This window comes from Pseudopodoces humilis, chromosome 6 (genome assembly GCF_049639895.1).
Source record: "Pseudopodoces humilis isolate 2021_Gansu_Grassland_sample_001 chromosome 6, ASM4963989v1, whole genome shotgun sequence".
NCBI classification, from domain to species: Eukaryota; Metazoa; Chordata; class Aves; order Passeriformes; family Paridae; genus Pseudopodoces; species Pseudopodoces humilis.
Window position 1 is genome coordinate 1699747 of NC_142205.1, and position 220254 is coordinate 1920000.

General features: G+C 50.2%; 8 protein-coding genes across 13 annotated transcripts in view; 5 read left to right on the forward strand and 3 right to left on the reverse strand.

Annotated features, from left to right (window-relative positions):
- Positions 1 to 547: 547 nt before the first annotated feature.
- VAX2 (ventral anterior homeobox 2) lies at positions 548 to 24452 on the forward strand. Its single transcript, XM_005532599.3, has 3 exons — positions 548 to 851; positions 6125 to 6312; positions 22510 to 24452. The coding sequence occupies exons 1-3, from the start codon at positions 548 to 550 to the stop codon at positions 22993 to 22995; spliced, it is 978 nt and encodes a 325-aa protein (XP_005532656.2). The 3' UTR covers positions 22996 to 24452.
- Positions 24453 to 27044: 2592 nt separating this feature from the next.
- Positions 27045 to 56881, forward strand: ATP6V1B1 (ATPase H+ transporting V1 subunit B1). Its single transcript, XM_005532598.2, has 14 exons — positions 27045 to 27178; positions 39200 to 39255; positions 40591 to 40689; positions 42832 to 42925; positions 45906 to 45983; positions 47114 to 47253; positions 48237 to 48338; positions 48449 to 48546; positions 49531 to 49654; positions 51421 to 51571; positions 52576 to 52658; positions 54635 to 54739; positions 56023 to 56152; positions 56227 to 56881. Exons 1-14 carry the CDS (start codon positions 27079 to 27081, stop codon positions 56382 to 56384), a joined length of 1518 nt encoding a protein of 505 aa, XP_005532655.1. The 5' UTR covers positions 27045 to 27078; the 3' UTR covers positions 56385 to 56881.
- A 3810-nt stretch (positions 56882 to 60691) lies between these two features.
- On the reverse strand, positions 60692 to 74817 carry TEX261 (testis expressed 261). The gene is made up of 6 exons (XM_005532581.3): positions 73951 to 74817; positions 71347 to 71426; positions 67174 to 67327; positions 66409 to 66476; positions 65541 to 65643; positions 60692 to 62573 (listed from the first exon to the last, which is right to left on the reverse strand). The coding sequence occupies exons 1-6, from the start codon at positions 74018 to 74020 to the stop codon at positions 62458 to 62460; spliced, it is 591 nt and encodes a 196-aa protein (XP_005532638.1). The 5' UTR covers positions 74021 to 74817; the 3' UTR covers positions 60692 to 62457.
- Positions 74818 to 81709: 6892 nt separating this feature from the next.
- On the forward strand, positions 81710 to 97631 carry NAGK (N-acetylglucosamine kinase). The gene is made up of 10 exons (XM_005532597.3): positions 81710 to 81757; positions 82988 to 83072; positions 83511 to 83609; positions 83704 to 83845; positions 84091 to 84201; positions 86591 to 86703; positions 89546 to 89633; positions 91151 to 91248; positions 92434 to 92512; positions 96443 to 97631. Exons 1-10 carry the CDS (start codon positions 81729 to 81731, stop codon positions 96625 to 96627), a joined length of 1029 nt encoding a protein of 342 aa, XP_005532654.1. The 5' UTR covers positions 81710 to 81728; the 3' UTR covers positions 96628 to 97631.
- A 267-nt stretch (positions 97632 to 97898) lies between these two features.
- On the reverse strand, positions 97899 to 112806 carry LOC148184064 (uncharacterized). Its single transcript, XM_088056386.1, has 3 exons — positions 112776 to 112806; positions 98612 to 99647; positions 97899 to 98172 (listed from the first exon to the last, which is right to left on the reverse strand). Exons 1-3 carry the CDS (start codon positions 112804 to 112806, stop codon positions 97914 to 97916), a joined length of 1326 nt encoding a protein of 441 aa, XP_087912512.1. The 3' UTR covers positions 97899 to 97913.
- PAIP2B (poly(A) binding protein interacting protein 2B) lies at positions 105468 to 126583 on the reverse strand. The gene is made up of 4 exons (XM_088056185.1): positions 126520 to 126583; positions 118064 to 118209; positions 114458 to 114592; positions 105468 to 113128 (listed from the first exon to the last, which is right to left on the reverse strand). Exons 2-4 carry the CDS (start codon positions 118196 to 118198, stop codon positions 113072 to 113074), a joined length of 327 nt encoding a protein of 108 aa, XP_087912311.1. The 5' UTR covers positions 118199 to 118209; positions 126520 to 126583; the 3' UTR covers positions 105468 to 113071.
- A 506-nt stretch (positions 126584 to 127089) lies between these two features.
- ZNF638 (zinc finger protein 638) lies at positions 127090 to 203439 on the forward strand. Of its 6 annotated transcripts, none has more exons than XM_088056160.1 (26): positions 127090 to 127250; positions 140645 to 142265; positions 146659 to 146720; positions 148341 to 148379; positions 151702 to 152027; positions 152833 to 153146; positions 154086 to 154232; positions 155513 to 155638; positions 158542 to 158600; positions 160446 to 160486; positions 163877 to 163936; positions 172612 to 172767; positions 174075 to 174115; positions 175037 to 175168; positions 178188 to 178316; positions 180113 to 180154; positions 184938 to 185078; positions 189655 to 189780; positions 194698 to 194747; positions 196655 to 197843; positions 198235 to 198300; positions 199749 to 199935; positions 200551 to 200622; positions 200806 to 200898; positions 202731 to 202849; positions 203170 to 203439. In XM_088056160.1, exons 1-26 carry the CDS (start codon positions 127165 to 127167, stop codon positions 203221 to 203223), a joined length of 5478 nt encoding a protein of 1825 aa, XP_087912286.1. In that variant the 5' UTR covers positions 127090 to 127164; the 3' UTR covers positions 203224 to 203439. The 6 variants fall into 6 exon arrangements, with proteins under 6 accessions (XP_087912286.1, XP_087912284.1, XP_087912282.1 ...); XM_088056158.1 differs by having other exon boundaries at positions 127091 to 127250; positions 200458 to 200622; XM_088056156.1 differs by having other exon boundaries at positions 127091 to 127250; positions 199749 to 200622; positions 200809 to 200898.
- A 5665-nt stretch (positions 203440 to 209104) lies between these two features.
- Positions 209105 to 220254, forward strand: part of CPXM1 (carboxypeptidase X, M14 family member 1) — an 18896-nt gene continuing 7746 nt past the window's right edge. The window contains exons 1-10 of the mRNA XM_088056387.1: positions 209105 to 209630; positions 209738 to 209854; positions 210605 to 210714; positions 212248 to 212387; positions 212896 to 212980; positions 215187 to 215337; positions 215704 to 215786; positions 215878 to 216001; positions 216686 to 216882; positions 217693 to 217872. Coding sequence (XP_087912513.1) covers positions 209105 to 209630; positions 209738 to 209854; positions 210605 to 210714; positions 212248 to 212387; positions 212896 to 212980; positions 215187 to 215337; positions 215704 to 215786; positions 215878 to 216001; positions 216686 to 216882; positions 217693 to 217872 — 1713 coding nt within the window. The remainder of the gene's footprint in view (positions 209631 to 209737; positions 209855 to 210604; positions 210715 to 212247; positions 212388 to 212895; positions 212981 to 215186; positions 215338 to 215703; positions 215787 to 215877; positions 216002 to 216685; positions 216883 to 217692; positions 217873 to 220254) is intronic.

Genomic DNA, 220254 nt, shown 5'->3' on the forward strand with positions numbered 1-220254 from the left:
TGATTTCCCCCGCCCGCGAATCCCGAGCGCAGCGCGGAGAGCCCGGGCACCGCCGGCGGCTCCCGACGCTTCCCGCCGGTACCGGCACCGGCACCGGCGCTCCATGGAAGGGCAGCGGCTGCGGCCGGAGCGCCTGAAGTTTGCCCGGAGCGAGGTGCAGCGGGAGGTGGAGCTGGGGAGGGGGCGCGGGGGATGGGGAGGGGGGTTCGGGCGCCTGTCAAAGTTTGAAACTCCTTTTCCCCCCCAGCCTCGCACCCTCTCGGGACGCCCCGACGGGTCCCCCCCAGCCCCGGTACCACCCCCGGCCGGCGGGGCGGGGTGGGGGGCGCGCTTTAAATGACGGGCCCCGGCTGGGAGAGGGCGGCAGGCGGCGGCCCCCGGCGGTCCCCGGCTATGGGGGTGAGCTGGGGCGCCGAGCCCCGGGGGGGGCTGGGGAGGGGCGGGGAGGGGAAGGGGTCTGGGGGGGGGGGGGGGGGGCTCCCTCCCATCCCCCCCCGCCCAGCCTTGCCTCCTCTCTCCCTCTCCCCGTGTCTCTCTCTGCCTCCTGATGTTTGATCCCGCCGCGGCGCCCGCAGGGATGAGCGATGGAGGGGCCGAGCCCGGCGGGAGCCCCGTGCTGCTGGCCGAGCCCGCGGCCACCGGGCGGGCCCGGGAGAAGCTGCCGACCCGGGCGGAGCTGGAGAGCGCCCTGCGCGCCGGCGGCGGCGGCAGCGGCGGAGCCGCCGGTGGCTTCAAGGACATCCCGGGAACGTCGGCGGTCAGCCCCGGCTCCTCCAAACAGTGCGCCCCGGACACCGAGAGCCCGTCGGGGACCGGCGAGGCGGATTACTGCCGCCGCATCCTGGTGCGAGGTACGGGCACGCTCCCCGCTCCCCGCTTCCCAGGCCGGGGCTTCCCGCTCCGGGCTCGGGGCATCCCCGCCACCGCTTCCAGCGCTTCCTGGGCGCTTCCCGGGCTGCGACCTCCGGCCTCCCGGCCCCGCCGCTCCTGCCCCGGCTCCGCTGCGTGCGCCACGGAGCGGGCCCGCTGCCCCAGCCCTGTTCCGCCGGCAGCGGGCTGGGAGCGGGGCCGTGGCCAGCGGGCGGCCGGGAGGGCTCCAGGGGAACGGCCCCGGGGCCACGGACCCGCCGGGCCGGCGGAGCCCCGCGGGGAACGCGCGGGCGGCGGGAGAGGGGGGACAGCATCAGCTCGGCGTTGGAAGCGATGTCGCAGGAGAAAAGCGTCACGGAGCGGCGGCGGGCGAGGGGGGGTTTATTATTTTTTTTTTTTTCTTTCCCCTTTATAATATCACCGGCTTGGCCCCGGCTGGGGCTCGCCGTTCCCCGGAGCCGCCGCGTCCCGCATCCCACATCCCACATCCCGCCCGGGCTCAGTCCCCGCCGGCCCGGGACTCGCCGGGACCACTTCTGGCTTGTGGCGAACCCCGAAAAGTTTTGGGGTTGGCGCGGCTGTGGCAGGCGGGAGGGTCCCGAGCGCCGGGCGGCTCCGGGATCCCGGGGATGCTCCGCGTCCCCGCCGCTCCTCCGCCGCTGCCGGAGCCCGGAGCCCGGAGAGGCTCGGCGGCCGCTCGGCGGTCAGGGCCGAGGCCTCCCGGTGCCCAGCGCTGCGCTCGGGCAGCGCGGCAGGGACCGGAGCGGCGCCCGTCACCTCCCTCCTCACCGCCGCGGGGACCGGAGCCGGCTCCCGGTTCCATCGCCATCCTGGGCTGGGGCATCCCGGGAAAAGCGCCCCGCCGCTCCCCGAAGCCTCTCTCCCGGCTGTCGCGATAGGCGACCTTCGCCGACAGCGCGGTTGTCGCAGTCCGAAGCGGGGACAGCGGCCAGCAGCGCTCGGGAACGAGCCCCGGGGTCCCGCCCGCGGTGTCCCCGCGTCCCGGGGGTCTTCGAGCGGGGCTACCGCCGGTCCCGCAGGGGTCAGGTTGGGGTCAGGCCTCTCCTCCGCCGGTTTCAGCCCTACCGAGGCCGCCCCGACGGTGCCGGCACCGGGAGAAGGGCGGGGGTCGGTGGCCAAGGCCGGGGCAGGGTCTCCGCTCCCGCCGGCCCCGGGGACCCTCACCGGGAGCGCCCGGTTTCACCATCTTGCTGCAGCCGCCACGGTGCGGACAAAATGGTGGCGGGGAGAAAACGCCGCAAAATCACCGGGATTGAACCGAAATGAAGCGGGGGGAAGCTGGCCGGGCCACCCCGGGCTGCGGGGACACGGAGCCGCCGCTCCCCACCCGCAGCCGGGCAGGGCCGGGGCCGAGCAGCGGCTGGGCCCGGGCAGAGCCGCCCGGTGGGTTTTTGTGCGAAGCGGGAGGTTAAAATGTTCATTTTTATGTTTTAAAATAATTTTATTTTAATATTTCGAGTTTCGCCCTCGCTCCTTGGCCTGGGAAAGGGGCTCCGCCAGTCCCGGTGAGGAGCGGCTGCCGTGGAGCTGCAGCCAGCCCCGGTGCAGCTCCGGTGCAGCCCCGGTGCAGCTCCGGTGCTTTCGGTGAAGCCGGGGGGGTCCTGGTGACCCCCCTCACATCGGCGGGGTCCTCTGGGGGTCTCGGTCCGCTCTCCGGTTCCACGGTACCGGGGAGGGACCGTGCGGGACGGAGCCTCGCGGTCACCTCCTCGTCACCTCCCGTCTCTTGGGGAGCGGTTCCCGGGGATAAACGGGACAAGGAGGGACCTGGGCAGCCCCAGGGCCGGTCCCCGCTGTCACCGCGGGGCTGGGGACACATCCCGGTCACCTCCCGGGGCTGGGCCCAGTGGCCGCAGAGCACGTGGAGAGGCCTTGGTGGCGTTTGGTGCCCAGGTGCCACCACGGCCACCCCATGGCACGGAGGGGACATCCTGGGGGCTGGCGGGGGGGTGTCCTGCACCCCAAAAGGTCCTGGCAGCTGTGTTGGTATGGGACCCCAGCTGGGCATGGGGGTGTCCCCATGCCCGGAAAAGCTGTCCCCATGGATTTGGGAATTTCGGGGGATTTCAACTCCAGCCCTGTCCTGGCTCCAGAGGCACCAGGTGCACCCCGGTCCCCAAGAGCAGGACGTGCCACCAGCGAGCCCCAAGGCTCCGGAACCCCCTTGGGCAGCCCCAGCAGGACCCGGGAATTGTTGGGGCTCCAGAATGGGAAAAGGCTCTGGGCTGGAACGTGGGGATGGCCTGAGAACCCCAAAACCCACACTGGGGAAGGTCAGCAGGGCCAGCACGTGGGGTTTGATGTCCCCTGTGCCGTGCTGGCACCGCGGCCGTGCCCTTTTCCCTGCCGTCCCTCCGGAGCAGCTCCAGCTGCTGGGGAATAACAATAAATAATGCCCGAGCCGGAGCCCAGGGCGCAGCTGCTGCCCCGGATCCGGCAGCCCCGGCGTTCCCGGCTGTTGTTGTGCCGGGGCCGTGGCACGGACGTGGGCACGGATGCGGGCACGGGAATGCGGACGTGGCCTGGGCATCGTCACCGCCACGGCTCTTCTCACACAAAATGGTTCCCGGCGTTGATCCCACCGGAAAAGCCGCTGATCCGCCTACAAGCCCTTTCCTTCCCGGCAGCTCCTCGCCAAGCCATGGGGTTTGGGGTGTGGGGCAGGTGCCACCACCCCTGTGCCACCCTGGATGTCCCCGAGCCCTCGGGACTCCCTCGGTGCCGCGTTCCGGGATGGCGCCTCGGCCGTGTCCAGGGGCTCCACGGTGGGAAAGCGGCTCCGGGGTTGGGGTCCCTTTTCCAAATCGGTGTTTGGTCCCCATTCCCACCATCCCGGTGCCGGATCCACCGCCCTCATCCCAGTTCCTCCATCCTCATCCCGGTTCTGCCGATCCTACGGGCAGCGCCGCCATTCCCAATGCAGCGCCGCCATTCCCAATGCAGCTCCGCCATTCCAATACCAGCTCCACCATTCCAATACCAGTGCCCCCATTCCCATCCCAGCTCTGCCATTCCCATCCCTGTGCCACCATTCCCATTCCAGTGCCACCATTCCTTTCCCAGTGCCGCCATTTCCATTGCAGCGCCACCATTCCCATCCCAAGACCACAATTCCCATCCCAGCACCACCATTCCCATTCTGGTGCTACCATTTCCAATCCTGGTGCTACCATTTCCAATCCCGACACCACCATTCCCATCCCGACACCACCATTCCAATACCAGCTCTGCCATTCCCGTCCCAGTGCTGCCATTCCCGTCCCAGCCCCACCATTCCCGTCCCAGCCCCACCATTCCCGTCCCAGCTCTGCCATTCCCATTCCAGTGCCACCATTCCTTTCCCTGTGCCGCCATTTCCACTGCAGCGCCGCCATTCCAGTCCCGATGCCATCATTCCAATCCCGGTGCCACCATTCCCATCCCAGCTCCACCATTCCCATCCCAGCGCCCCCATTCCCATTCCAGCTCCCCCATTCCCATTGCAGCTCCACCATTCCCATTCCAGCTCCCCCATTCCCATTCCAGCTCCCCCATTCCCATCCCAGCTCCACCATTCCCATTCCAGTGCCCCCATTCCCATTCCAGCTCCACCATTCCCATCCCAGCTCCACCATTCCCTTTCCAGCTCCACCATTCCCATCCCAGCTCCACCATTCCCATCCCAGCTCCACCATTCCCATCCCAGCTCCACCATTCCCTTTCCAGCTCCACCATTCCCTTTCCAGCTCCACCATTCCCTTTCCAGCTCCACCATTCCCATTCCAGCTCCACCATTCCCTTTCCAGCTCCACCATTCCCATTCCAGCGCCCCCATTCCCATTCCAGCTCCCCCATTCCCATTCCAGCTCCACCATTCCCATCCCAGCGCCGCCATTCCCATTCCAGCTCCACCATTCCCATTCCAGCTCCACCATTCCCATTCCAGCTCCACCATTCCCATCCCAGCTCCCCCATTCCCATTCCAGCGCCCCCATTCCCATCTCCGCCCTCCCCACGCCATCTCCATCACCCCATTCCCGGCTCCTCCTGGCTGTTTTCCCCCTTCCTATCCCGGGAATTTTATAATCCCGTCATGCCGGACTCAGCCGCAGGGAGGGAGAGCCATTGACCTCCAACCGGGATCTCTCCGGAATTGGGATCCAGCATCCCAAAATCAGGGCCTGGCTTGGGGCTTGAGGAACTTCCTGGCTGGATTTTAACCCTCTGGAAAAGCCCCTGGGAACTCTGCAGGGAGAGCTCACCCAAAACGAGCCGGGATTTGGGATCTGGGAAGATCCCAGCGGGCGATTCCCAAGGCTCATTTTAATTCCTGGGAGCTGGGACAGAATTCCTGTTGATTTTTTTGGTGGAGTTTGTCCTTTCCTGGTGGGAAGCGAAGCCACGGAAGCTCCTCCGGAGCCGCTTCCCACGGCCTGGGATGGAGCCAATCCATCAAGTTTTTCTTTCCCTGGATATTCCCAACCCCATAAAATCCACGGCCGGGAGAAGCTCGGTGCCCACGGCGCTTCCCAGATTTATCCTTTAATAGGAAACCACCCCAAAACGGGAGCTGAGCTTCCCAAGGAAATATTCCTTCAGAGGATAAAATTCTGGAGAGACGGGAATTTTAATAGAGGTGAATTTTTCCCGGTATTCCCAAGGAAGGACAGAAATCAAAAATTATATAAAAATTACAAAAAAAAAAAATCTTTAATTCGAATTCTTCCTTGGCATAAATCCCCTTTTCCAAATTATTATTTCCAGGGTGAAACGCTCCGTTATCCAAAAGAAAAATTTATGGCTTCTATTTATGTCTTTAAAAAACTCAAATTCACGGAGATTTGTTGCCTTTCCCTGGATATTTACAAACTCCGCGTTCGGAGATGGAGGGAAGAACCGAGCCACGATTTACCTCCAGTTCGTGGGAATTCCACGGAGCCGCTCTTTAATCCCATTTATTTCCCATTCTCCCCCCAGAATAACCGAATTTTTTGGGGATTTTTGGGCAGATTCTTTCAGGTTTTCTTTGCTTTTTTTCCCCTGGATATTTGCAAACCTTCCAAGTTCAGAGCTGGAGGGAAGAACCGAGCCACGATTTACCTCCAGTTCGTGGGAATTCCACGGAGCCGCTCTTTAATCCCATTTATTTCCCATTCTCCCCCCAGAATAACTGAATTTTTTGGGGATTTTTGGGCAGATTCTTTCAGGTTTTCTTTGCTTTTTTTCCCTGAATTTCTCCCCGTTTCCCGCCCAGATGCCAAAGGGACGATCCGGGAGATCGTGCTGCCCAAAGGGCTGGACCTGGACCGGCCCAAGCGGACGCGGACGTCCTTCACGGCGGAGCAGCTCTACCGCCTGGAGCTGGAATTCCAGCGCTGCCAGTACGTGGTGGGCCGGGAAAGGACGGAGCTAGCGCGGCAGCTCAACCTCTCCGAGACCCAGGTGAGACCCGCGGCGGCGCCGGGGACCCGCCGCGCGCCCGAGCCCTCGGACGCGGCCGCGGGATGAGCGCGACGTTCCCATCCCAGGGTTTTGCGCCGTTCCCGCCCTTTGGAATGGTCGGGATAGGGTTGGGGACAACGCTGAGGGGTCTGTGGGGACCCCCCAGGCGGTGGTGGCACCTCGAGTGTCCGGAAAAGGGTCCAGGTGAGGTTGGACGCGGCTCGGAGCGACCTGGGATGGGGGAAGGCGGCTCTGGATGAGCTTTGAGGTCGTTTCCAACCCAGGCCGTTCCGTGATCCCGAGAAAAGCGGGAAGAGGAAGGAGCTGGGGGGGTGACAGCGGTGACACCAGGTGGGGGTTGGGGGGCTGCTCCCGCTTTTCCTGCGCCCCAATCCCGGCGGGATTGCCGCTGGAATCAGGCCTGGATCTCTTCTCCATCGCCTTCCTCGGATGAGGGGAAGGGATTTTCCTGGTTTTCCATGTGCTGGGGAGATCGGCGAGAATGGATGGGGTGGTGATGGTTTTGGCTTGGAAATTTGTCATTAGATAATCGTAATTAATTTAATAATCAGATAATAATCAATTAATTGTAATTAATTGAATACTATTAATAGTGGGATAACAATGGAATAATGGAATAATAATAATATGGAATAATGGAATAATAGTAATAATAGTAATGATAGTAACAATAGTAATAATAGTAATAGTAATAGCAATAGCAGCAGCAGCAGCAATAATAATAATAATAATAATAATAATAAATAATAATAATAATAATAATAATAATAATAATAATAATAATAATAATAATAATAATAATAATAATAATTCTGCCCCATCCACCCCTTCCCTGCCAGGTCTGGCAGCAGCAGAGCTTCCCTCGATTGGAAAAATTCCAATTTTTCCCAGCCTTTTTTATGGAACAAACCCATCCTGGCCAGTCCCTGGCTCCGAGGGGTGGGATTTGGGGGGATCCTGCTGCTGGGTGAGGGGAAATCGGCATTCCAGGATTTGTTTTGGTGGCGGAGGAGGATTTAGGGTGGGATTCGGCTGTGCCGTGGTCGGGAGAAAAGCGGCCTTGAGTTCCCAATTCCCGAGGTCCCTTTTCCTGAGGTCCCTCTTCCCGGGATTTCTCTTCCCGAGATTTTTCTTCCTGAGGTCCCAGTGTCGCCTCCATGGATCCAGGAGGGTCACGGGTGGCCTTGGCCGTGTCACACTGTGGGAATGGCTTTGTCCCCTCGGTGAGGGGTCCCGTTTCCCAGTGTTCTTCTTCCCGAGGTCCCTTTTCCCGGGATTTCTCTTCCCGGGATTTCTCTTCCCGAGGTCCCAGTGCCACCTCCACAGATCCATGAGGAACTGTGCAAAGCGGGAGCAGAGGATTCCAGGGAGCTGGGAACTGCAATTCCCGTTTCCCGGACGTTCTCTTCCGGAGGTCCTGGTGTCACCTCCACAGAGCCAGGGGTGACAGGGGTGGCTTTGGCTGTGACAGGGGACAAGATGTGTGTCCCCAGCATGGGGTCCTTCTTCCCAAATTCCCCCTTCCCAAATTCCCCCTTCCCAAATCCCCATTTCCAGGATCCCCATGCCCAAATTCCCATTCCCAGGATCCCTCTTCTAAAATCCCCCTTCCAAAATCCCCCTTCCCAAATCCCACTTCCCAAATCCCTCTTCCCAAATTCCCCTTTCCCAAATTCCCCTTTCCCAAATTCCCCTTCTCAAATCCCCCTTCCCAAATCTCACTCCCCAAATCCCCCTTCCCAGGATCCCCCTTCCAAAATCCCTCTTCCAAAATCTCCCTTCCAAAATCTCACTCCCCAAATCCCACTTCCCAAATCCCCCTTCCCAAATTCCCCCTTCCCAAATCCCCCTTCCAAATCCCACTTCCCAATTCCCCCTTCCCAAATCCCCCTTCCCAAATTCCCCCTTCCCAAATCCCCCTTCCAAATCCCACTTCCCAAATCCCTCTTCCCAAATTCCCCTTCCCAAATTCCCTTTCCCAAATTCCCCTTCCCAAAATCCCCCTTCCCAAATTCCCCTTCCAAATCCCCATTCCCAAATTCCCCCTTCCCAAATCCCCCTTCCCAAATCCCCCTTCCAAATCCCCCTTCCAAATCCCCCTTCCCAAATTCCCCCTTCCCAAATTCCCCTTCCAAATCCCCCTTCCCAAATCCCCCTTCCCAAATTCCCCTTCCAAATCCCCCTTCCCAAATTCCCTTTCCAAATCCCCCTTCCAAATCCCCCTTCCCAAATTCCCCTTCCAAATCCCCCTTCCCAAATTCCCTTTCCAAATCCCCCTTCCAAATCCCCCTTCCAAATCCCCATTCCCAAATTCCCCCTTCCCAAATCCCCCTTCCAAATCCCCCTTCCAAATCCCCCTTCCCAAATTCCCCCTTCCCAAATCCCCCTTCCCAAATCCCCCTTCCCAAATCCCCCTTCCCAAATTCCCCTTCCCAAATCCCCCTTCCAAATCCCCCTTCCCAAATCCCCCTTCCCAAATCTCCCCTTCCAAAACCCCCTTCCCAAATTCCCCCTTCCCAAATCCCCCTTCCCAAATCCCCCTTCCAAATCCCCCTTCCCAAATTCCCCTTTCCAATTCCCCCTTCCCACTTCCAGCCTTTTTCCCCTGGCCACGGCAGGACGTGCCCAGCAGGGTGCCGGGGCTGGGAGGAGGTCACAGCCTTTCCTTAGGGATGAAATTCCCATCTTTTCCCGCTGCTGCCTCCATCCCTGGGTGAGAAAATTCCCACCCCTTGGGCCGGGCGCTGTCGCTTCTCCTCCGCTCTCCCTCTTCCCTCCCTCATCCCTGTCTCCTTAAATTCCTTTCCCTGCTTTTCACTCCCGTTTTCTTTCCCAGATCCCAGAACCTTCCCGGCTCCCCCTCGCCCGCCTGATTTTTTCCCCCCAGCCACCCAGAATTCCCAAATTCTGGGAATTTGGGATGGTTTCGCACTCCCCTTTTCCCGATTCCTGTTTTTTTTTCGCGGTCAGGATGTTTTCCTCAGGAATTCCAAGAGGTTTAAACCGAGTTTTCCAAGCCCACTTTGGATCTGGAAGGTGCTGATCCCACCTGGATGTGGCCTGGAGAGGGAAAAGTCCCCGCCAGCCCCTCCAAACTGGGATAAACCCAATTTTTTGCAGCAATCCCAGGATTTTGGGTGTTTCTGGTGATTAATTCCCAGAGCAGCTCCCAGAATTTTGGGAATTTTGGTGGTGGATCCCAACCAGCAGCATCTCCTGGCCCTGGTTTTTTTTGGGATGGGGAACAGATTTTTTCCAGCCTCTCCCCGGGCTGGATTTTAATTCCAAGACCAGGAAGCTGCTCCTGACTTTTCCCTGTGGATGTGACAGGAACCCTGAAGGAAAAGGGGCCACCAGGGCTGGGATTTTTTTTTTTTTGTGGATGTTTGGGAAAGGAGCGGGGGGAGAAGGATGATTCATCCCGGCGAGGAGGGAATGTGACGAGATGGGAAGAGACACGGTGTGATCGCGGCTGGAATTCCCGGCAGCGGGGCTGGGATCTTGCAGAAATCCTGCTGGAAATAGGGAAAAAAGAAAAAAAAATGGGATTTAGGGTCTGGTTTTGCTTTCCTGGCGGCTGATCCCGGTGTTTGGCTGGCTTGGGGAATGCGGGATTTGGGAATTTTTTTGGCTCTGAGTCCTGCTGTGGGAATGGGGGATCAGGATGGGAGAGAGGGAATGGCTGGGAGGAGAGGAGGGATCCGCCAGGGAAAATGGGAATCATCCAGGAGTGAGGGTGGGATCATCCAGGGGAGACGGGAATCGCCCAGCGGAGAGGAGGGATCACCCCAAAAAAGATGGGAATCAGCCAGGAGTGAAAGTGAGATGATCCAGGGAGAGCTGGGATCACACAGGGGAGAGTGGGATCAGCCCAGGAGAAATGGGAATTTCCAGGAAGGGAGGGTGGGATCGTCCAGGGAGAGCTGGGATTGCTCAGGGGAGAGGGAAAATCACCTGGGGAAGAGTGGGATCAGCCCAGAAAAGATGGGAATCAGCCAGGAGTGAGGATGGGATCACCCAGAAATGATGGGAATCACTCAGGAAAGATGGGAATCACCATGGAAAGATGGGAATTGCTCAGGAAAGATGGGAATCACCCAGGAAAGATGGGAATCACTCAGGAAAGATGGGAATCACTCAGGAAAGATGGGAATCGCTCAGGAAAGATGGGAATCACCCAGGAAAGATGGGAATCACCGTGGAAAGATGGGAATCGCTCAGGAAAGATGGGAATCACCCAGGAAAGATGGGAATCACTCAGGAAAGATGGGAATCGCTCAGGAAAGATGGGAATTGCCCAGAAGAGATGGGAATCACCATGGAAAGATGGGAATCGCTCAGGAAAGGTGGGAATCACCCAGGAGAGATGGGAATCGCTCAGGAAAGATGGGAATAACTCAGGTAAGATGGGAATTGCCCAGAAAAGATGGGAATCACTGGGAAGTGAGGGTGGGATCATCCAGGGAGAGCAGGGATCACCCAGAGGAGAGAGGGATCAGCCGGAAGAGCGGGAGGGAATTTCAGAGCCGATCCTGCTCAGGCAAAGTTGCTTCCACCCATCCAGGGAATTCCTCCTCCCTCCCGGGATCCACATCCCCGCTTTTCCCAATTAATCCACAGATACAATTAAGGTTCAACTGGTTTAATTAACCTGAGGAATGTTTCCATGGGGGAATATTCCCATGGAGAGGCCGAGGCGAGCTCCGAGGTCCTTGGGATGAGCTGGGAAGTGGCGGGGGCATCCCAAACCCATCCCGAATCCCGAGGGCAGCTCATATCCATGGATCCGGCCTTTTTTTTGGGAAAACCAGCCGGAATTCTGAAGGGAAAAGTGCCCCTTTCCAGTGTCATTATGGGATGGAAAATCCCAGGCAGAGGGGGGACAGCGGAGGGGGTGGAATTCCCATAAATCCCTCACGGGATGGGATGGGATGGGATGGGATGGGATGGGATGGGATGGGATGGGATGGGATGGGATGGGATGGGATGGGAACCATGGGATGGGATGAAGGGATTTCCTCTCGGGATCAGGAGTTCAATGCCAGGCTCAGATGATCCCGGTGTTTTCCAGCCTTTCTTAGGGCCAGGACTGGGAGGTGACACTCAGGACAATCCCAGATTGTGCCAGGGAAGGTTTAGGTTGGATTTTTGGGAATATTCCTGCATGGAAAGGGTTTTCCAGCTGCCCAGGGCTGGGGTGGATCCCCATTCCTGGGGGGATTTCCCAGCCCCATGGATGCGGCGGTGGCCCTGGCAGCGCTGGGAGGAGTGCCTGGATTCAGGAGTTCCCAGGGATTTTTCCATCCTAAATGATCCCAAAATTCCATTATTTCTGCCTGGCTGCTGGCAAATCCATGGAATTCTCCTGGTGTCCCCATGGGCTCCATCCAGACCTTCTTGGGGACAACTCCTGGGCCACCCCCTGGCCCCACACCCCCCGCCCCCCCGGAGCATCCCGGGATTCCCAACGTGGAGCGGAACATCTGGGAAAGGCCGAGGAAGGCTGGGAAGGTCTATTTATAGACCGGCAATTAAGAGGAGGCCGTTAAAAATTAATCACCTCGGCTCGTTAACGGCTCCCGGTCCCCACAGGGACAGACGGAGGGGACAGAGGCCGGGGCTGCCACGGCTTTTCCTCTCCTGGGAACAAAAAAAAAGCAGGAAAGATCAGGATGGGAAGAGCTGGGAGCCCAAAAAACGCTGTGGTTCCCGTTTCCCTCCGGACCGGGACACGGTGGAAGCATCGGGATCCACCCCAGGTGACTTTGGAACTTCCAAAGGGTGGGGTTGGGATCTTGGGAAGGAATTCCAAGATTTGCTACCCCTGCATCCCTGGAAATGTGGGATCATTTAACTTCCAGCTTGGAGAATTCCGGAAGCACACGGAAATTTTGGCATCCCAAAAATCCAACTCATCCATCCCACAGCAAACCCCAATTTCCCTGCTCCCTTTTTAGGAATGCTCCCCAAAAATCCATAATTGATCCCCCCTGCCCAGCTGGGTTTTTGGGATCCCAGTGCTGGAATTCGGGAGTCTCCCGGGATTTGTTGGGGCTTGGATCCACCTGGGATTGTGGGAGGTGTCCCTGCCCTCGGAAAAAACGTTCTGAGGTCCTTCCCAACCCAAACCATTCCGGAATTCTGGGATTTGGTTGCTCTTTCCAGAGGAGGCCTCCATCCATCCATCCATCCATCCATCCATCCATCCATCCATCCATCCCTTCCTCCATCCCTTCTGCCAGGGTTTTTTTGGGATGGGATGAACTCTCCCACCCTGTTTTCCTGGAGCACCTCCTTGACCCAATTCCAGGAGGGATCTGGGCTATTCCAGAGGATCTGGGAACAGCATCCCGCGGCTGCCAAATCCTTGGGAATAGGTGGCGGCGGGAAACATCAGAACGATCCCACATTTAACGGGATCGGGTCACACCTGGATGCCGGAAAAGAGGGGGATCCTAAATCCCGGTACCTGGGATTCCCAAATTCCCAAATGCCGGAGATTCCCGGGATTTGGGCACCTCCAGCAGGTGCTGGATCCCATTCCCGCATCCCAGCCTGCGTCAGAGCGCGTTCCTGGAGCAAATCCAGCTCACGTGGCCCCGCTAATCCCAGCGGGATCGCGGTGGGGACAATAAATCCGGGGACACCGCGGTGGCACAGCCCCGGGAGACTCCCGAATTCCGGCCTTGGGATCCCAAAATCCCGGCTTGGGGAGGGATCAATTCTGGATTTTTGGAGAGCGTTCCTAAAAAGGGGAGCGGGGAAATTGGGGTTTGCTGTGGGATGGGTGAGCTGGATATTTGGGATGTCAAAATTTCCGGGTGCTTCTGGAATTCTCCGAGTTAGGAGTTAAATGATTGGTGGGGGGAAAATGGGAATAATTCACGGAGATTTTCGTCATTAAGGATTTTAAATCCTCCCCCCCCCCCCCCCCCCCCCACACACACACCACTCCCAAAAAACAAATAGAATCCCGGGATTTCAGAATTTCTGATGGAAAGTTTTGATTCTTGATGAAGCCGGACTGGGTTTTCCCAGAGCAATCCCAGCATCATCCAGGTGGTTGCAATTTAAATGTTTTCCTGAAAAAATTACGGGATTTGGTGATGGTTTTTGTGAGTCTTGGAATTGATCCCGACGCTGGGGCTGGAATTCCCACCCACGGGTCCCTGCTAGATTCCCGGGATTTCATGGAGGGTCTCCCTGCCAGGGTGGTGGCCACACCCATCCCAGCATTTCCCAAAACCCCAAAAATTGGGGAATTCCCTTCCAAATTCGCCGGCGTCTCCAAATTTTCCAATTCCAATCGGCACCAGAGCACCCGCGAGGTTCCCTGGCCACAAAGCTGGGAATATCCGGAATTTTGGAGCAGGAGCCGGACACAAGTCTGGCTTCCAGCTGGAATTTCGGATCAGCGGCAGGAAAGGGGCTGTGCTGGGAATGGGCTCCCGGATGAGGGCCAGGGGCAATTCCAGAAATGCATTCCCAAAGGCCATGGCGGAGGGTTTGGAATGGTTGGGATGCTCTGGAATGGCGGCCGAGGGATGAATCCATCCCCGCTCGGCACAGGGAGAGGCGGAAAGGTCACGGAGCCGCCGTTAGGAAACCCGCGGGTTCGGGCAGCGATCCCAATGGATTAAACAACGCCGGGATCCGGGATCCGAGCGCCAGCGGGGCCGGAGAGAGGAGAAAGAGGAGGGAAAAGAGAGAAAAAAGGAAAAGGAGGAGGAGGAGGGTGGAGCAGGATGATGCCGGAGCACAGGCTCCCACGGGGCGTGAGCTGCAGGAGGTCGGGAGCTAATCCTGGCCAATTCCCGCTCGGCAGCCAGGAATAGCGCGGGATGGCGGAGCCGGGGGCCACACGTGTGCCGGCAGCGCGTGACGGCGCCGGGGTCAGAGCCGGGGCAGGGCCGCCCAAAACAAACCCTGCTAAAAACCCCAAACACGGCACCGGAGTCCAGCAGCGCGGCCGGGATTGTCCGGTTTGGAGGATAAATTGAGGTTTTTTGGGAATGCGGGAGTGGAGGAGTGTGTGGTGTTGATATTCCTGGGATCTGCCTGGGCAGGGATGGGGGGTTGGGATTCCAGTCAGGAGCGATTCCAAATGCGGCTCGACCCCAACGTGGTGGGAAGCAGAGGATGAGGATGGAAAATGGGATCCCTAATGAGAGGAGGGCACTTCCGGTCCTGTCCATCCAGTGCTTTGGGATGGATGGATGGATGATGGATGATGGATGATGGATGATGGATGGATGGATGATGGATGGATGGATGATGGATGGATGGATGGATGGATGATGGATGATGGATGGATGGATGATGGATGGATGGATGATGGATGGATGATGGATGATGGATGATGGATGGATGGATGGATGGATGGATGATGGATGGATGATGGATGGATGATGGATGGATGATGGATGATGGATGGATGGATGATGGATGATGGATGGATGGATGATGGATGGATGATGGATGGATGGATGGATGGATGGATGATGGATGGATGGATGGATGATGGATGGATGGATGGATGGATGGATGATGGATGGATGGATGGATGATGGATGATGGATGGATGATGGATGGATGGATGGATGATGGATGGATGATGGATGGATGATGGATGATGGATGGATGGATGGATGATGGATGATGGATGGATGGATGGATGGATGATGGATGGATGGATGGATGATGGATGGATGATGGATGGATGGATGATGGATGGATGATGGATGATGGATGGATGATGGGTGGATGACGGATGGATGATGGATGGATGGATGATGGATGGATGGATGATGGATGATGGATGGATGATGGATGGATGGATGATGGATGGATGGATGATGGATGGATGGATGGATGATGGATGGATGATGGATGATGGATGGATGATGGATGATGGATGGATGGATGGATGATGGATGGATGGATGATGGATGGATGGATGATGGATGATGGATGATGGATGGATGGATGGATGATGGATGGATGGATGGATGGATGATGGATGGATGATGGATGATGGATGGATGATGGATGATGGATGGATGGATGATGGATGATGGATGATGGATGGATGGATGATGGATGATGGATGGATGATGGATGGATGATGGATGATGGATGGATGATGGATGGATGGATGGATGATGGATGGATGGATGATGATGGATGGATGATGGATGATGGATGGATGATGGATGGATGATGGATGATGGATGGATGATGGATGGATGATGGATGATGGATGATGGATGGATGATGGATGGATGATGGATGATGGATGGATGATGGATGGATGATGGATGATGGATGGATGATGGATGGATGATGGATGATGGATGGATGATGGATGATGGATGGATGGATGATGGATGGATGGATGGATGGATGGATGATGGATGGATGGATGATGGATGGATGGATGATGGATGATGGATGGATGGATGGATGATGGATGGATGGATGGATGGATGGATGGATGGATGATGGATGGATGGATGATGGATGGATGATGGATGGATGGATGGATGATGGATGGATGATGGATGGATGGATGATGGATGGATGTATGATGGATGATGGATGGATGGATGGATGGGAAATTATTGGGCAGAAAACCCACACAAATCCCAGAATCTCTGAGATCCATGGAATGACGCACTCCCACCCTTTGCTTTCCCAAATAAGGGGTTTCCATCGGGATTCCCTTCTTGGGAATAATTCCTTGGAAGTGTTTGGGGAAGGGCAGGGATGGGAGCAGCAGCCCCACATCTCCGGAGAGGGAATCCAGGGATACGACGCTCTCCGAGGTCACAGCACGGGATTCCAGGGATCCAACCCCTCGTGGGCTCCATCCCGGTGCCAACAGCCTTGGAAAGCCGGGATGGAGCCAACATCGTGGGCTCTGGATGATTCCTTCGGCTCTGGATAGTGCAGTGTTCCCGTTTTTATTCCTGTTTTTATTCCCATTTTTATTCCCATTTTTATTCCCATGTTTATTCCCATTTTTATTCCCATTTTTATTCCCGTGTTTATTCCCATTTTTATTCCCATGTTTATTCCTATTTTGATTCCCATTTTTATTCCCGCCCTGCTCCCCACGCCCTGCTGGGATCAGGGAATCGGGATGATGGATGACCCCATCCCAAGGCTCCGGCTTGGGAAGCGCATCCGGCCCCTCGGATGGCGGCTGGATCCGAACTCCCCGGAGCGGCGGGCTGCGGCATTCCGAGCGCGGTGACATTTGGGATGACATTCCGAGTGCCGGGGAGCAGGGGAGGGGAGCCCTTCCTGCCTTCCCGGAGTCAAAGGGATGAATCCTTAGGGAAAGGATCCGCGGGAGGGGGAGGAATCCAGCGGGATCGCGGGGACTCGTGGAATGGGGAGTGGGACGTGAAAATAAAATAAATAAAAATAAATAAAAATAAAAATAAAATGTAAAATGTTGTAAAATAAAATGTGAAATTAAATTAAATGAAGTTTTAAAAAATAAAATTAAAAATATGGAATATTGTAAAATTAAATATGATATAAAAATATTAAATATAGCATATTAAATATAAAATATTAAATGTCGACTATTAACTATAAACTATAAACTATAAACTGTAAAATGAAAATATAAAATATAAAATATTTAAAATATAAAATATAAAATATAAATTATAAAATATAAAATATAAAATATAAAATATAAAATATAAAATATAAAATATAAAATATAAAATATAAAATATAAAATATAAAATAAAATATAAAATACAAAATATAAAATGTTGACTATTAACTATAAACTATAAACTGTAAAATGAAAATATAAAATATAAAATATATAAAATATAAAATGTAAAATGTAAAATGTAAAATGTAAAATATAATATATAAAATTAAAATATAAAATATAACATAGAAAATAGAAAATAGAAAATGTAAAATATAAAATGTAAAAGGTAAAATATAAAGAATTTTATAAATATTTTGTAAAAAATATAAAATTGTATCAGGGAAAAGGAATAGAATGGAATAAAAGATGGAAAAATAGAATCATAAAATAAAGTAGGAGAGAACAAAATAAAATAAAGCGGAAGAGAATTCTGAAAATTAAATAGAAGACAATGAAATCATACAACTAAATTAATTTAAATTAAATTTTAAAAATAAAAAACGTAAAAATAATATAAAATATAAAATATAAAATATAAAATAAAATAAAATTATATAAAATTATATAAAATAAAATAAAATAAAATAAAATAAAATAAAATAAAATAAAATAAAATAAAATAAAATAAAATAAAATAATGGAAACCCATCAATATCAATATCACAATATATAAATATATAATCTAAAAATATATAATTCAAAATCTATAAAATATACAATACATTTTAATTAAATATTATTATATATTTTATAGTTTCATATTAATAATAGCTATTACCATATGTATAAATTAATATAAAATATATGAACGATAGAATATTTAACATATGATGGAAAACAAAAACATAAAGATGTAATTAAATTTAATCTAGAAAACATAAAGATGTAATTAAATATAAAATAATAACAATATATTTAGATACTATAAATAGTGTATATATATATATATATATAATTTTTACCTATATTTTATTTCCCATTATTTAACATTTTACACGATTTTGTAGCTGCCCACAGACCCTTCCCCAGCCATTTGACATCTCTGTGCCGTGATTCCTTTTTCCCGTGTTCCCATTTTCTTGGGAATTCTGGGAATGTTCCCCTGGAGAAGGGAAAAATCCAGGGAATCCTCAGAGTCCCTAAAGGAGCTCCAGGAGAGCTGGAATTTGGGAAAGGGCTGCAGGGACAGGAGCCAGGGAATGGCTTCCACTGGGAAAGGGGAGATTGGGCTGGGATCTTGGCAAGGAATTCCTGCCTGGGCTGCAATTCCCAGATTTGCTGGGGCTGCCCCTGGATCCCTGGGAATGCCCAAGGCCTGGCTGGACACTGGGGCTGGATCCACCTGGGATGGTGGGAGCTGTCCCTGCCATGGATGGGGTTGGAATTGGTGGGATTTAAGGTCCCTTCCAACAAAAACAGGTCTGGGATTCTGGAGCAGCTCTGCTCTGGGAGAGCTGGGAATGTTCCCCTGGAGAAGGGCAAAATGCAGGGAATGCTGAGAGTCCCTGCAGGGGCTCCAGGAGAGCTGGAGAGGGACTGGGGCCAAGGGCTGCAGGGACAGGAGCCAGGGAATGGCTTCCACTGGGAAAGGGGAGATTGGGCTGGGATCTTGGCAAGGAATTCCTGCCTGGGCTGCAATTCCCAGATTTCCCGTAGCTGCCCCTGGATCCCTGGGAATGCCCAAGGCCAGGTTGGATCCAGCTGGGATGGTGGGAGCTGTCCCTGCCCATGGATGGGGTGGGATTTAAGGTCCCTCCCATCCCAAACCATTCCGGAATTCTGGGATTTACAAATCCCCGCTCTCCTCACGCCTCAGCCTCGGCGCTGCCTCTCCCAGAACTTTTCCGAGCCGGCTCCTCCACGCGGCTCTGTCCTCCCTGTCCCCGGAGTGTCCCCTGCTCGTGTCACCTCCCGTGTCCCTTCCCTGGGCGCTTCCAGAGGCGCTTCCCTGCATCCAGGTGCGACCCCACCGGAACATCACACGTGGGGTTCGGGATTTAGAGCCACCAGCAGCCCTGGGAGATTCCCAGAATTCCAACCCCTCATTCCCGTTCCCTCCCAGCTGGATGGCCCTGCTGTCCCCAGAGCAAAAAAATCTGGGAATTGGTTTTCCTTGGAAAAGGATGGCCTTTGTCTCGCTTTCCTTCCTGCCACGGATAAACACGATATTCCTGAGGGCTGGAGTGGTGCCCACCGGGAATATTCTCTGCCTTTCCTCCGGGAAAAATTGGGAATGGCATCCACGCCACGCCACCAGGTCCAGGGATGTGGATGGGGAGCGAATCCTCTTTTTTTAGGGAAGGAAAAGCCCCGCCAAAGCCCATTCGGGAAAGTTTCCGGTGGGATTCGTGGAAGAATCCAGAGTGGGAGGAGCAGGAGTGGAGGGGGGACGGAGCAGGATGAGGCCGGAGGGGAATTGCTGATGGATCTGTCAAGGCTCGATCGGATCCAGGCGGGAAGTTGAGGATAACGGAGGCTGAAAAGGACAGGGAGCTGCTGGCCGGGGACAGGCTGGGGACAAACTCCAGCCACGGCCACCCCCGCGATGTCACCGGGGCCACCCCGTGGGATTCAGGGGATGCTTTTGGGGTCTGGGCACGGAGAGGAGCTGGAGAGGGGAATCCGGGATGGGGGAACTTCCCGGGAAAGGCTCCTCTTCACCTCTTCACAGCGGCGCCGTTCCCCAGCGGAATTCCGCGTTGGGATCGTGGTGGAGCCATGGAATGGTTTGGGTGGGAAGGGACCTTAAATCCCACCCCGTTCCGGCTGTGACACCTCCCACCATCCCAGGTGGCTCCAAGTTCCATCCAGCCTGGCCTTGGGCACTTCCAGGGATCCAGGGATCTGGGAAAGCTCGGTGGGGTCAGCAGGGATTGTCTGGAATCCCATGGGAGCGGGAGCACGGAGTGAGCAGGATACAGGGAATGGCTTCCCACTGGGAAAAGGGAGGTTTGGGTGGGAGTTTGGGAAGGAATTCCTGGCTGAGCTGGAATTCCCAGATTTGCCGTGGCTGCCCCTGGATCCCTGGGAATGCCCAAGGCCAGGTTGGGATGGACTCGGATCCACCTGGGATGGTGGGAGTGTCCTGGAGCAGTGGGATTTTGGAGCAGCCCCCGGTTTGGGGCTCAGGGATGGCGCTGGAGGTCCCAAACCTGATCCATGGGCTCGTCCCATCCTCAAGGACTAAATCCCACTGAGGGATTTTCCGGAATTCCTGCTCCCCCTGAATTGCTGGGTGGGGAATATTTGAAGCGGAGAGTGCTGGTAATGTCCATCCTGTAGGGATCTTCGTTAAGGTGTCGCTAATTAGATGGGGTTTGGGGCTGCCTGGGTCCTCTTTGGCCACTGCAGGTTTGGGGTCTGAATTTCTCTGGATTCAGCTGCTCCAGGAGATGGGACAATTCTGTGTCAGGTCACCGTGTCTGGGGACATGGGACTGCGCCCAAAACCATCCCAGTGGTCAGCACCGAGTGACCAGTGGGGTCGGTGACATGGGGACATCAGCCCTGGGGACCAGGTTCTATCCCCAAAACCATCCCAGTGGTCAGCATGGAGTGACCAATGGGGTCAGTGACATGGGGACATCAGCCCTGGGGGCGGTGACATGGGGACATCAGCCCTGGGGACACGGGACTGCGCCCAAAACCATCCCAGTGGTCAGTACGGAGTGACCAGTGGGGTCACTGGGATGGTGACACTGCCCTGAGGTCAGTGCCATGGTGACCCAGCCCTGCCTGGTGCCAGTGAGTGCCTCGATGTCCCCGCGCGGGTCGTGCACGTCCCCGAGGGGAGGCGCGGGCTGGCAGTGCCCGGCGGTGGCGGAGGCGATGTCCCCTCGGTGTCGGTGTCCCCTCGGTGTCGGTGCCCCCTCGGTGTCGGTGCCCCCTCGGTGTCCCCGCGGTGTCCCCCCCGGTCCCCAAGGAGCCGCCGGTGCCTCCGGGAGGAGCCCGGGAGCTCCCGGCGCGCTCTAACCCGAGTGTCTTCCCATCCGTGTCCTTCCCTCACCTCCGTGTCCGTCTGTCCGTCCCTCCCGCCTCTCTCTGTCTCTCTCTCTGCCTCTCCTGCCCCTCTGCTCTGCCAGGGAGGGAGGGAAGGAGGGAGGGAACTCCCGAGCGGGAGTTTAGGGGGGTCGGGAGCCGCGGGCGGGGGGCCCTGGGCTGGGCAGGGGCAGTTTTGGGGTGCGGGGATCCCGCGGGGCTCAGCCCGGCTTCCCTCCTGACCTCGGCCAGGGGTCCCCAGCTGGGTCTGGAGCCAGGAGTTCAGGGCCACCAGAAGCCACCCCGTGCCCTCATGTGTCACCCTGCGCCCCGGCCAGGGAAGCCGGGGACACGAGTTTGGGGTTGAGGAGAATCCAGCCTGTCCTATAGCTCAGCATTCCCGGGAAAAACAGCACAGGAAGAGCCGAGCACGGCACGAGCTCTGGGCTCCTTCCCGACCCCAAAGTCCCATCCCCGGGGTCCCATCCCGGGCACAGGAGCCTGGGGCGCCCGGAATTCCATCCCTGGGGTCCCATCTCTGGGTTCCTGTCCTGAATCCCATCCCTTGGGTCCCATCCCGGGCACAGGAGCCTGGGGCGCCCGGAATTCCATCCCCGGGGTCCCATCTCTGGGTTCCTGTCCTGAATCCCATCCCTGGGATGCCCATTCCTGGTGTCCTGGGATCCCCATTCCTGGGCTCCCATCCATGGGTTCCCATCCATGGGCTCCTGTCCTGAATCCCATCCATGGGGATCCATCCCCTGCTCCCAGCCCAGGGACGGGAGCCTGGGATCCCCATTCCTGAGATTCTATCCATGGGCTCCCATCCCTGGGTTCCCATCCATGGGTTCTCATCCCTGGGTTCCTGTCCCGAGTCCCATTCCTGGACTCCTTTTCCAAGTTCCATCCTTGTGTTCCCATTCCCATGGTCCCATCCCAGGGACAGGAGCTTGGGATCCCATTCCTGGGATGCCATCCATGGGTTCCCATCCATGGGCTCCTGTCCTGAATCCCATTCCTGGGGTCCCATTCCCGGGGTCCCATCCCAAGGACAGGAGCCTGGCATCCCCATTCCTGGGGTCGTGTCCTGAATCCCATTCCCGGGATCCCATTCCATGGACGGGAGATTGGCATCCCCATCCCCGGGCTCCCATCCCTGGGCTCCTTTTCCAAGTCCCACCCTTCTTCTCTCATTCCCGGGCTCCCATCCCAGGGACAGGAGCCTGGGATCCCCATCCATGTGTTCCCAACCCCGGGCTCCCATCCCTGGGCTCCTTTTCCAAGTCCCACCCTTGTTCTCTCATTCCCGGGCTCCCACCCTGCCGTCCCCGCAGGAATTCTCCCGTTTTCCCTGGAAGCGGCGGAGGGCGGATCTCGCTTGCCCGTTTATTTTAATACATCTCTCTCTCGTATCTCTCGCTCTCTCCTGGCTCTCGCCTCTCTCTCCCCGGCCCCTCCGCGCTCTCTTTCCGTCCGTGCCTTCCTGTCCCTCCCCCCCGGTCCTCCCCCACCCCTCCCCAGGTCAAGGTGTGGTTCCAGAACCGCCGCACGAAGCAGAAGAAGGACCAGAGCAGGGACTCTGAAAAACGCTCCTCCGGCACCTCCGAGTCCTTCGCCACCTGCAACATCCTGCGGCTGCTGGAGCAAGGCCGCCTGCTGTCCGTGCCGGCCCCTCCGAGCCTGCTCTCCCCCGGTTCCAGCCCCGCGGGGAGCGGCAGCGGCCTGGCCACGCCGGGCCCCGCGTCCCCGGGGCTGGCGGGCGGCAGCAGCCCCCCGGTACCGCCGGCTTTCAGCCTGCACCTCCCTTCTCTCGCCTCTTCCTCCTCATCCTCATCGTCCTCGTCGTCGCCGCGGCTGCCGGGGAGGCCGCTGAGTTTTGGGGGGCCGCTGCTGGGCAGCCTGCACGATCTGCCCGGTGCCTACGGAGCGGGAGCGTCCGCGTTCGAGCCTTACACGCGGCTGGAGAGGAAGGACAATTCTATAGCCAGCAAGAAGCCGAGCTCTTAAAACCCACCCCAAAAAAACCCCACCCCCGCAAAGTGTCAAAAAGCTGTGTCACCTCACTCCCATCCCAATCCTGAGTTGTCCCAGCCCGGAATTCCCGGAATTCCCGGAATTCCATGCCGTGGGAACGGCGGCTCCCCGGTGCTGGAGCCTCGGGTGTCCCCGAGGGGTGGCTCGGGGGGGGTTTTGTGTCACCAAATCCCCGCTCCGGGGGACAGGAGCAGCCTGGGGGGGGGGAGGGGGGTGTCCCTTCCCTGGGGGACAAAAGGGACAGCGCGAGGTTCTGTCCCCGCCGTGGCCTCGGAGAAGCGCCGTGCCTCAGTTTCCCCGCCCGCGCCGTGTCCTGGCTGAGGTCACCGCGGTGGCCGGGGGTGCTCCGGGGGGAGGGGGAGAGGGGGGTTTGTCCTCCGAGGGTGGCTCCGGTGGCCTGGGTGATGTCCCCAACCCCGCCGGTTGTCCCCGCGATGGGGACAAGCCACCCCTGGGACACCCCCAGGCTCCTGCAGACCCCAAAAACCTCCCCGCGCTCCCTTTTGGGGCCGCCCCACCCTGGCAAACCCCCCAGGGACCCCCCCGAGGTGTCCCAACCCCGCCAGGACACCCCGCAGGGGACAGCAGTGACAGTGGCACCTCAAACCCGCTCTGGGGTGGCACCGCGGTGGCGCCACCCTGGCACCGCCACACCCCCCCCCGTGTCACCCTGTCACAGCCAGGTCCCTTCCCAGAGCTGCTGTGTCACCCCCCAGGGTGACAGTGGCTTCCCGCGGGGCTGGCCGTGGGGTTGGGGACAGCGGGGACTTTGCAGGAGGTGGCCCTTGGGGAGAGTGGCAGCACCCTGAGGTGGCACCACCTTGTCCAGGACACCTTGGGGTGTCACCACCTTGTCCAGGTGTCCTGGGGTGGCATCACTTTGTCATCCTGTGATGGCATTGTCACCCCGGGGTGTCACCACCTTGTCCAGGACACCCTGAGGTGGCATCACCAGATACCCCACGATGTCACCACCTTGGTCAGGCCATCCTGGGGTGTCATCACTTTGTCATCCTGTGATGGCATTGTCACCTTGGGGTGTCACCACCTTTTCAGGACACCTTGGGATGTCACCACCTTGTCCAGGACACCCTGCAGTGCCACCACCTTGTCTGGGTGTCCTGGGGTGTCACCACCCTGAGGTGCCACCACCTTGTCCAGGACACCTTGAGGTGTCACCACCTTGTCCAGGACATCCTAGGGTGTCACCACCTTGTCCAGGTGTCCTGGGGTGTCACCACCTTGCTAGGACATGCAGAGGTGGCACCACTTTGGGTGTCCTGGGGTGTCACCACCTTGTCCAGGACATCCTCTGGTGGCATCACCAGGTACCCCACGGTGTCACCACCTTGTCCAGGTGTCCTGGGGTGTCACCACCTTGTGTAGGACACTCTGTGGCGGCATCACCAGGTACCCCACGGTGTCACCACCTTGTCCAGGACACCTTGGGGTGTCACCACCCCAAAGTGCCGCCCTCCCCCCCCCCCCCCCCGCTGTCCCCCTCCTCCCACGGGGACACGGCTGTGACAGGAGCGGGGGGGACACCCCCAGCCCCCTCCCCCACCCCCAGCCCCTCCCCCGGGGGCTCCCCCCACACCCCCAAACCCCCCGCTGCTGTTGATTAATTAATTCATGAATAATGATCATTAACACCGAGCATCCCCCCCCCACCCCCGGGCTGCCGCTCCCTGACGGGGACACATCCCCCGGGGAGCCGCCAATTCCCAGGATTTTGCAGGGAAATATTTAAAATAAATGATTTTATGAGAAGTTTTCCGTCATTTTTAATTTTTGGGGTTTTTTTATTCCCCCCTCCCTCTCCCTCCCGGGTTTTCGGGAATTTTTATTTATTGCTCTGCTCCCTTTGGAGCGTTTTAGCTCGGGCGGGGAAACTGAGGCAGGGAAAGGGACAGGTGACAATCCCGCTTGTCCCCCCACCTCCGGCGCAGACCTGGAATTCTCCTGGAATTGCTCCAGCGATATTTGGGATTTTTCCAGAGCCCTCATCCCTTCATTTATGTCGATCCCTCCTCTCCCATTCAGATCCGCGTGGAGCCTCTGGAATTCTGTCCCCAACCCCACCCCGGGCCTCGCTTGGATTTTGTTTTTCCCTCTTCCCCATTCCAACGGGGATTTTCCAACCTGGAATTCCCAAAATTTCCGGGGCTCAGCAGGAGGAACCCTCTGGACCCCCCCCCAAACCCCTCAGCCCGGATGGGATTTGGGGACATTTCGGGACAAACAAAGCTTTGGGATTTGGGAATGTGGGATGCGGGAATATCCTTGGGGATTTTCCCGAGGGATCTGTGGGAATTCTGGGAATTCCCTGGCTGCTCTTTTTTTTTTTTTTTTTTTTCTTTTTTGCCCATTTCACCCCAAAAGCTGCTCCCGCAAAAATCCCAAATGCCGTCCGGAGCTTTCCCGAAGTTCCTTTTCCCCGAGCGGGGGGGTGGGGACAGCTTGGGGACATCCCCAGTTTGTCCCACCCGGTGCCGGGGGCTCCTCCAGTCTGGGATTCCCGATGGGAAAATCTGGATGGAACAATTTTAAGAGAAATGTGGGGTTTTTATGTTTTTTAATGTTAATAAAAGTCACTTCCTGCCTCCTTCCGCCTCCTCCGTGGCCTCGATCTCGGCTCCGCGTGGGAGCGGCCCCGTGGGTGACACCGCGGGGTGACATCGCCAGGGCCACCCCTGCCCGCTCTGCTCTGTCCTCAGAGCCTCGATGGGGGAACCTCGCATTGCTCCCTGTCCCCAAACCTGTCCCCAAACCTGTCCCCAAACCTGTCCCTGTCCCTGTCCCCAAACCTGTCCCTGTCCCCAGACCTGTCCCTGTCCCCAAACCTGTCCCTGTCCCTGTCCCCAAACCTGTCCCTGTCCCCAAACCTGTCCCTGTCCCCAGACGTGTCCCTGTCCCTGTCCCCAAACCTGTCCCTGTCCCTGTCCCCAAACCTGTCCCTGTCCCCAAACCTGTCCCTGTCCCTGTCCCCAGACCTGTCCCTGTCCCCAAACCTGTCCCTGTCCCCAGACCTGTCCCTGTCCCTGTCCCCAAACCTGTCCCTGTCCCCAAACCTGTCCCCAAACCTGTCCCTGTCCCTGTCCCCAAACCTGTCCCTGTCCCCAAACCTGTCCCTGTCCCCAAACCTGTCCCCAAACCTGTCCCTGTCCCCAAACCTGTCCCTGTCCCTGTCCCTGTCCCCAAACCTGTCCCTGTCCCTGTCCCCAAACCTGTCCCTGTCCCCAAACCTGTCCCTGTCCCTGTCCCTGTCCCCAAACCTGTCCCTGTCCCCAGACCTGTCCCTGTCCCTGTCCCCAGACCTGTCCCTGTCCCCAAGCCTGTCCCCAAACCTGTCCCTGTCCCCAGACCTGTCCTTGTCCCCAGACCTGTCCCTGTCCCCAAACCTGTCCCCAAACCTGTCCCTGTCCCCAAACCTGTCCCTGTCCCCAAACCTGTCCCTGTCCCTGTCCCCAGACCTGTCCCTGTCCCCAAACCTGTCCCCAAACCTGTCCCTGTCCCCAGACCTGTCCTTGTCCCCAGACCTGTCCCTGTCCCTGTCCCCAAACCTGTCCCTGTCCCCAAACCTGTCCCTGTCCCCAGACCTGTCCTTGTCCCCAGACCTGTCCTTGTCCCCAGACCTGTCCTTGTCCCCAGACCTGTCCCATTCCCATTCCCTGCCCCCATCCCGGCTCCGGCCTCTCCCTCCCGCTGTTTACAGACAACACCGGGCCACCTGTGTCGTCTGTGTCACCTCTGTCACCAGTGCCACCTGTGTCACCTCTGTCGCCAGTGCCACCAGTGTCACCGGTGTCGCCTTTCCTGCCGGTGTCGCCAGTGTCACTTTGCTGCGGTTGTCGCTGGTGTCACCTGTGTCTCCGGTGTCACCTGTGTCGCCGGTGTCGCCTTTCCTGCCGGTGTCACCTGTGTTGCCGGTGTCGCTGGTGTCACTTTGCTGCGGGTGTCGCCGGTGTCGCGGGCGGGGCGGGACCGGCGGGGGCCGGGCCGGGGCTACAAAACCCGGGGTGCGACCGTGACGGGGACGGGGACAGGGACAGGACCATGGCCGCCACCAAGGTGACAACAGCGGCGACAGAGCTGGCGGCAGCGCGCGAGCACGGGCTGGCCGTGACCCGAGACTTCCACAGCAAGCCGCGGCTGAGTGAGTAGGGACACCGAGGGGACACCGAGGGGACACCGAGGGGACACCGAGGGGACACAGAGGGGACACCGAGGGGACACAGACGGGACACAGAGGGGACACCGAGGGGACACCGAGGGGACACCGAGGCTCCGGGGAGGCGGGGGGACATCCCTCTGTCCCCGAGCAGAGCAGTGGCGGTGGCAGGGACCAGGGGGTGACACCGAGCAAGAGCGCGCGGGTGGCACTGGAGCAGGAGGGGACAGAGCGGTGACACTGGGACAGGCAGGGGTGACAGGGACAGAGGGGTGGCACTGGGATAGGCAGGGGTGACAGGGATGGGTGGGTGACATTGGGACAGGAGGGGTGACAGGGATGGGTGGGTGACACTGGGACAGGCAGGGACAGAGGGGTGGCACTGGGACAAGCAGGGGTGACAGGGACACAGCGGTGGCACTGGCACAGGAGGGGTGGCAGGGATGGGTGGGTGACATTGGGACAGGAGGGGACAGAGCGGTGACACTGGGACAGGAAGGGACAAAGGGGTGACACTGCGACAGGCAGGGGTGGGAGGGATGGATGGGTGGGTGACACCGGCTCGAGGGGACAGGTGGGTGGCACTGGGACAGGAAGGGGTGACAGGGACAGGTGAGTGGCACTGGGACAGGCAGGGGACAGAGGGGTGGCAGTGGGACAGGAGGGGACAGAGGGCTGGCAGTGGGACAGGCAAGGGTGACAAGGACAGGTGAGTGGCACTGGGACAGGCAGGGTGGCACAGGGGCCACGCGTGTCTCTCGGGGGGACAGGGGGACATTGCGGGGCTGTCCCCTCCTGGGCACCGCCCCCACAAGGACCGGGGAAGGTGTCCCCACCCTGCGGTGACACCCCAGAGGTGCCCCGGGTGTCCCTTCCCTCTGTGTCCCCATCCCACGGCGACATCGGGACACCTGGCACCATGCCACCGCCACAGCGGGGCGGACCCTCCCCCTGTCACCTTGTCCCCAAGCCCCCGCTGTCACCAAGCGCGTCCTTCGCCACCTTCGCTGCCGGGGCCGGCCAGTTTGGAAATCACTTCCTTGAGATGTCACCTCCCTTTGTCCCCAACCGGGTGGCTCCGGTCCCCAACCGTGTTTGCTGTCAACAGCGGCCACCCGCGGGTGGCTCCTGCCCGGGTCACCTGGCCGAGCGCCAGCCCTTGGCTCGGGTGTCACCCGCCTGTCCCCTCGCCAGCAAAAACCGCCCCCATTTGTCCCCTCCCGTCGCGTTTGTCCCCTCGAGGGACGCGTTTGTCACCTCCCCCCCGCCCGGGTGGGGACAGAGTCCCCGGTGTGTCCCTGTCACCCAGGAGAGCCCCAAAATGTTCCGGGAGGTGACAGCGGAGGTGGCAGGAAGGACACGGCGAGGTGGCACGGCTGGGGGGACCTGGGGGGACATTCGGAGGGGTGGGGACACCCCCTGGATATGGGGGAAAGGCAGAGGGGGGCTGGGGGCGCCGGAGCTCAGGGGGGTGCCGGGTTCCCCCAGTTTGGGGTCCCAGTTTGGGGTCCCAGTCCAGGATCCCAGTTTGGGGTCCCAGTTTGGGTTCCCAGTTTGGGGTCTCAGTTTTGGTTCCCAGTTTGGGTCCCAGTTTGGGGCACAGCAATGTCATTGTCCCCAGTACAAACCAGTGCCCAGAGCTGGGAGAAGTGGGAAGGTAAAGCAGGGCTGTGGGATGGGATGGATGATGGATGGGTGGATGATGGATGGATGGATGATGGATGGATGATGGATGGATGATGGATGGGTGGATGATGGATGGATGGATGGATGGATGATGGATGGATGATGGATGGATGATGGATGGGTGGATGATGGATGGATGGATGGATGGATGATGGATGGATGATGGATGGATGATGGATGGGTGGATGATGGATGGATGATGGATGGATGGATGATGGATGGATGGATGATGGATGGATGATGGATGGATGATGGATGGGTGGATGATGGATGGATGGATGGATGGATGATGGATGGATGATGGATGGATGATGGATGGATGGATGATGGATGGATGGATGGATGATGGATGATGGATGGATGATGGATGATGGATGGATGATGGATGGATGGATGATGGATGGATGGATGGATGATGGATGGATGATGGATGGATGGATGATGGATGGATGATGGATGGATGGATGGATGGATGGATGGATGGATGATGGATGGATGGATGGATGGATGATGGATGGATGATGGATGGATGATGGATGGATGATGGATGGATGGATGATGGATGGATGATGGATGGATGGATGATGGATGGATGGATGGATGGATGATGGATGGATGATGGATGGATGGATGATGGATGATGATGGATGATGGATGGATGATGGATGGATGATGGATGATGGATGGATGGATGATGGATGGATGATGGATGGATGGATGGATGATGGATGGATGATGGATGGATGGATGGATGATGGATGGATGATGGATGGATGGATGGATGGATGATGGATGATGGATGGATGATGGATGATGGATGATGGATGATGGATGGATGATGGATGGATGGATGGATGGATGGATGGATGATGGATGATGGATGGATGGATGATGGATGGATGATGGATGGATGGATGATGGATGATGGATGGATGGATGATGGATGGATGGATGATGGATGGATGATGGATGATGGATGATGGATGATGGATGGATGATGGATGGATGGATGGATGGATGGATGATGGATGATGGATGGATGATGGATGGATGATGGATGGATGGATGATGGATGATGGATGATGGATGGATGGATGATGGATGGATGGATGATGGATGGATGGATGATGGATCGATGAATGATGGATGATGGATGGATGATGGATGGATGATGGATGATGGATGATGGATGGATGATGGATGGATGGATGGATGGATGATGGATGGATGATGGATGGATGGATGGATGATGGATGGATGATGGATGGATGGATGGATGATGGATGGATGATGGATGGATGGATGGATGATGGATGGATGATGGATGGATGATGGATGGATGGATGATGGATGATGGATGATGGATGGATGGATGATGGATGATGGATGATGGATGATGGATGGATGGATGGATGGATGATGGATGGATGATGGATGGATGGATGGATGGATGATGGATGATGGATGGATGGATGATGGATGGATGATGGATGGATGGATGGATGATGGATGGATGATGGATGGATGATGGATGGATGATGGATGATGGATGGATGGATGGATGGATGATGGATGGATGATGGATGGATGGATGATGGATGGATGATGGATGATGGATGATGGATGATGGATGATGGATGGATGATGGATGGATGGATGATGGATGGATGATGGATGATGGATGGATGGATGATGGATGGATGATGGATGGATGGATGGATGATGGATGGATGATGGATGGATGGATGGATGGATGGATGGATGATGGATGGATGATGGATGGATGATGGATGGATGGATGATGGATGGATGATGGATGGATGATGGACGGATGGATGATGGATGGATGATGGATGATGGATGGACACACAGATGGATGATGGACAGACAGACAGACCATGATGCCCCACACCCAATTTTTCCCCTCCAAGCACCTTTGCTGTGACACTGCCACCTCCCATCTGTCCCCATTTTCCCACCCCTCTCCTGCTCCGTGACGTCACCTCCAGAAGCGATTCCCGGTGGGGTTGGGATCACGGGAATCAGCAGAGGACAACCCAGGACCACCCTGCCCCACATCCCTGTGCCCCACCAGCTCTCCCCACCGTTCCCCTCAGCCCCAAATCCTTTAGGATCCATCCCCAAATTCCCTCTTCCCTTTTCCTTCCCAACCCAATTTTTCCGTCAGCAAAATCCACCACGAGGAGAGCCCGGAGATTGAAATTCCCTTTTTTTTCCATTTTTTTTATCCTTTCCTTTACTTTGGGATTTTTTTTTTTATTTATTTTTTGGGGGGAATTTGGGGTTTTTTGGGGGTTTTTTTGAGTTTTTTTGGGGGGGATTTTGGGGCTTGTTTTGGGATTTTATTTTTGAATTTTGGGGTTTTTGGTTTTTTGGGGGGAGGGAATTTTGGGGTTTTTTTAATTTTTTTTCTTGATTTTTGAGGTTTTTTGGGTTTTATTTGGGATTTTGGGGGTTTTTTTGGGTTTTTTTTGGGGGTGGATTTTGGGGTTTTGGGTATTTTTCCTCCTTTTTTAATTTTTTTTCTTCTTTTGAGGGGGGTTGTGGGGTTTTTTGGTTTTTTTAGGAGGGGTTTTCAGGGGTTTTGGGGGGTTTTGGAGGGTTTTTTTTGGAAGGGGTTGGGGTTTTTTTGAGGGCTTTTTTGGGTTTTGGGGTTTTTTGTGGGGGTTTGGGGGGAGTTTTTGTGGGGATTTTTTTTTGTTTTTTTGGGGGGAATTTTTGGGTTTTTTGAGGGGTTTTGGGCGGATTTTTTTTGACTTTTTTGAGCTTTTTTTGGGGGGGTTTTGGGCGGATTTTTTGGGTTTTTTGAGGGTTTTTTGGGTTTTTTTTGGGGGGATTGTAGCTTTTTTGGGTTTTTTTGGGAGGGTTTTGGGGTTTATTGAGGGATTTTTTGGGGGCTTTTTGGGGTTTTCTGGGGCTTTTCAGGGAGGGGTTCGGGGTTTATGGAGGGGAATTTTTTTGGGTTTTTTGAGGATTTTTTGGGGGTTTTAGGGGGACTTTTGGAGTTTTTTGGGGGTTTTGGCTTTTTTTTGTTTGTTATTTTGCGGGGATTTTTTTGAAGATTTTTCGGGGATTTTTTGGGGGGGTTTTGAGGGGCTTTTGAGGTTTTTTGGGGGGGATATTTTTGGGGTTTTTTTTTTGGTTTTGGGGAGAATTTTTGGGTTTTTTTCGGGGGGTTTTGGGTGATTTTTGGGGGGGATTTTTTGGGGGATTTTCTGGAGTTCTTGGGCTTTTTTGAGAGGGGTTTTGAGGGTTTTTTGGAGGCTTTGGGGGTTTTTGTGGGGAGGTTTGTGAGTGTTTTGGGGATTATTTGGGTTTTTGAGGTTTTTTGGGGGTTTTTTTTGGGGTTTGGGGGAGTTTTTGGGGGGATTTTTTTTGTTTTTTTGGGGGAATTTTTGGGTTTTTTGAGGGTTTTTTTGGGGTTTTGTGGGAGGGTTTTGGGGTTTATTGAGGGATTTTTTTGGGATTTATTTTTGGGGTTTTTTGGGGCTCTTTTGGGAGGGGTTGGGGTTTTTTTTGGGGGAAATTTTTTTGTTTTGTTTTTTGAGGGTTTTTTTTTTGTTTTGGGGGGACTTTTGGAGTTTCTTTGGGGTTTGGGGATTTTTGGGGTTTTTGGGGGGAATTTTTTTGGGGGGATTTTTGGGTTTTTTTTGCGGGGGTTTTGGGGGGTTTTTGCGGGGGTTTTGGGGGGGTTTTGGGGTTTTGGGGGGTTTTTGGGAGGGGTTTGAAGGAGGATTTTTTGGGGGTTTTGGGGGATTTCGGGGGGATTTTGAGGGGGGGGTGATTTTTTTTTGAGGTTTTTGGGGTTCTTTTTGTGGCATTTTTGGGGGTTTTTCGAGGTTTTTTGGGGGGGGAATTTTTTTTTGTTATTTCCCCCTAATTTTACTCTTTTCTCCTGCCTTCACGCTCGGCTGGGGCCGCCTTTCCCCGGCCTCCCCCCCTCCCCACGCCCGTGCAGGTGTGTCTGGGAACCCGCGGCCGCCGGGCCCTAATTAGTGGCATTGAGTGTGAACCCCCCACCGGGCTTTTCACGGCCCCTGCCAGCCCCGGGCCAGCCCCGCCGGCTTGACAGCGCGGCACAAAGTGACACAAAGTGACACAAAGTGACACAAAGTGACACACGGCACAATGGGCAGGTTTGAGGAAGGCTTTGGCGCAGGAGGAGGAGGAGGAGGAGGGGGGAAGCGGTCACTTAGGGATTGTCGGAAAAGTCTCAGGGTGGGGCTGGAGGGGTTTGGAGGAGGAGGAGGAGGAGGAGGAGGAGGGGTTCGTGGATTTTGGAGGTTGGGGGATGTGGCAGCTTTGGGGTTGGAATTCAACTGGAATTCCTTGGGATCCTAAAATCCCGGGCTGGTTTGGGTTGGGAGGGAGGTTAAAGCCCAGCCAGGGACACCTCCCGCTGTCCCAGGTTGCTCCAAGTCCCGTCCCAGCTAAGCCAGGACACTTCCAGGGATAGGGGATTCCAGGGATGGATCCAGCCCCATCCAGAGCCTCGTGCCCCGCACCCTCTGCCCCTCCCTGCCAGGGCTGGGGTCCCCCCTCTGTGCCCTGGGGGACACCGGGGACCCTCCCAGTGCCCCCGGGGGGGCTCGGGATGGGCTCTGGAGCTGCTGGCACAGCCCTGCACCCACGGCTTTGCTCCGGGACAGGGGATTTGGGGCGTTTGGGGGCTGTTTATCCCTCCTGCTTCCCGGCTCTGCTCCAGGTGTGTCCCCATCCGCTCCCCAGCTCTGCAGTTTGGGGCGGGGGTTGAGCATCGCTCGCTGCACACCCGGCACACAGGGTGGCAAAAAACGGCAATGGGAAATTTCCCCACTGGGAAAGGGGAGACTGGGGAGGGATTTTGGGAAGGAATTCCTGGCTGGGCTGGAATTCCCAGATTTGCCGTGGCTGCCCCTGGATCCCTGGGAGCGCCCAAGGCCGGGTCCGGATGGACTCGGATCCAACCGAGCTGGTGGAACGCGACTCTCCTTAAAGTCCCTTCCCAACCATCCCGCAAGCCCAAAACCCCCTCGGAGGTGGCAGCGAGCTCCGGGCGCACTTTGGAGCCGAGCCCTGCGGGCCGGGGGGCTGGGAGGGGCGGCGGGGGCTGCGGAGGGCAGGGCGGGCGAGCGGGAGCAATTAGCGGCGGGTGGAGCCGCCTCGGGTCCCCTTTGTCACCGGGGGCCGCGGTCACCCCCGCGCGGCGGGGTCAGCAGAGCTGACGGAGATGGCATCTGACAGCAGCTGTGAATTTGGGGCTGGGGGGTGTGGAAAGGCCACGCTGAAAGGACTTTTTCTTCTCCCCCGGCCCCTCTCCCCCCGCCCCCAGCCCCCCTCGCGGCCGGCCGCCGCAGCCCACCCAGCCCGCCGCTGCTGCGGTCCGGCTCAGCCGCTTCATTAGCGCGGCTGCGGCTTTGCGCTGCTCCCCCTGCGCTCCTCCTCCTCCTCCTCCTCTCCTTGTTCTTCTTCTCTTCCTTCTCTTCTTCTCCTTCTTCTCCTCTTCTTTTTCTCCTTCTCCTCCTCCTCTTCCGCCTCCTCTCCTTGTTCATCTTCTCTTCCTTCTCCTCCTTCTCCTCCTCCTCTCCTTGTTCTTCTTCTCTTCCTTCTTCTTCTTCTCCTTCTCCCCTTCTTCTTCTCCTTCTCCTCCTCCTCTTCTTGTTCTTCTCCTCTTTCTCCTGTTCTTCTTCTTGTTTTTCTTCCCTTCCTCCTCCTTCTCCTCCTCTTCTTTTTCTCTTTCTCCTCCTCCTCTTCCTCCTCCTCTCTTTGTTCTTCTTCACTTCCTTCTCCTCTTCTTCTCCTTCTCCCCCTCCTCTTGTTCTTCTCTTCCTCCTTTTGCTCCTCTTGCTCTTCACCTCCTCTGCCTCCTGTTCTCCTTGTTCTTCTTTTCCTCCTCCTCCTTCTTCTTCTCCTCCTCCACCTCCTCTTCTTTCCCTCCTTCTCCTCCTTCTCTTCCTTGTCCTCTCCTTGTTCTTTTTCTCTTCCTTCTCCTCTTCTTCTTTTTCTTCTTCTTCTTCTCCTCCTCTTCTCCTCTTCTTCTTCTCCTCCTCCTGTTTTTCTTCTTGTTGTTCTTCCCTTCCTCCTCCTTCTCATCCTCCTCTTCCTCCTCCTCCTCGTTCTTCTTCCCTTCATTCTCCTCTTCTTCTCTTTCTCCTCCTTCTCTTCCTCCTCCTCTTCTTGTTCTCCTCCTCTTCTTCTTCTCCTTCTCCTCTTCCTCTTCCTCCTCCTCTTTCTTCTTCTTCCACTTCTTTTCCTCTCTCATCCTTTTTCACCTCTTCCACCTCTTCCTCCTCTTCTTCTTCTCTTTCATCTCCTCCTTCTCCTTCTTCCTCTTCTTCCTCCTCTTCTCCTTCTTCTTCTCCTTCTTTTTCTCCTCATCCTCCTTTTTATTCTCCTCCTTCATTTCCACCTTCTCCTCCTCTTCATTCTTTTTTTCTTTTTTCTTTTTCTTTTTCTTTCTCTTTTTCTCTTTTCCTTTCTCTCTTTTTCTTCTTTTTTCTCCTCCCCCTCCCCACTCCCCATCCCAACCCCTTTCCGGGCTGTCCCCTGGCATTGCCGTGGTGATCTCCCCCTCTGTCACAACAGAACATTCCAGATCCGGGCACGGATCAGGGCTGGAATGATCCCTGGAAGTGTCTGAGGCCAGGCTGGGCGGGGCTGGGAGAGCTCTGGGATGGTGGAAGGGATCCCTGGATAGAACAGGATGGGATCTACGGTACCTCCAAACCCAAACCATTCCAGGATTCCGTGATTTCCAGAGGTCCCTGGCCATGGATGGATGATGGATGGATGGATGATGGATGGATGATGGATGATGGATGGATGGATGGATGATGGATGGATGGATGGATGGATGGATGATGGATGATGGATGGATGGATGATGGATGATGGATGGATGATGGATGGATGGATGATGGATGGATGGATGGATGGATGGATGGATGATGGATGGATGGATGGATGGATGGATGATGGATGGATGGATGATGGATGGATGATGGATGATGGATGGATGGATGATGGATGATGGATGGATGATGGATGGATGGATGATGGATGATGGATGGATGGATGATGGATGATGGATGGATGATGGATGGATGGATGATGGATGGATGGATGATGGATGGATGATGGATGATGGATGGATGGATGATGGATGATGGATGGATGATGGATGGATGGATGATGGATGATGGATGGATGATGGATGGATGATGGATGGATGGATGATGGATGGATGGATGATGGATGGATGATGGATGGATGATGGATGGATGGATGGATGGATGGATGATGGATGGATGATGGATGATGGATGGATGATGGATGGATGGATGATGGATGGATGATGGATGATGGATGGATGGATGATGGATGGATGAATGGATGGATGATGGATGGATTGATGGATGGATGATGGATGGATTGATGGATGGATTGATGGATGGATGGATTGATGGATGGATGGATGATGGATGGATGGATGATGGATGGATGATGGATGGATGGATGGATGGATGATGGATGGATGATGGATGGATTGATGGATGGATGGATTGATGGATGGATGGATGATGGATGGATGGATGATGGATGGATGGATGGATGATGGATGATGGATGATGGATGGATGATGGATGGATGGATGATGGATGGATGGATGGATGATGGATGATGGATGATGGATGGATGATGGATGGATGATGGATGGATGATGGATGGATGATGGATGGATGGATTGATGGATGGATGATGGATGGATGGATGATGGATGATGGATGATGGATGGATGGATGATGGATGATGGATGATGGATGGATGGATGATGATGGATGGATGATGGATGATGGATGGATGGATTGATGGATGGATGGATGGATGATGGATGGATGATGGATGGATGGATGATGGATGGATGATGGATGATGGATGGATGGATGGATGATGGATGGATGGATGATGGATGGATGATGGATGATGGATGGATGGATGATGGATGGATGGATGATGGATGGATGATGGATGATGGATGGACAGACAGATGACAGATGGATTAAGGACAGATTTCCGTATCACCCAAGAGCTCAGCCAATGATCCGATATCACCCCCGGTGACCCCAGTGCTTCCAGTGGCTCCCACATTCCCAGTGGGAGGAGCCATCCCAGGAGAACCAGAGGACAACCAGGAGTGTCCCCAAGGGGGTGACACCCACTGGGGCTGACCCAGACTGAAGTGACATTCCCACTGTCCCTGTCCCACCCGGGTGGCTCCGGGGCTGCCGAGGGGACGTGGCCGTGAGGAAAAGCTCCCAGAATCTCCCGCTGGGAGAAGGGAAGCCAGAGAGTTTTGGGAAGGAGCGGAAACGGGAATAAAAGGCCGGATGGTCACTTTGGGAATAAAGGGGACAAAAGGAGGGGAGGGGGCTCCGGGTGGGGCGGCCCCTCCGGAGGCTGAATGGGCGAACAGCGGGAACCGGCCCTAATTGGGGAAGGGAAGAGAAGGCTAATTAGCTAATTAGCTCCTGGGCTGGGGCTGGGAGAACCTCGTGGGGCTCGGCAAGGCCAAGGGCGGGACGGGGCACAAATCCAGGCTGGGAGGGGAAGGGATTTGGAGCAGCCTTGGGAGAAGGTGGTGGGAAAGGTGGGAATTGTGTCCCTGAGGTGAGGCCCCACCTGCAGAGCTGCTCCAGCTCCTGGAGACAACAGCAGCAGGATGTGGAGCTGCTGGAGCAAATCCAGAGGAGATTCCAGAGCTGATCCCAGGGCTGGAGCCCCTCTGCTCTGGAGCCAGAATTTCTGGGAGAGCTGGGAATGTTCCCCTGGAGAAGGGCAAAATGCAGGGAATGCTGAGAGTCCCTGCAGGGGCTCCAGGAGAGCTGGAGAGGGACTGGGGCCAAGGGCTGCAGGGACAGGAGCCAGGGAATGGCTTCCACTGGGAAAGGGGAGATTGGGCTGGGATCTTGGCAAGGAATTCCTGCCTGGGCTGCAATTCCCAGATTTCCTCCGGCTGATCCCTGGGAGTGCCCAAGTCGGGGTTGGACTTTGGGATTGGATCCACCTGGGAGGTGCCTGTGGATGGAATTCATGACCTTTACGGTCCTTCCCAACCCAAACCAGTCTGGAATTCCATGATCCCAGTGCAGAAATGTCCGGGATCTCTGGCACCGCCCGTGCCGTGCCCTGGCTGAGGGGAGGGGACACCGAGGGTGCCACGGGGGTGACCCCACAGAGCTCCGTGGGGTGTCCGGGGATGGGAGAAACGGGAGCCATCCCAAGGAATGAAATCCCTGGGGCTGTCCCAGGCTGGGGACAATGCCACCCTCACCGCGGGGAGATCCAGGGCGGGCCCGGCCTCTCGGATCCCATTAGGATCAGGTGGGAATGGCAGAGGGTGAAAGGGCCCGGCGGGGTCAGCGTGGCCCGGGCAGCGCTCGGGGCTTTGACACGTCCCGGGATGATCAAGGCACGGCTTAGAGCCGGATCAGCTCCGGCACACCTGCACCCGCCGGGAGCCGAGCCTAATCCCGGTGTTCCCGGGAGCCGATCCCAACCCCGGCATTCTCAGGATCTGATCCCAACCCCGGCATTCCCGGGAGCCAATCCCAACCCCGACATTCCCGGGAGCCAATTCCAATCCTGACATTCCCGGGATCCCAATCCCAATCCGGACATTCCCGGGATCTGATCCCGATCCCGACATTCCCGGGATCTGATCCCAATCCCGACATTCCCGGGATCTGATCCCGATCCTGACATTCCCAGGATCTGATCCCAATCCTGACATTCCCGGGATCTGATCCCGATCCCGACATTCCCGGGATCTGCCGCCTCTCCCCGCGCTCCTCCCCGGCTTCACCCTCGTTTGTCCCCCCTGTCCCTGTCACCCCCTGTCACCCCCTGCCACCCCCTGTCGCAGGGGTGTCCCTGGGGGTCGCACCCTCATTTCTCCACCCCAATGTCACCCCCGCCGTGTCCCCAGGGCCACCAGGGTCCCCCCGGCACCGCGGGGCCTTCGGGAAGTGTCCCCACATCCCACCGGGAAAGGGGTGACCGCGGGGAGGGGACAAGGCGACACTTTCCTGCTGGCCCTGGTGGCATTCCCAGCTGTGACATCGCTGCCGGGCACGTGGGGACACCTCCAGAAAGGTGACAGCCACCACCGAGTGACATTTCCTGCAAGGACGGAGACTCCCGGTGTCCACTTGGGTCACTCGGGGTCTCACGGGGACAGGGGATGGGACAGGGGAGGGGACAGGATTTGGGGGTGGCGCCAGTCCCGGGTGGCTCTGGGGACTGACGGTGTCCCCTTGTCCAGCCTACAGGACAGTGTGCGGTGTCAACGGGCCACTGGTGGTGCTGGACAACGTCAAGGTGCGATCTTCGGGTGACACTGGGGACACGGCGCTGTCACCTGGGGCTGTGTGGGGACCCCAGTGCTGAGGGTGCAATGGGAGGGGTGTGTCCCCCACCCCCTGTCACCTGTCCCCTCCCTCCTGTGCCCTGTCCCTTGGTCTCCAGCTCTTGCCCCTTGTCCCCTGGGCTGTCCCCTGGGCTGTCCCCTCCTCTCCAGGGTCCGAGCTCCCTCCTCTGGACGCCGTCGGCAGCACGCGCTGGTGGCATGTCCCGTGTCCCCATGTCCCTGTGTCGCTGTGTCCCCTGTCCCTTGTCCCCTGTGTCCTTGTGCCCTGTCCCCTGCTCAAGCTCTGGCTCTTGTCCCCTGTCCCCTGTCCGGCATCCCCTGCCCCCTGCCCCCTGTCCCCTTTCCAAGCTCTGTCCCCTGTCGCCTGTCCTCTGTCCCTTCCCAAGCTCTGTCCCCTGTCCCTTCCCAAGCTCTGTCCCCTGTCGCCTGTCCTCTGTCCCTTCCCAAGCTCTGTCCCCTGTCCCTTCCCAAGCTCTGTCCCCTGTCGCCTGTCCTCTGTCCCTTCCCAAGCTCTGTCCCCTGTCCCTTCCCCAGCTCTGTCCCCTGTCCCTTCCCCAGCCCCAGCTCCCCCAGGGACCCTGCTCTGGACAGGGCCACACCCCGCTGTCCCCTTGGTGTCCCTGTCCCTGCTCCCCTGGGTGACCTCGGGCCACCTGGGTGACCCCCGGGGGGGAGGGGTGGGGTTTGTCACCCGCTGTCGCGTTTCCATGGCGCCTGTCATTTATTAATTAATTTATTTATTTATTTATTAATTAATTTATGAATTACCCAGCTCAAAGGGCCGGCCCTTTGCCGCCCTTGATCCAAAGTTTTTTCCCGAGGAATTAAAGCCCAAAATTCACGGGAATGAGGAGGAGGAGGAGGAGGAGGAGGAGGAAAGCCCTGGGCGGGCAGGAGCCACACTGGGCCAGCTGTCCCCAGAGCAGGATGTGTCCCCTCGGTGTCCCCATGAGTGCCACTCGTGCTCTCTGCCGTGGAGGCGGTGGCAGCTCGGTGGCTCTGGTGTCACCTACACGGGAGTGGCCCCAGTAGCGGGGGAAATGCCCTCGACATCGGGGAAACTGAGGCACGGCGACAGCTCCAGGATGGGACAGCGACGGGGACAGGGACAGCGCCACCTCCCCACCACCCCTTTGCTGTCCGGTGTCCCCCACCCCCAGAGCGTTCGGTGGCTTCAGGGGCAAAGGAGGGGAAACTGAGGCAGCACCAGCGGAGCAGGCGGGGCTGGGAGTGTGGGGCAGGGGACAGAGGGGACAGAGGGGACACCCCGTTTGTCGCTGTCCCAGTTTGCCCAGTACGCCGAGATCGTCAACTTCACCCTGGCCAATGGCAGCAGGCGCAGCGGGCAGGTCCTGGAGGTGATGGGAACCAAAGCCATCGTACAGGTGAGAGAGGGGACAGGGACACGGGGACAGGGACACGGGGACAGGGACACGGGGACAGGGGACACGGGGACAGGGACACGGGGACACGGGGACAGGGACACGGGGACAGGGGACACGGGGACAGGGGACACGGGGACAGGGACACGGGGACAGGGGACACGGGGACACGGACACGGGGACACGGGGACAGGGACACGGGGACAGGGGACACGGGATATGGGATATGGGACATCGGAACACGGGACACGGGATATGGGATACGGGGATATGGGGACACTGGGACAGGTGACATGGGGACAGGGGACACGGCCACATGCGGGGGGCTGCACGGCCCAGGGCTCTGTCCCAGTGTCCTGTCCCCGGTTCCCGTCCCGGGTTCCCGTCCCGGGTTCCTGTCCCGGGTTTCTATCCCGGGTTTCTATCCCCGGTTTCTATCCCGGGCTTCTATCCCGGGTTTCTGTCCTGGGTTTCTATCCCGGGTTTCTATCCCGGGTTCCTGTCCCGGGTTTCTATCCCGGGTTTCTATCCCGGGTTTCTATCCCGGGTTTCTATCCCGGGTTCCTATCCTCGGTTCCTATCCCGGGTTTCTATCCCGGGTTTCTATCCCGGGTTCCTGTCCCGGGTTTCTATCCCGGGTTCCTGTCCCGGGTTTCTGTCCCGGGTTTCTGTCCCGGGTTCCTATCCCGGGTTTCTATCCCGGGTTCCTATCCCGGGTTTCTGTCCCGGGTTTCTGTCCCGGGTTCCTATCCCGGGTTTCTATCCCGGGTTCCTGTCCCAGGTTCCTGTCCCGGGTTTCTGTCCCGGGTTCCTGTCCCGGGTTCCTGTCCCGGGTTCCTATCCCGGGTTCCTGTCCCGGGTTCCTGTCCCGGGTTTCTATCCCGGGTTCCTGTCCCGGGTTCCTGTCCCGGGTTTCTGTCCCGGGTTCCTGTCCCGGGTTTCTATCCCGGGTTTCTATCCCGGGTTTCTGTCCCGGGTTTCTGTCCCGGGTTTCTGTCCCGGGTTCCTGTCCCGGGTTCCTATCCCGGGTTCCTGTCCCGGGTTCCTGTCCCGGGTTTCTGTCCCGGGTTCCTGTCCCGGGTTCCTGTCCCGGGTTCCTGTCCCGGGTTCCTATCCCGGGTTTCTGTCCCGGGTTTCTGTCCCCGGGCTCTGTCCCCCTCCAGTGGTGGCTGTCGGGTTCGTGTCCCGGTGCTCTGAAGAGGCGGGACTGCTGTCCTGGGGATGGCCAGCAGTGTCCCGGGACAGGTGACAGTGTCCTGGGACAGGTGACAGTGTCCTGGGGCTGGTCAGGGATGGTCAGGGATGTCCAGGGGATGTCCAGGGCTGGTCAGGGATGTCCTGGGGATGGTCAGGGCTGGTCAGTGATGTCCTGGAGCTGTCCGGGATGTCCCGGGACAATCAGGACTATCCCGGGATAACCAATGCTCTGGAACACGCCGTGTCCCCACCCCTCACCCCACAACCCCCCACTGACCCCCCCTCCTCCATCTCAGGACCCCGCTGCCACCACCCCCTAAAGCCACCAACCCTGGGACATCAGCGGGTGTCCCCAAACCCCCAAACCCGCCAACCCCGGGGCACTTTGGGGTCAAATCCCCCCTAATTAGCCGGGATCCCCCCCAAATCGGAGCTCGGGGTGGGGGTCCCGCCCCTCCAGCGCCACCTGCACCTCGGGAATGCCCTTTTAATCCTCTTAGGGAGTCAGGGAGAGGCGAAAAGTGGGAAAAAAAGAGGCGGGGAGGGATAAAAGGAAGGGGAAAAAATTGGATAAAAGGGGAGAAAAAGGAGATTTTTGCAGCCTCAGCGTCGTTGGGGGTGACCCGCAGCCACCTGGGGGGGGCTCCGAGCGTCACCTGTCACCGTCCGCCTTCTCCCGGGGGCCACGCGGTTCTAATTAAAGCTGCGAGCCGGGGGTTAATTAACACGGATGATGTCAAATATTAACCTGATCAAAAGGAGGAAAAAAAAAAAAGAAGAAAAGAAAATCCCTCTCCCCCCACCCCAAAACTCCTCAGGAAGGGTTTTTGTAACCCAAATCCCCCGTCCCCTCTTTTATGTCCCCTCCCGGGGGGTTTGGGGTGAGCGCGGGTCACCTCACCCCCCCTGGAAGGCACTAATTAATCCCTGTTAATTGCCCCCCCGCAGGTGTTTGAGGGCACATCTGGCATCGACGCCAAGGCCACAACGTGCGAGTTCACGGGGGACATCCTGCGCACGCCGGTGTCCGAGGACATGCTGGGTGAGGCACCGGAGTTTTGGGGGTTTTTTTTGGGGTTTTTGGGGTTTTTGGGGTTCGGCTCTGGGGTTGAGAGTGTCCCTGGGTCACCTGGGAGCTGTGACAGTCACCTGAGCCCGGGTGAGCAGGGTTCCTCCATCCATCCCTGCGCGGTTATCCCGGGAAAAACGCTTGGGATGGGCTGGGAAAGGGTTCCAGGTGAGGTGGCACCGCGTCCTTGGGGGTGGCACCGCGTCCTTGGGGGTGTCACCCCATCCCTGGAGGTGTCACCGCGTTCCTGGAGGTGGCACCGCGTCCTTGGGGGTGTCACCCCATCCCTGGAGGTGTCACCCCATCCCTGGAGGTGTCACCGCGTTCCTGGAGGTGTCACCGCGTTCCTGGAGGTGGCACCGCGTCCTTGGGGGTGGCACCGCGTCCTTGGGGGTGTCACCCCATCCCTGGAGGTGTCACCCCATCCCTGGAGGTGTCACCCCATCCCTGGAGGTGTCACCGCGTTCCTGGAGGTGGCACTGCGTTCCTGGAGGTGTCACCGCGTCCTTGGGGGTGGCACCGCATCCTTGGAGGTGTCACCGCATCCTTGGGGGTGGCACTGCATCCTTGGGGGTGGCACTGTGTTCCTGGAGGTGTCACCCCATTCCTGGAGGTGTCACCTCATCCCTGGAGGTGTCACCACATCCTTGGGGGTGTCACCGCATCCCTGGAAGTGTCACCCCTTTCCTAGAGGTGTCACCTCATCCTTCGGGGTGTCACCACTTTCCTGGAGGTGTCACCTCATGCTTGGAGGTGTCACCCCGTCCCTGGAAGTGTCACCTCACCCCTGGCGGTGTCACCTCACCCCTGGCAGTGTCACCCCATCCCTGGAAGTGTCACCTCACCTCTGGCAGTGTCACCCACCCCTGGCGGTGTCACCCCACCCCTGGCAGTGTCACCCACCCCTGGCAGTGTCACCCCACCCCTGGAAGTGTCACCTCACCCCTGGCAGTGTCACCTCACCCCTGGCAGTGTCACCCACCCCTGGCGGTGTCACCCCACCCCTGGCAGTGTCACCTCACCCCTGGCAGTGTCACCCACCCCTGGCGGTGTCACCCCACCCCTGGCAGTGTCACCCACCCCTGGCGGTGTCACCCCACCCCTGGCAGTGTCACCCCACCCCTGGCAGTGTCACCCACCCCTGGCAGTGTCACCCACCCCTGGCAGTGTCACCCCACCCCTGGAAGTGTCACCCCACCCCTGGAAGTGTCACCTCACCCCTGGCAGTGTCACCCCACCCCTGGCAGTGTCACCCACCCCTGGCGGTGTCACCCCACCCCTGGCAGTGTCACCCACCCCTGGCAGTGTCCCAGGCCAGGCTGCACAGAGCTTGAAGCCACCTGGGACACTGAAAAGTGTCCCCATGGCAGGGAGGTGACACCGGTGGCACTGAATGTCCCTTCCCACCCAAACCACTCTGGGATCCAGCTCTGACCCCCCCCCCGAGCCCCCCAAACCCCACTCGGGGTCACACCGGGGGGGTGGGGGGGTGGCCCTGTCCCTGTCACTGTCGCTGTCCCCATCCCCCTCCCCACGGCCCCGCCATCCCATCCCGGCCCCGCAAAGGGCAGGTGTCACCCCCCCGGTGTCACCCCCGTGGCGCTCCCGGTGTCCCCCGGGAGTGGCCGGTGCGGTGGCCGCTGACCTTTCCCGCTGCCATCACCCTGATGCGCTGTGACACCGCTGTCCCCGCACCGCCACCGCCTCCCGGGGGGGGACACGCGGGGAGGGGACGCGGTCAGGGAAGCGTGGCTTTGTCGCGATCGATGCCACCGCGGCTCCGAGGCGCTCGATGAGGCTGAGAGGGAGAGGGGAGGACGTGTCCCCTCCCTGGGGACAGTTTGGGGGGGGGGGGGTGGTGTCACCTCGGTCAGCCAGGAGCTGGGGACAGCAAGGGGGAAGGGAATGGGGACACGGGGACACGGGGAGAGGTGATGGGGACATGGGACACGGGGAGGGGTGATGGGGACACGGGGAGGGGTGATGGGGACATGGGGAGAGGTGATGGGGACATGGGGACACAGGAAGAGGGTTGGTGGGGACACGGGAACACGGGGAGGGAGTGATGGGGACAGAGGGACAAGGAGAGGGGGTGATGGGGACACGGGAAGGGGTGATGGGGACACGGGGACACCAGGACAGGGTGATGGGGACATGGGGACACAGGGAGGGGGTGATGGGGACAGAGGGACACGGGGAGGGGTGATGGGGACATGGGGACACAGGAAGAGGGTTGGTGGGGACACGGGAAGGGGTGATGGGGACACGGGGACACCAGGACAGGGTGATGGGGACATGGGGACACAGGGAGGGGGTGATGGGGACAAGGTGCTGTCCCCTGTGCTGAGAGAGGTGTCAGGGCCACCCCAGCCCAGGAGCAGAGGAACCCTAGGGGATAGAGGTGATGGGGACACGGGGACACGGGGACAGGGTGATGGTGACGTGGGGACACAAGGAGGGGGTGATGGGGACACAGGGACACGGGGACACTGGGACAGGGTGATGGGGACATGGGCACAGGGTGGTGAGGACACAGAGACACGGGGACACAGTGATGGCAACATGGGGACACAGGGACAGGGTGATAGGGGTGATGGGGACATGGGGACATGAGGAAACAGGGACGGGGTGATGGGGACATGGGGACACGGGGACACGGAGATGGAGACACAGGGACATGGTGATGGGGACACGGGGACATGGGGACAGGGTGATGGGGACACGGAGGGGACTTGGGGGTCTTGTCCCCATGTGCTGGCATCTTCCTGCCCCAGAGGCTGCGGTGTCACCAAGCCCACAGGTGACACTTCCTGCCCCACCCCCCGGTCCCTGTGTCCCCTCTGGGGGTGGGTGGGGTGTCCCAGGATGGGGATGGGGACCGATGGCCATGGGAGCAGCAGGTGCCACCCACGGCTGGTGGCCTCAGACAGGGACGGTCCCTCTGTCCCCACAGGCCGGGTGTTCAATGGCTCCGCCAAACCCATTGACAGCGGCCCCCCGGTGATGGCCGAGGACTTCCTGGACATCAACGGTGATGGCTCCGGCTCTGCGGGAACATGGGAGGGGCTTGGGGATGGATGGAAATTGGGGGTGACACCATGGCCTGATGGTCACAGAGGGCCTGGGGTGTCACCATGTCCATCATCCATCCATCATCCATCCATCCATCATCCATCCATCCATCATCCATCCATCATCCATCATCCATCATCCATCATCCATCATCCATCATCCATCCATCCATCATCCATCCATCCATCATCCATCCATCATCCATCATCCATCATCCATCATCCATCCATCATCCATCCATCCATCATCCATCATCCATCCATCATCCATCATCCATCATCCATCATCCATCATCCATCCATCATCCATCCATCCATCATCCATCATCCATCATCCATCATCCATCCATCATCCATCATCCATCATCCATCCATCATCCATCATCCATCATCCATCATCCATCATCCATCATCCATCCATCATCCATCCATCATCCATCCATCATCCATCATCCATCATCCATCCATCCATCATCCATCCATCATCCATCATCCATCCATCATCCATCATCCATCCATCCATCATCCATCCATCCATCATCCATCCATCATCCATCCATCATCCATCATCCATCCATCATCCATCCATCATCCATCCATCATCCATCATCCATCATCCATCCATCCATCATCCATCCATCATCCATCCATCATCCATCATCCATCCATCCATCATCCATCCATCCATCATCCATCCATCATCCATCCATCCATCATCCATCCATCCATCATCCATCCATCCATCATCCATCCATCATCCATCATCCATCCATCATCCATCCATCATCCATCCATCCATCCATCCATCATCCATCATCCATCCAGGGTGCTCCAGGAGGTTGTTCAGGTGCTGGGATGGTTCCTGTCCCACCCCAGAGCTGCTCCCTGCTCATTTCCAGAACTTCCCAATTTTTGCCACCAACCAGGGGGATCCCTTCATCCCCTTCCACCCCCTGGAAATGTCCCAGGCCGGGCTGGACAGGGCTTGGATCACCCTGGGATAACGGGAATTGTCCCCAGGTGGGACTGGATGGCTTCCAGGCCTCTTCCAACCCCAACCATTCCGTGATTCCTCCTTTTCCCGCTCCAGGCCAGCCCATCAACCCCCACGGGCGCATCTATCCCGAGGAGATGATCCAGACCGGGATCTCCCCCATCGACGTCATGAACAGCATCGCCCGCGGACAGAAAATTCCCATCTTCTCGGCCGCGGGGCTGCCCCACAACGAGGTGGGACTGCGGGAGGAGCAGGGTGGAGGGATTCGGGAAGGCCGGATCCCCTCTCCTGGTGTCGGGAAGCTGGCGTCAGCTCGTGCCTCAGTTTCCCCGTTGGCACGGCAATCCCTGTGGGCCATGTGGGGGAGGATCTGGGCTGATTCGGGGTCCCTAAATCCGAGGACTGGGGGGCTCCAGACCTTTCTAATGTCCCCATGAGTGTGACAGAGGGGACAGAGAAGGAGGGGCTGGAAATTCCAGAGGGGGATGGGATCCATGGGATGGGATGGGATGGGATCCATGGGATCCATGGGATGGGATGGGATGGGATCCATGGGATGGGATGGGATGGGATCCATGGGATGGGATCCATGGGATGGGGTGGGATGGGATCCATGGGATGGGATGGGATCCATGGGATGGGATGGGATCCATGGGCTGGGATCCATGGGATGGGATCCATGGGATGGGATGGGATTGGATGGGATCCATGGGATGGGATGGGATCCATGGGATGGGATGGGATCCATGGGATGGGATCCATGGGCTGGGATCCATGGGATGAGATCCATGGGATGGGATGGGATTGGATGGGATCCATGGGATGGGGTGGGATGGGATCCATGGGATGGGATCCATGGGATGGGATGGGATGGGATGGGATCCATGGGCTGGGATGGGATGGGATGGGATCCATGGGCTGGGATCCATGGGATGGGATCCATGGGATGGGATGGGATGGGCTGGGATCCATGGGATGGGGTGGGATCCATGGGATGGGGTGGGATCCATGGGATGGGCTGGGATCCATGGGATGGGATGGGATGGGATGGAAACCACCTCTGACCAGTCAGGAGTGACCACGGCCAAGGCAGGACACAGCGGTGGGGGGGACACCCCACTGTCCCCCAGCCCGTGGGGCCGTGTCCCGGTGCCAGGGGGGCCATGGCCGCTCCGGGATGTCCCCGTTGTCACCCCTGTCCCCGTCCCCTCCCCAGATCGCGGCGCAGATCTGCCGCCAGGCCGGGCTGGTGAAGAAATCCAAGGACGTGGTGGATTTCCACGAGGACAACTTCGCCATCGTCTTCGCGGCCATGGGGGTGAGCTGGGGACGGGATGGGACATCCCAGGTGACCCCAGAGCTGCCGTGTCCCCGTGTCCCCACCCCGCTGAGCGCGTGTCCCACCCACATCATCCATCATCCATCCAGGTGAACATGGAGACCGCGCGGTTCTTCAAGTCGGACTTTGAGCAGAACGGCTCCATGGAGAACGTGTGCCTCTTCCTCAACCTGGCCAATGACCCCACGTGAGGCTCCTCCTCCTCCTCTTCCTCCCTTCTTCTCCTTCCTCCTCCTCCTCCTTTCTCCTTTTGGCTCCCTCTTTTTTCTCTTCATTCTCCCTCCTCTTCCTCTTTTTTCTCCTTTCTCCTCCTTTTTCTTATTCCTCCTCCTCTTCCCTCTTTTTCCTTCTCCTTTTTCCTTCTCCTTTTTCCTTCTCCTTCTCCTTCCTCCTCCTCATTTCTCCTTTTGTCTCATTCTTTTTTCTCCTCATTCTTCCTCCTCTTCCTCCTCCTCCTCTTTTTTCTCCTTTCTCCTCCTTTTTCTTATTCCTCCTCCTCTTCCCTCTTTTTCCTTCTCCTTTTTCCTTCTCCTTTTTCCTTCTCCTTTTTCCTTCTCCTTCTCCTTCCTCCTCCTCATTTCTCCTTTTGTCTCATTCTTTTTTCTCCTCATTCTTCCTCCTTCCTCCTCTTCCTCCTCCTCCTCTTTTTTCTCCTTTCTCCTCCTTTTTCTTATTCCTCCTCCTCTTCCCTCTTTTTCCTTCACCTTTTTCCTTTTCTTTCTCCTTCTCCTCCTCCTCCTCCTTCTCCTTCTCCCTCCTCCTTTCTCCTTTTTCTCCTTCTTCTCCCTCTTTTCTTATTCTTTTCCTTCGTATTTTCATTTCTCCTTCTCCCTCTTTCCCTTCTCCCTCCTCCTTTCTCCTTTTTCCTTCTTCCTCTTCTTTTTCTCCCCCATTTTCCTTTCTCCCTCCTTTCTTCTTTTCTCCTCCCTTTTCCTTCTCCCCCTCCTTCCTCCCTCTCCCTCTCCCCTTCTTTTCCCTCTCCCTCCCTTTCCTCCCTCTCCTCTTCCCCCCTCAATCCCACCCGGATCACTTCGGGAGGTGACCCCAAAACCCCAGCGGTCATGGCGGGGGACCCCATTAGGATTCCTCCTCCTCCTCCCCGCACCCCAAACCTTCCCCCGGGGGGGGAGTTTTAATTATGCTAATTGCGTTAATTGGGGGCGTGGCCCAGGATCGAGAGGATCATCACGCCGCGGCTGGCGCTGACCACGGCCGAGTTCCTGGCGTACCAGTGCGAGAAGCACGTGCTGGTCATCCTGACCGACATGAGCTCCTACGCCGAGGCGCTCCGGGAGGTCAGCGAGGGACACCTGGGGGGTGACAAGGACACCTGGGGGTCCCTGGGGGGTGACAGTGGCACCTGGGGGTCCTTGGGGGGTGACAATGGCACCTGGGGGTCCATGGGGGGTCCCTGGGGGGTGACAGTGGCACCTGGGGGTCCTTGGGGGGTGACAAGGACACCTGGGGGTCCTTGTGGGGTGACAATGGCACCTGGGGGTCCCTGGAGGGTCCTTGTGGGGTCCTTGTGGGGTGTATGGGGTGACAATGGCACCTGGGGGTCCTTGGGGGGTCCCTGGGGGGTCCTTGGGGGATCCTTGTGGGGTGTATGGGGTGACAGTGACACCTGGGGGTCCTTGGGGGGTGACAATGGCACCTGGGGGTCCTTGGGGGGTCCTTGGGGGGTGACAAGGACACCTGGGGGGCCCTGGAGGGTCCTTGGGGGATCCTTGTGGGGTGTATGGGGTGACAATGGCACCTGGGGGTCCTTGGGGTGTCCCTGGGGGGTCCTTGGGGGGTGACAATGACACCTGGGGGTCCTTGGGGGGTGACAATGGCACCGGGGGGTCCTTGTGGGGTGACAATGGCACCTGGGGGTCCCTGGAGGGTCCTTGTGGGGTCCTTGTGGGGTGTATGGGGTGACAATGGCACCTGGGGGTCCTTGGGGGGTGACAATGGCACCTGGGGGTCCTTGGGGGGGTGACAGTGGCGCCTGGGGGTCCTTGGGGGTTCCTTGTGGGGTGTATGGGGTGACAATGACACCTGGGGTCCTTGGGGGGTGACAATGGCACTTGGGGGTCCTTGGGGGGTGACAAGGACACCTGGGGGTCCTTGGGGAATGACAATGACACCTGGGGTCCTTGGGGGGTGACAATGGCACCGGGGGGTCCTTGTGGGGTTTATGGGGTGACAAGGACAGCTGGGGGTCCTTGTGGGGTTTTTGGGGTGTTTGGGGCGACGAGGACAGCTGGGGGGTCCAGTGGTTTTTGGGGTGTTTGGGGGTTATGAAGTATTTGGGTTTTTTTGGGGTGTTTGGGGCACCCAGCACACCTGGAGGTTTTTTGGGGTTTTTGGGGCACCCAGGACACCCGAGGGTTTTTGGGGTGTTTGGGGGTTTTTGGGGTTTTTGGGGCACCCAGCACACCAGGGGTTTTTGGGGGTGTTTAGGGTGTTCGGGGTTTTCGGGGCACACAGCACACCCGGGGTGTTTGGGGTTTTTGGGGTGTTTGGGGTTTTTTTGGGGTGTTTGGGGCACCCAGCACACCCGGAGTTTTTTGGGGTTTCCTGGGCTGCTCAGAACACCCGTATCCCTCGTTCCTCCCGTGGTTTTTGGGGTTTTTGGGGTTTTGGGGGTTTTTGGGTTTTTTTGGGGTGTTTGGGGCACCCAGCACACCCGGAGTTTTTTGGGGTTTCCTGGGCTGCTCAGAACACCCGTATCCCTCGTTCCTCCCGTGGTTTTGGGGGTTTTTGGGGTTTTTTGGGGTGTTTGGGGCACCCAGCACACCCGGAGTTTTTTGGGGTTTGCTGGGCTGCTCAGAACACCCGTATCCCTCGTTCCTCCCGTGGTTTTGGGGGTTTTGGGGGTTTTTGGGGTTTTGGGGGTTTTTGGGTTTTTTTGGTTTTTTTGGGGTGTTTGGGGCACCAAGCACACCCGGAGTTTTTTGGGGTTTCCTGGGCTGCTCAGAACACCCGTATCCCTCGTTCCTCCCGTGGTTTTGGGGGTTTTTGGGGTTTTGGGGTTTTTTGGGGTGTTTGGGGTTCTCTGACCCCTCGAACCCCGCAGGTTTCGGCAGCCAGGGAGGAGGTTCCGGGTCGCCGCGGCTTCCCCGGCTACATGTACACGGACCTGGCCACCATCTACGAGCGCGCCGGGCGCGTGGAGGGCAGGAACGGCTCCATCACCCAGATCCCCATCCTCACCATGCCCAACGACGGTCAGCGGCGCCGGGAAGAGCGGGATGGCGTGGGAACACCACGGGGAATCGGGATTTCCCCCGTTCGGGAAGTCCCAAATGGCTCCGGTCTGAGCCGGTTTTGGGGAGCTCCTGGGGTGGTGGCGTTGTTGGGGTGATTTAGGGTTGGAGAGTTCTGAGTGTCCCCCCAAAAAGCTCTCAGTACTTCTCGGTTTGGGGTTCTTGTCACCAGGATGAGGGGGTGACACCAAAACCCCTCTGAGCCATCCAATCCCATCCAATTTTGGGGTCCCCATCTCCAGGACGGGGGGGTGATACTGAGACCCCTCTGAGCCATCCCACCCCATCCAATTTTGGGGTTCCCAGCTCCAGGATAGGGGAGGTGACACCAAAACCCCTCTGAGCCATCCAAGCCACCCCATCCCATCCCCTCCTGTTTTGGGGTCCCCATCTCCAGGATGGGGGAGGTGACACCAGGACCCCTCTGAGCCACCCCAGCCTGTTTTGGGGTCCTCAGCTCCAGGACAAGGGGGTGACACCGAAACCCCTCTGAGCCACCCCAGCCACCCCATCCCATTTTGGGGTTCTTGTCACCAGGATGAGGGGGTGACACCAAAACCCCTCTGAGTCATCCAATCCCATCCCATTTTGGGGTCCCCATCTCCAGGATAGGGGAGGTGACACCAAAACCCCTCTGAGCCATCCCACCCCATCCAATTTTGGGGTTCCCAGCTCCAGGATAGGGGAGGTGACACCAAAACCCCTCTGAGCCATCCAAGCCACCCCACCCCATCCCATCCCATTTTGGGGTCCTTGTCACCAGGACAGGGGGGGTGACACTGAGACCCCTCTGAGCCACCCCACCCCATCCCATTTTGGGGTCCTTGTCACCAGACCAGGGGAGGTGACCCCAAAGCCCCCCTGCTGGCCCCGGTGGGGGCCGTGCTGCCCCACAGATGTGACGGTGGCGCTGTCCCCTGTCCCCCGCTCTGGGGGTCTCACCCCCCATTGTCCCCCCACCCCAGACATCACCCACCCCATCCCCGACCTGACCGGATTCATCACCGAGGGACAGATCTACGTGGACCGGCAGCTCCACAACCGCCAGGTGGGGCCCCAAAGCCATTCCCAACATCTCCGGGATGGATCCAGGATGGATCCAGGATGGATCATGGGATGGATCATGGGATGGATCCGGGGATGGATCCAGGATGGATCTGGGGATGGATCATGGGATGGATCCGGGATGGATCATGGGATGGATCCGGGATGGATCCGGGATGGATCATGGGATGGATCATGGGATGGATCATGGGATGGATCATGGGATGGATCTGGGGATGGATCCAGGATGGATCATGGGATGGATCCGGGATGGATCTGGGGATGGATCATGGGATGGATCCGGGGATGGATCCGGGGATGGATCCGGGATGGATCATGGGATGGATCATGGGATGGATCATGGGATGGATCATGGGATGGATCATGGGATGGATCTGGGGATGGATCATGGGATGGATCATGGGATGGATCCGGGATGGATCATGGGATGGATCTGGGGATGGATCCAGGATGGATCATGGGATGGATCCGGGATGGATCTGGGGATGGATCATGGGATGGATCTGGGGATGGATCATGGGATGGATCATGGGATGGATCATGGGATGGATCATGGGATGGATCATGGGATGGATCCGGGATGGATCATGGGATGGATCATGGGATGGATCATGGGATGGATCTGGGGATGGATCTGGGGATGGATCATGGGATGGATCATGGGATGGATCCGGGATGGATCATGGGATGGATCATGGGATGGATCTGGGATGGATCTGGGGATGGATCATGGGATGGATCTGGGGATGGATCATGGGATGGATCCGGGATGGATCATGGGATGGATCCGGGATGGATCATGGGATGGATCATGGGATGGATCATGGGATGGATCATGGGATGGATCTGGGGATGGATCTGGGGATGGATCATGGGATGGATCATGGGATGGATCATGGGATGGATCCGGGATGGATCATGGGATGGATCATGGGATGGATCTGGGATGGATCATGGGATGGATCATGGGATGGATCCGGGATGGATCATGGGATGGATCATGGGATGGATCATGGGATGGATCATGGGATGGATCAGATCCAGGAATGGATCCAGAGATGGTTCAAACCCAGGATGGATCATGGGATGGATCCAGGGATGGATCCAGGAATGGGTCCATGGATAAATCCAGGATAGATCCAGGGATGGATATGGGGATGGATCCAGGATGGATCCAGGGTTGGATCGGATCCAGGGATGGATCATGGGATGGATCACGGGATGGATCCGGGATGGATCATGGGATGGATCCGGGGATGGATCCGGGGATGGATCTGGGGATGGATCCGGGATGGATCCGGGATGGATCATGGGATGGATCATGGGATGGATCATGGGATGGATCCGGGATGGATCCGGGATGGATCATGGGATGGATCATGGGATGGATCATGGGATGGATCATGGGATGAATCCGGGATGGATCCGGGATGGATCATGGGATGGATCATGGGATGGATCCGGGATGGATCCAGGAATGGGTCCATGGATAAATCCAGGATAGATCCAGGGATGGATATGGTGATGGATCCAGGATGGATCCAGGGTTGGATCGGATCCAGGGATGGATCCAGGGATGGATTCAGGGTTGAATCCAGGGATGGATCCAGGGATGGATCGGATCCAGGGATGGATCCAGGGATGGATCGGATCCAGGGATGGATCAGATCCAGGGATGGATTCAGGGATGGATCGGATCCAGGGATGGATCCAGGGATGAATCCAGGATGGATCCAGGGATGGATCGGATCCAGGGATTAATCCAAGGATGAACTCAGGGATTGATCCAGGGACGGATCCAGGGATGGATCAGATCCAGGGATGGATCCAGGGATGAATCCAGGATGGATCCAGGGATGGATCGGATCCAGGGATGGATCCAGGGATGGATCCAGCTCCGGGATGGGAACACCGTGCATAGGGGTGGGGTCCCACACCGGGGTCGCTCTCACCCCACAGATTTACCCCCCCATCAACGTTCTGCCATCCCTGTCCCGGCTGATGAAATCGGCCATCGGAGAGGGAATGACCCGGAAGGACCACGGGGACGTGTCCAACCAGCTGGTGAGGCCCTGGGGACACTCGGGGGGTGGCATTTGTCACCTCAGGGCCTCCCGTCCCTGCCTGGGTGAGGCTCCACCTGCAGAGCTGCTCCAGAGCCTCGATCCCAAATCCCAAATCCGCTGGAGCAATTCCAGAGGAGGTTCTGGAGATGCTCCGAGGGCTGGAGCTGCTCTGGAGCCAGGCTGGGAATTCTGGGAATGTTCCCCTGGAGAAGGGAAAAATCCAGGGAGAGCTCAGAGCCCTGGGAATGGCCACGGGATTCCAGAGGGGAGCTGAGATTTTGGGATGATTCAGGATTGGATCCCACTGAGCTCCAGGGACTGTTGCAAATCCCAAATCCTGAGCTGCCTTTATTGGGATTTGGGGAGAATCCAAGGAAAGTCACAGCACCTGGGAATGCTGAGACTGCCCCAAATCCCTGGGAGTGTCCAAGGCCAGGGCTTGGATCCAGCTGGGATAGGGGAAAGTCCCTGCCCATGGATGGGTTGGGAATGGGATGGGATTGAAGGTCCCTTCCCACCCAAACCATTCCAGGATTCTGGAGCCGAGCTGGGAATGTTCCCCTGGAGAAGGGAGAAATGCAGGGAATGCTGAGAGTCCCTGCAGGGGCTCCAGGAGAGCTGGAGAGGGACTGGGGCCAAGGGCTGCAGGGACAGGAGCCAGGGAATGGCTTCCACTGGGAAAGGGGAGATTGGGCTGGGATCTTGGCAAGGAATTCCTGCCTGGGCTGCAATTCCCAGATTTGCTGGGGCTGCCCCTGGATCCCTGGGAATGGCCAAGGCTGGGTTGGGATGGATTTGGATCCATTGGGATGGTGGGAGCTGTCCCTGCCCACGGATGGGGTTGGAATTGCTGGGATTTAAGGTCCCTTCCAACAAAAAAAAATCTGGGATTTGGGAGCCCCTCTGCTCTGGGAGAGCTGGGAATGTTCCCCTGGAGAAGGGAAAAATCCAGGGAATCCTCAGAGTCCCTGCAGGGGCTCCAGGAGAGCTGGAATTTGGGAAAGGGCTGCAGGGACAGGAGCCAGGGAATGGCTTCCACTGGGAAAGGGGAGATTGGGCTGGGATCTTGGCAAGGAATTCCTGCCTGGGCTGCGATTCCCAGATTTCCTGTGGATCCCTGGATCCCTGGGAATGCCCACGGCTGGGTTGGGATGGACTTGGATCCACCTGGGCTGGGTTGGATGGAGCTCGGAGCCACCTGTGCCGGTGGGAGGCGTTCCCGGCCGGGCCGTGGGATCCGTGGCCATCCCGATCCATGGCTGGAATCCCGGGATCCCGCAGTACGCCTGCTACGCCATCGGCAAGGACGTGCAGGCCATGAAGGCCGTGGTGGGCGAGGAGGCGCTGTCGGCCGACGACCTCCTGTACCTGGAGTTCCTGCACAAGTTCGAGAAGCATTTCATCTCCCAGGGTCAGCCCCCCGCCCCAAATCCGGGAATTCGGGATCGGGAAGAGCCGTTCCCGCATCCCGAAATCCTCCGGCAGGGCCCTACGAGAACCGGAGCATTTTCGAGTCGCTGGACATCGGCTGGCGGCTCCTGAGGATCTTCCCCAAGCAGCTCCTCAAGCGCATCCCGGAAAACGTCCTGGCCGAGTTCTACCCCCGCGAGGCCAAGGCGGCCGAGCAGGGCACGGCCCTGTGAGCCCCGATCCCGAAATTCCGGGAATTCCGGAATTCCTGAAATTCCCGAAATTCCCCATCCCTAAATTCCCATCCCCCTTCCCTAAAATCCCATCCCCCTTCCTTAAAATTCCATCCTCCTTCCTTGAAATCCCCCTTCCCTAAATTCCCTCTTCCCAAACTCCCCTTTCCTAAAATCCCATCCCCCTTCCCTAAAATTCCATCCTCCTTCCTTGAAATCCCCCTTCCCTGAAATCCCCACAAATCCCTAAAATCCCCCTTCCCCAAAACTCCCCTTTCCTAAAATTTCCCTTCCCTGAACTTTCCCTTTCCTGAAATTTCCCTTCCCTAAAATCCCCCCAACTCCCTGAATCCCCCCTTCCCTAAAATCTCCCATCCCTAAAATCCCATCCCCCTTTCCCAAAATTCCCTCTTCCCTAAAATCCCCCTTCCCTAAAATCCCATCCCCCTTCCCTAAAATTTCCCTTCCCTAAATTCCCTCTTCCCTAAATTCCCTTCCCTAAAATCCCCCTTCCCTAAAATTAGGGAAAATAATCCTTTTTTTGGGAATAAACCACCGTGGTCTCCAAATCCCTTCGTGCTCCGACGTTTCCTTCCGTGGCCACGGAATTCCCAGCCCTGGGAATCCCCGGGGCCCATCCCGAGCTCCCCCCAAATCCCAGAATTCCCAGAATGTTTTGGGGGGAAATCCCAGCCCATCCCATCCCGCTGTGGAAAATCCCAAATGTTCCTCTGTGGGTTTCCAGATCCCAATGGAATTCCATCCATCCCAATGGAATTCCGTCCATCCCAATGGAATTCCGTCCATCCCAAGGGAATTCCATCCATCCCAATGGAATTCCGTCCATCCCAATGGAATTGTGTCCATCCCAATGGAATTCCGTCCATCCCTAAACCACTCCATCCCAATGGAATTCCGTCCATCCCAATGGAATTGTGTCCATCCCAATGGAATTCCGTCTATCCCAAGGGAATTGTGTCCATCCCAATGGAATTCTCTACATCCCAATGGAATTCTCTACATCCCAATGGAATTCTCTACATCCCAATGGAATTCCGTCTATCCCAATGGAATTCCGTCCATCCCAATGGAATTGTGTCCATCCCAATGGAATTCCGTCTATCCCAATGGAATTCCGTCCATCCCAAGGGAATTCTCTACATCCCAAGGGAATTCCGTCCATCCCAATGGAATTGTGTCCATCCCAAGGGAATTCCATCCATCCCAAGGGAATTCCGTCCATCCCAATGGAATACTCTACATCCCAATGGAATTGTGTCCATCCCAATGGAATTCCGTCCATCCCAATGGAATTGTGTCCATCCCAATGGAATTCCGTCCATCCCAAAGGAATTGTGTCCATCCCAAGGGAATTCCGTCCATCCCAAGGGAATTCCGTCCATCCCAAAGAAATTCCATCCCAATGGAATTCCGTCCCAAGGCCATTCCATCCATCCCAAGGCTATTCCATCCATCCCAACAGAATTCCATCCTAATGGAACTCCGTCCATCCCAAGGGAATTCCATCCCAATGGAATTGTGTCCATCCCAAGGGAATTCTGTCCATCCCAAGGGAATTGTGTCCATCCCAATGGAATACTCTACATCCCAATGGAATTCCGTCCATCCCAATGGAATTGTGTCCATCCCAATGGAATTCTCTACATCCCAATGGAATTCCGTCCATCCCAATGGAATTCCGTCCATCCCAATGGAATTGTGTCCATCCCAATGGAATACTCTACATCCCAATGGAATTCCGTCCATCCCAATGGAATTGTGTCCATCCCAATGGAATTGTGTCCATCCCAATGGAATTGTGTCCATCCCAAGGGAATTCCATCCATCCCAAGGGAATTCCGTCCATCCCAAAGGAATTGTGTCCATCCCAAGGGAATTCCGTCCATCCCAATGGAATTCCGTCCATCCCAATGGAATTCCGTCCATCCCAAGGGAATTCCGTCCATCCCAAAGAAATTCCATCCCAATGGAATTCTCTACATCCCAATGGAATTCCGTCCATCCCAATGGAATTCCGTCCATCCCAATGGAATTGTGTCCATCCCAATGGAATACTCTTCATCCCAATGGAATTCCGTCCATCCCAATGGAATTGTGTCCATCCCAATGGAATTCCATCCATCCCAATGGAATTGTGTCCATCCCAATGGAATTCCATCCATCCCAATGGAATTGTGTCCATCCCAATGGAATTCCATCCATCCCAAAGGAATTCCACCCATCCCAATGGAATTCCATCCATCCCAAAGAAATTCCATCCCAATGGAATTCCGTCCCAAGGCCATTCCATCCATCCCAAGGCTATTCCATCCATCCCAACAGAATTCCATCCTAATGGAATTCCGTCCATCCCAATGGAATTCTCTACATCCCAATGGAATTGTGTCCATCCCAAGGGAATTCTGTCCATCCCAATGGAATTCCATCCATCCCAAAGGAATTCCGTCCATCCCAAAGGAATTGTGTCCATCCCAATGGAATTGTGTCCACCCCAAGGGAATTCTCTCCATCCCAAGGGAATTCCGTCCATCCCAATGGAATTCCACCCATCCCAATGGAATTCCATCCATCCCAATGGAATTGTGTCCATCCCAATGGAATTCCGTCCATCCCAAGGGAAGTCTCTCCATCCCAAGGGAATTCCGTCCACCCCAAGGGAATTCTCTCCATCCCAATGGAATTCCGTCCATCCCAATGGAATTCCGTCCATCCCAAGGGAATTCCGTCCATCCCAAGGGAATTCCGTCCATCCCAAGGGAATTCCGTCCATCCCAATGGAATTCCGTCCATCCCAATGGAATTGTGTCCATCCCAATGGAATTCCGTCCATCCCAAAGGAATTGTGTCCATCCCAATGGAATTCCGTCCATCCCAAGGGAATTCCGTCCATCCCAATGGAATTCCGTCCATCCCAAGGGAATTCCGTCCATCCCAAGGCCCCTCCCCCCCTTCCTCCCCCTTTTCCCCCCCTTTTTTCCCACCTTTCCCCCATTCCCGAAGAAATTCCAGAGAAATTTCAGGGGAATTCTGGAGGGATTCCAGAGGAATTCCAGAGGAATTTCAGGGAAATTCCAGGGAAATTCCAAACGAATTCCAGAGAAATTCCAGGAGGATTCCAGAGGAATCTCAGGGAATTCCAGAGAAATTCCAGGGGAATTCCGGAGGGATTCCAGATTCTTCCAGAGGGATTCCAGAGGAATTCCAGGGGATCCCAGCTCAGTGTCCCGGGGGCCGTGAGGGGGAGGCCGATCCAGGAAAATTTGGGATTGGGAGCTGGAATCCATCCCAGAGCGGCAGTGCCGGGCCCCGGATCTTCCACGGAAAACAATTCCATGGAAAACAATTCCCATTGGGAAGGGACAGGGATGGGACAGGAGCTGCTTCTCATTTCCCGGGATTTTCCACCCTGAATTCCCAGGATTTTACCTCATTTCCAGGGATTTTCCACCTTCTTTTCCCAGGATTTCCCACCCTCCTTTCCTGGGATTTCCCACCCTGAATTCCCAGGATTTTCCACCTTTTTTTTCCTCAGGATTTTCCAACCTCATTCCCAGAACTTCCTGCCCTTCTTTCCTGGGATTTTCCACCTTTTTTCCTCAGGATTTTCCTGTCTCATTCCCAGGATTTTCCACACAGAATTCCCAGGATTTTCCAACCTCATTCCCAGAATTTCCTGCCCTTCTTTCCTGGGATTTTCCACCTTTTTATCCCAGGTTTTTCCACTGTGAATTCCCAGGATTTTCCATCCTGAATTCCCAGGATTTTCCAGCCTCTTTTCCCAGGATTTCTCTCCCTCATTTCCTGGGATTTTCCACACAGAATTCCCAGGATTTTCCACCCTCTTTTCCCAGGATTTCCTGCCCTTCTTTCCTGGGATTTTCCACCTTTTTATCCCAGGTTTTTCCACTGTGAATTCCCAGGATTTCCCACCCTCCTTTCCCGCGGTTTCCCACCCTGAATTCCCAGGATTTTCCAGCCTCTTCTCCCAGGATTTTCCACCTTTTTTTTTTTTTTTCCCCAGGATTTTCCAGCCTCATTCCCAGAATTTCCCGCCCTCCTGGGAATCCCTGGAAAAAGCAGAATTCCATGGAATTCCGCACCGCTTTGACTCAGGAATCACCCAACCCCCCCCAATCCCGTAATTCCAAACGGATCCAGGCCTTCAACATTCCCAAAGATCCGCCGGCTTCTCTGGGAATTCCACCCTCAAAATTCCCCCCCCCCCCCCCCAAAAAAAAATTCGGGAATCTCTTCCCAAAATCCCACAGAACCTCCGACAGCTCCTCCTCTTCTACAACATCCAAATCAAATCCTTTATTTCCTTTGGATTTGGGATCACCCGGAATTATTCCCGGCATTCCAAAGCTCTTTTCCCGGGAATCCCAAATCCTCCGTTCCCCAGGAATTCCCTCGGATTTATCCCGGATTTTTTTTTTTTTTTTTTTCCCATTTTTCCTCCAGCTGGAATATTTAAGGCTGGGAGGGATTTTCCGGGATTTTCCCGAATTTCCCTGAATTCCTGTTCCTTTTCCCTGCGGATTTTCCAGGAGGAAAAGCGGGAAGGAGAGGCGGAATTCCCGCCCCAAAAAAAAAACCTGGAAAAGGGAAATTCCTGCTGGAAAAAGGAGCTGGAAATTTTCCCGGATTTTTTTTTTCCCAAATCTTGGAGTTTCTTCCCAGATTTTTCCAAATCCAGCTTTTTTTTTTTTTGGCTCCCCCTGTTACTTCCAGGGAAATTTCAGGGAATGGAAATTCCCACTTTTCCTGCCCTTTCCCGATCCAGGAAAATCGATGATCCCATGGGATGGGGGAGCTGGGATCGGAATTTGAGGATTTTTTTCCCCCAAAATCCCGGAATTCCAGCGGGAAAATTCCACCCAAATTCCACAATCCCAGCCCTGGACCCTTCCAGGGATCCGGAAAAATCCCAATCCCAAGAAAAACCCTCAAATCCTCAGGGAAAATCCGGGATTTTCCACCTTATCCGTGAATTTCTCGCCTTCCCGGAATTCTTGGGAACGGCTTTCCCAAATTTAGGGAGGTTTCATCCCGGATTTTCCCTTTCCTGGTGAAAAAGTTCCGGAATTCCACAATTTCCCTGGAATCTGCTCCAGCTCCAGGAAATTCTGATCCCATCCTTGATCCCGGGAAAAAATTGGGATTCAAAGGAATCAGGAATTCCTGAATTTCCTTGTTCTCGTCCTGGTCCATCCCATTCCCAAATCCAGGAATTTTCCAGCAAATCCAGAAAGGTGGGGAAAAAAAAAAAGCCGATCCAGAGGTCCCAAAGGAAAATTCCAACTTTTCCAACGGAATTTTTTTTCCCTAAAAAAAACAAAAAAAACAGCAGAGGTTTGGAATTCTCCCGGTTGGAATTCCGTGGGATTCGAGATCCTTTTCCCGAAATTCCTCTTGGAATTTTCTGTGGGAATTCAGGAAAATTCCTGGGGAGGAGAAAAAAAAAACGGGAATTTTAGGATGGAATTTTCAGCTCCCTTGGAAGATTTTCCGTTGGAAAAGGAGGAAGGAAAAATCCGGGAATTCTGGGAATTCCCTGGAAAACCGAGGAGATTCCCATGGAAATCCACCAACGCCTTCCCAAGGTTTTGCTGGAGGGGAAAAACGGGAATTTCCGGCATTTAAACCTCCCAAATCCCGAGATTTTGGGGTTTTTTTGGGATCATTCCAGGTCCTTTCCCTCTGGAAAAAACGGGATGAAGGGACAGCTCCGTAAAATCCTCCGGATTTCTCCCGATTTTTCCCGGTTTCTTTCCAATCCGCGACTCTGTCGGGAGCAGCTCCATAAAAAAAAAAACAAAAAAACCCCGGGAATCGGGAAAACTCCCAAAATTCCCGAAATTCCCAAAAAATTCCGAGGGCTCATCCCATCCCAACGTCAGCGGGGGTGGGGTGGGGGGAGGGGAAAAAAAAGCTGGAAAAGCTCCAAGCGTTCCAGGAGTCCGAATTCCCCGAGGAATTCCCGGCGGAGAGAGGCACAGTTTGGGATATCCCGGATGCGGATCCGTGGGAAATTCCCGAAAATTCCCGGATTTCAGTAGATTTTCTGCCGGCTGGGCAGGATGGCTTCCTTGATAAAGGAGAAAATCAGGAGAATCCCGGAGCGCTTCCCGCGTTTTCCCTTGGTGAAATAATTGGAGACGACGTCGTCTGCGGAAAACAGGGAATGGGAATTCCAGAGGGGCGGGAAGCAGGGAATGGATCCCACTGGGAAAGGGGAGATTGGGATCTTGGGAAGGAAATTCCTGGCTGGGTTGGAATTCCCGGATTTGTTGTGGATGATCCCTGAGGGAAGATCCGGCTGGGAATGCGGGATGGGATTTTTTTGGGGTGATCTGGGATCGCAAATTTTTTGGGAATTTCGGAGGTTTTGGGAACCCAAATCCCTGGGATTTTTCTGAGGGTTCAGAGATCCCAAAGATCCCAAGTTTCTGGGATTTTCCAAGGTTTCAGAGACCCCCAAAGATCCCAAATTTTTGGGATTCTCTGAGCCCTTGGAATCTCCCAAGGATCCCAAATTTCTGGGAATCTTCTGAGAGCTCCAGGGACCTCCAGGAATCCCAAATTTCTGGGAATTTTGGAGGTTTGGGAACCCAAATCCCTGGGATTTTTCTGAGGGTTCAGAGACCCCCAAAGATCCCAAATTTCTGGGATTTTCTGAGCCCTTGGAATCTCCCAAGGATCCCAAATTTCTGGGATTCTCCAAAGGCTCGGAGACCCCAAAGATCCCAAATTCCCAACACATTCCACACCCAAAAAACCCCAAATTTCCGGGACATTCCAGAACCAGACGAGCTTTAAATCCTTTCCCGCTCCCAATCCCATTCCCAATCCCATTCCTGATCTGATCCCATTCCCGATCCTGATCCCATTCCCATTCCCAATCCCATTCCCGATCCTGATCCCATTCCCATTCCCAATCCCATTCCCGATCCTGATCCCATTCCCATTCCCGTTCCCAATATTCCTGTTCCTGATCCCATTCCCGTTCCCAATCCCATTCCCAATCCCATTCCTGATATTCCCATTCCTGATTCCATTCCCGCTCCCGTTCCTGTTCCCGTTCCCATTCCCAATCCCATTCCCGTTCCCATTCCCATTCTCAATATTCCCAATCCCATTCCCATTCCCATTCCCATTCCCGATATTCCCAATCCCATTCCTGATCCCATTCCTGCTCCCGTCCCTATTTCCCTTCCCGATATTCCCAATCCTGATCCCATTCCCATTCCCCATCCCATTCTTGATATTCCCAATCCCATTCCTGATCCCATTCCCAATCCTGATCCCATTCCCGATATTCCCAATCCCATTCCTGATCCCATTCCCGATCCTGATCCCATTCCCGATGTTCCCAATCCCATTCCTGATCCCATTCCCGATCCCATTCCTGATCCTGATCCCATTCCCAATCCCATTCCCATTCCCATTCCCAATATTCCTATCCCTGATCCCATTCCCATTCCCGATATTCCCAATCCCATTCCTGATCCCATTCCCGATCCTGATCCCATTCCCGATGTTCCCTATCCCATTCCCAATCCCATTCCCATTCCCATTCCCAATATTCCTATCCCTGATCCCATTCCCATTCCCGATGTTCCCAATCCCATTCCTGATCCCATTCCCGATCCTGATCCCATTCCCGATGTTCCCAATCCCATTCCTGATCCCATTCCCGATCCCATTCCTGATCCTGATCCCATTCCCAATCCCATTCCCATTCCCATTCCCAATATTCCTATTCCTGATCCCATTCCCATTCCCAATATTCCCAATCCCATTCCCAATCCCATTCCTGATCCCATTCCTGCTCCCGTCCCCATTCCCATTCCCAATATTCCCATTCCCATTCCCGTTCCCATTCCTGCTATTCCCAACATTCCCGCCATTCCCGTTCCTGCTCCCCATTCCCAATCCCGTTCCCGCACACATTCCCGATCCCATTCCTGCTCCCATTCCCATAACCAATATTCCCACTCCCGCTATTCCCGACATTCACGCCATTCCCGTTCCCGTTCCCATTCCCATACCCGATATTCCTGTTCCCGCTCCCGTTCCCATTCCCAATCCCATTCCCGTTCCCGATATTCTCGATCCCCTTCCCGATCCCATTCCTGCTCCCATTCCCAATCCCATTCCCATTCCTGTTCCCATTCCCAATATTCCCGTTATTCCCGCTCCCATTCCCAATATTCCCATTCCCATTCCCGTTATTCCTGCCATTCCCGTTCCCGTTCCCATTCCCAATCCCATTCTCATTCCTGATATTCCCTCTCCCATTCCCACTCCTGTTCCCATTCCCAATACTCCCGTTATTCCCGCTCCCATTCCCAATATTCCCATTCCCATTCCTGCCATTCCCGTTATTCCCGCCATTCCTGTTCCCATTCCCATTCCCGATCCCATTCCTGCTCCCATTCCCATACCCAATATTCCCATTTTCACTATTCCCATTCCCATTCCCACTATTCCCGACATTCCCACCATTCCCATTCCCGTTCCCGTTCCCATTCCCATTCCCACCATTCCCGCTCCCGTTCCCGTTCCCATTCCCACACCCGATATTCCTGCTCCCGTTCCCATTCCCAATCCCATTCCCGTTCCTGATATTCCTGATCCCATTCCCGATCCCATTCCCACTCCTGTTCCTGTTCCCATTCCCAATACTCCCGTTATTCCCGCTCCCATTCCTAATATTCCCATTCCCGCCATTCCCGTTATTCCCGACATTCCGCTTCCTGCTTCCGTTCCCACTCCCATTCCCGATATTCCTGATCCCATTCCCGATCCCATCCCCACTCCCATTCCCATTCCTGATATTCCCATTCCCAATATTCCCGATATTCCCGCCGTTATTCCCGATATTCCCGCCGTTATTCCCGATATTCCCGCCGTTATTCCCGATATTCTCGCCGTTATTCCCGCCGTTATTCCTGATATTCCCGCCGTTATTCCCGCCGTTATTCCCGATATTCCCGCCGTTATTCCCGCCGTTATTCCCGCCGTTATTCCCGATATTCCCGCCGTTATTCCCGATATTCCCGCCGTTATTCCCGCCGTTATTCCCGATATTCCCGCCGTTATTCCCGTTGTTTTTCCGGCGGCGGTTCCCACCTCCGGGCTGCACGGTGGAGGGCAGGACGTTCTCCCCGGCCGACAGCGACACGAAGAAGGCGAAAGGAATCAGCCACAGGCAGAAGGTGAAATACGCCAGAACCTGCGGAATTCCCAACAATTCCAGACGGAATTCCCAAAAAAATCCAGACAGAATTCCCCCAAAAAATCCAACCGGAATTCCCCAACAAAATCCAACCAGAATTCCCAAAAAAATCCAGCCAGAATTCCCAAAAAATTCCAGCCAGAATTCCCAAAAAAATCCAGCCAGAATTCCCAAAGAAATCCAGCCAGAATTCCCAACAATTCCAGCCGGAATTCCCAAAAAAATACAACTGCAATTCCCAAAAAATTCTGGCCAGAATTCCCAAAAAAATCCAGCCAGAATTCCCAACAATTCCAGCCAGAATTCCCCCAAAAAATCCAACTGGAATTCCCAAAAAATTCAATCCGGAATTCCCAAAAAAATTCCAGCCAGAATTCCCAACAATTCCAGCCGGAATTCCCCAAAAAATTCCAGCCGGAAAATTTAAATTCCATGAAATCTCCCCACAAATTTCATGGGAAAAACGGGATTTTCCTCCATTTTTACGGAATGGGGATTTTCCCCATGGAATTCCAGAAAAGTCAGGAATGGGAATTCCCAACGGGAAAAACCCGGAATTTGAACCACGCGAATTCCCGCTTTTCCGAATTTTTTTAGGGATAAACTGCGATGAATTTTCCACGTTCCCGAAATTTCTCGGGGAAAACCCCAAACCTGCGACTTCCCAGGAATTTTAAAAAACTCAGGAAAATCCCTAAAATTCGGGATTTTCCAGTTTTTCCCGGGAAAATCCCAGGATTTTGCTTCCCGACGGGATCTCACCTCGGAGAAGAGATAAAATTCCTCGGCAAAATATTGGAATGCCAGGTAGTGATTGACCACGACCAGCACTGCCGGGAAAAACAGGGAAAAACAGCGGGATCAGCACATTCCAGAGGGAAATTCCCAAATTTTGGAGCCCTCCCCCCATTCCCAAAGCCTGGAATTTGGGGGTTTTTCATTTCTTGGATTTTTTTTTTTTTTTTCCAGAGGGTTTGGGAAAATCCTGGATTTTTGGGGGGTTTTCGGAGGGTTTGGGAATCCCCAGGAATCCCGAATTTCTGGATTCTCTGAGCTTTGGGAAGCCCCAAAATCCCGAATTTCCGGGACACTCAGGAACCCCCAATTCCTTGGAATTCCCGAAATTTTTGGGGTGCCCAAGGATCCCAAATTCCTGGAATTTTCCGAGCCTCTGGGGACCCTCAGGAATCCCAAATTTCTGGGATGTTCCGACCCATTGGAGAACCCCAAAGATCCCAAATTTCTGGGACACTCAGGAACCCCCAACCCCTGGAATTCTCCGGACCTTTTGGGGTATCCAAGGATCCCGAATTTCTGGAATTCTCTGAGCCTTTGGGAAATCCCAAAATCCCAAATTTCCAGGACACCCAGGAACCCCCAACCCCCGGACCGGGCATCCAATGATCCCAAATTTCTGGGCCACTCCGAGCCCTTGGGAATCTCCAGGGAATCCCAAATTTCTGGGGCCATTCCGAGCCCTTCCCTGATCCCAAAAATCCCCCAAAATCCCCGGCTGGGATCCCTGACCGCAGGACAGGATGAAGTTGGAGGAAGTGAGGACGATGAAGGGAAAAGTCCGGAGCAATCCGAAGTAGACGAGGTTGGTGAAGAGCCCCATTCCCACCAGGAACGCCGGGAATCGCTCGAACAGGTACAGCCCCACCAGCACCGCCGAGGAAAACTGGGAATATCCACGGGAACAAAAAAAAAAAAAAAAAAATCCGGGATGGAATTCCAAGAGAAACTTCACCCTGGGTCAGACGGAATCGACGATTCCCGCCGGGGTTCGGCCGGGAATTTGAGGATTCCCAAAGGGATGGGAGGGGGGGAGGGGAAGAGGGCGGAATTCCCGGGAATTTCCTGGTTGGGATTCGCGGTTGGGAATTTCAAGGTTGGGAATTTCCCGGTTGGGATTTCCTGGTTTGGGTTTTCCCTGGTTGGGATTTGCGGTTGGGAATTTCATGGTTGGGAATTTCGCGGTTTGGGATTTCCCGGTTGGGAATTTCGCGGTTTGGGATTTCCCAGTTGGGAATTTCACGGTTGGGAATTCCCGGTTTGGGATTCGCAGTTGGGAATTTCCAGTTGGGATTTCCCGGTTTGGGATTCGCAGTTGGGAATTTCCAGTTGGGATTTCCCGGTTGGGAATTTCCAGTTGGGATTTCCCGGTTGGAATTCCCAGTTTGGGAATTCCCGGTTGGGAATTTCACGGTTGGGATTTCCCGGTTGGGAATTTCCAGTTGGGAATTTCGCGTTTGGGAATTTCCAGTTGGGATTTCCCGGTTGGGATTTCCCGGTTGGGAATTTCCAGTTGGGATTTCCTGGTTTGGGATTCGCAGTTGGGAATTTCCGGTTGGGAATTTCCGGTTGGGAATTTCCAGTTGGGATTTTCCTGTTGGGATTCGCAGTTGGGAATTTCTGGTCGGGATTTCCCGGTTGGGAATTTCCTGTTGGGAATTTCCGGTTCGGATTTCCTGGTTGGGAATTTCACGGTTGGGAATTTCCCGGTTGGAATTCCTGGTTGGGAATCTATGGTTGGGATTCGCAGTTGGGAATTTCCTGGTTGGGAATTTTGCGGTTGGGAATTTCCCGGTTGGGAATTTCCAGTTGGGAATTTCCAGTTGGGAATTTCCCGGTTGGGATTTCCTGGTTTGGGTTTTCCCTGGTTGGGATTTGCGGTTGGGAATTTCATGGTTGGGAATTTCGCGGTTTGGGATTTCCCAGTTGGGAATTTCACGGTTGGGAATTCCCGGTTTGGGATTCACAGATGGGAATTTATGGTTGGGATTTCCCGGTTGGGAATTTCCCGGTTGGAATTCCCCGGTTGGGAATTTCCAGTTGGGATTTCCCGGTTTGGGATTCGCAGTTGGGAATTTCCAGTTGGGATTTCCCGGTTGGGAATTTCCTGGTTGGGAATTTCCAGTTGGGATTTCCCGGTTGGGATTTCCCGGTTGGGAATTTCCAGTTGGGAATTTCCAGTTCGGATTTCCTGGTTGGGAATTTCACGGTTGGGATTTCCCAGTTGGGAATTTCCAGTTGGGATACGCAGTTGGGATTTCCCAGTTTGGGATTTCCCGGTTGAGAATTTCCAGTTGGGAATTTTGCGTTTGGGAATTTCCAGTTGGGATTTCCCGGTTGGAATTCCCAGTTTGGGAATTCCCGGTTGGGAATTTCACGGTTGGGATTTCCCAGTTGGGAATTTCCAGTTGGGATTCGCAGTTGGGATTTCCCAGTTTGGGATTCGCAGTTGGGAATTTCCATTTGGGAATTCTCGGTTGGGAATTTCGCGGTTTGGGATTTCCCAGTTGGGAATTTCACAGTTGGGAATTTCCAGTTGGGATTTCCCGGTTGAGAATTTCCAGTTGGGAATTTCACGTTTGGGAATTTCCAGTTGGAATTTCCCGGTTGGGAATTTCCTGGTTGGGAATTTCCAGTTGGGAATTTCCAGTTCGGATTTCCTGGTTGGGAATTTCACGGTTGGGATTTCCCAGTTGGGAATTTCCAGTTGGGATACGCAGTTGGGAATTTCCCGGTTGGGAATTTCGCGGTTGGGAATTTCCAGCTGGGATTTTCCTGTTGGGATTCGCAGTTGGGAATTTCCATTTGGGATTTCCCGGTTGGGAATTTCCAGTTGGGAATTTCCCAGTTGGGAATTTCCTAGTTGGGATTCGCAGTTGGGATTTCCCGGTTGGGAATTTCCAGTTGGGATTTCCCGGTTGGGAATTTCACAGTTGGGATTTTCCTGTTGGGATTCGCAGTTGGGAATTTCCGGTTGGGATTTCCCGGTTGGAATTCCTGGTTGGGAATTTATGGTTGGGATTCGCAGTTGGGAATTTCCTGGTTGGGAATTTCTGGTTGGAATTTCCTGGTTGGGATTTCCCGGTTGGGAATCTATGGTTGGGATTCGCAGTTGGGAATTTCCTGGTTGGGAATTTTGCGGTTGGGAATTTCCCGGTTGGGAATTTCCAGTTGGGAATTTCCAGTTGGGAATTTCCCGGTTGGGATTTCCTGGTTTGGGTTTTCCCTGGTTGGGATTTGCGGTTGGGAATTTCATGGTTGGGAATTTCGCGGTTTGGGATTTCCCAGTTGGGAATTTCACGGTTGGGAATTCCCGGTTTGGGATTCACAGATGGGAATTTATGGTTGGGAATTTCCGGTTGGGAATTTCCCGGTTGGGATTCCCCGGTTGGGAATTTCCAGTTGGGATTTCCCGGTTTGGGATTCGCAGTTGGGAATTTCCAGTTGGGATTTCCCGGTTGGGATTTCCCGGTTGGGAATTTCCAGTTGGGAATTTCCAGTTCGGATTTCCTGGTTGGGAATTTCACGGTTGGGATTTCCCAGTTGGGAATTTCCAGTTGGGATACGCAGTTGGGATTTCCCAGTTTGGGATTTCCCGGTTGAGAATTTCCAGTTGGGAATTTTGCGTTTGGGAATTTCCAGTTGGGATTTCCCGGTTGGAATTCCCAGTTTGGGAATTCCCGGTTGGGAATTTCACGGTTGGGATTTCCCAGTTGGGAATTTCCAGTTGGGATTCGCAGTTGGGATTTCCCAGTTTGGGATTCGCAGTTGGGAATTTCCATTTGGGAATTCTCGGTTGGGAATTTCGCGGTTTGGGATTTCCCAGTTGGGAATTTCACAGTTGGGAATTTCCAGTTGGGATTTCCCGGTTGAGAATTTCCAGTTGGGAATTTCACGTTTGGGAATTTCCAGTTGGAATTTCCCGGTTGGGAATTTCCTGGTTGGGAATTTCCAGTTGGGAATTTCCAGTTCGGATTTCCTGGTTGGGAATTTCACGGTTGGGATTTCCCAGTTGGGAATTTCCTGTTGGGATTCGCAGTTGGGAATTTCGCGGTTGGGAATTTCCCGGTTGGGAATTTCCAGCTGGGATTTTCCTGTTGGGATTCGCAGTTGGGAATTTCCATTTGGGATTTCCCGGTTGGGAATTTCCAGTTGGGAATTTCCCAGTTGGGAATTTCCTAGTTGGGATTCGCAGTTGGGATTTCCCGGTTGGGAATTTCTGGGAATTTCGCGGTTGGGATTTTCCTGTTGGGATTCGCAGTTGGGAATTTCTGGTTGGGATTTCCCGGTTGGAATTCCTGGTTGGGAATTTATGGTTGGGATTCGCAGTTGGGAATTTCCTGGTTGGGAATTTCTGGTTGGAATTTCCTGGTTGGGATTTCCCGGTTGGGAATTTATGGTTGGGATTCGCAGTTGGGAATTTCACGGTTGGGATTTCCCGGTTGGGAATTTCCAGTTGGGAATTTCGCGGTTGGGAATTTCCTGTTGGGATTCGCAGTTGGGAATTTCTGGTTGGGAATTTCACGGTTGGGAATTTCCAGTTGGGAATTTCCTGTTGGGATTCGCAGTTGGGAATTTCTGGTCGGGATTTCCCGGTTGGGAATTTCCAGTTGGGAATTTCCCAGTTGGGAATTTCCCGGTTGTGAATTTCCAGTTGGGAATTTCCCGGTTGGGAATTTCCAGTTGGGAATTTCCCGGTTGGGAATTTCCCGGTTGTGAATTTCCAGTTGGGAATTTCCCGGTTGGGAATTTCCAGTTGGGAATTTCGCGGTTGGGAATTTCGCGGTTGGGATTTTCCTGTTGGGATTCGCAGTTGGGAATTTCCGGTTGGGAATTTCCGGTTGGGATTTCCCGGTTGGGAATTTTACAGTTGGAATTCCCGGTGGGAATTCCCGGGACGCTCACCCAGATCATGTACTTGATGATCCTCTTGGTGAGCACGGTGAACTCCTCGATCAGCTCCGCCAGGTAATACAGCCCGGCCGCTGCGGGTGGTGACGTCATCAGTGACGCCATCGGTGACATCATCGATGACGTCATCAACGGCGCCCCCCTCAGGTGTCACAGCCCCCAAGGTGGGATTTAGGGAAAAGCGGGAATTGCGGGATTTGGGGATGGGGAAGCGCTCAGGGAGGGTCAGGGGGGGTTTGGGGGACGCGGGGTTGGGGACATCGCGGGGGGGCTGGGGGACACCAAACCCGGGGGACATCAGGGGTGTTGGGGACACCTGGGGACACCAAATCTTGGGGACATCAGGGGGGGTTGGGGACACCTGGGGACACCAAATCCTGGGGACATCAGGGGGAGTTGGGGACACCTGGGGACACCAAATCCTGGGGACATCAGGGGGAGTTGGGGACACCTGGGGACACCAAATCCTGGGGACATCAGGGGGAGTTGGGGACACCTGGGGACACCAAATCCTGGGGACATCAGGGGGGTTGGGGACACCTGGGGACACCAAATCCTGGGGACATCAGGGGGGTTGGGGACACCTGGGGACACCAAATCTTGGGGACATCAGGGGGAGTTGGGGACACCAAATCTTGGGGACATCAGGGGGAGTTGGGGACACCTGGGGACACCAAATCCTGGGAATATTCTGGGACCCCAAGCCCTGGGACATTCAGGGGGCTTTTGGGACATTTGCGGACACCAAATCTTGGGGACATTCAGGGGGTTTGGGGACAGCCAGAGACCCCAAATCCTGGGGATATTCGGGGACCCCAAGTCCTGGGACATTCCGGGGAGTTGGGAACACCTGGGGACACCAAATCCTGTCAACATCCTGAGAGTCTGGGGACACCTGGGGACACCAAATCTTGGGGACATCAGGGGGGGTTTGGGGACACCAAATCTTGGGGACATCAGGGAGGTTTCGGGACACCCAAGGACCCCAAATCCCAGGGATATTCAGGGGGTTTGGGGACACCTGGGGACACCAAATCCTGGGGACATCAGGGGGGTGGGGAAACCTGGGGACACCAAATCCTGGGGACATCAGGGGGGTTGGGGACACCAAATCCTGGGGACATCAGGGGGGTTGGGGACACCTGGGGACACCAAATCCTGGGGACATCAGGGGGGTTGGGGACACCTGGGGACACCAAATCCTGGGGACATCAGGGGGGTCTGGGGACACCTGGGGACACCTGGGGACACCAAATCCTGGGGACATCAGGGGGGTCTGGGGACACCTGGGGACACCAAATCCTGGGGACATCAGGGGGGTCTGGGGACACCAAATCCTGGGGACATCAGGGGGAGTTGGGGACACCAAATCTTGGGGACATCAGGGAGGTTTCGGGACACCCAAGGACCCCAAATCCCAGGGATATTCAGGGGGTTTGGGGACACCTGGGGACACCAAATCCCTGGGACAGTCGGGGACCTCCAATGCTGGGGACACCCTGGAGGCTCAGAGACACCCGGGGACCCCAAATCCTGGGACAATCTGAGGACTTGAAGACACCCAGGGATCCCCCCCAATTTTGGGACCCCCACAGACCCCAAACCCTGGGGACACTCTGAGAGCTTGGGGACATCCGGGGACCCCAAACCTTGGGGACATTTTGAGCTTTTGGGGACACCCAGGGACCCCAAACTTGGGGACATTTTGAGGGCTCGGGGACACCCAGGGACCCCCCCCCCAATCCTGGGACATTCTGGGGGTTTGGGGACACGCGGGGACCCCAAACTTTGTGGACACTTGGGGGGCTTGGGAACACTCTGAGCCCTCAGGGACACCCAGAAACCCCAAATCTCTGGGGACACCCCCAGACCCCAAACCCCTGGAGCAATTTAAGAGCTTGGGGACACCCAGGGACCCCAAACCTTGGGGACACTCTGAGGGCTCAGGGACACCCGGGGACCCCCCCCCAAATCCTGGGGACACCCACAGACCCCACATCCCAAGGACACTTTGAGAGCTTGGGGACACCCGGGGACCCCAAACCCTGGCGACACTCTGAGCCTTTGGGGACACCCAGAAACCCCAAATCTCTGGGGACACCCCCAGACCCCAAACCCTGGGGACACCCCCAGACCCCAAACCCCTGGGACAATTTAAGAGCTTGGGGACACCCAGGGACCCCAAACTTTGGGGACATTCTTGGGGTTTGGGGACACCCGGGGACCCCAAACCCTGGGGACACTCTGAGCCTTTGGGGACACCCAGAAACCCCAAATCCCTGGGGACACCCCCAGACCCCAAACCCCTGGAGCAATTTAAGAGCTTGGGGACACCCGGGGACCCCAAACCCTGGGACATTCTGGGGGTTCAGGGACACCCGGGGACCCCAAATCCCCGGGACAATTTAAGAGCTTGGGGACACCCGGGGACCCCAAACTTGGGGACACTCTGGGGGTTTGGGGACACCCGGGGACCCCAAACTTGGGGACACTCTGGGGGTTTGGGGACACCCGGGGACCCCCCCAACCCTGGGACCCGCGGGGCCCCCTCCCCCCCCCCCCCCCGCTCTGTCGCGACACGTCGGGCCGGGCTCTCACCGATGGCCAGGGTGACAAAGGCCACCTGCAGCAGCAGCGACAGCCAGCTCAGCGCGTACATGAACCACATGGCGGGGCCGCTACCGGAGCGCTCCCGGTACCGCGAACGGAGCGCTCCCGGTACCGCGAACGGAGCGCTCCGGGGCTGATCCCGGGGCACTCCCGGTACCGCTACCGGACCGCTCCGGGGTTGATCCCGGGGCACTCCCGGTACCGCTACCGGACCGCTCCGGGGCTGATCCCGGGGCACTCCCGGTACCGCTACCGGATCGCTCCGGGGTTGATCCCGGGGCACTCCCGGTACCGCTACCGGATCGCTCCGGGGCCGATCCCGGGACCGATCTCGGGGCTACTCCCGTGCTGGTCCTGGGTCACTCTCGGGTCACTTCCAGTGCCGCTCCGGTGCCGCTCCCGGTGCCGCTCCCGGTACCGCTCCCGGGTCACTCCCGGTGCCGCTCCCGGTGCCGCTCCCGGGTCACTCCCGGTGCCGCTCCCGGTGCCGCTCCTGGGTCACTCCCGGTGCCGCTCCCGGGTCACTCCCGGTGCCGCTCCTGGGTCACTCCCGGTGCCGCTCCCGGTACCGCTCCTGGGTCACTCCCGGTGCTGATCCCAGTGCTGCTCCGGTGCCGGTCCTGGGTCACTCCCCGGTCGCTCCCGCTCCCGGTGCTGCTCTGGGGCTGGTCCTGGGTCACTCCCGGTGCTGCTCGCGGCGCCGCTCCCGAGTCTCTTCCGCTTTCTCCTGGGCCCGCTCCCAGTGCCTCTCCCGCTCCCGGCCTCTCCCGGCCTCTCCCGGGTCTGTCCCGGGTCTGTCCCGGGTCTCTCCCGGTCCCTCCCGGGTCGCTCCCGGTGCCGCTCCGGGCCCGGCGCCGGAACCAGCGAGACGCGGGAAGGAGCGGTGCCCGCCCGCCACAGCGCCCCCTGCCGGCGGGGAGGACCGGACACAGCTCAGGCGGTGCCCGCCCGCCACAGCGCCCCCTGCCGGCGGGGAGGACCGGACACAGCTCAGGGGGACCCCAAAAGCGAGGGGGGACCCCAAAACTCTACAGGGACCCCAAAAGTGTGTGAGGAACCCAAAAATGTGCGGGGACCCCAAAAGCCCGGGGGGACCCCAAAAGCGAGGGGGGACCCCAAAATCCCGGGAGCTCCTGAACCCCCCCTGTGGGACAGAGGGGACAAAGGAGGGGGGGGGATAAAAATGGTGGGGACAAAAAAGGGGGGGACAAAGTGCCAGGCGCATCGCACGTGTGGCACCGGTGACTCAGGGGGCTCAGTGACCCACAAGTGACCCACAGGTGACCGAGGAGTGACCCACAGGTGACCGAGGAGTGACCGAGGAGTGACCCACAGGTGACCCAGAGGTGACCCACAGGTGACCCACAGGTGACCGAGGAGTGACCGAGGAGTGACCCACAGGTGACCCACAGGTGACCCAGAGGTGACCCATGGGTGACCCAGAGGTGACCCAGAGGTGACCCAGATGTGACCCAAAGGTGACCCAGATGTGACCCAGAGGTGACCCAGAGGTGACCCAAATGTGACCCAAAGGTGACCCAGAGGTGACCCAGATGTGACCCAAAGGTGACCCATGGGTGACCCAAAGACGACCCAGGGGTGACCCACAGGTGACCCAAAGGTGACCCAAAGGTGACCCAGGGGTGACCCAAAGGTGACCCACAGGTGACCCAAAGGTGACCCAGATGTGACCCAGATGTGACGCATGGGCGACCCAAAGGTGACCCAGGGGTGACCCAGAGGTGACCCAAAGGTGACCCAGAGGTGACCCTGATGTCACCCAGAGGTGACCCAGAGGTGACCCAAAGGCGACCCAAAGGCGACCCAAAGGTGACCCATGGGTGACCCAAAGACGACCCAGAGGTGACCCACAGATGACCCAAAGGTGACCCAAAGGTGACCCAGGGGTGACCCATGGGCGACCCAAAGGTGACCCAAAGGTGACCCAGGGGTGACCCAAAGGTGACCCACGGGTGACCCAGATGTGACCCCGATGTCACCCAGAGGTGACCGAGGAGTGACCCCTGCACAGGAGCTGGGGGGGAACAGGGATGGGACAGCTTTGGGGACAGCTTTGGGGACAGCTTTGGGGACAGGGATTATTTTTGGGGTTATTTTGGGGGTTTTTTTGTGTTATTTTTGCCATTATTTTGGGGTTATTTGGGGGTTTTTTGGGATTATTTTTGGGGTTATTTTTGGGGTTATTTTGGTGTCCTTTTTGGGTTATTTTGGGGTTATTTTTGGGTTATTTTTTGGGTTATTTTTAGGTTATTTTGGGGTTATTTTAGGGTTATTTTAGGGTTATTTTTGGGGATATTTTGGGGTTATTTTTGAGATTATTTTGGAGATATTTTGGGGATTATTTTTGAGTTATTTTGGGGTTATTTTTGGGTTATTTTTAGGTTATTTTGGGGTTATTTTAGGGTTATTTTAGGGTTATTTTAGGGTTATTTTTGGGGATATTTTGGGGTTATTTTTGAGATTATTTTGGAGATATTTTGGGGATTATTTTTGAGTTATTTTGGGGTTATTTTCAGGTTATTTTGGCGTTATTTTTGGGTTATTTTGAGAGTTATTTTTGGGGTTATTTTGGTGTTATTTTTGAGTTATTTTTGGGTTATTTTTGGGGTTATTTGGGGGTTATTTTAGGGTTATTTTTGGAGTTATTTTGGGGCTATTTTTAGGGTTCTTTAGGGGTTCTTTTGGGGTTATTTTGGGATTATTTTTAGGGTTATTTTTGGTGTTATTTTAGGGCTATTTTGGGGCTATTTTTGGGTTATTTTGGGGTTATTTTTGGGTTATTTTTTGGATTATTTTGGGGTTATTTTGGGATTTTTTTGGGGTTTTTTTGGGTTTATTTTTGGGGTTATTTTTGGGGTTCTTTTGGGTTTATTTTGGGATTATTTTTAGGGTTATTTTTGGTGTTATTTTAGGGCTATTTTGGGGCTATTTTTGGGTTATTTTGGGGTTATTTTGGGGTTATTTTTGGATTATTTTTTGGGTTATTTTTTGGATTATTTTGGGGTTATTTTGGGATTATTTTTGGGTTATTTTTAGGGTTATTTTTGGGGTTCTTTTGGGGTTATTTTGGGATTAATTTTAGGGTTGCTATAGTGTTATTTTCAGCGTTATTTTCGGATTATTTAGGGGTTATTTTTGGGATTATTTTAGGGGTTTTTCGGGAGTTATTTTTGGGGTTATTTTAAGGTTATTTTTGGGGTTATTTCTCCCTTTTTTTTTGTTTTTCAGGGTTTTTTTTCCCCCCGTGTTCTCCCGTTTCCAAAGGCCCGTGAAATTCCCGCTGCTCCCCGCCGGGAGCTGCCGGCGAATCCAGGCGTGAAAAATGTGCCAGATCCACCCCGGGAGCGCCTTTTCCCTCCCCTTTTCCAGCTTTTTATGGGGCTGACCGAGCTTTTCCCACTTCCTCCCCTTTCCCCTCGCCCCCATCCCAAATCCACCCCCGGGAATCCGAGCTCGGAGCTTCCCGAAGATTCCTCGGATCCCAAAATTCCAGGGATTGTGGCTCGTCCCCATGGATGGGGTTTTGTGCTCCCCTAAATCCTTCTGGAGGGGTTTTTTCCCCCCAAAATCCCATAAATTCCCATGGATGGGGATTTGTTTCTGAGTCCCATAAATTTCCAGGGATGGGATTTTATCCCATAAATCCCCATGGATGGGATTTTATCCCATAAATCCCCATGGATGGGATTTTATCCCATAAATCCCCATGGATGGGATTTTATCCCATAAATCCCCATGGATGGGATTTTATCCCATAAATTCCCATGGATGGGAATAAAATCCCATAAATCCCCATGGATGGGAATAAAATCCCATAAATCCCCATGGATGGGATTTTATCCCATAAATCCCCACGGATGGGATTTTATCCCATAAATTCCCATGGATGGGATTTTATCCCACAAATTCCCATGGATGGGATTTTATCCCATAAATTCCCATGGATGGGATTTTATCCCATAAATTCCCATGGATGGGATTTTATCCCATAAATTCCCATGGATGGGATTTTATCCCATAAATTCCCATGGATGGGATTTTATCCCACAAATTCCCACGGATGGGATTTTATCCCATAAATTCCCACGGATGGGATTTTATCCCATAAATTCCCACGGATGGGATTTTATCCCATAAATCCTCATGGATGGGATTTTATCCCACAAATTCCCACGGATGGGATTTTATCCCATAAATTCCCACGGATGGGATTTTATCCCACAAATTCCCACGGATGGGATTTTGGTCCCTGAGCATCTCCATGGATGGGATTTGATCCCAAATCCCCCTCCCCATCTCCCTGTCCGGGGTTTTTGTCTTTCCCATTCCCACATTCCCATTCCCACATTCCCATTCCCGTCAGGAAAGGAGGGGTCGGTCAAGAAGGGCCAGGGATCGATCAGGAAGGATGAGGATTGATCAGGAAATGGGGGATCGATCAGGAGGGATCAAGGATCGATCAGGAGGGATCAGGGATCGATCAGTAAGGATTGAGGCTTGATCAGCAGGGATTTGGGATCGATCAGGAAGGATTGAGGATCGATCAGGAAGGATCAGGATTGATCAGGAAATGGGGGATCAATCAGGAGGGATCGAGGATCGGTCAGGAAGGATTTGGGATTGATCAGGAAGGATTGGGGATTGATCAGGAGGGATCAGGGATCGATCAGCAGGGACGGGAGCAGCCGGCAGGCAAAGGGCAGCTCTGCTGGGCTGGGGCAGCTCGGGGGGATCCTGTTCCCATCCCATCCCCATCCCCATCCCATCCCCATTCCCATCCCCATCCCCATCCCATCCCCATCCCCATTCCCATCCCATCCCCATCCCATCCCCATCCCATCCCCATCCCCATTCCCATCCCATTCCCATCCCATTCCCATCCCATCCCCATCCCATTCCCCTGCCCATTCCCATCCCCATCCCCATCCCCATCCCCATCCCATCCCATCCCATCCCATTCCCATCCCATCCCCATCCCATCCCATCCCATCCCATGGATCCCATCCCATCCCATCCCATCCCACCCCATGGATCCCATCCTACCCCATGGATCCCATCCCATCCCATGGATCCCATCCCATCCCATCCCATGGATCCCATCCCATCCCTACTCCCATTCCCACCCCCTTCCCATTCCCATTCCCATTCCTATCCCATTCCTATTCTATTCCTATTCTATTCCAATACTACCCCATGGATCCCACCCCACGGATCCCATCCCATCCCAATCCCATTCTCATTCCTACTCCATTCCCACCCCATGGATCCCATCCCGTGGATCCCATCCCATCCCATCCCATGGATCCCACCCTACGGATCCCAGCCCACGGATCCCATCCCATCCCATCCCATCCCATCCCATCCCATCCCATGGATCCCATCCCATCCCATCCCATCCCATCCCATCCCATCCCATCCCATCCCATCCCATCCCATCCCATGCCTGCTCCCATTCCTATCCTATTCCCATTCCCGTCCTCTTCCCACTCCTTTCCCACCCCCCTTCCCACTCCCATTCCCATTCCTATCCCATTCCTTTTCTATTCCAATCCTACCCCATGGATCCCATCCCAATCCCACTCTCATTCCTATTCCATTCCCACCCCATGGATTCCATCCCGTGGATCCCATCCCATCCCATCCCATGGATCCCATCCCATGGATCCCATCCCATCCCATGGATCCCATCCCATCCCATGGATCCCATCCCATGGATCCCATCCCATGGATCCCATCCCATCCCATGGATCCCATCCTACCCCATGGATCCCATCCCATGGATCCCATCCCATGGATCCCATCCCACCCCATGGATCCCATCCTACCCCATGGATCCCATCCCATCCCATCCCATCCCATCCCATCCCGTGGATCCCATCCCATCCCATCTTATGGATCCCATCCTATGGATCCCACCCCACATATCCCATCCCATCCCACCTCATGGGTCCCATCCCACCCCACAGATCCCATCCCATCCCACCCCGTGGATCCCATCCCACCCCGTGGATCCCATCCCACCCCACAGATCCCATCCCATCCCACCCCGTGGATCCCATCCCACCCCGTGGATCCCATCCCACCCCACAGATCCCATCCCATCCCATCCCGTGGATCCCATTCCGGCTCGGTTCCCGCTCCGTTCCCGCTCGGTTCCCGCATGGCCGCGCTGACTCGGGCTGACAGCTCCGCTCGCCCCGGCTCCGTCTCGGGCCGCGGGTCAGGCTCCGGTCAGCCCTGCCTGATCCCATCCCGCCGCTATTCCCGGGAAAGCTTCTCCTGTCAGCTCCGCTCAGGCCTGACGCGCTCCCCGAACCGTGAGCGCGCCGGGGAGCGGCCCCCGCCCGCCCCGGGCTGCGGGAAAAGGGGGAGAGAGAGCGGGAATGGTGGGGGATCCATGGGGAAATGTGGGGCGGGAAAAGGGGCAGAGAGAGCGGGAATGGTGGGGGATCCATGGGGAAATGTGGGGCGGGAAAAGGGGCAGAGAGAGCGGGAATGGTGGGGGATCGATCGGGAAATGTGGGGCGGGAAAAGGGGGAGAGAGAGCGGGAATGGTCGGGGGATCCATCGGGAAATGTGGGGCGGGAAAAGGGGCAGAGAGAGCGGGAATGGTCGGGGGATCCATGGGGAAAAGGGGGTCGGGAAAAGGGGGAGAGGGAGCGGGAAGGGGGGGGGATGGATGGGGAAATGTGGGGCGGGAAAAGGGGGAGAGAGAGCGGGAATGGTCGGGGGATCGATGGGAAAAGGGGGTCGGGAAAAGGGGGGTCAATCAGGAAAGGTGGGGAGATCAATCATGGGAATGGTGGGGGGGATCCATGGGGAAAAGGGGGTCGGGAAAAGGGGAATCAATCAGGAAATGTGGGGGATCCATCGGGAAATGTGGGTCGGGAAAAGGGGGAGAGAGAGCGGGAATGATGGGGGATCCATCGGGAAAAGGGGGTCGGGAAAAGGGGGAGTGAATGGGAATGGTGGGGGATCCATGGGGAGAAAAGGGTCAGGAAAAGGGGGTCGGGAAAAGGGCGAGAGAGAGCAGATCAATCAGGAAAGGCGGGGAGATCGATTAGGAAAAGGGGGTCGGGAAAAGGGGGATCAATCAGGAAAGGTGGGGGATCCGTCAGGAAAAGGGGGACCGGGGGGATTTGTGGGGTTTTTCCCGGTGGGATCTGTGGGGTTTTTCCCGGTGGGATCTGTGGGATTTTTCCCGGTAGGATTTGTGGGGTTTTTCCCGGGTGGCCCCACAGGCGGGGGCAGCCCCTGAGCGTGTCCGTGGTGCGGGCGGTGCCGGTGCTCGGGGCCGTGTCCCGGGGGGCTCCCGGTGCTCGGGGCCGTGTCCCGGGGGGCTCCCGGTGCTCGGGGCGGTGTCACGGGGGGCTCCCGGTGCTCGGGGCCGTGTCCCGGGGGGCTCCCGGTGCTCGGGGCCGTGTCCCGGGGGGCTCCCGGGGGGCTCCCGGTGCTCGGGGCCGTGTCCCGGGGGGCTCCCGGTGCTCGGGGCCGTGTCCCGGGGGGCTCCCGGTGCCCCCGGGCGGGGACCGGAGCGGGCGGGGGCGGAGCCAACGCGAGGGGCGTGGTCATTGGGTGAGACGTGGCCTGTTCATTCCCATATATGGTGATATGGGCGTGTCTGTGGGCGGAGCCACGAGTGAGGGCGTGTTTCAATGACGTAATCAGCGATGGGCGTGGCCACGAACCATAAATGGTCATGGGCGTGTCCGCGCGCGGAGGGGGCGTGGCCAGCGGCGGCAGCGATGGCGGAGCTGTTCGGGGGCGTGGAGGGGTGAGGGGGCGCGCCGGGGGGCGGGGGGGGCTCTGCACCCCCAATTTCTCCTTGGGGGGGCTGCAGCGGCACCCCGATCCCTGCTGGGGGACCCCCAAATCCTGCTGGGGGACCCCAAACCCCGCCCGGGCACCCCAATCCCCGTTCCGGGACCCCAATCCCTGCTCCGGGACCCCAATCCCTGTTCCGGGACCCCAATCCCTGTTCCGGGACCCCAATCCCTGCTCCGGGACCCCAATTCCTGTTCCGGGACCCCAATCCCTGTTCCGGGACCCCAATCCCTGCTCCGGGACCCCAATCCCTGCTCCGGGACCCCCAATCCCTGCTGGGGAGCCCAAATCCCTTTTCCGGGACCCCAATTCCTGTTCCGGGACCCACAATTCCTGTTCCGGGACCCCAATCCCCTCTCCGGGACCCCAATCCCTGTTCCGGGACCCCAATCCCTGCTCGGGGACCCCAATCCCCTCTCCGGGACCCCAATCCCTGTTCCGGGACCCCAATCCCTGTTCTGGGATCCCAATCCCTGTTCCGGGACCCCAATTCCTGTTCCGGGACCCCAATCCCTGCTGGGGAGCCCCAATTCCTGTTCCGGGACCCCAATTCCTGTTCCGGGACCCCAATCCCTGTTCCGGGACCCCAATTCCTGTTCCGGGACCCCAATCCCCTCTCCGGGACCCCAATCCCCTCTCCGGGACCCCAATCCCTGTTCCGGGACCCCAATCCCCGCTCCGGGACCCCCAATCCCTGCTGGGGAGCCCCAATCCCTTTTCCGGGACCCCCAATCCCTGCTCGGGGACCCCAATTCCTGTTCCGGGACCCCAATCCCTGTTCCGGGACCCCAATCCCTGTTCCGGGACCCCAATCCCTGCTCGGGGACCCCAATTCCTGCTCCGGGACCCCAATCCCTTTTCCGGGACCCCAATCCCTTTTCCGGGACCCCAATCCCTTTTCCGGGACCCCAATTCCTGTTCCGGGACCCCAATCCCTGTTCCGGGACCCCAATCCCTTTTCCGGGACCCCAATTCCTGTTCCGGGACCCCCACCCTGGGCTGGGGGGGCGCGGGAGCCGCTCCCGGGGGTTCCATCGGCTCCTGTCCCCCCGCGACCCCTCCCGGGCTGTGGGGCAGGAGCGGGGGGCAGGTTTGGGGTGGGGGGACATTGGGGGGACATTGAGGGGACATTGGGGGGACATTGGGGGGCTCTGGCAGCGCCCCCAGCCCGCTCTCGCAGGGGGGGCACCCACTCCAGGGCCGTGCTGGTGAACCGGGACGGACAAATCGTGGCCGAGACAGACGGACCCTGCACCAACCACTGGGTGAGAGCGGGGACAGGGACAGGGACAGGGGACAGGGACAGGGACAGGGAATAGGGACAGGGGACAGGGACAGGGACGGGACAGGGGACAGGGGACAGGGAATAGGGACAGGGGACAGAGACAGGGACGGGGAATAGGGACAAGGAATAGGGACAGGGACAGGGGACAGGGACAGGGAATAGGGACAGGGAATAGGGACAGGGACAGGGGACAGGGACAGGGAATAGGGACAGGGACAGGGGACAGGGGACAGGGACAGGGGACAGGGACAGGGGACAGGGGACATGGAGAGCTGGGGAGGGGGAGTGGGACACGGGGAGAGGACATGGGGAGAGGGGAGGGGTGACCTCAGAGTGTCCCCCCGACCCCAAATCCCACCTGGGGGACCCCCGCGGTGGCACCGGGGTGACCTCAGGCTGTCCCCCGGCCGTGTCGCAGCTCATCGGCTCCGAGCAGTGCCTGGAGCGCATCGAGCGCATGGTGAGCGAGGCCAAGCTCAAAGCGGGCGTGGACCCTCAGGAGCCTCTGCTGTCCCTGGTGAGCCCCCGCTGCTGTCCCCTGCTGTCCCCTGCTGTCCCCAAACCCCCCCCAGCCGCACCCAGGGGGTGACAGGGACGCTGTGGGGACCCAGGGGCTGTCGCTGAGCGGAGGGGACCAGCGGGACGCCATCGGGGCGCTCCGGGAGGAGCTGGAGCGGCGCTTCCCGAACCTCAGCCGGAGCTACTTCATCACCACCGACGCCGTGGGGGCCATGGCCACGGCCAGCGACCGCGGTGGGGACACCAGGGGGTGGGGACACCGGGGGACACCGGGGGGACACGGCCGGGGATGGGGACACCAGGGGGTGGGGACACCGGGGGACACCGGGGGGACACGGCCGGGGATGGGGACACCGGGGGGTGGGGACACGGCCAGGGGTGGGGACACCGCGGGGACACCGGAGGGACACCGGGGGAAGACGGCCAGGGGTGGGGACACGGCCGGGGGACACCCGGGGACACCCTGTCCCTCCCCGCAGGTGGCATCGTGCTGATCTCAGGGACCGGCTCCAACTGCAAACTCATCAACCCCGACGGCTCCGAGAGCGGCTGCGGGGGATGGGGACACATGATGGGGGATGAGGGGTCTGGTGAGGCTCGGGGGGAACGGGGTGACCCCACTGCTGACCCCAATGCTGACCCTATTGCTGACCCCACTGCTGACCCCAATGCTGACCCCACTGCTGACCCCAATGCTGATCCCACTGCTGACCCCACTGCTGACCCCACTGCTGACCCCAATGCTGACCCCACTGCTGACCCCATTGCTGACCCCACTGCTGACCCCAATGCTGATCCCAATGCTGACCCCAATGCTGACCCCACTGCTGACCCCATTGCTGACCCCACTGCTGACCCCAATGCTGACCCCACTGCTGACCCCAATGCTGACCCCATTGCTGACCCCACTGCTGACCCCAATGCTGACCCCAATGCTGACCCCAATGCTGACCCCAATGCTGACCCCACTGCTGACCCCATTGCTGATCCTATAGCTGGGCTGACCCCATTGCTGGTCCCACACCAGCCCCATTCCCACCCCGTTCCCGTTCCCATTCCTGCCCCGTTCCCGTTCCCAGTCCCCGTTCCCATTCCCATTCCCATTCCCACACCATTCCCGTTCCCGTTCCCATTCCCATTCCCGTTCCCATTCCCATTCCCATTCCCACACCATTCCCATTCCCGTTCCCATTCCCGTTCCCGTTCCCATTCCCATTCCCATTCCCATTCCCATTCCCACACCGTTCCCGTTCCCATTCCCATTCCCACACCGTTCCCGTTCCCATTCCCATTCCTGTTCCCGTTCCCGTTCCCGTTCCCATTCCCACCCCATTCCCATTCCTGTTCCCACCCCACACCGTTCCGTTCCCATTCCTGCCCCATTCCCATTCCCATTCCCACACCGTTCCCATTCCCATTCCCATTCCCGTTCCCATTCCTGTTCCCGTTCCCATTCCCATTCCTGTTCCCACCCCACACCGTTCCGTTCCCATTCCTGCCCCATTCCCATTCCCGTTCCCATTACCAGCCCCCATTCCCATTCCCACACTGTTCCCGTTCCCATTCCCGTTATTCTGGTTGTTCCGGTTGTTCCCATTCCCGTTATTCCGGTTGTTCCGGTTGTTCCCGTTCCCGTTATTCCCGTTGTTCCCGTTGGTTGTTCCCAGCGTTCTGGGTGTCTCGCTGGGCTCTCAAGGCTGTGTTTGACTGGTTCCCATTCCCATTCCCATTATTCCCGTTATTCCGTTTGTTCCGGTTGTTCCCATTCCCATTCCGGTTGTTCCCATTCCCGTTATTCCCGTTATTCCCGTTGTTCCGGTTGTTCCGGTTGTTCCCATTCCCATTCCGGTTGTTCCCGTTGGTTGTTCCCAGCGTTCTGGGTGTCTCACGGGGCTCTCAAGGCCGTGTTTGACTGGTTCCTGTTCCCATTCCCATTCCGGTTGTTCCCATTCCCATTCCGGTTGTTCCCATTCCCATTCCGGTTGTTCCCGTTGTTCCCATTCCCATTCCAGTTGTTCCCATTCCCATTCCGGTTGTTCCCGTTGTTCCCATTCCCATTCTGGTTGTTCCCATTCCCGTTATTCCCGTTGTTCAGGTTGTTCCCGTTGTTCCCATTCCCGTTATTCCCGTTATTCCCGTTGTTCCCATTCCCGTTATTCCGGTTGTTCCGGTTGTTCCGGTTGTTCCCATTCCCATTCCAGTTGTTCCCATTCCCGTTATTCCCGTTGTTCCGTTTGTTCCGGTTGTTCCCATTCCCGTTATTCTCGTTGTTCCCATTCCCGTTATTCCTGTTGTTCAGGTTGTTCCCGTTGTTCCCATTCCCATTCCGGTTGTTCCCATTCCCATTCCGGTTGTTCCCGTTGGTTGTTCCCAGCGTTCTGGGTGTCTCACGGGGCTCTCAAGGCTGTGTTTGACTGGTTCCCGTTCCCGTTCCCATTCCCGTTGTTCCCGTTGTTGTGGTTGTTCCCATTCCCGTTATTCCCGTTGTTCCGGTTGTTCCCGTTGTTCCCATTCCCGTTATTCTGGTTGTTCCCGTTGTTCCCGTTCCCGTTGTTCCCATTCCCATTCCCGTTGTTCCCATTCCCGTTATTCCCGTTGTTCCCGTTGTTCGGGTTGTTCCCATTGTTCCCATTCCCGTTATTCCGGTTGTTCCCGTTGGTTGTTCCCAGCGTTCTGGGTGTCCCGCCGGGCTCTCAAGGCCGTGTTTGACTGGTTCCTGTTCCCATTCCCATTCCGGTTGTTCCCATTCCCATTCCGGTTGTTTCCGTTGTTCCCATTCCCATTCTGGTTGTTCCCATTCCCGTTATTCCCGTTGTTCCGGTTGTTCCGGTTGTTCCCATTCCCATTCCGGTTGTTTCCGTTGTTCCCATTCCCGTTATTCCGGTTGTTCCCGTTGTTCCCATTCCCATTCCGGTTGTTCCCATTCCCATTCCGGTTGTTCCCATTCCCATTCCGGTTGTTCCCGTTGGTTGTTCCCAGCGTTCTGGGTGTCTCGCCGGGCTCTCAAGGCCGTGTTTGACTGTCTGGACAATCTGGAGGCGCCGCCCCACGGGATCGGCTTCGTGCACGAGGCCATGAGAGAGCACTTCCAGGTGTGGGGTTTGGGGTTTGGGGTTTGGGGTTTGGGGTGGGATTTGGGGTTTGGGGTGGGGTTTGGGGTCCTCAGGGGGTTTGGGGTGAGGTTTAGGGGTCCTAGAAGGGATTTGGGGTGCTGGGGGACTTGGGGTGGGGATTTGGGTGGGATTTGGGGTCCTCAAGGGGTTTGGGGTGGGGTTTGGGGTCCTGGGGGGTTTGGGGTGAGGTTTAGGGTTTGGGGTGAGGTTTGGGGTCCTCGGGGGGTTTGGGGTGAGGTTTGGGGTCCTCGGGGGGGTTTGGGGTGGGATTTGGGGTTTGGGGTGGGATTTGGGGTCCTCAGGGGGTTTGGGGTGAGGTTTAGGGGTCCTAGAAGGGATTTGGGGTGCTGGGAGGGCTTGGGGGGTTTGGGGTGGGATTTGGGGTGGGATTTGGGGTTTGGGGTGGGATTTGGGGTCCTCGGGGGGGTTTGGGGTGGGATTTGGGGTTTGGGGTGGGATTTGGGGTTTGGGGTGGGGATTTGGGGTCCTCGGCGGGTTTGGGGTGGGATTTGGGGTTTGGGGTGGGATTTGGGGTCCTCAGAGGGTTTGGGGTGAGGTTTAGAGGTGGGGTTTGGGGTTTGGGGTTTGGGGTGGGATTTGGGGTCCTCAAGGGGTTTGGGGTGGGGTTTGGGGTCCTCAGAGGGTTTGGGGTGAGGTTTGGGGTGAGGTTTAGGGGTCCTGGAAGGGATTTGGGGTGCTGGGGGGGTTTGGGGTGCTGGGGGACTTGGGGTGGGATTTGGGGAGTTTGGGGTGGGATTTGGGGTCCTCGGGGGGGTTTGGGGTGGGATTTGGGGTTTGGGGTGGGATTTGGGGTCCTCGGGGGATTTGGGGTGAGGTTTGGGGGTGGGGTTTGGAGTTTGGGGTGAGGTCTGGGGGGTCCTAGAGGGGATTTGGGGTGCTGGGAGGGCTTGGGGGGTTTGGGGTGGGATTTGGGGTGGGATTTGGGGTCCTCAGGGGGTTTGGGGTGGGATTTGGGGTCCTCGGGAGTTTGGGGTGGGATTTGGGGGTTCTAGAGGGGATTTGGGGTGGGATTTGGGGTTCTAGAGGGGATTTGGGGTGGGTTTTGGGGGTCCTCGGGGTGTTTGGGGTGGCTTTTGGGATCCTAGAGGAGTTTTGGGTGGGTTTGGGGTCATTGTTGGGGTTCTGGATGGGTTTGGGTGGGTTTTGGGGTCCTAGAGGGGTTTGGGGTGGCTTTTGGGATCCTAGAGGGGTTTGGGGTGGCTGTTGGGGTGCTGAGGGGGTTTGGGATGGGTTTTGGGGTTCTGGGGTCCCAGGGCCATGTTTGGGGTCTCAGGGCCGTGTTTGGGGTCTCAGGGCCGGGTTTGGGGTCTCAGGGCCGTGTTTTGGGGTTCTGGAGGGGTTTGGGGTGGGTTTGGGGTGTGTTTTGGGGTCTCAGGGCTGGTTTTGGGGTCTCAGGGCCGTGTTTGGGGTGTCAGGGCTGTGTTTGGGGTCCCAGGGCTGTTTTTGGGGTGTGTTTGGGGTGTCAGGGCTGTGTTTGGGGTCCCAGGGCTGTGTTTGGGGTGTCAGGGCTGTGTTTGGGGTGTCAGGGCTGTGTTTGGGGTGTCAGTGCTGTTTTTGGGGTGTGTTTGGGGTGTCAGGGCTGTTTTTCGGGTGTGTTTGGGGTCCCAGGGCTGTCTTTGGGGTCCCAGGGCTGTTTTTGGGGTCCCAGGGCTGTTTTTGGGGTCCCAGGGCTGTTTTTGGGGTGTCAGGGCTGTGTTTGGGGTCCCAGGGCTGTTTTTGGGGTGTCAGGGCTGTGTTTGGGGTCCCAGGGCTGTTTTTGGGGTGTCAGGGCTGTGTTTGGGGTGTTTTTGGGGTGTCAGGGCTGTTTTTGGGGTCCCAGGGCTGTGTTTGGGGTCCCAGGGCTGTTTTTGGGGTCCCAGGGCTGTTTTTGGGGTGTCAGGGCTGTGTTTGGGGTCCCAGGGCTGTTTTTGGGGTGTCAGGGCTGTGTTTGGGGTCCCAGGGCTGTGTTTGGGGTCCCAGGGCTGTTTTTGGGGTGTTTTTGGGGTCCCAGGGCTGTTTTTGGGGTCCCAGGGCTGTGTTTGGGGTCCCAGGGCTGTTTTTGGGGTCCCAGGGCTGTTTTTGGGGTGTTTTTGGGGTCCCAGGGCTGTGTTTGGGGTCCCAGGGCTGTGTTTGGGGTGTGTTTGGGGTCCCAGGGCTGTTTTTGGGGTGTTTTTGGGGTGTCAGGGCTGTTTTTGGGGTGTTTTTGGGGTGTCAGGGCTGTGTTTGGGCTGTGTTTGGGGTCCCAGGGCTGTGTTTGGGGTGCGTTTGGGGTCCCAGGGCTGTGTTTGGGGTGTCAGGGCTGTGTTTGGGGTGTCAGGGCTGTTTTTGGGGTCCCAGGGCTGTTTTTGGGGTGTGTTTGGGGTCCCAGGGCTGTGTTTGGGGTCCCAGGGCTGTGTTTGGGGTGTTTTTGGGGTCCCAGGGCTGTGTTTGGGGTGTCAGGGCTGTGTTTGGGGTCCCAGGGCTGTTTTTGGGGTCCCAGGGCTGTGTTTGGGGTGTCAGGGCTGTGTTTGGGGTCCCAGGGCTGTGTTTGGGGTGTTTTTGGGGTCCCAGGGCTGTTTTTGGGGTGTCAGGGCTGTTTTTGGGGTGTCAGGGCTGTGTTTGGGGTCCCAGGGCTGTTTTTGGGGTCCCAGGGCTGTGTTTGGGGTGTTTTTGGGGTCCCAGGGCTGTGTTTGGGGTCCCAGGGCTGTTTTTGGGGTATTTTTGGGGTGTCAGGGCTGTGTTTGGGGTGTCAGGGCTGTGTTTGGGGTGTTTTTGGGGTCCCAGGGCTGTTTTTGGGGTGTTTTTGGGGTGTCAGGGCTGTTTTTGGGGTGTCACCCCGCAGGTCTCAGACCGCATGGGGCTCCTGCCCCACCTTTACCGCGACTTCGACAAAGCCAAATTCGCCGCGTTCTGCCGGAGGGTGGCGGAAGGTGGGGACAAAACTGCCCGGGAAATGTCCCCTTGTCACCTGTCCTTGTCACCTGTCCCTGTCACCTGTCCCTGTCACCTGTCCCTGTCACCTGTCACCTGTCCCTGTCCTTGTCACCTGTCCCTGTCACCTGTCCCTGTCACCTGTCACCTGTCCCTGTCACCTGTCCTTGTCACCTGTCCCCTTGTCCTTGTCACCTGTCCCTGTCACCTGTCCCTGTCACCTGTCCTTGTCACCTGTCCCTGTCACCTGTCACCTGTCCTTGTCACCTGTCACCTGTCCCTGTCACCTGTCCTTGTCACCTGTCCCTGTCACCTGTCCTTGTCACCTGTCACCTGTCCTTGTCACCTGTCCTTGTCACCTGTCACCTGTCACCTGTCCCTGTCACCTGTCCTTGTCACCTGTCACCTGTCACCTGTCCCTGTCACCTGTCCCTGTCCCTGTCCCTGTCACCTGTCCCTGTCACCTGTCCCTGTCACCTGTCCCTGTCACCTGTCCCTGTCACCTGTCCCTGTCACCGTCCCTGTCACCTGTCCCTGTCACCTGTCCCTGTCCCTGTCACCTGTCCCTGTCCCTGTCACCTGTCCCTGTCACCTGTCCTTGTCACCTGTCCTTGTCACCTGTCCCCTTGTCCTTGTCACCTGTCCCTGTCACCTGTTCCTGTCACCTGTCCTTGTCACCTGTCCCTGTCCCTGTCACCTGTCCTTGTCACCTGTCCTTGTCACCTGTTCCTGTCCCCCTTGTCCCTGTCCCCCATGTCCCCATTTGTCCCCATCCCATTTGTCCCTGTTCCCTCTTTGTCCCTGTCCCCTTGTCCTTGTCACCTGTCCCTGTCACCTGTCCCTGTCCCCTTGTCATTGTCACCTGTCCCTGTCACCTGTCCCTGTCCCCTTGTCGTTGTCACCTGTCCCTGTCCCCCATTCCTGTGTCCCGTTTGCTCCTTGTCCCCTTGTCCTTGTCCCCCTTGTCACCTGTTTGTCCCTGTCCCTTTTTCCCTGTCCCCATTTGTCCCTGTCCCTTGTCACCTGTCCCTGTCCCCACCCCCCGTTTGTCCCTTTGTCCCTGTCCCTTTGTCCCTCCCGCTGCCACTCCCCTGTCCCCTCCCTGGCCGCTCTTTGTCCCCAAGGCGCGACCTCTGCCCTCCTCGGGCTGGGGACACCCAGGTGCCACCTCCTGTCCTGGGGGTGGCACTGAGGGCTGTCCCCATGTCCCTGTGGTGGCATTGAGGTGTCCCCATGTCCCTGGGGGTGGCACTGAGGTGTCCCTGTGGTGGCACTGAGGTGTCCCCATGTCCCTGTGGTGCCACCGAGATGTCCCCATGTCCCTGGGGGTGACACTGAGATGTCCCCATGTCCCTGTGGTGGCACTGAGGTGTCCCTGGGGGTGACACTGAGGGCTGTCCCCATGTCCCTGTGGTGGCACTGAGGTGTCCCCATGTCCCTGTGGTGGCACTGAGGTGTCCCCATGTCCCTGTGGTGGCACTGAGGTGTCCCCACGTCCCCTCGGTGCCACCCCCAGGCGCGGACCTCGGGGACCCCCTGTGCTGTCACATCCTGGCCGAGGCGGGGGCGCAGCTGGCGCGACACGTGGTGGCCGTGCTGCCCAGAGCACAGGAGGTGAGGGACAGGGGACATGGGGACATGGGGACATCACTGGGGACATCACTGGGGACATGGGGACATCACTGGGGACATCATTGGGGACATGGGGACATCACTGGGGACATGGGGACATCACTGGGGACATGGGGACATCACTGGGGACATGGGGACATCATTGGGGACATCACTGGGGACATCATTGGGGACATCACTGGGGACATCACTGGGGACATGGGGACATCACTGGGGACATCACTGGGGACATCACTGGGGACATCACTGGGGACATGGGGACATCACTGGGGACATCACTGGGGACATGGGGACATCACTGGGGACATCATTGGGGACATGGGGACATCACTGGGGACATCATTGGGGACATCACTGGGGACATGGGGACATCACTGGGGACATCACTGGGGACATGGGGACATCACTGGGGACATCACTGGGGACATCACTGGGGACAGTGGGGACAGAGGGGGGACATCACTGGGGACATCATTGGGGACATCATTGGGGACTTGGGGACATCATTGGGGACATCACTGGGGACATCATTGGGGACAGTGGGGACAGAGGGGGGACATCACTGGGGACAGTGGGGACAGAGGGGGGACATCACTGGGGACATCATTGGGGACATCATTGGGGACTTGGGGACATCACTGGGGACATGGGGACATCACTGGGGACAGTGGGGACAGAGGGGGGACATCACTGGGGACAGTGGGGACAGTGACGGGGATCAGGGACATCACTGGGGACAGGGAGGGGACAGCAGGGACAGGGGTGTGACAATGGGGACAGTGAGGGGTAACGGGCACAGGGGTGACGGTGGGGACAGAGGGGAGGTGACAGCAACGTCCCCTGGGTGCCCCCAATGTCCTCTGGGTGTCCCCTGGGTGTCCCTGGGTGTCCCCAATGTCCCCTGGGTGTCCCCTGGGTGTCCCCTGGATGTCCCCTGGCTGTCCCTGGGTGTCCCCAATGTCCCCCGATGTCCCCGATGTCCCCAATGTCCCCTGGCTGTCCCCTGGGTGTCCCTGGGTGTCCCCAATGTCCCCTGGGTGTCCCCTGGGTGTCCCCTGGGTGTCCCCAATGTCCCCTGGCTGTCCCCAATGTCCCCGATGTCCCCTGGGTGTCCCCTGGCTGTCCCCTGGCTGTCCCCGATGTCCCCGATGTCCCCGATGTCCCCAGGAGCTGTTCCGGGGCGCGCGGGGTTTGTCCATCGTGTGCGTGGGCTCGGTGTGGAAGAGCTGGAAACACCTGAGCGCCGGTGAGAGCCCGGAATTCCTACGGGATCCGGGAATTCCCACGGGATCCGGGAACTCCGGGAATTCCGGGAATTCCGGGGCATTGGGGGAATTTTTTGGGGGGATTTGGGGTTTTTTTGGGATTTTTTTTGGGTTTTTTTGGGATTTTTTTGGGGTTTTTTTGGGGTTTTTTGGGGGTTTTTTTTGAGATTTTTGGGGTTTTTTTTGGGGGTTTTTTTTTGGGATTTGGGGTTTTTTTGGGGTTTTTTGGGATTTGGGGGTTTTTTTTGGGGGTTTTTTTTGGGATTTGGGGGTTTTTTTTGAGATTTTTTTGGGGTTTTTTTGGGGGTTTTTTTGGGATTTGGGGTTTTTTTTTGAGATTTTTTTGGGGTTTTTTGGGATTTTTTTGGGATTTTTGGGGGTTTTTTTGGGGGTTTGTTTTTGGGATTTTGGGATTTTTTGGGTTTTTTTTTTTGAGATTTTTTTGGGGTTTTTTTTGGGATTTGGGGTTTTTTGGGGGGATTTTTTGGGATTTGGGTTTTTTGGGGGGATTTTTTGGGATTTGGGTTTTTTTTTTGAGATTTTTTTTGGGGTTTTTGGGGTTTTTTTTTGAGATTTTTTGGGGTTTTTTGGGGTTTTTTTTTGAGATTTTTTGGGGGTTTTTGGGGGTTTTTTTTTGAGATTTTTTGGGGTTTTTTTGGGGGTTTTTTTTTTGGGGTTTTTTTGGGGTTTTTTTGGGATTTTTTTGGGGTTTTTTGGGGGTTTTTTTTTGAGATTTTTTGGGGGTTTTTTGAGATTTTTTTGGGGTTTTTTTGGGGGTTTTTTTTTGGGGATTTTTTGGGGTTTTTTTTGGGGGGTTTTTTTTGGGATTTGGGGTTTTTTTGGGTTTTCTTTTTTGAGATTTTTTTGGGGTTTTTTTGGGGTTTTTTTTTGGGATTGGGGTTTTTTGGGGGTTTTTTTTTTTGGGGTTTGGGTCTTTTTTGAGATTTTTTTGGGGGTTTTTTTGGGGGTTTTTTTTGGGATTTGGGTTTTTTTGGGGGTTTTTTAAGGGATTTTGGGGGTTATTTTTGAGATTTTTTTGGGGAATTTTTGGGGGTTTTTTTGAGATTTTTGAGGGTTTTTTTGGTTTTTTTTTGGGATTTGGGGTTTTTTTGGGGTTTTTTTTTTTGAGATTTTTTGGTGCTTTTGGGTTTTTTTTTTGAGATTTTTTGGGTTTTTTTGGGTTTTTTTTTTGAGATTTTTTGGGGTTTTTTTGGGATTTTTTTGGGGTTTTTTTGGGGTTTTTTTTTTGAGATTTTTTTGAGTTTTTTTTTGGGATTTGGGGTTTTTTGGGGGGGGTTTTTTTGGGATTTGGTGTTTTTTTGAGGGTTTTGTTGGGATTTGGGGTTTTTTTGGGGTTTTTTTTGGGAGTTTTGGGGTTTTTTTGGAGATTTTTTTTGGGGTTTTTTGGGGGTTTTTTTTTGAGATTTTTTTTGGGGTTTTTTTGGGATTTTTTGGGGTTTTTTTCGGGTTTTTTTGAGAATTTTTGGGGGCTTTTTGGGGGTTTTTTTTGAGATTTTTTGGGGATTTTTTGGGGGCTTTTTTTTGTGATTTGGTGTTTTTTTTTGTGATTTTTTGGGGTTTTTTGGGGGTTTTTTTTGGGATTTGTGTTTTTTTTTGAGTTTTTTTTGTGTTTTATTTGGGGGTTTTTTTGGCATTTGGTTTTTTTTGGGGGTTTTTTTTGGGATTTGGGGTTTTTTTTGAGATTTTTTTGGGGTTTTTTGGGGCTTTTTTTGAGATTTTTCGGGGATTTTTGGGGGTTTTTTTTGAGATTTTTTGGGATTTTTTGGGGTTTTTTTTTATGGATTTGGGGTTTTTTTTGGGGTTTTTTGGGGGTTTTTTTTTGGGGGTTTTTTTGGGATTTTTTTGGGGTTTTTTGGGGGTTTTTTTTGAGATTTTTTGGGTTTTTGGGGTTTTTTTTTGGGGATTTTTTTGGGGTTTTTTTTGGGGGTTTTTTTTTGGGATTTGGGTTTTTTGGGGTTTTTTTTGAGATTTTTTTGGGTTTTTTGGGGGTTTTTTTTTTTGAGATTTTTTGGGTTTTTTGGGGGTTTTTTTTTTTGAGATTTTTTTTTGGGTTTTTTGGGATTTTGGGGTTTTTTTTTGGGGTTTTTTTTTGAGATTTTTTTGGGGTTTTTTTTTTTTTTGGGGATTTGTTTTTTTGGGGGGGATTTTTGGGGTTTTTTTGGGGTTTTTTTTGGAGATTTTTTTGAGGGTTTTTTTTTTTTGGGATTTGGGGTTTTTTGGGGGATTTTTGGGGTTTTTTTTGGTTTTTTTGGGGCTTTTTTTGAGATTTTTTTGTGGCTTTTTTTGGGAATTTTTGGGATTTGGGGGATTTTTTTTGGGTTTTTTTTTGGGATTTGGGGTTTTTTGGGGGGTTTTTTTTGGGATTTTTTGGGGGTTTGTTTTTTTTTGGGATTTTTTTGTTGGGGGATTTTGGGATTTTTTTTGGTTTTTTTTTTGGGGATTTGGGGTTTTTTTTGGGTTTTTTTTGGGATTTGGGGTTTTTTGGGGGGGTTTTTTGGGATTTGGGGTTTTTTTGGGAATTTTTTGGGATTTGGGGTTTTTTTGGGGTATTTGGGGGGTTTTTTTTGGGATTTGGGGGGTTTTTTTTGGGGCTTTTTTTTTGGGAATTTTTTGTTATTTGGGGGTTTTTTGGGGGTTTTTTTTTTGAGATTTTTGGGGGGTTTGTTTGGGATTGGGGTTGGGATTTTTTGGGATTTGGGTTTGGGTTTTTTGGGGGGTTTGGGATTTGGGTTTTGTTTGGGAATTTTTTGGGATTTGGGGCTTTTTGGAATTTTTTTGGGGGGTTTGGGGGTTTTTTGGGGAATGGATTTTTGGGGATTTTTTGGGGTTTTTTTTTGGGATTTGAGGTTTTTTTGGGGATATTTCAGGAGGATTTGGGGTTTTTTAGGATTTATATTATTTCGGATTTGGGGTTTTTGGGGGGGGATTTGCGGTTTTTTTTTTTGAGGTTTTTTTTGGGTTTTCTTTGGGATTTGAGGGTTTTTTTGGGAATTTTTTTGGGATTTGGGGGTTTTTGGGGGGATTTTTGGGGCATTTTTTTGAGATTTTTTTGGGATTTTTTTGGGATTTGGGGTTTTTTTGGGGGGATTTTTTTGGGATTTGGGGTTTTTGGGATATTTTGGGGGGAATTTGGGGGTTTTTTTAGATTTTTTTTTTGGTTTTTGGGGGACCTGGGGTTTTTTTTGGGGTGGGATTTTTTTGGGAATTTTGGGTTTTTTTGGGGATTTTTTTTGGGAATCTGGCGGTTTTTTTTGGATTTTTTTTGGGATTTCTTTTGGGGTTTTTTGGGAATTTTTTCGGGGATTTTGGGGTTTTTTTTTGGGGATTTTTTGGGGGGATTTGGAGTTTTCTCCTTGGGATTTGAGATTTCCTCAAGATTTGGGATTTTTTAAGGGATTTTATGGGGGAAATTTGGGATTTTTGGGGGAGATTTGAGATTTTTTCTTGGGATTTGAAATTTTGGGATTTTTTTTGGGATTTGGGATTTTTTTGGGGGGAGGAATTGAGATTTTTTTTCCTTGGGATTTGGGGTTTTCTTGAGATTTGTTTTTTTTTCTGGGATTCAGAATTTTTTCCTCGGGATTTAAGATTTCTCCTCAAGATTTGGGATCTTTTGAAGGATTTTTGGGAAGAATTTGAGATTTTTTGCTGGAATTTGAGATTTTTTCCTTGGGATTTGAAATTTTCTTTCTGAGATCTGAGAATTTTTTCTGGGATTCGGAATTTTTCCCTTTACGATTTACGATTTCTCCTCAAAATCTAAAATTTTCCCAGGAATTTTTTTTTTTGGGGGGGGGAGAAAATCCAGGATTTTTTTCCCATTTCCAGATTTTTTTTTTCCCCATTAAATCTCATTTCCAATTCCCGATTTTCCTTCGCTGTTCCCGCAGGATTTATCCCGGTGCTGGAGCGATCCCGAACCCAAATCCCGGGAATTTTTTCCCGGTTCAGTCTCCTGAGGCTCCGGCGCTCCTCGGCTCTGGGCGGGGCTCGGTTGGGAGCCGGGAATTTGGGAATGGAGCTGCCGCTGGATCGGGATGGGAATGTCGAGGTGTTCTACACACAGCGGTTCTGAGAGGGAAAAACCGGGAATGGGCTCGGAAAATCGGGAATGGGCACTGAAAACTGGGAATGGGCACTGAAAACTGGGAATGTCGAGGTGTTCTACACTCACCGGTTCTGAGAGGGAAAAAAACCGGGAATGGGCTCGGAAAATCGGGAATGGGAACTGAAAACTGGGAATGTCGAGGTGTTCTGCACTCATCGGTTCTGAGAGGGAAAAAAACCGGGAATGAGCTCGGAAAACCGGGAATGGGAACTGAAAACTGGGAATGGGAACTGAAAAACCGGGAATGTCGAGGTGTTCTACACACAGCGGTTCTGAGAGGGAAAAAAACCGGGAATGGGCTCGGAAAATCGGGAATGGGAACTGAAAACTGGGAATGTCGAGGTGTTCTGCACACACCGGTTCTGAGAGGGAAAAACCGGGAATGGGCTCGGAAAATCGGGAATGGGAACTGAAAACTGGGAATGGGAACTGAAAAACCGGGAATGGGCTTGGAAAACTGGGAATTGGAACTGAAAACTGGGAATGGACCCCAAAAATCAGGAATGGGCACTGAAAAACCGGGAATGAGCTCGGAAAACTGGGAATGTCGAGGTGTTCTACACACACCGGTTCTGAGAGGGAAAAACCGGGAATGGGCTCGGAAAATCGGGAATGGGAACTGAAAAACTGGGAATGAGCTCGGAAAATCGGGAATGGGAACTGAAAAACTGGGAATGAGCTCGGAAAATCGGGAATGGGAACTGAAAACTGGGAATGGGCTCGGAAAATCGGGAATGGGAACTGAAAACTGGGAATGGGCACTGAAAAACCGGGAATGGGAACTGAAAACTGGGAATGAGCTCGGAAAATCGGGAATGGGCACTGAAAAATGGGAATGAGCTCGGAAAATCGGGAATGGGCACTGAAAAATGGGAATGAGCTCGGAAAATCGGGAATGGGCACTGAAAAACTGGGAATGTCGAGGTGTTCTACACTCACCGGTTCTGAGAGGGAAAAACCGGGAATGGGCACTGAAAACTGGGAATGGGAACTGAAAACTGGGAATGGGCACTGAAAAACTGGGAATGGGCACTGAAAAATGGGAATGGGCTCGGAAAATCGGGAATGGGAACTGAAAACTGGGAATGGGAACTGAAAACTGGGAATGGGAACTGAAAAATTGGGAATGGGCTCGGAAAACTGGGAATGTCGAGGTGTTCTGCACACACCGGTTCTGAGAGGGAAAAACCGGGAATGGGCTCGGAAAATCGGGAATGGGCTCGGAAAACTGGGAATGTCGAGGTGTTCTACACTCATCGGTTCTGAGAGGGAAAAAAAACGGGAATGGGCTCGGAAAACTGGGAATGGGAACTGAAAAACCGGGAATGTCGAGGTGTTCTACACTCATCGGTTCTGAGAGGGAAAAAAACCGGGAATGGGCTCGGAAAATCGGGAATGGGAACTGAAAACTGGGAATGGGCTCGGAAAATCGGGAATGGGCACTGAAAAACTGGGAATGGGAACTGAAAAACTGGGAATGAGCTCGGAAAATCGGGAATGGGAACTGAAAAACTGGGAATGTCGAGGTGTTCTACACACACCGGTTCTGAGAGGCTCAAAAAACTGGGAATGGGGCTTGGAAAACTGGGAATGGACCCCAAAAAATGGGAATAGACCCCAAAAACCAGGAATGGGCCCTGAAAAACTGGGAATGTCGAGGTGTTCTACACACACCGGTTCTGAGAGGCTCAAAAAACTGGGAATGGGCTCGGAAAACCAGGAATGGACCCGAAAAATCAGGAATGGGCACTGAAAAACTGGGAATGGGCACTGAAAACTGGGAATGTCGAGGTGTTCTACACACAGCGGTTCTGAGAGCCTCAGAAAACCGGGAATGGAGCTTGGAAAACTGGGAATGGGCACTGAAAACTGGGAATGGACCCCAAAAATCAGGAATGGGCTTGGAAAACTGGGAATGGGCTTGGAAAACTGGGAATGGGCACTGAAAAACTGGGAATGGGCTCGGAAAATCGGGAATGGGCACTGAAAACTGGGAATGAGCTCGGAAAACTGGGAATGTCGAGGTGTTCTACACTCACCGGTTCTGAGAGGCTCAAAAAACTGGGAATGGGCTCGGAAAACCGGGAATGGACCCGAAAAATCAGGAATGGGCACTGAAAACTGGGAATGTCGAGGTGTTCTACAGACACCGGTTCTGAGAGCCCCGGAAAATCGGGAATGGGCACTGAAAAATGGGAATGGGCCCCAAAAACTGGGAATGGGCTTGGAAAACTGTGAATGGACCCCAAAAAATGGGAATAGACCCCAAAAACCAGGGATGGGCCCTGAAAAACCGGGAATGTCGAGGTGTTCTACACTCACCGGTTCTGAGAGGCTCAAAAAACTGGGAATGGGCTCGGAAAACCAGGAATGGACCCGAAAAATCAGGAATGGGCACTGAAAACCTGGGAATGGACCTGAAAACTGGGAATGTCGAGGTGTTCTGCACACACCGGTTCTGAGAGGGAAAAACCGGGAATGGGGCTTGGAAAATCGGGAATGGGCACTGAAAAATGGGAATGGGAACTGAAAACTGGGAATGGGCACTGAAAACTGGGAATGTCGAGGTGTTCTACACACAGCGGTTCTGAGAGGGAAAAAAACCGGGAATGGGCTCGGAAAATCGGGAATGGGAACTGAAAAACTGGGAATGGGCACTGAAAAACCGGGAATGGGCTCGGAAAATCGGGAATGGGCACTGAAAAACTGGGAATGTCGAAGTGTTCTACACTCATCGGTTCTGAGAGCCTCAAAAAATTGGGAATGGGCCCCAAAAATCGGGAATGGGGCCTGGAAAATGGGAATGGACCTCAAAAACTTGGGAATGGGCCCCAAATAATTTGGAATGGGCACCGAAAAATTGGGGATGGACCCCGAAAAACTGGGAATGTCGAGGTGTTCTACACACAGCGGTTCTGAGAGCCCTGGAAAATCGGGAATGGGGCTTGGAAAACTGGGAATGTGCCCTGAGAAGTGCGGGAGGAGGCCTGGAATGAGGGGGGGGGCTCGTGGTTCGGCAATAAAAGGGTTAATGGGGAATGGGAATGTGGGAATGAAGTGGGATGGGATCATGGGAATGTGGGGATGGGAGCAGGGATGGGTAACTGAGGCACGGAATGGGATGGGATCCATGGGATCCATGGGATGGGATCCATGGGATCCATGGGATGGGATCCGTGGGATGGGATCCGTTGCATCCATGGGATGGGATCCATGGGATGGGATCCATGGGATCCATTGTATGGGATCCATGGGATGGGATCCATGGGATCCGTGGGATGGGATCCGTGGGATGGGATCCATGGGATGGGATCCATGGGATGGGATCCATGGGATGGGATGGGATGGGACGGGATCCATGGGATCCGTGGGATGGGATCCATGGGATGGGATCCGTGGGATGGGATCCGTGGGATGGGATCCATTGGATGGGATCCGTGGGATGGGATCCATGGGATGGGATCCATGGGATGGGATCCATGGGATGGGATGGGATCCATGGGATGGGATCCATGGGATGGGATCCATGGGATGGGATCCATGGGATGGGATGGGATCCATGGGATGGGATCCATGGGATGGGATCCATGGGATGGGATCCGTGGGATGGGATCCGTGGGATGGGATGGGATCCGTGGGATCCATTGGATGCCGTTGGAAGCGGTGCCAGCTCAGCCCCGCTGGGAAGGGAAATCCCAAAGTGGGGGCGGGGCCGCGGGAAAGGGAGGAAAAGGGACCCGGAATGATCCCAATCCTGATCCCAATCCCGATCCCGATCCTGATCCCGATCCCGATCCTGATCCCGATCCTGATCACACTCCTGATCCTGATCCTGATCCCAATCCCGATCCTGATCCCAATCCTGATCCCAATCCCGATCCTGATCCCAATCCTGATCCTGATCCTGATCCCGATCCTGATCCCGATCCTGATCCCAATCCTGATCCCAATCCTGATCCTGATCCCAATCCCGATCCCGATCCTGATCCCAATCCCGATCCCGATCCTGATCCCAATCCCGATCCCGATCCCGATCCTGATCCCAATCCCGATCCTGATCCCGATCCCGATCCTGATCCTGATCCCAATCCCGATCCCGATCCTGATCCCAATCCCGATCCCGATCCCGATCCCGATCCTGATCCTGATCCTAATCCCGTTCCTGATCCCGATCCCAATCCCCATCCGGATCCCGATCCTGATCCTGATCCCAGTCCTGATCCCGATCCCGATCCTGATCCCGATCCTGATCCCAATCCTGATCCCGATCCCAATCCCGATCCCGATCCTGATCCTGATCCTGATCCCAATCCTGATCCCGATCCTGATCCTGATCCGGATCCCGATCCCAATCCCGATTCCGATCCCAATCCCGATCCCGATCCTGAGGGGGCCGAGCTGGAGCACAGGAATGGGATTGGGATTGAGATTGGGAATGGGATTGGGAATGGGAATTGGGATTTGGATCAGGAATGGGACTGGGAATGGAATAGGGAATGGGAATTGGGAACAGGATCAGGACTGGGATTGGGATCAGGATTGGGATTGGGATCGGGATTGGGATCAGGACTGGGAATTGGGATCAGGATTGGGATCAGGACTGGGAATTGGGATCAGGACTGGGAATTGGGATCAGGACTGGGATCAGGACTGGGATTGGGATCAGGATCAGGAATGGGATCAGGACTGGGATCGGGATTGGGATTGGGATCAGGACTGGGATTGGGATCAGGACTGGGATTGGGATCGGGATTGGGATCAGGATCAGGATTGGGATTGGGAAGGGAATTGGGATCAGGATCAGGAATGGGATCAGGATTGGGATCAGGACTGGGATCGGGATCGGGATTGGGATCAGGATCGGGATTGGGATCAGGACTGGGATTGGGATCAGGATTGGGATTGGGATCAGGATCGGGATTGGGATCAGGATCAGGATCGGGATTGGGATCAGGATCGGGATCGGGATTGGGATCAGGACTGGGATTGGGATCAGGACTGGGATCGGGATCGGGATTGGGATCGGGATCGGGATTGGGATCAGGACTGGGATCAGGACTGGGATCAGGATCGGGATCGGGATTGGGATCAGGATCGGGATTGGGATCAGGATCGGGATTGGGATCAGGATCGGGATCGGGATTGGGATCAGGACTGGGAGCGCTCCACATCCACAGAAAAGCAGGAAGAGGAGGAAGGAGGAATTCCCGAAGTTTGGGATGGGGAACGCAACATCCGGGACCTCGGAGCTGCCGGAGCGGCTTTGGGGGAATTCCCACTTAAAAATGGGGAAAAAAACCAGGAAAAATCCCTTGGGGGTTGTTTTTCCCGGGAATCCGAAGCGCCGGGAAAGGGAAATTCCCGGGAATTCGCGGAGATCCCGAGGTTTTCCAAGGAAAATTCCAGCCCTGCTGCCTTCCAAAGAAAGTTTATTTGGGATCATCCGGAATTTCCAGCGGGGGGGGGGGAGGGGAAAGGAGGGAATTGGGGGAGAAATCCAAGGAAAAGCCGGAAAAGCAGGAGAGGGAAATGGGAAAAATGGGATTTGGAGGGTTGGGAATTCCACGGGGCCGCCGCTTCCGGAGGGGCCGGGAAAAGCGGGAAGAGCCGGGAATTCCACGATGGAATCCCGGTGATCCGGGAGCTGCTCCGGGAATGGGAATTCCCACGGATTTCCCGGGATTCGACCACGGATTTCCCAGGATTTGACTGCGGATTTCCCGGGATTTGGCCACGGATTTCCCAGGATTTGACTGCGGATTTCCCGGGATTTGGCCACGGATTTCCCAGGATTCACCTGCAGATTTTCTGGGATTTTACCGCGGATTTCCCGGGATTTGGCCCCGGATTTCCCAGGATTCACCCGCGGATTTCCGAGGAATTTGGCCCCAGATTTCCCGGGATTCACCTGCAGATTTTCTGGGATTTTACCGCGGATTTCCCGGGATTTGGCCTCGGATTTCCCGGGACTCACCCGGGGATTTCCCGGGATTTGACCGTGGATTTCCTGGGATTTGGCCCTGGATTTTCCGGGATTCACCCGGGGATTTCCTGGGATTTACCCCCAGATTTCCCGGGATTCCAAGCCCTGGAGAAGACTTCGGGAGCCCGGGAAGCTCCGGGGTTTTTGGGATCGGCGTTTCCAGCCCCGTTCCCATGGATTGGAATTTCTGACCTGGGAGGCTCCTGGATTTCCCTGGAAAAAGATTCCCGATCCCAAAAAATTCCCGATTTTCCCTGGATCAGGATTCCCAATCCCAAAAAATTCCCGATTTTCCCTGGATCAGGATTCCCAATCCCAAAAAATTCCCGATTTTCCCTGGATCAGGATTCCCGACCCCAAAAAATTCCCGATTTTCCCTGGATCAGGATTCCCGATCCCAAAAAATTCCCGATTTTCCCTGGATCAGGATTCCCGACCCCAAAAAATTCCCGATTTTCCCTGGATCAGGATTCCCGATCCCAAAAAATTCCCGATTTTCCCTGGATCAGGATTCCCGATCCCAAAAAATTCCCGATTTTCCCTGGATCAGGATTCCCGATCCCAAAAAAAATTCCTTCCCCGATTTTCCCTGGATCAGGATTCCCAATCCCAAAAAATTCCCGATTTTCCCTGGATCAGGATTCCCGATCCCAAAAATTCCCGATTTTCCCTGGATCAGGATTCCCGATCCCAAAAAAAAATTCCCGATTTTCCCTGGATCAGGATTCCCGATCCCAAAAAAAAAATTCCCGATTTTCCCTGGATCAGGATTCCCGATCCCAAAAAAATTCCCGATTTTCCCTGGATCAGGATTCCCGATCCCAAAAAATTCCCGATTTTCCCTGGATCAGGATTCCCGATCCCAAAAAATTCCCGATTTTCCCTGGATCAGGATTCCCGATCCCAAAAAATTCCCGATTTTCCCTGGATCAGGATTCCCAATCCCAAAAAAATTCCCGATTTTCCCTGGATCAGGATTCCCAATCCCAAAAAATTCCCGATTTTCCCTGGATCAGGATTCCCAATCCCAAAAAATTTCCCGATTTTCCCTGGATCAGGATTCCCGATCCCAAAAAATTCCCGATTTTCCCTGGATCAGGATTCCCGATCCCAAAAAATTCCCGATTTTCCCTGGATCAGGATTCCCGATCCCAAAAAATTCCCGATTTTCCCTGGATCAGGATTCCCGATCCCAAAAAATTCCCGATTTTCCCTGGATCAGGATTCCCGATCCCAAAAAATTCCCGATTTTCCCTGGATCAGGATTCCCGATCCCAAAAAATTCCCGATTTTCCCTGGATCAGGATTCCCGATCCCAAAAAATTCCCGATTTTCCCTGGATCAGGATTCCCAATCCCAAAAAATTCCCGATTTTCCCTGGATCAGGATTCCCAATCCCAAAAAATTCCCGATTTTCCCTGGATCAGGATTCCCAATCCCAAAAAATTCCCGATTTTCCCTGGATCAGGATTCCCGATCCCAAAAAATTCCCGATTTTCCCTGGATCAGGATTCCCGATCCCAAAAAATTCCCGATTTTCCCTGGATCAGGATTCCCGATCCCAAAAAATTCCCGATTTTCCCTGGATCAGGATTCCCGATCCCAAAAAATTCCCGATTTTCCCTGGATCAGGATTCCCGATCCCAAAATATTCCGATTTTCCCTGGATCAGGATTCCCGATCCCAAAAAATTCCCGATTTTCCCTGGATCAGGATTCCCGATCCCAAAAAATTCCCGATTTTCCCTGGATCAGGATTCCCGATCCCAAAAAATTCCCGATTTTCCCTGGATCAGGATTCCCGATCCCAAAAAATTCCCGATTTTCCCTGGATCAGGATTCCCGATCCCAAAAAATTCCCGATTTTCCCTGGATCAGGATTCCCAATCCCAAAAAAATTCCCGATTTTCCCTGGATCAGGATTCCCGATCCCAAAAAATTCCCGATTTTCCCTGGATCAGGATTCCCAATCCCAAAATTTCCCATGATTTTTTTCGTGATTTTTCCACGTTTTTTCCATGATTTTGACACAATTTTCCCAAGATTTTTCCCCAAATTTTTCCCATTATTTTCCCATGATTTTCCCACGATTTTCCCCAAGATTTCCCCATTTTTCCATGATTTTTCCCAAGATTTTTCCATGTTTTCCCCATTATTTTTCCATGTTTTTTCCATGATTTTCCCAAGATTTTTCCATTATTTCCCCATTATTTTTCCATGTTTTTCCCAAGATTTTTCCTCAGATTTTTCCATGATTTTTCCACAATTTCCCCAAGATTTCCCCATTTTCCCAAGAATTTTCCCACGTTTTTTCCAAGGTTTTTCCATGATTTTCCCATTCTTTCCCCAGGATTTTTTCCATGATTTTTCCCGAGGTTTTTCCCAAAATTTTTCCATTATTTTTCCAAGATTTCCCCAAGATTTTTCCCGAGATTTTCCCAAGATTTTCCCATTTTTCCCCAGGATTTTCCCCATTACTTTTCCATGTTTTTCCCAAGATTTTTCCATTATTTTCCCCATTTCCCCCCAGGATTTTTCCATGATTTTCCCATGATTTTTCCATGTTTTTTTCCGTGATTTTCCCAAGATTTTTCCATGATTTTGCCACAATTTTCCCAAGATTTTTCCCAGGATTTTCCCCATTATTATTCCATGATTTTCCCAAGATCTTTCTATGATTTTTCCCAGGACTTTTCCATGATTTTCCCCATTCTTTTTCCATGATTTATCCCAAGATTTTCCCACTTTTCCCCCACAATTCTCCCCAAGATTTTTCCATGATTTTCTCCATTATTTTTCCACGTTTTTTCTGATTTTTCCCGAGATTTTCCCACAATTTCCCCCATTATTTTTCCAAGATTTCCCCAAGATTTTTCCTGAGATTTTTCCATGTTTTTTCCATGATTTCCCCCAAGATTTCTCCAAGACTTTTCCATGATTTCGCCATAATTTTCCCAAATTTTTTCCCATTATTTTTCCATGATTTTCTCAGGATTTTTCCCAAGTTTTTCCTGTTATTTTCCCCCAGGATTTTTCCCTTGATTTTTCCCAAGATTTTCCCATTTTTCCATTCTTTTCCCAGGATTTTTTCCATTATTTTTCCATTCTTTTTCCAGGATTTTTCCCGACATTTTTCCATGTTTTCCCCAAGATTTTCCCCATTATTTCCCATGACTTCTCCAAGATTTTTCTATGATTTCCCTATTTTTCCCATGGTTTTTTCCATGTTTTTTCCACAATTTTCCCAAGATTTTTCCCATTTTTCCATTCTTTTCCCAGGATTTTCCCCAGGATTTTCTCCATTATTTTTTCCATGGTTTTTTCCATGATTTTTCCCAAGGTTTTCCCATTTTTTCCCCATTTTTTTCCCAGGATTTTTCCATGATTTTTCTCTATTATTTTCCCATTATTTTCCACAATTTTCCCCATTCTTTTTCCCAAGATTTTTCCAAGATTTTCCCATTTTTTTCCCAGGATTTTTCCATGATTTTCCCAAGATTTTTCCATGATTTTCTCCATGATTTTTCCATGTTTTTTCCATGATTTTTCCCGAGATTTTCCCGTGATTTTTCCACCATTTCCCCCATTATTTTCCCATTATTTTTCCATGTTTTCCCATTATTTTTTCCATGTTTTCCCCATGATTTTCCCAAGATTTCCCCATTATTTTCCCATTCTTCTCCCAGGATTTCCCCATTCTTTTTCCAGGATTTTTCCCGAGATTTTTTCCATGTTTTTTCCATGATTTCCCCCAAGATTTCTCCCAGATTTTCCCACGATTTTCTCCATGATTTTTCCCGATATTTTTCCATGTTTTTCCCAAGATTTTCCCATTCTTTTCCCAAGATTTTTCCATGATTTTCCCCTTTTTCCCCCATGATTTTTCCCATTATTTTCCCAAGATTTTTCCATGATTTTGCCACAATTTTCCCAAGATTTTTCCCAAGATTTTCCCAAAATTTTTCCCAGGATTTTTCCTGAGATTTTTCCCATGATTTTCCCAAGATTTTCCCATTTTTTTCCCCAGGATTTTTCCATGATTTTCCCTTTTTTTCTCACGATTTTCCCATAATTTTTCCATGATTTTTCCATGTTTTATCCATGATTTTTCCACAACTTTCCCCATTCTTTTCCCATCATTTTCCCAGGATTTTTCCTGAGATTTTTCCCATGTTTTTCCCAGGATTTTCCCCGTTATTATTCCATGATTTTTCCCAGGACTTTTCCATGATTTTCCCAAGATTTTCCCATTTTTCCATTCTTTTCCCGCGATTTTTCCATGATTTTTCCACAATTTTTTTCCATGATTTTCCCCAAGATTTCCCCAAGATTTTCTCCAGGATTTTCCCCGATATTTTTTCCATGATTTCCCAAGATTTTCCCATTCTTTTCCCAGGATTTTCCCAAGATTTTCCCACAATTCTCCGCAATTTTTTTCCATGATTTTCCCATTTTTTCCTCCCATGATTTTTCCATGTTTTATCCACGATTTTTCCCCAACTCTCCCCATTCTTTTCCCATCATTTTCCATGATTTTTCTTGAGATTTTTCCATGATTTCTCCCAAGATTTTCCCAGGATTTTCCCCGAGATTTTTTCCATGTTTTTTCCACGATTTTCCCGTTTTTTTCCCCAGGATTTTCTCCATTATTTTTCCATGATTTTCCCCACGATTTTTCCTGATATTTTTTCCATCATTTTCCCAAGATTTTCCCATTTTTTCCCATTTTTCCCCCATTATTTTTCCATGATTTATCCCAAGATTATTCCTCAGATTTTTCCATGATTTTTCCACAATATCCCCCAGGATTTTCCCAAGATTTTCCCATCATTTTCCCCAGGATTTTTTCCATGATTTTCCCAAGATTTTCCCAATTTTTCCATTCTTTTCCCGCGATTTTTCCATGATTTTTCCACAATTTTTTTCCATGATTTTCCCCAAGATTTCCCCAAGATTTTCTCCAGGATTTTCCCCGATACTTTTCCATGATTTTCCAAGATTTTCCCATTCTTTTCCCAGGATTTTCCCAAGATTTTCCCACAATTCTCCACAATTTTTTTCCATGATTTTCCCATTTTTCCCCCATTATTTTTCCATGATTTATCCCAAGATTATTCCTCAGATTTTTCCATGATTTTTCCACAATTTCCCCCAGGATTTTTCCGGAGATTTTCCCATTTTTTTCCCCAGGATTTTTCCATGATTTTCCCTTTTTTTCTCACGATTTTCCCATAATTTTTCCATGATTTTTCCATGTTTTATCCACGATTTTTCCACAACTTTCCCCATTCTTTTCCCATCATTTTCCCCAAGATTTTCCCATGTTTTTCCCAGGATTTTCCCCGTTATTATTCCATGATTTTTCCCAGGACCTTTCCATGATTTTCCCAAGATTTTCCCATTTTTCCATTCTTTTCCCGCGATTTTTCCATGATTTTTCCACAATTTTTTTCCATGATTTTCCCCAAGATTTCCCCAAGATTTTCTCCAGGATTTTCCCCGATACTTTTCCATGATTTCCCAAGATTTTCCCATTCTTTTCCCAGGATTTTCCCAAGATTTTCCCATTTTTTCCCATTTTTCCCCCATTATTTTTCCATGATTTATCCCAAGATTATTCCTCAGATTTTTCCATGATTTTTCCACAATTTCCCCCAGGATTCTTCCCGAGATTTTCCCATTTTTTTCCCCAGGATTTTCCCCATTCTTTTCCCAAGATTTTTCCATGATTTTCCCATTTTCCCCCCATGATTTTTCCCATTATTTTTCCATGATTTTCCCAAGATTTTCCCATGTTTTTCCCAGGATTTTTCCATGATTTTCCCTTTTTTTCTCACGATTTTCCCATAATTTTTCCATGATTTTTCCATGTTTTATCCATGATTTTTCCCCACTTCTCCCCATTCTTTTCCCATCATTTTCCCAGGATTTTTCCTGAGATTTTTCCCATGTTTTTCCCAGGATTTTCCCCGTTATTATTCCATGATTTTTCCCAGGACCTTTCCATGATTTTCCCAAGATTTTCCCATTTTTCCATTCTTTTCCCACGATTTTTCCATGATTTTTCCACAATTTTTTTCCATGATTTTCCCCAAGATTTCCCCAAGATTTTCTCCAGGATTTTCCCCGATACTTTTCCATGATTTCCCAAGATTTTCCCATTTTTTTCCCAGGATTTTCCCAAGATTTTCCCACAATTCTCCGCAAGATTTTTCCATGATTTTCCCATTTTTTCCTCAGGATTTTCCCAGGATTTTTCCCAAGATTTTCCCATTCTTTTCCCACGATTTTCCCGTTTTTTTCCCCAGGATTTTCTCCATTATTTTTCCATGTTTTTCCCCACGATTTTTCCTGATATTTTTTCCATCATTTTCCCAAGATTTTCCCATTTTTTCCCATTTTTCCCCCATTATTTTTCCATGATTTATCCCAAGATTATTCCTCAGATTTTTCCATGATTTTTCCACAATTTCCCCCAGGATTTTTCCCGAGATTTTCCCATTTTTTTCCCCAGGATTTTCCCCATTCTTTTCCCAAGATTTTTCCATGATTTTCCCATTTTCCCCCCATGATTTTTCCCATTATTTTTCCATGATTTTCCCGAGATTTTCCCATTTTTTTCCCCAGGATTTTTCCATGATTTTCCCTTTTTTTCTCACGATTTTCCCATAATTTTTCCATGATTTTTCCATGTTTTATCCATGATTTTTCCACAACTTTCCCCATTCTTTTCCCATCATTTTCCCAGGATTTTCCCCGAGATTTTCCCATGTTTTTCCCAGGATTTTCCCCGTTATTATTCCATGATTTTTCCCAGGACTTTTCCATGATTTTCCCAAGATTTTCCCATTTTTCCATTCTTTTCCCGCGATTTTTCCATGATTTTTCCACAATTTTTTTCCATTATTTTCCCCAAGATTTCCCCAAGATTTTCTCCAGGATTTTCCCCGATACTTTTCCATGATTTCCCAAGATTTTCCCATTCTTTTCCCAGGATTTTCCCAAGATTTTCCCACAATTCTCCACAATTTTTTTCCATGATTTTCCCATTTTTTCCTCCCATGATTTTTCCATGTTTTTTCCATGATTTTTCCCGAGATTTTCCCTTGATTTTTCCACCATTTCCCCCATTATTTTCCCATTATTTTTTCCATGTTTTTCCCATTATTTTTTCCATGTTTTCCCCATGATTTTCCCAAGGTTTCCCCATTATTTTCCCATTCTTCTCCCAGGATTTCCCCATTCTTTTTCCAGGATTTTTCCCGAGATTTTTTCCACGTTTTTTCCATGATTTCCCCAAGATTTCTCCCAGATTTTCCCACGATTTTCTCCATGATTTTTCCCGATATTTTTCCATGTTTTTCCCAAGATTTTCCCATTCTTTTCCCAAGATTTTTCCATGATTTTCCCCTTTTTCCCCCATGATTTTTCCCATTATTTTCCCAAGATCTTTCCATGATTTTGCCACAATTTTCCCAAGATTTTTCCCAAGATTTTCCCAAAATTTTTCCCAGGATTTTTCCTGAGATTTTTCCCATGTTTTCCCCAAGATTTTCCCATGTTTTTCCCAGGATTTTTCCATGATTTTCCCTTTTTTTCTCACGATTTTCCCATAATTTTTCCATGATTTTTCCATGTTTTATCCATGATTTTTCCCCACTTCTCCCCATTCTTTTCCCATCATTTTCCCAGGATTTTTCCTGAGATTTTTCCCATGTTTTCCCCAGGATTTTCCCCGTTATTATTCCATGATTTTTCCCAGGACCTTTCCATGATTTTCCCAAGATTTTCCCATTTTTCCATTCTTTTCCCGCGATTTTTCCATGATTTTTCCACAATTTTTTTCCATGATTTTCCCCAAGATTTCCCCAAGATTTTCTCCAGGATTTTCCCCGATACTTTTCCATGATTTCCCAAGATTTTCCCATTTTTTTCCCAGGATTTTCCCAAGATTTTCCCACAATTCTCCGCAATTTTTTTCCATGATTTTCCCATTTTTTCCTCAGGATTTTCCCCAGAATTTTCCCATGATTTTTCCATGTTTTATCCACGATTTTTCCCCAACTCTCCCCATTCTTTTCCCATCATTTTCCATGATTTTTCTTGAGATTTTTCCATGATTTCTCCCAAGATTTTCCCAGGATTTTCCCCGAGATTTTTTCCATGTTTTTTCCACGATTTTCCCGTTTTTTTCCCCAGGATTTTCTCCATTATTTTTCCATGTTTTTCCCCACGATTTTTCCTGATATTTTTTCCATCATTTTCCCAAGATTTTCCCATTTTTTCCCATTTTTCCCCCATTATTTTTCCATGATTTATCCCAAGATTATTCCTCAGATTTTTCCATGATTTTTCCACAATTTTCCCCAGGATTTTTCCTGACATTTTTCCATTTTTTTCCCCAGGATTTTTCCATGATTTTCCCTTTTTTTCTCACGATTTTCCCATAATTTTTCCATGATTTTTCCATGTTTTATCCATGATTTTTCCACAACTTTCCCCATTCTTTTCCCATCATTTTCCCAGGATTTTTCCTGAGATTTTTCCCATGTTTTCCCCAGGATTTTCCCCGTTATTATTCCATGATTTTTCCCAGGACCTTTCCATGATTTTCCCAAGATTTTCCCATTTTTCCATTCTTTTCCCACGATTTTTCCATGATTTTTCCACAATTTTTTTCCATGATTTTCCCCAAGATTTCCCCAAGATTTTCTCCAGGATTTTCCCCGATACTTTTCCATGATTTCCCAAGATTTTCCCATTCTTTTCCCAGGATTTTCCCAAGATTTTCCCACAATTCTCCACAATTTTTTTCCATGATTTTCCCATTTTTTCCTCAGGATTTTCCCCAGAATTTTCCCATGATTTTTCCATGTTTTTTCCACGATTTTCCCGTTTTTTCCCCCAGGATTTTCTCCATTATTTTTCCATGTTTTTCCCCACGATTTTTCCTGATATTTTTTCCATCATTTTCCCAAGATTTTCCCATTTTTTCCCATTTTTCCCCCATTATTTTTCCATGATTTATCCCAAGATTATTCCTCAGATTTTTCCATGATTTTTCCACAATTTCCCCCAGGATTTTTCCCGAGATTTTTCCATTTTTTTCCCCAGGATTTTTCCATGATTTTCCCATTTTCCCCCCATGATTTTTCCCATTATTTTTCCATGATTTTCCCAAGATTTTCCCATTTTTTTCCCCAGGATTTTTCCATGATTTTCCCTTTTTTTCTCACGATTTTCCCATAATTTTTCCATGATTTTTCCATGTTTTATCCATGATTTTTCCACAACTTTCCCCATTCTTTTCCCATCATTTTCCCAGGATTTTTCCTGAGATTTTTCCCATGTTTTTCCCAGGATTTTCCCCGTTATTATTCCATGATTTTTCCCAGGACCTTTCCATGATTTTCCCAAGATTTTCCCATTTTTCCATTCTTTTCCCGCGATTTTTCCATGATTTTTCCACAATTTTTTTCCATGATTTTCCCCAAGATTTCCCCAAGATTTTCTCCAGGATTTTCCCCGATACTTTTTCCATGATTTCCCAAGATTTTCCCATTCTTTTCCCAGGATTTTTCCATGATTTTCCCATTTTTTCCCATTTTTTCCCCATTATTTTTCCATGATTTATCCCAAGATTATTCCTCAGATTTTTCCATGATTTTTCCACAATTTCCCCCATGATTTTCCCAAGATTTTCCCATTTTTTTCCCCAGGATTTTTCCATGATTTTCCCTTTTTTTCTCACGATTTTCCCATAATTTTTCCATGATTTTTCCATGTTTTATCCATGATTTTTCCACAACTTTCCCCATTCTTTTCCCATCATTTTCCCAGGATTTTTCCTGAGATTTTTCCCATGTTTTTCCCAGGATTTTCCCCGTTATTATTCCATGATTTTTCCCAGGACCTTTCCATGATTTTCCCAAGATTTTCCCATTTTTCCATTCTTTTCCCCCAATTTTTCCCAGGATTTTCTCCATTATTTTCCCAGGATTTTTCCATGATTTTTCCCGCTATTTTTCCACGATTTTCCCATTTTTCCCCCATTCTTTTCCCAAGATTTTCCCACAATTCTCCCCATGATTTTTCCATGATTTTTCCATGGTTCATCCACGATTTTTCCCCACCTCTCCCCATGATTTTCCCATCGTTTTCCATGATTTCCCACATTTTTCCCACATTTTTCCCACATTTTCCCACAATTCCCCACATTCCCCCTCCCATGCCCAAAAAAACCCCAAAAACTCCAATAAAAACCCCAAAAAAACCGGGAAAAAATCCCCAAAACGTTCGGATCCGGATCCGATTCCGGGAGCCGGAGCCTCTCCGGGCTTTTCCCGGATTTTCCCGCCTTTTCCCGGATTTTCCCGCCTTTTCCCGGATTTTCCCTGGATCGGGATCAGTCTCTGCCGGCTCTTCCCAGTCAATATTTCACTCCGGGAATGAATTCCTTGGCGTCCGGGTTCAGGGAGCTTTTGCTCTGGAATAAAGCGGGAATTTCGGGATCGGGGTCGGGAATTTCGGGATCGGGGTCGGGAATTTTGGGATCAGGGTCAGGAATTTTGGGATCGGGGTCGGGAATTTCGGGATCGGGGTCGGGAATTTCCCAAAATTGGGAATTTCGGGATCAGGGTTGGGAATTTCGGGATCGGGGTCGGGAATTTTGGGATCAGGGTCGGGAATTTCGGGATCGGGGCTGGGAATTTTGGGATCGGGGTTGGGAATTTCGGGATCGGGGTCGGGAATTTTGGGATCGGGGACGGAAATTTCCCGAAATTGGGAATTTCGGGATCGGGGTTGGGAATTTTGGGATCAGGATTGGGAATTTCGGGATCGGGGTCGGGAATTTCGGGATCAGGGACGGAAATTTCCCGAAATTGGGAATTTTGGGATCGGGGTTGGGAATTTCGGGATCGGGGTCGGGAATTTCGGGATGGGGGTCGGGAATTTCGGGATCAGGGTCGGGAATTTTGGGATCGGGGACGGAAATTTCCCGAAATTGGGAATTTTGGGATCGGGGTTGGGAATTTTGGGATCGGGGTCGGGAATTTTGGGATCAGGATTCAGAATTTTGGGATCAGGATTGGGAATTTTGCGATCGGGGTTGGGAATTTCGGGATCAGGGAATTCTGGGATCAGGATTGGGAATTTTGGGATCAGGGTTGGGAATTTTGGGATCAGGGTCGGGAATTTCGGGATCGGGGACGGAAATTTCCCGAAATTGGGAATTTTGGGATCAGGGTTGGGAATTTCGGGATCAGGATCGGGAATTTCGGGATCGGGGTCGGGAATTTTGGGATCAGGGTCAGGAATTTTGGGATCGGGGTCAAGAATTTTGGGATCGGGGTCGGGAATTTCGGGATCGGGGTCGGGAATTTCGGGATCGGGGCTGGGAATTTTGGGATCAGGATCAGGAATTTCCCAAAATTTGGAATTTTGGGATCAGGATCGGGAATTTCGGGATCGGGGTCGGGAATTCCCAAAATTGGGAATTTTGGGATCGGGGTTGGGAATTTTGGGATCAGGGTTGGGAATTTTGGGAACAGGGTCGGGAATTTTGGGATCGGGGTCGGGAATTGTGGATTTTTCCCGGGAATTCCCGGAGTTTGGGATTCCTGGAGGTCGGGATGGGTTTGGGGGAGCTCTGAGGGGATTTGGGGATCCCAGGATTTGGGGAATTCCCGGGATTTGAGGAATTCCCGGGATTTGAGCATCCCAGGGATGGGGAATTCCCGGGATTTGAGGAATTCCCGGGATTTGAGGATCCCAGGGATGGGGAATTCCCGCCGGAATTCCGGCCGTTGCTCACCAGGATCTCCAGGCTCCGCTCGGATCCGGATTTCAGATCCCGCTCGGGAATGAACCAATCCCGCTGCTCCTCCTCCTCCAGCATCTCCTGGAAGCAGCGATCCAGGAATTCCTGTTCCCGCAGCTCCTCCTGCACCTGCCGCCCACGTTCCAGGAAAAACACGGAATTCCGGGAAAAAAGGCGGAGATCCAGAGATTCCCATGGAAAAAATCCCCGGAATTCCAGGAAAAAACACCGGAATTCCAGGAAAAAACACCGGAATTCCAGGAAAAAAAACCGGAATTCCAGGAAAAAACACCGGAATTCCAGGAAAAAGCACCGGAATTCCAGGAAAATCCCCCAGAATTCCAGGAAAAACACCGGAATTCCAGGAAAATCACCCGGAATTCCAGGAAAAACCCCGGAATTCCAGGAAAATCCCTTGGAATTCCAGGAAAAACCCCGGAATTCCAAGAAAATCACCTGGAATTCCAGGAAAATCCCTCAGAATTCCAGGAAAATCCCTTGGAATTCCAGGAAAAACCCCAGAATTCCAAGAAAATCACCCGGAATTCCAGGAAAATCCCTTGGAATTCCAGGAAAAACCCCGGAATTCCAAGAAAATCACCTGGAATTCCAGGAAAATCCCTCAGAATTCCAGGAAAATCCCTTGGAATTCCAGGAAAAACCCCAGAATTCCAAGAAAATCACCCGGAATTCCAGGAAAATCCCTTGGAATTCCAGGAAAAACCCCGGAATTCCAGGAAAATCCCTCAGAATTCCAGGAAAAACCCCGGAATTCCAGGAAAAACACCGGAATTCCAGGAAAATCCCTTGGAATTCCAGGAAAAATCCCTTGGAATTCCAGGAAAAAACCCCGGAATTCCAGGAAAATCCCTCAGAATTCCAGGAAAATCCCCCGGAATTCCAAGAAAAACCCCCGGAATTCCCATGGAAAATCCCTTGGAATTCCAGAAAAAACACCGGAATTCCAGGAAAAAACCCCGGAATTCCAGGAAAAAAACCCGGAATTCCAGGAAAATCCCTCGGAATTCCAGAAAAAACACCGGAATTCCAGGAAAAACCCCGGAATTCCAGGAAAATCCCCCAGAATTCCAGGAAAAACACCGGAATTCCCATGGAAAATCCCCGGAATTCCAGGAAAAAACCCGGAATTCCAGGAAAATCCCTCAGAATTCCAGGAAAAACACCGGAATTCCAGAAAAAACACCAGAATTCCAGGAAAATCTCCCAGAATTCCAGGAAAATCCCTTGGAATTCCAGGAAAAACCCCGGAATTCCAGGAAAATCCCCCGGAATTCCAGGAAAATCCCCTGGAATTCCAAGAAAAACCCCGGAATTCCAGGAAAATCCCTCAGAATTCCAGGAAAATCCCTCGGAATTCCAGGAAAATCCCTCGGAATTCCAGGAAAAATCCCTTGGAATTCCAGGAAAATCCCTCGGAATTCCAGGAAAAACCCCCGGAATTCCCATGGAAAATCCCTCAGAATTCCAGGAAAAACCCCCGGAATTCCAAGAAAATCCCCTGGAATTCCAAGAAAAACCCCGGAATTCCAGGAAAATCCCTCAGAATTCCAGGAAAATCCCTCGGAATTCCAGGAAAATCCCTCGGAATTCCAGGAAAAAACCCGGAATTCCAGGAAAATCCCCGGAATTCCAGAAAAAACACCGGAATTCCAGGAAAAAACACCGGAATTCCAGGAAAAAACATCAGAATTCCAGGAAAATCTCCCAGAATTCCAAGAAAATCCCCCAGAATTCCAGGAAAATCCCCCGGAATTCCAGGAAAATCCCCTGGAATTCCAAGAAAAACCCTCAGAGCTCCAAAGATTCCAAAGAATTCCCGATTTTCCGCCTGGTACCGCCTGAGGTTGTTCCCTCTCCTCCCAAAATTCCCGGGAATTGGGAATTCCAGGGATTTTCCAAGAGGAAAATTCCCAAATCTCCAAGAATTCCCCCCGAAAAATTCCCTGATTCAAAAATTCCTGGAATGTTCTGGGAATGTTCTGGAATTTTCTGGAATTTTCTGGAATTTCCTGGAATTTTCTGGAATATTCAGGAATTTCCTGGATTTTCCTGGAATATTCTGGGAATTTTCTGGATTTTCCTGGAATTTCCTGGATTTTCCTGGAATTTCCTGGATTTTCCTGGAATGTTCTGGGATTTTTCTGGAATATTCTGGGAATATTCAGGAATTTCCTGGAATTTCCTGGAATTTCCTGGAATTTTCTGGAATTTCTGGGATTTTTCTGGAATGTTCTGGGAATATTCAGGAATTTCCTGGATTTTCCTGGAATGCTCTGGGAATTTTCTGTGAATTTTCTGGAATTTCCTGGAATTTCCTGGAATTTTCTGGAATATTCTGGGAATTTTCTGGAATATTCTGGGAATGTTCTGGAATTTCCTGGATTTTTCTGGGGATTTCCTGGAATTTCCTGGATTTTCCTGGAATATTCTGGAATTTCTGGGATTTTTCTGGAATGTTCTGGGAATATTCAGGAATTTCCTGGATTTTCCTGGAATGTTCTGGAATTTCTGGGATTTTTCTGGAATATTCAGGAATTTTCTGGATTTTCCTGGATTTTTCTGGAATGTTCTGGGAATTTTCTGGAATATTCTGGGAATTTCCTGGAATATTCTGGAATTTCCTGGAATTTCCTGGATTTTTCTGGAATGTTCTGGGAATTTTCTGGAATTTCCTGGAATTTCCTGGATTTTTCTGGAATATTCTGGGAATTTCCTGGAATTTCTGGGATTTTTCTGGAATGTTCTGGGAATTTTCTGGAATTTCCTGGATTTTCCTGGAATATTCAGGAATTTTCTGGAATTTCCTGGAATTTCCTGGATTTTTCTGGAATGTTCTGGGAATTTTCTGGAATGTTCTGGGAATTTCCTGGAATTTTCTGGGAATGTTCTGGAATTTCCTGGAATATTCTGGGAATTTCCTGGAATTTCTGGGATTTTTCTGGAATGTTCTGGGAATTTTCTGGAATTTCCTGGATTTTCCTGGAATATTCAGGAATTTCCTGGAATTTCCTGGATTTTCCTGGAATATTCAGGAATTTTCTGGAATTTCTGGGATTTTTCTGGAATATTCTGGAATTTTCTGGATTTTCCTGGATTTTTCTGGAATGTTCTGGGAATTTTCTGGAATATTCTGGGAATTTCCTGGAATATTCTGGAATTTTCTGGAATATTCTGGATTTTCCTGGATTTTTCTGGAATATTCTGGGAATTTTCTGGAATTTTCTGGAATTTTCTGGAATATTCTGGATTTTCCTGGATTTTTCGGGAACGTTCCAGGAGCGGGACGAGGCTCCAGAGCCAATTCCAGCTCTTTATTCCCGAATTCCGGAGCTCTCCGAGTCCGGAACATTCCGGCAGCTCCAGAAATTCCCGGAAATCCGGGAATTTGGGATGAGCCGAATTCCGGGAAAACCAAATCCCAAAATTCCCGGGAGATCAAATCCATCCTCAGGGAATTCTTTTCCCGGTTTTTTTTTTTTCCCGTTTCCCTGAGGGATTTTCCCAAGGGATTCCTCGGGAAAGGCCGGAAAATTCCGGGAATTTTGGGGCGGAAAATTCCGGGAATTTTGGGAATCTCACCTGGCGATCGAAATCCTCCTCGTTCTCCATCCACAGGAATTCCGCAAACGGCTCCGGATCCGAGCCCGGCGCCTCCTTCCCGCCCGGAGCCGCCGGGAATTCGGGATCCGACCCCGCCGAGCCGGAGCCGCTCATCCTCCGGAATTCTGGGAATGGGAAATTCGGGATTTGGGATTTGGGATTTGGGATTTGGGATTTTGGGATTGGGAATTTGGGATTTGGGATTTTGGGATTTTGGGAATTTGGGATTTGGGATTTTGGGATTTTGGGGATTTGGGATTTGGGATTTTGGGATTTGGGGATCAGGAATTTGGGGATTTGGGATTTGGGGATTTGGGATCAGGAATTTGGGGATTTGGGATTTTGGGATTTGGGGATTTTGGGGATTTGGGGATTTGGGATCCGACCCCGCGGAGCCGGAGCCGCTCATCCTCCGGAATTCTGGGAACGGGAAATTCGGGATTTGGGATTTGGGATTTGGGATTTGGGATTTTGGGATTGGGATTTGGGGATTTGGGATTTTGGGGATTTGGGGATTTTGGGATTTGGGAATGAGGGATTTGGGGATTTGGGATTTTGGGATTTTGGGATTTGGGGATTTGGGATTTGGGGATTTGGGATTTGGGGATTTGGGATCAGGAATTTGGGGATTTGGGATTTTGGGATTTGGGGATTTTGGGGATTTGGGGATTTGGGATCCGACCCCGCGGAGCCGGAGCCGCTCATCCTCCGGAATTCTGGGAACGGGAAATTCGGGATTTGGGGATTTGGGATTTGGGATTTGGGGATTTGGGATTTGGGGATTTGGGATTTGGGGATTTGGGGATTTGGGAATTTGGGAATTCGGGATTTGGGAATTCGGGATTTGGGAATTCGGGATTTGGGATCCGACCCCGCGGAGCCGGAGCCGCTCATCCTCCGGAATTCTGGGAGCGGGAAATTCGGGATTTGGGAAAGGATCCAGAATCTGGGATTTGGGATTTTGGGATTTGGGATTTTGGGGATTTGGGATTTTGGGATTCGGGATTCAGGAATTTGGGAATTCGGGATCCGACCCCGCGGAGCCGGAGCCGCTCATCCTCCGGAATTCTGGGAATGGGAAATTCGGGATTTGGGATTTGGGATTTGGGATTTTGGGATTTTGGGATTTTGGGATTCGGGATTTTGGGATTTTGGGATTTGGAATTTGGGGATTTGGAATTTGGAATTTGGGAATTCGGGATCCGACCCCGCGGAGCCGGAGCCGCTCATCCTCGGGAATTCTGGGAATGGGAAATTCGGGATTTGGGATTTGGGGATTTGGGATTTGGGATTTTGGGGATTTGGGATTTTGGGGATTTGGGATTTGGGGATTTGGGATTTTGGGATTTGGGATTTGGGATTTGGGAATGAGGGATTTGGGATCTGGGATTTGGGGATTTGGGATTTGGGGATTTGGGATTTTGGGATTTGGGATTTTGGGATTTTGGGATTTGGGGATTTGGGATTTGGGATTTGGGATTTGGGGAATTTGGGATCCGACCCCGGGAAAATTCGGGATTTGGGAATTTGGGATTTTGGGGATTCAGGGATTTTGGGATTCAGGATTTTGGGATTTTGGGATTTGGGGATTTGGGATTTTGGGATTTTGGGGATTTGGGATTTGGAATTTGGGGATTTGGGATTTGGGGATTTGGGATCCGACCCCGCCGAGCCGGAGCCGCTCATCCTCGGGAATTCTGGGAACGGGAAATTCGGGATTTGGGATTTGGGATTGGGGATTTGGGATTTGGGGATTTGGGATTTGGGGATTTGGGATCAGGAATTTGGGGATTTGGGATCCGACCCCGCCGAGCCGGAGCCGCTCATCCTCCGGAATTCTGGGAATGGGAAATTTGGGATTTGGGATTTGGGATTTGGGGATTTGGGATTTGGGATTTGGGGATTTGGGAATTCGGGATTTTGGGATTTGGGATCTGACCCCGCGGAGCCGGAGCCGCTCATCCTCCGGAATTCTGGGAACGGGAAATTCGGGATTTGGGATTTGGGGATTTGGGGATTTGGGATTTTGGGATTTTGGGATTTGGGATTTGGGATTTGGGATTTTGGGATTTTGGGATTTTGGGATTTGGGATTTTGGGGATTTGGGGATTTGGGAATTTGGGGTTTTGGGATTTGGGATCTGGGATTTGGAATTTGGGGATTTGGGATCTGACCCCGCGGAGCCGGAGCCGCTCATCCTCGGGAATTCTGGGAATGGGAAATTCGGGATTTGGGGATTTGGGGATTTTGGGATTTGGGGATTTGGGAATGAGGGATTTGGGAATTTGGGGATTTGGGATCCGACCCCGCCGAGCCGGAGCCGCTCATCCTCCGGAATTCTGGGAGCGGGAAATTCGGGATTTGGGAAAGGATCCAGAATCTGGGATTTGGGATTTGGGATTTGGGATTTTGGGAATTTGGGGATTTGGGGATTTGGGGATTTGAGGATTTGGGGATTTGGGATTTTGGGATTTGGGAATTTGGGATTTTGGGATCAGGAATTTGGGATTTGGGAATTCGGGATTTGGGATCCGACCCTGCGGAGCTGGAGCCGCTCATCCTCGGGAATTCTGGGAACGGGAAATTCGGGATTTGGGGATTCGGGATTTGGGATTTTGGGATTTGGGATTTTGGGATTTGGGATTTTGGGGTTTGGGAATATTGGGAATTTGGGATTTTGGGATTTGGGGATTTGGGGATTCGGGATCCGACCCCGCGGAGCCGGAGCCGCTCATCCTCCGGAATTCTGGGAACGGGAAATTCGGGATTTGGGATTTGGGATTTTGGGATTTTGGGATTTTGGGGATTTGGGGATTTGGGATCCGACCCCGCCGAGCCGGAGCCGCTCATCCTCCGGAATTCTGGGATGGGAAATTTGGGATTTGGGATTTGGGATTTGGGGATTTGGGATTTGGGATTTGGGATTTTGGGATTTGGGATTTTGGGGATTTGGGGATTTGGGAATTTGGGGATTTGGGGATTTGGGGATTTGGGATTTTGGGATTTTGGGATTTTGGGGATTTGGGATTTGGGGATTTGGGATCCGACCCCGCCGAGCCGGAGCCGCTCATCCTCCGGAATTCTGGGAACAGGAAATCCGGGATTTGGGAAAGGATCCAGAATCTGGGATTTGGGATTTTGGGATTTGGGATTTTGGGATTTGGGATCAGGAATTTGGGAATTTGGGCATTTGGGATTTGGGAATTCGGGATTTGGGGATTTGGGATTTGGGGATTTGGGATTTGGGAATTTGGGATTTTGGGATCAGGAATTTGGGATTTGGGAATTCGGGATTTGGGATCTGACCCCGTGGAGCCGGAGCCGCTCATCCTCCGGAATTCTGGGAATGGGAAATTCGGGATTTGGGGATTTGGGATTTGGGGATTTGGGGATTTGGGATTTGGGAATTTGGGATTTTGGAATTTGGGGATTTGGGATTTGGGATTTTGGGATTTGGGATTTTGGGGATTTGGGATTTGGGATTTTGGGATTTGGGTATTTGGGGATTTGGGAATTTGGGAATTTGGGGATTTTGGGATTTGGGGATTTGGGAATTTGGGGATTTGGGATTTTGGGGATTTTGGGATTTGGGGATTTGGGAATTTGGGAATTTGGGAATTTGGGGATTTGGGAATTTGGGGATTTGGGAATTTGGGGATTTGGGGATTTGAGGATTTGGGGATTTGGGATTTGGGGATTTGGGATTTGGGAATTTGGGATTTTGGGATCAGGAATTTGGGATTTGGGAATTCGGGATTTGGGATCCGACCCCGCGGAGCCGGAGCCGCTCATCCTCCGGAATTCTGGGAACGGGAAATTCGGGATTTGGGGATTCGGGATTTGGGATTTTGGGATTTGGGGATTTGGGGATTTGGGGATTTGGGATTTTGGGATTTTGGGGATTTGGGATTTTGGGATTTTGGGGATTTGGGATTTTGGGATTTTGGGGATTTGGGATTTTGGGGATTTGGGATTTTGGGATTTTGGGGATTTGGGATTTTGGGATTTTGGGGATTTGGGATTTTGGGGATTTGGGATTTTGGGATTTTGGGATTTGGGATTTTGGGGATTTGGGGATTTGGGATTTTGGGATTTGGGATCAGGAATTTGGGAATTTGGAATTTGGGGATTTGGGATCCGACCCCGCGGAGCCGGAGCCGCTCATCCTCCGGAATTCTGGGAACGGGAAATTCGGGATTTGGGATTTGGGATTTTGGGATTTTGGGATTTTGGGATTTGGGATTTTGGGATTTGGGATTTGGGATCTGACCCCGCGGAGCCGGAGCCGCTCATCCTCCGGAATTCTGGGAACGGGAAATTCGGGATTTGGGGATTTGGGATTTTTGGGATTTGGGATTTTGGGGATTTGGGATTTTGGGATTTGGGATCAGGAATTTGGGAATTTGGGCATTTGGGATTTGGGAATTCGGGATTTGGGATCCGACCCCGCGGAGCCGGAGCCGCTCATCCTCGGGAATTCTGGGAATGGGAAAATTCGGGATTTTGGGATTTGGGATTTTGGGGATTTGGGATTTTGGGATTTTGGGATTTGGGATTCAGGAATTTGGGAATTTGGGGATTTGGGATTCGGATTTTGGGATTTTTGGGATTTTGGGATTGGGGATTTTGGGATTTGGGATCTGAGACTATGGAGCCGGAGCCGCTCATCCTCGGGAATTCTGGGAATTCTGGGAATCCCAAAACCCCAAATCCCAAATTTCCCTCTCCCAGAATTCCGGAGGATGAGCGGCTCCGGCTCCGCGGGGTCGGATCCCAAATCCCCAAATCCCAAATCCCAGGAATGCGACCCATTCCCACTCCCAGGATCTGATCCCAGCGGGATCCCAGGATCGGATCCGGCAGCTCCCGGAATTCCGGCGCTGGGATTTTCCGGGATAAGCAGAGCTCAGAATTCCATGGAAAAGCAAAATTCCTGGGAATTTAATCCCGTTTCCCTCCTTTCCCGCCTGGGAAATTCCCAAATTCCTTCTGGAGAGAATCCAGAGGGAAACACGAGGATTTGGGAAAGGCTGGGAAAACCGGGAACGTTCACCCGGAGAAGGGAAAAATCCCGGGAATTCTGAATTCCGGGAGAGCTGGAATTGGGGAAAGGGAATGATTCCCGCTGGGAAGGAATTCCCGGATTTCCTGGATCCCTGGGAATGCCAAAGGCCGGGCTGGATCCAGCTGGAACGTTGGGAATTATCCCTGGATGGGATTTGGGGTTTTTCCCATGGCAAAACATTCCGGGATTCCGTGGAAACGCCAAATCCCGGGAGTTGAGGGCGGATTTTTCCGGGATAAATCCGTTCCCAAATCCCAAAATCCCAGAGGGGCGGGAAGGGGCTCCAGCCTGGGAAAATATCCCAAATATTCCAAGGGAATGGATCCCAAATCCCGGCGGGAGAGGAGGAGGCTGGGATCCATCGGGAATGGGATTGGGAATGGGAATGGGGGATGGGATTGGGATTGGGAATGGGAATGGGGGATGGGAATGGGATTGGGAATGGGGGATGGGATTGGGAATGGGAATGGGAACTGGGAATGGGAATGGGATTGGGAACTGGGAATGGGATTGGGAACTGGGAATGGGATTGGGAACTGGGAATTGGGATTGGGAACTGGGAATGGGATTGGGAACTGGGAATGGGATTGGGAACTGGGAATTGGGATTGGGAACTGGGAATGGGATTGGGAACTGGGAATGGGGGATGGGGGATGGGATTGGGATTGGGAATGGGAATGGGAATGGGAATGGGAACTGGGAATGGGAATGGGGGATGGGGGATGGGATTGGGATTGGGAATGGGAATGGGAATGGGAATGGGATTGGGAACTGGGAACTGGGAATGGGAACTGGGAATGGGAACTGGGAATGGGATTGGGAATGGGAATGGGATTGGGATTGGGAACTGGGAATGGGATTGGGAATGGGAATGGGAACTGGGAATGGGGGATGGGATTGGGAATGGGAACTGGGAATGGGATTGGGAATGGGGGATGGGGGATGGGATTGGGATTGGGAATGGGAATGGGAATGGGGTTGGGAACTGGGAATGGGAATGGGGGATGGGATTGGGAATGGGATTGGAAAGTGGGAATTGGGAGTGGGAACTGGGAATGGGAATGGGGGATGGGATTGGGGGATGGGAATGGGAACTGGGAATGGGAACTGGGAATGGGGTTGGGAACTGGGAATGGGATTGGGAACTGGGAATGGGAACTGGGAATGGGATTGGGAACTGGGAATGGGATTGGGAATGGGAATGGGGGATGGGAATGGGGGATGGGATTGGGGGATGGGAATGGGGGATGGGAATGGGGGATGGGATTGGGAATGGGAACTGGGAATGGGATTGGGAATGGGAATGGGGGATGGGAATGGGATTGGGAACTGGGAATGGGAACTGGGAATGGGAATGGGGGATGGGAATGGGGGATGGGAATGGGAACTGGGAATGGGAATGGGATTGGGATTGGGAACTGGGAATGGGAATGGGGGATGGGAATGGGGGATGGGAACTGGGAATGGGAACTGGGAATGGGAACTGGGAATGGGATTGGGAACTGGGAATGGGAACTGGGAATGGGAACTGGGAATGGGATTGGGAACTGGGAATGGGAACTGGGAATGGGAACTGGGAATGGGATTGGGAATGGGAACTGGGAATGGGAATGGGGGATGGGATTGGGATTGGGAACTGGGAATGGGGGATGGGAACTGGGAATGGGATTGGGAATGGGAATGGGGGATGGGAATGGGAATGGGGGATGGGATTGGGAATGGGAATGGGAATGGGGGATGGGATTGGGATTGGGAACTGGGAATGGGAACTGGGAATGGGATTGGGAACTGGGAATGGGAACTGGGAATGGGGTTGGGAATGGGATTGGGAACTGGGAATGGGGTTGGAAACTGGGAATTGGGATTGGGAACTGGGAACTGGGAATGGGAATGGGATTGGGAATGGGAATGGGGGATGGGGGATGGAGGATGGGAACTGGGAACGGGGTTGGGAACTGGGAATGGGAATGGGGGATGGGAATGGGATTGGGAACTGGGAATGGGATTGGGAACTGGGAATGGGATTGGGAATTGGGATTGGGAACTGGGAACTGGGAATGGGAACTGGGAATGGGAATGGGAACTGGGAATGGGATTGGGAACTGGGAATGGGATTGGGAACTGGGAATTGGGATTGGGAACTGGGAATGGGATTGGGAACTGGGAATGGGGTTGGAAACTGGGAATTGGGATTGGGAACTGGGAATTGGGATTGGGAACTGGGAATGGGATTGGGAACTGGGAATGGGGTTGGAAACTGGGAATTGGGATTGGGAACTGGGAATTGGGATTGGGAACTGGGAATGGGAACTGGGAATGGGGCTGGGAACTGGGAATGGGATTGGGAATGGGGATGGGAACTGGGAATTGGGATTTGGGATCTGGGATTTTGGGATTTGGGATTGGGAATTGGATTGGGAATGGGGGATGGGATTGGGAATTGGGATTGGGAACTGGGAATGGGATTGGGAATGGGATTGGGAACTGGGAATTGGGAATGGGATTGGGGATTGGGAATGGGATTGGGAACTGGAATTGGGATTGGGGCTGGGAATGGGAACTGGGAATGGGATTGGGAACTGGGAATGGGGGATGGGATTGGGAATTGGGATTGGGAACTGGGAATGGGATTGGGAATGGGATTGGGAACTGGGAATGGGATTGGGAACTGGGAATTGGGATCAGGAATGGGATTGGGAACTGGGAATGGGATTGGGAATTGGAGCAGGATTGAGGATTGGGATTAGGATTTGGAATGGGATTAGGGATTGGGAATTGGAGCGGGAATTGGGATTGGGATTGGGAATGGGATGGGGTGGGAATGGGATTGGGAATGAGGATTAGGATTGGGGATTGGAATTGGGAACGGGAATTGGGATTGGGAGTGGGAACGGGACTGGGATGGGAATGGGGGATGGGATTGGGAATTGGGATTGGGAACTGGAGCAGGATTGAGGATTGGGAATTGGGATGGGATTGGGGCATAGGGAATGGGATTGGGAATGGGATTGGGAATGGGAATGGGATTGGGATTGGGAATGGGAATTGGGATTGGGAATTGGGATTGGGAATTGGGATTGGGAATTGGGATTGGGAATTGGGATTGGGAATGGGAATTGGGATTGGGATGGAGGAGCCGATCCCGGCGCCCACAGAGGCCCTTCGGGGACTCTTTTGGGATCCCGGGATGCCGCTCAGGGCCCGGAGCCCCCCGGTGTCCCCCCGGTGTCCCGGGCCCCGCTGTCCCCTCTGTCCCCCCCGGTGTCCCGGGCCCCTGTGTCCCCCCCGCTGTCCCCTCTGTCCCCCCCCGGTGTCTCGGGCCCCGCTGTCCCCTCTGTCCCCCTCTGTCCCCCCCCGTCCCCCCCGGTACCTCGGGCCGGGCCGGGCCGGTTCCGCTCCGCGCCCTCCGCCGCCACCGCCAGGCCCCGCCCCTCCCGCCGCGGCCACGCCCACACCTCCCATTGGTCAGCCCCGCCGCGCAGCCACGCCCCCCAGAGCATAAACCGCGTTGCTATTGCATGGTTCAGCTGTCAATCACGCCGTTAATCCCTCCCAGCGGGCGGCGTTCCTGATTGGCCGCCGCTGGCGGCTCTGATTGGCCGAGCGCACGCGTCACCCACGTGGGGCAGACGGGCAGCGCGAGGGGGCGCGGCCTCAGCGGAGTGGGCGTGGCCACGCGCGATGTAAATAACCCCAAACGCCACGGCGCCCCCGGCTGGAAGATGATTGACAGGCGCTTCGCCCAATGGGAAGCGGCGTCACAAACCGCTCGCCCAGCCGCCAGAGCGCGTTGCTAGAAGCGCGCTGATTGGTCCAATCGTGTAAACACAGCGCGGGGTGGTCACGTGGCTGGCGCGTGGCTTTGGCGGGGGGGGGGGGAGGGGAACCCAACCCGAATTTTGGGGGGCACCGAGCTGTGACCCCTCCCCCCCCTTATTGGGGACACCGTGAGAGATCCCGGGGATTCCAGGAGATCCCGGGGATCCCAGGAGATCCCGGGGATCCGATCCCGGCCATGCCCGAGGGAAGCGGCGCCTCCTCCGCGCCCCCACCCCAAATTTGGGGTCCCCGCTACCCCCCGAGCCTGGAGCCCCTGGGACGGTGAGTGCCACCCCCGATGTCCCCAAGTGTCACCTGCAGCTCCCGGGACGGTGCCACCTCCCCCGATGTCCCCAAGTGTCACCTCCCCGAATTCGGGACGGGTCAGGGCTTTCCCATAAAAAACAATCCCGGATTTTGGGGATTTGGGGATTTGGGATGGGGGGGACCCCAAAATCTCCCCCAAAGCCAACCCCAGACCCCGGTGGGATTTTGGGGACATTCCCAGTTTGGGGTGGGGACATTCCCAGTTTGGGATGGGGACATTCCCAGTTTGGGGTGAGGACATTCCCAGTGTCCCCAGTTTGGGATGGGGACATTCCCAGTGTCCCCAGTTTGGGGTGGGGACATTCCCAGTTTGGGGTGAGGACATTCCCAGTGTCCCCAGTTTGGGATGGGGACATTCCCAGTGTCCCCAGTTTGGGATGGGGACATTTCCCTGCAGAGCAAAGCGCGGCTGAGGGGACGAAGGGGGGGTGGATGGAGGGCGGTGTCCCCAAATTTGTCCCCAGGTCTGTCCCCAGGTTTGTCCCCAGGTCTGTCCCCAGGTCTGTCCCCAGGTCTGTCCCCAGGTCTGTCCCCAGGCCAGCAGGGGCCGGTGGCCCGAGGCTCCAGCCGGGACCGAATGTCCCCAGGAGGTGACAAGGGGCGGGAGGTGACAATCCCCGCTGCCACCTCGGGGACAAGCGGCTCCTTCTATGGCTGGGGACAGCGGGGTCACCAAAAATAGCGCGGAGGGGACAAGGGGGTGGCACCGGGGGTGGCACCGGGGGTGGCACGGCGGGATGTCACCAGGGTGTCACCACGGGATGTCCCAAATCCAGGTGGGGGCTGTGGGGTGGGAGGGGACAGCGCCACAAGGTCACCGAGGGCAGGGGATGTCACCGAGGGTCGGGGATGTCACCGAGGGCAGGGGATGTCACCGAGGGTCGGGGATGTCACCGAGGGCAGGGGATGTCACCAAGGCTGGCCGGGGATGTCACCGAGGCACGGGCAGGCAGCGGGCGGGGACAGGGAATGTCACACAGCGAGGGGTGGCAGCGCTCCCGGCATGGGGACAGTGACACCGGGCTGGCTGTGCCTGTCCCTGTCCCCAGCAGTGACACCGGGCTGGCTGTGCCTGTCCCTGTCCCCAGCAGTGACACCGGGCTGGCTGTGCCTGTGTCCCCTCTGTCCCCAGCAGTGACACCGGGCTGGCTGTGCCTGTCCTGTCCCCAGCAGTGACACCGGGCTGGCTGTGCCTGTGTCCCCTCTGTCCCCAGCAGTGACACCGGGCTGGCTGTGCCTGTCCCTGTCCCCAGCAGTGACACCGGGCTGGCTGTGCCTGTCCTGTCCCCAGCAGTGACACCGGGCTGGCTGTGCCTGTGTCCCCTCTGTCCCCAGCAGTGACACCGGGCTGGCTGTGCCTGTCCTGTCCCCAGCAGTGACACCGGGCTGGCTGTGCCTGTGTCCCCTCTGTCCCCAGCAGTGACACCGGGCTGGCTGTGCCTGTCCCTGTCCCCAGCAGTGACACCGGGCTGGCTGTGCCTGTCCCTGTCCCCAGCAGTGACACCGGGCTGGCTGTGCCTGTCCCTGTCCCCAGCAGTGACACCGGGCTGGCTGTGCCTGTCCCTGTCCCCAGCAGTGACACCGGGCTGGCTGTGCCTGTGTCCCCTCTGTCCCCAGCAGTGACACCGGGCTGGCTGTGCCTGTCCCTGTCCCCAGCAGTGACACCGGGCTGGCTGTGCCTGTCCTGTCCCCAGCAGTGACACCGGGCTGGCTGTGCCTGTGTCCCCTCTGTCCCCAGCAGTGACACCGGGCTGGCTGTGCCTGTCCCTGTCCCCAGCAGTGACACCGGGCTGGCTGTGCCTGTCCCTGTCCCCAGCAGTGACACCGGGCTGGCTGTGCCTGTGTCCCCTCTGTCCCCAGCAGTGACACCGGGCTGGCTGTGCCTGTGTCCCCTCTGTCCCCAGCAGTGACACCGGGCTGGCTGTGCCTGTCCTGTCCCCAGCAGTGACACCGGGCTGGCTGTGCCTGTCCTGTCCCCCGTGTCCCCTCTGTGTCCCCTCTGTGTCCCCTCTGTCCCCAGGCCGGGTGGCCCTGGCTGCTGTCACAGCTCGGGGACAGCGCTGAGAGCCGGGCGCCCCCGGGGCTGGCCCAGCAGTTAATGAGTTAATGAGTTAATGAGTTAATGAGCTCCGGAGTTAATGAGTCGAGTTAATGAGCTCAGGAGTTAATGAGTTAATGGCCCCGAGGCCACCGCGTGTCCCCAAGTGCCACCACCACCCCCCGGCGGCCGGGGCAGCTGGAAAAGCTTTTCCAGGAGGAGAATTCCCAAAATCCCACCTGAACCTCTCCTGGAGGAGCTGAGGCCGTTCCCTCTCATCCCAAAATCCCCAAAAATCCCAAATCCCAAAATTCCCAAATCCCAAAATCCTTCATTCCCAAATCCCCAAATCCCTCATTCCCAAATCCCCAAATCCCTCATCCCCAAATCCCAAAATCCCCAAATCCCAAAATTCCCAAAATCCCCAAATCCCCAAATCCCAAAATCCCCAAATCCCAAATCCCCAAATCCCTCATTCCCAAAATCCCAAAATCCCAAATCCCCAAATCCCTCATTCCCAAATCCCCAAATCCCTCATTCCCAAATCCCCAAATCCCTCATTCCCAAATCCCCAAATCCCTCATTCCCAAATCCCCAAATCCCTCATTCCCAAATCCCTCATTCCCAAATTCCCAAATCCCAAATCCCCAAATCCCAAAATTCCCAAATCCCCAAATCCCAAATCCCCAAATCCCAAAATTCCCAAATCCCTCATTCCCAAATCCCTCATTCCCAAATCCCCAAATCCCCAAATCCCAAAATCCCAAATCCCAAATCCCAAAATCCCTCATTCCCAAATCCCCAAATCCCTCATTCCCAAATCCCCAAATTCCAAAATCCCTCATTCCCAAATCCCAAATCCCCAAATCCCAAATCCCCAAATCCCAAATCCCCAAATCCCTCATTCCCAAATCCCAAAATCCCCAAATCCCCAAATCCCCAAATCCCTCATTCCCAAATCCCTCATTCCCAAATCCCTCATTCCCAAATCCCTCATTCCCAAATCCCTCATTCCCAAATCCCCAAATTCCCAAATCCCTCATTCCCAAATCCCAAAATCCCCAAATCCCAAATCCCCAAATCCCCAAATTCCCAAATCCCTCATTCCCAAATCCCTCATTCCCAAAATCCCCAAATCCCCAAATCCCCAAATCCCTCATTCCCAAATCCCCAAATCCCTCATTCCCAAATCCCCAAATCCCTCATTCCCAAATCCCTCATTCCCAAATCCCTCATTCCCAAATCCCAAATCCCCAAATCCCTCATTCCCAAATCCCTCATTCCCAAATCCCTCATTCCCAAATCCCTCATTCCTAAATCCCCAAATTGCCAAATCCCCAAATCCCTCATTCCCAAATCCCAAAATCCCAAAATTCCCAAATCCCAAAATCCCCAAATCCCTCATTCCCAAATCCCCAAATCCCTCATTCCCAAATCCCCAAATCCCTCATTCCCAAATCCCTCATTCCCAAATCCCTCATTCCCAAATCCCTAAATCCCTCATTCCCAAATCCCTCATTCCCAAATCCCTCATTCCCAAATCCCTCATTCCCAAATCCCTCATTCCCAAATCCCTCATTCCCAAATCCCCAAATCCCTCATTCCCAAATCCCTCATTCCCAAATCCCTCATTCCCAAATCCCTCATTCCCAAATCCCCAAATCCCTCATTCCCAAATCCCTCATTCCCAAATCCCTCATTCCCAAATCCCTCATTCCCAAATCCCCAAATCCCTCATTCCCAAATCCCTCATTCCCAAATCCCTCATTCCCAAATCCCTCATTCCCAAATCCCCAAATCCCTCATTCCCAAATCCCTCATTCCCAAATCCCTCATTCCCAAATCCCTCATTCCCAAATCCCTCATTCCCAAATCCCCAAATCCCTCATTCCCAAATCCCTCATTCCCAAATCCCTCATTCCCAAATCCCTCATTCCCAAATCCCTCATTCCCAAATCCCTCATTCCCAAATCCCCAAATCCCAAATCCCCAAATCCCTCATTCCCAAATCCCTCATTCCCAAATCCCTCATTCCCACTTTTCCCAGCTCCCTCAGCTTTTCCTGCTGCTCCAGATCCCCAAAATCCCCTCATTTTTTACTGAATCCCCAAAAATCTCCCCCAAAATCCTTTTTGGGACGGAGGATTTAGGGCAGAGCTGAACTCTCAGCTTTGGGATTTGATCGCATTTCCAGCTTTTTTTTTGGGGATTTTTGACCCCCCCATGACGAGGAAAAAAAAATTTGGGATCGCTCAGCATCCCTAAAAAAATCAGAATTCCTTGTGCTCATCCCTAAATTTAAATATTTCCCATTTCCAATTATTTAATATTTAACTTTAATTTATTTTTAATTTACAATTCCTTAAATTCTTGATTGAATTCTGAAAGCTGCTTCGGATTCGGGATGGATTTTCCATCCCGAATCTTTTCCGTCAGGAAAGGATCCTCAAGGCTGGAATTCAAACAGCCTCAATCCATGGAATTCCAGCTGGGAATTGGATGCAGGAATTTTGGGAATACCGAAGGATCATTTCTTGCTCTGCTTGGGTTTTTTTGGGGGGAAAATCCAACCCCACTTTTGCTTTTTAGCTCCAAAATCCCGGGAATTCCCAGGGAATTTTAGCTCAGAATTCCCCGGGAACGGCGTGGGATGAGATTTTTTGGGAATTTTAAGGGAATAACGTGGCAGCTTTAAAGGTTTAAAGCTTTTTAAAGCTTTTTTTTCCCCGTGGATTTTTGGATTCCAGGGGTGTTTTTTGTGGGAGAGGAGCCTGGATTCAGGAATTCTGCCTCGCTGTGTCCCGAGGGACGCGAATCCATTGGAAATTCCAGCTATTCCAAAGCAAATCCCACTGATTTTGGGTTGGGAATGACCTTAAATCCCAATAATTCCACCCTTATCCCGCTTTCCCAGGCTGCTCCAATTCCTTTCCAACCTCACCTTAAACATTCCAAGGATAATTCATCCCAAAAAATCATCACGGACAAACCCTCGGGGAGCCGGCGCCTCGTGCTTTTCCCTGCAATTACACTACGCACACAACTAATTACGTAATTAATAACGTTTCATTAATTGCAATAAATTATTAATATTTATGCTGCTTGTCCATAGAACCCAGAGCACATTAAAGAGGATATTTGGAATAAATCCAGCAGGGCTGGAGGAGCATTCCTGAAGCTCCCGGTGCTGTTGAGGTGCAAACCCCAAGCTGAGGCCGCTGTTGTTCTATTTAAGGCCAATTTTAACCCAAAACCACAACTCCCAACAGCCGGATCGCTTTGTTTTAGGGTCAAAACGCTGAATTGATGGATTTAAAGGCCTGAATAAAGATGAAATTAAGGCTTGGAGAGGAGGGGAATGGGAACAGCTCCCGCTCCCTCACGATTCCAGGGGCCGGCAGCAGGGCTGTGCTACACACAGCAGCCTCCAGGCACGGAAACCAAGCGACCACAAGGAGCAGAATTAATAATTAACAGCTTAACAGCCTGGGGGAGTCGTAGAAGTACCCACAGAAGAGTTAAAAATGGCAATAGCAGAATTAAGAGGCACATCCGAAGCGCGCGAACTCCAGCGCCGCTCTGAGGCGGCGCGCGCCGCCGCCGCGCTTTTATAGCAGGGCGGCTCCCAGCATGCCCCGCGGCAGGGGTCGGCTCCACCCCCCCCCTTCCTCCTTTGCACACGGCTCTGACCCCGCGCAGCCGCAGCGCGCCCTGCGTTCCGTGTCCCTCCGCCCGCCGCCCCCGGCGCTCCGCCCGCCGCTCCCGGGCCTCTCCCCGGTGATTTTAGGGGCTTCTTCCCGCTCCTCCCGCTTCGTCCCGGCGGCGGGGGACGCGGGGAGAGCGGCGGCTGCGCGCCGGTGGAGGTAGGAGGCGAGCGGCGGCCGCTTCCCCCCCCTTCTCCCCTCAGAGCGGTGGGGGTTGAGGGGGACGCGCGTAATGGCGGCTGTGAGGGGGGGGGGGGCGGCTGAGGGGCCCTCATGAGGAGCTTCGGGTTGTGGGTGTTTATTCCTTAATTTTTTTTATCCTATCTTATTTATTCTTTCTCTTTTAGTCCCTTTTATTATTAATTCTTTCTCCTTTTTTCTTCCGGCCCGCGGATAAAACCGCTCCGTAGCTACCGACCTGCAGCGCAGCCCCACAACGGATTTACCACATTTTATACCCGGCACTGATTGAAATGTGGATTTTAGAGATTTTTAATCTGGGCACGGATTGAAATGTGGATTTTTAGAGATTTTAATCTCGCCTTTAGGCGGTTTTTAAGCGTTTTGAAGGGAGGGAAACGCTGCCCCGCTCCTCTCTCTATTTGCTTGCACGTTAAGCAACACTCAAAGCTTTAAAGCTTTTCAATTAATAACTTCATCAAAGCTTTAAATGTTGAAATTCGATATTTTAACCTTAAAAAAACCCGAGGTTTGGCTGTTGAGAGTTGCGGGTTTGGCTTTAAATCGACCAAAATAAAGCGATAGAAACCTCAGGTTGGGTTTCTACCTCAGGACCTGGACGTGGCCTCAGGCACCTCCTCATGGTTCGGGGTTTAAAACGCGGCTTTTCCTTCTTTTTTTTTAACTTTAAAACGGGAATAATTGAGCAGAATTGGGTAAAATACCCCAAAAAATCCCATTTTTATTTCAAGCCAAGCGTTGTAGCTCTGTAGCATCGCGTGGTTTGCAGAACTTCTTCTTTTTGGGGGATTTAATCTTTTTTAAAACTCAATTCAAGCGTTGTTTTTTTGGGGTGTTTTTAGCGGTGTTTTAAACAAGAATTGCAATAATAAGTTGTTATTTTATTTTTTTCTTTAAAAATCTCTTTTTAGAGGGTTATTTATAAGAGGATTTCCATAAAACTTGTTGGGTTTTTTGACTCAGAACCCAAACCAAACCCTCCAAAAGCTCGCTCGAGCTCAGAATTGATGTTTAAATCTTGTCGGTTTGGGTTTTTTTTATCTTTTCTGTGGGAATCTTCCCTGGACGTGGAAAAATCCGGGAGTTTTGGAGAAGGTGGATCTGAGCTGAGCTCCTGATTTTCTTTGGGATGCTTTCCAAGGAAAAGGAATATCCTGAATTTTATTTTAAATTCGATTTCTCCCTCTGATTTCAATCTACCCCTGAGGGTGTGAGGATGGAAGGGACCAACCCAACTTCTCCTCCTCCAAATTTTGCCGAAATCCAGGATATTTATCCGAGGGTGGGGTTTTCCAAAGGCTTCCAAAACTTGGATTTTTTTCCCTCTTTTCCTTCCCCAGTTTGAAAATTTTGCTGCCAGACAAGGAACTGGTTTGGCTCCTTTCCCTTTTAATCTTTGAAGGTGAATAAAACCGATTTTCCTGTTTCCTTGCCATCGCTTACAAATCTTCTCCTTGGAATTTGGGCTTTTTTGGGGGAATTTTTCAGCGGGAATGTCAGTGATGGAGTCAGGGACCTGTTGCTGGTGTTTAAATGGATTTATCGAACTTGGAAAGTGGAATTTGAGGAAGCTCCCCGGTGTTAAAATTCCTGATTTTGGTCCTGCTTCGGGAATTCCTGCTTGAAAAGCTTGTCCTGATTTTTTTATTTTTTTCTGGATAGAAACTTCCTGCCTCAAAGGCAGAATTTTGGGAATATTTCAGTGGATTCCACAGCTGGTGTTGATGTTCTGCTCGGGTAGGGATGGAATTAACTTTTCCTGGGAGTTTTCTGTGGGATTTGGGAGCTGAGTTTGGCTTTCCCTGGGCTGGGAGTGGCCAAAGGGATATTCCATACCTGAAATCTCCTTTTCCATAGGAAAACTGGGATGGAGGAGTGGGAAGAAGGGGAATTTGGCTTCCAGGATTGCCCAGGGTGGGAGGAATAATTTCTCTTGGGTTTTGCCTCCCTTTTTTCCTCCACGGTTTTATCTCATCCCAGGAATTTTATTCTCTGAGTGTTTCCTTTCCCATCCCGGTCCTTTTTTTTTTTGGGATCTGCTTCCTTCAGGCTTTTCCAGTTCCAGCTCAACCTTTGCCCTTCTCTTTTTCCTGGGAAATCCCAAATTTCCAGGCCGGGATTTATCCTTTTCCCGTTATCCAGGTGCTCCAGGACCGTTCCCATTCCACCTTCTTCTTCCTCCTCATCCACCAGGAACATTCCCGGTGATCCTGGCTCTTGGAATTCCAAATCCAGCGATCCCAGTCGAGATCCTGCTGGATCTGGAGCTGGCAGCAGGAATGTGCTCAGGGAGGGTTTTGCTCTCACCTCGGAAATCCTGGGAATTTTGGCCCGAGCGGGTCAGGTGATCCTGCTGGAATGGCAGAACCTGGAATGCCGGAACTTGGAATGCCAGGCCACCTGGATCTGTTGGATTTGGGCCGTGCCGGAGGAGCCGGAGCATCCCGGGATGGAGGGATAATACGGACGGACACCGCGGAGAGCCCGGAAAAATCCAGGGGCTCCTGGTGGAGCCGGGATGTCCCCTCGAGGTGGGGTCGTGCCGGCAAGGGGAATTCCGGAGGTGACGATCCCAGAGATCCAGAGGGTGCTGAACTGCCCGGGAGCATCCAGAACCGCGGGAAAGAATTCCCAGATGCAGAAAAAGGGCTCGGAATGCCTCGCCCGAGTCCTGACCTTGATGAGAGAACATCTGGGATGAGGAATTTTCCAGAGGGAAGGACCCTGGCACCCTCTGGATGCCGTCGCGGTGTTGGGCAGCGCAGGGAGGAGGAGGAAAATCCAGGTCCTTTCCCAAAACATTCCAAGATTTTGCCGTTGAAGGAAAGAAAAGCTGGGAATCTCCAAAGGAGATCCGTGTGGATGCGGTCAGGTCTGGAAAAGCTCTTGGAAAAGCACAGCAGCTTCCCAGGCACGGCTTTGGTTCCAGGTTTATCCGCTCTGGAGTTAGCGCAGAGCCGGAAAATTCCATGTTATTTATAGGGACAAATCCGGAAATTCTCCCTTTGGAATTTCCTCTTGGATAACGGGAGAAACGCGCATCCGCCTCCTCCTGAGGTTCCTGGAGGGAAGGAGGCTCCAGAGGGAGCTCGTGGCTCTCCACAATTCCCTGACGGGGAGGGGGAGTTGGGATCCGATCCCAAGGAATAACGGGAAAAGGGGGAACGGCCTCAGCAGGAATTTCCTCATGGAAAAGGCGCTCAGGCCTTGGGAGCGCCCAGGGAGGTTGGGAATCCTCATCCCTGGAGGTGTCCAAGGAATTCCTGGATGTGGCTCTCGGTGCCGAGGTGGGAATCGGGCACGGATCGGAGCAGATGATTCCAAAGGTGTTTTCCAAGCGGAATAATCCCAGGATTTTGTGCTGTTGTGGGGGGCTTTTCCTTGCCCTTTTTCTCCGTGCAGGAATTCTTGTTCCGGGTGAGTTTAAATTCCAGAACTTCCCGTTTGTCCGTCGGCGTTGGGAAGCGGAAGGGAAAGCGAGGAAGGCGTCGTTCGGCTTCTGTGCTGAGCTCTGAAGTTCCCAAGGATCGGTTGGGAATGTTCCCCTGGAGAAGGGAAGAATCCAGGAAGAGCTCAGAGCCCTGGGAATGGCCATGGGATTCCAGAGGGGAGCTGAGATTTTGGGATGATTCAGAATTGGATCCCACTGAGCTCCAGGGACTGTTGCAAATCCCAAATCCTGAGCTGCCTTTATTGGGATTTGGGGAGAATCCAAGGAAAGTCACAGCACCTGGGAATGCTGAGACTGCCCCAAATCCCTGGGAGTGTCCAAGGCCAGGGCTTGGATCCAGCTGGGATAGGGGAAAGTCCCTGCCCATGGATGGGTTGGGAATGGGATGGGATTGAAGGTCCCTTCCCACCCAAACCATTCCAGGATTCTGGAGCCGAGCTGGGAATGTTCTCCTGGAGAAGGGCAAAATGCAGGGAATGCTGAGAGTCCCTGCAGGGGCTCCAGGAGAGCTGGAGAGGGACTGGGGCCAAGGGCTGCAGGGACAGGAGCCAGGGAATGGCTTCCACTGGGAAAGGGGAGATTGGGCTGGGATCTTGGCAAGGAATTCCTGCCTGGGCTGCAATTCCCAGATTTCCCATGGCTGCCCCTGGATCCCTGGCAATGCCCAAGGCCAGGCTGGACATTGAGGCTCGGATCCATCTGGGATTGGGGAAATATCCCTGATCTGGGGGTGGGATTGGATGGGATCCAAGGTCTTTTCCCACCCAAACCATTCCACGATCCCGGTGCCTGATTTCCGTCGGGCGTTCCCGGTCCCTGCCGTGCTCTCCCTGTCCCAGCAGCGGCGCTTCCCAAAAAAATCCAGCAGGAAGAGGAGGAAGGTGAAGCTCTCCCCGGACCGTTGTTTCCTCCATCTTGGCATTTCCTTCGGAGCGCTCCGGAGCTCCCGCGGCCCTTCCCAGAATCCTGGACCGGTTTGGGTGGGAAGGGACCTCCGATCCCATCCGATGTCACGCCGTGCCACGGATGGGAACGTTTTCCATAAACCAGCTCATTCCAGGTTTTTCCCAACCTGGATCCCATCCCTGAGGTGAGTGGTTATTCCCAGAGCTGCTCCCGGCTATCCCTGGGAGGTGCAGCGTTGGGAAATAACCCGGAGAGGTAAAAACTCATCCCGTGGGAATCGGGGGTTTTATTCCCATCCTTCGGAAGATTCCCGATCCGTGGAATTAAGGTTGGCGTTGATCCTTTTGTGGTTGGCTTTGGCAGCGTTCCAGGTGCTTCCCACAGGGATTCAGAGGGAATGTTTGTCCTCCGGAGCTGGGAATTCCAGAGGAACCGCGAACGGAAAGGCAGGAGGTGGCTCTGGGAATGTCGGTTTGGAAAACCTCCGGAACGAACTCGGCTTCGCGCGCAGCTCCCGTTGAAATCCGGTTTTGTTTATGGAGGGAGGAGGAATGTCGGGAGAGAGCTGGAATTTTGGGAATGCTGTCTGGTGGGAATCTGGTTATTGTTTGTTTGGAGAGGATTGATAGGATTCATGTTTTTCCTTGGGGGCCTGAGCAGTTTGTACAACCCCAAATCTCACACCCGGATGGGAACAAACTCCGGGAATTGTGTTGGAAAATCCTCCTCTCCCGCTCCTGTGTTTGGTCGTTCCCTGTAATTTTTGTTCCTTGAGCTGTGAACTTCTGCTCATGGAAGAAAATCCCACCCGGATTCAGCTCCCATCAGCCCGGGAAGCCAAACCCCGTGACGGCATCGGCGAGACGAGAACCTCGGGAATTCAGGAATTCAGCGCGGAGCCTCGGGAACGGCCGGGAAAACTGGAAAACCTCAAGAAGAATCCAGCTCCAGGAGACAACAGATGGACAATGGGGGAAATGAGGAATTCCCGGCTTTGGAGTTCTCCCGGTTTGGGCTGGGACGAGGTTGGGATTTGTGCCGTGTTTGGGGTTGGGAATGAGGACGGGAAGCGCTGATGTCGTGGCCGCAGATTTGTCCTCGTCCTAAATCGGAATTTTCCGGTGTCCCCGCTCCGTCCCCGAGGAGCCGCACGAGGACTCGGATTTTTCCCGGTCTCCATCTCGGACGGGGCTCGGAGCAGCCTGGGATAACGGGAGGTGGGGAATGGGACGGGCTCTGAGGTCCCTTCCAGCCCCAAGCCCTGTGGGATTCTCTCTCCAGAGCTCTGAGTTCCCTTTTCCCCCCTTCCCTGGATTTGTACCTTCATTTCCCACCTCCCAGCACCCAAAATCTCTGATTTCACCCAAAATCTCGCTGATTTCACCCAAAATCTCACTGATTTTACCCAAAATCTCTGATTTCACCCAAAATCTCGCTGATTTCACCCAAAATCTCGCTGATTTCGCCCAAAATCTCGCTGATTTCACCCAAAATCTCGCTGATTTCACCCAAAATCTCGCTGATTTCACCCAAAATCTCGCTGATTTCACCCAAAATCTCGCTGATTTTACCCAAAATCTCTGATTTCACCCAAAATCTCGCTGATTTCACCCAAAATCTCACTGATTTCACCCAAAATCTCGCTGATTTCACCCAAAATCTCTGATTTCACCCAAAATCTCGCTGATTTCACCCAAAATCTCTGATTTCACCCAAAATCTCGCTGATTTCACCCAAAATCTCGCTGATTTCACCCAAAATCTCGCTGATTTTACCCAAAACCTCCATGATTTCACCCAAAATCTCGCTGATTTCACCCAAAATCTCCGTGATTTCACCCAAAATCTCCATGATTTCACCCAAAATCTCGCTGATTTCACCCAAAATCTCCGTGATTTCACCCAAAATCTCCGTGATTTCACCCAAAATCTCGCTGATTTCACCCAAAATCTCCGTGATTTCACCCAAAATCTCGCTGATTTCACCCAAAATCTCGCTGATTTCACCCAAAATCTCGCTGATTTCACCCAAAATCTCGCTGATTTCACCCAAAATCTCGCTGATTTCACCCAAAATCTCGCTGATTTCACCCGGAATTTCGCTGATTTCACCCAAAATCTCACTGATTTCACCCAAAATCTCGCTGATTTCACCCAAAATCTCGCTGATTTCACCCAAAATCTCGCTGATTTCACCCAAAATCTCACTGATTTCACCCAAAATCTCGCTGATTTCACCCAAAATCTCGCTGATTTCACCCAAAATCTCGCTGATTTCACCCAAAATTTTGCTGATTTCACCCAAAATTTCGCTGATTTCACCCAGAATCTCGCTGATTTCACCCAGAATCTCGCTGATTTCACCCAGAATCTCGCTGATTTCACCCAAACCGAGCCCCGTTTCACCACGGAGCTGTTTCATGTAGAGATTTTTTTCTTCCTCCTGTACAATTTTTCCTCCTCTCTCTTTCAAACCCTTCCCATTTCCGCTCCGGGAGAGATCGGCTGTTTCCCACCCGCAGAATTCCAGCCTCGTCCCACCCTGTGGATTCTTGCAAGGTTTGCTCTTCACCCACGGGAGTTTCCTCCTGGAAACGGCTCCGGCCTCGGCTCGGCTCCTCCCGGTTGGAACTGGTTGGAGTTCTCCACCTAAAACAATTCCAACTCATCCCTCCATCGTCACCCTTCAGACGGGGGGAGGGATTCCACGCTTTGCCTTCCCGCTCCTAAAATCGTTATTAATTGTAATTCAACCCAAATCTGTTGTCACAAAAAATCCAAACTCCAGGTTTGAAGCGATGCCGTCGCGTGCCATCCATTAAGCTCGTTAACCACCCGTTTAATTAACCCTTTATAATTTAAACCTTTTGAAACGGCGAAACGCCGACGTTTTTTCCCCCCCCGCTGATATTTTTCGGAGGGGCGCGAACCCCGCTTCCCGTAACTCGCGTTGCTTTTCCTCCCCGTCCTAGCAGCCGAGCCGTGAGCAGAGATACCAAAAACAAACCAAAAAAAAATGACCCATCTAATCCTTGTCTTTTAACTTGCAGCTTTGTGTTGTTCTTGGAAAGTTTGGCACCACTTGTGAATTCCCTGAACCTTGGCCTTGCCGGCCCCTTTGTGTCGGGCCCTCCTCCTCCTCCTCCTTTTCAGCTTGCCCAAATTCAGACCCACGTGGCTCTCCGGCGCGGCGGGCGGGCACCTCCCCACGCTGGCGTCCGCCGGGCATTGCTGAAAGACGCAATGTTTAACCCCAGAGGAACCTTGCCCCCGAGGCCCAGAGGACCCAACCCGGCGGGCGCCAAAACGCCACCGGCGGCTTTCGGGGCCGCGGGCGCCGCGGGGCCGCCCAGGAAAGCGGCGCCCGCCACGCCCCAAGGAGCGCCCCAAAGATTCTCGGGGCAGGAGGCGCTGCAGTGGACGGGCTCGCAGAGGATCAACGTCCGCGTCACGCTGCACAGGGCCGACCCCAGGAAAGTCAAGGAGAAGAGCGGCCTGCACCCGGAGCAGAAGGGAGATCCGCGCGCCAACCGCTGGGACGGCGGCCCCTGCCCCGCCGGGCCCAAAGCGCCCGGCCCGGTGCCGGTTCTGGAGCAGAATTCCAACCCGCAGAACCGCTACACGCCCGAGAGCGCCTCCAGCATTTTAGCGAGTTTCGGGCTGTCCAACGAAGACCTGGAAGAGCTGAGCCGCTATCCCGACGATCAGCTGACCCCCGAGAACATGCCGAGGATCCTGCGGGAGATCCGAATCCGGAAGATGGGCCACGCCGTGCCCGTCCTGCACGCTGCGAGCCGCGGGGAGGAGCCGGTGGGCGAGAGCGGCGGCGCCGTCAAGGGCAAAGTGATCGACTACGGCCACGCCAGCAAGTACGGCTACACCGAGGACCCGCTGGAGATCCGCACCTACAACCCCGAGGCGCTGCCCGAGGAACCGCCGGAAGCGCCCGTCTACAACGCCGACGGCTCGAGCGCGGAGAACCGCGAGGAATTCCAGCGGGAGCAGAGCGTGCCGGTGGCCGTCCCGCCGCCCAACGTGCCGTGCGGCCCCGCCTTCCCGGCCGAAGAGCTCGTCAAGCTGCCGGCGTTTCCCGGCGATTCCTCGCCCGCTCCGCCGTTTTTCCCGGCCGAGCCGCCGGCCAAGGTGCCGGTGCTGTGCGGCGCCGCTCCCGCCGCGCTGCCGGCGCCCAAGCCGGGGCCGCAGCCGCCGATGCCGCCGGTGCTGCCGCCCATGCTGCCGGCGCTGCTGCCCACGCCGCTGCCGCAGCCCATGCTGCCGCCGGGGATGCCGCCGCTGGTCCAGCCGCCCGTGTCCCAGCACGTGTTGCCGCCTTTGACGCCTCCGCCCTTCTCGGCCGGGCTCTTGGCCGCCATCAGCCAACACGAGCAGAAACAACGCGACACCGGCGCCGCGCACGCCGGGCCCGGCGCCGCCCACGCCGCGTCCTCGGCGGGACACAAACCCTTCCACAAATCCTTCCAGCTGCCGGCAGAGGAGCCCATCAAATCCCCGTTCGGGGTGGTGAAGGCGTCCTGGCTGCCCGTGTTCCCGAATTCCCAGAAGAACAAACGCCTGCCCACCCCGTCCATGATGAACGACTACTATGCCACGTCGCCGCGAATATTCCCACATTTGTGTTCTCTGTGTAACCTTGAATGCACTCATATGAAGGTGAGTGGCTTTCCCAGATTATTCCCAACTTTTTTTTTTCCTGCCTGCCGCCGGTTGTTTTTCCCCGCGGGAATTCCGTGGATTAGGATGCCGAGCGCTTTTGGGATCGGCGCTAGAAAAGATTGTAACGGCGTTGCGTTGTGCATTTCAGAGTCGATTGAAAATGTTGATTTTGGTTTTAATTATTATTAATTTTTTTATAATATCGGAACCGTTTCTGATTTTGCAGCGGGTTTTTTAATTAATTAATTGAATTGATTTTCGTTAATTAATTTTTTGTGTGCGTGGGCGGGGGACTGCAATCGTTTCTCGGGGTGAGTGAAATATTTGTGTGTTCATTCCTCCCCTTCCTCCTCCTCCTCCAAACTCTGCCTGAAAACAAAACGAGATTTAAAACCCAAAATTTTCACCTTCCAAACCCGGCACGACGCCGGACATTCCAGAGAATATTCCAGAGGGAAAACGCGTCCCGTTCTTCCCGCCGGGCTCCCGGCCTCGGAGGAAATCACGGTTTGAGCTCGGAAAGGAAAAATAAAGGGAGAAAATGGTGGATATTGGGAGATAAAAAAAATATTTTGGATGTTTTCCCGGAAAATCCAGAGGTTTGAGCCGTCAAAAAAGACGGGAGAAGGTGCAATAATAATAATAATAATAAAAAAAAATAGCTGGGATAATTTATTAATAATTATTGAATGTGTTTGAGCTGCAAAGTGTGGAGAGAGGCTGGTGGGGAGGGATTTTTTGGAATTTGGTAAAATCTTGGAGATTTTTAGGATTCTTTTTGTGCCTGGAATGAAAAATCTGATGGAAAACGGGAACGGTTTTGTTAGGGAAAAGCAACCAGAAATTCCCAAAGCCTTTTTGTCGGGGAAATGGGAAAGGAGAGGATGATTCCCAATAAAAAATGGGATAAATGGAGCAGGGAGACACAAGTGGGGGAGGTTTTACCAAAGGAAAAAGGAATTTGGGAAAAGGGAATGAATTTAAATGGGAAAATTCCGGGAATTTAAGAGGGAAAATCCGTTGGTGAATCGGTTCTGGCTGAGGTTTTTGGGGTGGATGAAAAGTTGGGAGATCTTTTCCTGGTGGGATGGGATGGGATGAATTCCCAGAAATCCTGATCCGACTGTAGCTTCCCAAATCTGCTTCGGGCCGGAATCGCTTCCTTTGGGAAGCATTTGGGGTTTGTCTCCCGGGCACACGATCCAGAAGAATTTGGGAATTTTTATCCCTAAAATAACGATGAAGAAACGACCGGCTGGAATATCCAGGAATTCCTGAGCTCCGAGACTTCCTCTCAATCCCAGCTCCGGAGTTTGAAATCCTTTGGAATCCGCTGGGTTTTGGGGTGGTTGGAGACGAGCCGGACGTTCAAGGTTTGTCTTCCCAATTATTCCTGGATGGCAACTCGGGGTTGGAAGAGCCACCAGATCCGGCGATTCCCGGGGATTCCCGGCGATTCCCGGCGATTCCCGGCGATTCCCGAGGACTCGAGACATTTGATTTGACCCTGGATTTGGGGTGGTGGCACTGGAATTGTCACCGCTCCGTGTCCGGGTGGCGGCGGCCGCGCCGGGATCGGGATCGGCGCCGTTCCGACGTCTCCGTCGGCGACGAGGACGCCGGGATCGCACCGGGAGGGATTTTCCTGGAGAGGTTGGATCATCCCAACCGGGAATTCCTGGAGCAGGACAATCCCAGCCCGGATCCGAGATGGGAAAAGCAGCTCTGGGAGAAGGACTTGAGGTGTCGTGGTGGAGAAGCTCCAAATATCCCGGAGAGATCCGCGGGAAAAGTGGGAATTCTGCCCTCCTGGGGAGCTGCCTCCGGTTTTGGAGCAACATCAGGAGGATGTGGAGCAAATCCAGAGGTTCTGGAGCTGCTCCAGGGTTGGAGCTGGGAATGTTCTCCTGGAGAAGGGGAAAATCCAAGGAAACGTCAGAATTCCTTAAAGGGGCTCCAGGAGAGCTGGAGAGGGATTTGAGGGCTGGAGGGACAGGAGCCAGGGAAAAATGGGGAAAATTGGGATTGGGGTGGGATTTTGGGATGGAATTCCAGCCTGGGAGGGTGGGGAGGGGCTGGGATGGAATTCCCAGATTTGCTGTGGATCCCTGGGAATGCCCAAGGCTGGGTTGGGATGGATTTGGATCCAGCTGGGATTGGGGTGGGAATAAGATGGGATTTAAGCTCTTTTCCAATCCAAAGCATTCCATGATTCCGGGATAACGGGAACCGACATCGGATGAAGATTCCCAACGAGGAAAACCTTCCCAATCCAACGCCGGAAACAAAATTCCAACGGCGGATTCCGAGGTCGGGCCGTCGGCGCCGAGCTCTTTTCCCACGGATCCTTTTAATCCATTCCCCGCGGGAAGAGAAGATCCAAACATCATCCCTCCATCTTGGCCAAAATTCCTGGATTTTCTGGAATTCCTGGAAAAGCTGAATTTCCCCTGGAAAAAAAACAAAAAAAAACTGGATTTAATTTTTCATAGATTCGTTCCGTTTTAAGGTGGATTTTTTTAAATTTTTTTTGCTTCAAAAGCCACAGATTTTGGTGTTTCCCACTCGTATCCGTGGGAATTTTTTTTATGGAAAAAGGATCGTTTGAAACTTTGAATAGTGGGAATTTTGGGAAAAATTTGTGGGAATTTATGGAAATTTGATGTTGGGGAAGCAAAGGAATTTGATTTGGCCAGGTTTTTATCTCAGGCAGAAAAGGACAAGGTGAGAGGTTGGATTCGGAATTTTGAGGGATTTTCCAGCCTCAGGAATTCCGGGAATGTTCCCGTGGGATCCTCAGGGTTGGCTGTGAGGAGGTGAGGCCACACCAAAGTGGATTTTTGGGAATTAAAATCAGAATTTGAGGCAAAAATCCACGCTCGGGCCGAGTATTCTCAAAAATCTTCGTGTCCTGGATGGTTTTTTTAGGGAAAAATTCCCGATTTTGCTGCGGGATTGGCGGGGTCCGACCCCGCCGCCGTTGCCTTTCAATTCTAACTTCCCAAATCCTGAAAATTTCCGAGGATTTTATGGATTTCTGCTCGGAATCGCGTCCCGAAGCGGGATTTGTGGGATTCCTCCCTCTCCGGACGCCTCCCGTTCCGGATGAAGCGGATTTCCCGGGATAACAACGATTCCTTCATCCTCAATCCCATCCCCTTTGGAATGAAGTGGATTTGAACCGTTCCCAGCACAAGGAATGGGATTTATCCGTATTTTTATCCCTTTTTATTCCCAAAAATCCCTTCGAAGTCGTGAGCGACGCCTCCTCGGACCTGGAATCTGCAAAATCCTTGGAATTTTTCTGTTTTCCGTGAAGATTTACCCTCGGAATTCCTTCGTTGGAATTGCTCCGTCGTCTTCCTCTTCCAGGATTTCTCGGTGCTGATCCGTGAAGGAGAGGGATGGAATTAGGGAAGGGTGGGAATATGGAGGAGTTTGGATGGAATTTTGGGATCATCTTTAAATTCTCTTCCATTCCATGAGAATTCCGTGGGCGAAATATTCCCGAAGAATTGAAACGAGCGGGAATGAGGAAAATCCATAAATCCAGAGGGTTTTGGTTGGTGAGGACTCGGCAAAGAGGAGAAGATTCCCAAAAAATCTTGGATCCCTCCTTGGCACCGTGGGATTGGAATTCTAAATTCCCTTTTCATTCCCAAGTTTTCCTTGAGAAAAAGTTTTGGTTTCTCCCGGTTAAATGGAAGCCTGGAAAAATCTGGATCCTTGGGAATAGGATTGTTTAGGCCTGGAATTAGGGAAAAACCCGCTTGGAATGTTGAAATTGCCGCTTTATCCGGGAATTATTCCATCATCCCGACTTTTCCCATCCTTTATTTTCCCGATTATCCCGGATTTTATCGGATTTTGTGCCGTAAGAGCAGCCGGGAGTGAATTTTTTTTCCCGAGGATATTTAATAATTCTCACGGCTGATGTTCCGCCTTGAAGAATTCCAGAGTTTTCCAAGGAATATCCCTTCTCCGTAAAAAACCGCCTCGTTTTTTTCCCAGTTCCCTGTCGATATTCCCAATAAACCCCGAATTTAGGGATTTTTTTTTTTTTAGGGAATTAAATCCCATTTTTCTCGGATTTTTAAATGCTAAACGAGCCTGGAAAAACACCCCAGCTTGGGTGAATTAATTGATTAATTAATTGATTTAATTCACGGATTGAATCTAATTAATTGCTTTAATTAATTGATTTAATTGAGGTTTCTGTAGCGGTGTGAATCAGCTTTTCATCTCTTGCCCAAATTCCATGGAAATGGGACTTTTCCGAGGGAAAACTGGGCTGGAAGGAGAAGGAAGCGGCGGCTCCCGAGGGATCGGGCCCATCCCGGCGTTTTCCGCGCTGATCCGGCTTTTCCCGGTGTTTTTTCTTCCTCCTCAGGATTGGATCCTGCACCAGAACAACCCCGCCCACCTCGAGAGCTGCCGCAGGCTGCGCCAACAGTAAGGGATCCAATCCCTGGGGATCCACTGGGAATCTGCTGGGAATCCATTAGGAATCCATTAGGAATCCATTGGGAATCCATTGGGAATCCATTGGGAATTGGGAGTCCACTGGGAATCCATTGGGAATTGGGAGACCACTGGGAATCCATTGGGAAGCCGCTGGGGATCCGCTGGGGATCTGTTGAGAACCTGCTGGGAATCCATTGGGAATTGGGAATCTGCTGGGAATCCATTGGGAATATGCTGGGGGTCCATCGTGAATCCGCTGGGAATACATTGGGAATCCCTTGAGAATTTGGGATCTGCTGGGAATCCTTTGGGAATCCGTTTGGAATCCATTGGAAATCCATTGGGAATCCATTGGGGACTGGGGATCTGCTGAGAACCTGCTGGGAATCCCTTGGGAATCTGCTGGAAATCCATTGGGAATCCCCTGGGAATCTCTTGGGAATTGGAAATCTGTTGGGAATCCATTGGAAATCCCCCATTGGAAATCCCCCGGGAATCTGCTGGGAATTGGGAATCCTCTGGGAATCCATTTGGGATCCATTGGGAATCCTTTGGGAATTGGAAATCCATTTGGAATCTGCTGGGAATTGGGAGTCCACTGGGAACCCATTGGGAATCTACTGTGGATCCATTGGGAACCCATTGGGAACCCATTGGGAACCCATTGGGAATTGGGAATCCGCTGGGAATGCGTTTGGAATCTGTTGGGAATTGGAAATCCATTTGGAATCTGCTGGGAATTGGGAGTCCACTGGGAACCCATTGGGAATCTACTGTGGATCCATTGGGAACCCATTGGGAATCCATTGGGAATCCATTGGGAATTGGAAATCCATTTGGAATCCATTGAGAACCCGCTGGGAATCCGCTGGGAGTCCATTGGGAATCTGCCAGGAATCCATTGGGAATCTGGTGGGAATTGGGAATCTGTTGGAAATCCATTTGGAATCCATTGGGAATCCCCTGGGAACCCACTGGGAATTGGAAATCCGTTGGGAATCCATTTGGAATCTCCTGGGAAATTGGAGTCCACTGGGAACCCACTGGGAATCCATTGGGAATTGGGAATCTGTTGGAAATCCGTTGGGAATGATGGGAATCCGCTGGGAATCCTGGAATGCCGGGGAGGGACCTTAAATCCCACCAATTCCCACCCCATCCATGGGCAGGAACAGCTCCCACCATCCCAATGGATCCAAATCCATCCCAACCCGGCCTTGGGCATTCCCAGGGATCCACAGGAAATCTGGGAATTCCTTCCTAGGATCCCAGCCCAATCTCCCCTTTCCCAGTGGAAGCCATTCCCTGGCTCCTGTCCCTGCAGCCCTTTCCCAAATTCCAGCTCTCCTGGAGCTCCTTTAGGGACTCTGAGGATTCCCTGGATTTTTCCCTTTTCCAGGGGAACATTCCCATCTTTCCAAAATCCTGGAATTCTTTAATAAAAACCTCCAATCCCATCCAGGAATTCCCATCCAGCCTCACCTCAGAGACCCAAAAATCAACGTTTGGCGCTTTGGGAATCCCACGTGGGAATATTGAACGGGAAAAATCCTGGCTTTTTTGGGAATTTTGCCTTTTCCTCTGAGGTTTTTCTGTTGTTGTTTGCAGATATCCCGAGTGGAATCCCGAGGCTCACTCCTCCAGCAGGTACCGCGCCCTTTCCTTCCTTCCCCTCATTCCCAGCCAGGAATTCCTCACAGGAAACAATTCCCAGATTTTTATCCATTATTTTCCCCCATTTATTTTCCCATTTTTTCCATTTATTTTCCATTTTTCCCCATTTTTTTTCTCTTTTCTTTTTCCCATTTATTTCCCTTTGTTCTCCATTATTCTCCATTTTTTTCCATTTTTTTCCATTTTTTCCTGGTTTTCCCCATTTTACCATTTATTTTCCCCATTTTTCCCTCTTTTTTCCCCATTTTTTCCCATTTTTCCCATTTTTTCCTTTTTTATTTTTTTATTTTTTTTCCTTTTTTTCTCCCTTTTTTCCCCTTTTTTCCCTTTTTATCCATTTTTTCCCATATATTTTCAAATTTCATCGTTTTTTCCTGTTTTTTTCCCATTTTTTTCCATTTTTTCCACTCTTTTCCCAATATTTCCCAGTTTTCCCAGGTTTTTTCCTTTTTTTCCCTTTTTTATCCATATTTTCCCATTTCTTTTCCAGTTTCTTCCATTTTTCCCTGTTTTTTCCCATTTTTCCCCATATTTTTCCATTCCATCCTCACCTTGCACATTCCAAGGATAATTCATCCCAAGAATCAACCCTGACAAATCCTTGGGAATCGGCGCCTCTTGCTTTTCCCTGAAATTTTTGGAGTTGTCAGGAATTCCTTCCCGAACTTTCTCTTTTCCTGGTGGGAACAATTCCAGAATCCCAAACCCCGCTCGGCTCCCCCGGAACTCAAACAACTCCAAACTATTCCTGAATTGTTCCCTTCTCCAATCCCACTGTTCCTGCTTTTCCCGAGGAATCCTGAGCTTTTCCCTCAGCAACCCTGAGTTTCCCCTCAGGAATCCCAAGTTTCCCCTCACAATCCCAAATTTCCCCTCAGCAATCCCAACTTTCCCTCAGCAATCCCAATTTTCCCTCAGGAATCCCAGGTTTTCCCAAGGGAGGAATCCTGAGTTTTCCCTCACAAATCCCAAGTTTTCCTCTCAGGAATCCCGAATTTTCCCAGCAATCCCAAATTTTCCCTCAGCAATCCCAAGTTTTCCCAAGGCATCCCGAGTTTTCCCTCAGGAATCCCAAATTTCCCCTCAGGAATCCCGAGTTTTCCCAAGAAATCCCAAGTTTTCCCCTCAGCAATCCCGAGTTTTCCCTCAGAATCCCAATTTCCCCTCAGGAATCTCGAGTTTTCCCTCACAATCCCGAGTTTTCCCTCACGAATCCTGAGTTTCCCTCAGCAATCCCAAGTTTTCCCTCAGAATCCCAGGTTTCCCTCAGCAATCCCAAGTTTCCCTCAGCAATCCCAAGTTTTCCCTCAGAATCCCAGGTTTCCCTCAGCAATCCCAAGTTTCCCTCAGCAATCCCAAGTTTTCCCTCAGGAATCCCGAGTTTTCCCTCACAATCCCGAGTTTTCCCTCACAATCCCGAGTTTCCCCTCACAATCCCAAGTTTCCCCTCACAATCCCAAATTTCCCCTCACAATCCCAAGTTTTCCCTCAGCAATCCCGAGTTTTCCCTCACAATCCCAAGTTTTCCCTCAGCAATCCAAATTTTCCCTCAGCAATCCAAATTTTCCCTCAGCAATCCCAATTTTCCCTCAGCAATCCCGAGTTTTCCCTCAGGAATCCCGAGTTTTCCCTCACGAATCCTGAGTTTCCCTCAGCAATCCCGAGTTTTCCCTCAGCAATCCCGAGTTTTCCCTCAGCAATCCCGAGTTTTCCCTCAGCAATCCCGAGTTTTCCCTCAGCAATCCCGAGTTTTCCCTCAGGAATCCCGAGTTTTCCCTCAGGAATCCCGAGTTTTCCCTCACAATCCCGAGTTTTCCCTCAGGAATCCCAAGTTTCCCTCAGCAATCCCAATTTTCCCTCAGCAATCCCAAGTTTCCCCTCACAATCCCAAATTTCCCCTCGGCAATCCCAAGTTTCCCCTCAGGAATCCCTCAGGAATCCCAAGTTTCCCCTCAGCAATCCCGAGTTTCCCCTCAGCAATCCCAAGTTTCCCTCAGCAATCCCAAGTTTCCCCTCACAATCCCAAGTTTCCCCTCACAATCCCAAGTTTCCCCTCAGCAATCCCAAGTTTCCCCTCAGCAATCCCGAGTTTCCCTCAGCAATCCCGAGTTTCCCCTCGGCAATCCCAAGTTTCCCCTCAGGAATCCCTCAGGAATCCCAAGTTTCCCCTCACAATCCCAAGTTTCCCCTCAGCAATCCCAAATTTCCCCTCAGCAATCCCGAGTTTTCCCTCAGCAATCCCAAATTTCCCTCAGCAATCCCGAGTTTCCCTCAGCAATCCCAAGTTTCCCTCAGCAATCCCGAGTTTCCCTCAGCAATCCCAATTTTCCCTCAGCAATCCCAAGTTTCCCCTCAGGAATCCCTCAGGAATCCCAAGTTTCCCTCAGCAATCCCGAGTTTCCCTCAGCAATCCCAAGTTTCCCCTCAGCAATCCCAATTTTCCCTCAGCAATCCCAAGTTTCCCCTCAGCAATCCCAAGTTTCCCCTCAGCAATCCCAAGTTTCCCCTCAGCAATCCCAAGTTTCCCCTCAGCAATCCCGAGTTTTCCCAAGGGAGGAATCCCAAGTTTTCCCCTCAGGAATCCCGGGTTTCCCCTCAGCAATCCCAAGTTTTCCCTCAGGAATCCCTCACGAATCCCGAGTTTTCCCCTCAGCAATCCCTCACAAATCCCGAGTTTCCCCTCAGCAATCCCTCACGAATCCCAAGTTTCCCTCAGCAATCCCAAGTTTCCCCTCACAATCCCAAATTTCCCCTCGGCAATCCCAAGTTTCCCCTCAGGAATCCCTCAGCAATCCCAAGTTTCCCCTCAGCAATCCCAAGTTTCCCCTCAGCAATCCCAAGTTTTCCCTCAGCAATCCCAATTTCCCCTCAGCAATCCCAAGTTTCCCCTCAGGAATCCCTCAGCAATCCCAAGTTTTCCCTCAGGAATCCCTCAGCAATCCCAAGTTTCCCCTCAGCAATCCCAAGTTTCCCCTCAGGAATCCCTCAGCAATCCCAAGTTTCCCCTCAGGAATCCCTCAGCAATCCCAAGTTTTCCCTCAGGAATCCCTCACGAATCCCGAGTTTCCCCTCACAAATCCCGAGTTTCCCCTCACGAATCCCGAGTTTCCCCTCACGAATCCCGAGTTTCCCCTCACGAATCCCGAGTTTCCCCTCACGAATCCCGAGTTTCCCCTCACGAATCCCGAGTTTCCCCTCACGAATCCCGAGTTTCCCCTCACGAATCCCGAGTTTCCCCTCACGAATCCCGAGTTTCCCCTCCCAATCCCGATTTCCCGGTGTCTCCGTATGCCAGGAATGCCGACCGGAAGGAGAACCGCACTCCCAAGCACCGCTCCAGCTCCTGCAGCCCCGATCGGCGCCGTTCCCGCGCCGGCAGCTCCGGCTATTCCCGCTTTTCCGGCGGTTCCTGCTCCGCCCCGCGCCGTTACCGCTCCCGATCCCGAAGTCCCGGCAGATTCCGGAGGCCGCGGAGCCGGAGCCCTCGGCACATCCGGAGGATCAGCCCCCGGCACCGATCCCGGTCCCCTCAGCGTTCCCGGAATCCGCTGAGATCCAGCCCCAGACCGCGGAGATCTCCCAGCTCCGAGCGCTCTTCCCGCCGTTCCAGCCGCTCCGAAGGTGATTGCCGTCCCGAATCGGAATTTTGGGAATAACCGACGGAATTCCCAAATTATTTATCGCCTTTTCCTCCGTATTCCATCGTTATTTTTTAATTAATTTTTAATTGATTAATTTTTCCAAGCAGAAAAAAAAAAAATTCCAAACACGGGGAAAAAAAAAAAAAACAAGGAAAAAAAAAATCTCAGGCAAATTCCCAAATTCCCTAAAAATTTTTTTTTTTAAGGGATAAAATTACAAAAAAAAAAAAATTACAAATATTTGGGAATGATCCCAACAAAGTAACCTCTGGATTCTCCACAGCAATCCGGGAAATTAATTAAGGAATAATTAAAAGCAGTCCAGAACAAGCCAAGGAAGGCAGGAATTAGCGGAAGGCTCCGAGCTAGTAAGTACTAGACAGGAATTCCGAGAAATTCCCAAAAAATTCCCGAGAAATTCCAGGTTTTTGGGGTTTTTTTTTTCCCCCCCATCTCCAGTTTCTCCCTGCAGGAAATGAGGCCAAATTTGGAATTTTTTTTTCCCAGATTTTGGGAATTTCGTGGCTTCGCTTGGGAGTTTTTATCCGGCGGGAAAAGTTTTCCCGGGTGGCGAAAGGAAAAAGTTCAGGAAAAACGGGAAAAAATTATAAAAAATAATAAAAAAATATAAAAAAAAATAATAAAAAATAAGAAGAAATAATAAGAAATAATAAAAAAATGAATAAAAATAATTAAAAAATTTTTTAATTTTTTTTTTTTAAAATTCCATGGATTTGCTGTTGGAAAATTCCATCATTCCCATTTTTTTTCCCCCTCATTCCCAGATAGGAAAGCAGCTCTGGAAGCCGTGATGAAAACTTTGGGACCGGGATTTTTGGCCGAGTTCAAGAAACACAAATCCCTGCAAGCGGCGGTTCAGGAATCGCTGGCATCGGGAAAATCCCACGGAATTCCCAGCAGGATAAGCGGGAATGGGAAGAAACAACCTCGGAGCGCCCCCAAAACTTCCAGGAAAGACGGATCTGCCGGGCCGGGAACGAGCTCCGGCCTGGAATCCGAAGGGTCCATCCCGAAAAAAGAGAGGGAAGAGGAGGAGGATTCGTCCGGAGGGAAAAATCATCCGGCTTCCTACAACAGGGTGAGAGAGGAATTCTGGGATTCCAGAGGGATTCATTCCGGAATTCCCGGAATTCCTGGGTTGTTCTGGTCTCAGTCCAAGCTTGGGCGCTTCCAGGGATGGAAAAATCCTGGAATTCCAGAATTCCTTAAAGATTTATTCCACAATCCCAAATTGTTCCAATCCGACCTTTCCTCGGGTACTTCCAGGGATGAAAAAATTCCGGAATTCCATAAAGATTTATCCCAAAATTCCCATAATCCCCATCCGACCTTTCCTTGGGTACTTCCAGTGATGAAAAAAATCCGGGAATTGTGGAATTCTTTAAAGATGAATTCCACAATTCCCACATTCCCAGGTTCTTACGATCCCAGTCCAACCTTGGGCATTTCCAAGGATGAAAAAAAATCTGGGAATTCCAGAATTCCTTAAAGATTTATTCCACAATCCCAAATTGCTCCAATCCAACTTTTCCATGGGCTCTTCCAGGGATGAAAAAAATCCTGGAATTCCAGAATTCCATAAAAATTTATTCCACAATTCCCACACTCCCAATCCCATTTTGGGCACCTCCAGAGATGAAAAAATTCCGGAATTCCATAAAGGTTCATTCCCCAATTCCCATTTTGTTCCAATCCAAACTTTCCTTGGGTATTTCCAAGGATGAAAAAAATCCAGGAATTCTGGAATTCCATGAGGATTTATTCCAAAATTCCCATTTAGTTCCAATCCCAATTCAACCTTGGGCACTTCCAAGGATGAAAAATCTGGGAATTCCGGAATTCCGTAAAGATTTATTCCACAATTCCCATTTTGTTCCAATCCCAACCCAACCTCGACTGATTCCAACAACAAAAAACCACCCAAAAACCCCAAAATTCCCCCCAAAAAAAAAATCCCTTTTGCTCTCCCATTCCTCCTTTCCCGGGGATTTCTGGGAATTCTTTCCGTGTTTTCCAGCTGCTGCGGGAGGAGCTGCTGAGCTGCGGCACCGTGCTGCAGATCTCGGATCTTCCCGACGATGGATTTTCCGACCAGGACATCAAGAAACTCGTTCAGCCCTTCGGGAAAGTCAGCGACCTCATCGTGCTGCGCTCCCGCAACGAGGTGATTCCCGGGAAAAACAACGGGAAAACGGGAATATTTCCCTTCCTTCCCCTTTGCTCTCATTGCTTTCCAAGGCTTTTCCTGGTTTTTCCCTTTTTTCCCCCGGTTTTTCCCATTTTTCTCCCATTTTTTTCTCTGTTTTTCCTATTTTTTCCCTATATTTCCCAATTTTTTCCCCCATTTTTTCCCTATTTTTCCTTTTTTTCCCCATATTTTCCCTATTTTCCCCAATTTTTCCCATTTTTCTCCATTTTTTCCCCATTTTTCCCCATTTTTTTCCCCATTTTCCCCCATTTTTTCCCCATTTTTCCCCATTTTTTCCCCATTTTTTCCCCATTTTTCCCCATTTTTTCCCCATTTTTTCCCCATTTTTTCCCCATTTTCCCCCCATTTTTTCCCATTTTTTCCCCATTTTCCCCCCATTTTTTTCACCATTTTTTCCCCATTTTTACCCCATTTTTTCCCATTTTTTTCCCCAATATTTCCCAATTTTTTTCCCCAATATTTCCCCATTTTTTTCCCCATTTTTTCCCCATTTTTCCCCCATTTTTTCCCTAATATTTATTTTTTCCCACATTTTTTCCCCATTTTTCCCCATTTTTCCCCATTTTCACCCATTTCCACCCATTTTTTCCCATTTTTTCCCCCATTTTTTCCCCCCATTTTTTCCCCATTTTTTCCCCATTTTTTTCCCTATTTTTTTTCCCTAATATTTCCCAATTTTTTCCCCAATTTTCTCATTTTTTCCTCAATTTTTTCCCTATTTTTTCCCCATTTTTTCCCCAATTTTCTACCATTTTTCCATTTCCCCATTTTTTTCCCCATTTTTTCTCATTTTTTCCCCCATTTTTTCACCATTTTTTCTCTCAATTTCCCCCCTTTTTCCCCCAATTTTTTCCCATTTTTCTCCCAATTTTTTCCCCATTTTTTCCCCATTTTTTCCCCTTTTTCTCCCCATTTTTTTCCATTTTTTCCCCATTTTTTTTCTCCATTTCCTGCTCTCTAACCCCATTTTCCCCCCATTTTTCCCCATTTTTTCCCCAATATTTCCCAATTTTTTTCCCCAATATTTCCCCATTTTTTTTCCAATTTTCCCAGGTTTTTTCCCCTTTTTTTCCATTTATTCCCCATTTTTCCCACTTTTATCCCCAAATTTTTTCCCCCTTTTTCCCTCCCCTCCCCCTTCCCCTCCCCCTCCCCCTCCTCCCCCTCCCCCATCCCCCATCCCGCTCAATCCTGGAATTCCTTTGGGAATTCCTCGGGAATTCCGGTTTTTCCAGGCCTACCTGGAGATGAATTTCAAGGAAGCCGTCATGGCCGCCGTCAAGTTCGGGGAGACGGCGCCGCTGCTGCTGCACGGGAAACGCGTCCGGCTGAGCGTGGCCGAGAGAGCGCGCGGGGGACAGGTAACAACACCCGCAACAACACCGGGAACAACAAACAACACCCGGAATAACACCGGGAATAACACCCGGAATAACAAACAACACCGGGAAACGCGTCCGGCTGAGCGTGGCCGAGAGAGCGCGCGGGGCACAGGTAACAACACCGGGAATAACACCCGGAATAACAAACAACACCCTCAATAACACCCGGAATAACACCGGGAATAACAAATAACACCCGGAATAACACCTGGAATAACAAACAACACCCGGAATAACACCGGGAAACGCGTCCGGCTGAGCGTGGCCGAGAGAGCGCGCGGGGGACAGGTAACAACACCGGGAATAACACCCGGAATAACACCGGGAATAACAAACAACACCGGGAAACGCGTCCGGCTGAGCGTGGCCGAGAGAGCGCGCGGGGGACAGGTAACAACACCCGCAACAACACCCGGAATAACACCGGGAAACGCGTCCGGCTGAGCGTGGCCGAGAGAGCGCGCGGGGGACAGGTAACAACACCGGGAATAACACCCGGAATAACACCGGGAATAACAAACAACACCCGGAATAACACCGGGAAACGCGTCCGGCTGAGCGTGGCCGAGAGAGCGCGCGGGGGACAGGTAACAACACCCGCAACAACACCCGGAATAACACCGGGAATAACAAACAACACCCGGAATAACACCGGGAAACGCGTCCGGCTGAGCGTGGCCGAGAGAGCGCGCGGGGGACAGGTAACAACACCGGGAATAACACCCGGAATAACAAACAACACCCTCAATAACACCCGGAATAACACCGGGAATAACAAACAACACCCGGAATAACAAACAACACCCTCAATAACACCCGGAATAACACCGGGAATAACAAATAACACCGGGAAACGCGTCCGGCTGAGCGTGGCCGAGAGAGCGCGCGGGGGACAGGTAACAACACCGGGAATAACACCCGGAATAACAAACAACACCCTCAATAACACCCGGAATAACACCGGGAATAACAAACAACACCCGGAATAACAAACAACACCGGGAAACGCGTCCGGCTGAGCGTGGCCGAGAGAGCGCGCGGGGGACAGGTAACAACACCCGCAATAACACCCGGAATAACAAACAACACCCTCAATAACACCCGGAATAACACCGGGAATAACAAACAACACCCGGAATAACACCGGGAACAACAAACAACACCCGGAATAACACCGGGAAACGCATCCGGCTGAGCGTGGCCGAGAGAGCGCGTGGGGGACAGGTAACAACACCCGCAATAACACCCGGAATAACACCGGGAATAACAAACAACACCCGGAATAACACCCGGAATAACAAACAACACCCAGAATAACACTGGGAATAAGAAACAACACCGGGAAACGCGTCTGGCTGAGCGTGGCCGAGAGAGCGCGCGGGGGACAGGTAACAACACCCGCAACAACACCCGGAATAACAAACAACACCCGGAATAAATAACAACACTGGGAATAACAACACCAGGAATAACACTGGGAATTCTGGGAATAACACTGGGAATAACAACAGCGTGAATTCTGGGAATGACAACACCGGGAATAACAACACCGGGAATAACAACACCGAGAATAACAACACCGGGAATAACACCAGGAATTCCAGGAATTACTCTGGGAACTGTTCTGGGTCAGCGTGGCTGAGAGAGCGCGGGGACGGGTACAGGAATTCCGGGAATTCCAGCCGGGAATTGTGGCTGGGATTGGGAATTTTTACTGGGAATTCCAACTGGGATTGGGAATTCCAACTGGGATTGGGAATTCCAACTGGGATTGGGAATTTTTACTGGGAATTCCAACTGGGATTGGGAATTTTTGCTGGGAATTCCAACTGGGATTGGGAATTCCAACTGGGATTGGGAATTTTTACTGGGAATTCCAACTGGAATTGGGAATTTTTACTGGGAATTCCAACTGGGATTGGGAATTTTTACTGGGAATTCCAACTGGGATTGGGAATTCCAACTGGGATTGGGAATTCCAACTGGGATTGGGAATTTTTACTGGGAATTCCAACTGGGATTGGGAATTCCAACTGGGATTGGGAATTTTTACTGGGAATTCCAACTGGGATTGGGAATTTTTACTGGGATTGGGAATTCCAACTGGGATTGGGAATTCCAACTGGGATTGGGAATTCCAACTGGGATTGGGAATTCCAACTGGGATTGGGAATTCCAACTGGGATTGGGAATTTTTACTGGGAATTCCAACTGGGATTGGGAATTTTTACTGGGAATTCCAACTGGGATTGGGAATTCCAACTGGGATTGGGAATTTTTACTGGGAATTCCAATTGGGATTGGGAATTCCAACTGGGATTGGGAATTTTTGCTGGGAATTCCAATTGGGATTGGGAATTCCAACTGGGATTGGGAATTCCAACTGGGATTGGGAATTCCAACTGGGATTGGGAATTTTTACTGGGAATTCCAACTGGGATTGGGAATTCCAACTGGGATTGGGAATTTTTGCTGGGAATTCCAACTGGGATTGGGAATTCCAACTGGGATTGGGAATTTTTGCTGGGAATTCCAACTGGGATTGGGAATTCCAACTGGGATTGGGAATTTTTGCTGGGAATTCCAACTGGGATTGGGAATTCCAACTGGGATTGGGAATTTTTACTGGGAATTCCAACTGGGATTGGGAATTCCAACTGGGATTGGGAATTTTTACTGGGAATTCCAACTGGGAATTCCAACTGGGATTGGGAATTCCAACTGGGATTGGGAATTTTTACTGGGAATTCCAACTGGGATTGGGAATTCCAACTGGGATTGGGAATTTTTACTGGGAATTCCAACTGGGATTGGGAATTCCAACTGGGATTGGGAATTCCGGCCGGGAATTCCGATGGATTTTCCCGTTTTTCCCGCTGCAGGTGAAGAAGGCGGTGAAGAAGCGAGTCCTGAATCCCAAAAAAGCGGCGGCGAGCACCAAGTGAGAGCCGGGAATTGATCCCGGGAATTCTGGGAATTCCCAGCCGGGAATGCGGGCCCAAATTAGAAATTTACATAAATTAATTAGAATTTATTAGCAATTATAATTAATTAGATATCATGCAGGTGGTATTTTTTATTCCATATTTCTTAATTTATTATTATTGTTATTATTATTATTATTATTATTATTATTAATAATGTTATTATTATTAATGTTAATATTAATAATATTAATAATTACTATTTTTACTACTATCAATATTAATATTAATTTTTTATTACTCTATTATATTTATTATTGTTATCATTATTAATGTTATTATTATTAATGTTAATATTAATAATAATAATTACTATTTTTACTACTATTAATATTAATATTAATTTTTTATTATTCTATTATTTTATTTCATGTCATCTTATAATTTTGTTTCATTTCATTTTATTATTATTACTATTATTATATTTTATTTTATTATTACTATTATTAGAATTTTCATTTCATTTTATTATTATTACTGTTATTTTATTTTATTTTTATTATTGCTATTATTATTTTTATTTTATTATTACTACTACTTTTAAAATTTTATTTCATTTCATTTTATTAGTATTACTACTGTTATATTTTATATTATTTTATTTTATTATTATTATTACAACTATTATATTTTATTTCATTTCATTTCACTTTATTACTGTTATTATTACATTTTGTTTTATTATTATTACTATTATTTTATTTTATTTTATTATTACTACTATAAAATTTTATTTCATTTAATTTTATTAGTATTAGTACTGTTATATTGTGTATTATTTTTTTATTATTATATTTTATTTTAATTTCATTTTATTATTACTGTTATTGTATTTTATTTTATTATTATTATTACTATTTTATTTTATTTCATTTCATTTTTTTATTATTATTGTTATTTTTATTCTTATTATTGTTACTATATTATTTCAATTTCCTAAGCAAATTAAATAATTGGAAGTCGTTTACAAGCACTTCAAATTAATTGGGAAATGCATTAATTTATTTGTATTAATATGTTTATTAATAGGTTTCCAGTAATATCTGTGAATATATTAAAATAACAATTAAAAGCAATTAATTATATTAAAATAATACATTGATATCTTTTTATGTGTTAATGTAGATTTCAGAAATCAGTATATAATATTAATATTTATTCTATTATTTGTTATATATTTTATGCATTTATGCATAATTAATTTATGCCCTTATTAGTATAGAAATATAATACATTGATATATTGTATTAATTATTAATACATTAATGCATTGATGCATTAATACATTAATATTTAATAATTGCTTTACATATTTATTCGAATGAGATTTATTTATCCGTATTTTATTTATCCATGGTATAGAAATTAATTTATTTGTATTGATATAATAATTATTTATTCACTATAATTACACTTAAGTGCATTTAATATTTTTAATTATACTCTAATAACTGATGACATCAGTTACAAAACTATAAATATTTTTATCTATATATTAATTGTTCAATTAGCATTGTAATTATTAATTATTTTTATTGTTTATTAATTATATTTTTAAAATATATCAGTATTAATTACATTATTTATGTATTAATGGGCAATTTATTATGTATATAGTAACTAGGAATTATTTTCATTATTGCTTATATTGTTTATATATTAATTAGGAATTATTTATATTATTTTTTATGTTATTTATATATTAATTAGGAATTATTTTTATTATTTTTTATATGATTTCTCTATTAATTAGGAATAATTGGAATTTAATGGAATTTTTTTGTTGTTTTTAATCCCCACAGGAAAATTCCGAGCAGCACCAAGAGCCCCAAGGCCCTGCCAGGTCATTGCTCGTTAATAGCTCATTAATTGCTCATTAATTGCTCATTAATGGGTTGTTAATTCCTCCTTAATTTCGTGTAAATTCCTCCTTAAATCCTCATTAATTGTTCATTAATTTTTTGTTAATTCCTGATTAAATGTTAAGTCATTCTTCATTAATTCCTCATAAATTTGTTATTAATTCCTCATTAATTCCTCATTAATTCCTTGTTAATTCCTGCTTAATTCCTCAGTAATTGCTCAGTAATTGGTCATTAATTCATTGTTAATTTCTCCTTAATTGGTCATTAATTGGTCATTAATTCATCAATAATTCCTCCTTACTTTTTTGTTAATTTCTCATTAATTGTTCAGTCATTCTTCATTAATTCCTCATTAATTCCTTATTAATTCCTGCTTAATTCCTCCTTAATTGGTCTTTAATTGGTCATTAATTGGTCATTGATTCCTCCTTTATTTCTTGTTAATTCCTCCTTAAATTCTCGTTAATTGTTCATTAATTTCTTGTTAATTCCTCATTAAATGTTAAGTCATTCTTCATTAATTCCTCATTAATTCCTTTTTAATTCCTTGTTCATTAATCCTTAATTGGTCCTTAATTGCTCATTAATTCCTCCTTAATTCCTTCTCAGTTGGTCATTAATTGATCAATAATTCCTCCATAATTTCTTGTTAATTCCTCCTTAAATCCTCGTTAATAGTTCATTAGTTCCTTGTTAATTCCACGTTAATTGTTCATTCTTCACTAATTCCTCGTTAATTCCTTATTAATTCCTGCTTAATTCCTCCTTAATTGGTCTTTAATTGGTCATTAATTCATTGTTAATTCCTCCTTAATCGGCCATTAATTTCTCATTAATTCCTTGTTAATTCCTTCTTAAATCCTCATTAATTGTTCATTAATTTCTTGTTAATTCTTCATTAATCCCTCTTTAATTCCTTATTAATGCTTCATTAATTTCTCCTTAATGGGTCATTAGTCTTTCATTAATTCATCCTTAATTCTTTCTTAATTGGTCATTAATTCCTCATTAATCCCTTGTTAATTCCTCCTTAATTGGTCTTTAACTGGTCATTAATTCCTCATTATTTCCTTGTTAATTCCTCCATAATTCCTTGCTAATTGTTCATTGCGTTCCTTAATTTTCCATTAATTTCTCGTTATTTCCTCATTAATTGTTCATTAATTCTCCATTAATTCCTCGTTCATTCCTTATTAATTCTTCTTTAAGTCTTTGTTAATTCTTCATTAGTTCTTGATTAATTCTTTGTTAGCTCTTCATTAATTCCTCATTAATTGTTCATTAATTCTCCATTAATTTCTCGTTCATTTCTTATTAATTCTTCTTTAAATCTCTGTTAATTATTGATTTGTTCTCGATTAATTCTTTGTTAGCTCTTCATTAATTCCTCATTAATTGTTCATTAATTCTCCATTAATTCCTCGTTCATTCCTTATTAATTCTTCTTTAAATCTCTGTTAATTATTGATTTGTTCTGGATTAATTCTTTGTTAGCTCTTCATTAATTCCTCATTAATTGTTCATTAATTCTCCATTAATTCCTCGTTCATTCCTTATTAATTCTTCTTTAAGTCTCTGTTAATTATTGATTTGTTCTCGATTAATTCTTTGTTAGCTCTTCATTAATTCCTCATTAATTGTTCATTAATTCTCCATTAATTCCTCGTTCATTCCTTATTAATTCTTCTTTAAGTCTTTGTTAATTCTTCATTAGTTCTTGATTAATTCTTTGTTAGCTCTTCATTAATTCCTCATTAATTGTTCATTAATTCTCCATTAATTCCTCGTTCATTCCTTATTAATTCTTCTTTAAATCTCTGTTAATTATTGATTTGTTCTCGATTAATTCTTTGTTAGCTCTTCATTAATTCCTCATTAATTGTTCATTAATTCTCCATTAATTCCTCGTTCATTCCTTATTAATTCTTCTTTAAATCTCTGTTAATTATTGATTTGTTCTCGATTAATTCTTTGTTAGCTCTTCATTAATTCCTCATTAATTGTTCATTAATTCTCCATTAATTCCTCGTTCATTCCTTATTAATTCTTCTTTAAATCTCTGTTAATTATTGATTTGTTCTCGATTAATTCTTTGTTAGCTCTTCATTAATTCCTCATTAATTGTTCATTAATTCTCCATTAATTTCTCGTTCATTTCTTATTAATTCTTCTTTAAATCTCTGTTAATTATTGATTTGTTCTCGATTAATTCTTTGTTAGCTCTTCATTAATTCCTCATTAATTGTTCATTAATTCTCCATTAATTCCTCGTTCATTCCTTATTAATTCTTCTTTAAATCTCTGTTAATTATTGATTTGTTCTCGATTAATTCTTTGTTAGCTCTTCATTAATTCCTCATTAATTGTTCATTAATTCTCCATTAATTCCTCGTTCATTCCTTATTAATTCTTCTTTAAATCTCTGTTAATTATTGATTTGTTCTCGATTAATTCTTTGTTAGCTCTTCATTAATTCCTCATTAATTGTTCATTAATTCTCCATTAATTCCTCGTTCATTCCTTATTAATTCTTCTTTAAATCTCTGTTAATTATTGATTTGTTCTCGATTAATTCTTTGTTAGCTCTTCATTAATTCCTCATTAATTGTTCATTAATTCTCCATTAATTCCTCGTTCATTCCTTATTAATTCTTCTTTAAATCTGTGTTAATTCTTCATTAGTTCTTGATTAATTCTTTGTTAGCTCTTCATTAATTCCTCATTAATTGTTCATTAATTCTCCATTAATTCCTCGTTCATTCCTTATTAATTCTTCTTTAAATCTCTGTTAATTATTGATTTGTTCTCGATTAATTCTTTGTTAGCTCTTCATTAATTCCTCATTAATTGTTCATTAATTCTCCATTAATTCCTCGTTCATTCCTTATTAATTCTTCTTTAAATCTCTGTTAATTATTGATTTGTTCTCGATTAATTCTTTGTTAGCTCTTCATTAATTCCTCATTAATTGTTCATTAATTCTCCATTAATTCCTCGTTCATTCCTTATTAATTCTTCTTTAAATCTCTGTTAATTATTGATTTGTTCTCGATTAATTCTTTGTTAGCTCTTCATTAATTCCTCATTAATTGTTCATTAATTCTCCATTAATTCCTCGTTCATTCCTTATTAATTCTTCTTTAAATCTCTGTTAATTATTGATTTGTTCTCGATTAATTCTTTGTTAGCTCTTCATTAATTCCTCATTAATTCCTCATTCCTCATTAGCTATTAATTTGTAATTTCGATCCAAATTTCATCCCAAAAAAATCCCTGGAAAATTCCGATTTTCCCTCCAATTCCTCTCCCGTTCCTGGAATTCCGTGGGAATTCGCAATTCCGGAGTTTTTTCGGGAATTTTTTCGTAGGGAAAAAGGAGAAAGGGAAGAAAACTCCGGGAGAGAAGAAAGGGAGGAAAGGAGCGAGCGGTGAGGAAAGATGGGAATGGGAAACGGGAATGTGGGAATGGGAATGGGAAACGGGAATGTGGGAATGGGAAACGGGAAATGGGAATGGGAAACGGGAATGTGGGAATGGGAAATGGGAATGTGGGAATGGGAAACGGGAATGTGGGAATGGGAAATGGGAATGTGGGAATGGGAAACGGGAATGTGGGAATGGGAAATGGGAATGTGGGAATGGGAAATGGGAATGGGAAATGGGAATGTGGGAATGGGAAATGGGAAATGGGAATGGGAAATGGGAATGGGAAATGGGAATGTGGGAATGGGAAATGGGAATAAAATCTTGGGAAAATGGGGAAAAAATTGGGAAAAAAAATTGGGAAAATGGGAAAAAAATTGGGAAAAAAAATGGGAAATGGGAATGTGGGAATGGGAAAAAATGGGAAAAATGGGGAAATGGGGAAAATGGGAAACGGGAATGTGGGAAAAATGGGAAATGGGAATGGGAAATGGGAAATGTGGGAATGGGAAATTGGGAAAATGGGGAATGGGAAACGGAATGTGGGAATGGGAAGATTGGGAAAATGGGGAAAAATGGGGAAAATGGGAAAAAAATTGGGAAAGAAATTGAGAAAATGGGGAAAAAAATGGGAATAAAATCTTGGGAAAATGGGAATGTGGGAATGGAAAAATGGGAATAAAATCTTGGGAAAATGGGGAAAAAAATTGGGAAAATGGGAAAAAAATGGGAATAAAATCTTGGGAAAATGGGAAAAAAATTTGGAAAAAAAAATTTGGGAAAATGGGGAAAAAAATGGGAAAAAAAAATTGGGAAAATGGGAAAAAAAATGGGAAAAAAATGGGAAAAAATGGGAAAAAAAATTGGGAAAATGGGAATAAAATGGGAAAAAAAAATGGGAAAATGGGAAAAAAATGGGGAAAAAAAATTGGGAAAATGGGAAAAAAAATGGGGAAAAAATGGGGAAAATGGGGAAAAAATCGGAGAAAAAAATTGGGAAAAAAAATTGGGAAAATGGGAAAAAATTGGGAAAAAATTTGAGAAAATGGGAAAAAAAATGGGGAAAGAAATTGGGAAAATGGGGAAAAAAATGGGAATAAAATCTTGGGAAAATGGGAAAAAAATTGGGAAAATGGGAAAAAAAATGGGAAAAAAAATTGGGAAAATGGGAATAAAATGGGAAAAAAAAATGGGAAAATGGGAAAAAAATGGGGAAAAAAATTGGGAAAATGGGAAAATAAATGGGGAAAAAAATGGGGAAAATGGGGAAAAAAATTGGGAAAAAAAATTGGGGAAAATGGGAAAAAAAATGGGAAAAAAATTTGGGAAAATGGGAAAAAAATGGGGAAAAAAATGGGGAAAATGGGGAAAAAATGGGAAAAAAATTGGGAAAAAAATTGGGGAAAATGGGGGAAAAAATTGGGAAAAAAAATTGGGAAAATGGGAAAATTGGGAAAAAAAATGGGGAAAAAAATGGGAAAAAAATTGGGAAAATGGAAAAAAAAATGGAAAAAAAAATGGGAAAATGGGAAAAAAATGGGAAAAAAAATGGGAAAAAAAATCTTGGGAAAAATGGGAAAAAAAAGGGAATAAAATCTTGGGAAAATGGGAAAAAAATTGGGAAAAAAAAATTGGGAAAATGGGAAAAAATTGGGAAAAAAAATTGGGAAAATGGGAAAAAAAATGGGAAAAAAAAATTGGGAAAATGGGAAAAAATTGGGAAAAAAAATTGGGAAAATGGGAAAAAATGGGAAAAAAAATGGGGAAAATGGGGAAAAAATTGGGAAAATGGGAAAGAAATGGGAGAAAAAATTTGGGAAAATGGAGAAAAAATCGGAGAAAAAATGGGAAAATGGAAAATGGGGAAAAAAATGGGAAAATGGGAAAAAAATTGGGAAAAAAATTGGGAAAAATGGGAAAAAAATTGGGAATAAAAATTGGGAAAATGGGGAAAAAAATGGGAAAAAATCCTGGAAAAAATGGGGAAAAAAAAATGGGAAAAAAATGGGGAAAATGGGGAAAAAAATTGGGAAAGGAAAATGGGGAAAAATTGGGGGAAAAAAATGGGGAAAAAAAATTTGGGAAAATGGGAAAAAAATGGGGAAAAAAAATTGGGAAAATGGGGAAAAAAATGGGGAAAAAAATTGGGAAAAAAAAATTGGGAAAATGGGAAAAAATTGGGAAAATGGAAAAAATGGGAAAAAAAAATGGGAGAAAAATGGGGAAAAAAATTGGGAAAATGGGAAAAAAATGGGAATAAAATCTTGGGAAAATGGGAAAAAATTGGGAAAATGGGAAAAAAAATGGGAAAAAAAATTGGGAAAATGGGAAAAAAATTGGGAAAAAAAAATGGGAAAATGGGAAAAAAAGAAAAAAATCTGGAAAATGGGGAAAAAAAAAATGGGAAAAAGAAATGGGGGGAAAAAAATTGGGAAAAAAAAAAATGGAAAAAAAAAAAAATGGGAAAATGGGAAAAAAATTGGGAAAATGGGAAAAAAAATGGGAAAAAATGGGAAAAAAAAAAAAAAAAAAAAAAAATTTTTTTAGGGGAATGGGAAAAAAAAAAAAAAAAAAAAAAAAAAAAAAAAAAAAAAAAAAAAAAATGGGGAAATGGGAAAAAATCTTGGGAAAATGGGAAAAAAAAAAAAAAAAAATTGGGAAATGGGAAGAAAAGAATTGGAAAAAAAAATGGGGAAAAAAAAAAAAAAAAAAAAAAAATATGGGAAAAAAAAATGGGAAAAAATGGGGAAAAAAAATTGGGGAAAAATGAAAAAATTTGGGAAAAAAAAAATGGAAAAATGGGAAAAAAAAAAAAAAAAAAAAAAAAAAATGGGAAAAAAAAATTGGGAAAATGGGAAAAAATTGGAAAAAAAAAAAAAAAAAAAAAAAAAAAAAAAAAAAAAATAAAAAAATGGAAAAAAAAAAAAAAAATAAAAAATGGGAGAAAAAAAAAAAATAAAAATGGAAAAAAAAAAAGAAAAAACTGGGAAAAAAAAAAAATAGAAAAAAAAAATGGGGAAAAAAAAAAAAAAAAAAAAAATTGGGAAAAAAAAAAAAAAAAAAAATGGGAAAAAAAAAAAAAAAAAAGAAAAAAAAAAAAAAATGGGAAAAAAAAAAAAAAAAAAAAAAAAAAAAAGTTGGGAAAATGGAAAAAAAAAAAAAAAAAAAAAAAAATTTTGTGGGAAAAAAAAAAAAAAAAAAAAATAAAAAAAAAAAAAAAATTGGAAAAAAAAAAAAAAAAAAAAAAAAAAAAAAAAAAAAAAAATGGAAAAAAAAAAAAAAAAAAAAAATAAAAAGAAAAAAAAATTGGGAAAAAAAAAAATTGGAAAAAAAAAAAAAAAAAAAAAAAAGGGGGAAAAAAAAAAAAAAGAAAAAAATGGGAAAAAAATGGGAAAAAAAAATTGGGAAAATGGGAAAAAAGGAAAAAAAAAAAATTGGGAAAAAAAAAAAAAAATTGGGAAAATGGGAAAAAAATGGGAAAAAATCTTGGGAAAATGGGAAAAAAAATTGGGGAAAAAATGGGGAAAAGGAAAAAAAAATTGGAAAAAAAAAAAAAAAAAAAAAAAAAAAATTGGGAAAAAAATTGGGAAAGGAAAAAATGGGAAAAAAATTGGGAAAAAAAAAAAAAAAAAAAAAAATTGGAAAAAAAAAAATGGGAAAAAAAAAATGGGAAAAAAAAAAAAAGAAAAAAAAAAAAAAAAAAAAAATGGGAAAAAAAATTGGGAAAAAAAAAATTGGGAAAAAATGGGAAAAAAACTGGGAAAATGGAAAAAAAAAAAAAAAAAAAAAAAAAAAAAAGAAAAAAAAAAAAAAAAAAAAAAAAAATTGGGAAAAAAAAAAAAAAAAAAAAAAAAAAAATGGGGAAAAAAAGGAAAAAAATGGGAAAAAAAAAAATGGAAAAAAATGGGAAAAATGGGAAAAAAAAAAAAAATAAAAAAAAAAAAAAAAAAAAATGGGAAAAAAAAAAAAAAAAAAAATGGGAAAAAAAAAAAAAATGGAAAAAAAAATTGGGAAAATGGGAAAAAAAAAAAAAAAAAAAAAAAAAAAAAAAAAAAAAAAAAAGAAAAAAAAAAAATAAAAAAAAAAATGAAAAAAAAAAATGGGAAAATGGGAAAAAAATGGGAAAAAAAAAAAATGGGGAAAAAATGGGAAAAAAAAAGAATGGAAAAAAAATGGGGGGAAAATGGAAAAAATGGAAAAAATGGGAAAAAAAATGGGAAAAAATTGGGAAAATGGGGAAAAAATGGGAAAATGGGAAAAAAAATGGGAAATGGAAAAAAATTTGGGGAAAGTGGGGAAAAAATAAAAAAAAAAATGGGAGAAAAATGGAAAAAAATGGAAAATGGGAAAAAATGGAAAATGGAAAAAAATTGGGGAAAAAATGGGAAAAAAAAATGGGGGAAAAAAAAAAATGGGAAAAAAAATGGGAAAAAATGGGGAAAAAAAAAAAAAATGGAAAAAATGGGAAAAAATGGGAAAATGGGAAAAAATTGGGAAAATGGGAAGAAAAAATGGGAAAAAAAAATGGAAAATGGGAAAAAATGGAAAAATGGGGAAAAAAAAAAAAATGGGGAAATGAAAAAAAATGGGAAAAAAATTGGGAAAAAAAAAAAAATGGGAAAAAAAATGGGAAAAATGGGAAAAAAAAAAAATGGAAAAAAATGGGGAAAATGGGAAAAAATTGGGGAAAAAATTGGGAAAATGGGAAAAAAAATGGGAAAAAAAAAAAAATGGGAAAAATGGGAAAAAAACTTGGGAAAATGGGGAAAAAATGGGAAAAAAAAAATGGGAAAAATGGGAAAATTGGAAAAAAAGGGGAAAAAATAGGAAAAATGGGAAGAAAACTTGGAAAAATGGGAAAAAATGGGAAGAAAACTGAAAAAATGGGAAAAATGGGAAAAAAAAATGGGAAAAATGGGAAAATGGGGGAAAAAATTTGGAAAAAAAAAAATGGGAAAAAATGGGAAAAAAATGGGGAAAATGGGAAGAAAATTTTGGGAAAATGGGAAAAAAATTGGGAAAAAAATAAAAAATGGGAAAAAAAAAAAATGGGAAAAAATTTGGGAAAATGGGAAAAAAAAAAAAAAAATGGGGAAAAAATGAACAAAAAACCTTGAAAAAAAAAAAAAAAAAAAAAATTGGAAAAAAAATGGAAAAAAGAAAAGGGGAAAAAAATGGGAAAAATGGGAAAAAAAAAAATGGGGAAAAAAAAATGGAAAAATGGGAAGAAAAAATTTGGAAAAATGGGAAAAAATGGGAAAAATGGGAAAAGAAAAAAATAGGAAAATGGGAAAAAAAAAAATGGAAAAAAAAAAAAATGGGAAAAATGGGAAAAAAAATGGGGAAAAAAAAAATGGGAAAAAAATTGGGAAAAAAAAAATTGGGAAAATCGGAAAAAAATGGGAAAAAAATTGGGAAAAATGGGAAAAAAAACTGGAAAAATTGAAAAAAAAAAAAAATGGGAAAAATGGGAAAAAAAAATGGGAAAACTGGGTGGGAAAAAAAATGGGAAAATGGGGAAAAATGGGGAAAAATAAAATGGGAAAAAAAAAATTGGGGAAAAAAAAAAAAAAACGGGGAAAAAATGGGAAAAATGGGAAAAAAAACTTGGGAAAAATGGAAAAAATGGGAGAAAAAAATGGGAAAATGGAAAAATAGGAAAAAAATGGGAGAAAAATGGGAAGGAACTTTGGGAAAATGGGGAAAAAATGGGAAAAAAAAACTTGGAAAAAAAATTTTGGGAAAAAAACTGAAGCTTGGGAAAAATGGGGAAAAAATGGGAAAAAATAGAAAATGGGGAAAATGGGAAAAAAAGAAAAAAAAAAAATGGAGGAAAAAAATTGGGAAAAAGAAAAAATGGGAAGAAAATTATGGAAAATGGGAAAAAAAGAAAAGGAAAAATGGGAAAAAAAATTGGAAAACTTTGGGAAAAATGGGAAAAAAAATGAAAAAAAATTGGGGAAAAATGGGAAGAAAAAAATGGGAAAAAAAAAAAATCGGGAAAAATGGGGAAAAAAATTGGGAAAAAATGGGAGAAAAAATGGGAAAAAAATGGGAAACATGGGAAAAAAAAAATGGGAAAGAAAAAAACTGGAAAAAAAATGGGGAAAAAATGGGAAAAAAAAAAAAAAAAAAAAAATGGGAAAAAACTGGAAAAATGGGGAAAAAAATGGGAAAAAAAAAATGGGAAAAAAAAAAGGGAAAAAAAAATGGGAAAAAATGGGGAAAAAAAATGGGAAGAAAACTTGGAAAAGGAAGAAAAAATTGGAAAAAAAATGGGAAGAAAGGAAAATGGAAAAAAAAAAATGGGAAAAGGAAAAAAAAAAAAAAAAAAAAAAAGATGGGAAAAAAAAAATGGGAAAAAAAACTTTGGAAAAAATGGGGAAAAAAAAAGGAAAAAAGAAGAAAAAAAAAAAAAAAAAATGGGAAAAAAATGGGAAAACAAACAAACTTCGGAAATGGGAAAAAAACTTGGGAAAATGGGAAAAAATGGGAAAAAAAAATTGGAAAAAAAAAAAATGGGAAAAATGGGGGAAAATGGAAAAAAATTGGAAAAAATGGGAAAAACATGGAAAAAAAATGGGAAAAAAATGGAAAAATGGGAAAAAAAATGGGAAAAACTTGGAAAATGGGGAAAAAAATGGAAAAAATGGAAAAAAATTGGAAAAATTGGGAAAAAATTTGGAAAATGGGAAAAAAACTTGAAAAATGGGGAAAAAAAAACTGGAAAAAAAAAAAAAGGGAAAAAAATGGGGAAAATGGGAAAAAAATTTGGAAAAATGGGGAAAAAATTTGGAAAAAAATGGGAAAAGGAAAAATGGGAAAAAAAATGGAAAAAAATGGAAAAAAAATGGGAAAAAAAAAAAGAAAATGGAAGAAAAAAACTGGAAAATTGGGAAAAAAAATGGGAAAAATTTGGAAAAAAGAAAAAAATGGGAAAGGGAAAAATGGAAAAAATGGAGAAAATGGAAAAATGGGGAAAAAAAAAAAAAAAAAATGGGGAAAAATGGAAAAAAGGAAAATGGGAAAAAAACTGGAAAAAAATGGAAAAAATGGGAAAAAAAAAAAAAAAAAAAAAATGGGAAAAAAATTTGGGGAAAAAAAAATGGGAAGGAAAGAAAAACTTTGGAAAAAAATGGGGAAGAAAAAAAAATGGGAAAAATGGAAAAAAAAAAAAATGAAAAAAAACTTGGGAAAAATGGAAAAAAAAATGGGAAAAGAAAATGGGAAGAAAACTTTGGAAAAAATTGGGAAAAAAAATGGGAAAAAACTGGGAAGAAAACTGGAAAAAAAATGGGGAAAAATGGGGAAAAAAAATGGGAAAAATGGGAAAATGGGAAAAATGGGAAAACGGGGAAAGAAATGGAAAAATGGGGAAAAATGGGAAAAAAATGGAAAAACTTTGGAAAAATGGGGAAAACTGAAAAATGGGAAAAAAAACTGGAAAAAAAAAAAATGGGAAGAAAACTTTGGAAAATGGGGGGGAATAAATGGGAAGCGAAAACTGGAAAAATGGGGAAAAATGGAGAAAAATGGGAAGAAAAACTGGGAAAAAAATGGGGAAGAAAAATGTGGGAAAAATGGAAAAAAAAATTGGGAAAAAAAATGGGGAAGAAAACTGGAAAAATGGGAAAAATGGGAAGAAACTTTGGGAAAATGGGAAAAAAATGGAAGGAAAATAGGAAAAAATGGGAAGGAAAAATGGGAAAAAAAAATTGGGAAAAATGGGAAAAAAAAAATGGGAAGAAAACTGAAAATGGAAAAAAAAATGGGAAAATGGGAAGAAAAACTTTGGAAAAATGGGGAAAAAATGGGAAAATGGGAAGAAAACTGGAAAAAATGGGAAAAATGGGGAAAAAAAAAAATGGGGAAAAAAAAATGGGAAAAAAAATAAAAAAATGGGAAGAAAACTTTGGAAAATGGGGAAAATGGGGAAAAAACTTTGGGAAGGAAAAAAAAAAAAAATGGGAAGAAGAAAACTGGAAAAAAAAAAAAAAAAATAAAAAAAAAAAAAAATGGGAAAAAAAAAAAAAAAAAAAAAAAAGAAAAAAAAAAAATGGGAAAAAAAAAAGGGAAAAAAAAAAATGGGAAGAAAACTTTGGAAAATGGGAAAAAAAAATGGAAAAAAATGGAAAAGAAAAAACTGGAAATGGGAAAAAATAGGAAAAATGGGAAGAAAAATGGAAAAAATGGGGAAAAAAAAAAAAAAAAAATGGGAAAATGGGAAGAAACTTTTGGGAAAAAAAAAAAATGGGAAGAAAACTGGAAAAATGGGGAAAAGGGGAAGAAAATGGAGAAAATGGGAAGAAAACTTTGGAAAAATGGGAAGAAAACTGGAAAATGGGGAAAAAATGGGGAAAAACTTTGGAAAAAGAGAGAAAAATAGGGAAAATGGGAAGAAAACTTTGGAAAAATGGGAAAAAAAAAATGGGAAGGAAAGAAAATGGGGAAAGAAAACTGAAAAAATGGGAAAAAAAAAAAAAAATGGAAAAAACGGGAAGAAAACTGGAAAATGGGGAAAAATGGGAAGAAAACTTTGGAAAAATGGGAAGAAAACTTTGAAAAATGGGGGAAAACTTTGGAAAAATGGAGAAAAATGGGAATAAAATGGGAAAAAAATGGGAAAAGGATGGGAAAAGTGGGAACTGGGGAAGCAGGAAGTGCTGGTTGTTCCCGGTAGGAAAAGCCGCGGCCGAAGATTCCCGGGATTCCGCTGAGGCCGGCTCGGAAATTCGGGAATCGGAGCTTTCCCAAAGGAAACGTTCCCCGGAGCGGGAAGGGAGCGGAGAGGACGGAAAAGGGACGGAGCCGAGGGAAGAGGGAGCTCCTGGGTCAGGTAATTCCAGGGAATTCGTGGAATTCCGGGTGGGAATGGAAATGTGGGAATGGCGGAGGGGTTGGGGGAAAAAATTTGGGAAAAAAACGTTGGGATGGGAGGGAAATGGGGGGAAAAATTGGGAAATTTGGGGGATGGAAAAGTTGGGAAAATGGGATAAAAATCTTTGGGAAATGGGAAAAAAAAACTGGGAAAATAGGGGGGAGAATTTGGGAAAAGGGGAAAAAAATTTGGGAAAAATGGAGAAAAAAATGGGAAAATGGGGGAAAAACTTGGGAAAAAATTTGGGAAAAAAATGGGAAAAGAAAACCCAGGGAAATTGGGGGGAAAAAATTGGGAGAAGGGAATGAAAAAGTTGGGAAAAGGGGAAAAAATTGGGGAAAAATTTGGGAAAGTGGGAGAAAAATGGGGAAAAAATGGAGGAAAAAATTTGGGAAAAGGGGAAAAAAAACTTGGGAAAAATGGGGAAAAATTTGGGAAAATGGTGAGGAAGGAATTGGGAAAATGGGGGGGGAATGGGGGAAAAAAATGGGAAAATGGAGGAAAAAAATTGGGAAAATGGGAAAAAAAATTGGGAAAATTGGGAAAGAAAATGGGAAAAAAAAAAGGGAAAAAATCTTGGGAAAATGGGAAATAAATGGAAAAACAAAACCCAGGAAAATTGGGGGAAAATTTGGGAAAAGGGGAAAAAAAATTTGGGAAAAATTTGGGAAAATGGTGGGGAAGGAATTGGGGGGGAAAAATGGGGAAAAAATGGGAAAATGGAGGAAAAAGTTTGGGAGAAAGGGAAAAAAAATTGGGAAAATTGGGTAAGAAAATGGGGAAAAAATTGGGAAAATCGGGGGAAAAAAAAAAATGGGAAAAAATCTTGGGAAAATGGGAAAGAAATGGAAAAACAAAACCCAGGAAAATGGGGGAAAATTTGGGAAAAGGGGAATGAAAAATTTGGGAAAATGGGGGGGGAAAAAGGGAAAAAATAATGAAAAAAAACTTGGGAAAAAGTTAGGAAAAGGAAAACGGAAAAAAAACGGGAAAATGAGGAAAAAATTGGGAAAACTGGGATAAAAAACTTGGGAAAAAATTGGGAAAATAGGAGGGAAAAAACCTGGAAAAGTGGGAATAAAAAACTTGGGAAAATGGGGGGAAAAATTGGGAAAATGGGGGAAAAATTGGGAAAATGAGGGGAAAAAAAATGGGAAAAAATCCTTGGAAAAATCGGGATTAAAAGGGAATTGGGGAATTGGCGCAATTCCTGCGGAATTCCGGGAATTCCTGAGGGTTGAGCTCCTCCTTATCCCGATTTTCAGAGGCTGCGGCGAGCGAGGAATCCGCGGATCCCGGCGGGAAGGTCAGCGGGAATTCCGGGGATTTGGGAATTCTGGGAATCGTGAGGAGTTGGGAATTGTGGGATTGTTGGGAATTGGGGAATTGTGGGAATGCTGGGAATTGTGGGAATTCTGGGAATTGTGGGAATGCTGGGAATTGTGGGAATTCTGGGAATTCTGGGAATTGGGGAATTCTGGGAATTGTGGGAATTCTGGGAATTGGGGAATTCTGGGAATTGTGGGAATTCTGGGAATTGTGGGAATGCTGGGAATTGTGGGAATGCTGGGAATGTTGGGAATTGTGGGAATTCTGGGAATTGGGGAATTCTGGGAATTGTGGGAATGCTGGGAATTGGGGAATTCTGGGAATTGTGGGAATGCTGGGAATTGGGGAATTCTGGGAATTGTGGGAATTGTGGGAATTCTGGGAATTGGGGAATTCTGGGAATTGTGGGAATGCTGGGAATTGTGGGAATTGTGGGAATGCTGGGAATTGTGGGAATGCTGGGAATTGTGGGAATTCTGGGAATTGTGGGAATGCTGGGAATTGTGGGAATGCTGGGAATTGTGGGAATTCTGGGAATTGTGGGAATGCTGGGAATTGTGGGAATTCTGGGAATTGGGGAATTCTGGGAATTGTGGGAATTCTGGGAATTGTGGGAATGCTGGGAATTCTGGAATTGCGATAATTGGGGAAATTGGGGAATTCTGGGAATTGTGGAAGTGTTGGGAATTTTGGGACTTATGGAAATATTGGGAATGCTGGGAATTGTGGGAATGTTGGGAATTTGGGGAATTGCGGGAACGTTTGGAATTAGAGAATGACGAGAATTGGGGGAAATCTGGGAATTGTGAGAATTGCGGGAACGTTGGAAATCCCCAATAATTCCCCGGGAATCCCGGAATTCCCGCGGATCCCATCCCAAGGCCGGAATTCCCGCCAGGATTCCGAGGATTCCTGCGTGCTCCTCGTTTCCAACCTGCCCGACAAGGGATATTCCGAGGAGGAAATCTCCAACCTGGCCAAACCCTTCGGAGGCCTCCGGGATCTGCTCATCCTCTCTTCCCATAAAAAGGTAATGCCTGGAATTCCGTGGGAATTCCGGAATGGGAATTCTTGGGGAAAATGGGGAATTTTTTTCAGGATTTTTTGGAATTTTTTGGGGGGATTTTTTTGGTAATTTTTTAGGGATTTTCGGGGATTTTTTGGAGATTTTTAGGGGGGATTTCTGGGATTTTTTAGAGGAATTTTTGGGATTATTTGGGAAACTTTAGGGAATTTTTGAAGGAATTTTGGGAATTTTATTTCATCATTTTTTTAAGGATTTTTTAGAATTTTTTGAGGATTTTTCGGAGATTTTTGGGGAATTTTGGGGGATTTTTGGGGGGATTTTTTAGGGAAATTTTTGGGATTTTTTTGGAAATTTCAGGGAATTTTTGAAGGAATTTTGGGAATTTTTTTTCATCATTTTATTAAGGATTTTTTAGAAATTTTTGAGGATTTTTAGGAGATTTTTGGGGAATTTTTGGGATTTTTGGGGGAATTTTTTCAGAATTTTTTAGGGATTTTTTGGTGATTTTTTTGAGATTTTTGGGGGGAAATTTTTGGGATTTTTGGGGAATTTTGGGGAATTTTTTAGGGAATTTTTGGGGGAATTTTGGGAACTTTTTTCATCATTTTTTAAAGGATTTTTTAGAAATTTTTGAGGATTTTTAGGAGATTTTTGGGGAATTTTTGGGGGGATTTTTTCAGAATTTTTTAGGGATTTTTTGGTGATTTTTTTGAGATTTTTGGGGGGAAATTTTTGGGATTTTTGGGGGATTTGGGGGAATTTTTTAGGGAATTTTTGGGGGAATTTTGGGAACTGTGTTCATTATTTTTTAAGGATTTTTTAGAAATTTTTGAGGATTTTTCGGAGATTTTTGGGGAATTTTGGGGGATTTTTTAGGGAAATTTTTGGGATTTTTTTGGGGAAATTTCAGGGAATTTTTGAAGGAATTTTGGGATTTTTTTTCATCATTTTTTTAAGGATTTTTTAGAAATTTTTGAGGATTTTTAGGAGATTTTTGGGGAATTTTGGGGATTTTTGGGGGGATTTTTTTAGGGAAATTTTTGGGATTTTTTTGGGGAAATTTCAGGGAATTTTTGAAGGAATTTTGGGAATTTTTTTTCATCATCTTTTAAAGGATTTTTTAGAAATTTTTGAGGATTTTTAGGAGATTTTTGGGGAATTTTTGGAATTTTTGGGGGAATTTTTTCAGAATTTTTTAGGGATTTTTTGGAGATTTTTTTGAGATTTTTGGGGGGAAATTTTTGGGTTTTTTGGGTGATTTTGGGGATTTTTCTGGGTAATTTGTGGGGGATTTTTGGGAACTTTTTTCATTATTTTTTAAGGATTTTTTAGAAATTTTTGAGGATTTTTAGGAGATTTTTGGTGATTTTATTTTAGAGAAATTTTTGGGATTTTTGGGGTTTTTTTTTTATTTTGGAGGATTTTTTGGAGATTTTTGGGGGATTTTTTTTTTTTTTTTTTAGGGAATTTTTTGGAATTTTTGGGGGATTTTTTTCATAATTTTTCAGGGATTTTTGGGGGGAATTTTTTTTTGGATTTTGGGGATTTTTTAGGGAATTCTGGGGGGAATTTTTTGGGATTTTTAGGGGAATTTTAGTGAATTTTTAAAGGAATTTTGGGAATTTTTTTCATTGTATTTTAAGGAATTTTTTAGAAATTTTTGAGGATTTTGGGAGGATTTTTTGGGGGATTTTTTTTGAGAAATTTTTGGGATTTTTTTTCATAATTTTTAGGGATTTTTGAGAATTTTTTGGGGAATTTTTGGGATTTTTGGGATTATTTTTAGGGAAATTTTTGGAATTTTGGGGGAATTTTTGGGGGGATTTTTTTGGGGAATTTTTTGAGGCTTTTTTAGGGATTTTTGGGGATTTTTTAGGGAATTTTTTGGGGAATACTATGGAATTTTTGAAGGAATTCTGGGAATTTTTTTTTCATCATTTTTTTAAGGATTTTTTAGAAATTTTTGAGGATTTTTTAGGAGATTTTTTTGGGAATTTTTGGGATTTTTGGGGGGATTTTTTTAGGGAAATTTTTGGGATTTTTGGGGATTTTTTCGTAATTTTTCAGGGATTTTTTGGGGAATTTTTTGGGGAATTTTTTTAGGAATTTTTGGGTAATTTCAGGGAATTTTTAGGGGATTTTTGAAGGAATTTTTGGGATTTGTTTCATGATTTTTTTAGGGATTTTTTTTTAAATTTTGGGGGATTTTATTGGATTCTTTTTTAGAGAAAATTTTGGGAATTCAGGAAAATTTTAGAGAATTTTTGAAGGAATTTTGGGAATTTTCTTCATTGATTTTTTGGGGAATTTTTGAGGATTTTGGGATGATTTTCTGGGAAATTTTGGGAATTTTTGTGAGGTTTCTTAGGGGGATTTTTGGGGATTTTTTGAGATTTTTTGGTGGGAATTTTTGGGGGATTTTTTGGGATTGTTTTGGGATTTTTTGGTGGAAATTCCTGGGAATTTTTTGGGGAATTTGGTGGAAATTCCTGGGAATTTTTTGGGGGAATCTTTGGAATTGTTTTGGGATTTTTTTGGTGGAAATTCCCAGGAATTTTGGGGGGATTTTTTGGAATTTTTTGAGACTTTTTGGTGGAAATTTTTGGGAATTTTTGGGGGATTTTTTTGGGATTGTTTTGGGATTTTTTTGGTGGAAAATCCTGGGAATTTTTTGGGAGTTTTTTGGGATTGTTTTTCAATTTTTTGGTGGAAATTCCTGGGAATTTTTGGGGGGAATTTGGTGGGAATTCCTGGGATTTTTTTTGGTGGAAATTCTTGGGATTGTTTTGGGATTTCTTTTAGTGGAAATTCCTGGGAATTTTTTGGGGGAATTTTTGGGATTTTGGGGGGATTTTTTGGTGGAAATTCCTGGGAATTTTGGGGGGAATTTTTGGGATTTTTTGGGGGATTTTTTGGTGGAAATTCCTGTGAATTTTGGTGGAAATTCAGTAAAAATTCCTGGGAATTTTTTGGTGGAAATTTTTGGGAATTTTTTGGGGAATCTTTGGGATTGTTTTCCCAGGCGTACCTGGAGATCTCCCGGAAAGCCGCGGATTCCATGGTGAAGTTTTACGGATGTTTCCCGATTTTCCTGGACGGGAATCAGCTGCAGATCCGGCCCGAGCCTCGGCACGGCTCCCTCCGAGACGAGGTGACATTCCCGGGAATCCGGGGAAATTCCTGGGAAAAAAGCTGGGAAATTCCTGGGAAAATCCTGGGAAATTCAAGGAAAAATCCTGGGAAAAACCTGGGAATTCCCGGAAAACACTGGGAAATTCCTGGAAAAACCCTGGGAAATTTCTGGGAAAAAGCTTGGAAATTCCTGGGAAAAACCTGGGAAATTCCTGGGAAAAACCTGGGAAAAACCTGGGAAATTCAAGGAAAAATCCTGGGAAATTCCTGGGAAAATCCTGGGAAATTCTCGGAAAAATCCTCAGAAAAATCCTGGGAAATTCCTGGAAAAAAACTGGGAAATTCCCGGAAAAAACCTGGGAAAACCCTGGGAAATTCCTGGGAAAAATTCCCGGGAAATTCCTGGGAAAAATCCTGGGAAATTCCTGGAAAAAAACTGGAAAATCCTGGGGAAAACCTGGGAAATTCAAGGAAAAATCCTGGGAAATTCCTGGGAAAATCCTGGGAAAAAACCTGGGAAAAAAACTGGGAAATTCCTGGAAAAACCCTGGGAAATTCCTGGGAAAAAGCTGGGAAATTCCTGGGAAAATTCTGGGAAATTCCCAGAAAAACCCTGGGAAATTCCCGGAAAAACTGGGAAATTCCTGGGAAAAACCTGGAAAATTCTCGGAAAAATCCTCGGGAAAATCCTGGGAAATTCCTGGGAAAAAACCTGGGAAATTCCTGGGAAAATCCTGGGAAAAAACCTGGGAAAAAACCTGGGAAATTCCTGGGAAAAAACCTGGGAAATTCCTGGGAAAAACCCTGGGAAATTCCTGGGAAATTCCTGAGAAAAAAACTGGGAAATTCCTGGGAAAAACCTGGAAATTCCTGAAAAAAACTGGGAAATTCCTGGGAAAATCCTGGGAAATTCCCGGAAAAACCCTGGGAAATTCCTGGGAAAAATTCCCAGGAAAAACCTGGGAAATTCCCGGAAAAAACCTGGGAAATTCCCGGGAAAACCCTGGGAAATTCCTGGGAAAAACCTGGGAGTTGGGGGGATTTGGGAATTTGGGGAACTTTGGGAATTTGGGGAATTTTGGGAATTTTGGGAATTGTGGGAATTTGAGGAATTGTGGGAATTTGGGGAATTTGGGGAATTTGAGGAATTGTGGGAATTTGGGGAATTGTGGGAATTTGGGGAATTGTGGGAATTTGGGAATTGTGGGAATTTGGGGAATTGTGGGAATTTGGGGAATTGTGGGAATTTGGGGAATTGTGGGAATTTGGGGAATTGTGGGAATTGTGGGAATTTGGGGAATTTGGGGAATTGTGGGAATTTGGGGAATTGTGGGAATTTGGGAATTGTGGGAATTGTGGGAATTTGGGGAATTGTGGGAATTTGGGGAATTGTGGGAATTTGGGGAATTGTGGGAATTTGGGAATTGTGGGAATTTGGGGAATTGTGGGAATTTGGGGAATTGTGGGAATTTGGGGAATTGTGGGAATTTGGGGAATTGTGGGAATTTGGGGAATTGTGGGAATTTGGGGAATTGTGGGAATTTGGGGAATTGTGGGAATTTGGGGAAATTGTGGGAATTTGAGGAATTGTGGGAATTTTGGGAATTTTGGGAATTTTGGGAATTTTGGGAATTGTGAGGTTGAGGAATTGTGGAGAAATTTGTGGGAATTGATCCTGGCAGATATTTTTGTGGGGATTTTGACCTGATGAGCTCCTCCATAATTCTTAATCCATTCTCAAGCCAATTATTAATTATTAATCGATTATTAATTATCACTAATGAAGTTCCAACCCCTTTTTTTTCCTCCCTCAAGGAAGCGATTTTCACTGCCCTCATCAAGGATTCCAATCCCAAGGTGAGTTTTCCCTCATTATCCCAACTTTTTTCCCTCCTTATCCCAAATTTTTTCCCTCATTATCCCAGATTTTTTTCTCTTGTTATCCCAAATTTTTCCTTCATTATCCCAAGTTTTTTCCCTCCTTATCCCAATTTTTGTCCCTCATTATCCCAAATTTTTGTCCCTCATTATCCCAAACTTTTTCCCTCATTATCCCAAATTTTTTCCCTCCTTATCCCAATTTTTTTCCCTCATTATCCCAATTTTTTTCCCCATTATCCCAAATTTTTTCCCCATTATCCCAGATTTTTTTCTCTTGTTATCCCAGTTTTTGTCCCTCATTATCCCAAACTTTTTCCCTCATTATCCCAATTTTTGTCCCTCATTATCCCAGATTTTTTTCCCTCATTATCCCAGATTTTTTTCCTCATTATCCCAATTTTATTCCCTCCTTATCCTGATTTTTGTCCCTCATTATTCCAAACTTCTTCCCTCATTATCCCAAATTTTTCCCTCATTATTCCAATTTTTTTCCCTCCTTATTCCAAATTTTTTCCCTCCTTATCCCGATTTTTGTCCCTCATTATCCCAAACTTTTTCGCTCCTTATCCCAATTTTTTTCTCTCCTTATCCCAAATTTTTTCCCTCATTATCCCAATTTTTTTCCCTCTTTATTCCAAATTTTTTCTCTCCTTATCCCAATTTTTGTCCCTCATTATCCCATTTTTTTTCCCCATTATCCCAGATTATTTTCCCTCCTTATCCCAAATTTCTTCCCTCCTTATCCCAAGTTTTTTCCCCATTATCCCAGATTTTTTTCCCTCATTATCCCAAATTTTTTCCCTCCTTATCCCAATTTTTTTCCCTCATTATCCCAAACTTTTTCCCCATTATCCCAAGTTTTTTCCCCATTATCCCAGATTTTTTCTCTTGTTATCCCAATTTTTTTCTCTCTTTATCCCAATTTTTTTCCCTCCTTATCCTGATTTTTGTCCCCCATTATCCCAAACTTTTTCCCCTCATTATCCCAGATTTTTTCTCTTGTTATCCCAAATTTTTTCCCTCCTTATCCCAATTTTTTTCCCCATTATCCCAAATTTTTTCCCCATTATCCCAAATTTTTTCCCCATTATCCCAGATTTTTTCTCTTGTTATCCGAGGTTTTTTCCCTCATTATCCCTATTTTTTTCCCTCCTTATCCCAATTTTTTTCCTTTTTATCCCAAACTTTTTCCCCATTATCCCAAATTTTTTCCCCATTATCCCAGATTTTTTCCCTCCTTATCCCAATTTTTTTCCCTCCTTATCCCAAACTTTTTCTCTCCTTATCCCGATTTTTGTCCCTCATTATCCCAAATTTTCCCCCCATTATCCCAGATTTTTTCTCTTGTTATCCCAAATTTTTTCCCTCCTTATCCCTATTTTTTCCCCTCATTATCCCAATTTTTTTCCTTCCTTATCCCAATTTTTTTCCTTTTTATCCCAAACTTTTTCCCTTATTATCCCAATTTTTTTCCCCATTATCCCAAACTTTTTTCCTCCTTATCCCAATTTTTTTCCCTCATTATCCCAAATTTTTTCCCTCCTTATCCTGATTTTTGTCCCTCATTATCCCAAACTTTTTCCCTCATTATCCCAAATTTTTCCCCCATTATCCCAGATTTTTTTCTCTTGTTATCCCAATTTTTTTCCCTCTTTATCCCAATTTTTTTCCCTCCTTATCCTGATTTTTGTCCCTCATTATCCCAATTTTTTCCCTCTTTATCCCAAATTTTTTCCCTCCTTATCCTGATTTTTGTCCCCCATTATCCCAAACTTTTTCCCCTCATTATCCCAGATTTTTTCTCTTGTTATCCCAAATTTTTTCCCTCCTTATCCCAATTTTTTTCCCCATTATCCCAAATTTTTTCCCCATTATCCCAAATTTTTTCCCCATTATCCCAGATTTTTTCTCTTGTTATCCGAGGTTTTTTCCCTCATTATCCCTATTTTTTTCCCTCCTTATCCCAATTTTTTTCCTTTTTATCCCAAACTTTTTCCCCATTATCCCAAATTTTTTCCCCATTATCCCAGATTTTTTCCCTCATTATCCCAATTTTTGTCCCTCATGATCCCAATTTTTTCCTTCCTTATCCCAAATTTTTTCCCTCCTTATCCCAATTTTTTTCCCTCATTATCCCAAACTTTTTCCCCATTATCCCAAATTTTTCCCTCATTATCCCAAATTTTTCCCTCATGATCCCAATTTTTTTCCCTCCTTATTCCAAATTTTTTCCCTCCTTATCCCGATTTTTGTCCCTCATTATCCCAAACTTTTTCCCTCATTATCCCAAATTTTTTCCCCATTATCCCAGATTTTTTTCTCTTGTTATCCCAATTTTTTTCTCTCTTTATCCCAATTTTTTCCCTCCTTATCCTGATTCTTGTTCCTCATTATTCCAAACTTCTTCCCTCATTATCCCAATTTTTTTCTCTCCTTATCCCAATTTTTTTCCCCATTATCCCAAGTTTTTTCCCCATTATCCCAGATTTTGTCCCTCCTTATCCCGATTTTTTTCCCCATTATCCCAATTTTTTTCCCTCATTATCCCAAATTTTTTCCCTCCTTATCCTGATTTTTGTCCCTCATTATTCCAAACTTTTTCCCTCATTATCCCAAATTTTTTCCTTCCTTATCCCAAATTTTTTCCCTCCTTATCCTGATTTTTGTCCCTCATTATCCCAAACTTTTTCCCTCATTATCCCAAACTTTTTCCCTCATTATCCCAATTTTTTTCTCTCCTTATCCCAATTTTTTCCCTCCTTATCCCAAATTTTTTCTCTCCTTATCCCGATTTTTTTCCCTCATTATCCCAAACTTTTCCCCTCATTATCCCAAATTTTTCCCCCATTATCCCAGATTTTTTCTCTTGTTATCCCAAGTTTTTTCCCTCCTTATCCCAAATTTTTTCTCTCCTTATCCCAATTTTTGTCCCTCATTATCCCAAACTTTTTCCCCATTATCCCAAATTTTTTCCCCATTATCCCAGATTTTTTCCCTCCTTATCCCAATTTTTTTCCCTCATTATTCCAATTTTTTCCCTCATGATCCCAATTTTTGTCCCTCATTATCCCAATTTTTTTCCCTCATTATCCCAAACTTTTCCCCTCATTATCCCAATTTTTTTCCCTCATTATCCCAATTTTTCCCCCATTATCCCAAATTTTTTTCTCTTGTCATCCCAAGTTTTTTCCCTCATTATCCCAAACTTTTTCCCTCCTTATCCCAAATTTTTTCTCTCCTTATCCCAATTTTTGTCCCTCATTATCCCAAATTATTTCCCTCATTATCCCGAATTTTTTTCCTCATTATCCCAAATACTTTCCTCACTCTCCCAATTTTGTTTGGAATTAATTTTTTCTCCTTTTTTCCTTTCCTTTCCTCTTTCCCCCCCTTTTCCACTTCTCTTTTTTCCCTTTTATCCCTTTTTCCCTTTCCTCTTTTCCTTCTTTTCCTTCAATTTCCCTCCCTTTTTTCCGACTTTTTCCCCCTTTCCTTCCCTTTTGTCCCTTTTTTCTCTCTTTTTTCCCATTTTTCCTCATTCCCTTTCTCTCTTTTTCCTCTTTTCCCCTTCCTTTTTCTCCTTTTCCTTCTCTTTTTTCCCTTTTTTCCCCTTTTTCTTTTCATTTCCTCCTTTCCCTTCCCTTTTCCCCCTTTTCCACTTCTTTTCCTCCCATCTTTTTCCCATTTTCTTCCCCTTTTTCTTTTTCTTCCTCCTTTTTTCTTCCCATTTTTCTCCCTTTTTCCTCTTTTTCCCCTCTCCTTTCCCATTCCTTTTCCTGCTTTTCCCTTTCCCATTCCCTTTTTCCCTTTTCCCCTTCTTTTCCTCCCATTTTTTCCCATTTTCCCTTTCCTTTTTCTTATTTTTCCCTCCTTTTCCCCCATCTTTTTCCCCTTCTCATTTCCCCTTTTTTCCTTTTTCCCTTTCTTTTCCTCTCATTTTTATTTCCTTTGTTCCTTTTCCCTTTTTTTCCCCTTTTCCCCCCTTTTTCTCCTTCCTTTTCCCTTTCCTTTTCCCCTTTTTTCCCTCTCCCCTTCTTTTTCCCATTTTTCTCCCTTTTCTCCCTTCCTTTTTCTTCTTTTTCCCCTTTTCCTCCTTTCCCCTTCCTTTTCCCCCCTTTTCCACTTCTTTTCCTCCCATTTTCCCCTTCCTTTTCCTTCTTTTTCCCCCTTTTTCCCTCCTTTTCTCCTCCTTTCCCTTTCCTTTTTCTTCTTTTTTCTTTTCCTTTTCTTCCCATTTTTCTCCCATTTTCCCCTTCCTTTTCCCTCTTTTTCCCCCTTTTTCCCTCCTTTTCTCCTCCTTTCCCTTTCCTTCTTTTTTTTTTATCTTTTCTTCCCACTTTCCTCCCTTTTTCCCCTTCCTTTTCCCTCTTTTTCCCCTCTCCTTTCCCATTCCTTTCCCCTCTTTCCTTCCCCCTCTTTTCCTCTTCCCTTCTCCTCCTTTTCCCTTTCCCATTCCCTTTTTCCCTTTCTTTTCCTCCCTTTTCTCCTTTCCTTTTTCTCCTTTTCCCCTTTTCCTCCTTCCTTTTCCCCCATCCCTTTTTCCCCTTCCCTTTTCCCCATTTATTTTCCCCTCCTTTGTCTTCTTTTTCCCCCCTTTTCCCTTCCCTTTTCCTTCTTTTCCCTTTCCCTTTTTTCCCTTTTCCCCTTATTTTCCTCCCTTTTCCCCTCCTTTCCCGCCCCCTTTCCCCCCCCAATTTCCCATTATTCCCCATTTTCCCCCTATTTATTCCATTTATTCCCATTTTTCCCGTTTTTCCAGCTGGATTCCTCCTCTCTCCGTGCTCACCTGGTTCTCCTGGGGAATCTCCCTGCCGATGGATTCCGGGAGCTGGAGGTTGTTTGTGCGGGGCTGCGTTTTGGAAAGGTGGAGCACTACGCCGTGCTCAGCAACCGGCACCGGGTAACGGCACCAGGAACACGGGGAAAAACCGGGAAAAACAACGGGAAAACACCAGGGAGGGTGGGGGATTTATAGGGAATTTTTATGGATTTTTTTGGGGATTTTTGGGGGATTTTTTCAGGATTTTTTTTTTATTTTTTGGGATTTTTTTCGGGGTTTTTTCCGGATTTTTTGGGATTTTTTGGGATTTTTTTCGGGGTTTTTTCAGGATTTTTTGGGGATTTTTTTCGAGATTTTTTTCGGGGTTTTTTCAGGATTTTTTCAGGATTTTTGGGGGATTTTTTCAGGATTTTTTGGGATTTTGGGGGATTTTTTGCGGGATTTTTAAGGAATTATTGGGGGCTTTTTTCTGCATTTTTGGGGGATTTTTTCAGGATTTTTTTTAATTTTTTTTCAGGATTTTTTGGGATTTTTTCCGTGATTTTTTTTCGGGGGTTTTTTCAGGATTTTTTCAGGATTTTTGGGGAATTTTTCCAGGATGTTTTAGGGATTTTTTCAGGATTTTATTTGGATTTTTTTCAGGAATTTTTGGGATTTTTTTCGGGGTTTTTTTCCGGATTTTTTGGGATTTTTTTCGAGATTTTTTTCGGGGTTTTTTCGGGGTTTTTTCAGGATTTTTTGGGGATTTTTTCAGGATTTTTTGGGATTTTGGGGGATTTTTGGGGGGATTTTTAAGGAATTATTGAATTATTGGGGGCTTTTTTCTGGATTTTTGGGGGATTTTTTCAGGATTTTTTTTTAATTTTTTTCAGGATTTTTTGGGATTTTTTTCGAGATTTTTTTCGGGGTTTTTTCAGGATTTTTTGGGGATTTTTTGGGGATTTTTTCAGGATTTTTTGGGATTTTTGGGGATTTTTTGCGGGATTTTTAAGGAATTATTGGGGATTTTTTCTGGATTTTTGGGGGATTTTTTCAGGATTTTTTTTTTTTTTCAGGATTTTTTTGAGATTTTTTTCAGGGTTTTTTTTCCGGGTTTTTTTCAGGATTTTTTGGGATTTTTTTCAGGGTTTTTTCCGGGTTTTTTCAGGATTTTTGAGGATTTTTTCAGGATTTTTTGGGATTTTGGGGGATTTTTTGGGGGATTTTTAAGGAATTATTGGGGACTTTTTTCCAGGATTTTTTGGGGATTATTGAGGATTAGTTTTCAGGATTTTTAAGGAATTATTGGGGATTTTTTCTGGATTTTTTGGGGATTTTTTCTGGATTTTTTTTTTTTTTCTCCCCCCAAGATTTTTTGGGATTTTTTTCGGGGTTTTTTCCGGGCTTTTTCAGGATTTTTGGGGATTTTTTTCTGGTTTTTTTTCTGGATTTTTGGGGGTTTTTTCCAGGGTTTTTTCAGGATTTTTTGGGGATTTTTTCAGGATTTTTTTTGATTTTTGGGATTTTTTGGGGGATTTTTAAGGAATTATTGGGGAATTTTTTCAGGATTTTTTGGGGATTATTGAGGATTGTTTTCAGGATTTTTTAGGAATTATTGGGGATCTTTTTTGGGATTTTTTTCTGGAGTTTTTTGGGGTTTTTTCAGGATTTTTTCAGGATTTTTTTGGGATTTTTTCAGGATTTTTTGGGATTTTAGGGGATTTTTTGGGATTTTTTGGGGGATTTTTAAGGAATTATTGGGGACTTTTCTCAGGATTTTGGGGGGATTTTTTCAGGACTTTTTTTTTTAATTTTTTCAGGATTTCTTGGGATTTTTTTGGAGATTTTTTTCGGGGTTTCTTCAGGATTTTTTCAGGATTTTTTGGGGATTTTTTCAGGATTTTTTGGGATTTTGGGGGATTTTTTGGGGGGGATTTTTTGGGGGATTTTTAAGGAATTGTGGGGGGCTTTTTTCTGGATTTTTGGGGGATTTTTTTCAAGATTTTTTTTTTTTTTCAGGATTTTTGGGGATTTTTTTTCTGGATTTTTTTGGGGTTTTTTCCGGGTTTTTTCAGGATTTTTTGGGGATTTTTTCAGGATTTTTTGGGATTTTGGGGGATTTTTTGGGGGACTTTTAAGGAATTATTTGGGATTTTTTCAGGATTTTTTGGGGATTATTGAGGATTGTTTTCAGGATTTTTTAGGAATTATTGGGGATTTTTTGGGATTTTTTCAGGATTTTTTTTTTATTTTTTTGGGATTTTTATGGATTTTTTTCGAGATTTTTTTGGGGTTTTTCCCGGGTTTTTTCAGGATTTTTGGGGATTTTTTTTCGGGATTTTTTGGGGTTTTTTTCAGGGTTTTTTCAGGATTTTTGGGGATTTTTTCAGGATTTTTTTGGGGTTTGGGGGATTTTTTGGGGGATTTTAAAGGAATTGTTGGGGACTTCTTTCAGGATTTTTTTGGGATTTCTTGGGATCTTTTTCTTTTTTCAGGGTTTTTTTGGGGATTTTTTAAATGGAATTTTTTGGGGGGATTTTCGGGGATTTTTAAGAAGTTATTGGGGATTTTTTTTCAGGATTTTTTCGGGATTATTGAGGAATTTTGGGGGATTTTTCCAGGGTTTTTTCAGGATTTTTTTGGATTTTTTTCATGGAATTTCTGGGGATTTTGGGGGGATTTTTTAGGAATTAGTGGGGATTCTTTTCAGGATGTTTTTAGGAGTTATTTGGGGTTATTTTCAGGATTTTTTTAGGAATTATTGGAGATCCTTTTCAGGATTTTTTAGGAATTATTGGGAATTTTTTCAGGGATTTTGGGGGATTTTTGGTAATTTTGGGGGGATATTGGGGGATTTTTTAGGAATTATTGGGGATTTTTTCAGGATTTTTTAGGGATTACTGAGGAATTTTTCTTGATTTTTGGGCAATTTTTAAGGAGTTATTGGGGATTTTTTTTTCAGGATTTTTTAGGAATTATTGAGGAATTTTTTTTTTTTTTTGGGGGATTTTTGGGGATTTTGAGGGATTTTTTAGGAATTATTGGGGGTTTTTTCAGGGTTTTTTTCAGGTTTTTTTCGGGATTTTTTCTGGATTTTTTTGGAGTTTTTTTCATGGAATTTTGGGGGATTTGGGGGGATTTTTGGGGAATTATTGGGGATTTTTTTCAGGATTTTTTAGGAATTATTGAGGAGTTTTTTGGGGATTTTGAAGAATTTTTTAGGAATTATTGGGGGATTTTTTTTTGAATTATTGGGGATTTTTGGGGGATTTCTTGGGAATTGCAGGGGGATTTTTTTGGGAATTGTTGGGGTTTTTGAGAAATTTTTGAGGATTCTCTGAGAATTATTGGGGATTTTTTTTAAAAGTTTTGGGGATTTTTTAGGAATTCCTGAGCATTTTGGGAGGTTTTTTGGGGGAATTTTTGCCGTTATTTTTTGGGAAGTTATTGAGGATTTTTTGGATAATTTTGAGGGATTTTTTGGAAATTATTGGGGGTTTATTGGGAATTTTTTCAGAAATTTGTGGGGATTTTGTTCTGGGATTTTTGGGATTTTTTTTGGAGGGATTCTGTGGGAATTTCTGGGGGAATCTTTTGGGAATTGTTGAGGGATTTTTGGGGGGATTTTTTTCAGAGTTTTGTGGGAATTTTTGGGGGGGAATTTTTGGAGGAGATTTTTTGGAAATTGGAAAGAGTGGGAATGGCAGAATTGATGGGGTTTTGTGCGATTTCTCTGGGTCTTAGTTTCCAAAAAAACAAGGAAAAATGGTTTTAAATCCAAAAAAGCAAAAAAAATCCCAAATTATCAAAGAAAATATCCTCGAAATCCCAAAAATCTCAATGAAATGTTTTTAAATAAAAATAACAGTAAAATCCAAAGAAACCCAAGGAAAATGTCCCTTAAATCCCAAAAAAACAAGGAAAGTGATCTTTAAATCCCCAAGTCCAGCAAAAACCTTTTTTAAATCCCCGAAATCCATTAAAAATCTTTTTTAAATCCCAAAGAAAAAAGGAAAATCTCGCCAAAAACAGGAAATAAAAATCCCCAAATCCAAGAAAAATATTCTTTAAATCCCAAAACCTATCAAAAATCTTTAAATCCTGAAAACCAAGGAAAATCCCTCCAAAAAACAGGAAACTTTTAAAAATCCCCCAAATCCAAGAAAAATATCATTTAGATCCCAAAAAAAACCAAGGAAAATTATCTTTAAGTCCCCAAATCAATCAAAAACCTTTTTTAAACCCCAAAACCCATCAAGAATCTTTTTTAAACCGCAAAAATCTAAGAAAATGTTTTGTAAATCTCAAAAAAAAGAGAAAACTCTTTTTAAAATCCCCAAATCCAAGAAAAATATAATTTAAATCCCAAAAAAAACTCAAGGAAAATTACCTTTAAATCCCCAAAATCCATCAAAAACCTTTTTTAAATCCAAAAATCTTTTTTAAATCTCAAAAACCCAAGGAAAATAAAAAAAAAAAAAGAAGAAACTTTTAAAAATTCCTCAAATAAAAAAAAAAATTTCTTCTACATCCCAAAACCCCCAAGAAAATCCAAATTATTCCTACTTTTAGGACCCAAATTATGACATTTTAAGGTGATTTTTTACCTTTTTTACACCGGGAAAGAGGCAGGAAACGAGGGATCCGGGCAGTTTGAAGAATTCCCATAATTTGATCCAGAAATCCAGGAATTAATTGGAATTTTTTCACCCCTCAGGCCATCCTGCAGCTGGACAGCCCCAAATCGGCGCGGGCCATGCACAGCTTCCTGCAGCAGTATCCCTACACCATGGGCGAGCACACACTCACCTGCTCCTTGTCCTGCCACGGAGACTCTCCTGAGGTAAAAAATCCCAGTTTTTCCAACTTCTGGATTGTTATTTTTATTTTTTTTGGGATGGGAGAAGCTTCCTCGCAAAGAGCTGCGGGGTGGGATTTTCCTCTCAAATCCTCTCAAAAGCTCGGGGTGGGGTTTTCGTCTCAAGGTTGGGGGTTTTGCCCTCAGCGTTGGTGTTTTTCCCCTCAGGATTGGGATTTTTCCCCTCAGGATTGGAATTTTTCCCCTCAGGGTTGGGATTTTTCTCTCAATTTTGAGGTTTTTCCCTCAGGATTAGAATTCTTCCCTCAGGATTGGGATTTTCTCCCTCAGGATTGGGATTTTTCCCTCCATTTTGGGGGTTTTCCCTCAGGATTCGGATTTTCTCCCTCAGGATTGGGATTTTTCCCTCCATTTTGGGGTTTTTCCCTCAGGATTGGGACATTTCCTTCAGAATTAGAATTTTTCCCTCAGGATTGGGATTTTCCCCATCAGGATTAAAATTTCTTCTCTCAGGGTTGGGATTTTTCCCTCCATTTTGGGATTTTTTTCCTCAGGGTTAGAATTTTCCTCCTCAGAATTTGTATTTTCCCTTCAGGACTGGGATTTTCTCTCAGGGTTGGGATTTTCCCCTCAGGGTTGGGATTTTTCACCTCAGGGTTGGGATTTTTCTCTCAGTTTTGGGATTTTTCCCTCAAAGTTAGAATTTTCCCCTCAGGATTGGCATTTTTCCCCTCAGGATTGGAATTTTTCACCTCAGGATTGAGATTTTTTTCTCAGTTTTGAGGTTTTTCTCTCAGGATTGGGATTTTCTCCTTCAGGATTGTTTTTTTTCCCCTCAGGATTGAGATTTTTCTCTCAGTTTTGGGATTTTTCCCTCAGGATTAGAATTTTTCCCCTCAGGATTGGGATTTTTCCTCTCAGGGTTGGGTTTTTTCCCCTGAGGGTTGGGATTTTTCTCTCAATTCTGAGGTTTTTCCCTCAGGATTAGAATATTCCCCTCAGGATTGGGATTTTCCTCCTCAGAATTAGAATTTCTCCCTTCAGGGTTGGGATTTTTCTCTCAATTTTGGGATTTTTCCCTCAAAGTAAGAATTTTCCCCTCAGGATTGGGATTTTTTCCCCTCAGGATTGCGATTTTTCCCCTCAGGATTGGGATTTTCTCCTTCAGGATTGGGATTTTCTCCCTCAGGATTGGGATTTTTCCTTCAGAATTAGAATTTTTACCTCAGGGTTGGGATTTTTCCCATCAGGATTAGAATTTCTCCCCTCAAGGTTGGGATTTTTCCCTCCGTTTTGGGTTTTTTTTCCTCAGGATTGGAATTTTCTCCTCAGGGTTAGAATTTTCCCCCTCAGAATTCGAATTTTCCCTTCAGGATTGGGATTTTCTCTCAGGGTTGGGATTTTCCCCTCAGGGTTGGGATTTTTCACCTCAGGGTTGGGATTTTCCCCCTCAGGATTGGGATTTTTCCCTCAAAGTTAGAATTTTCCCCTCAGGATTGGCATTTTTCCCCTCAGGATTGGAATTTTTCCCCTCAGGATTGAGATTTTTCTCTCAATTTTGAGGTTTTTCTCTCAGGATTGGGATTTTCTCCTTCAGGATTGGTTTTTTTCCCCTCAGGATTGAGATTTTTCTCTCAGTTTTGGGGTTTTTCCCTCAAAGTTAGAATTTTCCCCTCAGGATTGGGATTTTTCCTCTCAGGGTTGGGTTTTTTCCCCTGAGGGTTGGGATTTTTCTCTCAATTCTGAGGTTTTTCCCTCAGGATTAGAATTTTTTCCCTCAGGATTGGGATTTTCTCCCTCAGGATTGGGATTTTTCCCTCCATTTTGGGGTTTTTCCCTCAGGATTCAGATTTTATCCCTCAGGATTGGGATTTTTCCCTCCATTTTGGGGTTTTTCCCTCAGGATTGGGACATTTCCTTCAGAATTAGAATTTTTCCCTCAGGATTGGGATTTTACCTGTCAGGATTAAAATTTCTTCCCTCAGGGTTGGGATTTTTCCCTCCATTTTGGGATTTTTTTCCTCAGGGTTAGAATTTTCCTCCTCAGAATTTGTATTTTCCCTTCAGGACTGGGATTTTCTCTCAGGGTTGGGATTTTCCCCTCAGGGTTGGGATTTTTCCCCTCAGGATTGGAATTTTTCACCTCAGGATTGAGATTTTTTTCTCAGTTTTGAGGTTTTTCTCTCAGGATTGGGATTTTCTCCTTCAGGATTGGTTTTTTTCCCCTCAGGATTGAGATTTTTCTCTCAGTTTTGGGGTTTTTCCCTCAAAGTTAGAATTTTCCCCTCAGGATTGGGATTTTTCCTCTCAGGGTTGGGTTTTTTCCCCTGAGGGTTGGGATTTTTCTCTCAATTTTGGGATTTTTCCCTCAAAGTAAGAATTTTCCCCTCAGGATTGGGATTTTTCCCCTCAGGATTGGGATTTTCTCCTTCAGGATTGGGATTTTCTCCTTCAGGATTGGGATTTTCTCCCTCAGGATTGGGATTCTTCCTTCAGAATTAGAATTTTTACCTCAGGATTGGGATTTTTCCCATCAGGATTAGAATTTCTCCCCTCAGGGTTGGGATTTTTCCCTCCATTTTGGGATTTTTTTCCTCAGGACTGGAATTTACTCCTCAGGATTAGAATTTTCCCCTCAGAATTCAGATTCTTCTTTTAGGATTGGGATTTTCCCCTCAGGGTTGAGATTTTTCTCTCAGTTTTGGGATTTTTCCCTCAAAGTTAGAATTTTCCCCTCAGGATTGGGATTTTTCCCCTCAGGATTGGAATTTTTCCCCTCAGGATTGAGATTTTTTTCTTTCAGTTTTGGGATTTTCCCCTCAGGGTTGGAATTTTTCCCTCAGTTTTGAGGTTTTTCCCTCAGGATTGGGATTTTCTCCTTCAGGATTGGGATTTTTCCCTCCATTTTGGGGTTTTTCCCTCAGAATTAGAATTTTTTCCTCAGGATGGGGATTTTCTCCCTCAGGATTGGGATTTTTCCCTCCATTTTGGGGTTTTTCCCTCAGAATTAGAATTTTTCCCTCAGGATTGGGATTTTCTCCCTCAGGATTGGGATTTTTTCTTCAGAATTAGAATTTTTACCTCAGGGTTGGGATTTTTCCCATCAGGATTAAAATTTCTCCCCTCAAGGTTGGGATTTTTCCCTCCGTTTTGGGATGTTTTTTCCTCAGGATTGGAATTTTCTCCTCAGGGTTAGAATTTTCCCCCTCAGAATTCGAATTTTCCCTTCAGGATTGGGATTTTCTCTCAGGGTTGGGATTTCCCCCTCCGGATTGGGATTTTCCCCCTCAGGATTGGGATTTTTCCCCTCAGGATTGTGATTTTCTCCTTCAGGGTTGGGATTTGCTCCCTCAGGATTGGGATTTTTCCTTCAGAATTAGAATTTTTACCTCAGGGTTGGGATTTTTCCCATCAGGATTAAAATTTCTCCCCTCAAGGTTGGGATTTTTCCCTCCATTTTGGGATTTTTTTCCTCAGGATTGGAATTTTCTCCTCAGGGTTAGAATTTTCCTCCTCAGAATTTGTATTTTCCCTTCAGGATTGGGATTTTCTCTCAGGGTTGGGATTTCCCCCTCCGGATTGGGATTTTCCCCCTCAGGATTGGGATTTTTCCCCTCAGGATTGGAATTTTTCCTCTCAGGGTTGGGTTTTTTTCCCTCAGGGTTGGGAATATTCCTTCAATTTTAGGATTTTTCTCTCACAATTGGGATTTTCCCCCAGGTTTGGAAATTTTCCCCTCAGGGTTGGGATTTCCCCCTCAGGATTGGGCTTCTTCCCTTAGAATTAGAATTTTTCCCTCAGGGTTGGAATTTTCTCCTCAGAATTGGGATTTTCCCCCTCAGAACTGGGATTTTCCCTCCGCTTTGGAACTTTTCCCCTCAGAATTGGAATTTTTCCCTCAGGGTTTGGATTTTTCCCTCAGGATTAGAATTTTTCCCCCTCAAAATTGGGATTTTTCCCCTCAAGGATTGGCATCCCACTTCTTACATATTTTTTATCCTCAATTTGTGCCAAAGGAAATGTCCAAATCCTGAAGTTTTTCCCTCAACTCTAAAAATCCTAAGGAATAAACTCCCTTAAAAAAATGAATCCTGAAATTCCTCCTGGTGAGGGAACATTCCTCAGGGATTTGTGGGAATGCTGAGGTTCAAATCCACCTTTTTAGCTTTTCCCTAGATCTGGGAATGAAAATTCAGGAATTTTCGTGGTGCTTTATCACTTCAGGGTTTGATTCCTGGGATTTTCCTGGAAATGGCTGAGTTTAAAAGTCCTGAAATGCCAAAAATAAGGAAAATTCCTAGAGAAATCTGGGATAAATCCTGGATTTTTGGGATAGGGTGTGAGGGTTATAAGGAACTAACCGGATTTTAGGGGTAGGGAATGGGATTTGTAAGGCATGGTTGGATTTAAAGGATAGGGAATGGTTGGATTTTAGGGATAGGGATAAGGAATGGTTGGATTTTAGGGAATGGGGATTTTGTTAGGAATGGTTGGATTTTAGGGATAGGGAATGGTTGGATTTTAGGGATAGGGAATGGTTGGATTTTAGGGATAGGGATAAGGAATGGTTGGATTTTAGGGATAGGGAATGGTTGGATTTTAGGGATAGGGATAAGGAATGGTTGGATTTTAGGGAATGGGGATTTTGTTAGGAATTATTGGATTTCAGGGAGCTGCTGCTGCTCTCTCCATCCCAAATCCATCCCAAATCCATCCCAAATCCATCCCAAATCCATCCCAAATCCATCCTGCTCCAAACCCCGGCAGCTCTGAAGGAGCAATGACCATTTACTGTTGGAATTCCCATCCTGGGAATTGGAACTGGGAACGATTCCCTGGAATTTTCCCTTCCCGCTGCCTCCTTTGGGGTGATGGGATGCGCGAATCCCGCTCCGATCCCTCTGGAATTGGAAAATCCTGACCTTGGGTTTTGTTTTCCAGGCTGAAAGCGGGAAAAGGGAAGCGAAGACAGAGGACGGGAGCAGAGGAAGGTACAGCCCGCGAGGATTTTGGGGAATTCTTGGGAATTTTATCCCTTTCTTTTCCCTCATGGAATGTTTATCCACAATCAGGGATTGCTGAGCCTCCCTCCAGGTTTGTCCTGCTGCTCCTCCTTCCCAATCCGTGCGCTCCAGAGCCAAAACATTCGGGATTTATTAAAAAAAATCATGGAAAAATGGGGTGAAATCCCAATTCCTGTGGAGTTTTCCTCGGTTTTCTCCCCTGCTCAGGTCCTGGCTCCTCCTGTTGCTTTTATTCCATCCTGCAGCTCTTCCCTCTATCCCTGCCTCTGGAATTCCTCTTCCCAACTACTGAATTCCCAGAAAATTTTAGGAATTTTTGTTAAATATGGCTTCAATCCCTTTTTTTCTGTGATTCCAACTCGGATTTCTGGATGAGTTTTGTTGTGAAAAACCCCAAAATTGTCTAAGGGTGATCCTAAAATTTAAGGAATTCTGTTATGGAAAAGCTCTGTATTCCCACATCCCGTTTTTTTTCCTCGTCATTCCATGAAACTGCAGAATTTTGGGAGTGTTAATTCCCAAATTAATGGGAGTGTCTTCCTCAATTCTTGATTCCAGACAGGTGGAATTAAAATATAAAGTAAAAAATTAAAATTAAAATTAAAATTAAAACTTAGATTAAGATTAAAATTAGAAAGTGATTTTTCCATGAATCCCAGCTCCTGAAAAGTTGGAAAATTGACATTTTTCCTTGCCCCACACATTTTCCACACAATTATTTTATTCTATCTTTTTGGGAGCAGAAAACATGGGAATTATGATTTTAATTATTAATTATTTATCTGGAGCTTTAATTAATTAAACTCCACCCCTGGGCTTTGCCTTTCTTTCCCAGGCTGCATTTTCCATGAATCCCTGGGATGAATTTTCCATGAATCCCAGTGGTTTTCCATGAATCCCTGGGATGAATTTTCCACGAATCCCAGGAGTTTTCCATGAATTCATGGGGTGAATTTTCCATGAATCCCAGGAGTTTTCCATAAATCCCTGGGATGAATTTTCCATGAATCCCAGTGGTTCTCCATGAATTCTTGGGGTGAATTTTCCATGAATCCCTGGGATGAATTTTCCACGAATCCCAGGAGTTTTCCATGAATCCATGGAGTAATTTTCCATGAATCCCAGGAGTTTTCCATGAATTTTTGGGATGAATTTTCCATGAATCCCAGGAGTTTTCCATAAATCCCTGGGATGAATTTTCCATGAATCCCTGGGATGAATTTTCCATGAATCCCAGTGGAAGAAAAAAACCAACTGAGCACAGCCAGAAATATTGAACTGATGGGAAAATCCCTTTGGATTTTTTGATTTGGATTTTTGGATTTGGATCCTGATATTTTTTTTCCAGGTTTTGGAGGAGAAATTCCCTGCTGGAATTCTGCTGGCGTGGGTGCTCCAAGCACAGCCATCCCTAATTCCAGAACTTCCCGAGCTCATCCTGCGGGATTCTTTCTTTCCTTTAGGGAAAACCTCTGAAATTCCCTGGAAAACTCCATCTCTCACACCTCAGAGGGGGTGGAAAACCGGGATTTGAAACCCAACCCAAAAACTGATCCCAAATCCAAACCTGGGATTTGGGGATTTGGGATCCAAATCCAGTCTCTCGGGATTGGGAAGCACAGACAGAGCAAATTCCCTTATCCGGGAGCTTCGTTTGGGTTGGATATTCCCATTTTTCCCTCGATGGGATGGGAATTTTCCATGTCCTGAGGCCTCCAAAACGTGAATTATTCACCTCCATTTGTCACCTTTTCCCACAGAATTCCCAATCCCGTTTCTTGACGCTCCAGGAAAATCCATCTGGAGCTTTCTGGGAATTCCGGAATTCTCCCCCCCACCGTTTGATTTCTTCTGTTTCTTTGGAATTCTTTTAGCTCGGGCTTGAAAAAAATTCCAGAGGTGCAAAAACCAGCCGGGAATCCGTCGGGAGAGGCCAGGAAAGGGCAAATTCCCACCCCAAATGTGCCGGAGGAGATTCCAGCGGGACAGCCGGAGATTCCCGAGTCTCAGGCGGGAGGAGCAGCGAGGGAGGACGCGGAAGGATCGGATCCTGGAACGGGAATTCCCGCGGATCCGGCCGGAGGGAAATCGCCCGGAGCGAGGTCGGAGGAGAAGCCGGCGCCGCTTTCCGGGGATGGGAAGGAAGAAGTTCGGGATGAGCCGGAGCTGGAAGTGCGGAAGGAGGATGAGGAGCCCTCTGCTCCCGCCGTGGAAGCTCTGGAATCATCCGGCAAGGCGATCCCGGCAGCCGGAGAAACGCCGGGAGCCGTCCCCGGAACGTCCCCGAGCCCGGACGAGGCTCTTGCGGCATCGCCCGGCGCCGAGCCGGCTGCTCCGGAAAAAATTCCCGTTCCCGAGGCCGGGAAAAGCGGCCGTGAAACGTCCACGGAGAGGAAATGTGTCCCAAAAACTCTGGATGCTCCGGGGAAAAAACGGGATGTGGCTGGAGCAGAGAGAGAGGGGACGGCAGAGGAATCCCTGCTGAAAATCGGGGAAAATCCGGGGAAAACTTGGAGCAAGGCTGGGACAGAGGTGGAGAAAACACCTGGAAAAACGTTATCCAAGGGTGGGGAAAACTCTGGGAATGCTGTGGGTGAGATCCCCGTGGGAAGTTCGGTTAAAATCCCACCAAATAAAGGGACGGGAGCGGCGAAATCCGAGGAAAGCCGCGCGGTGGTTCCGGGAAATCCCGGTCCTTCCCTGAAGGAATCTTGCGCTGGGAAACCCCTTTTGAAGGCGGTGGTGTCCATCCCGGATATCCTGAAGCAGAGAATTCCCGTCAGGATCACCGAGCCTTCCCTGGGAAAAGCTGGAGAGCAAAAAATCCCTCCCAGGGCGGGACCGGAGAAGAAAATCCCACCCAAAGCCGCGGCTCAGCCGGGAGCTGGGAACGGCCAATGGAAAGGGAACGGAAATTCCGGGGCGGATGCGCAGGGAGAGAGCGGGAAGAGCTCATCCCAACAGGAAAAGGATTCCCAGCTGGAATCTCGGGCGAGTTCCAAGCAGAGCCAGCAGGGAGAGAGCGGAACGTGCGGCACGAGGGAAGATCCCGGCGGGAATCAGGTGAGGAGGGCGGGAATGCCGCTGTTCCCTGGGATTCTCCCGCTCTGCCTTTCTGGGATTTTCCCTTTTCCATAAATCCCTGGGCCACCAGAGGAGCTGCCGGGGCAACCGGTTCCTTTTAGCCGGGATCGGAAAATCCCATGGAAATCCTTTCGGAAGCGAATCCAAACGGAATTCCTTGGAGCAGCTCCAAGTGGGAATAAACTCCGTATCCTCTGGGGAGCTGGAGTTTGCTTTTCCAAAGCCTGCAGGGATGGAAAAGAGGCTCCCGAGCCAGGTGTCACCTGTTGGTGGCAAATCCCCGGAGCAGCTCCTCGATCCCAGCAAAGCCGTGCTCGCTGAGGATTGGGATTTCCTGGGATCTCATGGAATTTTTTGTCCCGTTTTGCAGGCTCCTGGCAGGGGCGGTGCTGCAGCCTGGAAAAGCGGCGCCGGCGGCGCTGGAAGACAGAAGGAGGTAAGGATGGAAAAGCGTGGGATTAAAAAGATGGAAAAAGGCGTTTCTGACGTTCCGAGGGGTGGGATTGGATGGGATTTAAGGCGTTTTCCAAGCCAAAGCATTCCAGGATTCCGTGCCATTCCTGCTCTCGGGAATCTCCCACACTGGGATCACCGTTCCCGCTCTTTTTCTATCCCATATCCGTGGATCCCGTGGGCTCTGGGATGCTGAATCCCTTCAGGATCATTTTCCCTTTGGATCCCAATTTCCAGGTTCTCGGAGCCGGGACCGCCGGGAAACCCCAGCTGATCCCATAAATCCATCCCCAAATCCCGAATTCCCAGCTGGTGTTAAATATCCGTGGAAATGTGAGGGTAGGACGGAATATTTTGGCAGAAAAAGTAACAAAAAATGGGAATTATTGATGGAAGAAATCGGAGGCATCGTTTGGGGTGGGGCATCCGTTCCTTTGGAACCAGAACTTCGAATTGGCAGGAATTATATCCATGGAATTTTATCCATGGAATTTTATCCATGGAATTTTTTCCACTCAGTTTTACCCATGGAATTTTATCCATTGATTTTTATCGGCTGAATTTCATCCATTGAATTTTATCCATGGAATTTTATCCACTAAATTTTATTGATTGGTTTTTATCCACTGAATTTCATCCTTGGAATTTTATCCGTAGAATTTTATCCATTGAATTTTATCCCTTGACCTTTATCCATGGAATTTTATCCACTGAGTTTTATCCATGGAATTTTATCCATGGAATTTTATCCATTGACCTTTATCCACTGAATTTTATCCATTGAATTTCATCTGAATTTCATCCATGGAATTTTATCCATGGAATTTTATCCATTGACCTTTATCCATGGAATTTTATCCATTGAATTTCATCCATGGAATTTTATCCATGGAATTTTATCCATTGACCTTTATCCACTGAGTTTTATCCATGGAATTTTATCCATGGAATTTTATCCATTGACCTTTATCCATGGAATTTTATCCATTGAATTTCATCTGAATTTCATCCATGGAATTTTATCCATAGAATTTCATCTGAATTTCATCCATGGAATTTTATCCATGGAATTTTATCCATTGACCTTTATCCACTGAGTTTTATCCATGGAATTTTATCCATGGAATTTTATCTGCCGAATTCCATCCGTTGAGATTTACCCGTTGAATTTTATCCACTGAATTTTCCCTATGGAATTTTATCCCCTATCGACCCGCTGCGATTTTCCCGAAAGACTTTTCCTACCTGCACGAAACCCGAGCTAAATTAAATTAACTTCATTAAATTAATTAATTACTCAGCACAACGCTGCCGTTTCGACCCCCAACGCTTTTTTTTTTTAATTACTTTTCACCCTCAAATTAAATTTGGGATTAATTTTTTTATTAAAACGTTCCTCCCGGAGATTCCAGATTATCATTCCGTTCCCAGGAGGAAGAGCTCTTCCCATTTAACCTGGACGAGTTCGTCACGGTGGACGAGGTGCTGGACGAAGCCGAGTCTCCGGCGACGCCGCGGCGAAACCCCCCGAGGGGGAAGAGAAAAGAAGCTCCCAAATCCAACCCTTCGGAGCCGCCGGCGTCCAAGAAGAGGAAAGGGAAGAGTTGCGGAGCCGAAGGTGAGCTGTCCTTTGTCACCTTGGATGAGATCGGGGAGGAGGAGGAGGAGGACGCGCCGGTGCCGCTGCCGGGCGTCGACCCCCAGGGCCTGGTGGTGGTGGATGAGGTGGTGGAAGAGGAGGAGCTGTCGGAAGCGGTGAAGGATCCGCAGGCGCTGCTGACGCTGGACGAGATCTCGGAGCAGGAGGAGCCGGGTTCCCACGGGAACGGGCCCAGGGTGGAATTTGAGGAGCGGGAGCTGAAGGCCGAGCCCTTGGTGACCGTGGATGAGATCGGGGAGGTGGAGGAGCTGCCCCTCAACGAGCCCGCGGAGCTGAGCGCCGCCGAGGAGGGCAAAGCCAATGCCGGGGATTGCGGCGCCTCCCAGGTGCCCGACGATCCCAACGCCTTGGTGACCGTGGATGAGATCCAGGAGGACAACGAGGACAATCCTCTGATGACTCTGGATGAGGTTAACGAGGATGAGGATGATTTCCTGGCTGACTTCAATCACCTCAAAGAGGAACTAAACTTTGTTACAGTCGATGAAGTCGGCGACGAGGAAGAAGAAAACTCTTTCCCAGGGAAGAACCCGCCTGAAGATGAAGATGACGAAGATATTGTTGCTGTTGCAGGACCAGAAGAAATGGGAATTCTGGGAGATACAAATCCAGAGGAGGAAGTGGCTGAAATCTCTAAGCCAAAAGGTGAGGAACATCAAGGCCAGCTTGGACAGGGCTTGGAGCCACCTGGGCTGGTGGAAGGTGTCCCTGTCCATGTCCTTCAGGTTCCTCCCAATCCAAACCATTCCATGACTCCATCATTCCATGATTCTGTTCCGTGATTCCGTGATTCCATGATTCCATCCCAACGTGCGTTTCTGTCTCCAGCAGCTCAGCTGGGATCAGAAGAGGCAGAACCAAAATCTCAGCAGAAGAAAACGACTTTTCCAGGTGTCCCCAAGACTCAGAGCACTCCCAAAGGTAAATCCAAAGGAATTCCCCAAAAATGCTCCGGCTTTTCCGGGCTGGGAGATTCTTTCCCACCCATTTGAAAATTCCTCCCGTGTCAACCTCAGAGGGCCCAGAATCCGTGGATTTTCTTGGCTCCTCCAAATCCATGTTTAACCGGTTAAACTCGGAAGCCTCACGTGGAAAGTTCTTTTTTTTCCCTGGAATTCCCAAATCCAGGTGGAATTATTGATTATTGCCAGGTGTGGTGTTTCCTGGGGGTTCCCATCCTCTGGCGAGTTTTATTCCCAATATTCAGTGTTTGGAAAGGAGGGAATTGCTGCCAGGGATGTGAAATGGGGGTGGAGAGATGTAGAATTCCAGGGGGTCAGTCCTCGGGAATTCCTGAATTTCCATGGGGTCGGTTCCTCAGGAATTCCTGAATTTCCATGGGGTCATTCCTTCAGGAATTCCTGAATTTCCATGGGGTCATTCCTTCAGGAATTCCTGAATTTCCATGGGGTCGGTTCTTCAGGAATTCCTGAATTTCCATGGGGTCATTCCTTCAGGAATTCCTGAATTTCCATGGAGTCGGTTCTTCAGGAATTCCTGAATTTCCATGGGGTCATTCCTTCAGGAATTCCTGAATTTCCATGGGGTCATTCCTTCAGGAATTCCTGAATTTCCATGGGGTCAGTCCTTCAGGAATTCCTGAATTTCCATGGGGTCGTTTCTTCAGGAATTCCTGAATTTCCATGGGGTCAGTCCTTCAGGAACTTCCTGAATTTCCATGGGGTCAGTCCTTCAGGAATTCCTGAATTTCCATGGGGGTGGTGCTTCAGGAATTCCTGAATTTCCATGGAGTCGGTTCTTCAGGAATTCCTGAATTTCCATGGGGGTGGTGCTTCAGGAATTCCTGAATTTCCATGAGGTCAGTCCTTCAGGAATTCCTGAATTTCCATGAGGTCAGTCCTTCAGGAATTCCTGAATTTCCATGGGGTCATTCCTTCAGGAATTCCTGAATTTCCATGGGGTCAGTCCTTCAGGAATTCCTGAATTTCCATGGGGTCGGTTCCTCAGGAATTCCTGAATTTCCATGAGGTCAGTCCTTCAGGAATTCCTGAATTTCCATGGGGTCGGTTCCTCAGGAATTCCTGAATTTCCATGGAGTCGGTTCCTCAGGAATTCCTGAATTTCCATGAGGTCATTCCTTCAGGAATTCCTGAATTTCCATGGGGTCAGTCCTTCAGGAATTCCTGAATTTCCATGGGGTCATTCCTTCAGGAATTCCTGAATTTCCATGGGGTCGGTTCCTCAGGAATTCCTGAATTTCCATGGGGTCGGTTCTTCAGGAATTCCTGAATTTCCATGGGGTCAGTCCTTCAGGAATTCCTGAATTTCCATGGGGTCATTCCTTCAGGAATTCCTGAATTTCCATGGGGTCATTCCTTCAGGAATTCCTGAATTTCCATGGGGTCATTCCTTCAGGAATTCCTGAATTTCCATGGGGTCGGTTCCTCAGGAATTCCTGAATTTCCATGGGGTCGGTTCCTCAGGAATTCCTGAATTTCCATGGGGTCAGTCCTTCAGGAATTCCTGAATTTCCATGGGGTTGGTGCTTCAGGAATTCCTGAATTTCCATGGGATTTCTCACTCTATTCCCAGAAAAAGCCGTGTTTATTGGGAATGTTGATGACACTGACGGATTGAAACGAGGCAGGGCCCAGCTTTTGGGTGAAAACCCTGATTTTTTGGAATAGTAAAGAACCGTAATTTCCCCCTGAGGAATCCCAAATTCCCCAGATTTGGTTGGAATATTTCTTGGATCTGTGGAATATCTCACGGTGATCGCGGTTTATCCTCAGCTCTGGATATCCTGGTCCCAAAGGCCGGATTCTTCTGCCAGATCTGCTCCCTCTTCTACGCCGACGAACCCTCCATGATCAACCACTGCAGGACCTCCCTGCACCGGCAGAACATGGAGGTACCGCCCGGGAAAACGGGAATATCTCCCCCCAAAATCCTTGGATTCCAGAATTCCCTGGGTGTTCAGCGTTGACGGGGTGTGGGAATGTGGAATATTTTCATTCCGTGCCCAGGTTGTTGGGAATTCTGATGGTTGAGATTCGGCCGCGTTCCACTCGGAAGCTTCCCGTGTCAAAGGGAGGCAAATTTGGGGGGGTTTGATGGGATTAAATCCCACCTTGGAGGAGCTGAGTGGACCTCAAGCTGTTCCTGGTTCAGGTTTTTTGGGAATAATCCTGGAAAATCCCTGCAGCGCCAACTCTTCTCCCTTTTCCACAGAAATTCATGGCCAAACAGCAGGATAACGACGGGGAGGAGCCGAGCTCCAGGTGATGGAACTTCCCCAGGAACGAAACATCGGGGCCAGTCAGTTCTGTGTGCTTGGATTTCGTTTGGGGTCGGGAAGGAACATCCATGATGGAAAAAAAAATTGGAGTTGGGAACAGACTAATCCCAAAGCAGGAGAGGGTTGGATTTGTGTCTCCGATCATCCCAGCGTGGGAAGAGACTGTTGTGGGCCAGGAAATAAATGTTCTCTCTGTATAGTTACCCCAGGGATTGAGTTTGGGGTCATTCCGTGGGGTTTGGAGATTCTGGATGACACCGGAGATCCGGGAAATCGATGGAGAGAGCCACGGGAAGGGGCTGGAACTCCAGGAGAGGCTGAGGGAGCTGGGGAAGGGGCTCAGCCTGGAAAAAGTGAGGCTCAGGGGGGGGAACTTCTGGCTCTGGAAAACTCCCTGGATTCTTGGAGCCAGGTGGGAGCTGGGATCTGCTCCCAGGGAACGGCCTCGAGCTGTGCCAGGTTGGATTTTGGGAGAATTCCGTTCTGGAAAGGGCTCTCCAGCCCTGGCAGGGGTGGGGTCCCCATCCCTGGGGGGATTTCACGCCCTGTGGCACTTGGGGACACGGACACTGCTGGCCTGGGCACAGCTGGACTCGATGGTCTCAGAGGGTTTTTCCCAATTCCATGATTCCATGAATCCCTGCCCTCAACCCAAACAATTCCATGAATCCCAACCTGCCCCCAGCCCTCTCAGTTCCACGGTGACATTCCAAACTTGGGGACCTCTCTGGAGCACTCAGCCCCTCCTGGGCCTCAGCAGCAGCCGACAGAAGAGCCACGGGAATCCAGGAATTCCTTTCATTCCTTTGCCCGGAGCTTGGGGCACTCTCTGCGTTTTTGGGAATTCAGCCAGGTGGGTCGGAAGGGGAAACTTGGAATAACTCTGGGAATGCCCAAGTTTTCTGGGATCAGCGTTGGGGACCGGAGAGCGGCCGTGGGTGTGGGAAAGGTGCCCCTGGCACCGATGGGATGGGCAGGGATGTGTCCCCTGCTCCGTTGGGCACGGCTCCTGGTGAGGAAAGTCATTCCCACTGGGACATCTCCTGGTGGATTAAATCTTCCCACTGGGACAGAGTTTTGTATCCGTTGGTTTTCCCTTCCCGTTCTTGGCGTCTCTTGGCTTTTCCCTGGAATGGGTCTTGGTTGATGGATTCTTCCATGTGAGACATCTCCTGGTTGATGGGTTCTTCCACATGGAATGTCTCTGGGTTGATGGATTCTTCCACATGGAATGTCTCTTAGTTGAAGGATTCTTCCATGTGAGACATCTCCTGGTTGATGAGATCTTCCCATTGGGATATCTTGTGGATGATGGATTCTTCCATGTGGGACATCTCCTGGTTGATGGATTCTTCCACATTGAATGTCTCCTGGTTGATGGATTCTTCCATGTGGAACATCTCCTGATGGATTAAATCTTCCCATTGGGACAGAGTTTTGTACCCCTTGACATTCCCTTGGCGCTGCTCTGGGTGTCTCTTGGTGTCACCTTGGCACGGATCTTGGTCAGTGAATTCTGTTTGGGACTTCTCCTGGTTGATGGAGTCTTCCACATGGAATGTCTCCTGGTTGATGGATTTTTCCATTTGGGACATCTCCTGGTGGATTAAATCTTCCCATTGGGACAGAGTTTTGTATCCGTTGGTTTTCCCTTCCCGTTCTTGGCGTCTCTTGGCTTTTCCCTGGAATGGGTCTTGGTTGATGGATTCTTCCATGTGAAACATCTCCTGGTTGATGGATTCTTCCACGTGGAATGTCTCCTGGTTGATGGGTTCTTCCATGTGGAACATCTCCTGATGGATTAAATCTTCCCATTGGGACAGAGTTTTGTACCCCTTGACATTCCCTTGGCGCTGCTCTGGGTGTCTCTTGGTGTCACCTTGGCACGGATCTTGGTCAGTGAATTCTTCTGTTTGGGACTTCTCCTGGTTGATGGATTCTTCCACATGGAATGTCTCCTGGTTGATGGATTTTTCCATTTGGGACATCTCCTGGTGGATTAAATCTTCCCATTGGGACAGAGTTTTGTATCCGTTGGTTTTCCCTTCCCGTTCTTGGCGTCTCTTGGCTTTTCCCTGGAATGGGTCTTGGTTGATGGATTCTTCCATGTGAAACATCTCCTGGTTGATGGGTTCTTCCATGTGGAATGTGTCTTGTTTGATGGATTTTCCCATGTGGAACATCTCCTGATGGATTAAATCTTCCCATTGGGACAGAGTTTTGTACCCCTTGACGTTCCCTTGGCGCTGCTCTGGGTGTCTCTTGGTGTCACCTTGGCACGGATCTTGGTCAGTGAATTCTTTTTGGGACTTCTCTTGGTTGATGGATTCTTCCATGTGGGACATGTCGTGGTTGATGAGATCTTCCCATTGGGACATCTCGTGCTGGATGGGTTCTTCCACGTTGGACATCTTCTGGTTGATGGATTCTTCCACATGGGACATCTCATGGTTGATGGATTCTTCCACATGGAATGTCTCTGGGTTGATGGATTCTTCCATGTGAGACATCTCCTGGTGGATTAAATCTTCCCATTGGGACAGAGTTTTGTACCCCTTGACATTCCCTTGGCGCTGCTCTGGGTGTCTCTTGGTGTCACCTTGGCACGGATCTTGGTCAGTGAATTCTTCTGTTTGGGACTTCTCCTGGTTGATGGAGTCTTCCACATGGAATGTCTCCTGGTTGATGGATTTTTCCATTTGGGACATCTCCTGGTGGATTAAATCTTCCCATTGGGACAGAGTTTTGAATCCGTTGGTTTTCCCTTCCCGTTCTTGGCGTCTCTTGGCTTTTCCCTGGAATGGGTCTTGGTTGATGGATTTTTCCATGTGAAACATCTCCTGGTTGATGGGTTCTTCCACGTGGAATGTCTCCTGGTTGATGGATTCTTCCATGTGGAACATCTCCTGATGGATTAAATCTTCCCATTGGGACAGAGTTTTGTACCCCTTGACATTCCCTTGGCGCTGCTCTGGGTGTCTCTTGGTGTCGCTCTGGCACGGATCTTGGTCAGTGAATTCTTTTTGGGACTTCTCTTGGTTGATGGATTCTTCCATGTGGGACATGTCGTGGTTGATGAGATCTTCCCATTGGGACATCTCGTGCTGGATGGGTTCTTCCACGTTGGACATCTTCTGGTTGATGGATTCTTCCATGTGGAACATCTCATGGTTGATGGGTTCTTCCACATGGAATGTCTCCTGGTTGATGGATTCTTCCATATGGAACATCTCCTGGTTGATGAGATCTTCCCATTGGGACAGAGTTTTGTACCCGTTGGTTTTCCCTTCCCGTTCTTGGCATCTCTTGGCTTTTCCCTGGCACGGATCTTGGTCAGTGAATTCTTCTGTTTGGGACTTCTCCTGGTTGATGGATTCTTCCACATGGAATGTCTCGTTGTTGATGGATTCTTCCATGTGGAACATCTCATGGTTGATGGGTTCTTCCATGTGGAACATCTCGTGGTTGATGGGTTCTTCCATGTGGAACATCTCGTGGTTGATGGGTTCTTCCACATGGAACATCTCGTGGTTGATGGGTTCTTCCATGTGGAACATCTCGTGGTTGATGGGTTCTTCCACATGGAACATCTCCCGGTTGATGAGATCTTCCCATTGGGACACACTTTTGTATCCGTTGACTTCCCGTGGGCTCGGCCTTTGGGATGTTCCAGCTTTCCCTGGGGCAGTGTGGTATTCCCAATGGGACATCCCTTGGCTCAGGAGTTCTTGCCATTGGGACAACTCTTGGGATCTGTTGGATTCCCCATGGCACCATTCTTGGGATCTGCTGGGTTCCCCATGGCAGAACTCTTGGGATCTCTTGGATTCTCCATGGCGCAACTCTTGGAATGTCTTGGATTCCTCTTGGGATCCTCTGCATTCCCCTTGGCACCATTCTTGGGATCCATTGGATTCCCCTTTGCTCCGCTCTTGGTTGGCGAATCCTTCCTGCTGGGACAGATCCTCGCACCCGTTGCCTTTCCCCTGGCGCAGCTCCCGGTGCCTCCCGGTTTTCCCTTGGCCCAGTTCCCGGTGCCTCCCGGTTTTCCCTTGGCCCAGTTCCCGGTGCCTCCCGGTTTTCCCTTGGCCCAGTTCCCGGTGCCTCCCGGTTTTCCCCTGGCGCAGCTCTCGCTCCATGAACTCTTCCACGCGGGACATCTCCTGGGTGATGAGCTCCAGACATTGGGACAGGTCTCTGTATCCATGGACTTCCCCCTGGCTCATCCCTTGGGATCTCTGCGTTTCCTCGGGATCCCTGTGGATCTCTTCCATGTCCCCCTTGGCACAGCCCTCGGGAAGCGCAGAATTCCCACTTTTCCTGCTCCAACATCCCCTGGCCCTCCCGGGAGCGGAGCCTCCGCAGCCCTCGGGCCGGCGGGGAGTTGGGATTCGGCTTCTCCAGAGGGATCCGGGAGCTGCTGCTGTCCTGGGAACGGCCCTGAACCCTTTGGGATCACAGCGGGATCGGGGCACGCGTCACAACGGGACATCCCAGCGCCCCAACAACCACGGCACCTTCTGGAACCTTCGGGAACCTTGTGGAACCTTTGAGAACCTTGTGGAACCTTGTGGATGTGCAGCCCCGGGGAGGAGGATCAGGGGGAAATCCCAGACACAGCCCTGGAAGAGCCTGGCTGGCTCTGACCCCGCTCGTCCCGTGGGGTGCGGGGAGGTTTCCCGGCAGGATTCCTGCCTGGAAAAGCCACGGCGCCTTTAAGGCATCACCAAGCGGGATTTGGCGGCCGCACCAGGAAATTCCTGACATCCCGGGAAGCGCTGAGGCAGCCGAATCCAGAATCTGGAGCCTGGAAGAGTGCCAGGAGCACTTGGGAATTCTCCAAACCTCGAAAGTGCCGTGACTCGGAGCCGCTCCTCCTGGAGCCGCTCCAGAGCCTCGACGGAACAAAAACCTTCCCAGCATCCAGGCCTTGGAATTGCTGGATTCCCTGGGAATCGGGCAGGGAATGCTCCGTCCCCGCCGCCAGGGGATGGTGAAGGAGCATCCCAGGGTGATGCGGATCCAAAGGATCCCGGAGCAGCGCCAGAGCCGGAGGGACCCGTCCCTCTCCTTCCAGAGGGAGCGGGGATGAGGACAAGGGACGCGGATGGCTCCGGCGCCTGCGGGAGATCCCAATAAAAGCAGGGAAAGCCGAGCCGGGAATGTTTTTTTTCGGGGTGGAAAAGGAGCGCGTGTGAGACCCCCGCGCAGGGTGGGGGGAGAGGCAGGACCCAGAGCCCCTTCCCCGGCACCCGGAGCAGCTCCCGGGGCACCCCCGAGAGGGGTCGGGGCCGGGGGCCGCCCCTCGCCGCCGGCTTCGGCCCCGCTCCGCCCGCAGCGGCGGCTCCGGGACCTCCCGGGTCCCCGGGCTCGGCCGGCGCTGCCGCCGCTCCGCCGGTCCCTCCCCGACAGCGGGGACACTGCGGGGGGACAGCGGGACACGGTGATGGGACAGGGGGACACGGTGGGGACACGGTGGGGACACGGTGGGGACACCGGGCAGGGCCCGCAGGTGAGCGGGCAGGAGCCGGTGGCCCCCGTTGGAGGTGACACGGGGGTCCCGTGATGCGGGGAGCGGAACCGGGGCCGTTTCACGGGGCGGGGCGGGCAGGGCCCGGCCGGGGGTCCCGGGCAGGGGGAGGGCAGGAAGCGGCCGGGGGTCCCGGGCAGGAAGCGGGAGGGGGTCCCGGGCAGGAAACGGGAGGGGGGTCCCGGGCAGGGGGAGGGGAGGAGGCAGGGGGGGGTCCCGGGCAGGAAACGGGAGGGGGTCGCGGCCGGGCGGGGAAGGGGCGGAGGGAGGGGGCGGGAGGGGCCGGGAGCGGGTCCAGGAGCGAGCAGGGACCGGCAGGGAGCGGCAGGACCGCGGCCATGGCGGGTTTGCCCCTCGCCCCGCTGCTGCTCCTGCTCCTCCTCCTGGGCCCCCCGGCGCCCCCCGCCCGCGCCGCGCCCCCCCAGCCCGGCCGGCCCCGCTCCACCGGGCTGGGCACGGCCAGCGGGACCCCCAAAACCAGCGGGGTGTCCCCCAGAAACCGCAGCACCACGGGAACCCCCAAAACCAAGGGCATGGCCGGAGGACCCCCTAAAAGCAGCGAGACGCCCCCCTGGAAAGGCAGCACGACCGTGCCCCCCGCGAAGGGCAGCACGGAGAGACCCCCGAAGGGAAGCACGGCCGGACCCCCGAAGGGAAGCACGGCCGGACCCCCGAAGGGAAGCACGGAGAGACCCCCGAAGGGAAGCACGGAGAGACCCCCGAAGGGAAGCACGGAGGGACCCCCGAAGGGAAGCACGGCCGGACCCCCGAAGGGAAGCACGGCCGGACCCCCGAAGGGCAGCGCGGCCCCGCCGCTCCCCCCCAGCCCCGGCCCCCCCCGGCTGCGGGACCCCGCGGGCACAGGTAGGAGCGGGGAGAGGCTCGGTGGGTAAAGGGGGGGTTCCATGGGGGGGTTTTGGGGTGCCGGGGGCTGGAGGGGTTCCCTGACACCCCCGTGTCCCCCCCGGCAGCCGCAGCGCCCACGGGGGCGGTGCTGAGGAAGACGGTGGTGAGGAAGAAGAAGGTGCTGAGGAAGAAGAAGGTGCTGAGGAAGAAGCCGGAGGCTCCGGAGGCTCCGCAGGAACCGCGTACGTGCGCTGGGGGAGGGTGGCCCGGGCACCTGGGGGTACCTGGGGGTACCTGGGGGAACTTGGGGGCATCTGGGGGAACTTGGGGGTACTTGGGGGGCACTTGGGAGGTACCTGGGGGCACCTGGGGGTACCTGGGAGGTATCTGAGGGTACCTGGGGATACTTGGGGAGCACCTGAGGGGTACCTGGGGGGTACCTGGGGGCATCTGAGGGTACCTGGGGATACTTGGGGAGCACCTGAGGGGTACCTGGGGGGTACCTGGGGGTACCTGAGGGCATCTGAGGGTACCTAGGGGGCACTGGGGGGCACCTGGAGGTACCTTGGGGAACTTGGGGGGAACCTGGGGGAACCTAAGGGGAACCTGGAGGTACTGGGGGCACCTGGGGGTACCTGGGGGGCACCTGGGGGGCACCTGGGGGTACCTGGGGAGCACCGGGGTGCATCTGGGGGTACCTGGGGGCACCTGGGGGTACCTGGGGGGCACCTGGGGGTACCTGGAGGGCACCTGGGGGGCACCTGGGGGTACCTGGGGGCACCTGGAAGTACCTGGTGGTACCTGGGGAGCACCGGGGTGCATCTGAGGGTACCTGGGGGCACCTGGAGGTACCTTGGGGAACTTGGGGGGAACCTGGGGGAACCTAAGGGGAACCTGGGGGCACCTGGGGGGTACCTGGGGGTACCTGGGGACACCTGGGGGTGTCTGGGGGGTCCCGGTGTGAGCCCCGGGTGTCCCCTGGGTGTCCCCAGCGTGTCCCCCCCTGGGGCTGGAGTCCCTGCGGGTGCTGGACTCGCAGCTCCGGGCGTCCAGCCACAAACGGCTCGGGCTGGGAGCTCACCGCGCCCGCCTCAACATCCAGGTACTGCGGGGGTTAATTGGGCTGGGTTAATTGGGCTGGGTTAATTGGGTTGGGTTAATTGTGCTGGGTTAATTGGGTTGGGTTAATTGTGCTGGGTTAATTGGGTTGGGTTAATTGGGTTGGGTTAATTGGGTTGGGTTAATTGGGCTGGGTTAATTGTGTTTGGTTCATGGGGTTGGGTTAATTGGGTTGGGTTAATTGGGTTGGGTTAATTGGGTTGGGTTAATTGTGTTTGGGTTAATTGTGCTGGGTTAATTGTGCTGGGTTAATTGTGTTTGGTTAATTGTGCTGGGCTAATTGTGTTGGGTTAATTGGGTTGGGTTAATTGGGTTGGGTTAATTGGGTTGGGTTAATTGGGTTGGGTTAACTGTGTTTGGGTTAATTGTGCTGGGTTAATTGGGTTGGGTTAATTGTGCTGGGTTAATTGTGTTGGGTTCATTGGGTTGGGTTAATTGGGTTGGGTTAATTGGGTTGGGTTAATTGTGCTGGGTTAATTGTGTTTGGGTTAATTGGGTTGGGTTAATTGGGTTGGGTTAATTGTGTTTGGGTTAATTGGGTTGGGTTAATTGTGTTGGGTTAATTGTGTTTGGGTTAATTGGGTTGGGTTAATTGTGTTGGGGTAAATTGGGTTGGATTAATTGGGTTGGGTTAATTGTGCTGGGTTCATTGGGTTGGGTTAATTGTGTTTGGTTAATTGTGCTGGGTTAATTGGGTTGGGTTAATTGGGTTGGGTTAATTGGGTTGGGGCTAATTGTGTTTGGGTTAATTTGGTTTGGGTTAATTGTGTTTGGGTTAATTGTGCTGGTTTAATTGTGTTTGGTTAATTGTGTTTGGTCAATTGTATTGGGTTAATTATGTTTGGGTTAATTGTTTTGGGGTTAGTTGTGTTTGGGTTAATTGTGTTTGTGTTAATTGTGTTGGGTTAATTGTGTTTGGTCAATTGTATTGGGTTAATTGTGTTTGGGTTAATTGTATTGGGTTAATTGTGTTTGGTCAATTGTATTGGGTTAATTGTGTTTGGGTTAATTGTGCTGGGTTAATTTGGTTTGGGTTAATTGTGCTGGGTTAATTCTGTTTGGTTAATTGTGATTGGGTTAATTGTGTTTGGGTTAATTGTTTTGGGGTTAGTTGTGTTTGGGTTAATTGTGTTTGGATTAACTGTTGGTGGTTAATTGTGTTGGGGTTAATTTTGTTTCAGCTAATTGTGTTGGGGATTAATTGTGTTTGGGTTAATTATGGCAGGGTTAACTGTGTTTGGGTTAATCGTGTTGGGGTTAATTGTATCACATTAACTGTGTTTGGGTTAATTGTGTTTGGTTAATCGTGTTGGGTTAATTGTGTCAGGGTTAATTGTGTTTGGGTTAATTGGGTTGGGGGTTAATTGTATTTGGTTTATTGTGTTGGGCGTTAATTGTGTTGGGGTTAATTATGGCAGGGTTCACTGTGTTTGGGTTCACTGTGTTTGGGTTCACTGTGTCGGGTTAATTAGTGCTGGGTTAATTAGGACAGACGAGTTAATTATTCCCCCGTCAGTCGGGTCTGTCGGACGGCGATCCCTTCGACGGCGGTTGGTGCGCGGCGCGCGCGGACACGGAGCAGTGGCTGCAGGTGGACGCGGGCGGCCCCACGCGCTTCACCGGCATCGTCACCCAGGGGCTCAACTCCATCTGGACGTGAGGGGGACCTGGGGACACCTGGGGACACCTGGGGACACCTGGGGACATCTGGGGACATCTGGGGACATCTGGGGACAGGCTGGGGACATCTGGGGACACCTGGGGACAGGCTGGGGACAGCTGGGGACACCTGGGGACACCTGGGGACATCTGGGGACAGCTGGGGACAGCTGGGGACATCTGGGGACAGGCTGGGGACAGCTGGGGACAGCTGGGGACAGCTGGGGACACCTGGGGACAGCTGGGGACACCTGGGGACAGCTGGGGACATCTGGGGACAGGCTGGGGACAGCTGGGGACACCTGGGGACAGCTGGGGACACCTGGGGACAGCTGGGGACAGCTGGGGACACCTGGGGACACCTGGGGACACCTGGGGACAGCTGGGGACACCTGGGGACACCTGGGGACAGCTGGGGACATCTGGGGACAGCTGGGGACAGGCTGGGGACAGCTGGGGACATTTGGGGACCCCCCGAGCCCGCCCCGCTCTCTGTGCCCCGCAGCTACCAGGGGGTGACGTCCTACAAGGTGCAGGTCAGCAACGACTCGCACACCTGGAGGCCGAGCCTCAACGGCAGCCAGGAGGCGGTGGGTGATCAACTGGGGGCGTTAATTAGCTTAATTAGGTTAATTGGGTACCGTGCCCATCCTGCCGGTACCGTGCCCATCCTGCCGGTACCGTGCCCATTCCTGCCGGTACCGTGCCCGTTCCAGCCGGTACCGTGCCCATCCTGCCGGTACCGTGCCCGTTCCAGCCGGTACCGTGCCCATCCTGCCGGTACCGTGCCCGTTCCAGCCGGTACCGTGCCCATTCCAGCCGGTACCGTGCCCGTTCCAGCCGGTACCGTGCCCATTCCAGCCGGTACCGTGCCCATCCAGCCGGTACCGTGCCCGTTCCAGTCGGTACCGTGCCCATTCCTGCCGGTACCGTGCCCATCCAGCCGGTACCGTGCCCATCCAGCCGGTACCGTGCCCATCCAGCCGGTACCGTGCCCGTTCCAGCCGGTACCGTGCCCATCCAGCCGGTACCGTGCCCGTTCCAGCCGGTACCGTGCCCGTTCCAGCCGGTACCGTGCCCATTCCAGCCGGTACCGTGCCCATTCCTGCTGGTACCGTGCCCATCCCAGTCGGTACCGTGCCCATCCCAGCCGGTACCGTGCCCATCCTGCTGGTACCGTGCCCATCCCAGCCGGTACCGTGCCCATTCCTGCCGGTACCATGCTCATTCCAGCCGGTACCGTGCCCGTCCCAGCCGGTACCGTGCCCATTCCACCAGTACCGTGCCCATCCTGCCGGTACCGTGCCCGTTCCAGTCGGTACCGTGCCCATCCTGCCGGTACCGTGCCCGGGCTCCACCGGTACCGTGCCCATCCAGCCAGTACCGTGCCCATCCAGCCGGTACCGTGCCCATTCCAGCCGGTACCGTGCCCGGGCTCCACCGGTACCGTGCCCATTCCTGTCGGTACCGTGCCCGGGCTCCACCGGTACCGTGCCCAGGCCCCGCTGCTCCCGGCCCGGCCGCTCCGGGTGCCCGCAGCGCTTCCTCCCGGCACAAAGGGGGCTCGTGCCACCCTGGGCACCTGCCAGCCCCCCTGGCACGGGGGGACACGCGGGGCACCGGGGGCTTTGGGGGGTCCCTGTGCCAGGGCTGGGTTTGGGGTCTCTGTGCTCAGTGGGTTTGGGGTCTCTGTGCTCAGTGGGTTTGGGGTCTCTGTGATCAGTGGGTTTGGGGTCCCTGTGCCAGGGCTGTGACAGGTTTGGGGTCTCTGTGATCAGCGGATTTGGGGTCTCTGTGATCAGTGGGTTTGGGGTCTCTGTGATCAGCGGATTTGGGGTCTCTGTGATCAGCGGATTTGGGGTCTCTGTGCTCAGTGGATTTGGGGTCTCTGTGATCAGTGGGTTTGGGGTCTCTGTGATCAGCGGATTTGGGGTCTCTGTGCTCAGTGGATTTGGGGTCTCTGTGATCAGTGGGTTTGGGGTCTCTGTGATCAGCGGATTTGGGGTCTCTGTGATCAGCGGATTTGGGGTCTCTGTGATCAGTGGGTTTGGGGTCTCTGTGCTCAGTGGGTTTGGGGTCTCTGTGCTCAGTGGGTTTGGGGTCTCTGTGATCAGTGGGTTTGGGGTCTCTGTGATCAGTGGGTTTGGGGTCCCTGTGCCAGGGCTGTGACAGGTTTGGGGTCTCTGTGCTCAGTGGGTTTGGGGTCTCTGTGATCAGTGGGTTTGGGGTCTCTGTGATCAGTGGGTTTGGGGTCTCTGTGATCAGCGGATTTGGGGTCTCTGTGCTCAGTGGGTTTGGGGTCTCTGTGATCAGCGGATTTGGGGTCTCTGTGATCAGTGGGTTTGGGGTCTCTGTGCTCAGTGGATTTGGGGTCTCTGTGATCAGTGGGTTTGGGGTCTCTGTGCTCAGTGGATTTGGGGTCTCTGTGATCAGTGGATTTGGGGTCCCTGTGCTGAGGGTGGATTTGGGGGTTCCTGTCCCATGGGCAGATTTGGGGTGCCTGTGTCAGCGCCGTGCTGGGACAGATTTGGGGTCCTCCTACCAGTGATGGATTTGGGGGTCCCCGTGTCAGGGCTGTATCAGGATCAGGTTTGGGGATCTCCGTCCCGGGGAGGATTTTGGGGTCCCGCTGCCTGACCCATGCCAGGAACAGATTTGGGGCTCCCTCTGCCCACCTGAGCTCCACCCCCGGCCCTGCTGCTCCTCCCTAAGGGCTGGAGGGGACCGGACCCCCTGACCCCCGGTGTCCCCCCCCGGTGTCCCCCGTGTCCCCCCTGACCCCGGTGTCCCCCGCAGGTGTTTCCCGGGAACAAAGACCCCGAGACGCCGGTGCTGAACCTGCTGCCGTCTCCCCTCGTGGGCCGATTCCTGCGCATCAACCCCCAGAGCTGGTTCCCCAACGGCACCATCTGCCTGCGGGCCGAGGTTCTGGGCTGTCCCGTGCCCGGTGGGTGTCCCCTGCGGCTGTCCCCAGCTGTCCCCTGCCCCTGGGGACCCTCTGGGTGTCCCCGGCTGTCCCGTGGGGACCCTCTGGGTGTCCCCAGCTGTCCCGTGGGGACCCTCTGGGTGTCCCCAGCTGTCCCGTGGGGACCCTCTGGGTGTCCCCCGGGCTGCCCCAGCAGCTCCTGCTGTGGCCGGTGTGACAGGCTGGGCCGTTCACTGTCCCTGACCGTGTTGTCCCCCCGTGTCCCTCGGTGTCTCCTCGATGTCCCCTCGATGTCCCCCCGTGTCCCCTCGATGTCCCCCCGGTGTTCCCCCGTGTCCCCTCGCTGTCCCCTCGCTGTCCCCTCGATGTCCCCCCGTGTCCCCGCAGACCCCAGCGATGCCCGCTCCTCGCAGCCCCCGCCCGAAGCTGAGCTGGATTTCCGCCACCACAACTACAAGGAGATGAAAAAGGTGCCACCTCCGTGTCCCTGCGAGGCGGGGGAGGGGGCTGTGCCACCTCAGGGTGTCCCCAAGGTGTCCCTGACGCTGTCGCCACCCGCAGCTGATGAGGAGGGTGAGCGAGGAGTGCCCCGACATCACCCGCGTGTACAGCATCGGGCAGAGCTCCCGCGGGCTGCGCCTGCTCGTCATGGAGATCTCGGACAACCCCGGGCAGCACGAGCTCGGTGGGTGGCGGAGGGGACAGCTGGGGACAGCTGGGGACAGCCGGGGTGGGACACTGGGGACAGCCGGGGTGGGACAGCCGGGGACAGCTGGGGACAGCCGGGGTGGGACACTGGGGACAGCCGGGGTGGGACAGCCGGGGACAGCCGGGGACAGCCGGGGTGGGACAGCGTGGCGTGGGGACAGTGTCCAGGGATGGCCGGGTTGGGAGGAGGGGACTGGGGATGGCCAGGGGTCACCAGGGACAGCCAGGCTGGTGCAGAGGGGTGGGGACAGTCACAGGGGTGGGGACAGTCACTGGGGCTGGGGACAGTCCCGGGAGTTGGGGACAGTCACAGGGGCTGGGGACAGTCACCAAGGATGCCCTGGCTGGCTCGGGGGGGGTGTCTGAGCCACCCAGCCTGGCACGGGATGGGGACAGAGCAGCTGGGGATGCCCAGGATGGAGTTGGGGACACGGGGATACCCAAACTGAGCGGGACAGGGACAGCCAGGGTGGGACAGGGACACCCGGGGTGGGGACAGGGACACAGGGACACCCAGGATGGGACAGGGACGCCCAGACTGGTGCAGGATGGGGACAGGGACACCCAGGATGGTGACAGGGACACAGGAACACCCAGACAGCTGCCATGAGGACAGCGACAGCCACCAAAACCCCTCCAGCCACATCTCCACACCCGACAGGAGAACCGGAATTCCGCTACGTGGCCGGGATGCACGGCAACGAGGTTCTGGGCCGGGAGCTCCTGCTGAACCTGATGGAATTCCTGTGCCGGGAATTCCGGCTGGGCAACCCCCGCGTGGTGCAGCTGGTGACGGACACGCGCATCCACCTGCTGCCCTCCATGAACCCCGACGGATACGAGACCGCCTACAAGCTGGTACAGTTGGCGTCACCCGGCGCGGTGCCGGTGTCACCCGGCGTGGTGTTGGCGTCACCCAGCGCGGCGTCGGTGTCACCTGGTGCGGCGTCGGTGTCACCTGGTGCGGCGTCGGTGTCACCCAGCGCGGTGCCGGTGTCACCCGGCGCTCACGGTGCCAAGTGTCACCCGGCGTGGTGTTGGTGTCACCCAGGGCGGTGTTGGCATCACCCAGCGCGGCGTCGGTGTCACCCAGCGCAGTGTTGGTGTCACCCGGCGCACGCGGTGCCGGTGTCACCGGGCGCGGTGTTGGTGTCACCCAGCGCGGTGTTGGTGTCACCCGGCGCTCGCGGTGCCGGTGTCACCCGGCGTGGTGTTGGTGTCACCCAGGGTGGTGTCGGTGTCACCCAGGGCGGTGTCGGTGTCACCCAGAGCTCGCGGTGCCGGTGTCACCCGGTGCTCATGGTGCCAGTGTCACCCGGCGCGGTGTTGGTCACCCAGTGCGGTGTTGGTGTCACCCGGCGCTCACGGTGCTGGTGTCACCCGGCGTGGTGTTGGTGTCACCCAGGGCGGTGCCGGTGTCACCCGGCGCTCGCGGTGCCGGCGTCACCCAGCGCGGCGTCGGTGTCACCTGGCGCGGCGTCGGTGTCACCCAGCGCGGTGTCGGTGTCACCCGGCACAGTGCCGGTGTCACCCGGCGCTCGCGGTGCCGGTGTCACCCGGCGCTCGCGGTGCTGGTGTCACCCGGCGCTCACGGTGCCGGTGTCACCCGGAGCTCGCGGTGCCAGTGTCACCCGGCGCTCACGGTGACGGCCGCGGTGCCGCCGGCAGGGCTCGGAGCTGGCGGGATGGGCCACGGGCCGCTGGACGTACGAGGGCATCGATCTCAACCACAACTTCGCCGATCTGAACACGGCGCTGTGGGACGCCGAGGACAACGATTTGGTGCCTCACCGGTTTCCCAATCATTACATTCCCATCCCGGAGTATTACACCTTCGCCAACGCCACGGTGAGGGGTCAAAAACGGCCAAAAAACCCAAAAATGGTCTGATCGTCCTGGGGTGGGGATGAGTGAGACCCCAAAACTGACCGGCCTATCACGGAGGTGCTGTGGTGGCCCGAAAGCCACCGGGGCTGTGTCGGTGTCACAGTGAACCCCCAAAACCACCCCAAAACCTTCCCATCGTGTGCCAGTGTCACAGTGAACCCTCAAAACCACCCCAAAACCACCCCAAAACCTTCCCATCCAGTGCCAGTGTCACAGTGAACCCCCAAAACCACCCCAAAACCTTCCCATCGTGTGCCAATGTCACAGTGAGACCCCAAAACTACCCCAAAACCTTCCCATCGTGTGCCAATGTCACAGTGAACCCCCAAAACCACCCCAAAACCACCCCAAAACCTTCCCATCGTGTGCCAATGTCACAGTGAACCCTCAAAACTACCCCAAAACCTTCCTATCGTGTGTCAGTGTCACAGCAAGACCCAAAACGACCCCAAAACCTTCCCATCCAGTGCCAGTGTCACAGTGAACCCCCAAAACCACCCCAAAACCTTCCCATCGTGTGCCAATGTCACAGTGAGACCCCAAAACTACCCCAAAACCACCCCAAAACCTTCCCATCGTGTGTCAGTGTCACAGCAAGACCCAAAACCACCCCAAAACCTTCCCATCGTGTGCCAATGTCACAGTGAACCCTCAAAACCACCCCAAAACCACCCCAAAACCTTCCCATCGTGTGTCAGTGTCACAGTGAGACCCCAAAACCACCTGATAGTCCCTCTGAAACCCCCCCAAACCCCTCAAAGTCTCCCCAAAACCCCCAAAGTCCCTCTGAAATCCCCCTAAAACCCCTCTGTAACCCCCCAAACCCCTCCCCTGTGTCCCCCCGTGTCCCTCCAAACCCCGCAGGTGGCCGCAGAGACGTGGGTGGTGATCTCGTGGATGCAGCGCTACCCAAAACCCCCCAAAGTTCCTCTGAAACCCCCCAAACCCCCTCAATGTTCCTCTGAAGCCCCCCAAAGTCCCTCTGAAGCCCCCCAAGCCCCTCCTCCGTGTCGCCCTCTCTGTCCCCCCGTGTCCCCACAGGTGTCGGCAGTGATGCGGGAGGTGATCACATGGATGCAGCAGTACCTGAAACCCCTCAATGACCCCCCAAACCCCCCAAAACCCCTCTGTAACCCCCCAAAACCCCCAAAACCCCTCTCTAACCCCCCAAAACCCCCAAAACCCCTCTCTAACCCCCCAAAACCCCTCTCTAACCCCCCAAAACCCCCAAAACCCCTCTGTAACCCCCAAAACCCCCCAAACCCCTCTGTCACCCCCCAAACCCCACCCCCGTGTCCCCCCAGGTTGCCGCGGAGACGCGGGCGGTGATCTCGTGGATGCAGCGCTACCCAAAGTCTCCCCAAACCCCCCCAAACACCTCTGTAACTCCCAAACCCCCCAAAACCCCTCTGTCACCCCCGAAACCCCTCTGTCACCCCCCAAACCCCTCTGTCACCCCCAAACCCCTCTGTCACCCCCAAACCCCTCTGTAACCCCCAAACCCCTCTGTAACCCCCAAACCCCTCTGTCACTCCCAAACCCCTCTGTAACCCCCCAAACCCCTCTGTCACCCCCCAAACCCCTCTGTAACCCCCCAAACCCCTCTGTAACCCCCCAAACCCCTCTGTCACCCCCCAAACCCCTCTGTAACCCCCCAAACCCCTCTGTCACCCCCCAAACCCCTCTGTCACCCCCCAAAACCCCTCTGTAACCCCCCAAACCCCTCTGTCACCCCCCAAACCCCTCTGTAACCCCCCAAACCCCTCTGTCACCCCCCAAACCCCTCTGTAACCCCCCAAACCCCTCTGTAACCCCCCAAACCCCTCTGTCACCCCCCAAACCCCTCTGTAACTCCCAAACCCCTCTGTAACTCCCAAACCCCTCTGTAACCCCCAAACCCCTCTGTCACCCCCAAACCCCTCTGTCACCCCCCAAACCCCTCTGTAACTCCCAAACCCCTCTGTCACCCCCAAACCCCTCTGTCACCCCCCAAACCCGTCTGTCACCCCCCAAACCCCTCTGTCACCCCCCAAACCCCTCTGTAACTCCCAAACCCCTCTGTAACTCCCAAACCCCTCTGTCACCCCCAAAACCCCTCTGTCACCCCCAAACCCCTCTGTAACTCCCAAACCCCCCAAACCCCTCTGTCACCCCCAAACCCCTCTGTCACCCCCAAACCCCTCTATCACCCCCCAAACCCCTCTGTCACCCCCAAACCCCTCTGTAACCCCCAAACCCGTCTGTCACCCCCCAAACCCGTCTGTCACCCCCCAAACCCCTCTGTCACCCCCCAAACCCCACCCCCGTGTCCCCCCAGGTTGCCGCGGAGACGCGGGCGGTGAT

Bases quoted from the DNA above. Each gene is read 5' to 3' on its own strand.
- PAIP2B (XM_088056185.1), bottom strand. From the start codon at position 118,198: ATGAGCGGCTCCGGCTCGGCGGGGTCGGATCCCGAATTCCCGGCGGCT. The intron at 114,593-118,063 runs GTGAGATTCCCA...CGTGGGCGGCAG, and splicing joins AGGAGGATTTCGATCGCCAG to GTGCAGGAGGAGCTGCGGGA. The intron at 113,129-114,457 runs GTGAGCAACGGC...GCTTTATTCCAG, and splicing joins AGCGGAGCCTGGAGATCCTG to AGCAAAAGCTCCCTGAACCC.
- ATP6V1B1 (XM_005532598.2), top strand. From the start codon at position 27,079: ATGGCCGCCACCAAGGTGACAACAGCGGCGACAGAGCTGGCGGCAGCG. The intron at 27,179-39,199 runs GTGAGTAGGGAC...CCCCTTGTCCAG, and splicing joins CCACAGCAAGCCGCGGCTGA to CCTACAGGACAGTGTGCGGT. The intron at 51,572-52,575 runs GTCAGCGGCGCC...CCCCCACCCCAG, and splicing joins CCTCACCATGCCCAACGACG to ACATCACCCACCCCATCCCC.
- VAX2 (XM_005532599.3), top strand. From the start codon at position 548: ATGTTTGATCCCGCCGCGGCGCCCGCAGGGATGAGCGATGGAGGGGCC. The intron at 852-6,124 runs GTACGGGCACGC...TTTCCCGCCCAG, and splicing joins CCGCCGCATCCTGGTGCGAG to ATGCCAAAGGGACGATCCGG. The intron at 6,313-22,509 runs GTGAGACCCGCG...ACCCCTCCCCAG, and splicing joins TCAACCTCTCCGAGACCCAG to GTCAAGGTGTGGTTCCAGAA.
- ZNF638 (XM_088056155.1), top strand. From the start codon at position 127,165: ATGCCCGAGGGAAGCGGCGCCTCCTCCGCGCCCCCACCCCAAATTTGG. The intron at 158,601-160,445 runs GTGAGAGCCGGG...TAATCCCCACAG, and splicing joins AAAGCGGCGGCGAGCACCAA to GAAAATTCCGAGCAGCACCA. The intron at 160,487-163,876 runs GTCATTGCTCGT...ATTTTTTCGTAG, and splicing joins GAGCCCCAAGGCCCTGCCAG to GGAAAAAGGAGAAAGGGAAG.
- TEX261 (XM_005532581.3), bottom strand. From the start codon at position 74,020: ATGTGGTTCATGTACGCGCTGAGCTGGCTGTCGCTGCTGCTGCAGGTG. The intron at 71,427-73,950 runs GTGAGAGCCCGG...CACCACCCGCAG, and splicing joins CTTTGTCACCCTGGCCATCG to CGGCCGGGCTGTATTACCTG. The intron at 66,477-67,173 runs GTCAGGGATCCC...TTTTCCCGGCAG, and splicing joins CAACTTCATCCTGTCCTGCG to TGCTGGTCGTGGTCAATCAC.
- NAGK (XM_005532597.3), top strand. From the start codon at position 81,729: ATGGCGGAGCTGTTCGGGGGCGTGGAGGG. The intron at 83,846-84,090 runs GTGGGGACACCA...CCCTCCCCGCAG, and splicing joins GGCCACGGCCAGCGACCGCG to GTGGCATCGTGCTGATCTCA. The intron at 92,513-96,442 runs GTGAGAGCCCGG...CTGTTCCCGCAG, and splicing joins CTGGAAACACCTGAGCGCCG to GATTTATCCCGGTGCTGGAG.
- LOC148184064 (XM_088056386.1), bottom strand. From the start codon at position 112,806: ATGGAAAACGATGGGAAAATCATGGGGAGAG. The intron at 99,648-112,775 runs GTGGGGAAAAAT...CCCTCATTCCAG, and splicing joins TGGGAAAATCATGGGGAGAG to GCCTCCTCCCGCACTTCTCA. The intron at 98,173-98,611 runs GTTTTTCAGTGC...CGACATTCCCAG, and splicing joins ATTTTCCGAGCCCATTCCCA to TTTTTCAGTTCCCATTCCCG.